This window comes from Anabas testudineus, chromosome 19, assembly GCF_900324465.2.
Source record: "Anabas testudineus chromosome 19, fAnaTes1.2, whole genome shotgun sequence".
NCBI classification, from domain to species: Eukaryota; Metazoa; Chordata; class Actinopteri; order Anabantiformes; family Anabantidae; genus Anabas; species Anabas testudineus.
The window spans coordinates 11,329,245-11,617,602 of NC_046628.1; the positions used below are offsets into that span (position 1 = coordinate 11,329,245).

Consider the following 288,358-nt stretch of genomic DNA (forward strand, 5'->3'; position numbering starts at 1 on the left):
TAAAACAATAGTGACTGAGTATTGAATATTGTTGGATAAGTAATTGTGCATTAACATGATCCAGACTCAAACTTGTTGTGCATGAACACAGGATTATAACCACCGATTTGGTTTCCTGTATTCAGTGTGTGTGTGTGTGTGTGCGCGCGCGTATGCTATATTGGTATCTATACTATACTAGTATAGAAAGTAAGGTTTGTCTTTTTGACATTGTGCTGAAAGAGGTTATTTGCTAGAGTCGTGACCTACTGTCTGCCACCGTCATCTATTATTCAAATATAAGTCTTCAAATTATCCTTAACAGTCTTTTAAATTATATTTTTTTTGCATTTCAGTATGGACCCATTAGTCCACAGGTGACAGCTATTTAAGAAGTGGGAAGTTAAATGGAGTGTGAATACAGAAATAGTCTTGAGACCAGCTGTTAAAATAGTCATTCATGGGAATAAGTGAATGAATATTATATTAATAGACCTCTGAAGTGATGAATCACTAGTGAGTGGGAGAAAACCGTCTTTTTTTGTGTGTGATACTATTAAACAAAAGTTAACATCTGACCTCTGGGTCTGCTCACAAATTGCAGCAACTTGATGTAGCACTGATCATGACCCCTGTGATGAGATTATGAAGCTGCTGGACGGAAACTAGAAAAGAGCAGATGTACAGTATCTCTTGACGTAGTTATTTTTGCCTGTTATTTTCTGAGTTTGATTAGATTTTTTTTCAATGACTGATCCAACCTTTAAAGAGGCTGCTTCACTGTTTAGAGGTAAACGGCTGCTTTTGAAGGAGGCGGCACAGAGATTTAGTCATTTAAGTAGAAAAACAGAGTTGTTTTTGTCTGGGGGTACTGAAACAACCTCAGGAGTGAAGATAAGAAGCCACGGGGCTATTTTTGATGTCACTAACAAAATGTGGCATTTAGGCACTAGAGCTGTTTCAAGTCAGCTTGCATAAGAAATTTGTATCTTAACATCTGGCTCTTTCCGTCATGTGCTTTGTGAACACGCAGGAACAGGTTATGCCTGGTGTGTATAGTGGATGTATCCATAAATTATCATCAGAGAGCTGTTATTGTACAGCTTCACTCTCTTCTCATTGGGTTTCAGCTCATGTTCCGCTGCTCTCTTCCCTCATATCTCAGCTGCGACTTTGTCATGCAGCCAAGCACGTAATATGCTCTGAGCTCTGTATCATGTCCAATTATAATTAGCTTTGTCAGGCCTGAGACCTACAACCCTCATGCAGATAATATGATAATATGTCTTCATAACCAAGTGACCTTGCGTGTACAATATTTCTCTCTTTCTTAGGATTGTGTGTCAATAACGTAATGGAGTCGGGGAGGTCGTGGAAGGGGAAGATTTAGATGATTGGGCTCTCAGGTGCAGTGATGTATAACCGTTATTATTCTACCTGTCTGAGTTGTATACACAGCTGGGCGCAGCATGGCGGTGGCCAGGGAGAGAGCTGAGCTTTCAAGGGAGGCCATTGTTAATAAGCCTTTAATCCTTCGTTAAAGCCTGGCGTCAAGGGACACTTTCTCATTTACACTCTGTATATAGAGATTTTGAGTTGAAATTATGAGTTTAATTATGGAAGGGCTGCAGTGTCATAGATATGATATTAATAATACTAGTCCCAATGATTATTTAGAATATTCTAAGGAATGCATGTCTGACAGCCGGTGTAGGAAAATTAGTTATAGTCAAATACTGATTGAACATTATTTTAACAGGTGTTGGTTTAACATTGTGTAGATTTGAATGTGTGCTTCTTGTATGTGTTGTATATCATTGTAAGTTGTATTTGGACTATTGGTTAAGAAATAGAAGCATTTGTCAGTTTGGTCTCTGGGACCTTGTGATGGACATAGTTCTTGTTCATTTTATACATAAATATAACCTGAAGAAATGAAAACAATTTATAGAATAATCAATCATGAAATCAATAATTTTTTGTAGCTATAAAGATTTAAAATGTCTTACTGCACTGCCTGCGAGTGTTTTTGTCATGAGTAATTTGTCTGAGGATTTGCCTTCAGCTCATTGTCACAGACATGTGCAGCCATGTAGGTGCTTTGTGTTTTGTGTAGTGGCAGAGGTCAGCTAAAACACCAAACACATTGACATATATGTAATAGCTGTGAGATTCCCATGTGCTTTTACGCCTCACCCTGCTGTTTTCACCCTGTGGTTGATAGAAACAACTGGACAAGAGAGGCTCTTTTAGAGAAAGGCGGCCGTGAATTCCTGACAGGCCGAGGTTTCACTAACACTGACGCAACGTAATGAGGGAGCCAGAGGTGAGGCCTATCTCAGCACGTCTGTGTGGATTTCCCCGAGTGATTGATGTGTTCCAGTCAAATGAAGCAGTGGGTTGAGTGATATGACACTTGTCTCACTGTGACACATGTGTTCGCGGCTAACGGTTATTGGTGTTGATGGGACCCACTCCACTCAGTCAGCCAGGCACAGTTATTTTGATCCCTTGTTCTTTTATTTCTGTCCCCCCTCTTCCCTGTTTTCTGTCTCCTTGCCACATCAAATCACAGTTTGGAGATGGAGGCAGGACCCTCAGGTACTAGCTTATTAAGCATCAAGAGCTGGGATGAGATGAAAGTAATAATGAGGACCAGACAGCCGGGTCTGTGCCTAACATCTCAGGTAGGAAGTGACATTTGGGATTTTTCTGGTGAAAGGAACTCATGGTGGAGCTTATATGACTTAAAAATACATAACTGCCTCTGTTGTCAAATTGTCAGATTGTAGTTATTCCCTTATTTTTTGGTATATTTGCTTAAAGAAGGTTGAGCATACTGCGGTTTTTAATGTTTGTAAAGTTACATGTACAGGATTATGTGTCTGCTAGAGACTAGTTGTGCTACATGGTTGTTATTAGCAAATAGTAACTGTTTCTTTTGTCAATATTTATGTCTTTATGACAAACTAAACAACAAATACCCATCAAGTTTCACAATCTTTATCTGTATTTTAAAGCCTAACCAACAGAAACATATCTCACAGATAGCTAGCACATATTAAGCATGTTTGGCCATCCTAGCAGCATGATGGATAATCTCTTCAATGATTATCTGTTGGTCCACAACTTTGCTGCAGACAGAAACAGCCCAACAGCTGGATGGACTGTCATGAAATTTGGCAGGGCCCTTCATGTTTGCCAGACGATAATGACTTAGGAGATCCCCTAAGATTTTCCTCTAGTGCAACCAGCAGATTGACATTTATGGCAGAGAGTGAAATGTCTTTACAGCTAATGAATGAATTGCCATAAAATTAGCGGCAGACAATCATTTCACTTTTGATCTGTTGTGATGGCAACAGTGGTTAATGATAACGTTACCATTTAGCATGGTACTGACTCTTATGCTTTTGACTTGATAAACTACTTGAAATGATAAATCCATCTCCAATAAATAGATGATTCGGTCAGTTAATTAAGAAACTGCTCATTTCAGCACTTCTGCAAACTGACGCTTGATATCTATTGAATATAATCCACCATTGTCACATTCTGACAACAGTCTTAATGATGGTTTTTGTGTTATTTTAACACGTTAAACATCCCAATAAATGTTACCATCCGATTGAGCCCTATCAGTTAATTGATTTATTATATCATTACATGCAAGAACTGGCGTGGAAAACAGTTTAAAGGCATCTTTCCAGGTTGTTATCTTGCTGTCGGCTCTTAAAACATTTTCAACATCAGATGCCCTTTCTGTAATTTCAGCACAGACGAATCAAACAGTGATACACTCTGACGGTCTAATGACTAGTAATTGGATTAAAGTGATTCTAGATTGATCAGCATCTAATTTTGAAATTGCTGTTTCTTTAGTGAGAGCTGATGTGTGTGGGAGCCCCAAAGTCTTTTATTTTTATCCCTAGTAAATGTGTCCGACACTTCCAGTGGTCACAAGATGGTCACCATCAAACACTATCGGCTGCTGGTCTCTGTGACAGCTCTCATTATTGGAGGCCACCAAATAGTTACAAACTGATAAAAGCATATCACGCTGCGGAGGAAATTGAATTCTGGAGGACATAAATTCTGACTGGGGGAGATCATAGTCAGAAGCTAATTTAAGGAAGATTAAAGGAATTTCAATGACATCCATTCTATCTTGACGAAGTCGGTACATAACGTAATGTACATGTAGCTCTGTTGCCTTGAGATAAGAGGATAGTCATTTGAGACTGGGCACAGCAGTAGCTGAGGATCAAACCCTAATCCCATTGCTGCAACCCTTTTTACAGAACATCATGGAGGATACACAGTGTCTGACAACCATTATTCAGTAAGGGGATTTTAAAAGTCTTTCAGTTTAGTGTGATAATTTAATTGACTGCTGACCCAAAGCCTCAGGACACAACTTGCCTTCATACGCATCCAGCTCAGTTTTCATGTTCACAGCCATATTCCTCATTTCCTATTTTGACTCGCATCAAAACTAGATGGCAATTTATTTATTATTTTTTTAAAAACAACTCATGCAGTACCTCTGCAATTGAGGCCAGTGGTAAAGTATTTGTGAGTTGTTAATGAATTATCAAATTAATGAGTTGCATGTTTGATTTCATCTACATTCATTCATATCTTTGGCCCCTTGAGTCAGAAAAGCCTCCACGGAAAAATGATGGACACACAATTGTTACTTAGGATCACCTAGCTGAATCATGAATTGTTCTCAGGCTAGCCTCCGTTCTGTATCTCAGTGGAAGCTCATTCATAGCGTTTCTAAAAAGCATGTTTCTTAGGTTCACAACCCATATTGCAAGTGAGTTAATCATGTCTTACACATGTCGCTATTAGAAACATTAGAATTTACATTTAGCAGATACTTTTATCTAAAGTGACTAACAAGTGAAGTACAAGGTACAAGGAGGTCTTGCCTAAGGACCCCTACTGATCTTACCACCACACTATCCAGCTGCTTTCCATTATAATTTACAATTTGAAACCCCAGGTGTTTAAGTCTTGCGACTTCTTGTTTCTTCTTTATAATGTTTTCTAATGTCATATTTTAGATATAAATAGTTTCTTCGATACCTGAAGTTCCTGTTTCACTTCGATATTCAGTAATCCCACTAACAAAAGTATGAGGTTCTTAAACTGTTAGTTGTCCCACATTCTTACTCATCGTTAGTAATAGGCTGTTGATCTTGTACCATGGTCAGGTAGCACACAATGGTTTTATCAGTGCCAAAAACATCTGTCTGCTGTTTGCTGCAAATAAATGTTATTAGATCGCCTAGTTAGTAACATCTAGTTTGCTTTCATACTTCCACTTTGTGACAAATGGCCCTTTCTCTCAAGGCAGAGTCCTTGTGGTTGAGCTGTCTAAATGGCTAATGAATTTAAGAGAACATAGGCACAAATTAATCTCCCAGAAGTCCTTGGATAATATGGCAACCATTTACAACTTTAATCAATAACCCTGAAGTTTAAAGCATGCAGGCGCTGCACTTGTTTGTTCACAATAAACAGAATGCAGACTGCAGCCTCCTCTAAATCATGCTGACAAGCACAGTCACGCTAAATCACTGAAAGTGAAAAATAAATGCCTGCATAACTTTATCAGCTGTGCCTCCATGTTTCCTTCTGGAGCAAGAGGATATCGGAAACAACATTGGAAATGAATGATTTATTGCTTAAACCAATATTGCAATCCTCTTATATTGTGTAATGTATGATGAAATATGTACTGTATATAAACATAGAGCAGTAAGTATTATGTGGCCTAGCAATGCCTAAATGTCAGTTAGAATTTAAAGTTCTTCGATTTCAATATATTTTTACATTCAGAATACTGACATTTGTCATATATGGCAAACTCTCTTAACACTCTAAAAACGTTAAATCTTTGTCACCATTTTTGCTAAATACAGAATAAAATAAAACCGTAATTGTATGGTTTGTAGTTTATTGTACAATATTATAATTATATAATTAATTGTTTAACTGGGTGAAAAAGAAAAGCCTATGAACATTGTGGATAGCTAACTTCAATGCTAAGTGTCACCCCAAAACACAATAATCACCCTTAAAGGCTAAAAGTTCCTGACGATTTATGTCTTTCAAGAGCTAAACATGACTTAAATATCCAAGTCAGCTGTGTATGACTTTAATATCTGCTATATTTCATAAACAGGGCCTTTTTAGAATGTAAGATGCACAAACAGGCAAGACAGACATTTATTCGTGCATACGCACAGTGTCCAAATTGCTTCTGTTCGTCTTTTACACTGACACAATAACAGTCTTATTTCTCTCCTTCTAATTATCCTTGTTCTCATGAATGTGGCCCTGATCCTTCTCTGCACCTCAGACAGATGATGTGTGAATGCGAGCTCTGCGTTTCCCTCATCTGTCTCTTCCTCCCACTATCCCTTTCCTGCGCTCCATATTTCAGAACTGTAACCTACGGTCGCCAGCTGTGCAGGGAGCCCCAGAGTGTATTTACTGCGAGCTGCACTTTATCACACACAGCCACACAGCTGCCAACTTTACTCCAAGCATAGTCCAGCCTTCCTGCCTCTGGCCATGTGTTTTTTTTTTTTTTTTTGGTACCGTTAAGATCCTGCATCAGTGCTCCATGCTTCTTTCTCCCCAGCTGCAGCCCTGCTGGTGAAGGTGGGGTGAACTGTTAATGGCCTGTGGAGTACAAACAGTGGAGCCCACTGCTGGCCAGGCCTACAGCCCACCTTCCAGTAAAAACCTAAAATTAAAACAAAGCCCATCATTCAGAATTTCACCAAGTAAATAGTTCTTGTCATTGGGACTTTTACTGAACTCCTTGTTCAGCTTTCTGCAAAAACTGGGGTGTATTGATTTCTGGTGCTTCTCCCTGCTAAACTCTTGTTGATATTTTGATAGGGCATTAAAATATCTCCCCCATCTTTGGCCCAGTAACAGCATAAATATTTCCTGAGACTGCAGGGGGTCCTCGTGATGAGCTGCCTCCTTCCCCACCGACCTCTTGTCCCAAGGCGGACAAAGTGAATACATTTTCCCCTCTCTCTTATAGAGTCCCCATTGTCCTTACAACCTATCAGGATAGAGAGATCTTCGCCCCCACCCTCTTCCTAGCATATCAGGAGCTGTACATCTTCCTCTGGTGCAGAGCTTTATGCAAGGTGACAGCTCCTCACACTTTAGTGTTTGGATCACCTCAAGTAGCTCAGATATCGGAAAAAATGAGCACACTTCCCACCACAGTGACCAGATGTAGATTGACTGAGGGTATCCGCAGGCCGCAGCGCCCCTATCCTCCTGTCCTGACAAAACAGGCCTGCTGGTAACTCTCTACATAAGAGAGCGCAGAGTCTGGAGACACATCAGAGGGGAAGGCTGGCTGCAGACAGAAGGGGAGGTGGTGGTGGTGGTGGTGGAGGGGACTGAACACTTTGAAGCCATTGGAGGTGATGTCAAGTTTGCTTAGACTCAAAGGATGGTGTTTGAATATGCTGGCCACTAATATGGCACCAGTATCTCTGTCCTCATCTCTGTTTTCTGTCACTATGTACAATCTGGACTCGTCTCCTTGGCTCCTGACAATGTCCTTTCAAATCATGTTATTGCACACTCGAAGCTGCAGTCAGCAAGCCGTCACTCAGCTTCTTTGTCTGAAAGTCAGGCCTGTTGTTGCCGTTAATGCACTCGCTGCCTGTATAAAAGTGACGGGGAATACGCTATCTTTTTTTTCCCATCAGGAAATCATTGGCAGTGGAACTGGAATATCCTTCACCACTCTCCCTATTTACACGAGGATGTAGCTACGCTCTCCCTAATCTGACAAGTGGCATTGATTTACGACGTGCATAGATTTACGACAATAACCTAACCTTCTGCTCAGGTAGTCTCTTTGCAGTCTTTCTTCCCAAATATCTATGATGCATACATCAGTGCAGTACACCTGTATACCTGAGCATATAAATACAGTATATTTTTGTTTATCCTGAAACCTTATTGGGGAGAAGACTGAAAATAACAAAGCATTTTAGAATTCTTCTAATTGCAAAGATTATCTTTAAATCATTGCTCAGCAGCACACTCTGTTAAGCCAGTGATCCCTTCAAAGCATGCTCAATCTGTGTGTCTAGACATTGTCCTGAGGCAGACACATGTTTTGAAGGTCAGACTTGGAAAAACTGTTGATATTGTGTTTTTTTTTTTGTTTGTTTGTTAGTTTTGTTTTGTTTTTAACAGTGCAGCTCGGCTAGTGTTTTTTTTATTTTTATGTTTAGCAGTTTACCAGTAAGATGCATTTATTAAAAATGATTAGATTAAAAATAGAACACATCACACACCTCAGAAAGGTCAGGTATTCATTTGTTGAATTTCAGCTTCTGCTTTTTTTTCTGGTTTATTCAGTCAGTTATGCAGAGGATAAAATCAGTCATCACTTTATGGCCACAGAGCAATCAGACACAGCCCTACAGTGTCTTCAGCTGACTCTTCTGGCCCTGTCAAGTCCTTCTTCAATCTGAGAGTCTGAGCAGTCGCGTGGAGGTTGACATGATTGCCTTTAAGCAGCCCCTCTTAGCCAGTGACACGCAGCTGCAGCCAGGCACCTCTTCTGACAGTAAGAGCACCATGATGGATTGCCTTGCCAAAACTGCTGATCAAAGGGGGTCGAAGTTCAGATCTGTGTCTGACTGCACCAGGCATGTGCAATCACCAGAGATAGCTTTTCCTGTCCAAACATCCAAGCATAAGAGTGAATTTTCATTTGCTGATAGCTGCTTTATTGAGCTGCAGAGTAATTATGTCATTAATTATTGGGAATTTTCACATATGAAAAAACCCCACGTGTCAAGAATATTTGAGTTTATTGATCTTGAGGGTTCAACTGAGCCTGAAAATTATAACGTACAAGTTTGCAACTTGACACTATGTCAATATCGTAGCAAATAGCGCTTACTCTTTGCCCAGTCTTCATATACACATTAATACTCATAAAATGCAGTCTTTGGACTGCAGAAGCACTCTGCTGAAAAGAGCAGACATTTAAAAGTTTCTGACATGTGTCGCACTACCATTGAGACACTGCCACTGATGTAGGTGGAGCTGACAGCATCCCAGGCATTGAAGATGGCTCTGGGACATACCAAGTTTGGTATGTGTCAGCTCTCATTCCTATCAGGATACATCCTAAGTGAAGCTGGAATATGCAAACAAGCTCATTAAAATGAGAATCCATATAAAAACATTTTGGGTGAACTGATTAGAAAATGTTTTTGATGTTTGCCCTCATTCTCCTCAGAAATACAACATTTAGGTGGGTGAAATCCTCCAGATACTGTAAATCATTGTAAAAAAAAAAAGAAAGAAAAAAAAAAAAGATATATCATTAATTATCTATTAGCCTTGTACTCTTCAAATATTATATACACAAAGTTAGGACTGGGTAACGCATTGTCTAGTAATATCAGGAATTTATTTCATACAAATTGTTGAACTTCAGTCATCCTTTAGTTGACTTTGTCCCACAGGGTTAAGACATGTGAATTGCCATGGCAACAGCACTTGCTACTGGCAAAAGGGATGATCCAATGGATGCCCATTACATAGCATAATGCCTGTCATAGCAAAAAAAAACACAACAAAATATGAAGTAGTGAAAGTTGGGTAACAGTAACAGGACGAAAGAAGCACACCAGCTCTAGACTCCACTATTCTCTCGATACAATACTACTGTATAGTCACCACAGCAGCATTAAACACTGCATTAAAAAACAGCTTTTGATAGAATGGTCAGCTAGAGTAACATTATATACTATACTACTATAGTAATACTTTATATCCATAAGGTGTCAGTGGCAGAGGACGCCGATGCCCTTTCATCATATCCTTTGTGATGCAGATTCAAGTGCTTACTAAATATTAGACTACACACAAGTTAAAAGGCGCAGTTGCACGATTTGGCAATTGGACTCTTTAACTTGACTCAAGAGGAAATAAAGCAATTTGAAGCGTTCCTATACTGTATAACACTGACTGGAATTGGAGACGTGTGAATGAGGTGACTAAGGTGTCTTATTTCTGGACCAGGTTCACATTCACGGCATGTATCATTGAGAGAGAAGATGTTATAATTAGCTTGTCAGTCTACTTTAGGCTGAGCTGGCACTCTTTGTGAAGACGAATGGACTTCAAGTCCAAGGAGCTGACAGCCAGTCGATAATGTAGCAATTAATGTCATAAATAATTCTAAAGCCAATTATATTAAAATGGCCCTCACACTTTAAAACAGCACTTTATTTCCTATCATTTTATGATGTGTTCTGTATCAAGCAGCAGAAGCACATTTTCCTCTTTATATCTACATATGGCCGACATATGGTGAAGCCATAATGTGAGGCATAAAAATCAGAAGGGCCATACAAGAGATTTATTTGTTGATTTAGTTTGCTTTTGACTCATCCTTATTGCCGAAACATCACCTGCGGTAAAAAGCAAATACAAAGTGTAAAACTACTTTTAATCAAAATGATATTGCCTCCATGTTGCTAGCAGTATAAAATAGCTTTGGCTCATAAAGAATGTGAGTAATTTAATGGCAGTAGTGGTTAAATATATCAAATGCTTCTTCTGGCCTTGGGAGGGTCAAGCCCAGTGTGATATATAGAGAAGACTGTGATGGCTGAAGGTCGTGTCAGCTTCTTCTGCATAATGCATGAATCCTGTTACTCTTCTCTGACTCCAATCCTCTGAACCTGAACCTTGGGATGAAAATTTTACTAAGTAAATCAGTGAGCATGCTGGCATTTCTATTAACCTCCACTGTGGTACTGACAGAAACATGAATCACAGTAAATAATATCTTGCAAATTGTAAATCATGTTTACAACTTGGGCTGAGAAGTGATGTTGTGGGATAGTGCCATCTGTTTGCAGTTGCTTACTGCTAATTTCATTGCAAAAGAAGCAAAAGCAAAAGTGATTTGAATGTGCAAAACTGTAATTTAGCACAAACAATATGGGGAAACACTTATTGCTAATGCTTAACCAAATTCCAATACTTTAAACATTTATTACCTAAATCAATGTGTGAAAACCTTAAACATCTGCACTCAATAACACCCACAGATGGTATTTTATTTTGTTAAAGTGGCAGTATTCTTATAATAGAGGTTGCATTTTGTTTCTGATGAGTGGTATTTCCCACTTAAAATAGGAAAATAGCCAAGAGCTTTGATTTCTACATGCATGGAGTGAAACAAAAGAAAAGCAAATGTTGACCTTTACAGGGAACATAAAGGGTCAGTGCGGCAACTGTGCCTTACAGGCAAATTGCCTCCCAATGCCAACGGTCTATCCTAACAACAAGGATGAAATTCTTATCTTTTGCCATTTGTTTTCTGTTTCCCGGTAGAGATGCAAAGAGGCACAGTGTTTCTCTTTGTGTGCAGGTCACTTCAAAGCAACAACAGACAGGAAGAACAAATGAAGTGATATATATAGTGATGCAAATGTTAAGAGCCAAATTTAAAAATCAGATTCAGAGAAATATTCATGTAGCAGTAGTGAGAGTCTACTACTGTATGTGCAATTGTACTAACGCTCCTGCCCTCCTTCATTTCTGTATCAAAGGGTAAACTAATGCAAAATGTATATGGCCCTTGGCACAAAAGATGGTGGTGCAGCTCGGTAAAGGAAGATCTGTGTGCTAAAAGCTTGAAACATCTGTGTAAACACATGGCCTTTTTCCAACAATGTAGGCAATGTTCTCATAGCCTTAAGATAGATGTCCAAGGCAATATACCTTGCCCCTGGGCTATGCTGGAATAGCTTTGAACATCTGAAAAACCTTGAGCTTCAAGCAATATCCACTTTAAGTATTCCAGCTTGATGGCAAAGGATATAAGAATTCAACCTATGGCTTTTATTTGACTCATTATTGCTTTGGATCGATTGTACCAGTGCAGAGGGGAAATGATAGAAGTGCAGATGTTTTAATGATGCAGTTATATCCTTTTTTGGTTAGCTTATTTTCAAATTGAAGGGATCTTTTTTTATATAATAGGGTTTAGTAAGTAGGGGCAAACAGAACAAAAAAGAGGACCTTCTGCCTTTGTTGTTGTTCTTTAATTCTGTTAATAGCCCAAGGTAAAGATTTATCTGCTCCTGTCAATTTACCTCAGCCTCAATATAAAGCACCAAGGTCACTTTTTCCTTGCCTGGCCCACAGGATTAAATTGTCATGTCCCTCTAATAGGCAGCACAGGGAATCATTAGTCCAGCTCAGCTGCCTGACTGATAGGCATTTCAGTCCAATCATGGGAGTGTGCCGCCACAGGCCAGCCAGTATTGACACTGTGTCAGGACTGAGAGGGGACGCCTTAATCAGCCAGGACACTCTCAACATTGATTTGACAAGCTGCCGTAATGACCCCCTTGTTTTGGTAAAGAATCACTGTTTATCCAGGCTGGCATTGATGCACTTGGAGTGTTGCATTGTCATGGAAACTATTATCACCAGCCAGGCCTGAGCATCTGGGCAAGAGCTGTTTTCACAGGGTGACCATGGATTGGTGTACGTGTGTGTGTGTGTGTGTGTGTGTGTGTACTTACCTATCTAGATATTTCTGGAAGCAGACTGAAATTAACTATTATTCATGGTGACTAAGATGTAGCTAAAAACCTTTATCTGTAGGTACTGCACAGGAGTTTCTGGCGGTCAGTTTACTGTTAAACATTAATGGAGTCATACTAGCTGTCTGATGCTCTAATAGGTTACAATATTCTACCAAGAAAATTCTACAAGATCCCTATTAATCATTATTATCTAATAACCAGTGAGATCACTTCTGTTTATACAGCTGACACTCCAATCTTTGATTCTGTTGCTAATGCTCCTTTCATGAGCTTTTAACCATTATTGGTTGATAATTATACTTAATTACTGGGACAATAGTTATAATAATTTGACAGAGCACATTTAAAATTATGCTCACTACTTTATTGTATGGAACCTTATAAATCTATTAAATAAACATAGGTTTCTTATACATGATGTATAATGTAATCAGTGTTATGTGATGGTTACATGAGTTTGCTTACTAAGAAGTGATGGCACTGCTGCTGGCAGGATGATCTGGGAGATCAGCAGCCTTTCTGTGAGGTGTTAGACTGTAAATATTATTGGCATGCTGACAGTCTCCCACAGTGCCATCGTGTGTAAAATCGTTAACAAGCAACATGAAGGGCACTCTCATCCCAAGGTGAGAATGTGGATCAGCCGTTATCCTGAGGGTGAGGTTCCCTGTGTCACGTGATCAGTCTAGCAAGTAGTTTATGTCATCATCACAGGAAAAAAGGCTTTGTAATATACAAAGAAGTCCAAGAAATGTGGAAAGATTATAAATACTTTTTAGTGCAGAGCCTCAAACACTCGACAGACATGACTGTAGAACACAATACATCAGCTTTTAATCTGTGAAAATACAAAATGAAATCATATACATTTTATGTACAAGCCTATTTGTACAAGACAATAAACTGTAATTGTTATTGGGTATTATGACATAGTCAGAAATATCAACTTAGCACTGTCATTGTATCCACAAGTGAATGTGCTAAAAAACAAACAAATAAAAAGGCAAATAATACAAACTAGACTGCAATGCTGAATTATTCTGAACCCCCTTGGGTACTGTCAAACAAGAACACACTAGAAAGAAAGATTTTACAATAAGCTTTACACATTTCTTTGAAGAGTACACAAAACAAATTTCTATCAAGCTTCGCTATTCATGATGGATCATTTAAAAGAGTTCCAAGACAAATTATTTACTATAGTCCTATTAAACCCCAGGGAATTACAGCCCCAAATTAAGTATTTAAAGAATGGTCTCTGAGCTGGAAAGATAGAAAGCATAGAAGAAAGCACATTTCTCAGTCTTTCACAGCGAAAGCAGATTTCGCTTAAAAAATCCAGCTAAACTAGAAGCCTCTTTTCGCAGCAGTGGGTCTTCTGGAGTCCTCCGATGGCTTCAGCACTGCCTGGCACATTACTGGCATAGAGGGATGGACAGCTTGGATGTTCTCTGTGCCAGTAAAAATGTCACAACCTCTCTTTTCACATCCAACATGAATCCTAGGCTAGACTGTGACACATCATCAGTGGATTAAGGATTTGTGTTGTTGTGTTTTTTTCTTTTTTTTATTTCCCCTTCCTTCATTGATCCTGAAGTAAAGTGACAACAGTGCCAATATAGCTATGTGCTATTATTTATAAGATATGATCAATAACCACTCTCAGCTCTGTATTCCAACATCATGTGCTTACAAAAAAATGATTTCTTCATCAGATACATATATAAATTGCTTGTTTTATAGCTCTACAAGTTGCGCTATGTAATCAATCACCACGATGGTTTAGCAACAAAATGGAATCTGAACATATAAATAGCCAAAGTCATTTTTTATGATAGAGCTGTTTCTCATGATTTTTTTTTTCTCTAAGGAGCATGAGCATGTCTGATTATGGCATTAAGATTGGTCATGGAGTACATACAAGTGTTTAATGGCCTCCAAGACAATCCTGTGTCAGGCAGTGCTAACAGCCAAAGGAGGACTTAAAGATGCCCACTTCATGCGATATGTGGCTTTAAAATTCATCTCACCTACAGACTTATGTGGTGTCTTGCTATATCTTAGTATTTGCCTTTGTTTTCTACGGCGTCTTGTCCAAATATACGGTTGTGCCATTGTATTTGAAGCATTGTAAGATTTTCGATGTTATCTTTATATTGCCATCAAAACAGCTCTATCATATTTGGCTACGGATTTAAAAAAATTAGAAAAGAGAATAACATTTAACCCCTGGTAAAGCTTTGCCGATACTTAAAACCTATACATAATAAGATGCCTGGGGTTTTGGACAGTGACCAAACAGCAACGTGAAAACATTAATAACAAAGAATGCAAAAAGGCAAAGATAAGACAAATATAAATGGACAAAGATAAGGCTGGAGCCAAATGCCATTTACACATGGACACTGGCTATCATAACTGTCACAAATGTTGTGAATTAGCTCCGAATGGCAAAGGAATCACTGAGAGTCAGTCACTAACAATGCCATTGTGGTGGGATTGCAGCTCAATGTAAAATACACATTTTAACATACTGTACAAAATAACTTTCCAACACTGGGTAAAGTAAATGCAGTAACAGTTGTTCATCAACAGCTAAAAAGGCAAATTTTACAATTGCAAGACTTGATCCAATAATCATAATAATCTCCTCTTATAGTAGTAGTAGTAGTAGTGATTTTACATTGCTCTTCTCCAAGTGACCCTCATTCCCCAAAATGGAACCAAAAGTCATGGAGTCTGGTCACCACTAAAGGTTAGATGTGCAAACTAATAGCTGAGTGACTGTGACATTTGACTATGATTGTCTTCATGTATATTTCCTTGGTGGTTTTAAATCTGCTTGTACAATAAGCTTGTTGCAGAGGTGAATGAGATAAACAGGTGGTATTTGTTTCATCTAATGTGAATTGATGATTAATGCTTGCAGATGAGAAGATATATTAAATCTGACACCTACACAATAAGTCTTCAGGGAGTCAGAGCGTCCAGGTGTCAGTGCAGTCGCAGAGCTCAGCACTCATCTTCTGCTTCTCTGATGGGTGGAATCAAGCTGCTCGTGGATTTATACTGACTGATTTGGTTGACGGCGAGAGTATTCACAGGCTTGATCTGTATGGTCCTCAGGTGGGTATTCTCTGGCTCATCTGTAAACCATGTCTTTTCTGAGAAAGAGCCAAAATCATACAGAGACAAAGAGGAGGGACATCAGACAGTTAATGCTACATAGATGGCAATTACAGTTGTCAAAGTATCATCAGATTGGTTTTTGTGTTTCAGTTGTTTGCAGAACATTCAGAGTACATCGTTTTTTTGAACTGATGGTGTTGAAAGACATTTTGGCATGATAAAAGGATGTTCCAAGAAAGGCATAAAATGGCATGTAAGTATCACTTGATGTCAAACGGAGTACACATATCTGAAAAACATCTACAGGTACTGGAACGCATAACAAATTGAAGAAAAAGGTCAAAGACAAAAGCTCGACACGCTACACTCAGTAGTTCAAAAACAAATTCAATTTAACAGAGCAATGTTTTCATCTAACAGATCTTTACTGTCAGATCACAAAGAGGAACAATCAGTAGTTACTGTAGACTCAACCAAATTGATCAGTCAGGTAGCTGGACTGGACATCTTATGTAAGATGAATGATATGATAAAAAGATGCTCCAAAATGTTTTTAATGGCAGATCACTTGTCAAGTGTGGGGCACTACAACATGACACGCTGTGGAGAGAGATGCATTAACAGTCCTCAGACAAAAAAAAAAGAGCATTTTTACAATAATTTACCTTTGTATCAAAGAGAAGACATTTAAAAAGTCTAAAAAGACAAAAAGGTTGTTAAGACGTTTGATAGGGGCGGCTCCATGGTATTGGTGGAGTTATGATTATGATCAAGAAGTCAGCTCAGTGTAGCTCCGTAATGAATTGTTCTGTGAGAAACTCAGCTCAGATCCAATTGAAGATAAAAAAAAAAGACAATTCACACTTTATCTTGACAACACATTACTCAAAAAGAGTGAAAGTTTAGATTTTATAAAAGCAGATCATTCAATCACAGCAGCTTTACACACAGTATGCATTCATTATCCATAAAACACAAACCACTTATCATAGCTGAAAACACTGATATTTTTGAAAGTTTTTTTTTTTCAATAAGAGGCATGCCCATATAAGAAAATATCTGGTACTGTTGTCCAGCACTATTCTGATTTGTCCATTCTGAGAGTAGACTGACTCCCATCTACGCCGATCCCAACCACCTGAATGATTATTTGTCTGTGCGTATTTAATGCTTGTTCCTCTTTGTGATTTGACAATGTCTGACAAAGATCTCTGTTAGACTGAAACACTGCTCTGTTGAATAAAACCTGCCAGAAGGTATGGGTGCACAGTGTCCCAGTTTTCACCTCTGTAATGTAATTCATATTATGGCGGAAAATGTTTTTCTTATATTCTGTCATTGAAGCATGCTGTTGGGTTGGGTCAGCAAACATGCAGGTCACCACTGAAACAAAATTTGTTTTTCATACTTCACTGTATCAAATTAGAAGTTAATTCATTTAACTTCACAATTCATACATATTTTTAATCTTTTTTAAGGGCTTCAGGCTTTTGGCTTGATGCAACTTTCTTTTCTTATAGAAGGAAATAGTGTGGAATTGTATATAGTTAACGATTGATCCACTTGGCAACGTCCATGGTCATGCATTTTTCATCAACATGACTTAAGGCTGTGGGGCTATAAAATATGAACATATATGCCAGTAGATACATGTTGCCAATAATCAGACATCAAACATCACAGGATACAGAAAAAACTGAAGTAGCATCAAACCGTTCAGTTGCAACCAAACATTTTACAAACCCAGTATGAGATGTACTGCATAGGTCATAACCATGCGCTCGTGATGCAGTCATTTGGATACACCAAACTACTTGGCTTTCATTCAGAGGGCAAAATGTCATCAAGGACATGACCATGTTCAGTGCATTATTTAACATCATGCATAACCATTCACTTTCGTACCTTGGCCCACTCTATTCATCCTTGTTGCACTTTGAAAAAAAGAAAGCGGTACACTAAATGTAAGCTAAATGGGAAGTACTAATGTGACCATTAATAACAGAGATTACACAGCATGGTGTTCAGAGGCATAAAAACAGTAGATGCTCTCATTACATATGGATGTAGAGTAGGTTAAACAGTAGGGTGAAACCAAATAACTCAACTAAAAAAAAAACAAAAAAAAAAAAAACAGAACATGGTTCATGTCAGAAAGTCTTTAAGAGCCATTACTATGCATGTAGCGATGTAGCATGTGTCAAGCAGCCATATTGTATCCATGCCTCTTGCCAAAACATTTGCAAGGATGATGTAATCCATGTTTGAGATGTAATTCAGAACCCAGATGAGCAGCATGCAGCTAACATACCAAATGTATTATAATGTACTTATTCAGCATGGGACAAGAGGGCTCAGCAACTTCATGTACAGTAGATCATGTAGACCAGTGAAAGTTTGTAGTGTTGATTCTGCAGCTGAGAAAATGTAACATATTTTCTCATTCATTTTTTTAAATAAAAAATCAAAAGATGTTTTAATTGGCAAATATGTACCATAGAAAACATTATAGAAAGTATTTAAAGAATGCATACCTGCACCATCTGTAAAGCAAAAAAATCTCTAAATGTGTTAAAAGTAGAAAATGTTTGTAATCAAAATACACATCATCAGTGTTCATTAACTCATACTGTACCAGCTTAGAGTTTGGGGAAAACTACAATATTTCTGATAATACTATGGCTCCTAGTAAAATGTACTATACTGAGTTATGGCAATTTAAATTGAGCTGTTGCTGTATTGATCAAAAAGACTTGCCAAGGTAGTTTTAATTCTGTTCTTTTCTACAGTTGCCCATGCTACAGGGCACCAGGTGGGTTGGGAGATGCATGCAAAGCTCTGGCTGAGCATTGCTGTGTTGGAGACATCTTCCTGAAAGTAAGAGGGTTACCTCTATATAGCTGCATTTTGCAAAGACTCAGACTGTTCTGTGTGGCTCTGTGCCCTGTACTGTGTAACTAACACCAGCTTGGAATTTCTAGTCTTCTTGGAGTTTCAGGTTTGGATGCCTGTCTGACATAAACGTGGATACTGCTTTGTTGCTGGACAGTCAAAACATGTTTAATCATTCAGGAGTAATTTTATGTTGTACCAAAACACCTCAGAGCAAAAACTGGTTTGACTTTGACGTTCTATTAACTAATCAAGCAAAGTGAGGACAGGAGCTCATTATTATCTAGGTGGCTACCAAACAGACCTAGTTAACCTAGATGTAAAGGTGATCTGGAAGATCCCACTGTTGTGCACCATTAGTGAAGGAAGTTGACAAGCCGAAGGAGGCTTTTCAGGCTGTGAAGGCTCAGGAAGATTCCTGAAGTGGCAGATCGGCATTGGTAGGCTAGAAAGACTGCAGGTTGGTTGCAGGTGCACAAACACAGGTGAAAACCCGGAGAGCATTTCAGAGAGTCTCTGGAAAACCTTTGCAAATGTAAAGGACTGTTCTCAGCAGGGGAAAAGAGTGGCCTACCTTAATTAGACCAACTGTGGAAGAAGCATTTTGGAAGATTTGCCCATCTTTTTGGCAAAGACACATCTTGCATGCTCTGAATATCATTTAGATGTTGCCTCTTTAGCAGCTGAGAAGTGTAGAGTATGGATCTCTGCCTTTTTGCAGATGATGCAGTTCTGTTTGTTCAATTCACCCATTACCACTTTTGCACAGTCTACAGCTGAATGTAAAAGCATTTGCCGTTGCTCATTATGTAGTTACTAGTAATACACCAAGTAAGAATAGGTATGTTTTAGGTAGCCATGAGTTTAAAAAAAAAAATGAAGAAAAAACATTTCTATCACTCACATGGGAAGACAGTATAACTATAATGGGTATGTAACTTTATTTTCTGAAACAGTTTCTACTTGAAAATATCTTTCATAATTAATACTTTATGGTGGAAAGTAACATTTAGATAAAATTAAAGCATTTGAATGTAACTGGAATTCAGAAGGCATTGTGAGGACAGGCTGTTTAGTAATTCATTGACATGACAAAGTATCATTTTAAGACATGTCATTTAAAGTGCAGTTCAAGTACAGCATACATTTGAACAAAACAAACAAGTTCCAACATAACAAATACTTTACAGTGGAAAGACCCACTGACCATTATAACAGAGATAGCTATTAAGAAAAGAAAAAAACAATTTAAGTCAAACTAGGGGAATTGATTCTGTTGTACTCTATGTTATTTCGGCCAATATCACCCTTACAAAAAAATACTTTCTTTTGCTTTCACAGCACTTCCTTCACATTTTACCAAAGATCACATAAATTTCAAAAATGAATGAGTTTTAACTACATGTTGGAAGTCATCCTGCCTGTAAAGGTAAGGCCACAGCACCAAAATTGATCATTAAAAATCTAATTAACAGCAAAGTGGAGAAACCTGAAAAAAATGTTAAGTATGATGTAAATATAATTTATTAGAACTCAGATCAAAACTTGGTCAATAGTTTAATGGGAAGCTATGTTATTTATGTCCTGACCTTGTCTGCATGCTCACTGATCTCAAACCTGGTGAACTAAATCAAGTCAGAGTCTTTCAATTCCACTCTTTCATTGTTGTTTTTCCCCCTCAAAGTAGTTCTTTGCAAGTTGTAGCATAAACCTAGGCATGAGTAGTAATGATATTCCACAAGTTACAAACAGAGTTAACTTGTAAGCAGATTTTTATTTTACAATTTTACTCTTGGTTTGTTGCTACCAAATATGACTTTGAATATGGTTCATGTTTGTATTTAGCTGTGTTTTGAACAAGTGATGGGTAAATTGAGATTTATTCCTGAAAGATCTTTGCCTTAGCGTTGTAGTTTGTGGATACCAAAAAATTAAGACCTTGGTTATGCATTTATATTTGTGTATTCTGGTTCATACAGGTATACTTTGCCAAAACTGTGAAACCCTGACATGTTAAATCCCCCAACACTAATACCAAAAACTAAACCAGAAATAGTTTGTACTGAATTTCTGATCGACTTTGTAAAGTGAGTAAAAACCAGCTAGAAGTTCAGTAATAAAAAAAGAAGAGTGAAATTTACCTAAACACACTGGAACAGTGGCTCGATTTGGTTTTTTGTAAACCTGTAAGTGTCTCAGCTGAACTTTCGTCTGCATTTTTACATTACATTGAGGACTGTGTATCTTGGCCCTGATTCATTACAGTTTAATTGATGTCGTATTACAGTATATTTCAGGCAAAATTTGAAAGCGTATTTAAAAAAAATAATAAAAAAAGGCAGCTGTAGTGACCAAGTGCTAGTGTGACAGATATATAAAGACCTCATTATAGGATTAAGGGACAGATAGAAGCACTTTTGAGGTTGCCTTCTTGTCCCTATGCCATGGGATGGTCCTGTTCAGGGGGCAACAGGTCTATACTGTATGATGCTATTGAAAGTAAGACATAAAAGTAACACATACAAACACATTCAGACGAACACACATCAGACATGTTACAATCTGTCTGAACTCTGCAAACAGACACATAGGACAACATCGATGGCAGGCACTGTTCACGAACATAGACACTCAGACAGCTTTAGAGGGGCACATACTTTTGTTTGTCTCGTGAGTCTCTGCTTTTGGTGCGGTTGGCGCGGTTGGTGGCTGGAATAGAGTGAACGGAGGAGCTCTTTTTACTGGAGGAATGGGACGAATGGGAAGAGTGGGAGAGGCTGGTTCGAGACTGGCCAGCGTTGTGGTCAAACTGCATCAGGCAGAATATCAGGTCTGAGGGCACCAGCTCAAATGCATATGGCGGATTGGTTATGACATACCTAGAGGAGAAAAGAAACAGATTGGAGGCTACTTCTAAATATAGCGTTGGTACAAGTATAAGGACATTTAAAGTCTCTACTCACCGTTTGGTACATTGGCTTTGAGTGTTTAGATGCGCATCTCGTAACCGATAGATGCCAAAACACAGCATGTTGTATGTTTTCAGAGCTTTACAAAACAGGTCACCATAACAACCGCCATCCTGCAAGACAGTGTTAACAACAATGTATAGTACACAGTGTGTAATTTTGCACTGCAGTTAATTTGACCAGTAGGTTCAATGTGTCAGTAGTAGGGTGGTTAGGATGGGGGCAGTTATTAATTGTGATGCACCCTATAGTCTTACGTAATCTATTCTTTCTGAGTATATACTTCTCCACAAGAATTTTTTTTTTTTAGACAGGAGTCACTGGTATTTAATGAAGTCAATTTTCTGATGTGCTTTACTTTGCTAGTCTGGCTTAAACCCTGTCTTGAGCATGAGCAGCACATTACAGCAGTAGCTGACCAAGTAAATCTTGGTGTCCATGATATTTGATACATATATAAGTAAAATATTATTAACACCTTTAATAAGTTAAGTTTTTAAATGGCTGGCCACATACAGTATTATATACGGTATGGCTGTGGAGTACTTTAATCTGTTTGACGCTGCTACGCTATACGGCCCATAAACTACCTGACTGTAGATTTAAACTGACAAATGACATCATACAGTATGAATATGAACTGTAATATTGCCCGTAGACTTAGGGCAACTGAGTTAACTCATTTCATGATCGTAGAACTCACCTATTTTTAGAGATACAAACCCTGTAACTCACAACCATCCCTTTTAGTCTAAATCCTTTCACTAAAGTCAGCTCCTAAAACACAACCAGACAAAGATGTCTAGTCCTTGGGTGACAAGACCAGTCACTTACCCCGAGGTCGGCAAAGGGCCCGTCGTACAAAGCCAGCTGTGCCACGCGACACCTGTCTCTGTTTGCCAGAGTCTGTGGTGTGCTGTAGCCGCCTCGTAAGGCATTCTCCTCCGCTAGTAGCCCCTCCAGCTCCGGCGTCGCCCCGCCTGTTACCAGCGTCCGGATCAAGGTGAGGATATTATCATTGAAGTATGTCTGAAAGAATATAGTTAGAGGGGGGTGAATCCTTAAGCAAACACCACCAAAGTCACAAGTGTATCTTCTCAGAGTGCCAGACATGTCGAATGGTGCTATCTAACCCTGCTCTGTCGCATCGCATTGCTCTGCACACTGAGTGAAAAGACAGGAGAATCCAATTACTGCAGGTTACATTTACTCCCATCAGACAGAGACACAGAGAAGCCATGTCTGTAGGTCCAGGCAATTTCTTACAGCTTAATTACATCTAAGCATGTGACCAAAAAAAAATCTGCTTTAAAAACCACGTTGAGCATGAAGGTAGACTCTAGTAGGGTGTAGTTTTAAATCATTTAATTCCAAGCTGTTATTGTTGGATTTATTAATAACAAGGGCAAAAGTCTGCCCTTTTTGTTCCACTGCAGTCTCTTGTCTCCCCCTGCTTGTATAGCACAGTGACATCTCCCTCGGCTGCCGACAGCGCTATTGACTAAGATGATGGATGAGAGCTGTCCATTAGGTAGCATTACCTTTGTCTACACTGGAGCGCACTTGAAGGCAGCTTTGTTCTAACCTCACTCAAACTGAAAGCCAGACAAATGAAGCCATCATACCTTGTACAAGTTCCAGTCTTGTCATCTATTGCTTTAACAGGAGTAGAGAGTGCGTATGTTTTTTTTGGGGGGGGTTACTCGGCTATCTCTTCTCCTATTAAAACACTTTTTTTTTTTTTTTTTGCATATTTCAAATTGCTGACAAATATTAAAAATCATTACTGGAAAAAAACATCAAAAGCTTTTTACATCTACTTATTTATCTGTAAGCTAAATCATTTTCGACTTACAGCACTCATTAAGGAATCCAGCACACTAACTGCGAAGGCCGTCCCACAGGCAAAAGGCTGAGTCAGGTATAACTCTGTGTCTGGGTCGTCGTCATCATCTTGATCCAGGAATTGAACGTTTGAATCATTCACTGTGAGGTTAAAACATGTACATTTCATTAGAATTTGTAATTCTACTTGTTTGTTAAATGCAGTCTAAAAGCAGATCTCATTGAGTTGTTCGTGCTTTTAAAAAGCAAGACTCAAGTACTTCAGCATTACATTAGACAAATACTTGGTTCATGTGGAAAAAGAGGACAAAAGTACAGTGGATGTGCACAACAGTCAGTAGCTGCAGATATGGACTGTATCAGAAATCTGTAAAATCTGAACCTAAGATAGTTCAACAAATTCTACTCGACTTGTTACTCAATTCTACTAAAATTATTTTTAGATCTGAATTTGGACAAAGAAGTTCTTTATTTTCAAGCAGCTGTAAGTATTTGTGGTCGGCCTTGTGGCCAACTTGCCTCTGCCACATTCCATATCCATGCCATTCATCCACACTCATGACACCATGCATATTGTCAACGCCCCAGGCCTTAATTCAAAGTCCTCCTGAGGTCAATATCAGTAACACCAATATGCCATTGTTTGTCTTGTAAATCCAAGACAGAACTTCCAATTACTTGTACTTGCATGTCAAAACAAATGAAAGCATCTCATTGCCCCAGAACCTTCTTTGAAGATGTCTTTGAGCACAAAAACACATGCAGTAGCTGGAAGAAAGTAATGATGTAAAATTTAGTTGGAGAACTGCTACTTCTGTGAGGACAGAAATGAATGTCAGTCATATCGACAGTGCTGAGATGAAAGAGGGGCACGGGCCAGAGAATGTGATCTGACAGAAGATGCTATGAAAACAGCCACAAGGACTTCTGAAGGATCAAAGGCCTTGTAATTCTTAGAAAAATAAAAGGGAAAATTTTGCTTTGAGATAAGGGGCCAAAACAAGACAGGCAATTTCAACCAGAACCAAGGGTAAAATGTGCTCAAAGTGATGCCATGGGAATGGACTGAGCCTCTTGTGCAGCGAGAGAAATCAAAAGAAAGCTGATATGGAGGCAGCAGCAGTTACAACACTGCAGTACAGGACAGAGGCACTTCTTACCCAGCTCAGTAATCATTTGTATGCTGGTCCCACTGCTTTTATCCTGACTGAATGAAATCACAGGCAGTTTTTTGCCTGGCTTTGCTAATGGTGCTAGACAAGTGTTAAGGAGAAACGGTTACTGGAGCATGTCAGCAAGGGACAACAAACACAAAAACTCCACTTTTCATACAGTTAATCAAGTGTTGAAAGTCTCTAGTTGCAGAAATTGTTTGCAGATTGTTTACAGTAGCAGTATTAATCATCTGATCCAGATATACAGGAGCAATCATACCTAGCTCTGTTATGATGGGAATATTTGCTCCAGTCGTGACAGAAGTCTGTCGTACTAATCCATGGACCGGGCTGTTTTCAGGAGAAGATCGATCCATCCCAGGGGGTGTGAAACCTAAATGGACACGTAACATTTGCTATGTTAATGACATATTATGTACTTCATCAAAGAGATATCAGCAGATATTAATTTTCATAGTGGGGCTATCTGATCTACTCTTCGCTACTGGTAAAGCATAAAGATGCTGAGTGTGGTGTTACTGTGGTCTTGACAAAGACAAATATTAGTCCATATATAATAGATGTGGCATACTGCTCATTTTGTTTCCTTTAGATTATGTGTGCATGGAGATGGAAACCTTTTACACACCCACACACACAAAAGCATGTACAGTATGGAGCCATGAAAGAGAAAATAAGTGACGCAAGATTGAATTCAAATTGACTTGACGTTCCTTGCTTTCCTCAGACTGACAAGTAAGCACATTAAATCAGTGATGCTGTATGTATTATACATAGGCTATGTTTTGACATCCATCACTTACTGCTGACTAAAGAAAATACAAGGTCATACATGTATTAGTGGAATAATGAAATTGGCAGGGTTTTTTCTCTCTCTCCTGAGGTCAAAATGTTTCTAAAAGCATTTATCACAATTCAAAAGTATAACTATTACCGAAGACCCTCTCAAGTATTCTGAGATACAGAGAAATAATAACGTGTAAGGCCTTTGTGCCAATGTTGTCCTTGTTGCCACCAATTAGGTTTGTGAAGAAACCAGTTGTTACAGTAACCTGAGGAATAGTCAGTAGGGTTTACTGTCAAACGCTGTGACACCAGGTCAGCCAGGCAGCACAGAGTGAGGGATATTCTCTGTGCCATGGCCCTGTCCCTTCCAGGCAGTGCAGTGAACTATGATAGGGCGCTCCTTACCTTGAGAGTTAGCCTGCAAGACCCCAATGCTGTCGTCAAACTGCATGGATTTGATGTTAAGTGACGCCAAGATGCATTCTTTGTCCTGCAGTGATGCATCATCAATATTGTTCTGATTGGCTGACAGAATGACACACATGTCGCAGAGGTTGATGTTGACAGCCCTCAGATCTGCCCGACTCAGCGGTGTGCCCTTTGAGAGGAAGCAAAGGAGAGAATTTGTTATTGCACCTACATGTCACAAGAGGTAATTACAAATGTGGCCAACTTGTTACATGTTACAGTAAATTATTATTCCAAATGAGTTACTTTGGCATACTCACTGGCAGGATGGAGATTTTTGGAAAGTTGTGAAGAGTGTCCCACTCCCGCTTCAAATACTCAAGTGAACCAACAAACACAATGTGCTTCAGCTCGTGGTAGTGAAAGTTGCTCGCTCTCAGAGGCATGACAAAGTTGCGGAGACCAATCAATGCTGATTTCACATCTCCAAATATGCACACGACAACGTGACCACTCAGAACAGTCATGGCTGCTTCACTCCGGGTCTAAGAGGAAAAGATAAAAAAGAAATGATGTTTATGACACAAGGTGACATAAATTAGCTCCTCTAGCCACTGTAGTGCTTTCTCCCCTTTCAGTTACCTGCTCCCCTAGTAAAATATATCCAGTTCATGACTTCAACGGACTATGAGAGTAATTTGAAAAATGGCATATGTATTACTACGAGAAATGTAATATGTACAGGGCCCACATATAGCAAATGACCTGTCAAACACCTCATTTCAGAGTGTTTAAGTGCCATGTCAACCTCTGATGGTGTTTTGTGACATGTCACATCTGTCACCAGAGAGAAGAGTGTCAGGGACAAATGATGTGTGCAGAGTAAAGGAGGAGAACCCACCAAGATGACCTTCTCGATGTCTTTGGACGGGCACCAGTGAAACATCCCAGTGGAGTCATATTTCTTTACGTTCTCGTCCATGCTCTCAATCTGGTCATTTCCTGGGATGAGCAGCGGGTCATGTCTAATCAAACAAAAAGACAAGATAGAGGGAATAAAAGAACAGCACCAGACCCTGCAAGTATGGATCAAATAGAGTAGTCCGTGACATTTGACTTGACTTGACCAAATTATAACAAGATAAACCCAGGAATGTAATTCACAGGAAGACGTTAGTAATCCTATGGAGCTTTGTACAGTAGCTCTTAATGATTTTATGGCTAAATCAACATTTAGACATTTCAACATTACAATAACTAAAAGAGATGACTTTAAAATAATAAAGTAATGAAACATACAAAATGATTTAATTGGCCGTCAACAGACCATCAAAATATTTAGATATGTAGCAACTCAAAAAAAAAAGAAAGAAAGTTGCTTTCTTCCATTTTCTCCTCTCTTTGCTCATACCTGTCAAAGGTTATCTGCAGATGTGCCAACAAAACTGCCATGTCATCAAGCAGAGTGACATCATCAGGGGCAGCCAGGCAGAAGGAGATGGCAGCAACACACTGTGTTGACTGGCATGAGCACGGAGATGCAATTACGCCCCCTTACTGCATACAGATTTTGACATAGTGTGCTGCGTGGTAAAAGCTTTAACAGACCAGACTTTAAATATTTCAGCAATTTGCCCAATCATATTTGCTTTCCAAAGTGAAGGGTATTAATGTTTAAACAGAGCAACAGAACTACATGAACTAATTTCCCTCAGCACAGTGGTGAGTTTAATGTTTCCCAACACTGACCACTACAGTGATCTCCAGACATCAGTACACATCTCCAAACCACACTTTGTGGTCAGACTAACACCATTTGTTTATACAAAGTTCCTTAGTTATCTATACTTTTGTTACCATATTCACCACTGCTCCCCCCAAAAAATAAAAACTATTTACTTAAAATAAGTAGATAAAAAAAACATAAAAGCTAAATATATTTAAACAAAATAGATGTACATATGTAATCCCACTGTATCTAATATTTTTCCCCAGCACAAAATGCACTCCTGTGCTTGCCAAAAAGGCAATTTTTAGTAATTTCTTATGGGTATGTTGAAAAATACCTCTTTTTTATTTTGCATTTTAATCTAGTCAGCTTTTAGCCTGAAACTGTAGTTCCATGCTGCTTTAAAGTATTACAGCTCCTGCAGTTCTGTTCTAATCAATTTAAAACATTTCCCATCTTCTGTACCATTTTCTTATCTGTCTATCATTGTTCAGGCACTGTAGTATGTCCCAGCATGCATTATGAAGAGAACATGCTGAACAGGTCCTCAATCTATCACAGGGATAACACACATATACGGTGCAAAATGCACACACATTTAGAGCTGCAGGCCTGATTTGAAGTACCAGCACTGTTTATCTCCATAATAACAAAAGGAAAACCTAAAAATTAAATTCACAATAACCCAATGCAAGCAAACATGATTCCCGTGGTAACTACAGCATCTGTGTCCTGACCAACACAATTCCCTTTGCACTAAACCGATTGTCAGATCACAGTTGAAGATGTTATCTTCTGAACACTAAGACAGCTGCCTTATGTCCCTGTCCAAAACCTTTTAAATACTTCAAGTTTTCTCCTCCGCAAGAGGAGCATCTTCTTTAATCCATGTGAGTACTTTAAAAGAATGCCACCTTAAGTAACATATTAAGTATGCATGAAAGTGTCAGCTGAAACTACCATCCCTTCGGCTCTAAGAGACTGAAGCCAAATAACCCCGCCTCTGGGCTTATATACCCTTAGGCAAGACCTGGATGTCCTTTCAAGAATGAAAGCAGTTAGAAAAGGAAATGTCTTTTCTGCTGTTTTTTACCACTCAGACACTAATCTATCAAAGCTATTTGAATATGAAATGACAGTGTGTGTTCAAATTCAATTCTGTGGTTTAAGGTATAGAAATATGTTAAGTACAAAACCTAACTTAGGAAATATCAAGTCTGTACTGATGTTGCAAATCATTTTCGATTAGTGGATCATTTTTCAATCAGCTGATAAAAAAGATAGATTAGGTTTTTAAGCTGCCAGAAAGTAGCAACAACTGCCCAAAACAAAGACCTTCAAAATACACTTAAGATTGATACATGATCATCTAAGCTATTAATTAAGTCTGTTTGTCCATGACACTGATCTTCTATAACTCTTGCTATACTCTACATCATTGGCTTGAGACTAAAATACCAGTTCAAATAAGAGTGAAAGCATTTAGTGGTTTTACACCTTGGCTAAATATTTCATCAGAAGTCGAATGTTTCACCACTCACTCAGTGGAGCCGCTGTCACTTCAGTTTGTCCTTGTGGAGATGACTGGTGAGGCAGAGCTCTGCCAGGATAGCTATCGCTCACTGTCAGCCATGACGGCCTGTCAGCATCCTGCACTGCCAATTGCCTCAGCAGTGCGGTAGCAGACATGACATATATGTCACGGCGTGGTCCATGTGACCAAATGCATTGTGACACCCCACAATTAGATGTGTCTTATGACCCATCAAGGAGCCCCTGGAAATGGTGTTAATTTCAGTGAGGTCGCTATTGCTAAGTTCTAGGCAGGACCTGTTAGTTTGTTGATATGTTCTGGAAAGAGGAGACAGATTTGCTTCCACAGCGGAACGCTTTCTTATTTTGTGTTTTCTTTCGAAAGCCAGGATGTCTGTGAGCACCATAATTCACTACTTAAGTCTTCAGGTGACACATTTGACAAGACTTCACACATCATAATCGCAAAACATAAGGCCAGGTGTCATCTAGAGGAACGTAATGACATTTGAGAAAGACATAAAGTAGACGCTAGACATGCCTATTAGGTAGATTTTCAAATTCAGCATCACTACACTGGCTTACTGGAACACCAGCAGTGAGGGCAGGCAAAGTCTTTGAAAGTCCTGCCCATCATGCAAACTGACAAAGGTTTGCACTTCAAAACCCACAGCCAATCTGTTGATCATTACTTATTTACAATGGCCTTGAGGCCGCACGTCCTGTAAAAACACATTTGATATAGTATACACCCAGATGTTTTTTTTTTTTTTCTCCGCTTGTTGCATCGAAGTACCCCTTAGGCTACCGTAGCGAATCCCTCTCCAGTGTGTAGCAGCAGACACTCTGGATGAAATAATATATCCACCTGTACAGTGTACTACCATGACAAGGAGATTGATTGGTGTGGTGGGCTGATGGCTAAAGCATTCGAAAAGCCCGGTATTGTTACCCAAGAGTTCGGAAATCACCTGGAGCGATTTAACTTTGGCAACACTCTGAACCCATTCAAACAAGGGTAAACACCCACCTGAATAATCAGAGGCCAAGGGGAAAATACTGAATTATTTGTATGAACATTCCTTTTAGATATAGTGCTATTTATATTTAACTACTCTATATTGCTGATTAATCTTGCATTTTGTAGTATTATTTTTATATATAGACATTTCTGTTTTTAATTTCTTACTAAATTAATAAGAGTCATATTATTAATTGGAACATAAAGTCATCTGTCACTTTTAATTAAATGTTATTTGAACAATTCTACTTTGTATACACCAAGTTGCAGAACTTCCCTTTTGCCTGCCTTCCTTATAACATGCACTTAATGACAATGATGATTACTATTATCATCCCTGTAATGGTCTCTTGTTGAATAATAGTTTTATCTCCAGTCAAAATCAATAAGAACAGGTTTAATTTTACAGGACAAGATAAAAGCAAGGTAGCATTTGAATTCCCCTTTCATTGTGATGATACATATCATCTGTGGCCTTATGTGCTGAAAAGAGCTCAGAGGGATCCGACAATAGATGAATAGCCTTGGGCTATCTATCCTTTAGAGCCTCTCTGACTGCCTGGTGCTGTCATTAGTGCTAGGCCTGTTTAAGAGCTGTAGTATGTGGGTGTTACATGAAACCTTGTGGCATACAGCCCTTCTGTATTTGACATGTTTTCATATTATATATTATTCTGTTCCGAGTACAGAAAACATTCTTTAGGATGTTTTCTATAGTATATTCTTTATTTTAGACTGACACATGATTTTAAGAGTTTTATAAATCAGAAAACTATGAGTCGCACAAACATTTTTTTGGAAAAGATGTTAATTTGTTTTATAAGGGTCAAATTATTGACAGGAATCAAGCAAAGAAAACATCTAAGGAGATTGTTAAACTACTAAAATTGGGTTAAGAACTGTACAATGAAAGGTCATTAGGTCTGATGAGTCCAGATTTAACATGTTCCAGAGTGATGGGAGCATCAGGGTAAGAAGAGAAGCAGGTGAAGTAATGCACCCAAAAATTAATGCAACTCTGGACCGGATTAAATGTTATGACATTGCAAAAGCATATCAAAACGATGCCACAGCAAATGTGTGATCGTAATCGTAATCAAAGCTAAAGGCGGTCCAATGAATAATTAGAGTGTGCGACTTTTTTTTGGACGAGCAAATGACTATGTCTGTAATTTGTGTCTCACTGTTTCACTATTTATCCAAGTAGCTACTTCAGTTTAAGGTAGGAGACCTCAGATTTATCCAGGGTGGTTTCACATCTCAGCTGACCTGAATAGTGTCCTTCGGTAGACAATGGAAGGCGAATTATGTCTCGATATATTAGCCACAAGTCTTACAACCTTTGCTACTCCAATTAAAGTAGGTCGTTAATTGTGTTCTAGGTTCTTAAGTGGTCTTCACTGACTGAATGCAGTCCCACTTAGTTCTATGTATCATTTTGGCATCTTAGAGTATATTGGTTTGGGTTTATGACTCGCAACACTCCTGTTTTGGTTTCAAGGTTTCATTTTGAAGACTTGGAAAAGAAATCACAAAGCAGCTGTGTTTTAGTTAGTCCTACCTCATTATCTTGGGTGAGGAGTTGGGAGAGTTCCTCGTGCCTCCATTACGTTGCTTCTTTTTGGGCGATAATGCAGACTGCTGGTCCTCTTCAACTGCGACAAAAGGCATCAGTATGAGGTGCGAAATAATTGGAAGATATTCAAAAATTCACACAGCAAAAGAACAACACAGCACAATCTGAGGTCAGTGAATTCAAAGAGATAACATGGTTACAGAGACACAGTGGAAAGTGAAGTTGGGTGAACAAGATGGAGTAGACAACAGAAAAACAGTCTAGTGTTTGCAGGGTGATGACAGGATAGGTTACTTATATTAGGATATAGCACATTATTTGCATGATTGTGTATGAAAATGCAAACATGCATTAAGTGCCATCATCAATCATCAAATCAACGGCTACAGTCTATAGGGAGGTTTTAGTCATCACACTCTAATCCAGAGATTTGCTGTAATTCACCTGTCAACTGCATAATTCAGATAATGTAGAAACACAAATACCTCAAACAGTGTCTTCTCTTTTGGCTCACACTGATCTCTTTTGATCAAGGAAATAACTTACAAATATCAAGCACCGGGCATAATTAAATAAGCCTCCAGTGAAACTAATGATTGCCTCATATCATTAGGATGGTGATTTACGGACATCTGAGATGCCCCTTGGACATTGCCTTTATCACTATATAAAACCACAGTAAGCTCCTCAAAGCAAACAAATTACAAGCTTTACCCTCAAGCAATCAGGAAAATACTTTTACTAATAGCTTATTTAATAGCTGAGAAAAACAACTGTAGTGCGTTGCAAAATAAAAAGGTGCAAGTATTTTGCATGGTCACCATTGTTAATAGTGGGAATAGCTTGTTACAGGTCATAGAAAATACACTTGAGTAGCTTTAAATGAAGGTTCAAGCTGTCAACAGGGTTTTCTAACAAAGAAACTCAAAGAGCTTTCATTAAAATTAATAAAGTCTCAAAAACCATGCTCCTTTGCAGATGAACACAGGATTTCAAGTAATGCTACCATGTCTAAGAGTGACACCATAATGGAAAATGTTGAAGTACAGGGGGCTTTCAGTCGAGAGGGACGCTCCAACACACTGGTCCTTCACATCTTGCTTGGCCTGTTCAATATTTAATGTTTCACAGCTGACAGCTGCACACATTGGGTCATTAGTAAGGAATGCTACACATGCAACCACTCCAGCCTGGCAAGCACATGCTCTGGTTGTGCTGTTGTTGAATACAAGCCTGCCAAACACGCCAGGGGGGAGGGGGAGGTGACCCTTACAGTGCCTTTGACTGAGTATGGCGTTATTGGCGTGACTGGGATGGTATCTGTATTTCACCGGCAGGCTACGTGCCCGCTGGAGCCGGCTAGCCTCTTCTACCACCCCTGGTAGCCGGCCCACCTGGCCCAGGTCCCTGGAGCCCATGAAGCTCAGCCTCAGAGAGGAGGGCTCGGCGGAGGGTAGCAGGCTTCCCTTGCGGTTGTTCACCAATGGGACCGACACAGCAGTGACTCCACTATAGGCCCCCCTACAGATTTCGCTGGCTGAGTTGTGGTTCAGTTTAGCTGACTTGTATTGATAAGATGAAGAGTGGATTAAGGGGCCATCGTTTACTGCTAAATAAAGAGGAGTCAAAGTCAGCATCCCAAGTTAAGCAACTGTTGGCACCATAATCCTTCATGTTTCAAGTGGGGGCAGAAATGTGGGAGCATAAAACTGAAACAATCTGCATGTCTACATACCACAGACGATAAGCAAGAAAGTGCTTGCTTTGTGATTTGAGCTGACTTTTTAATTCTTCCAAGTTAATCGCAAGATCGGATTTGATTTAAACTGACTTTAGTAAGACCTGCAGTGTGTGTGTTAATAAAACATCTTGTGACTCTTATAATAATTAAAGCACCGTCATTCGATTTTGGGGGTAATTCTTCTTGGCACAAGAATGCTAATAGTTGAATAATTAAAAAACTCATTTTTATTAAACACCACTTAACCACTTGGTATAGCCACCAATGAAATGTTGGATTTGACATATACTTCGCTATTTATGATAAACATGAATTAATAAATATGCTTTCAGGTGTTCCACTGATTGTTATGCCATAAGAACAAGGAGGTGACAGTGCAAATTAACAGCAACTAGATGCTGTATGCAGTTAATGTGTGGGGAGGGAGGAGTGTATTCTGTATCTGCTTGATTATTTGAAATGTGAAAGCTTAAAGTTCCTCTGGTGTTTGAATGGAGGGAAAACTGGTAAAATAAATAAAATAGACAAAAGAGGCAGAGGCACATTTTCCTTTTACAAAAAAAAATTTATGTCTGGGAGCAAAAACTGGAGAATAGAGATGATTATTTCAACAGTCAGCTGTCTAGCAGATTATCCTCCCTGCTCCAGACTTCCACTATTCATCTGCCCCATGTCAAACATGCACAGCACTTCTCCAGGACAACACATTGTGGCAGATTTTGCTGCCTATCACACATCCTGTTAAAGTGGATGGCCTACAAGGTTCACACTCCTCTAATGGCTCAGATAATACTATTAAATGTTACAATTTTCCTGCCTTTTGTCTATTCTCTAACTAAGTGTATATAATAAATCATATGTGCTGTCATTTTGCTTGTATATTATTTATATTAAATGCTTTAATGTGATTGATTGTGATTTAATTCCACATCCACAGTGAAGCGGTAGCACCATCTACCGCTGAGCTGCAACAGATACCAAACACACCACACAAAACAATTTCCTAATGCTTTACACATAAAATATAATGATGGATGATGACAGACTGGACAGAGCAATGAGCAGCAATCAGTGAAATAGATCAGGTTACACAGATCAACTAGTGAAAGGGGTAGAAACAAAAGACAAAAGGGAAAGATTGTAAATCAAAACTTACTTGATTTGATATATCCATTATAGCTATTTTTAGCTGAGAAAAATGCAGAGACAGATGAGAGGTTACAGAAAGAACAGGCTGTAATGAAAGCAAATAATAAAAGACACAAACTCAAGACTGAGAGGTTTCTCTTTAAGGCACTTTAAAAATATATGGATGTGCATTAAAGACAATATGGACAAAGCAATGAGAAATAAAACACAAGTCAGTTAGAAATATGATTTTCAGTAATGTGGTCAGTTAGCTTTAACAGTGCTTAATTGTCAGTGTAGGTTTGTCACCTGCCAAAACATTGATTTATTGTGCTAGATTGAAATAACGTTTAGGGCTGTAATAAATTACTATTTCTAATTATTTAGCTCATTATGAGGGATTAACTCTTTGGTCTTTGTGCATGAAAAATGTTCGTTACAATTTCCTAAATGTTAAACTCATGTCTTTATATTGCTCAAAGCTACTACCTGTGATAAATATTTAGATTATCCAGACTGGGATACTAGAACAAGGAGGCATTGGGTATTTTTGATGAAAAAATTAGTTTAAAACAAACTGATTATTAACAGAATTTCAGATTCTGTAGTGTGCCTCAGTGATTAAAGATTGTTTGAGCAGTATAAATGACTACATTTCAATGTAAATCTGGTACTTTCTACTATATACACTGAAATATAGCCATTAAAATGCTGTTGAAGCTGAAAATTTAAATCACATTTAACCTGGAAGTCAAAGTGTCTTTAAACGTGGAAATCAGCAGTGCTCCCTGGTTAGACCTGCAGCATTTAGTCCATAGGTAGAGCATGCGTGACTTAATATGTAACAATACTGGATTTGTGTAGTTGTGTGTCTATTTCTCCTCATCTTTCTCCAAAGTTGTTTCCTCATTCTTCTGCACTGCCTAATACAACCTGCACAGATGCATGGAACTTTCTGTGAGTCACTTTTTGGAGCCATGAGTCCCACACATGCTCATTAGTACCTTATTTCAAGCCCTTGCTTACAATAAAGGTCATGCATTGAGCTTAAGGCAGGACAGTGACAGCAATGTTCAAACAGAGACCTTGCTGGTCCTGGCATCTGTCGCCTGCAATCGGAGGGCGCGAGCAGAGTCACAGGACTAACAGGCTAGCATCTGTCCCACAACGAGAGAGGAGGAGAAGGGCGGGGGCACTCGGCTGCCTGGTGGTTAGGAACTGTCAGGCTGAGTTTCATGACAACCGGTAGCACTCCAAAAATGAAAATGCAAACATAATTTTCATGTCAGGCCGTATAAGGCTTCGCTCCGTGCGTCTCCCGCACCGTGTCGACAGCAACTCTGGAGCTTTGCTCAAGCTTAGCTAGCCAGGCGATGCTCGCAGCAAACAACCCTGGAAGACATGTTGAGGGGTGGAAACACCCAGACATGTTCAACTATACACAGAATAAATGGTCTTTGATCAAGAGACATTCACTAAAACTGTGTGACAGTTTACAATGTTTTCCAGCAAATTGTATCATTGCTCTGCAAACTCAGACACATTCTTTATGCCCTCTGTGATACATCAGTGCAATTTAACTTGCCCTCTGGCTTTAAAGGGAAATCACATTTAAATTAAGAAGTCATACGCAGTTCAACACAGTTCAGGTCAATTCACTAAAAGCCAACACAATACAGCCTTGTTCTGTTGTATTTTATTGGTCTATCACTATCCCATCATCTAATGTTCATTGTATTGTACAATTCCATCAACATTTGACTAAAAACTCCCTCAAAGTGAGAAACTCCAACCCACAGCTTCTCTGCTGGCACTGGTTTGTATTCTGAATATATTTTGGAGATTTTACCCTCAACGCTTGTTTGATCTTAATTTGATAACACCAGTACATTAACCTCAATATGCACTATCCCCAGAAAAATCCCCTCAGGTGTTCTCAAGACTGCCTTAATTATTGCTGGCTTTGCACACATACAAATATCTCAAATCCTATCCTGTTCACCCATTCCTGGAGGGTACACTAGTGAAATATTTGGATTAAATGGACCTCATTTGGATTCTTCCTGAAAGAATTAAATTACACTCTCCAGTGACATCATTACAGCATTTCTACACTGCCATCGAAACCGATAATTTGAGGAGATGGTTGTAAATTCTCTAATAGGATTCCCACGTTTGAGTGTGCATCAAGAGATTTGTGGAGGGGATGCACAGCTATATGTGTTTCATGGCTTCAGCTTTACTTTCTTGTAAAAATGTTTGTCAAGTCACTGGAGTGCACACTGTTTCAGGGTAAAGTTAGTCTTCACACTCATTAGTGACCATTGCTCATATTTAACTATAGGTCAATTTGAATTCACATTCTCTGACAACACAACAGCAAAAAAAGTAAAGGAGCATGCTGTACAGCAGCTTAGTCACCGCCAAAACACACAGAGGGAAGAGCACCAGCTGACTGAAGATTATAAAGCTAAAACAGAAAAGCAGCATCTACATCCATGACAGTGACGACACAGCTGAGAGAGCCGGACAGCACACAAGCTAAAGACACACGGCACGGTTAACACGGTGCATGTTACAAACACTGAAGAGCACATGTCATGGCGACAACTTACAGGCACGCAAAGTGGCTGAGCAATCATTAACAGAGACAGCAGAGAGTGGGATGTCACGTTGAGGGGAGTCCATGTCAGAACGCACATTAACCGGCATGCAAGAACAGTCCCGCTGTGAGCGGCCGCAATCAAAACAACATGCCAGTCTCATTTTCTTGTAGGCGGCCGTCTTGGCTACAGTCATGGGTTCAGACGAGAGGAGAGGAAGAGCAGGTTAATGTTGAGGGTCGTTCTGGAGGAAGAGTGGACAAAGGCAAGACAGGGCACAGAGGAAGTCTGCTGCTGGGGTGCACAAGATAAACTTTGTCTTGACAGCCTACAAATGTCACAATTTCTGGGGGTTCACCACAGTTAGTGGTGTATTCAGTTTGAGTCATTTCTAGGACTCGGGAAAATATCACGAGGTCCTAAAGTGCTAAGGTCAAAGGGTATTGGGGTAAAAACATGACATGAGTTAGGTTGGAGGGAAGGTCGGGTAATGGATTTCTTTTTAACAGCAGGAGAAACAATCATTTTCATGAGTTTCCACTTAACACTTAAATACCATATTTTCAATGGATCCATTTTGTCTCAAAACATCCAGTTATATCAGATAAGCTGCAAGAAACTGTGCTGTCATCACAGTGAATTATATTGTTTTGTAGTACGTGTCGTATGATTTATTCCTTTTATCAAAACCGTTAAAATGAGAAATGTTCCTCAATTGGCATTCTGGTCATTTCTTAGCAGGGATTCCTGCATTGATGTTGCTTGTTAAAGGACTGTGGGGACATCTGGTGGTGATCTGGAGTATTACTGCCTCAAACTAGCATGAAACTTGTATTTTCCAAGTAACAAAATAATGCATTTGTATTATACTGTAGCTATTGCATGCTCAGCTTTATATTATTTTGTCAAATTCATACTTTTTTTCATTGGTTTTTCTGGATTTTAAAGCAATGTGCACATGACAACAGGAAGGGATCCAGGCAGCATCAACCATTCTACATGCAACATTTACAGTGCATTCAAACAGACTGATTCAATCAGGGGTAGCAGGCTGTGTTTTCAGAAGGGAAATTCCAAATTACTCACAATATATCACTATAAAGTGAAAATTTAGAAAAGTGTGTCAAGTTCCCAAGCAGCAGGAAAAGAACGCATCAAATGTTAAGATTAGGTCTAATGGTTAAGACAAGACAGACTATAATACATCTACGTGAAAGAACAAGAACAATCAAGTGGCACATGATGTTTTTTAACATCTAGAAACACGCGATCCATCCAGGTACCTGTGGTGTTAACAGTCTAAACACCTGTTAACATCACAAAGTTGTCAATCAACTGTAACAGATATTAAAAGAAGACACAACAAACATCCACACAAGCCAACAAAACACATTTAGATTGAAGTCACAGGAGGTTTGAGAGCAGTTAACCAGCTCGATGTTCATCAGAGGGGTGGAGTAAAAATTAAACTAGTTCACCCAAATTCCCAAACCAGAAAACTCAAAGACGGGACATTTAAATAAATCCCATATGAGGGGGAAATCGTAGTTTGTAATTTGGGCAGGTATTAATGTCATACAGAGGCCTGAACTTGTAGCTTCACAAGTTGTTTGCACCTGTTTTTGTGTGATGACCTTTCTTCATGCACAAGTTAAGCGCTTTTATGAAATGAATAATTAACGCTGAGGATAAGTAGTTTGGACACATGTAAGTCATGTAAATACATTATCACAACACTACACTAGTACGTTTTTTTACTTTAGTCTGTAAAAGATTGTTAGTGAAGTCAAACTAATTAAACAATACTTCAATATAATGTCACTTACATTTCTTGCATCCACATTTCTTTATCCGTTTAGGGTCAGTAATGTCATCATGGCAGGCTTTACAGTAAAACAGTGCCCTACAAAGGAAACACAGCAATCTCATGTTTAGTATAAAAGTCCAATGAGACACAAATGTAGTAGCATTAAAAAACTTCCTGTCCCAAGAAAACATTTTATCATATTCATAATACTATATTTTTAATGCAGATGATTTATTGTTATTGGGTATTGTTGTAGTGCTTAGCTTAGCTGTAGTCCTTTATACTTTCATTCAAATTTACAATGTGTAAAATGGTAAAGATTTCAGTGGCATCTAGTGGTGAGATTGCACAATGCAACCTTCTGCACCCCTCACATCCTACACCTGCCACGAGGTAACCTAGGGTGTTACTCAGGTTTGTGTAGACTTCTACAACTGCATCAAGTCGAGTGAGGACATTACTTTAGAGCTATATATAGCTATATATTTAGAGAATGGATTAAGTTCTTCTATTCAGTATGGAAGACTGCAGGTCGTAGCTTCATTTAAGATAGTGAATGTTATTGTAACTATAGTTTAACCAAGTACAATCAAAACATGACGACATGTTTTATTTTATTTATTATTTTATTGTCCCGTCTGAAAATAGACACCATTAATTCTCAGGTTTCATTTTTTTTACCTCTTCACTTCTTTGGCATCGCTGGCAATGAAGAAGCCCAAGGTCCCTTCCTGCACTTTCACGTGGTTTCCAGGGTTTATCAGGGTGCTGTGAGGATTTACAGACCAAAGATGCAGTTACATCACAGAATTTGCAAGGATTTGCACTAATTACTGGCAGTGTCGCATGCTGGCAGGATTAGTTTTCGCAACTCATTTGGCAGGATAGCCTTTGTTTATTAAATTAAGTTGATGAAAGCAGATAGCAGTGACACTTCAAATGGCATAAAATGAGCATCAGAGCATTAGAGAACCACTAAAACAAAGCTTCAGCCACTCCTAAAGAAACCAAGTGCCACTTTCCCCTTTAATTTGTCAGGATACTATCATACAGCCCTTGATGTCTGTGAACAAACCAATTTAGATACTAATTTAGCACATTTTGAAAGCGTGTGTTTGCAAACTGGCAAGTTGGTTCATCAGTGAAAGCAAATGCTGACAGCAAACACAACTTCATATTAAAGTTTTTGCAGTGATTAATTTTCTATTGTGAACACATCTACTTACCTGCTTTCCCTTTGATCAGACTTGTACTCGATAGCGATCAGCAGTAGCTTTAGCTTCACATAGCACAGCCTGCAAAAGAGAATAACAATACAATTTGAATAGTTTTTTCTGAAAATCATCTTATGTGGTGAACAACTAATCATACTTGATTCTTTGAGTCTTCATATAACAAATCCAGTAGTTGAGATTTTGTTTATTTTGGGTTGTTGTGTCCTTGTTGTTTTTGTTCAATAATTTGTAGGGACTGAGAAACAGCCTTAGAATTTAGGATTACGTAGTAACCCTCACATTAAAAGATGTTAAACACCAACACAGATAGAAAGTAATGAAAAATTTATAGTGTAAGTGCAACCACCACAAAGAAAAAGAGAATCTTGTACAGGACAACTTTTTAATTTCTAAAAGCAAGTGCTTCACTTTACTTACTCGCAAATTACAGGGAACGACAAACCCACAAAGGCACTCGACAAGTACTCGGTGTACATCTCATTGGCTACTCCTTCCAGGTAATACTTCTGCCATGTGTCCTCTTCAATCTAAAACAAATATTGGAGGAAAACAGACAAAATAAGTTCATCCAACTTAATCCCTGAGTTCTCGCTAATTATTATCATATATTCAGACCAACTTTATTGCTGAACTTAATCCAGTGAGCAGATGGATGAATTTTAGTGTGGGTACCTTGATGAAGGACCTCATGGAGAAAAGGTTGGCCAGCATGGTGGAGAGACCCTGAGCCAGACAGCTCTGGGCAATGAAGCCAAGCTTCAGCTCCGCAAGGCAAATGGCATCATCTCCCTCCTTCCAGTTCCAACTTGGGATATTCAAAAGGTGAGCCTAAGGGAAGATATTTTATTTTTAAATCACATGGTTAACAGAAAAAAAAAAATTAATCTAAATTTGTGGTACGTCAACCAAACATCTAAATTAATGCATAAAATACAAACCTTATTGTGGTACTGCAACATCTGAGTGATTATTCTGATCTTTGGGTGGTAGTTCTTGATAGATATTACCCTGATATACAAAAGGAAAAATCTAATCAGAAAACAAAGCTAAATTTAACCTGTGTCTACGTTTTTCCTGGTGAGACGTTCATATAATCTCTTACATTTCTGAAGAAGCATTTTTGTGCTGTGCAACCTAATTTACATTAAAGAAGCTGCTATGATTTGTTCACCTCATGATGTTGGACGCATCCTCAGCATCAGGGTCAGCACAGTATTTGTTGGCTAAGATCAAACAGGCATCAGCTGATTCAATCTGGAAACAAAGTTATGCCATTAATAACCAACAGTATGATGTATGTAATGAGTGTAACAGCACAGTTTCCCACTGAGCCACAGCGTTACCTTGACTCTGGCCAGGTCGTGTGGGTTCAGGACAGACCCTTGGTAAAACTCCACCTGGGTGAAGTGACGCTTGAACAAGGCTTCCAGCTCAAGATTAGGGGAAATACTGAGAGGGGAAAAAAGATAAAACTACTTAATATGAGAAAGAACACTATTAATATACTTCTTTTTTTTTCAGGGACACATATTTTTACTTACTTATGGAGAAAAACAATTTCTACATTGACATCATCCCTGTCCTTGTGTAGGAAGTCTTTTAGAAAGTTGGACACACTCTCAAGTGTTATATGACCACAGACTACGATGTGCCTAAAAAAACAAGGTGCAGAACAATAATGAAACTAATAAATAGAACAAAATCAAAGAAGGAACAAACAAACAAACTGTTGCTTCATTTTCATCTTCGTCTTGGAATCAAGAGGTAAATCAGAGATGATCAAGGCTTAATAAACATGATCATTACGGAAATATTCAGGTGAGTGATTCAACATCCGTGTGGAAATAATAAAAACTGTTACGGGGGGGGGTGTTTGATGTTCTTGCGTGATGAATGAGCAGGTCAGAGAGCATGATGGATTTCAGTATCAGATTATGAAGGATAAGAGTTCACTTAGATGGAGATTATGAAATCAGTACACAGCGTATCTCGAATCCCACATATCACACATCCTTTATATAAGGATCCACTTTAGATTTAGTCCTTCGTACCTTTGTATCTTTATTTTATAAGTACTTAGTAAAATTATTTCAGATGAATCTCGGTTTTTTATGGCTTTCATAAATGCTCCAGAATCACTGGTATTTTGCATCCTTTGTTCTTATAATTTGCAAAGTAACACAGTTAAGATGATGTTGCATCTATGGCAGTTATGATAATAACAAATAAAGACAAAGAAGACAGGGGAAATAGAAATATGATTCTAATAATACCGTACAAATTACAATTAAATATGCATTAATATATAAATGTAGGGAGTCATGGTTAAAATGCAGCTAATTGAACATATGTTATGTATTATGTGGCCAGTTAAATATTACTAATAACCTAAAACATACACACAAGAGTTACTTTAAAATTTTTTACTACAGTTATAATTGTCTACTAAAGCAATCAACAAAAGTACTGTTGCAAGGATTCGGTTCATGAAACATTTCTAAACCAAGTGAATGATCACAAATAACAAAAGCATGCTGGTAAAAGCCATATTTTGTTTAGAGGCATTGGGCAGATTTACTAGAAACAGCTTCAGAGTTGATGATATGTTTAAAGGAATCTTTTGATATTTGGGGAAATGTGCTTTTTCAGAGTTAGACATGAAAGTTAATGCCACTCTCAAACTGTATCTGTGTGATTGAAGCTGGAGCTGGGAGCTTAGCTTAGCATAAACACTGCAGCGTGCTATTTGATCTGTACACACAAAGATTGTGGAATTGGGAGTTGGAAGTTAAATTAATCTGCCCCCAGCTCTACCTTCATATTTAGCTTACAGACAAGAAAGGCGTCGATCTTCACATCTAACTATCTGCAAGATTGTGAAGTGAACACTCCTGAAATGCCAAACTATTCCTTTAAAATCAAGATTTTATTTAGTCCTGAGGGTGTAGGTCCGACTGAAGATAAAGGCCAAGAATGTTCAAAAGCAAAGCAAAGCATAGCATAGCAGAGCAAATAACCTAATTTAGCACAAAAAAAAAAAAAACAAAAAGAAAAAATATATCAGCATACAGCAAGCAATGGCTCACAGGATGAGATGCAGGAGTTCGATTTCAGTCAAGATAATTATTTTGTTGGTTAGTGTTGTCAAATAGAGAGGTCTACCTTATAAATTATTTATTTACCTAAATCTTTATATTTTAAAACTTACATCACCCTGTTGTGACAAATAATTATTAATTAACATTGGAACTGATGTTAACTGACGTCAGCAGTGTGTCTCTACTTCAATCAGTGATAAATCAGTGGTATAGTTACACACAGTGAGAGGTACTAGTGTTGCTGTCTATTCACTTTAGTTCCCTTAATTGTACTTTACGTGGTTCAGGCAAGGGCATGAGGGGAGATGGGTGTACAAAATAAAATTGGTTGAATGTGTGGAAACAAATGATTTACAAACACAAATTTGGCACATTGACAATAAGCAGCTAAATCACAATTACACACTAAACATGTAGGATTTTCAACAACAACACACTTTTACAAATGTGTTTTCAAAATCTAAAGGGTTTACAAACTTTAAGGGTTTTTGTACCTAAACATGAGTGCATTGGTTGGACTATAACTAGCAGTTACAGTTACAGTACAAACGAACCAGGATAGTAAAATGAGTTTAAGGAGTTTCACTTTTAATTTATGAACTATCCAACATCTTGCTCGACATATTGTTGCATTTTTCTGTTTGTGGTGTTATTGTGATCAGTATTAATCATGAAATGCTGGGCAGATTTCGTATAATGACTTTGAGGGATTCTTTCTTTTATATTTTAATAATATTTTTAAATAAAATGTATTCCTCTCTATCTGTATTACTGTACATCTGTTGCACAATCATGCATGAATACTTACATTTCTGTTATTAAATTTGTATAGCGACTAGCATGGGTATATCAGGCGTATATCAGTGAGAAAATCCTACATGTGCAGTTTTTAAGCGTGACAGTAATACATGGATAATTACACTGCAAAAACATCTCTTATCAAGCGATTTTTGTCTTTCTTGTATTCACAAAGTCCCCTTTTTCTTAAATAGAAAGTTAAAAAAATCTGTTACAGCTTACTACAAAATGCTTTCAATACAACTCAAGATTACACTTAATGGACAAAAATCATTTGTTAAGATGAAGATTTTTTGAAGTGTAAATGCAGAAGTTCATCTTAAATGACGAGCAATGATGACAGCTTGCATGGATAGAAAATACAAATTAAAAATACAGTACAAGAGACTCTACATACTAATCATGGCCAAGTTCTTCAGTCACAGTGTGACTTCAGTGATAATTGAGATCTTTACATCTCAAATGAGTTTTATGAAGTGTAAAAATTGCTAAATTCAGTGTATGTCACCTCTTTAGGAGAGGGCCATCTGAGTCACACAAAACCACACCATTCAAAAGTTTGCTGTTTTTTCATTCATTTGACTTACTTTCTGCCTCTGGTCGAGTTATAACTCCCTCCATATTTCTTCCGATTAAGGATGAGAGCAGCAATTTCTGGCACGTAGCGAGCAAACATGGCCTACATGCATGAAAAAGAAAAAGAAAAAGTGCATGCAGAGAAGGTTCTACTGCGGCGGAGGCAGTAGAGCCTCCTTGAATACTTACTTTCTCCCATTAACCGCACTATAGGAACCACCATATTTCTTGCGGTTTCCTATTAACTCTATGATTTCAGGGACGTAGCTCGCAAACATGGCCTAAGGAGAAGATAGGAGACAGAAGAAGAGACTAAAAAAAAGACAGGCAAAGAAGAGCAGGCCCACTAGTTTTACTTTAAAGTAATGTGTAAAGTCTGAAAGAGGAACACTGTATGTGTAGGAGTAATATTATCACTCAACAGAAATTAGGAGAAAGAAAATAAGAATTGTTAAATGTATTTGTCATTACTGACTGAATTTGCCTGGTATTAAGAAATAATTATTGATATGGAAAAAGGAAATTATAAAACCAATATTTACGGATATTGGAAGAAAAGAAGAATAAAGGAGAAAAATGACGGCTGATGAATGGTATGTCGATCTGTAGTGGAAAAATAAAAATTATAAAAGAAATCAAGAAAAAGCCTTATGTGCCATGTTTCGGCCAACAAACACAAATGCTGGGTTGATTTGGATAGCACAGCCACATGAATGGCAGACATTACCCTAAAGGCTACACTGCTGCACAAAGCACCATCTAGCAAGAGCTAGATAGATGTAGTAGATGTTGTTAACTGCTAATAAACGTGTGATTGTTGCTCATGTATAAACAAAAGGTGCAGCTGTTGTGTTTTAGTTCAATTATACGTTCTTAATCAAAATTAAATCATTGTAATTTTACAAGGAGTTATAATTAAAATGTACATACTGTAAGTACAGTATAGTCTCAACTTCTTCTCCGTATTACAGTTTGTCAGCATGCAATTTAATTTGCTCCTGGATGTTCCTGGATTATCCAGATAACTTTGTCCTCTAAATGATCTTCGGCTACTTTCTCTATCAGATTTTTATGTTATATTACTTTATGTCATTGTCACTTTATCCTTCTATGAAATCTTTATCTGGTTTATTCACAAAAACTGAATTATTTCAATATTTGTGCAGAGATAATGTTACTACATCCATAAAGCTGGGCTATAATAAATCATCCTGGTATCATTGTGTTTGTTGGAAAGAGGGAGGGAAGGCGAGAGGGTGGAGCCACCTGAAACCAGCGTACTTTTACAGTTAATAACAAGTACAATAACGATAAAACATTTGACATCATTTAGAAATGAATAATTACAACAAATCATCAATAAATACTGTAATACTACAGACACATGACATGCAACAAACTGTGGTGAACAACGGTTAAAGAGCGTCCTGAGGTGAGTGAGTCCCAGCGTTTGTTAACACCTGATGATTTTAAGTAGGAATAAGTAATGAAAGGGATTTTTACCAAACCACCAAGGATGAAGAACACCATAAATAGGCGGCCCAGGGTGGTTTTTGCATAAACGTCTCCATAGCCCACAGTGGACATAGTAACCATTAGCAAGTAGACACATTCCCAATAGGAAAGTGCTTGAGAATTTTGGAAGTTTTCCCAAGGATCCCCTGAGTTTTCCACCTGGAAGAGATGTCAAGATTTATACAAGCACAAAAACAAATGGAAAACCTTTTTTTTTTTAAGATGGTACAAGTATAAAATATACATCAACAAGGTTTCTCCTCAACTTACCAAATGAATAAAGCCTGCAGCGGTTAGCCATGTGCTGATGAAGATGGAACACAGGTTCACCAGCTTTATCGAGTTGCTGTTTAGAAAAAGAAAGAAAGAAAAGGTCTTAAGCTATGACACAGATTTCTAAAAAAGTCATTGGAAGACACATGTTTTTAAATGCATCATATGGAGTATATATTGAAAGAAACAATATGACGTACATAAAAAAAGTGTTTTAAACATCATCGAGTTATAATCCTGAGCTACTCAATGTGAGTGACTCAGCAGAAAGGTGTGTAATAACATGCAACACAAACAATGACACTGTTAAAAGTGAAGTGACAAAGTTTTCCCATTAATGTAATTTAAGTCATAATAAAATTAGTAAACTAAACTAAGTAAACTAGGAGTTATACATAGATGCAAGGTTCTTTATAAAATAAAATGTCTTATCGTGCAACATGTCCTTGCATGACCTCATGCCTTTACCTTCATCAAAATGAATGACTGAGGAGATTATTCTACAACATTTGGTCACACTATAAGCGCTTTGTGACATGACATCTGTGCAAAAAGCTTTAATTCTAAGTAGTGATGAGACAGAAAGCGGTTTCATTCAAGACTCTCATTACACAAGTACAGTGAGTCCAGTGTACACAACGCATCACATTACTGATCTACACCACATCAAATTAAAGTGCCCATGCAGCGATTAACTAAAATACTACAAAGTCCTTCTTTCCCCAAACTGAATCACTGCACATGCACCATTTCAATTCACCACAAACAGTGACAAAAGGTGAAATTAAATATCAATACGCTTACCTTGTCTTTAGTATATTCAAAAACTGTAAAATTTCTGAGAACTGTATCAGCCTTAAGGCTCTTAAAAACCTCAAGCCTGTGAGAAAAAAAGACCACATAGGATTATTAACAATTCACACATCCATTACATTTGACTTTGGTTTAACATAAAACATCATACCTTTCATACTTTCATCCATGTTTATCAGTTTCATTGGATTCATGTTGTTGAAAGAAATAAAAACCTGCTCCGACTGCTGAAAACTAAACTATACTTACTGAATTATAAAAGAAACAAATTCAAATATATGGGGAAAAAGAAAACAGCCCTGCCATCCCAGATATCTCTTCATCAGCTTCATTACATCAGTTTGATTTTGCAGAGCACTGGCATCTACCTGATACCTGATGTTTCATCCCCGCTGGATAAATCTCTGAACATGCAAGAGGTGAAAATCTTGATTAGAGATAGGTGGATGCTGTCACGCAGAATTCAATGAGTAAACAGATGTGACGTCAAATCCTAAATTTGGAAAGGGGAAAAAATGAGCCTGTGCCTGTTGCCAAGAGTTCAAGGACGCTGACAAAATCAGCAGTGACTAAGAACATGGTATAAGACAGTGCTGATGATTTCTAACTGTATGTTCCATACCAGCATTTCAGATATAGAGGGACATATGTTAAATCACAAGCTCAATATAAAAAGCTGTACCAACTGCAGTGTTGCTGCTGCATAAACAAGAGTGAGCAAACAAGTAAACTCCATCTCCAAATGCATTTATCAGCAAGAAAGATTTTCCTGCTGGAATCAATATGTGTGAAAGCCAAACGACACAAATCAAAGATGCTGCAGTCATCATTCAGCAAGAAGTATACAAATAAATAATCATTTATAAAATGACGTGGACTGCGGTGTGCCACGCCAAAGCTCGTTTTTCATTTCATTTCAAACAAGCATCTGCCAGATGGGGAGCGTAATGCAGAGCAAATCCTGAACCTGAACCGGCTCCAGCTGACACACAGAGCCCAAAGAGTTCTGGATGTGCCAACCTTGAGCTTTAGTGGAGATTCCCCTTGTTCCCACATCCTGCAGGTCTTACCCCAGTAGCATATTACATGGAAGCAAGCGCCAATGCTGTAGCAGATGCTGTCCTGGTCCTCTTTGTCGTTGACCTGCCCATGGCCCATCCTGACCCTGTAGCCTTTCTGGAAGAGCTCCCCGGTTGATTTCTTGCGTCTTCTTGTGTTAGGAATGATCTCAGTCTGTGCACCTCCATCAGGTGCCCTGTACACTAGCATCTTAGTGGGAATCATGTCGGAAAATTACTCGCAAACGTTTCCAATGTAAAGTCCAAAATCTGCTTCACATCCACGTCTTCACTATTCTACACCCACCTTGAAGTGGAAAAAATAGAAGATCATCCTCCAAAAAAAAAATAAATAAATAAAAAGTCACAAAAAGAATCAGGTGATTTCATGAAATTTGCACCCAGCAAGTTAACATGAAAAAGGAAACATCAGACATTCATGGCATCCTTGTGGCGATGAGGCACGGTCAGCAAGCTTAAAGCAAACCCTTTTCCCATCAGGATATTAGAGTGTAAGCTCCTTTAGGATTCATCCAGGGAAAGGAAGAGGCCAGACAGCGAGTCTGTCCATCAGCTGGCTCCACAATGTAACCTACATCTCATCTCTGTAACCCCGCGACTGCGCTTGACAAATTTCATTCTCTAATCTTAGACAAGTACAGTGTGTATCTTTGTCTCACATTTACAGCAGACAGCAAGTCATGTGAACAAAAAGAAAATCAGTGTGTTGGGAAAAAAGGGAAGCTTTGGCAATCATTGTGCGTTTCCATGGATTTGGTGATTTTACAATAATCCCTAAATTAATCACAGCTGATGTGCTAAGTGCTGTTGTAGTCGATGTTTAAACTAAATGTGCAAACTCCAAAATCTACTGGCTGACATCTGCAAAGTCCATTCTGAAATGTGACTCAAATTTTTAAATGTGTTTCACTTCTGTTGTCAACAAAATAACACACTGTATACTCAAAATCAATTTAGTTCTAACAATAAGGAGCACAGATATACCTGTCAAAAACCCTAACTCTGAACCTCATGTACAAACAAAAGGATGCATTTTTCCCTCTCCGTTTTTTATTTTAATATTTTAGACACATCTTCATGATTTCTGAAGTTTAAAGAGTATGAAATAATAATAATTTAATATAATAATTTGCTTGTAGCCCTTCACATTTAACATTTAGAATCAATGGGTAGTTTATTACTATAATGTAGTCATCACCAAGTTATAAATATCTTTCATGGGAAAAATAATGTTCGGTTTGCCTCATAATGTTTAAAAGAACTGCACTAGATTATTCTTTATTCAGGGGTGAACATCATGCTGGTGTTTCACTTCTGCAGCAGGTCAGAATGCCGTTTTCCGCATGATGATATTTTCTACAAAACAGCCGAAACGTGTGTCATGCTCACGCCCACAAGCTTTTCATGCATCAATGAGCGTGTTAGTATGGGAGAATATTAGCGCGTACTGAGCGTGTATCTGTGTCAAAATGCTCGGACAGGAGGATTGGCAGCTTGGGCAGTTTGGCCGAATGCCCTGTGAAATATGAAGTGTTGATCAGAATTGGTGCGCCGACAGCCTGCCGATGCGGGTTATGAAACTCCTCAACCTGTTTAACTACACACTAAATCAGTCACTAATCCTCCACCACCAATAGCTCACTACCCCATATTTACTGGGATTATCTCTGACCTGAGTTTTGGGATTAGCTCCAAAAAAACACAGAAATGTGAGTATATGAGTTGCCCTCAACATTCAGTTTCCAACAGAAAATTTGGATACAAATACTAACTGATGTTACACTAATACTGCGTGAAACTACTACACGTGCTGTTCTCTCACAACCCCAGGCATGTGACAGTAATGTGTGTATTTGGTTGTTTTTTTTTTGGTACAAGTAAAGCGAGCAGCACCTACACACAACAGATCAGTACAGTGCAACATAGCTGTTTAACGTCCACTAACTCACAGGCCAGTTGTACTCTTATGTCCACTAGACGGCACCAGGAGCCAGCACTACGTTCAACTTTGACTGTTTTCCCATCACAAGTCACAGCACGTCCATCAAGGGAAAAAACACAGCACATTATGCAACTGTACCTATCAAGCTGACACACTGACTCAAAAGGAGAGAGGGTGTTCATTGCTCAAAGAGGTGCTGGTGTTGGTGACACAGTGGGTTTTTTGTCCAGCTGACAGGAAAAGAAAAAGCAGCTATAAAAACCTGTAATGCATCAAAAAAAAAAAAAAATCATCCCCCTTTAATCCTCTAATTCCTTGCAGACCTCTCAGAGTGATGAGCTTCGCACATTTAGCAGATTGACTTCTATTCTAGCGTTCGAGCCCCCGACAAAGCCTATTAGCGTTTTTTTATCCATTCGTGTACTTTTCAATCTGAGCATGAATTCATTTGAGTGTTAGTACAGGTGTGCCGGAGAGCTGAAGGGCACGTGAATGGCATCTGCAAAACAATCCCCACTGCACAAAACACAAAGACCCCTGAATTCACAGAAAATTACATTTCCATTCAACTAAATGTCAAAAATGCCTGTTAGAACGGCACAGCCTCGACAGCCAGTGTAGAGCTGTCATGCAAACAAGCACTTCATGCTTCACGCGTTATTTCTGCAGGAATTGTGAGAGTGATCATTCAAACTTTACATGCATGTCATGCTACACACTAATAAAAAAATAATTTAATACAAACTGATCAAAACTTCATGGCTGATATTATTGGTGTGCTCATGTATGTAACCACAAAATACCAAGAAGTTCTGTTTTCACAGGGTTAGTGATGTGCTGAGATTATCTGGTGCATTCACTGACAGGAGCTACACACAGCAAATCCACTGGGTGGCAGCACAGGCTGCTGAAAAATACAAGCTCAAACAATCCACAGAACATTGCTTGGTCAGTTTGTCGGCCTGTGTCAGTGAGGTGAGCGTGCTTACCGAGCCAGCTCCTGTTAAGATACACTGACACAAACACTGGAGGAACTGTGAAGAAGTCCACCACAGAGTTCACCTCCAGCCAGAACCACAGCTTGTCATTGGCAGCAATAAACTGTGGAAGTGAAGGGTTAAAGGATGAGATGAGATTCACCGCTTTCAGGTGCACAGATAAGAGTGCAAGATCAACACGTTTAGTTCTGCTTACACGGAGGCCAAAGTACAGCAGGAAGAACACGTTGAATGCCATGTCGATTTGCAACGTGAAGTCTTGGTAGAAGTTCTGACAGGACTCGATAGGGCTATTAGAGACAGAAACAAAGACTGTTAATATCCAAGAGCGCGAACTGACAGTAACATTTGGAGAGCTTTATAAACTCATTTAAAACAACAGTGTTTTATAGAAAATAAAGCATAAAAGATGCATTCTTCTTTTCCTGAAAATGCATTTTTGGGATTTCCAAAAGAAGTGCAACATAACTGTTCAAAAAAGTGCAATAGTTGATATGTCCAGTGGTTTTTCTGTTGAGAAAGGACATGCATTGATTGTCACACAAGCACTAAGTTGTTGATATTCCTGATTAACCCTTAAATAACTGCAAAACAATCTGTCTGGGGAATTTTCCAAGTGCATTATTACATAATGGAAATTGTGCCGTCTTCCTTTCAGGCTTGCTTTTCCCATCTCACAGACAATATTTCCGGGAAATATTGAGTCAAGTACAATGGAAAGGCAGAGCCGAGGCAGTAGTTTAAGGGTTAAGTGCATGCAGGGTTCATGTCTTCTCTAATAAAATCAGGCAGCCATAACAAATGCTAGCAATATCATAAAATCTCACCCTCAAAAAGCTTGTATCTGGCACTAAGAATTCAAATAAAGAGAAATAATTCACCAAGTAAATGTGAATGTAATAGGTTAGTATGAGGCAGTGGTAATATTCATAATCTGACATTAACAAATACTTTCAAACATATTCAAATAAAAACTCACATGGTATAGAACAGTGCATAGCTGGGATGTAGAGCATGTGCTATTAATGCATAATTTGAATATATAAGTAAAATGAAAAAAAAGAAAATACAACAGAAGATTTTCAAGATGGAAACAGCTGGTTAGTGTTAATCATGTTAGTGCTGGAACTCTTAGTAGACTGGAAGAAAATTAATGTATAAGAAAATAATCATTTAAGTTGTTTAGTTAAATTAAAACATTTGCTGGTTCCAAAATTTCAGGATTTGTTTTTCTAGCTTTATATTAAACCAAATGTTGCTGCAGTTGTAACTGTTGGTCTGATAAGAAACATCAATTAAACCATCACCTTGGGCTCTGAGAACTTATACAACAGATTAAATGGAAATGAATTGTAAACATTAACTGATAATGAAAATGATCCTCATTTGCAGCCCTAAAAAGCATCAATGCTTTATGTAGAATACATTCGTGGCTACGTATGCATGGTTGATGATGTTAACTATTGCACTACAGCACATTCACTTACTTCATTGCAGCATGTTAGTGCCACACAGGTCAATACAGACACATTTGATAAGTTTGTTTTTCATGCTTTTGTGTTAAATTCATAAGCTTCAGTAAAACACACCACATCACTCAACAGCTACAATATCTCTTCTGCAATTTAATACCACTTAGATAAAAAAAAAATCCCCCATAAACTCTTTGATAAAATACTGTCACAGTTTATGAGGTCAGGGATTATTCTGAACTGATCTGATGCACAGCAGCTAACACCTGCATGATCTCCTGGTGCTGAGGCAGACAGCTACACACAGCCGTCACATCTCACCTCAACTCTAATCAAGACAGTAGAAATCCTCACCAGCAGATTGGAGGCTACGTTACTCCAGTTTGCATAATTCAGTCACTGTGTGTGTGTGTGTGTGTGTATATTCAGCTTGTTGTTTGCATCCTCAAAGTAAAACAATACGGTACATACCCACTGAAAGAATATAACATGTCTGAAAAGGAAGTGTTTAGAATAGTTAAACTAATTAAAAATAACATGTTTCATCTCATAAAACAGAGGGAGTTAGTTCATGTTTTGCTTGTACTTTAATGTATGTTGCTGCTTTTTTTCCACTGCATGTTTCTTATTATTTAATCAGCTACTCACACTTTCATATGCATAATTATGTTTTTCAGAAAAATGACAACAATTATAAAAAACAAGTCTAACCAGTCTTTCTTTTGGCCCCTCTAAGAATAGTCCTTGGACAGTGCCCTCATTCACTGTAATGATACATCAGCCCAGCAAATCCCTGTCATAGCAGGGTGACAGACCATATAGAGGGGAGGCAGACCTGCAGTGCTAAATAATTGAGTTCCAGTAGGCCTGGTTTCGAAGACGACTAAGCCCGTTATGGATCACAAACCCTCCTCAACCACAGTAGCTCTGTTGTACTTTTCCTCATTAAGTTTGGGTTCAGATCAAACCGGACAGACCAGCTCAAAAGTACAAGCAGACCTTAATGTATTGATTCACGAGAGTTTACAAACTTGAACAAAAGCCAAATCCACTAAGGGTGAAAAGTGACTCTTGTTCAGAAAAGTAGACAGTAGAGAGGAAACATGGGGGGAGAGAGGGTGTGATGTGCAACAAAGGACCCCACTCATACTCTACCTGGGACACTGTGGTTACGTGGTATGTGCATAAACCATTAGCGTACCAGTACACTCCTACAGCCTGTACACTTCGACCATCAAGGATGTGCTCTTTAAAATTACTTTCAGATGAAGCAGGCATCTGTTTTCAACAAGAAAAGGCCTCTGATAAACTCAGTGTGAGTTAACCCATTCACCAGGAGGACAGAAATAAAACGCAGCTCAGTGATAATGTTGCTCTATTTCTGCAGGGTGTGCAAGTAGACAACTGTTTGCTAACATACCAGTTATAGAAGCTGGATAACGTGACAGTATGTAAATGCTGTGTTACATTGAATTAAGGTAGGTAGGTTTAGATCAGTTTTAATTTGAGTTAACTTTAGAGTTATCGTCGATGGCTCTAATTCAACAGACACTAACAGAAGTCATATGTTCAGGTTCAAATGTTCCACACATTCCCCTAGGCGTGCACAACGTGTGCAGTCAAGATACCTCTGTGACTCTGTAAATGGTGAAAAACAAAATGTGGGTCGGCATGAGTAATTACACCGAACCAGCGCAAGGAGCCTTCTTACTCGTGCAAAGCAGAGAGCGAGAGGGGGAGAGCGGTGGGGAGGTCACGTCAGTGCAACTTTCTAAGTAGTGAAGTCTCAGACACTGAAGGACTTTGTTTGGCACAAATATTTATAAAATGTGTGCTGCTGTTCCAATGTTAGATACGGCAGCTGGAGACTGTTGTGAGGGAGCAGTGGAGTCTGGAGATGAGTTGGTTCATTTAGTCACAACTAACTTTCTATTTTGTTGTTGTGTTTGATGCTTATGTGGTTACATTTCACTTGATTTGAAAACTGCGTTCTCCTCCCACGAACTCTAGGTACAGAGTTCATAGAGGGATTCATTCAGTCAGCATGTACAGTAGAAATCATTTCAGGATCATTACTACACCTTTAAGATCTTCTTAATCTGCAGCATGTTTGTTATTTAGCTTTATACAGTTTTGGCTCAATCTGGCTGCACTCAGTGCTTTTATTTATTTATAGCTGTAGCAGGTAGCTGTTTTACGCTCTTGTTTTCCTGCTAAACACCAAATACGTAAACAGACACAGTTAATGACCAGCTGGGGAACTTAGTGAAGCATTTACTGCATCAGCTAGAGACACAGAGTAAAAACAGAGTTAAATGTAAGTGAAGTTTCAACTGCTGAATGTGTAAATAAGCAACTGAGTTAAATGTAATAATAGAAATTTAAAAGATGATCTTAATAAGTAAATAAATAGTTTCAGCTACCCTCTAGTGGAAAAAAACGTTAACTTAAATTACTAAATAACTGAATAAGAAATAAATAAGACTAAAGGTGTGAATAAATATTTAATATTATCTCAATACTCTGCTCTAAGGTTGGATTTTTTACAGTACACATGCTAAAAATGATTTGAAACGTAGGGTTCAAAGTGAGACCCAGCTAAAGTTTTATGAAGTACAACTCCCTCAGGACCTAACCAGCTTCTTTTTCGCTGTCCAGCTCCAACAGGTAGCTCGTGCTCTTTTCTACGAATATCTAAGCACGCCCGCTGTGTTGACGTCTCTCTCTGCCGTTTCCAGCCAGGTCAACCTCAGCAGCCCCGCAGGACTAATTACTGGAAGGGCTGTATCTGTTACAGTCTGCTGCCACTTAGAAACATGCAAGAGACCAGCTAACTGGCTGTTCTTTAGCTTTAAGTACTGGACTTGTTGTGTTGACAGAGAGTGAAAAATACTGAATAATAGAAGATACCTGGATAACACTCGGTGACAACGGGGACATAGAATCTTGGAGGATAAATATGACAATACAGACACTGAACAGGTGCCGCAGCATCATATCTCATTGTGTATGTAACAATGCCCTTTCTTATCTGTTAAAAGGTTAAAGACAGAGGTCGAAGGTCAGCCTTCATCAGGTGAAACGGTATCAGGCGTGGCTACTAGCAAGTTCTGAGAACAGGAGGACACAGATGGCACTGGTGAGGATGTAACTCTACCTGAGCTTGTCCAGATAATGAAATGAGATCATGCTCGCAAACCACATCAGAGCAGGCCAAGCCCTCAGCTGTATGCAGACTTATGAAATAACAAATTACCTGAATGCCTGCCTCCAGGACCATGAGCCAGATTACAAGAGTTTATAGCCCATTTTCTCTTCTCTGCCTTAACATTAGTCCCAGCAGGGACTCCCTTTGGGCTTAATAAAAGCTTTTAGCCTGGTCTATTTTGCTCTATGTCTTAATGGCACATCCTGTCCAAACACCACAAGCTGCAGTAACAGTATACTGTCGCACATGAAGCTAAAAGGGTCTTCCGCTCCCTTTGGTTTGATGAGTGATGGTGATTGTTTGGAACAGGAACTTTGGTTTTTCCTGCCTTCTCCTTTCATTACAGAGATTAAGCATATTTCAGCTGTGAGTACTGGCTACAGAGCAGTTAACCTGGGAGAGGGATTGGAGAAAAATAGCCATAGTATGTATGGTAATGTACAGAGCACAAAGCACTCAATCTCATTAAGCTACACTACAGTAAATGCACTATATGGGATTTATGAGAATTAATGGCTGAGGTTTCTAAATCTCAATCATTCATGTCTGAAACATGTATACAATTTTCCAATAAACCTTACAATATATTTTTATATTGGTTTTGATTGATTTAAACTGGGTACAAAGAGCTTGGTAAATATATATATACAGATACTGAGATGTGAAGATATAACTTAAATGAAGTGATGTAGTTATGGTACTCACATATTCTGACAGCTTCAGTCAGTTACTATGAGGCTAGACTCACATGAGGATTGAAGTTTGACAGTCACAGGACTACTGTGTATCTGATATGGTCTGTATTTCATCTGCACAGCAACATTTTACAATCTATTACAGTACATCACTTCATACATCTGCAGTGGCCCAGGCTTAAACAAGGTAGAGTTAGAGTAACATCAGTAGAATACTTTTAAAATACTTACTCAGAGGAATCTATGAAGTATATTACAAGGGCTCCAATGCTGAGAGCAAATACGAGCACCACCTGGGAAAAAGAAGAACATGACAATTTTACTTTAGGTGTTATTGACGCATTTAATCTTTCTATATTCTGCAAATGAGATGCAACAAGAGGAGAACTTTGTGCATCTGATCTATTTGACAGACATCACTAATTTATTCTTACAGTAAATTAAATTGGTTGGTGCTTCCACCATGCAGACAGAACTTTGACTTTTCATAATGACGCTTTTATTTTGTGACAAAGTACTTTCGACAATATAAAACCAGAAAAATGAAAAGGGAAACAACATGTTATTATAAAATATTGCCAAATTACGTTAAAATGAAAACATTTTGTAGACTAATCAATTAATTAAGTGACACAATAACCTGCAAAAAAAAAGCTAGCAGAAAATATTAGTCAACCTCAAGTTTAATGTGAATAAAGGAGCAAACAGAATAAAATAAAAATAATACAAATGTGGTTCAAGGTGTGTAACAATGAGTCTGATGCCTATTAATGTGCATCGAAAGACCTTGATAGATCTGATCAGCCTGTTATAATTGTGTTATATAAACCAAAAAGAAACCGCAACAGCAGTGTCATAATCAGACTCATCAGTTACTGTATATCTGACAGTGTAAATAAATACACAAGCTTGGCTCATCATGCAAATTGGCCGTGGAAGAGTGGGCGAGGTGACAGAACGTGGTTTCAGCTTTCACAGACACAACCAAAGGAAGGATAAAGCTGAGCCCGAAGCTTCGGTAGCCACAGCGGAGCAGCACGATAATGAAAACCAGGGCATCACTTTTATTCTGTCACTCTGTCTTTTTAGCAGAGGGGGAGATGCTGCTGAATAAAGCGAAGCCCGGAGTGAGCTGACAGACTTCCGGAGCAGACTGGGTGGCAGGTTGCAGGGTAATAAACATGAGATCCTGGGGTGTTAGTGAACAAAGCAAGACTTGTCAGGTGACAGCTCTGACACTGAGAGATCTTAGACGAAACTTAATCACAGTTGCGAACGCCATAGGAAATCAAACTGATCTGTAAATAAAAATAGTTAAATGGGAAATAAACAGCAGCAGTGTCTAGATATTTGGAGGATGATCTGAACACAAGGTGACCACTCTTTCCTTCCAACAGGCTGTGTTCTCACCTGACACAACGCTACTGTCAGTGCGAATCACACAGTAAAATGTAAAAGCGGCTGCTGTCATGTTGCGTTTGTCTGACCGTAGTACAAGGTGAAAGATTATCAGAAATGGAGGACAGAATATCTGTTACCTAACTAGAGCATCCTCCTTACAAAGTAAGCTAAAAAGCAACTAAACCATAACACAGTTCATAAGTTTATACCTTTAATATTTTGAAGTGCAGCTCTTACAAAGCAGTTTTCTCCCATCTGGGTTACAATAGACCTAGATTTTAAATTCTTTAAACACAACGTTACTGTACAGTATCATCAGCTGACATTTAAAAGTCAAAAAGCACAGCAGCTCATTAATGCTCTTGCAAAAAGAGTGCCCTAATTTTCTCTTTTAAAAGCCGGCGCTAATGCAGACGAGGGCTCGACCTAGAGAGACACAGATAAGAACAGAAAGGTTTCTGTCAGACAGCAGAACAAATGTTTTACATCCTGAAATTCACTAGTGGGTTATCTGCAACCCTGCCTGGCTTTCGTCTATTTAGAAATGACACAATAGCCATCCTGAACAAGAAACCAATGAGCATCCATAATGAATGAGCTCAGACTAATTCATTTCCATGATGTGAAATTGTATTGTCAACCTGCAACCACTGATGGGTCTTTAAGGACAAAAAGCACCTGCATGCATTTTTAATCAACCTTTCCTCTTTGAAAGCCAGGAAATCTCTTTATGCCTCTGACTATTCCAGTTTAGAAACTGGAAACAATGATGGCGCAACCCTAGAAATGCTAATGCCACAGGCGCATGAACATTTAGTGACAGCAGTAAGTAAAACACGCTGGCCGTAACAAAGAGGTGGACAGTGCCAGTGTTCGTCACTCATCTCAGCCACCAGATAATGAAGCAGCACATCTGTATCACAACCACCCTCAAGTGGGTACAGTGAGCACAGACAGGTCTGACCACTGCATGAGTCCCTCTGCATAATAACCAAAAACTCAATGAATGGTGCTACTGAAGTTGTCTGAGATTTGAAAAAGTCTTGGGTGTGTGTTAGAGCATTTTGTATTTCAAGTCAGCTGAGCTATGAGTGGAGTCTCAGGTTATTTGAAAAGATGTGAGTCAAAGTCATGTTTGTCAGAGGTCTCTATAGTCATTTAAGACGATACTGGGCTACGTTACATGTCTCTCAAGATAAGTTCTTAGAGAGGGAAGTCAAGCCTGCGCCTTTTTAAATCAAAAAAAGTCCTAAATCTACAACAGCAAAGAGTAAATAAAATCTAAATCTGGAATCACAAACAGATTCTAATATATTATAATATCATAATATAATATAAAGTACAGTATTTCGCTGCTCGGCAGAGAGCATCAGCAGGTCTCAAGCATTCACAAGTCAACCTGCAAACATCAGAAAGCCCACTCATGCTCCTCCACTCCTCCTGGAGTGTGACTCACCATCAACCAGCGTGAATAACCTGCCAGAGAAACAGGAACTTCACCTGAGTGGAAAAATTGCTTTTGCTGTTGTGAGGAAGCTCAAAGCCCAAGGTGGTGTCACTCTCACTGATATTTCATATAAAATCTGGTAGTTCCACAAAGAGACAAGTTGACAAATGGCATTTAAAAAGCACAACTAGCACAAAGGAGGTTTTCAGGATGAAAAGCCTGCTTGTCTTTTCTGCCCGTGAGCTTGTCAATCAGTTTCAGTTCTGTTGAGTGATAATGAAATAAGTTATTAGTGTGTTAAGTACATTAAACTCATATAACTATACTGCAGTGGTCCAGTTCAAAAGTGGTTTGATGGAGGCTTATTAAGGTCCCTGTAAGCTACACAGTTCACAGATTCCTCAATGGGACATTGTGTTACTCAGTGAACTGTAACAGTATCTAAAAACAGGATTGAGAAGAACCAGGTGTCAGTTTGTTCCATATTTTCTCAAAGCCTGAGGTCAGTGTGGGATCAAAGCTGCCACTGGTAGGATGCCAGAGATGTGTGTGTGTGCAGTCAACTGGCTGTCTTTGTCCAGCCTGAGCTCAATTTTCCTGTGTGTCACGTCTGCTACCTTCAACCGTGTGCAACTTAAATGTTCATGGGAGCATACGTCCCTGACCTGGCGTTCCTTGTGAGTTGAGCCTCCCCAGGAACACAAGGCTGCTTTCCAAAATAAAATGTCCTAAGCACTGAGGATCTGGTGAATTCCAGCCAGCATATCTGTCTCTATTCAAAATATCAATTGATTGATAACATATCTTAGACATAATGACACATCCAGACACAAAGAGCAGAGAAACAGCACAATAGAAAAGAAAAAAATCTATGTGCCAGCTTCAAGCTAAATTGTGCAATTACAGGCTCAGATATGAATTACGTGTATTTCCATTTCTCTGCTTCAGAACTTCTTTTCAATCTTTTTTTGAGTTTTTCAGCACACACTTTCTGACAGTTTGGATCAATAGAGAGACATACTCTCGTATCAAAATTGATTAGCTCAGGTCAGGAATTGAATGCAGCAAATCATTTAGTCAGAAAGTTTTTCCCTCCATGAACAACTATGTTACATCTTTGTAAAGTTTGTAAATCACATAAGTCAATATTATAACAGTTGACAGTTTATAATCCTGTAAAGATAGAAATACATTTGTGTGATGGATCTTAAATTGTTAACTTGGTTACCGTCACCGTCTCTAACCAGACTTTATTTACAGCGTCCCTGCACAGTTTATCCTTGACCCAGGGTGATAACAGCTAATTAGCATGTTTACATCAATAGCTGTAAAGGTGATGGACTGCAGCCCTGACAAACACAGACACTGAATGAACATCTGAGACGTTTACAGAGTCATAACTCTTGCCCCTTTACAGCTGAGAGGACAAGTGACCGGACATCTGTGACATGTTATGCAACTTAAGCACTTCAGAGCAAACCAATTATTATTGTCTCCACATTCTAGATACATGATATTGTATGACAGACAAAGGTGACCACTAATATACTGCGGCTCTCACAGCTCTATTTGGAGCTTGCCGCTACTGTTATTGTGCCCACAGTACAATAAAAAAAGCCCTGAAACATCCACTGTTCAATCCCTTCTATAGTACAGTACTAGCAGTTACATACTAAACATAGTGGAGCATTTAGCAGCTACAAATCCAGACATGCTCCATGTGGATATGTTAACAGGTTTGTATTTCCTCTACAGCTTGTTTGTTTAAAAAAGAAAATGCTCCTAAAACCAGTGTGGAACTAACACGGCTAAAGGAACAGTTTGACATTTAGGAAAATACAGTTACTTGCTGTGTTGCTTAATATTAAAATAAGGGACTAATTTACAGTAAATATGCAGCTAGAGCCAAGCTGCAATTATCTTAACTTGGCATGAAAAATTTCTGCTGTGCTTTGTCCAAATAAAGCAGCATCTACCTACTATCAGCTACTACTCCCAGACAGCAAGGAACTATGGCGTTTTAGAACAATTAACAGGCTCATATGTCATATTGTAACCACTTCTATTTCCTGCATTAACCTATTATGACCTGCAAACAAATTCAGAAATTTAATATGTGATAAATTTAGAGTTATGACAGTGTTAAAGTCAATCTTAGTCTTAAAGACAACATCAAAACAGGCCACAATTGATTAAAACCTGCTAATAAAAAGATCAAATGCTTATACAGGTGTTGCCAAAAACTATTTTTAGTTTAATAATTTAGTTATAAAAAAAACAGACTGGGTCTTTAAGAGACAGCTGCATCCCTGTTCACTGCAGACCTGTGTTCAATGGATGTGTCTGCATGTGCCCGACGCTTGTGGCAACAGGCAAATACACAACACGCATACTAATGGGGTCTTGGATGGTGCTCCCGAAGCCTGGCACACTCCTCAAGCACAATCTTAATATAACCTACTCAGCATGTGTTTTCTAAACAGGCTACAGTCTCATCTGTCTGAACATCGAATTATGATTAAAACATCCAAATAAGAGCAGTGTTTGATAGGTGCGGTTGGGTTTTGTGTGTCATTCAGATGTATTTGACTAAGTCACGGGCTGGAAAGACAAACTGACATTCTCAGTAAAGGTCAAAACAGAACAATAGCTAACCATAAATTAACAGGATTACAGTTTTTCATTATGCGTACTGTGTTCTGCAATATTCATCATACATATGGCTCATTTGTGCCTTTTTTTTACTGATGTTCATTTAAAATAAGAACATGTTGAGGCACCTGGAGTTTAAAGCTACAGATAATATATTGCACGATTAGGGTAGTTGATTAGTATAAATAGTTATTAAAGGCCCTTTGTGTATATATATTATGTGGTTAATTTAAACTACTGAGACAGAATCCTAAAGCTGAACTCATCAATATTTTTATGTTAAATGTCTCTTTGCACTTTAAAAGGTGTCCCTTGTAGTGGCACACATTTATTACCCCACTCCGCAGTAAACCTTAGCTTCACAGAGCTTTAAGCACTTTTCAGTTTCTTGTTTTGTTTTTATCGCCGGCATCTTTCCTCTTCTGGTTTGCTCTCACTGCTCTTATCCAACTTGCTTTAGCAACAACAGGCAGCTGTTTTCCACAAACAAGTTCTGATTAACCAGCTGCCGCTACCTGGCCAGCCGCAAACAGCCGACGGAAAAGGTCAGCAAATAGCTGGTGAACACAGAGGAGCAACAAAATAAAAAAATCCTGTAAAATCTTACTGTAATTTTAGCATAACATTTTAAATTTGACTGTTACAGTTAAGATTTTGACTTGACTGTATGGCCCTATTGTGTTTCCTGGTGACAGCAAGGAAATCCCCAGACTGATTGGGATCAGAATCCCAATGCTCCTTACTTTTTTTGTGTCCAATAAGAACACATTTTTCAGTGATTTGTGTGAAAATCCATAGCTAATACATAGATCAAACACTTCACTGAGGAAAATGATGCCTGAATGAGTTGTCTTCACTGTATTAATTAGATAAGAAAACTTTGTTTATAGTATTTTCTAGATTTATATCAGATGTAAATTTAAAAATCCCAGCTTGGCTACAATAACAATCATACTGCAGAATAGGTTACAGACACTGACAACAGAAGCAAAAAGATAATAAATCACCAGACATGTGGTAAGAAATTAGCTCTTCGTGTCATTCTCATCATGCCCGAGCTGCTTTGACAATCTAATGATTTGTGACTGAGGTGAAGCTGACGACAGAGCTGGCCGGGTTCAACGTGTCAGTGTGTAAGCTGCAGGATCAGTGACCCTGGCACAGCTGTTTCTTTACACTCACATTATACTGATCAGTAGCAGAAGAGTGACCACAGAATTATCGGCTCATAAGTGAATCAAATGTGCTGAGGAGGGAAATACAGCACATAAAGCTGTCAGGTACGGCACTGAGCATAAAAAATAAGCCATTAAGGTAATTTTTTAATTTCCTCAATCTTAGCACCAAGTAACATTTTAGTGCCAAAACTGTTTAGGGTCTTCTTTTTTTTTTAGGGCTCATTCCATTAATGGCTAATGGGCTGTTAGTAATTTCCATTTTGCAGTGTTCAGAAAACACAAATCAAAGAAGATAATGTAAAAGAACATGCACAGTGCATAATGTCTATTAAAACCACATGCTGCCTAATAAAAATAAATAATATGACTCACTAATTACACCGTAAATTGTAGTGTAAGACGCTACATCGAGAAACAAACCACAGAGAAACCACAAAGCTCAACTAGTTAAACATCAGTATACAGAGGTGAATAATAGTTCCACTTAAGAAGTCAGCAAAACACTGCTTTTTTAGCATGTTATTTATTCTTTAAAACAAAAAGAGAAAGGAGAAAAGGGCCATTAGCAAGAGAAAATATCACTTCATTTGATTGTAGTTTACTTTTGTAGCTAGAAAGCTGTATTTCTACCGTCTACCTTGACATCTGTCAAGATGAAATATACAATCATTAATAATAAGATACGTTTACAGAGTTGTAAAATCCTCCCTTGTGGTTATTAAAATCAACCTCTGTGCAGTTTAGGTGTCTGACAAATCAAACTGTTGGATCTGTTAACTCAGGGGTTTTCAAGGTCAAACACTGTGGGACCCCTTTCAGACAGAAACACCTTAATTTGACAGCTGTAAGGAGGAAGTGTAATGTTACCATGGACTCAATTACTGTAGCTGTGGGCTATATCTCAGGTTTTAAGTCTTGATTCATTCGCATTTTAGCGAGCTGGTGCCAGTAAATCCATGCTGAATTTGCATTTTGGGAAGCTATTTATATCAAACAATGACTATTACACTTAACTAAAACTTGATTTATTTTGCTGAACTATTCATCCCTCTTCAATGTAAATCTTCTGTAACTATATTAAAGACTTGCTAGGTGTGTGTAATATTCAGCTGAATGTAATGTTCAGGCATTTAGATGTGTGCAGATAGTGTGGTACAGGATGTTAAGCAGGGATTCGTCGTGGCTTTTCTTTTGTGCCTGTGACTGTCACACTTGAGAGTAAAACCAGTGGGTCTAAGGGATTTCTCTCTCATCTTGTCAATAAAAGCAGATTATTCCTTTGTCTTGCAGGGTTCCCATTGAGCTGCGCGCAGCTGCTTTCACATCATTAGGGATCACTACCAGCATTACAGCAGCTCCACAGGGACAAACCTGCTATTCAGCAGTGACGTCATAACTCCCAAATGTGGATGCATATGCCTCTACAGGAAACCAACAACAGAATTTACAAGGAATTAACACAGAAGCAATAAAAATGTATCAAAGGGGTTCAGGAGACACGGTTTATTGCATGACTTTCCAGTGTCATCGTTGTCTAAAATTGGAAACTAATGTCTTGCCTGACATTTAAGAGACCTTTACTAATAAAACCTTCTGGCCTACCCCCATCCTGTAATGATCTTTTGATTTGATTTATTTATGGATCTACAAAATACACTGAATCCAAAAGGTTACCACGTTAAACTGAGAGTGTTTAATTACAATATGATGAAAATAAAGAAATAAAAAAAACTACAGGCACTGTCACACTAGGATTTTGGACTAAAATCAATTAATTTCAATAAAGTGGACTACAGATCTACGTTGTACCATTTAAATGTTGTACATGCTTTTCATCTATTTTCCTAGGGACAAAACTAACCACTGGAACCACTGCACGGTCCACCGGTTGTCACCAAGCTTCCAGCTACACCTACAGTACACGTAATTCTCAAAGGACCTGTCACCTTGCACACAAGACACCCATCAAGTCCCTCCCTGTTTCGCAGCATCAGTATAGATAAAAAGAGATCCTCAACATGTGGATACATTATTTCCACACATTGTTCCTGGTATCATAGCAGTCCTCACAAAACCTTATGTTAATAAAACAATAATCAAAACTAATCAAAACCCTACATAACGGCTGATTGACTCTCTGTCTATGCTATATTTGTTTATATTTTAGCAAGTTGGCATCCTTAAAAGCATGCCAAATTAGCATTCCCTTTTTGCTGCATCACTGCATTACTTAATATTGAAGAAAACATTATCTATCTACTATTCTAAGGAAGCTCTGCTTTGAATGTATGAGCAGATTTGCAGTTTATCTGTGATAGATATGAGAGGCAATTATATCCAAGTCACACCAAATCTAAAAATATGCACATAATTTCTGTGTGTGTTCAGATTAGTTGTGACTCAGAGCAGTTATTTAAGAAGGACTGCAAGTTCTAACACACAATGCTAATGGTTGTAAAGTACCATAATTGCCTCCAAGAGTCCAAGTGTTACAGCCACTGCTGCGGTGGCAAAAGCTGACCATGGTGCTGAGCGTGCCAAATCAGAAAGGTTGCGTACACGTTTTCACGCGAATACTATTGTATTTTGTCTATATGAACTGTGTCACAGCCACTTAAAAACTTGATGACTAAGATAAATTTGCAGGCCAGGCAATAACTAAGCTCCTGATGTTTTTCGAACACCCACATACACCTGTGGCTTAATCTGACACTATTTGCCTCTTATCTTCTCCACAGTGCCTCTATTTAAACTCTTGGCCTCCTCACATTTTTACCATGTGAAATACTGAACATAAACATGAACACTCAAGATGCACCTGCTCTTTACTTTGAGTGTTTTTCTATTTGTACTGGATGCAGGGAGTCACTGTGATACAAGAGAACAGATGTTTTCAAGCACACATAATTACGCAAACATTTGATTTTTAATGTGTCTTTATTTATTGCCCACAATGCTGTGCAAATATTTGTACACAATGTTTTTAAAAAAGATCTGGCACCCTAGAAGACAGTTCCTGGTAAAACAGTTTCTGGTATCTCATTATAAGTTTTCACTCCTTTTAGGAGACAGAGTCTGACGGGAGATGCTGCCAAGTATCACAATATCTCTGCATCGAGCTACAATTTGGACTAAGACCAAAAAATGTACAGGCGCTGTCCATGATGTCGGCAGGAGAGACTCGAAGGAGTGCCTCGGACAACGGCAGTATGCAAGACAAAACTGTCTACAATAATCTGAGACTGTGAATGTACACACACACACACACCTTTATTTAACTCTGATGCAGTGAGTAGCTTCTCTTTTCTTAAACACAACTTAAAACTTAAAAACAACTTTTTTCTTTTCCTGTGGTCGTGAAGAAGATGTGGATCTGGGTCAAATTATTGACATGAATCAAGTCACGAAAACACCTAAGGAAACTGATGAAACGACTAAAACTGGGTTAAGAACTGTTCAATGGAAGGAGGTCATGTGGTCTGATGAGTCCAGATTTACCCTGTTCCAGAGTGATGGGAGCATCAGGGTAAGAAGAAAGGTGGATGAAGTGTTGCACCCATCATGTCTAATGCCTACTGTACAAGCCTGTGGGGGCAGTGCTATGATCTGGGGTTGCTACAGTTGGTCAGGTCTAGGTTCAGCAACGTTATGTGTCTAAAGAATGAGGTCAGCTGACTACCTGAATATACTGAATGACCAGGTTATTAATCAATTGATTTATTCTTCCAAGATGACAATGCCAGAATTCATTGGGCTCAAACTGTGAAAGAGCGGTTCAGGGAGCATGACACGTCATTTTTAGCCATGGATTGGCCACCACAGAGTCCAGACCTTAACCCCATAGAGAATCTTTGGGATGTGTTATAGAGGACTTTTACTGTGCAGCGAGATCTTGGCAAGAAATGTATGAAACTCTGGAAGGGAATGTTGTGACATTGCAGAAGCTTATTGAAACGATGCCACAGTGGATGTGTGCTATAATCAAAGCTAAAACTGGTCCAAGCAAATATTAGAGTGTGTGACTTTATATACATACACAAAAGTATATATAAACATACTGCATGTAATAGTATTAGTATTAGTAGTAGACTTACTAGTCAATATACTGTACCACTCAATGTTCCCAACAGCTGATTTTTAAATTACATTATTAGGCAGCTTGATGCACACAGATTTAAGATTTAGCTTGAATAATACCTTCTCTGGATGTGTTATGTGTCTAACACGACTGCCGCTGTGGGAAATCTGGAGATTTACATGAGTCACGTTTTTTTGTTGTCTTTTTTTAACACGAGAAAAATAAAGACTTAAGAATTGGCCGTATTCTTTTGCTTGTGCAGTGATCACCAAAGTGGAAAATGGCTGTTGTTGCCAGCAATAACCAGTGTACTCCTGAGAATTGAGGTTTGCCTGGGGGAGAACCTGCAGGGCCTCTACAGCGACTCACACATCCTGATTCACTCCGTAGCCCTGCATCAACACACCAAGGTCTAATCTGTGCTGCCTCTGGATACACAGCGTGGAGGAACAGGCGTCTGCAGGTTTCTACTGGGACCAGAAAAATGAAGTAAAGGATTTCAAGTTGTTTTTAAGGTATAAAAACGCTTAAAAGTTGTGCTCATCTGTCAGGTGTAATGAGTAAAAACAAGTCTATTGTGCTTGTAAAATATCTATTGGTTAATTCCTAAAAACATTTAGGCATTTCTATGCACATCACAAAGACACCTGGGGAAAGGGAGGATATTAGAGAAAGCTTATGAAAGCAGTGAATCACAGAGTCCTGCTGAGGACGCCTGACGCCAGTGTTGTATGTATAATGGAGGATAAATGGATCCATGTCAGCATGACACTTAAGCAACCTCTAAACTGTTTATACAACATGTGAAATTAGTGGTGAGCAATCTTTTTCTGTTTGGATGAAACATTCATGACTCCGACCCAATTATTGCTCAAATAAGGGCATGTTCGCAAAGTACTGATGTTTGAAGGTTTAACTTATCCTTGTACATTTCTCCCTCTAGCCGCTGATAGTGTATTCAAACCAAACGACACAAGTGGTTAAAAAAAGGTAAAGTCATTCCATATTTTATATTCAAAAGCATCCTTTGAACATTTAGAGGCTTAGTCTAGTGAAAGACTAATGAATGATGTCAATGAGCTCGGCTGTATTTCATCTGTTTTTGTGTAAAGTACAGCTAAATAAGATTTGTTTCAACTGGTTTGAATTTTCTGTATATATAAAAAACTATTGAGCATATCAAAATGCTCGCTGTTGCTTAAATTGGAATAAAAGAAGACGAGAAGACAAATTTGTAACTACAAACATGTTTTCATTCCCTTAAGGTAGGTTCGAAAGATCAGTCATTGTATAAGCCAAAACTGCATTTTTGGCAAAACTTAAACTCCTTTGAAAAAACTACTGCTGTAAAATTATATTTAACAAACCAATTTATTTTGTTGCTGCTCTTCTGTCTGGAGTAATTGTGCTAAATGGAAACATATTGTATTTACTGTGGGTGAAGCAACATAGTCTGAACTAAGAAGAAATCTCACCGTTTCTACTTCCTTATGGTTTATCTGTGATAAAACAGTGCTGTAGGGTTTAAAACAGCTTTTCTCCAACAACATTTCAGACACAATTTTCTCAGTTCTGCTGCTTTTCATCTATTTTTACTATGCAAAAGCCTTAATGACGGTCCCCTGGTGAAGCAAATCCTTATATAGCCCAGTGTGTTCAAAAATAGCAAATGCTGAAATTTCAAGACAAAGTAATTTGTAATTTTAAATCTAAATGTATTGCTTTTATTTGTTTTATCCACTTTAACTGTTTTAACTGTCTATTTCTGTCTTTACCCAGTCAATGTTTTATTCTAATTGTTTGTTTTTACACTAACACCTTTACCACTTATTTGAACTCTGTTCTTTCAGTCGCTATTGTGATCAACCGAACTACATTAGGATTAATGTTAATTTAACAGTAGTGGAACTGTTGGTATTATTTGTTTTGCAACTAGACGTTAAAGCACTGACATGTTAAAAAACATAATAGCATCCCAGCATGTGCTTCAAGTAGTAAGACAGTGGCCTGATATTTGGCTTACATTAGCCGTACTGCAGGGAATTAAAAATAAGAATAATAATGGAGGTTAAGCTCAGAAACTGGATCTTCCTTTAAACCCTTGGCATCTCCACACAAGTGCTCAGTTTGTGTTTCATGTTGTATAGATTGCACTGTAACTACCGACAGCCTGAAACCTGACCTTCTGTTTGTTTGACCCCAGTCACTGCTCATAGTGACCGATTCGGTCTATGAGCACTGGCAACGCTCCCTCTGAGATGTGGAATGAAGGTGCTTTTAGGTCAAGCCTGTTGAAACTTCTCCTTCTGTGGTGTTGGTCTCCTGACTTAAAAGTTTCTTTGGGATTCTCTTTGTTATTAATAACTACCCACGTGACAGGTTTGATCCAAAAGTCTGCTCTCATTAGAACGAAACAACATGTTCCCATCCGTAATAAATAAGAGATATTCTACTGCTGTTTGTGCCATTATTCAGCTATTAAAATACCCACAATCACAAAATACAGTGTACACGTCCAAATCCCGCAGTGGCTTAGCCATGATTTAAGCTGTCCTGGAAGCAGCCCAACCACTCTCACAGTGACGCATAAAGAGCTTAGCACGGGAGGGGATGGATGTGTTTCCCCCCAGCCTTTCATTCTCCGTCTCAGCTGGAATGCTAGGTTGCAATGTAGTTGCCTCTGAATGTTGGAAACAAGAGAAAAGAACTTACCAATACAAAATATATATATTTATTTCTGTCAAGACCAAAAAAAAAAACCCTTATGTCTATCAAAAAAAAAAATCTTAAAGGCATTTGATTGGAGTACAAGTGATGACTCACCTCTTTGGCAGCTCCTCAGGGAGGAGAGGATCTCACTGAAAGACAGAAACTCTGCCCTGCACCAGCAATGGAAATAGAAATTTCTCATGTGTTAAAATGTAAATTAAGTTGTGTATCTGGGAAGGTGGATATAGTGCAACTGCAGCAGCTGCATGCACACGTAAGGGTCGAGGGGATGAAGGATACATGAGATATGTCCTAAGCACATAATACAAGGAATGAACTTAAAGCAAATTTGCAAAGTTATAACCTATTGTGTGACCAGTTTTTAGCAAGATAGCCCCCATCTCTAAGTGGCTATTAATTAATTTAACTTGCAAAAGAAACGCTTATTTGAAATAAAGTACCAGCTGCAAAAATTAGGATTTAGCTCTTTTTTACCTCCTTTGTGACTGTCTTTCCTGAGAGGAAAGGGAAGGCTGTCATGAGTTTTGAGGACAATGTGAGCTTTAATACAGCAGCGTTCGCCAGGTCATCATGTAGCCATTGATTTTTAATGAAAACCGGAGAGCCAAATTCGTGACGGTTGAGGATTTCTTATAATACTGGCTCATCAATTGGATTTTGGGAGATGGGAAAGAATATAATCACAAACCTCTCCTCCACTTTTTTTTTTTTTTTTTTTGCTCTCTGAATTGGATGCTCTTTCACCAAACTAATTATACTCCACCAACTGTTTGTGCCAAATGAGACCCTGCTGAAAATGTGGCCGCCAAACACAGAAATTAGAAATGCCAGCTCCCTCCGGCCTCTGTGGGGGAAGGTAATTATCACACCTGATATTTGTTGCTGTCCAAAACTAATGGTGCGATTACAGCAAGAATTTGGCCCAATGAGCGCAGAGAGTTAAGGATCAAGCACCCCTCGGTTGTTGACTCTGCAGGCACAGATGGCCACAGGTCAAGACAACCTCAAATAAATGTGTCAAAGCAACACTATGACTTGTCAGTGTGCTGCACTGAGGCCAAATGTTGATGAGTTTATGCGTCTAGACGGTGGTAGCCAACACTGGTCCTAGAGAGACACTGCTCTAACCATCTCGGGCCTCACTGTTGATCACCTGGAACAGGCGTGTTCAGCCAATCAGAATCTTTAAGTGCATAGGCTGTTAGAAAACAAGAAGGGTCGTGGCTCTCTAGGACCAGGACTGCCTACCCCTGGTCCAGACAGACTCCAGCTACTCAAGACACCATACATATTAAAGCAGCAAAAAGAACATCCTCCTCCTTAAATTCACAAGTCAGAGTAAAATCCAAAGAACCTGTTGCACTACAAATTACCTGTGTTGGTGACTCTGAGGCTGCAGAACATTAGCAGGCTAATATTTGCTAATCAGCACTATTTTCCAATTACACTTTTCTTGTGTTTCTAAGATAAAAACTGACACTGTGGGTAATAAAATGTGCTTTGGTTTGAGTGGAGACAATAAAAGCAACAAAATAACTTTGGTCTCGCACGGCATTGTTTCCTTCTGGAAGGCCCTGACTAAAACAGGCCTGGCAGCTGCTGTCACCCGAAAATAGAGGCAGACTTGGAGGCAGGCGGAGAGCTGAGTGACACCGCTACGGTGTTCACTCAGTTGCAGTGAAAGTCACACACAATCCCGCTGGTACCAGAGTCCACAGGTGGTAAACAGCCTCTGCTACAAGGCCACAGGCACGTTAGTATATCTGTTACAGTAATATATAGCTGATGCCTAATGCGAAGTCAAAAGTCAACTGGGAATGTCAAGAAAAGGACATGTAGGGCAAAGGCTGAGCCTTTTCACGCCGAGTCGATTGATATAGAAAACGTCAGAACAAAGCAACACTAAATTCAACTAAATTCACAATGACTTACATCACTTCTGAATGGCACTTCTGCTGCTGCAATGCCGTAATCACCTCCAAAACAAGACAGCAAGGCCCCCAAAAAAGTATCTAGCGTTTTTCTCACTTTGCCTTTTTCCCACTCTTCTCAGACATAAAGCTGTTTCATGCAGTGATACAATTGCTGCTGCTCACTAAGATGCTCAAAGGAGGAGGCGGAAATGAATTTGTCCAACTGATGAAAATGCCCTTCTGGCCCACCTATAAACTAATTCAGAGCCCAGTTTCCCCTTGCAGCTGCTCTTGGGCAACATCAAATCTAGACAACAGCAGTCACGCCAGAAGATGCCTCAGTCATCTGATCATCCAATGGAACTTCCTCTAGACATAGACACTGGTAATCCTAGATGGGCTGGTCTTAATGAACTCAAGATGAATTCATTTGGACACTATGTAACCTATAAAGGCTCGGGATATGGCAAAATTATACCCTCCTACTTGCGTTACCCCTGATCTGATCAAGAACTCCATCTGTTGCATGTGCACTCACTTCAAAGCAATTCACAATGTTGTCTTTCCTGTAGTCGTCTGCACACCTGTCAAGATGCTGCAAGCTGCCAAAATTATTGGATGCAACAGACACAGTTTGATGATCCAACAATAATATACTGTATTTACTACAACTCAGTCAAGCAGAGCACAGACTTATTTTCATTTCATTTTTGCTGTTTCTTTTTCCTTTTTCTAATTTTCACAAAATGTCCATTAAAACTAAAATCATAATTTGAAAGTCTTCTGTCCGGCTCTTGCCGCAGCTCCTATTAACTCACGCATGGCTTTCCTTTATGCAAACCGTCAACTGTTGTGAACATTGGGCCTCATTCACAAAGCTTTTCTTTTTAAAAAGAAATTAATTCTTACATCTCAAAAAGATTCAGAATTTTACCAATGTCTTAAGTAAGAACAAAATCTACGCACACCCTGGACCACCCTTAAGCACATTTCCTTCACTAACACTTATAATTAACATTGCAGGACATCACCAAGTAATGTGAAGTTCCATTCTTCCTCAGTCACCACCATGGCGTCCTGACAGCAGACTCGATCAGATAACTCAGTTTCATCAGTTTTGTGTGTGTGTTATTTTATATCCACTACTTTACCTGCTAAATATGAGGATTAATTACTGTTCACTTTGTGCAACCCCTGTGTGTATGTGGTCCTGCACATTCATGCCCTTTAATGGGCACTGGTGGGGTGTTTACCTATTATATCAGCAGTTCAATCAGCAGTTTAAGAACATATCATACTGTAAATCCAAATATAAAATCCAAAAGTACAAATTTATAAAAAACATTACACATGAATCTAAAAGAACAACAAAATTCTTATTATCAATACATCTTAGTTTCAGAAGGTCATATCAACAGCTAAAGTCAGCTGAGGCCCTCAAATGAAGTTAACATAGAGGAAAACTAGCCTGAAGTTAACCTACAATGCTAAACAATCAGAGACAGTTTATCCAAGTCTGTCTTTAATACTGCTGACTCTGTTTGACCCGAGACTGTGATTGGGGTTAGGGGGCAAAGACTGCAAACTGAGTAATGCCTGAGGGCAGCACTGGGCTTCCATTAATAGAAAACCTCTCTCTGGCCAGAATAATAGCTTTGTGACATCCCAGCCCCACTGTGGACATCAAGCACCAAGCACACATGGACTAAATGTCACTCAGCAAGGGCCCATCATTTAGGAGAAATCACAATTTCTCACAGAATACACTAACCGGAGACTCATTCGATCACACACTCCCTATTTTTTAATTTCTTGACAATTACACTCTCGAGGGAAGTCAACAGGAAATATATGCATGACATTACAGGAAACCTGCTGGGTTTTTTGCCACAGGTAGATGCTGTAACCACCTGTTCATCCCCCCAAAGAAAGCTTTGTTTGTTTTGATGTAAGCAAACAGTAACATGATGACATTTGTGATGAATAGGGAAGGTGGTCTTGTATCATACAAAAGTGACTCGGGGGGAGGGAAAATGCAATAATGCATAAACTGACAGATGGCATCCTTCTGTGTCCCCAATCTGGGGGAGACTGTCCTTACATACAGCATGCTGCTGGCTTGAAATGAGAAAAGTAAACACAAGGCCTTGCCTCTACTGTTTTAAGTGCATGGGGAGTAGATCTACAGCTGATCAACTTTAACAGAATGAAAGGTCATCAGGAAGTGTCTTCCTCACTAATCAAATAGCCCTAAGAGTGAGATTTGATCTCTAACAATCTGCTGAGATGCAAGTCCAGCCAGGCAAATGAACATTGGGCCTCTGGGCCTTCCACAGGGCAGCCTGCACCTGTTTATCACTCAACATCCAGCATCAGAGGTAAACATTCAGCTCAGTGTGCAGCAAGGATCACTGTGCATCACATTTGGTTGAAGGTTTGTTGAGGTTGAAATGCCAGATGATGGCATGGGAGACGTATTAAAGTCCTGTAAAATGTATAAACAGGACTCTGACTGAGAAAAGATCACGTTAGTCAGAGAACTGAGAGTCTGAGCTGAACATTAACCAGATTCTTTGACTTTTTTTCAAGGTTCAAGTGTCTTACAACAGTTTTTTTTGTGTTGTCACTTGTTTTTATAGGTTTGATTACATGCCTTATTTATTGCCTTCTTCTTCTCTTGTTTTTTCTCCTGAACATACAACAGTTATATGAGTAATTGACTCTGCAGAGACAACAATGTCTCTGAGATCCTTAAGCCCACATCAAAATTGCAAAATACTGCAGCCATCATGCAGCTGAGCCTCCTTTTGCATAATCACTTGTTTACAAAATGTATTCTGTTCTTGTCTTTATCCACATATCTGCTGAATATGTTTAACTGGTATAACCGATTAGAGGACCCATATATACTACTGGTATCATGGAGTAGAACTATAGTTTCCATTGGTTTGGAAAGACAAACAAAAACAAAAAAAAAAAAACAGACCCATCTATTACTGAAATGTAATTAATTAAGTATCCTTAAAAAATCCTGCGTCAGAATATTTAAACAGTGAAGGGGCTGCTTGCAAAAACTACATTTTAAAGAGAAAACAATGTGGGTGAAGAATTGCAGCTCACCCCTACTCACACAGACACACATGCATCAAATAAAACAAACAAAAAAAAACACAAACACAACACTGTCATTAAGCCACACTCTTTCTCTTCAGTAACATTTCCTCTCAGATGGCCTGGAAATAGGCTTTAATATGTCCCCCAAACAGGCTTGACATAAAAAAAAACACACATCTGCTGTGTTTAGGTAAGCTGCAGTTGCCATGGTTACAGACGAGCACTCACTAAACAGTTGTGTGTCAATCCATCACTAAGACAGAGCACTTGAGCTGTGCACACACACACACACACACACACACACACACACACACACACACACACACACACACACACACACACACACACACACACACACACACACACACACACAAATGGGTTGAGGGGAGCATAGATGGTTCAAAGTGAAAAACAAGGAAACAGGATGGCAGTCGAGCTGATGTCACGCTTCTGTTGGCAATATGTTGCTGTCACCATTAAACGTCAGTAGAGTCTGTGCTCAAGAAAAATGAATAGAAGATGCCGTAGGGACAACCTGAGTTAAGCCTGAGTCATTAGAGTTTCATATGACATTTGGAGGAAGATGAGGAAAATGTGCTGTTTTTAGCTCAAACTTACAGCGAAAGAAAATAAATAAATAAAAATCCAGAAGCTTCCAGATACACATCACCTCAGAACAACAACTAATGCTTTGCTTCGTGAGCACTTTAAATGACAGCAAACACTAAAAGCAAGGATATTGTTGGGATTTTCAGGCACATTTTATGACTATATTACTGGGCATAAAGCATTTGTCACAGTGGGATACCAGATATCTTTTTAAATACATTTTTGTTTATAGCAAATAGAGATATCTTTCACAGTTTTTAAATGTAGCCATCACAATAAAGATGTATATTTATCTTATCATTCAATGTGCCAACAGGGTCAGTAGCTATTGCTTCCCTTTTTTTTTTTTTAGCACAAATATGACCTAAGTGGCTCATAATATTCCACATCAAACCATGATGTTTGCATGTGGCTGCCCATCCAGCATTTTTTGATTAACAACCTCCACACGCTGAGCCAACAGTAAATGCTGCACTACATTTAGGCGGGTGGGTGGGTGCAAGTGGGATCGAGCCCCGAGCACTGCGGCAAGCCTTGGCATGGTGCTCCCACTAATACAATTTCATTTCATCACTCCTCAGACCTACTGCTTGCATTGCCAAACACCTATAGCCAAATCAAACACGCCAAATTACAATAAAACTGCCTTTAGACTAAACGCTTTCTCACATAGATCCTGTCGCTTCTTTCTTTTTCCCTATTATATAAAGATATATAATAAAAAGAAGCAGGTGTTCTCCACATGACACTGTCAACAGACCAATGCAGTTGGTTAACTGCACACAATATGTCCCTTTCTCCCTTCGTGCTCCCATCTGAATCTGTTTCTCTATGTGTTTTATCCTTGTGAGGTTTATGATCTTATTACACCCAATAAATCTCCTTTTTGTTGAACTGGTTTTGTTTTATGGGTCTACCTTCCTATATGAGAGATAAGCTTACAAGATACACGCCTCAAAAAAGTACATTTATACATCAAAAAAGCAGAAATCAATTCAAAGAACATTCATGGGCTTGTCCTATGATAACATACTGTATATATTTTTTACAAAACCCCCAGAGAGATAAATACACTCTGAGGGAGTTCAACCTGAGTGTCTAGTTGTCAAGACAAAGTCTGGGGGTGATCGTGACTGAGTGTCATGCTTCATCTCACCAACGGCCTGCTACGTGTATGCTAAAGTAGCTTGAGATGTCAGTCAGGGATAAAAACGAAGGATGATGACTGAGTGTGAACTCACCAGGACTCTTCCTGTCAGTGTCTGAGCAGATATCATGACTCCGGCCCAGTCTTTGACTGAGGTCATCCAGCCCACCTCGCTTGCTGCCCCATCGTCCTTGTCGGCACGTTTGATGCCATCGCCTGTGGTGATCCGGTGGACCTCCTGAAGGAAAGCAATACATAAATCAGGCACTTATTCAGAGTTAAAAATAAGTAAATTATGTATTCAAAAACTTTGAGCACAAGAAAAATAACAGTTCTTACATGACCACTGATTGTTACCATACAGTAGATTGACCCACTGTGGCTTTATGATAAAGGAATTTCCCTAGGAACAGTACATGAGGAGACTATCAAATCAAGCACTAGAAAAGAAAACTGTGTATTGCAGTTTGAGCGTTAGCAATACTGCAATACACACACAACACTGAGACCAATAGAGCCTCATTTTCACGTTAGTGTTCTGGTTAAGGTTTTGTCAAATTCTCCTACTGTCCAGAGAGACAGAATATTTATTTATTTTAATATCAATGTGTGACGAGTTTGAAATTTCCACAGCTACCTAGTGTTAGGTGGGAGTGAAAGCAGGGTGGGGCCCATGTCAGAGACATATGCATCATGTCAGCCAGCTTTGAGACTTAAAGACTCTTGTCCTATGATCATGGTTCATCTTTAGCCTTGTTGATTTTACTGCTGACTGCTGCAAGCTGCAAAAGAAGGTCCTAAACACTACAGGAAGCAGAAAATACTGCTACTGTAAGTTACATTTCAAATTATTGATGTGTATTTTATCCAGTCTTAATGAAAAGCACTGATGAGATCAGCTTTAAGTTGGCATACAGGAGTGCCATGTACAGAAATCCAAACTTTGTTAGTGGAAAGTCCCACCTATGATTGATGTTCGGTGCAAAAACAAACTCAATACCAAAAATCACCACCTAAAAACACAAAGATAAATCCTTCTTAATATAGTGACCAGGCTCAAGCCTTCCCAAATAAACCCACACACATGCACGCACACATGCAGTGAGCATACAGAGCGAGAGCAGCGAAGAGACTCCAGGAGTGTATCCATGGCAGCCACCGAGCTCCTGGTGTTTCTGCTCCACTGAGTGGGCTGCCTGCCTGCCTGCCTGCCTGCCTGTCTCTCTGCCTGTCTTTCTGCCTGTCTGTCTGCCTGCCAGGACTGGCATGATTCACAGAGCAGGAAATCGAGACAGGATACAGAGGTTAGCCATGCTCCCTGATGTAACACCCCAAAGCCTTGAGGCTAACATGACTTGGACTCTTACCCTGTGACATCCTATTCCTCCTCTACCTTAATGGTGTCACACATCACTCTCTCCTCTAGCTCTGCTCATAAGATGGACTTTACTATACAAACTGTATTAACAAACTGTTTTCAACTGTATCCATTAATATGTGGGGCACGTGCGCTCTCACACAGCAGCCTTTTTCGCTGCGTTTACAGCCACATGTCACATTCTCCAAATGCAGAGTGGACTATTGCTCATTCGCCGCCAGCTTCAAAGAACTCCTGGCGTGCAACTGTGCAACATGTGTTGAGCTTTCACGCCACTGTAAATCATCATTAGATGCAAGGGAGTGCAGAACTACTGTTAAATAGGAATGGATAATGGATAGGAATTAATAAATGAATCAATCAATCATTTATGTCAGCAGCATACAACTAAAGGCTACAGAGTCCATCCTCAGCAACCGTTGCCACCCTGTTGCAGACATCGCACCTCTCCCAGTAGTTCAAGGATTCCCCTGCATATTAATAGGGGCTCCCCAATACCCCGATCAATATACAATTTATGTATAATATCCCACTGTTCTTGTCATAAGAGGACTCCCTTGTCATTGTACATGTCTTTACATTGAGAAAGTAACACTATACGTCTACAGAAGGAACAGCGCGAGCGGTTTGTCAGCAGCAGCAGCAGCAGCAGCTTTCATGCACTGTGCATGTGTGATGTTGAGGGACGGTATAGAGTGTAGCTCATCGGTGTCAACACCCCCACCTTACCCCACTGACTGAAGCAACACCTCACTGAAATGATTTTCTACAGGGTGGGATGTCTGCTGCTGAGCTCTTATCACATTACTAATCTAACAAAACATTTTTTTCATTTTCATAATTAACACAAAAACAAGTAAATCACAACCTTATGAGTCTATGTGAAGCAGTACATTTTGTGAATATTACACATTATACCTATATTACTGTCAAATCAAGTATCAAAGACAAATATTTTGGTCCAATCATGAAAAAGAGGTGACATGACTAAAAGTTAAGCTAGCAACATGGAAAATAACCTCGATATGGGGAACATTGTGGTTATCCAGTCCAGTATTATCAAGTATTGGGATGGTAATGTCATAAACAAAACACAAACAAATCCAAACTGTTTTCAGATAGACATTAGCAGTACATTACACATTACACATCACATAAGTATTACACTTGTGATAATCTTCACAAACTCAAAATGTTTGTCATTTAGAATAATATGTTATGCACTGAATATCTAATAATTGTTAATGAATGGTGGTAGATTAAATTGTACGATATCTCCCCAAGGGAAATTGTGAAGAAAAAGTGATCTCTGAGTTTCAGAAAATAAATAATAAACTTGTATAAAATGAGTTACTCTACACATAAAAAACAGCTTTTGCCCACCCACGGATTTCAACTACTCAAACTCCATCATTAGCACTAAATAGCAGGCTGCAGGAAGAAACTCAGTCAAGCAGCCCTAATGAATAATAACATCTGCTTCTTGAAATATTAGGAATGACCAGTAACTGTTGAACGAGTGAGTTAATGAAAAGAGTTTCTAAAATGATTTGAGATATTTTGTTATTCTAAGAAAATTCAGTGTCTCTACTCAGATTTCTGTTGCGGTTCAATCTTTCTCCTGATCTTAGTGGTGAGATCATCGGAGATGGCAGAAAACACTGTAAAAACATTTTGAGGTGGAAAAGCTTGTCTTAAATTTGTTTTTCCATACCTTTTTTAAAAGTAAAAACAGCTTTTGCCCACCCACACACACCACAGATTTCAACTATTGAACCTCCGTCATTATTACTAAATAGCTGGCTGCATGAATAAATTCAATCATGTTCACAGCCATTAGTCAGAGCCAGGCACAGCACCAGCAGCCCATGCTACGCTTCCTACAGCCTGTCCAGAGCCCTGCAGCACTAACCTGATAACACCGCAATAACACGTCCAGGTCACTTAGAGGCTTATGCAGCCAATAAGATACTGAAGAGAAAATGTTACGGTACCGCAGCAACAGGTATGAGCTGTTTGCAGTGATTTCTATAATGTATAAGTAGCATGTAGTTATATTGTAGCATGTATTATATAATAAATACTGCACTGAGACCCATTCTACAAAGGGCTTCCAAGGTCATATGATGTATATATATATAAATATTGAGAAAAATTCTACTTTTGAATCCCCATTTAGGAGAGTAGGCTCTCAGCGTGAGTTAGGCACTGAAGGAAAGATGAACACACTTGCCTTGTCACTCAGCAGCTTGTTGAATGAAGGTTAAACTGTTCAGCTACATAGAGCTATAGGCCTCTAGTTTTATGGCAGCAAACTGGAAATAACAGTGAAGAATACTGTGTCTCCTCCATGGTCGGAAGCGCCTCCGGTTCAAAAGCTGTTCGACCATCTGACAAGCACTGTAAACTAACACCATACGAAAACATTACACAGAAGCTACAGTATAACAACAGAAGATGTTTAAGCTACCTACATAAATCATTCTATATATCTATATATCTATATCTATATCTATATATATAAATATATATATATCTATATCTATATCTATATCTATATATATATATATATATATCTATATATATATATATATCTATATATATATCTATATCTATATATATATATATATTTACATATATATTTTTAAAGTCAATGAAGGAATATTTAAATGGTCTTTTGTGTTGTCTGGCTTTCGTGAGGTTCAACAATCATGTCAGCATCAGCTGTGCTGTTTGTATAATTGGAAATGTTAACATGGTAACACGCTAAACTAATCTGACAAACATGAACTTGCTAAACACCAGCAATTTAGCATATTAGCGTGTTTATGTTACATAATTTAGTCTTACAAGTTACATAATTTAGCTGGAAGCACTGCTGTCTTTAATAACTTCACAGAGCCACAAGCGCGGCTGCAGAATGTGAGTCTCGTTTAAATCCTTCAGCTAATAAATAATAACACCTGCAGCCTTTATGAAATTTTATGAATGATTAGTAACAAGTGAATTATGGGTTGAATGATTCAGTTAAGGAAATTATATTCTAAAATGCTTTAGTTAAGATTTTTTAGTTGTTCTAAGAAAAGCGTTTCTACACAGATTTCTGTTATAAATATTTTTATGTCTGCAGGCTGCTGATCTTAGAAGTGAATACAGAAAAACATTGTTGATATCTGTGATGTTCTAATTCTCATTAAACATATATTAAAAATAATATTTGTCTATTTTAGTAGTAGCAACCACAATAACTTTACATACACTCATCTTCCTATGAATTCAGATTTTAAGTTTTGACTTACACTTGAGACTTAAAATAATAACCAAAGTCCTGACAGAACACCAGCATTGTAAAATGGGGGAAAAGATTTTTAAAGATCAGGGTATTTAACATGCGGGGGAGTCAGATGAAAGACAACATCTAATTGCATGTGTTTTTGGAGCTTTATCAGTACTGTTAACAAGGGTAAAACCCTCTACTCCTTCAATTAAGGCCTGTTTTTAATCTCTCCCGAAACTGTCCCAACTCAAAGAGAGTACAAAACCAAAGGTAAAAATTCGAAAAAGGGGTTTAATTTAATAATAGCTGGTTCAGTTACATTTAATTTGGGACTAAGGTCTAAAACTGCCTTATGTGATGTGATGTTACTTTCTGTAGCACTGGTACATTTACTACACTACACCTGTTTACAATTGCAAGAGCTCACTGACCTTAATTTGTTGTGAAGTGCTCCTAGCAATCTCCAATTTGTGATTTTATCCAGCAACATACTGTATATACCAAGTATGACACCATTTGTCGTTTATATGAAGTTTGTCTAATGAAGGTCTGAGGATTGAAACAAAATTCTGTATTAAATTGAAATTGAGTGATAAACAATGAATATTAAATCCTTATTTTAATGAATGAAGTGACGAAGGTTATGTTCAGGAAAGTGATAGGCGTTAAGCAGGCTTAATTGGCATCACGCCGTTATCCTCCAGCACAGTCTAAAAATGTATGCTGTGAACACATTGGCTGTGAGAGTTTAATGCCAGTAAGGACAGAGGTCAAAGATTAATTGTGCTTGATTCATGAGATGCCTCTGTACTATAATTTTTCAAAAGGGTCAGACAGCTGATTTCATCATAAGGTCACATGCAGGAAGATACTGTCAGGGTCACGATGAAGAGCAGCATTTTTTGGCATTTATATCTTTAAATCCTTCAAGCATGTTAAAAACAATTCAGTTATAATTAGTTGATGTGTGTCTACATTTGTAAAGGTTCTTTTAGTTAGCTCCCTGCATGTCATAAAGGCTAAACAATCTTCATTAATTCAACTTTATTTTAATTAAATGGAAAGAAGACAAAAGTAATGCATTTTTAATCACAACAGACACCAGATCAGTACATGTAGCCATTACAGCACATCTCCTCTTTGCTCTTTGTCACTTTGATCAATAGTCTGAGTCTCCAAATTTAGCTTTCACTATCTCACCTAAATGTGGTCCTCCCGACAGCACGGATCATTGATCAACACTGTTACCCTATTCTCATGATCCTCCACGATCATTTCTCAAAGGCTCAGTGCATTAAAATAGAACAGAACATGAGGCTTGTGACACAATTTCTTCAAAAGGGAATCAATTATTGAAACGTATATTAATATAGTTTATATTAATAATAAATCAAGACATTCTCAGAGGAGGAAAAACTTCCTGAAAATTAGCCTGAGTCTCATAGTGATATATGGCCTCTCAGCAGTGTAAAGAAAGACTGTATCTGTATCACATGCTGTATGGCACTATGCCCTGTGTTCTTGCACTCATGAAGAACAGTAGTTATTTGGTTAGTTGCATACATCAAAGGGTGGTAATCTCCAGTCAATGGCTAAATTCAGCTCAGGTGTGAATGACAATGAATGACTCAGCTGTTGATTAACATTATAGCAAACAGTGAAGTGTGTGCAACATGAAAACTACAATAGCACTTAAAAAATTAGCACCAATATTGATTTAGAGCTGTTACAGGTTAAAAAATACATACTATAAAAAACTGTGCATATAATTACACATTAAACATTGTCTACCACACAGCGTCTCTTTGACAGTCAAAAAGCAGCTAGATTCAAGATGACTAACATTTGTGTTAATCTGAGACCTGTTGTGTCCCAGATGGCTCAATGACAGTCAAACTGCAGCATGCTGCTTATATTATGCAACTTGAGCAGCTAATACTTGTTTAACTAATTACACAGCCAATTAGACAAACGTAACAATGTACAGTAATGTCTTCTTTACAAAAGACTGACAGGCTAAATAACAGAGGCAGTCGTGACAAGCTTTATAAAATAAATAAATAATGTCGTCTTCACATGCTTCTTCTAAGTTCACGAGAGTATTAAGTGCGATATCTTCAAGGTCTCCTGGCTTACAGATAAAATTAAATGGACTCAAACCAAATCAGACTGTATTTTTGGTTTTAATTCGAATCATGCAACAAAGAGTGAAGCTGTGTTAAAAACAGTGAACAAAAATAGCAAACTTTCAAAATTAATTATGATAGCTGATGTAGTTGATGCTGTGTTGGATTAACATTCACTCTGCTTGCCTTAATGGCAGTTTGTGTATGTGTGTGTGTGTGTGTGTGTGTGTGTGTGCGCGCAAGAGAGAGACAACGGCAAAGTGCCACTCAGCTATTCCAACTTGCTCACTCGTAATTACCACCGTTCAATCACAAGCACTCGTCTCATAATTACAATTTTTCAGACGGCACTTAAAAAGCACCACGAGAGTGACTCTCCATCTGAATCCTCCAATCGCCACCCAGTCCCCACCCACCTCGAGCACCTGACATATCCAAGAGCTCTGAGTCACTGCCAGAAGATGCACAAGGCACTCTGGCAGCATATAACCTGAAAAGAGCCTAAAACAAGAGCATGCAAACATTAGAACACCTATAAAACCCAGGTTTCTCTAATTAGCACAAAATAAAAACATTCAATAAATATTAATGCTTTAATGTAATTGTAAGCAGATATAAAAATAGAAAATAGTTGACAATGGCCCTTTATGAAAAGGGGATCAACAGAAATTATCCTCTATGAAAAAAAAAAAAAAAAAAGATTCAAAGACATTTAGCTCTAAACCAAAACTATCAGCTTCATCATGGTGTAAACATGAAAAACAGGAGATTAGGTGAAGTTATTATAATATATGCTGTGTATATATTGGCCAAATTTAATGCCAACCCACAGTTGTTCAGTCTGCATTGGCCAAGTTTGCCATCTATTGTCATCAGGTGACGATTCAGGGCCTCTCTGGCCTCCAACAGCTCTCCTGAACGTTTGCTGAATAAAAAAAATGATATCACACTCCTTCAGTGAGACTTGCACACCGAGACTGAAACATAACCGAGGAGCTGCCACAACTCCCGTCATCCTCCCATTGTGAGTGCAGCGCCATTAATGATGAACAGCATTTCTTTCTTCCTCCCAGACAGATAATAGAGATCATTCATCAGAATCCCACAAACAACGAGTTTCATTGATTACATCAGACTAGGATGGCAGAGCCACAGAGATGGAGTCTCAGTCTCAGAGACATGAGAAGTGTCAGAACAGACTGGGGCAGCGAACGCCCCGCAGAGAGGACAAACAAACTGAAAATCAGAAATGGAGGAAACGGATTATCAACCGCCATCTATGAACAATATTCGGAAAGCTCCATGTTTGGGCTGCTAATGACATGCACAGACTGGGAGAGGGTGGGGAGGTGTTCCTCCAACACAACCTGCCACATCTCACAGCCGAGACAACTGCATAACAGAGAGAGATTTACTCTTATGGTGAAATCCTTTGCTTGCTAGTTGCTTAGCAACACAAATACTGATTTATATGGCACATACCGTATGTGCCTGATTCTGCATTTCTGACACTTTGGAGGAAGGTTGATTCCTGCATGGGGGGAAAAAAAAGCGGAATGAGGAGAGGACAGGGCAGGAGTTATGAAATGAATGCCAAGAAAGCAAAACGCAGAGAGGGGAGGATGGGAAGTGAAAAAGATGACCCATCTCTGGCTGACTCCTACAGACTAGCACAACAGGTTGGTGGAGCTCGCTAGCTTCGCTTGACGAGTCTGAGCAAAACACAAAATCTGACTGCTCTCTTGTACTCGCTCTCCTCAACACTGTTCGACTATGGTTTGTGATAGGAACAACCACATCCTGATCTTATTTCACTGATGCTCTATTTTTGTGCATCAATAAATAAAACTGGACTGAAAGCTAATGGATTCCTTTAAATAAGGCAAAAAATATCTCACATTTCTTGGGTCGTGTTTCTCGAATAGACAAATCCTCTCAAAGGTTTACATCACTGTAACTTCAGTATATTTATGCTTTGATTGTTGGTGTTTGGTAGATAAACAAGCAATCTTACTGCCTTTGGTCCTGGAAAATCATGGAAGGTATAAAGATACAAGTGATGAATTATACCGTCTAATTGATCTGCAGTTTGAATACTGATGAAAGCAATCATTAGCTGCAGCCCTAACTGTAAGCAGGTATAGCCAAAGCTTGGAAACGATACAGACATCTTCCTTTAAAAGGTCAGCACCACCCTGCATGCACCCATTGCTATTTCTCTCCCTGCTTATCAGAGATGGATGCTCGTGATTAGGTAAAAAGATTAAATGCTCCACTTCTGGTCCCTTTATCATTTAGTACATCTTTGTACGATGAGTAGTGATAAAACTTTATCATTTACAAAAATGAAAATACAGTTTATCTGACGGTACAGAAATGAACCGTTTCCTGAGGCAGGATTGCGGCTGGCCTCGGGTAGATGGTGTCGTAGCAACTGTGAGGCACAAAATCGAAGGGCAGTCTGCTTTAAATGCAATGAAAATTATTTCTGAGGATCACAATGTGCTATAAGTGTTAACCTCCATCCGGACAATAGATACACACCAAAATGTGAGCGAACTGAACAACTGAGAATGTTTGAACTGTGTAGCAGCAGCAGCAGCTGATGGGCTCTAGAAATGTGCAGCTCACACCTCAGTGTGCAGCTGAGAGCCTAAATAACTGGAACCTACGTTATTTTAAATTCACATTAAGCAGAAACACAGCAGGAATCTCACTTTTAGAAATTGTGATAATTATATTCTGGTACATCTACAGTAGGTCTTAATATCTTAAATCGAGGTTTCTTCCAAATTAGAAAACACATTATCTGAACTCTGGTTAATAAGACACTTAACTAAAAATAAAATTAAATAAAAAATATTTGTTTTCAGCAACACTAATGAAATTCCATCCACCTCTATAACATTTAAGCTAAATAAATCCAAACTATAAAAAATAATCTCTTATTAACGCAATACAAGAAATGGGGAGCAATCAAAACCTTTTTTTTGTATGTGTATCCACTATGATGTCTTTGATTTCAGTTGAGTCTTATGTGAAATGGTGATAAATATGTTAAAATATATAGACTGTTATGTGCATCAAGCTAATAGAACAGAGGGTGGTCGATCAACAAGTGTCAGCTGCTCCTACAACTATAAACCATCCCCAGCACATCATGTCTAGTTAGTGTGGTAGTGAGGGTTTGGTTCATTCTTAGGCTACTGTAAGACAGGAGTTGCAAAGCTCGTTATACAGAGTCACGCACTTGCAGCTGACAGTCATGCTCAGGCCTTAAAACAGATTTCATTAGGAGCCCATTCCACAAATTAAACTGTCTGCAAACACTTCTCACGCCTAGAAGTTCTTTCACTGAGGAGTGGTGCTGTGGCAGAATGAGCAGGTGTACCTTCTTTTTGGCGTTACAGTGGCAGCACACGGTCCACAGGTATTTGAGAGTTCTCCACAGGAGGATTATGAAGAGACCCCCAAAGAAAGTGACCATGGAGGAGGCGAGGAAAGCCCACCACATCCGCTGGCCGTTGCTGTCACAGGGCACGTCTGCTGAGAACGGGATGATCACGTTCATCTTGGATATGTGGATGGACGGATCCGGGTTGAATCTCTCCCGGTTTTTCGGCATTATCGACTTCTGGTAACCTGCCAGCCCCCCCCCCAAAACAATCAACACAACTGGGATTCAGGCGCTTCGGGGAGCTCCGACCAGCGCCCCCTGATGCCCCAGCGGCTCAGCCATGTTAAGTCAGCCACCTTCCGCTCCTCTGCCTTTTCATCTGGCTTCACTTTGCAGGGACGTAAAAGTTGAGACGACGACAGATGAGCCAATGTCAATAAAACTTCCTTTGAAACAAGAGATATCAAGTCGTGCGCCTCACGACGCGCGTCTGTGGCTGGAACGGAGCTTCATGTCTTTGATCTGTGCGTAAAAATGGAAAATTCAAATCACACTTTCTTGCAAACTCCTCAAAAACTAACAATTTCCCCGACAGTCGGACTGATAAAACTGTACAAGTGTTATTTTAAGGCGTGTTGTCCTCGCCAGTCGACGGATTCACTCACTCCTCCACCTTGTTTCACAGCGCAGCTTTCGGCAGATCCGCTACTTGAGCGCCGCACCGCACCGCACCGCACCGCACCGCACGCTGTTGCATGCGCGGAATCCCCCACGGTGAAGGTGTCACTTCATCGAGACCCTCACCGACGTCTCGTTAGGGAAATGGCGGTTCCTTGGGATGAAGAGCGGTCCCAGGGAGTCCTGCTGTCCGGTGCTCGGGCGGCCGCGTCACGTTCATTTGTTGGAAGATGGCATCGCAGATTTACAGGTAGCGGGGGAGGAGCCTTCAATAGCGGGCGTCGATGCTTATCTGTCTGTCTGGTTATTTATAGTGACGGCTTCATCAATTTTTGATTGTAACTTTGTGGTTCCAGCCACCTAAGCCTGAAACTCTTACTTCTGGGGAAACTGTTTTAAACGAGCAACACGCATCTTCTGAATGTTAAACCAATTTCCAACCAGGGGCGTTCAGTGCTGTGTTCACTGGTTTAAGCTCAATTTGTCTTTAATTTGATGTTTGTATATGTTTTTTTAACAAACCCTCCTGAAAATATAAACTTCACACTTAATGATAGCAGCATCTCCAACGTATTTCAAATGTTACTGAAGTTTGGAATAGAAACAATATAATATCTGCAGGAAACTCATTAATCGAGTCAACAAACAGGAGAAAAGCAGCTAGAATAATATGATGTGAAACGTGGAAAAGGGATCTCTTCCCCTGTCTTTGTCACTGTGGGTGTTTAGTCCCTCTAGTGGACAAACAGTGCACTGATGATGGGTCAAACAGCCAGCTGTTAATCATTTCACCAAAAACAAAAGTACAGAAAACACAGACAACTTGCATCTCATTGAGTGTATTCTGTTTTTAATATTTTCTTATAGAAATATTAAGCTTCATTAGGAGAAAACCTGGCCAAAAGTGTTTCATCCAACTTGAAGATGAAATGTTGACGTGATCTACTGATTATTCCAGAGGTGGATGTAAATGCATCAAGTCGACAGCCTACCATGAACCTCAAATAAAATATCCCTTCTTAAAAATGTACCTCACAAAGCAGAGCAGTATTGGCAATACCAGTAGAACACAAACCCGGAGACATGAACATTACTGCATTATGATTTATCAAAGACCTTGTAGTGTTAATAAATTCGAGAATGTTTAATGATGACAAATGTTTAGCTTACGTTAAGCAATATTATTTTAAGGACTGAAATGATGTCAGAGAAAAGAGGGTGCTATGAGACAATAAAATAGAACTGTGGAAGCAAATATGACCCAATTTCTCTTCTATAAATAAGAACCGGAAAATATCAACCTTTGTGATCACTAGACAACTACGTTTGTTTAACAAAGGTTCATAACCAACATTTTTGATTTGATTAGATAAATTAAATGTCAGGAAGATGTATAAATAGAGAAGGGAACATAGAGGTCAATGCTATTTTCACTTCTAGAAAAAGAGTCTTCAGTTCATCGGTGCAGACCTCCTGTGGTCCGACATATTCAAGGTGGGTTTAAAGGAGTGCTAGTAGATATAAAGGGAAAATAAAGCATTCAAGTATTAAATACTAGTGTAAACAAATCTATCTGTGGTACAGTACATCTCTATTGTGGTGGGAATATTACATGATCATCATTTGTGGTGCTAAATTTGTGAAAAAGCATCAACGTTAACCAAGATGTCTGTTAAATGTACCGATTCACTGTATATCCCATAATAAAAAATAAACATCCTCTCTAAGGTTTCCGAGTGACACGAAGTGAGGGCTGACATTTCTACGGTGCTCCATCTGGAATCCACAGTACTTTATTCTGTTCCTGCTCCACAATGGTCATGATCTGAGTGCAAATGTAGGAGACGCTGCCTCCTTGGACAACGCCTGCAACACAGCGAGGGTGGGGGGGGGAAATATTTACATGGGGAGGGTGATGCATATAAACATTCATGGCTATATTAGCGTTTATTTTTATTAAAGATGCATGGTTTCATTTGTATAATATACAGCAGCTCTTAATGCATGCAACTTGTGATCTAATATTTTAATGCTCATAACTAAACCGAACAACCAGTCTAGTATCAACATGTTATAATAATTTCATAGCTTTACACAACAACAGTGTTCTCATGGAAAAACACGACTGTGCAGCCAAATTATTTCAGTTCTAGATATTGGAGATAAACGGATGTATCCGCTCCACTTCATGCCATTTAGCACCCAGCACTCAGATTTATTACAGCTGATAATTATAGTTCTCATCGTCGTGGCTTGGCCAGACACCTCTGTCTATGTTAGAGGGGGATCAGCAGTGGTATGTGCTCATTTCCATAGCCCTTTCCTATAAATCGCCTCCTTTTATAGAGTCATTAATCAGCTGGACAGTTGGGTGTCTCAGACTGGCTGCTGCTCCAGATACCAAAACTTTAACTCTGGTTTGTGAAAGACCACCTAGATACTGTGCTCCAAAAACCTCAGAACCTCCAGTGACTAGACTATATTAAAAGGAACAGAATCTGTTACTATGATTTATTGCACCTATGTTTGCTAAACAGTTTTTTCATTTAATGTTCTCATTATATTATGTATTCTGGCTGTTTTCTGGGTTGAAAGGACCTTTGCTAATCCACATAACCTTTGTAAGATGGAAGGTTCTGCAGAGATAGATGTAAACAGACCCTTCAGAGTAAATAACATGTTGTATTTGACTGAAATTCTGTCTGCTGAGATTTCTGCCACAACCCAAATACAATTCCCAGTTAATCAGCACAGAGCGCGCTCTCTTGTGCACAGTAAAGAGAAAGAGATGACAGAAAGTACTTTGACATCTTCAGTGGTTTCGTTGTACAAAAGAAAGGGGAAATTGCTCCAAGTTGGCTCAACAGGTTGCAACAGTGAATTTGTTTTCTACAGACATTCAACTAACTTGCTAATGTAAAGCAACAGCAGCTGAAGACTGAAGTGAGAGTCCAACATTAGCAGAGTCTGCAGCTGGTGTGTGCCTCTCTAAGCTCCCTCAAGTTTAGAGCTTTCAATCTTACTTAGTCACAACTAACCTAAATTTGTAATGCATGTCTGCTAATGTTTTCAGGTTCGATAAAAGTATTTTATTTGCTAATTTAAATGGATCAGCTCTTTCCCCCGACTAATTGAAGACACTGCTGCTTTTTTTTTTTTTTAAATATTGACAATCACAAAAAACCTGCATTCAGCACCATTGTTTTCAGTGCAGGAAGAAGCATCTGAAATCTACTCAAGATACATTTCGTGTGAATTGTGTCAACTGCACTTTTACTAGATTTGAGGTGATTTAAGGGATTCAACCCTGCAATGTCAAATTATTGGACATTTATTACCTTACTGACTACATTTAAAGTCATGTAGCGGTTTCTATGAATTCACAATAATGTGTGTGTATCCTTGTATCTTTACTACTTTAGTCTGTCACAGTGAAAATAAGTCATTTCCACCCACCTGTGAAGAAGGAGCTGTACTCCTGCTCTATTTTCTGTGCCGCCTCAAACTGCTCCTTGGAATGTTTCTGTGAGAGTTTATCCCGCAGGTACAAAGGGTCCTTCTGCTCTCTGGAGAGACAACATCAGCACTTGTCAGCATCCTAGCATCCTTCTTCATAAGTTCACATGCAGATTCAAAACATGGCACAACAACTCAGTTTGGAAATAGAGCTTGACAGCCTTGCATTTCTTTTAGCATCTGCATCTTTAGATTATACCAATTGTACTCAAGATAATTTAATTGCCCAACAAAAGACCAGGTCCATTAACACATATCGGTGAATTCTGACTTAATTGGATGGAAAGATTTGCACTGCAACAACTGTAAAATTATTTCTGGAAATTTTAACTGAGGCATGATAACCAGCAACTAGATGGAAATATCTTTTTGATAAACCAGTAAAATAAATAAACATACACTCACAGAAATCATATTAAAGCAAAATGAATCAAGACTGCAGAGATCATAAAGGATACCACTATTGGACTGAATGTACCTTCACTACTTAATAGTTGTAAAATCTCCCATTTATTTTATCTAACTGCACAATCCTATTTACGCATTTAATAGATAAACTACAGTGCTTTATGGTGATATCTTGGCTCTTTAACCTGTCCAGCCCACTGGTTCAGTCCAGGTCAGGACACAGTCTTAAATGTGGTTCAGCTTTCATCCACAGGGACCCTGTGACCCTAACCTAGAATCACACTCCCATCTCTCCCTGGCACTCAGTATTCAGTCAACATACTGGTCTGCTGATGCTTCCCAGAGGATAAAAACCCATAAAAAAAGCTTGAGCGTCTGACAGTAGCAGCAGCAGCAGCAGCAGCAGGCACTGGGAAACTGTATTTGTGTTTATGTGGTTGCTGCAGCTTATGGGGGCAGTGTTTTAGCCACCCACGCCACAAAGCGGAGCCACAGGCCCTTTGAGCTCTCCCTGGACAGCTGGCACTCAGCTGATGACAGCAAAGTCTTAGCAGGAATCAATCTCCACAAATGTTTGCCTGCTGCACTGCCTCATAGATTTGTATGCGTGGGTGTATGCGTGTGGCCGAGAAAGATCTGAGTAGGTCTTTATTTGTGTGCATGTTCAAAAAATATACTGAGGATTCAACAGATTTACTTTTCCCATGCGATTATAAATGAAAAAGCAGAGATATTTCTGATATATCACCATCATCCCATCAAAACCCAGGTGGTGGAAGAGAGTAAACTGTGGTTTCTAAACTAATGATGATCAAATCAAGTTGAGCAATTAGTTTTTGTTGTGTCTGCAGGACGAATATGATTATGAATGCAGCAAGGCTTCTGCAATTTCCTGAGTGTCTGTCTTGACAAAGGAGCAATCAAGAATTATAATTCCTTAAAAGAGAACTAGCATCTTTATAAATGATAATTTATTTTTAATCTTAGAAATCAAAATCATAGAAATGTGCAGAGTCATTCTAACCTCATGCTCTTGACAAAAGCATGATCCTGACTGGAAAAAGACAGCATTTATAGCAAATAACCCTCCCAACCTTTTCTTTTGATTGATTTATGTATGAATAAAATACAGTTAAATTAAAAACAGGTCATTACAATAAATAGTTCACTACAGTAAACAGCCTCAAGAATCAGGCAAGGAATCAAAATATAACTGAAACAAACATGTTTAAAGGAATGGGATTACTCACTTTATCTGCTTGGCATTTTTGTAGCGAATGAATATAACGATTGGATAGATGTGAACGCTGTGGAGACGTTCGATGGCATGAGGGGCAATGTCAAGTAAACAGTGACAGTCCTATGAGAGAAAATTACAGCAAAAGACTGTTTGAGAAGTTGGGATGTTTCAAATAGCGTATTATAAAAAAAAGTTACACAACTTGAATTAGTTTGTTATATTTTGCAGTGTTTTTGTGTTAAATATACTTTGATCTAGCTGAACTTGAACGCATTTCTAAAGTCTAATGTTGTAAAAACAGTGGTGGACATACTTGGCAGCTAAAATTACCTTCTCATTTCCGTTTCTTATCCACATATATCACAATGATGGCACCAGTATAATACACAGCGAGATAAAATTACCTTCTCTGTAATCTCTTTTATTGATGCAACAGTTGTCACATCAAAATGGCCACTCCTCCGTTTGTAGTCAATAAAGACACAGTCCTTTACTCCTCGCTCTATTGCTTGCTGAGATGCCTTCATAATCTCTGAAGGTAAAAAAACAAATCAAAACCAAACATTACATTGAGCAGTTCTTAGTAAAACTCCTTTAAATTATGAGATTAGTGAAACAAACCTGATGGACACATCTAAAATCTGTCATCAATAAATAAACTCTAATCACACACTCTCACCAGGCAGACAGCGACAGAACTTAGCAGGAGCCTCCTTCACCAACATGTCCTTACTGGCCTCCACTAATGGACCCAAGATCAGCACTGGTCTGGGGGATGAGCACTCCACTTTCTGAACCCGCTGGTACATCAGGCTGATTCCATCTGAGCAGAAAAGACAGAAACTCAATTCACTCTAAGAAACCATGGAAGTACAGCTGCCCTTTACTAAACATGGTTCTGAACTTCTGTATCCTGGAAAGGGCAGAGTTGAGACGGTATGTTTTTTTCCTTTTATAGCATCACCCGGCTTTATAACCACACTTTGATAACCGAAAGCTCCCTGACACATAGTACATTTGCATTCTACTGTATATCCAGATTTTATATCCTTGTGGCCCTTTGTTTAGGACACCGAGTACACCTTCCTGTAAATAGCTGTACTCAGCAAAGAATTTGCTGTGGTTCAATCTCCATTTTCTTTATCTCATTATGTAGCTTTTCTTTTGCATTTCTGCTAAAGCTGCCCCACTGGTTGTTTTCTCACCTTCTGTGATGGGCAAAGAATCGGTGCTAATGGCATCCAGAGCCATCAGGTCCTTCCCATCCTTGGATCCGCTGCGTTTGTGCTTCAGTCTCCTGCGAAAGAAGGACCTCCGTGCAGCAGCAGACAGAGTCTTATTGGCACTATTCTCGTCTTTCATATCGGCCATGCAGTGTCTTCTGTAGAATTCCTGGTCCATCCTTTCGGAGGTTTATCAACATGTTCACATATATTCAACACTCAAGTTCCATAACATCTAAGCACGATGAATATGAAATGACTTTACCTGTAATATGTAAACAAATAGTATGTACAGCCATGACTTACATGTATTTACTGGGAATCTGCCCCGTCATCAGCCTCTGTGCATTCTCATCAAGTTGCCAGGCCACCCAGTAGCCAAAACAGCCATTTGGTAGTGTGTCTTCAACATAGAGGATGTCATCTTTCTTAAAGCTCAGCTCCTGCTCCACCTCTGCCACCCTGTCATAAAGTGCTCTAAGAAGACATGAATAATCAAGTAGAGAGGATGAAACATAACAGAATGAAAGACAACAACAGTCAACACTGACCACTCTATTAGGTACACCTGTACAATCTAATGTAATCCAGTCCAACATGAATGTCATGAATTGCACAGTTATAAGTAGATAATTTCTCAGTTTTTGTTGAAATGTCAGAACAGTGATACAGTGAACAGTTTATTATTAAAATCATAGTGAGCATTGGAACTATTATATAATAGTGTCTTCTAATGTTTTGGCCCCCTCATTTAGGTAAACAAAGGCCTTCATGCATCCAATCTCAACCAGAAATGTGGTATGAGAATTTCTTTAAACCTGTTAAACCTTGCCAAACATCACATGGCTGAGGTAACGACAATGTCGTCCAATACTGTAAGTGGTGTCTTGTTTTTGTACTTCTCAGTACTGAAGTAGTTAAGGTACCGTATGAAAAATCCATCTCCGTGGGACTCTTTGATTGCAGCAAGGTCATCAACACAGTTCTGGACTTTGAATGTGATTGTTTCAGCCGGTTTCAACATTTCCAGGTAGGCCTCCTCTTTAGTTTTGTTCTTCATGTTGATGCCATTGTACTGTTTGAAAACAATTACACAGTTGGTGAAAGGATACAAAGGAAAACTTCAATGTCAAACAAGAATCAAACAACATTGTTCACAGTAAAAGTACAAATAACAGACGCCCTAAGTGATACCTAAACGTTTAAATTCTTTTCCATTTCTATTTTAAGCCATTTTTTCAAGTCCAAGTCAAGTCTCAAGTGTCCTATGGTTGTAATAAGAGTTGATTCTCTGCATAGTATTCAGACTGCTTACAACAGTGCATTGTATTTGTCAGTTATTCAAAGTACTAACTGCTCTATTATCACTCCTTTAGACACAGTATCTTACAGTATCTTTGGTATATGATCATTTTAAACAGGCTAGTGCTGTTTAATTATACTCTATAACATGCAAAGGGAATTTCAATGTCAGGGAAGAAGGAGTAATTTAAGAAGTCTAGGTTTGTCTCTCCTCTTTAACACTTTACTTTGTCATATGCATTTACATTTTACAGAGTGCTTTACCAAAATCCTGCATTGACCACATTAATCTGCATTTTTTTAATGCCTCCAAGTATCATGCTGTTTATATGAATCTATTATTATTATTGTTTATCTATTTATTTAGTTTGCTTATGTTGATAAAGTCCCAGCACATTGATACTGCTTCACAAGTTCCAAGTCTCTGTGTGAGCAACTTGAGCCCCTCACTGGGAAAGGCCACTATTTCCAAATCTAAATTAGGTCCTATAGTATGTTCACAACAGCTGCAACTGTGGATACCTCCAATATCAAGTCTCCAAGCAGCAGGCCATCAGGACCCTTAACAGGGCTCTCATCATCCAGACTCTCCACCAAAATGCCATAAAGGTTTCCTCCACAAATCTGAACTCCCAGCTCCACCTGGACCCTCTTCAGTCTCACCAGCCGAGGCTCTGCAGTCCTGCGTGAGCTCGAACTTGGAAGCCTGAAGAAAAACCTCTGTTATATGTATAAATCAATTGACCTTAACCCCACCACAGGCTTCAAGGTTCATATGTTTAGCTCCTAAATGGCCACTTATAACACATCAAATAGGAAACAAAAGTCACTAGTGAAATAAAAACTGCAATATGAAAACACACTGACCATAGAAATTGTTGTATTGTATTAACAGATACATTATAGTTCTACCTGAAGGAGTTCTGAGGGCTGGCGACAGGAGTTGTTTGTTTGGATGGCGGCGTGATGGTGCCCTCATCCTGCTCACTCAGTGTGTCGACGGTGGAGTGATTGTCCGGGGTCGTGGCTCCACTGTCTTGGGGTGTTGGTTGGTTGCTAATGGACTCCATTCGAGAACTGAGTAGAAAAAGTCATTTTTTTCCCCAAACACATTAAAAAGCTTAAAATAAAAGCTGTCAGAAAGGTTTATTTAATGGACTAAAGTTCATTAAACTAATCAGTGCAAGTTATTTTGTCGGGTATCATCGCCTCCATCTTCTTACCCTGAACGAGAGTGGTTGCCCAGCTGAAACATGTGAGGATTATACTGTGCCAAAATGGTGACAGTGTCACATTGCTGTCCGATCACCAGCCGTGCCTGCTGCTCGTTGGCATTGCGAAGGTTGATCCCATTAAACTGAAAACAGCAGCAATTCATTAGAAAAAAAAAAGTTATAAACCACAGGTAGCCATTTAGTTTAAAGGTGCTACTGTACCTCAAGGAGTTGGTCTCCGTACTCTAAACGAGCCTTTTGTGCAATGCTGCCTGCCGTCACTTTGGACACAAATACTCCGCCATTTTCTCCACTCACAATGGAGATCCCCAGTGGTTCTGCTCCTTTCTGTACCGTCACATTGCGTGGCTCCTCCAAATACGGCCTTCAGAGTATAAGAACATTTGGTAAAACTGTCATGTTCTGACCTGTTAAACAATTAACTCTGCTGGCAAGATGCAACAGGCAGAATTACACATGCAACTTTATTTCAAATAACATAATAAATAATTAAAATAATAGAATCCATTGCCTGCAATCCGATATTTCAATACAATACAGATCTCTGCGCTTTGCTTCTAGTGATTTTAAGGTGCATTACTAGTTTTTGAATAGTTTCTCAGCATTAAGATATGGGAACTGTGGAGGGTGTTGCCGAGTGCATTTAGGATCCAACTCAAAGTCATGCAATCATACAAAATTCAACGGCATTCTGAATAAATAACAAGCAGACAGGCAGACTTAAGAGACACACATCCATTTACTTTCATTATTAAGGCCAATCTAGGATCTCTGCCACCAAGCAGGCCTAGAATAGATTTATATGTGCAGTGTGTACACAGAAGGTCTTCTGATCCTGTGCTCTAACAATCTTGCAGGTAGTGCATATACTGGACGTGCTACAAGAAGCACAGGACAAACCTCAAGCTTCTTAAAGAGAAGCACCTGGGTTTTACTGTCAGTGGAAGTCTGACAGAGGAAGGTTTATAAGAGACATATCTGAGAAGGAGATGAACATAGGAGAGAAGTAGAGTGATCACTCAAGTAAAGAGAGAAAGGTTTCAGGTTATAATGAACAGCAGCAGAGAGGACAGACATGATAAAATCAAAGATGGTTAGTCAGTGTTCTCACAATATAAGATGAAGGCTCACAGCTTTGTTTACTGCTTTATGAACACTTAATCACAATGAAGCAGACAGAAGTACAGAAAAATGGTGCAAAACACATCATTCTTTGCTGAATGATGGAAGTATAATGACCACGACTAGGGGCTGGCTTACCCATCCTTCCGTCTGTCACCGACAGAAGCAGGGCTGACTGATATCCTGGGCTGGGTAGAAAATGAGCTCTGCGATTGGCTGCTGGTGAAAGATGATGTGTCCAGGTTGACAGGGGACATTGGAGGTGTTGGGCTGCTACATTCTGAGTGTGAGAGGGAGCCTGATGTGGCAAAAGAGAAGAAAATCTGAATTCAGACTTACTGGATAACACTGTAAAGTTCGCTATCAGGTGAAACTGCTGTGCTTATATCTGTACCTCTGTCAGATCCAATAGAGCGAGAATAACGAGTCGGGGGGATTTTTATCCGCTCTGCCCTAAACTGTAAAGTACTGGAGGAGCCTAAGAGAACCAGAGAGTAAATTCATAAAAGGGTTAGTTAAACAAAATTACAATGGAAAAAATACATTTATCATTTTCCAGTTTTCACCTGATGCAGAGTTTCTCTTAGGGAAACTGCTGACTGAAAGTGTCTTAACTGACACTGTGATAGACTGATCTGATGAATTACCACAAAGCAAATGTTGGATGTGCTCAATCAGTCACTGTCATTTCCTGGGCTCCGTCAGACAGATTGTGACGCATCTCATCTCAGGGCCAATTTAGTGGTTATTGGACAGTCTAAATACTCATTAAATTGTTGTGTGACACATGCAATAACAATTCTTAGTCATGGTTGATGTTATATTCTATTAGGTATATTCTATTATACCTCCTGAGCCATTGCCACCCTTTTTTGATATCAGTCTGAGTCACCAGCAGAAGTACTAGATGTTGTTCAGTACACTTACACACGCACATCATCGACATTACTTTCTAAACAATACAAAATAATCCCTAATAAAATGAGAAGCAGGACATATACAAGTTATGAGGTCTCTACAAACCAGGTCTGTTGTTGGATGGCAGGGAGTTGGTGCTGTGTGGTGGTTGACTGCAGCTTGTCTCAGTCAAATCTCCAGTGTGCTTGTGGCTAAGGTCCAGGCTGAGGCGACCTTGATGCTGAGGGCTAAAAGTGGAGAAAAAGGTCTCAGTAAGTCCCCTGGCAGTCAATTATTGAACTCTGAGTAAAATATAATTTACTCCTTGCCATCTGTTCCTGAGATCTGGGGCAGGGTAAACACTGTTGTTTTATATAAGCAATGCAGAATGAAAAGATTTAATAAATCACATTATGTTGAATACAGAGTAACGGCTTTAAATAATGTCTACATTAGTCAAGTCAAAGAAGAAAATCACAGTTTAATCTATAAAATGTCAAAGAAAATGACCCAGAGTCCACAATATCACTTTCAACATTCCTATAGATGGAAGCATATAAAATATATAGAATATTATACGTTGTGAAGCAAACATGACTTATGAAAACTGTATTGATAACTCCCTTAGCTTTCAGTATCAGCATTAAACAATATAATATAAACTCATCAATGCACACAAAAAACATTTTCAGTGAAGACCGTGACATGTCGAGTGTAAGCACATATCTCAAATCACGTTCCAAGCTGCTTTTACTCCTGACTTGCAAATGTCAGGAGTTGCAGCTTATGTGTAAATGTGAATTGACTCCTGACCTGGGAGCTGGAGGACAGTTATTGTTCTGGATCTCATGGCTCCAGGCAGTGTAGACTGGGTTCCTCATCACAGCAGTCACAGCAGGACACGGCGATAAACCTGGATCTGGAGGAACACAAAGGACAACTAGAATTACTCCTCTGCTAACCAATGATATTATAGTTTACATGCATGTCTGTACAGAATCATATTATAATACAGCAAGTTTATGCATGAGTCCAAGACAATGTTTGTGCCAGATGTAATGAAATTAATTCCAGGAGTTTCTGCTCTATAGCATAGACGAGGATGGAACATACATAAGGTCACAGTGACCTTTGACCGTGACATATTTACAACAAGAACTGAATAAACATGAGGTGACTGTGGCCTTGACCTTTAGCCACCAAACTACACAGTTCATCATAAAATCCTTTGACTTGTGACTTACGTCCAGAGACGCTTCTGTAGCTGGGAGGTGCAAAGGACATGCTGTACCGATTCGTTCGCATAGGAGAGAAACGTAACAAATCCACCGGCTCTGGAGAGTGCTCGTCAGAGAAACTCTGTACCTGCAAAAGTCAAACAAACAGCTAATAAGACCAGAACCGTTTCTCCAATTATTGTTTTTATATGAATCACCTCATCTATAAAGTAGGAGACCAACACAATATTGAATATATTAGTTTTAACAATATATAAGACATACAAGGAATTTACAGAGGGAAGACAAATACACAGTTTACTAGAAACAGGTATGTGTCAAAAAGGATGCAAGACCGGATAAGAGGAGCCTTTTAGTTACCTGCATAGGAACAGGGATGTGTAGTGGAGTCACATTTCGCCGTAGTGCTGGTGCTGATTTTGGACGGTACCTCTTCCTTTCCTGCTCTCCTACCCTCTGTCGACTCCCCTCTTCCTCAGCAGCTTTCTTAGAGTCACTCTTGGTCTGTCCTGGAAGAGCATCTGTGTAACAGAGCTTGTTACCTTGTTCTGTGTCATTATGAGGAGTTGTGGGTTGGTCCGGGGAGGCCGGCGGAGTACCGGTGGTAATGGTGGAGTCTGACGCTGAGCTGTTCTGCTGCCGATGTTTGAACCTGAACGAGTCACTCCTGGCTGGTGGGGTGGGAGGAGTCTGTGAGGACTCAGACATTGAACTTTGTGGTGAATGCTTGGGCAAATGGGAGAGAGACATGTAGTCCAGTTTTGGGGGTACCTCAGGCCTCTTGAAAGCATTGACATCAAAGATGGACTTCCTCTGTTTGGGCTTTTTGAAGATGGACAACTGGGTGCACTCAAAAGAAGCTCCTGCTATGACTTTAGGCCATGTGCCTCCACTGGGCTTTGCTGGTGAGCTCTGCACCCGGTCAACACCGGCCTCAGGAGAAGCACTGTCTGACAGCACAGGGGTAAAGGTGAAGGGGTGTTGGTGGAGCTCATGCCTTCTGTAGCACAAATCTGGGTGAGGCTCCGAGGGAGTGTGGGAGCTGGAAAGGGAACGGGAGTGTAGATAGCTGGTGGAAAATGGCTTGTGGTGGGAGTGAGTGCTGCTGCTGCTTTCCAGAGAGTCACCTATGTCTGTACACCCTTCCTCCCTTGTGCCACCCAAGTCACAGTTGCAAATATCTGTTTGTGTGGAGCAGTTGTGCTTGGGGCAGTTGTGCTTGGAGTTCCTGCAGTTCCTGGTGTGGACATCACAGGACTGGAGCCGAGAGATCTTTTCTGAATCTCTGAAACTTTCAAATAAACTCTGGCCAGAACAGCTCTGTGGGAGAAACTGTCAAGGAGAAAAAGAAAAACCTACTTTTCTATACTTATTACACAAACTTCAAGAAACTTAAAATAGCATCCCGCTGCCACTGAGATTTTGTTTGTCCCTGTGAACAAAACCTCAGCAACAGCGGGATGTTCAGATGTCTCAGCTTGTGAGATATCTACAATACAATGATACTAAAAATACTAGATTTTACATATAATTTTTACCTCTATAGATGGTTTCTAGTTCTTACTATTTTATGCATATGTAAGTACTTACATATGCATAACTTACTTTGCCATTTATAATGACATTTGACTTTTGACATTGCGATTGTGGAATCAACCTTTCACAGAGTCAGTGTAAATCATCTTCTACATGCATTTCTGGATGGGCCTATGTCTTGGAACCTGGAGCTAAATCAGTGGCAGTGTGCGAGATTCACCTTCATGAGGGAGATGCTGAGAGAATCGCGACAGTTCTGCAACAAAGACTCACATTCAGAGAGCGACTTGTTATCAAGTGCAATCCCATTGATCTGTAGCGGAAAAGGGAAGGAGAAAAAAAAAAGGTCACAAATGACAAAATAATTCTCAGGACAAACTACAACCCACAAAAGGACACCAACATATGCTTATACATACAGCTAATAGTCTGTCCCCAACAGTAAGGGTACAGTCTCTGGCAGCTGGACTGCCTGGGGCCAAAGTGGCAACAAACACTCCACTTTCTAGGCCTATGCCACTTTCTGAGAAGGAAACAGAGAAAATGAGAAATCATTAATGTAATTTATCCTAAATGTCTATCCAACATGCAGTCAAAATTGTGCAACAGGAATAGACATCACCATTTTCTGTACTGGAATGTGATGCCAACAGTCATCTAGTCATCACTGATTTTAATAGTAAAGCTTATTCCTTAATTAGAGCTTGAACCTGACCTTTGTGTCCAGCCAGATTTATCTGGATTGGAGTAACGACACGTCCTCCTAGTGATTTCCTTCTGCGAACCACCATATTGATCACTCCCTCTCCACTCAGCACAGCTTTAATCACCTGCTTCCGATCCTTGTTGGTCAGGTCCACATCATTAATTTTCAATAACCAATCATTCACCCTGCACACATGGAACAGACGGATAATCTGAATTACAGTAGCATATTTTTTAAGAACATATTTATCAAAAGTGTTTTGTTTTAGTATTGGAACCAGGACTCGGTGGAAACTCAGGATTAATATTAAAAATTCAATATTGAACAATAAAATGTATGCCATATTAGTGATTAAGCTTGTGACATTTACCTTAATCTTCCTTCAGCAATACTTCCTTTATCCACCTTGCTGACAAATATCCCACAATCCCCTGGTAAATAAGGATCATTTACCCCTTCTGCAATATCAAAGCCAAGTGCTTTCAAATCCATATCCTGAAATGAAACAAAACAAATCTTTATTGTCTGAATGCAAATCAAAACATTTTAGTAAATTTATAGTAAAAGTAATTGAATGAATTTACATCTGACATAATGACAAAGTAGTTCTTACTCTGTGCTTCTCAAATTCAACAACTTCTGTCTCCCACTCCATTGAATCAGTGTCGATGGCTGAATCGTGTGAACTGTGAGCCATCAGCTGACGAAACCTTGCTTCCTTTTCCAACTGGTCCTCCATCTTTTCTCTGCAGTAAACATGAAACGTGTAGCTGTTCAATATGTACTGTACAGTCACCTTCATGAGTAATCTGAACTTTTTCCAGTCACTGACATAATTCCTCCACTAGGTGGCACCAAATATCAGGTATGAGATCTATATCCTGCATCAACATCACAGATTCTCACACAAGCACAACTTTAAAAACTAACATTCAAGTTTTAGTCCTAATAATAGTAAAAACTGTGTGAAGAAATGGCTCACTTTAATTCTTTGAGTTCTCGTGCAACATCATTCTTCTGCTTCCTCATGTCATCCAGATTTCTCAGAGCGTCTGCCAGATCACTCACGGCTCGGTCTCTCTCTCGTCTCAGGTTGTCACATAGAGTTCTGACAGATGCACACAAAATGTAAACAAACCCATTTCTGTTTATGTCCTCTTGTACTGACACACAATATAAAAATAACATATTCCCACATAAAACATCTTTTGAACCCACTCTTACCGTATGCTCTCCCGCTCTGCAACTATCTTGTCTCTCTCCTGAAAGGCCCAGTCCCGGCGACATTTTGCTACCTCAGCTTCCTGCAAAGCCTCCTTCAGCTCCTGGGAGATTGCCTCATACTGCTTCCTCAACATATCGATCTCCTTGTTGGCCCGTTCCATGTCCAAAGTGGCAGAGTCTTGTTTCTGACGATGTTAAAGAAAATATAACAAAGGGTGCTGAAGTGTGGAAATAAACAATTTGGTCATTTTAGAATTGAAGGGACATTTGAGAATACTACTGAATTAAAATGTTCAGTGTCCTCATTCAGTTTAGTGATACTACAGCTGAGTCAGGGTCCTGATGAATAAGCTTTAGAAACGACAGGGTTGTCTTGAAAAAAGCTGAATATAGCACAACCTTTGCTGCAACACAATCCAACATCATTCAGCGACTCACTGCATTTGACAGTCAAATACATGAAGCCACCCAGTCTTTGTAGATGAATGCTCTAATCCCATCTAAGGATGGGATTTTCTTCTATAGTAGCTTTGCAGACAATAATCATGGCATTATTATTATTATTATTATTATTATTATTATTATTATTATTATTATTATTATTATTATTATTATTATTATTATCATTATTATTATAATAAACTGTCCAGCCTTTTTGTGTGTGTCAAGCATTCAGACCTAATCATGGGTTTCTTAAACTGGACCCTTAGGATTGCTTATACATGTGGTAACATCCACAGCAGTTCATTTATTCTTTTCGGCAGGCTTTACTCGAGTTCTTCAATGACTTGACTGAAAAGTATAAATCATTTCAAGTTTAACCACCTACTATAGATGCTTCCACTCATTGTGTTGTGTAAATGTAGTCTGAGGCACAACAGTCATACACTGGATTCGTTAAGATGGTTTGAAGTGGGTCAGCTGCAGCATTATAAATCTACATCTCAAAGTTTGTTGGCTTTCTCTACATATGCTCTTTTGCTCTCTTTAAGTAACTGTGCAGGCAGAACTCGTCAAGTGCAGTGAAAGCACTAATTAGGTCCATAGCTAAATTTATTCCATTAGGCTTAACTAGATTTACCCTTTATTTATGATGCAGTGCAATATAATTGTGCAAGTCATAGGGAGCCTTTTCAGTGTAATTACTGGTAATTTCCTAATGCACAAAACCCAGAACTTTCATAGTAATTAATCTGACAATCACACTGAAATGTACTGTGATGGGTTATACACACATCTCTCAACGAGAAAAAAAAAAAAAAATCAATGTGTGGAAACCCGCCAGCTGTTGAAAAAAAACATTTACTACTACTGCTTTACGAGATGAGATGAAGGGATTATTGTCCGAGGAATAAATCAATCCCTCCATTTGTAATGATAAATCTCCTGTCTGTCTGGCTACCTGTCTGGCCTGGTAATACTCTCGCAGCAGCTGGTCCCTCTGTATGATGGCCTCTGTCCTCTCCTTGCGGGCCACGTCCCTCTCCTCGCGCACCGTCTCAATGTCCTTGCAGGCCTGGCTTAGCTCTTTCCGCGCCTCAGCTTTGTCCTTCACCTCGTGGCAGTACTTCTCCAACAGTTCATTCTTCTCACAGATGGCACGATCCCTGTCCACCAGTGCTGAGGCCAGTTCCTTCATATCATAAAAACATTAGTGAGCGTTGGAGACTAAAAGTAAATTAACACTCCCGACTGAATTTAAATATAGCTACTGAAATTGTAGTAAATAACATTTTTCCACACACAAACTTTGAAGCAAATGTGGTTTTCTGATCCTTAATGCAAAATGTTGAACTAAAGGAGTCCTTGTTTCAGCTGTTACCTGTCGGAGGGCCTCCAGCTCCTCATTGGCCACCCTTCTCTCTGAAGAAGTGTTCTTCAGCTTGGCCTCTGCCATCTCCAGTCCTGTCTGAAGCCTGTCCACCTCTTTTATCACCTGGTCCCTCTCACTCATGATCAGACGATATTCGCTGATGACAGAGTCCCGCTCCTCCTTGAATTTCTCACAGTCCTTCACTGCTTTGAGCTGCTGAGTCTTGAGCCGCGTCACCTCTGACTGCAGCCGCTCCATCTCTCTTTGCAGCTCCATGTTCTGTGCTGCTGCCTTGGACAGTTCTTGCTGTGTGTTGTCAAACCTGTAAAACATTGATAGATAGGGTTAGGTTTTACTGCTCTTTACACATTTTCATCCTCCCCAAAGCCACAGGCAAAGTGAGCATAAAGAGGAAACATCTGCACATTTGCAAACCTTATCTGCAAAGGTGATTTTAGGTATTCTGTAGGTTCAACTTTGACATTAAACTACTGAGTTTGTGTCAACCTTTATTAATAGGAGGTATGTAACACCTGCTGAATGTGTGTGTACAGCTTCTAATGCTGCTGCCTTTGAGTGTTTGACGTTTCCACATTTACCTTCTTACAGATGAGGAATACTGCTGCTGATAGTGGATTGCAGCATCTCTCTGCTTCAGAAGCATGTCCATTTGTTTCTGTAGCCGGTGATTTTCCTCCTCAGCCTGGTCAAGACGACTCAGGTCCACATTGTGACTAGCCGTCTTCTCATTATAGCATTTCCTCAGAGCCTCATAATCACTCTTCATGGACTCCAGTTTGTCCACAGCTGTGTCATAGAGCTTATTGAGGACATCCGATGACCCGTCTCTCATCACCTGGAAAAGACACAACTCAGGTTTTTCACTAAATTTTAAAAAAGGACATCATTGTACAGCCTATTTGATCAATTTCTTTAATAAGCACAACAGGAATACTGCTCAACATTAGAGTAGGTGTTAAAGCTTAGTCACTAAAGCTCAAGTCCACCACTGTTTGTTGACAATTATGATTTAATGAATAGAGTTCACCTTTAGACCGACATAACTGACCTAATTTGATTTCTAATTTGACTGATGCTGAGCAGTATTTTACCTGATGATGACACAAGCTCATGTAGACAGTCAGGCATGTATTCTTGTTATCAATAAGTCATAAAAGACAAAATTATGTAACATACTGCAAACACTGATCTGAACCTTTGACTGATGCCATCTGATGGACAAAGACTAAAAGATGCACGGTAAGTAATTTTTCTAATTTGAAAGAATGTTTTGATCGATGGAGACATGACAGGACTGAACTTGGTTGTCCTGATTCCTCTAAACAACTCCCTTCTCTTGGAAGTAATGGTCACTGAGAAAAGAAATAAATTGATTTCAGTAAATGACAAAATCCAAATGGCTGCATCTCAAGTGCAACCAAAGATAGACATGACTGAGTCCCACAGCCTATGTACACAGATTATGTGCATGTATCGGTATTCTTTAGGTGTATAAGCATGAACATAGATGGAATCACCAGTTGCACAGCTACCTGCTGGTGCAGCATCCTCATGTCAGCCACCTCTCTTTGGTCGTCGTCATGCAGTCTCCTTAGTTCCTCACAGGCCTGCTTCAGGTGGTTGTGCTCCCTGACCAGCTGGATGTTGTCCTGTCTAACCGCCTCAAGCTTCTCTTTCAGCTGGGTATGTTCGCTTGCCAGGTGGCTGTGAAGAGTACTGAGGAGACATCACAAGTATGAGACCATGGGCACTGTCAACTATACTTACAATCACCATTATAGGACTTGCAGTCAAGCAAGCTATGTTCTATGCTTGTGTTTCAACACAGAAGAAATACTCAAGTGATAATCATTTACATTATCAAATATTATTGATCTTAAACTAGTTTTTTCATCTCCCGTGATTATTAAGTGCTAAGACATGTCTATGTGTTAAATAACCTATTGATCTGAGTATAATTTATTGGTCAGGCATTAAAGTGACTTCCCATTCACAGAGGATGGTGTGAATGGAGAAGTGGAGAGGCAGGCTGCATAGTAATAAATTAAGACTTTCTCTGATGTGCAAACAGGGCCCAGAAGAAGAGGCTTAAACATGGCATTAATCCTTCATCTGTCTGTTTGCATTGGGGCCAGATGTTGGTTCTCTACACTTTGGAGACAGTATGGCATCATTAAAATCACACAAATGGACCAACCTCCCCTTCGAGTCAGCTTGGCACAGCTTATTTCACAGGACAACAAATGCTGTGTGTAGCATTATCCTCATGGCACAGATGCCGTGCCATGCACACAGGGTTCAGATGATGATTAAAGAGCATGCTTTGGCATGAACTCTTCAAGAAGGGCATTGCTTATAGAGACGTAATTCAGTTTCAGCTCTTACCCTCTTGACTGAAAGACAACTCTGGATTTATGCTGCTAAGACAATAAAGAAACAACTTTTTTAAAAACAATCACAGAGATGAAATTAAATTGATGAAGGCCTGCAAGGATTTTTTCGTGGCTTAACTCATCTGCTTTTGGAATGGTATAAAGGCTTCATCCCTATTACTCTCACAAAAATAAAATCTGTTCTATGCAATCTGCTGTGAATATGTCAGAGGAGAACAGAATACCAGCTAAAACCCTGCAGGCTGACATGAATGCATACAGCACAAATGCGCCACTGTTAAAAAATTTACAAAGGCCCTGTAGAAGACTCTCCACTCACTGGTAGAAGTCTGCTTTCTTCACAGCCTCCTCGCACCTCTTCAGGGTGGAGCTGTGCTGGTTCTGCAGGGATTGCAGGTCTGTCATCGCCTTCATGCACTGCAGTTTCAGACGCTCATAGTCATGACCTGCTTTTAAGTTTGGTCTATGACAAAGAGAGGGAAGAAGGGAAATTATGATGCACCGAGAAAAAATAAAAACAATAAATGCATTTTAAAATGCTAGAAGTACGACAAGTAAACAACATACAAACTGTGTGCTTACGGAAACAGGAGAGAAGGGAGGTATCATAAAAAATGGATGCTTCCCCATTGCTTTACAGAGTTTAACATATCTTGACACAAGTTAGCATCACATAAGACTTAAGCTCACTTGTATTTTTGTTGCTTTTAAAAGCTGAGCCAAACAAAATGCCTCTATTCACTGAGTGCAGGTGTATGAATGATCACTGAACCTTTCAGTAAATGTTTGTTTAGGAAAACAGGCAGTTAGGTGCATAAAATCTGAACAGTACCGGCAGTCATCGAAGGTAGTTCCAGGTGAAGAGAGGGCGAGATGTTTGCGTAGTTCATCCCTCTCACGGGTCACATGTCTGAGCTGGAACAGAACCGTCTCCATCTTCTCATTCACCTGGTGGTTGTCCATGTGGGCGGGTGGAGGGGAGGAGGCTTGAGCAGGCGTACCTGTGTGAGTCAGCATGTCACTGGTGGCATGTGCTGTTCACAAAGCTCAGATAATGGGTAATGGGTAAATGTAGTTGATTTAAATAGAAGTCGATCATAGGCAAAAGCTTTTTAATGTTGACCACACATCTAGACATTCGACAGAGCAAGTTACAAGAGCAAGTAAGACACCTAAGCCAATATCTTACAGTATCATTTGTAACTATTACTTGCATTTTTGAAGTTATGATCTGTTTAATATTCTACCTCAATGCTTTACTTATTAACGGAGCATGTGCTCAGAGTCTAAATAGGCAACAACCAATGACTGATTATTTTTTCTAAAGCTGTGGTTGGTTGCTTAGATCATGTCAGCCAGACTTTGGGAAGATAATGTTTCTGATATTTCTATAGCTGAACGCCACCATAACACCACACTCACCTAAGCTGCTGAGGGAACTGCTGCTTTCTGAGTCTGACGGCATGGTGGACAGGACGCTGTAAGTGGACCCTGTGAGGTGAACAAAAACATTAAAGTCAGCTTGAAGTGTACTCAACCATGTCTGCATTATAGTGAGATGATTATCTCCAGCATTGAATAGTACATCAAGGCTTTGCAGCTTGAGTTACATTCAGGAGCCTTTACTGAAAAAAGGCCAGCTGGAGGCATAATAAAGTGGGGCTTTCCCCAAACTTAGGATGACGGGCCTGTGCTGAAGAGTTTGGCTAATTATCAGTGGGCTAGCCAGCTCGAATACTGACTAGCCAAGGCCCCAAAGAGACGGCAGCTTCTCCTTTTATCTTCTCTGACAACATCACACAACCCCTCTATGAAAACCCATCTTCTATAGCCTACAGTGATGAGCATAATGAACTGTACAGAAGGGAAGCCTCAGTATAACATTAGGTATCCTGAAAAAGATCATGTTACATGAAAAATCACCCGTTTCCATTGTTGTTGTTCTAATTAAAAGCCACAGTATTAGATTTAGTTTTCATATTACTGTAATGAAAATCAGACAGAGTAGGGTCAGCGGTTAGTTTCAGATATTTATACACATTGTTGGGGAGAGGATTTCTGAATTTCTTTGGCTATCCAAATAAGCAGCTCTCATGGAGCCCTTTGGCATTGTAAGAAGTGTGACATGCATCTCTGCCTTCCACAGATATGAATAGACTGTGTGTCAACAATTGCAGTTAAATAGTAGATAGTAAAACCCCAAAGACCCGTAACTTAGAATCATTTAAAAAGAAAAAAAAAAAAAAAAACAGCTAATACTCGTGTTTGTGACTGTGAACCCACCAAATGTTTGGCATCTGTGCTTGACTTAAACGATTAAGAGATTATCAGAATTGTCACCAATTAGTGTTTTGTTGATTTAATACTATTCAACCAAAACAAAACAGTTTACTCTTTTCATAAAATGTGACTGCAATAAGGTGCCTCCACATGTGTCAACTATTTAGTTTAATAGTTTTTAGTTTAATTTTATTCATGCTTCAGATGTTTAACACGCTACACAAGCCTTGATGAAACAGCTATCAGAGCACTTTTACTGAGATCTAACTTGGCCTTGGGATGAGCAGCTTATAGCTCCGTTAAATCAGAAACTTCCACCCCCGGTATACAGTCCAGCGCTCAACTCTGAGTAGGAGCATGACAAACGATTCTATTTACCCACGTCCCAACACTCTAAATCAACCCCTGGCTGGCTGGGCTCCCACTACTTAAAGAAGACTACGAGTTTGATTAAGACTGGAAGGAGCCCAGCTAACATGGCTCACCCTTCTTTTTCCCAGCAGAGGACTGAAAGGAAAAAGAAAGACTGATGTGCCTCAAGAACCGTGGCATCCCATGGATCAAGCTCTCTTTGTTCTCTCCCTAGCTTAAGTTTCCCATGACTCTGTTTGAGCAGAATGTCTAAATGGGCAAGGTTCACTGTAGCATAGCTCACTCACTTTTCTGCTCTGTGCAAGTCATGTGACCTGGACCTCGTCGTCTGACCCCCACCACTAAAGTATAGCACTTAGGTTGATTTCTTTGCTACATTCAAAGACTACAGCATAATGTGTTCAAATAAATCACAAGAGATATTTTGACTTGCACTGGTGTTACTAATACCATTAATGAAAATGTTGCTAAAGACAGTGCAACAATGAGCCAGTGTGCACAATATACAGAGCACAAATTACAGCCATTATATTATTTACCACTATGCTTTGCTTACTGTAACAAAAATGCTGCTTGGGAAAAATAAGTCCAGTCTTTTTTACATCCACATTTACTTGCTACTTCTTCTTCTTGCCTTTATTTGTGCGTTACTGCCACCTGTAGATTGATGTAATAATGTGAAACTCCAATGGTAACCCTCTAACTATCTCAACAACTACTGGATGGATTAGCATGAGATGTGGTACAGAGACATTCATGGTGCCCAGAGGACAAATCTACCTACATCTACATGTTTAGTTTGATATTTGTGGTTGAGGGTGAACTGTCTCAGCAGCTCCTGATTCGATACCAAGCAGTTTTTGTGAATGTTGGTGATCCTGACTTTTTTTACTAGTCCAGCCAGCCTTTCAAAATGGAACCAGTAATTTGGTTTACTTACAGTTTTCTTTACGAATCTTTATTAGAGCTCATATGGCTTAAGCTTGTTACCCTGATAGAAATACTCTGAACTCTTTCATTGTATAAAGCCTAACATAGCTCCATAATAAGTATGAGTCAACTGAAAAACTGTTATGGTGGACATACTAAACTTCTTTCAACCAATTCAAGCAAGGCATTTCACTCCCTCAATACTAAACACCAATTCTTATTTTGTAGCAGCACTGTACAGTCAGGTGAACGTCTCACCTACAATACACACCCTTGTGATGTGCTGCAGTTGGGCTTTTGTTCTTCAAGAAAAAGGTGAGAACAATCTTTCAACAAAAAGATCTCTATTGTCAAGCCCAGGAGCTATTGTTGTATAAAACTATCACATGTCTTTGTTTATTGAAAAAACACAAATAAGAGGTTTGGGATACACACTTAAATCTTGTATTTGATTGCTTCTTATTCACACAAAGTGAAATTCATTTAGCACTGCTGTTGTTGACACAGGGGTAAATGCTAAAGCTCTCACTCATTAACGTTGTTTTGTTTGATGATGATGATGATAATGATCCAGCTCTCTCATCCTTTGGGATTCTGGGTGACTGGGGAGTAACAAGATAAGGGTGCTGACGCTGCATATTGCATAAAAACCTAGTCTGTAACAGTCTACTGTTTTCCTAGGGAAAGGTTATTGTTTTGGCTGTGCAGTGGAGGAACCTGTCTGCCCAGTAGCATAAGCAGCTCAGCCCATTTGTGTCCTGTGTGATTACTTGACGTTAAGCTGCAGACTATAGCAAGATCTGTCCAGAACACATTCATGTACAAACCTCTTCAGCAGCAAAAAGCCTATCAGTAGTCAGTTTTAAACTGGGTGCACAATTGTGAAATGCAGTGTAAAAATGAATACGCTTAAAAATAAGTAGACTCATTCGGCAGCTTTACTTCTCCTATAAATAATGAGGACAGACTAAATGCATAATTAAGATCCCACCGTTCAGCTCACCGAGTATGATCCTGCAACTGCAAAGAATGATTAAAGTATCTAGCAATGCAAAAACTGTTTCTGATATGCAAAGGTGCAGAAGAGGTGCTGATCAAGGCCGTGTATAAGTGTAAGTGCATTATTGTTGTATGACACATACAGACACACACACACACACACACACACACACACACACGGATTTAATGCTCAAAGGGATACTGAGAAGTTTTTAGATGTAAATTATGACCAGTTCAGTTTATGTTAAAACTGTATTTTTAACAATTATTTAGCTTCATAACAACAGTAAAAAGAGTGTTGGAACAGACAGATGATTCATAACCAATTTGTCAAACCTGATGATGCATAAAAACAACAATAATTTAACCATCATACTTAACAAAATGTGCTGATTCTAGTTTCTCAGATGTGGATATTTGGTGCTTGGTGCTGCAGACATATTGCATATGGTTCCAGCTAATAAAGATTTGCTAGTGTTTCCCGTTTGAAGTGATAATAAAACAACTATATTTTGATTTTGGAGAAGAGAAATAATCGGCAAGTTAGAGCCTGAGCTGTGGGGTATTTGATAGATGTTTTTCACTATTCATAGACCTGATAATAAAGAAATAACAATCAGTCTTATCAATATGGAAAAATATTCATTGCAGTTCAATGGACAAACTGCAGATATCACCTTGGGACTCTGGGGTTTTGATTGGACTGACATTTGTTTCTGACAATTATTCTGCCCTTTCTATTTATATCAACAAGGCTAAGCTAAATCGCACACACTTCTGTACAGTATAACAGAGTACAGTTAAACAGCAGCACCAACAATATCTTCCATAACAGCCACAGAGTGGTATCAGCTCCTCTATACCTATATCACATGTGACGTACTGTGGTATGAATGCATTGAACTGCACTTACTGAGCCAACTGTGTAGAAGTCACTGCAGTGTACACATACACACTTTTAATTCTTCACCCATTCAGCTGACTTTCACAGTGGGTTATTGACCTCCCACACACACGCACACACACACTTTAGGCAGCCCTGCCTATCACTGCATTGATTGTATGTCTCTCTTTAGGTCCATTAAATACTTCCACAAAAAGAGCAGCAGGCTGTGCTTTTAGTGACTATGAAGAAGAAAACGAGCAGAGCAGCGTCAGTGTAAATAAGCATCAGGTCACATGACCTTGCAGCCCTCTCTTGTTATAGTTGCCCAAAGGAAAAGTCATAGCGCTCATCACGTTGTCATCTGGTCAATACCTCTAATGTTGGTTAGATCATGCTCAGAGCACGATCGAAAACACTCTGGATCATAACCAAAATAAAGGACACTGGAGCTACAAGTCCACTGCACATCACTGTAATAACCATTGCACCCATGCCTGCTTTTAATCGCCCTCTAACCAAGGGATAGTTAAAGTAACCAACACCGTTTCTTCTCACCGGTCGTATGATCCACTGGTCCGATGCCGTCCATCAGCGCGGAGTGCAGATGAGGGTGCGTCTTCTCCAGAGCCGCGCAAAACTCTGCGAAACAGTCCCTGTCCTTGCTTGTGAGTGTCTTCAGGAGAAGAGCCACTTTTTCCGAGTTGGAGGAGCAGCTGTGTCCCAGTTCGTAGCGTTCAGACTGGCTCAGGGTCCCGCAGTGAGCCAAAACCTCCACAACTCGGTCCGCGTCTGTTATGGACTCCACCAAGTGCTGGTAACATTTCTCCAACAACTCTTTATGCTTTGGCTCCATCTCGACTCCCTCTCCCTCCCCCCCCCTCCCACCCCAACCACCGTCGCTTTAACCAAACCAGCTCCGGGACAAACCCAGCTTCTTAATCTTTCTGGTGGTCAACGTGACTCGGGACTACTGCCGTGCCTCCTGGAAGTTACCCCACTCGGACTTTATTGGGACGGGTTCTCGACCCGAACTGAAGGATACACAAGAAGTAGCCATATTTGTTGCCCAAGGCTGTTGAATGCGCGAAGATGACAACACATTTTCCCGAGCGCGGCTCCGTCCTTCCTTTACAAAAAAAAAAAAACCGTCTGTAGCTCTTTACGCTGCGCGCTCCGTGCGCTACGGAAACATTGTAGCCCTAAAATCAAGTTCTGTCGACACGTTGGAAAGTGAAACAACTCTTCAGGGCCCCTCTCCGTGAGACTACAAACTCCGCCATGTCTCACCGTCCAAGCAGCTGTGGCCTGTGCCAATCATATTTCCGAGCAATGGACATTTAAGGTAAACGTGGGCGGGGCTTCGTTTTTAGACACACCTGGCTCCCCGCCGCTTTAATTCCCACCATGAAAAGGTGAGAACACCTATTATTTATCTAAAAGTATTATTTATAATTAAGAGTTTATAATTTAATGAAAAACCTGTATGTGCAAAGAAACCTAATTTGACCTGTGTATGTATTGTACTGTGCATTATTTCATACTATTTTTTGAAATGCCATATTTACTGTGTAGCCCACACATGATGGCGTCCAGGTGTTTTTCTGTGTAAAATCTGTTTTTTAAGTTCATGATGTGCCAATCATGGTATGCACATTATACACACATTACATATATTGATATCAAGTTACACCAAAACATTTTGTGCCAAAGATTTCTTTGTTATGTATGCCAATATAAGACAAGCTCACCATAGCTATTTATGTTCCAAACAAATAACTAACTCTTCCAATGAATATCCAGCATCTGTATCTGAGTTGGGGATGCAGCGTCCTCTGTCTGCCTTTGTCAAAGCGTACAAATACTAACATGCCAACAAGGAAAATGAGATCAACTTACCTTTTAATCTGAAGTTGTTCAGAACTAGGAAACAGAAACTAGCAGGCTGGACCTTTAAATATGGTGGAATAGACAACACAAACAGATCAACTTTGAGTTCTATGTGGGTGGGTCTCTTCTTTACAATCTTATCCTATCCATTTTAAACATATGATGTAACAACATTGTATATGTATGTTTTACTGCAACAATTCCCATAATATTACTATTTTTCTGAAATTTTTCAATTTCTTCCTTTCTTTTACTACATTGCATTGCAATACTGATACTTTTACCCTTTATTTCTTTAAAATGGCCCAATCTTTTCTTAAACATATTACTACTCAAATCTGAGCAAGACATGTGTGCAATAAGGCCATAAACCTTTATTCCTTCATTTGAAGTAGTCAAGCGCCAAAAAGGTTGTTTAGTATGGTCCTGTGATCTGCTTGGTGCTTCTCTGATGTCTTTTATGTCGCGATTTAACCTCCTTTTAGAGGTTATTGCATCACTCGCCAACACACCCCCAAATCTGATCTCCTTCTCATCTGGATTGTCCCCTGACACATCTGCTCTTCTGTGAGCCTTCTTCTTCTCCATCAGATAAACAAGATAAGACTCATATCCTTAAGAAATAAATTATTCAAAGGCAAAAATGATATCAAGATTATGTATGTAGCTTCAGAACTGGCAACATGCTAAATGTGGATTCTACATTGAGCTTGTTTACCATAATTACACTACTCTATATCATTAAGATGCGTCAAACTTCCGCCTCAATGAGGGCTGTGATTGGAGAGTTTAAACAGCTTTAACAATGTAAGGAGTTATATAACAACTAAACTAGTTTCTTTTTCCTGCAGGGACAAAACTAGTTGCAGTGTTTTAGGGATTATATAAAGTCTTGAAACCATTGCATTAGATTATTACTGGAGACTGCTACATGCTCAATACGTGAAACGCATACTGTTGTGCACTGAAAAGAATAAGTAGACATGTTATTTTCTGTGTTTATGTTGCATGTCTTTAAAGTGTCTTGAGCGGAACATAAATAAATGGAACCGGTTGGACAAGTTTCAGTCTCTCATTTTGTCAAATATCAGAGGATGAATCTCGGGCTGGAGCTTTGCAGGAAGGATAGTGATATCTGCTGCTACAGATAGATCTCATTATGTGTTGTTCATCTAATCCTTGGGTTTGTAATTTGCTTATATGCACTCATGAAGTTTAAAGCGGGATTATGTCCCTGGCAACCAAATGTCACTTAACTGCAGATTCCCCATTGGATGACTAGAGAAAATCCACCACAAAATCAACAATTTAGTCAACACTTACTTTTACTGATTGTCTGTAAGACAGTATTAAAATTGGAACATGAATAATGGTTAAACATGTACTAACCACTATAGCTTTTACTCTTCATTTTTGTAGACTTCTTTGAAATACTGTAAATATATATATATATACCTAAAACATAATTTAATGACAATACTAATAAAGATGAAATCCAAAACACTATTAAATTCATTTAAGAGATTTTAGTCATAGTGTCTTTCCGTTGAGCGAATCACTCGAAATTCAAATCATAATCTTTTAATTTGTAAGTCACGAAAAGAAGCGAAAGGCTGTGATGGGCCAGGAGATAATGAAAGGCTGACCTTCACAGCTCCCATCTCCCACTAGGACTGATGACGTGGACAGATGGTATTGATTGACACCACTCCCCTATGCACGTGCCTGACATCTCCAACAAGACAGTGTATTTCTGTGTGTGTATGAGAGTATGTGTAGTTGTTATCAAGTTCCAGAGAGCATGCAGCATCTTGCCATCACATCCACATGTTAATAATTAAAGCACTTTGTCTAAAAATCAGGATCAGGAAAGCGTGTTGTGTCTATAAAAGTAAAAGTGAGCCACGTGCGAGGCCTCTCTGATTTCCTTTTGACCTATATCTTTCAGGAGCCATCACAGCAAACAGTCCCCACTAGAGAGAACATATACAAATACCAACATCAAATATTCATCCCTCTTTGTCCTCAGGCTGGTGGGAGCTTTAAATTCAGAGCGAAAACAAAAAATTGTGAAGTAAGAAAGGTGTGAGAAGTGAGGCACAGTGAAGTCATTTGTCTCCCAATCATAATCCCTCTGAGGCTGCACTTTGAGGCCAGTGAGCACAACAGAAAGGAGACTTTAGGACATACGTGTTTCCAATATGGACACTATTTATAGCCTGGAGCAAAGCTCTCTGTGTGCAATATCACTTGAGCTGCAAAGCAACCCCCCCTCAAACTATACAGCGAAATACACGCACACATGTAAGCCACATTACTCACACTTTTTAACAAAACGTGCAGCTCACCATGCTCTAGAGAGGGAGGGGTGTTGTAATACAGATCAAGGTGGTGAAAAGCAGGCTGGCTTTGAAATGCAAATTACTCACTGTGCCTCAGAGCACAAAATCCACAGTCTGTGTTTCATGCAAAACACATGATGTCATTTTAGAAAGACAATCCAGATATGCCAAAATGTTTTTATTGAAATAAGAAGTGGCCATTAGTTTGTCTCAGGAGACAGTGGAGCTATCAAATTAAAAAGACATTCATTGAACTTCAATCATTACCATGTCACAAGGATGGCTGCAAAGTAGAAATTGCACCAGATATTCAGAATAAAGCCAAACTCTTTATTTAACAAAAGGAAAAAAATCCCCTATAAATGAGAGATGGCATTTTACATGAACCAAGAGCCCTCTGCTGGTGAAACAACAGACAAACCCGTGAAAGGATACTACAAAAGAAATGTAAACAAAATAATGAGCCCCAAACAATATAAAGGATTGAATCCCTCTTACCATAAACGTATGACAAAAAAATGTTTGCATCACTAATCATGCACACTAACTCTGACCAAAACAGATGCCTTGACAAAAGGCACAAAATGACGTATTTACGCTTTGGCTTTTTAACATTCTGTAAAAGGCAACATTATTGGCATATGTTGAACTATGATTGCAAAGTTCACAACTGAAACAGTGGAGTTTTGCAAAGCTGATATAATGATTATAAAGTGAAAGACTAATTTGCATAGACTTTAAAGCAGAAGTAAAAGTTCGATTATCTAAAACGCACTTCAAAGATGGTGATGTCTTGCAGACTAATTTCTTCCATTCAGAAGTTAGCTGCAAATTAATTTTATTGACCAGTTAAACCAGTATCATGAAAGTCAATAGTCAAGAGTATAATAGTCATATCATAACTTTAAGTTATATCTAATTATATCTAATTTTGCCCTAGTAACACTGAATAATATATTTATAAAGTACTACACTAAATGGTTGTAATAATCTAAAATATTGTTCCTCCAAATATGATCTTCTTTAATGATTAGAACTAACTTAGACTTGTAATTTCTGCATTTTAGGTACTTGTATAATATAGTTCAGTCAAGTTCTATAGTACAGTTAGTTTTGAATTGAGTGTGTATATATATATATATATGGAAACCATACAGTAGCAAAAGAAATCATAATTAAAGAAGAAAAAATTACAATTTAATATTGATTTACTGTTGTCATAGGAAAACTAACATCACTGGCATGCATCAGAGGTGATAGAAAGTATGATAACATTGTTTCAGTGTGGTCATATCTTCTATATGAGAGATTGTCTTCTTTTTCTTTTAGTCGCTACCTCCACAGAGCTTCACCAGCAGCTTCTTGTAATCTCCGGACGTATCACCCTGAGAAATGTGCAAAATTTTAATCACACTAAAAAGGAAACACAGCTGAAACTGTGATTGTGACGATAGCATGATTAGTTGGACTTACAGAGATGTCAGTATACAGTGACTTTCCATAGGCCTTCAGATACTCCTGTCTGATGTCCAACATATCTACCTCAGAGCGGGACACCATGATTCGGATCAGGGTCCTGTCTTTGGTGCCTGCACCCTGTCAACACACCAAACATGATTTATTTCTTCTCCTCAGGACCTCCACAACAGCATCACTGATAATTAGAATAAAATGTGATCATTAACAGCAGCTCTACCTTCATGGCCTTGTGGAGCCTTTCTGCAAAGTAAGCAGGAGTGTTCTTGATGCATTTCACTAGGAAATAAGAACAGATATTATTGTTAGTCAATGCAGACAAGTTTTAATCAATCAATATATATATTAAAATGACTCTTCTGGTTTAGGTTCATAGAAAAAGCACAAAGAACATACCCACAGCCACCATGCCATCCTCCAAATGGCCTGACATTTCCCTGCAGATACTCTTCTCAATTTCCTTCCCACACATCTGCTGATACTCATGGAAGACTAACAAAAAAAACAAACAAAAAAAACAAAATCAAAACTGACATGCAAATACATACGTGCCAAAAGTTCAACAATTGATGGTGGTGGAAAAAACATTTGGGGAACTTCATTAGATGAAGAAGGTAAAATAATGCCACAATGTCGAAATAACAAACCTGCTCGAAGGTGAGGCTTGCTGCGAGCACAGAGGATGGCATTAAACTGAGACTCATCTGTTCCAACTTTATTTTCTCCAGCAGCATACAATTTCTGTTATCGGCAATCATAAACACAAGAACATTGTCAGAAGTGCTAATTACTCTCTGACTGAGAACAATAAAACCAACTCTACACCAGTACCTGAGCATCCTGTTTGGCCAGTGAGATGTCAACAGTCTCTCTTTCATCACGATTTCCCTAGATTGAGTTAAACATGTTTAGGTTACCGACTGCATGGGTGGAGTATACTGGCACAGTCATGGCCTGAGTGTGAGAGCTCATTATAAATCAAACTTATAACGTGGAGTCAGTACCTGACTGAGGGAGACCAGGAGTCTACGGAAGTGGCCTGAGGTGTCACTGATGATCGCGTCCTCCAGCTTCTTCCCATACTCTGGAAGGAAGGTGCAGCTTTTTTCAGGGAAATACATTCATTTTCATAATGTTTGCATTTTGGTCAGACACCACTTTACACAGTCCCTTTAGGAACAGCAAACAAAAGGCTTGTCACAGTGCATAAGAAGGTTTTCAGATACTTTCACCTGATAAGTTATTACAACACTTACATTTTAAAGGTAAATATAATGTGATATATTATTTTTATTTATCTCAGATCTAATCAATATGATACTTAAGTAATATGGTCATGATTTAAAAATATAGAAGGTGGGTTTAAGACACTGAACATTTATTAAATTTGGATGGTTATGCTCAAAACCTGTAACAATAACCACAATATTAGATCTAAACAGCACAAGAACACAAGTTACTTATTAGTTTCATTATTCTCTGACTCCCTGTTACAGGGCTCGGTGCAAAAGTAGGAATAAATGTGAACTCACCAGCTTTGTAGATTCTGTTGATTTCCTGAATTTCTGCATTGGAGCGTGATGACAGAATCTCAATCAGACAAGCCTCATCTGTTCCTGCACCCTGAGGAAATAAAGAGAAGACAAACTCAACTCAAAGACAAACATGTTTTTAACTTCACTGGTCATCAGCCATGATCCAGGTCTAATTTCCTTTGGCCTGCATTTGCATTTAGAGTTGTTTTTCCCTACACTTATTTTCCTATTAAATGATTGCACAATGCAGTTCGGACTTCATAACCACAATGGAGGCATCTGGTGAAGCAATAGCTCAAGCTTCCAACCTTTATAGCCTCCCGGAGTTCAGATGCATCAAAGTGTGAAGGGCTCATCATCATTGCAAGAACCAGGTTCTCAAAGTTTCCGGTGAGCTCAGACTTCAGATCACGGATCAAATCCTAAGAGCAAAATAAATCAAAACAAAAACACTTGAGGTTATTTATAACTCAAACATAATAACAACGTTAAACAAACTATGAACTATATTAGAAACACACCTTTCCATAAGTAGTTTTGTAGGCAGCTACCATTGGAACCCTCTGCCTGTTTGAACGATTCCCCAGCAGTTCAATAATAGCGTTTTCATCAGTGCCTGTTCAATGTTCATTTTGAGATTAGATCTTCATGTATAAAAAGGAAATTTTAAAAATTAAAGAACTTTTTCATCAAATTACTGACCGAAACCCTTCATAGCCTTTCGAAGAACTTCAACATCCTTCAGAGGATCAGCCCCTGGGAAGTCTTTAATAGAACCCCTGTATCCTCGCTGTACATGTAAAGAAGAAATAAAAAACATTAGAAGATAAAGTACAACACACAGTTACACCTGGTGTTTCATCTGTGCACCCTGGAAACTGTTTCAGAGAAGACCTATTATGAAGACTAATTCTTACAGACATGGCAGGTGCCTGAGGGTTGGATGGAACTCCACCTCCATATGCAGGCATTGAGGGGTTAGTCGCAGGGGCTCCAGGGTAATTTGGCATGGGTTGGCCTGGGGTGGGGCCTCCTGGGTATCCCTGCTGAGCTCCAGGCTGCAAACAAAGGATAGTTTTGAGTGCTGAGTACATAGTGACAAACTTCATTCAGAGCAAGTAAAGTCCCAGTAAAGGGGCCAGTGAACATAAGGTGAGCAAAAAGGAGCTAAATGTTATGTACCGTGCCATAGCCACCTGGTGCTGCACCCCAGCCTCCACCTGCAAAGAAAATACTGTCATTCAAAATCAAATTCATTCAAAAAAAAAAAAAAGGACAAATATGTGAAATGTGTTTTCCATTTTTGTAAATCCTCATCACCTCATTACACATCATGCCTCACCTCCTTGAGGATACCCTCCCGCTCCAGGCTGTTGATATCCTCCCGCTCCAGGCTGTTGATATCCTCCTGCTCCCGGTTGTGGATATCCTCCTGCTCCCGGTTGTGGATATCCTCCTGCTCCAGGCTGTGGATATCCTCCTGCCTGAGGAGGGAAGCCTCCACCTTGGGCAGGATAGCCACCAGCCTGGGGAGGGTAGCCCCCTGCTGCTGGAGGGTAGCCACCAGCCGGGGGTGGGTATCCACCAGGCTGTTGGGGGTAGCCTCCTGGTCCGGGAGGGTAGCCACCTGCTTGGGGTGGATAGCCACCAGCTTGGGGTGGATATGCCCCTGGTTGAGGTGGGTAGCCACCACCCTGAGGTGGGTATCCACCGGATTGTGGAGGGTATCCTGGGTAGCTCATCTTCAGAACCTGGAAGTGACATGAAGTTGTTGACTGTTACTGTGATGTACATTTGAGAGCCCTCCATGTCCAGGAACTATAAAGGTGTAACTTGGTAACTTGGTTAAATCATGACTGTGTGCAACACTCAGTCGGACTAGTAGAACAGGTAGTCACCAACCCAAAGGTGCAAAATAATAGAATATAAAAACTAAACTAAACAAACCTTAATTGTATCTTATATTATTTATAGCCTATGGAATAAAGATAAGATAATAAAGACAAGTTCCAACCTGCTTCATAACCTGCTCCACCTTTCGACTCAGTAATCTATAGTGCCACCCCTGAACGTATGGAGTAACCTACTTCAAGTATTTCAGGTTTTTCTGGTACTGGGCGTTACACGCCCTTCAGCGAACACACTCCAGGGGCTACAGAGTGACAGCCAGGAACGAGTGAGAAGTGTGTGGGAGTGAAAAAAGCACTAAAGTGAACATTTCAGGACTGTAGATGTGCTTTGTTTACATGGACACAAGAAACTAAGTAACAGGTAAAATCATACAAGCTGCTCTGCAAGTCAAGTTCTGGACTTATGTGGTTATTCACAGTAAAACAATTCACGTATAAAAAAAGAGAGATCTATCCAGGGTAAAGTTTAGATTGAATGATTCTGAACTCAAACATGCATGACTGGGTTAATAACACGCTCTTGTTGAAGGGCGTTGGATCATTTGTATTCCCTTGAAGCCAGCGGTGAGGCTTTTAAGTGTTACCGGAAATATTGCAACTTCGGCCAAACACAATTGCAAAACACATACTGGGATATCTGTGAGAGTGCTGACAAAAAGAACCATTACAGAAACGATGTGAATCGGTTTGATGAACGGGTTAGTCCTTTCTTAGCATTTGCATTTTTTTTATAAGAATAATTTAACAGTACAGCACTGATTGCTCCTGTTGTTCTGTGCGCTATTCTAACTTCTTGGCACGGTAAATGACGAGGACGTGCATAGTCACACCCCCATGCACGGACTTACTGGAAAGCACCAAAGCTCCTAATCCGCTAGAGTAGCCTATATCACAGGCCTGCTGTTTCTCACCAACCACCCAAGTAGCATCCGAGCTAAGACTTACAGCAGGCTGCGCTTTCTGTGATCTGGGTACAGTAACGAGGCGTCATCCGTTGATTACGCACCGCCTTTGATTTCCAGGAGTTTGGAGCGACGCTGCGCTCCCTCAACGTTACATAACTCTCTTATTTTAGCTTGTAGCGTCCAACACAAACACACAGCACAGCACAGCACAGCGGAGCACTAAGGCCTTCATGAACAGAGAAAGTTAAAGCTACATGTGTGTGTGTGCCATTTGGAGACTTTTAAAATGGAGAAAGTTCCGTGTTTGTTTCGGTTGAGTCACCGCTCAGCGGCTGTTTCATTAAGCTCAGGCCAATTTCCTGCACGCCACGCAACGCGGGGGCCAAAAAGGCAACGACGTCGACTCACGCAACGCGGATTGTTTTAACGATTTTCGTGCGTATTCATAATCCAAAGCGAGAATATTAAAGCAACTTACTTGACAGACTGGGACTTCAGATCCAGGAAGAGGCGAGAGGCGCAGCGGGCGGCGCAGGGACAGGGAGCAGCCTGGTTGTGGGTGGTGTCCTCCTCGTATTGTTTCCGTCCTGCAGTAATAACCTTTGCTCTCTCTCTTATTAACACACACATTCAGAGAAGAGAGAGCAGCCTGATCGTGACTCATCCGCCTGCCGTGGCTCATTCTTGCCAGAGGGGACACTCAAATGTTGTCTGCGTGTAATTACATTTGTTGTGTAAGATCTCGAGTCTGTGGATTTGATTAGTAAAAATGTTTTGTGCAGCTTTTGTGAAAACAAAAAGGTGCATGAGTTTCTGCATGAGGATTTGCAACAAGTAGAAGTAAACCCTCCTTAAAGCACAGTCTATGAAGTCTGAACCTGAAAACAGCGTCATGGGTCCAGTTGGTTGGAGAAAACAACAGATCAGTTGTATAAACTCCAGAACTGTATACAGAAAACATGCTGTGTTTCTGCTCTAACCTTTGTTGAGCACCTTTGTTTTGTGTGAGTCTATGGAGTAAGAGTATAGAAGTAAAGACTGCTTCCTAAAGCCCTTTCAGTGGCAGTGATGGGGGCCAGCATCCAAAAAGTGTATTCAGATGTGCATCTAAACCTACTGTCTGAGTTTATTACATCAGGAGGACATCAAAAGTCTTTTTAGGATAAGCATAGTATCTTTGTGTTGCAGTGGAAACAGAAACCAAAAAGATAAATCTGTGCTAAAAAGGCAGCATCTCTACAAGACATCACTTCAATGTGTTTAATACGGTTTGCACTCAGGGAGGAGTGTGGCCCTCATCACATAATAAGAAATCTAAACTAAGAGAAAAATAAACAAAACAAAACAAAACAGAAATATGTATGAATAACATTAGATGTTGGTGACTTAACAAAAACACAGTTATTATTTATTTGTTGAAAACAACCAAAACTATAAATTAAAGTTTTCTATTGCAAAAATATAGTTTACACCAGTTTTATTAGAGTCCAGTGCAAACAACAACACTAGATGGCAGCAGAATACTTGAGCAGCGCAGGACAGAGACTACCCACAGCCATCACTTCAGTTAACATATAATAATACTGAGTGTAGATGATCATATTCATAAAAAGTCAGCAGACAGAACAAACACACTCATGTTGGACCTCCTGTGTGCTGTGACACAGCGGTCCTGATTGGAGCGCCACTTACACATCGCCCCTGCATTCAGGCATTTGCTCTTCATGCTCCAAGTGTGCCCACCCCCACTGACTGCTGTCCCGTTACTGGGGTCCTTCAGGACTCCCCGTGTGCGCACAAGGGTCGCACCCATCCAGCCGGAGTCGTAGGGGAATGCCTGAAAGAAGCTGGATTATCCAGAGTATCCAGTGCTTTTCCAAGAGGCGCAGTGCTCCAAAGCCAATATGATGTCTGCTATAGAGGCTGCTACTCCCGTGTACCAGCCTGCACAGCTGCTCAGCTGGGTCTACATGTCTTTGCAAGACAGACAGAGCAGCGCCTTTGACGAGTTCAGAGCCGAGTCGGACGCTTCTCCTCAGGTCATGAACAGCTCCAAGCGCAGCGCAGCAGATCTGAGCTCCAACTATCTCAACAAGTTCTTCCATCTGAGGAGTGAGGTAGAGTTCATGTTCCGCTGTCATGATGATTAACACTCTGCATGGTTGCTTGCAGGTTTACGACATTCAGTCTCATGCACAGATTCATCTTTTTTAACGCTGCATGTCTTAAATATCTCCCTCAAGGAGCTCATGAATATTATTCTATTGCACATGTTTGACTTCTTTTGGTTGCCCATGCTGTTAACCTCACCTGCATGCCTTCACTAGGTCGCACCGTGGTGAGTGGGTTGGATATGAATATGTGTTTTGTGCCCACGTATAGTGCCTGAGTGTGTTCAGACTGTTCTGGTGTCAGTGTGCAGGTGGTGGGGGAATGGCACGTTGAGAAAGGCCTCTCACAAGGTTTTATAAATGTTAGAGCTCACTGTGGCCGGGGCTGTATACAGTGTTTACTCAGCAGGGTTTGTTGTAACTCAATTTAATACTAACCCATATAGGAATTTGGGAAAATATAACATGTAGTCAGTACATAAGTTGTCATTTCTTAACTGAGAAAACCCCTTTTGTTACTTTAAAAATGAAAAAGTTCAAATCATACGCTGCACACATGCAGCACATTACTCACTCCAATGTGCATCTGATCACAATTCTCTTTCTGTGATGTCTTCAGAGTAAGCAGGCAGTGTCTGCAGGCTGCTCTTCATGCTTGCCCTGCGGTGCCATAGTACCCATCTCCTCCAGAGACACAATGATGCTGATTGTACCGTGCCATTAGCACCAGTTGGAAGAATGCATGACAAAGGCATTATTTTGTTCTGGACAAGGAAGTGGACACTATTGGCTCACAGAGTAAATGCAGTAAAGGCAGCACATCTGCAGAAATGAAATAATGTGTCCTACTGTCGGAGGGCCAAACAGGAGAATCAATCAGCGTGATGGACTGGCATACCGGCTGAAATGCCCTTTCATCACGCAGTCATAACAACGTTCTACTGTGTTTAGAACTAAAATGATAAATTGATGAGTCGAAACTACAACAGAAAATTACGCAACAAGGACTCGGATAGTCCATGAAGTAATCAGGAAATCAGTGTTTTTTGCCTCTTTATATAATTGTGATTTCATAAATAATATGAAAATGTTTGGATTTTGACCTTTTTTGACAAACAAGCTGTGTGTGAACATCAACCTCAGCTTTGGGAAACATATTTAAAGTGTCTGACATTTTACATTTTACTCTCTCTTGATTCTCTGAATGCATATCAACCTTTAAAGATACACGGTTCTCTCTCTGTCTTTGTCTGTTTTTCTCTAAGGCCTTGAACAACAATTTCTACAAGAGCTCCTCACCCTACGGGTCCCTCAACAATATCGTTGACGGCTTGAGCTGTCTGGCAGACCATTTCTCAGACCTCTCCCTGTCCCCAGAGACACACAAGCCCAGCAAAAGGCCACCACCCAACTACCTGTGCCACCTTTGCTTCAACAAGGGACACTACATCAAAGACTGCCCTCAGGTGAGCCAGTGATTGATGCTATATGTGAGTCAGGTGCAGATCTGCACAGAATACAGCCTAAACTGGAACAGCTGTTCCATGTGTGGGTCATTTCAGCTGTCTATCAAATGCATCCATCCATTTGTTTTGAAGTGCTGTGTGAAAAATATAAATTCACGCTGTGAATACAGTGAAACGTTCGATCAAATCCTGCTTCATCACAGTTGTAGACATATATTCACCCTCTTTTTTATATTGTGGTATTAAAAACTAGAAAGTCCCAGTTTGAATATTATGTTTAAAGTATTTTTTCAGTGTGAAATAGACTTCTCAGCACATATTTGAGTTAGATGTACCACTGCAAGTTGGTAATGAGCAGCAGATGCCAGATTGGATCTCAGAGCTGGCCTTAATGAAAGATGATAGGTTTCTCCTTGGAACCAGGCATGAGCTCCACTCCAAACACAAAAGAAATATTACCACTGCTTTATGTGCAGCTGCAGATCTCCATTGTTCATGTTCAGAGGGAAATGCCTGACATTTGTTAGGTGTAATGGAAATAATGAAATGACTGATGGGCAGCGTGCGCCCGAGAAAGCAAGGTTTACAAAAAAAAACAAAAAAAAAACAAACAAATTTGAATAGCTGGTAAAGTTTTAGTGGCCAATTATATAATAAAGTGTAACTACTTCTTTTTGTGGAGCCAGCTGAGGATTTACTAGTGTAAAACATGAAACATTCCCTAATAATTTCACTGATAATACATCTATATTTCTTTTTGTCAGTTTTAGTAGGCCCTTTAGTAAGTTTATAAATACTATCATATCCGAAAAGGGAAGTTGTACACAGCTTTTAGACTGTCAAACATCATCATCGGGGGGAGGTGTTACATTTCTTTGTGGCTTGAATACCAGCTGTGTGCACTTAAAGCCATAGTTGGACATTTTGAGAGAAACTTGGTCTCTCGCTGAAAGTAAGATGAGAAGATTGATAGCCTTCACATCTGTATGGTAATTATGCAGCTGGAACCAGCAGCCTGTTCACTCTGTTTAGACTGGAAACAGGCAGAAACAACGAGTTTGGCTCTGTCCTCTGACGCAGCTCGGCTAGTCTGTCCTGTCCTGGCCGTAGAGAGCTTGACCCATATTTTGATCGCTCCGGTGTTGTATTGGAAAAGCACATCACCTCTATCACTTCCAACAAGGAGGAGGCTCAACAGTGAACAAAAGCAGTGGAGGAATGTGAGGAATGAAGAGAAAATAATTAGCAGTGAGCATATAGCTCTTTTTCACATCTGTGCACACCTGCCAAACATTACAAGGTTCATCGGCTCTAGAAATATATCCCCGGGTCTGAAGGGAAGAAGCTTTTAACCACTCACTGTCCACACACACACACTAAACCTCGTCCCTGAGTACATATCAGGTTGAGCCTCTTTGTTTTGCTCATTTATGGCACAGACCAGAGCGTTGCAAATTTACTTGTATAAAAGCTTGTTTTTTTCTATGGAGTGATTTGAAACATGCAACATCTAATCAACTATGAACTTCTTCCTGGACTGTTTGTGGTGGTTTCCCGTAGCTGTTTGTACTTGAGCTGCAGGAATCAAAGTATGTCATAGCCCACACAGAAAGTGTGCGCGGGGCCTTCAGCAGTCCTGCTCTGGGTAGAATGAGGCCCATGTCAACCTTAAAAGTCTTCCTCTTTGATAAAGAAACACTTATGATTTTAAAAAGTAACGTGCCAGTCTATGCATTTTGGTTGTGTTGCCACACAGATGATACTATCCATACTGTGGTCTGCACGTCAATGGTAAACACCCTGTCGACAGCACAGTGGAGAGTTGGGTTACGTGCTTCACCAGGGGGTTAAGACGTCAAAGGATTGCTCAGAGATATTTACGATTCTTCTTTGCAGCCACACCTCTTAAAATGTGAAAAATCTGGAAACCATTTCTGCTGGCTGGCTGTTGCTCGTACTCAGAATTGGAAAGATGATGTCAGATTTTATCACGTCTTGCTTATAGTTCAGGCCCAAAGCGATGATTGCTGAGCTGTGATCGTGACAAAAGGCCTCTTCAATCGAAGCTGAGCCGAATGTTCATCTGAAGCTGGAACTAATGAACAAACTGCTTTTTGTTCTTGTTGGCTGGAATCTGAAGCAGTTGTAGCTCTAGACAACTGAAAGAAATAGCTCTGTTACAGAACGTTTTGCTATCTTATTGTATTGGATTGCAGAAAACTTACTTATTTACTTCAATTTGTTACTTGCTGTAGAATTAGTGGGTTAAGCTGCAAATGATAATTGCGATCATTAAACTACTTGGAATTTCATCCAAACAACTAAACTATGCCAGTTTAACTCAGGGTTACCACATTTGATTAACCCCATGCCAGATAAACAGCTAAACCTGGTTACTGTAAAGAGAATACACAAGTGACAGTGTGCGGACAGTAAATGGGTGTATAGTGGGAATAAATAAATAAGGAGAGCATTGTTTCTCCAAAGGGCCTGTGGAACCAAAGGTCAGGAAGTCAGGCTGTATTGTTCGCACCAGCTTTGCTTGGCTGCAGTCATCGCCGTCTCTCTCGCTGTCTATCTGGATGTGCATGGGACGTTATCAGACACTCATTTAAAGGGCCAGATAGCAGCTGCTCAGAGATGTCTGCACAACAGAACAGAACAGGAAGTGGGTGTATGCCTTTACTGCTGCTGTTTGATTGTATTTAAATGGTAAAGAAAAAGTCGGCTTTGATAATTACTTTTGACAGAGGAACGGACAGCTTATAGAAAGAATAATTTATATTTAGTCATTAAAGGCAAGTTGTCTAAGTTTGACCCATTAAGCTGTTTTAAACATTTTCTTTAACCTGGAGTGACACTGCACAGCTTTCAGTATTTGCCACAAATCTATTTGTTCTTCATTACATTGGAAAAACATCTGAGATTAACTTCAGATCCCCATTTAATAACAACGTGTCTGTGTGCTCAGCTTTCATGTTCCTGCCAAGACATTGACTGATGTGAGATGGATACCACTCTCGTACCCATCTGTTAAATCTGAAGATATAATCAGGACAGGGTCAGCTTAGCTTTGAGCTTAATTACCTCATAGCTGTAGTTTTATATCTTTATGTTTATCAGAAATGTGAGTCATATCTTTGGAATATATCATCACAAAAAAAATATTATTCAGCAGTTTGAGTAGTTAAAGTGCCCGAATGTCGCCATTCACTGTTTTCCAGGTAAAGTGATACCATTAATTCCAACAGCTGAATGTGTAACTGGTGAATGTCAAACAACACTGTCTGATTACTGGAGCTTTGGTCCTTTTGTTTTCTCTGCTGATAAACCTTCCTGTCTGTCCTCACTGTGCTGTCTGTTGCTTTTGGCCGGATCATCTGCAGAGGAGGATGAGTCAGATAGAGGAAACCCTGGAATGTGGGGTAGATTCATTGTTTATCAGCCTCCCTCTGATTAATAGTAGCTGTCATCTGCTCAAAGCTAACGTAGAAGTTGGAAAAGAATGATGGAGGAACGCGGCTCGTGTGGAGGGGTCGTTTGAAGAGCACTTCCATGAACTTTCTTCCTTTGAAGGAAAGAAAAGGGGAAGTTCATCTGTCTGTAGCTTTAAAACATAAACACACACACTTTATTACGTATATATAAAATTAATTGGGAAAGAAAAGCCTCAGTTATGTTAATTTTGCTCCTTGTCTTTCTTGCTCATCATGCACCCTTAAACTTTTCTATGATTCCCATCAACCACCAGTTCCCACTCCACCTATTTACTTAAACTAACCACATACCTTCTGCCAGATGTTTTCTTTCCTTTTCCAGCCTCCATTACCTGTGTTTTAATCCATTACCTGCTCTTTAACCAGCAAACTGATTTGCCAGATCTACAGTATTGTAAGCTTTCACTCTCTCCGTTCATTAGACGTCACGTGACTGCCTGCTTGTTTTTATTTGTGTCCTCCATCTCTTCCTGAAGTGCTCATTTACAGATGCTTGGAAATGCTGTTATCCCTACTGACTGGAAATTAAACATGTGACTGCACAATTGTAGCATCTCATGATTGATGATTGCACATTATGTATGATGCTGACTGTAGCAGTATCAGATACTGATCAAACTCAGTGTTGGCCATGACCGAACAACAGACAGAACAACCTGCCATCCCTAGGTTTACTCACTACTGGCTGGATTTTGCTCAGCTGTATTTAAGCTCAGAGTTGGGAGTATTTTATTGTAGCATATCTTGTTTGTCTGCCAGCCCACCTGCTCTTCTCATTCACTCATTGTTGAAGCATAACGCCAGTTTACAGCTGTACTGTATATGTCATCAACTTAGCCACAGCCAGTACTGGAGCTCGGTGTGACTCTGGATGGGGCAGCGAGTCTATGACTAGATAATCCTCTTTCAACGAAAGCAGCACTGTATGTGAAATAGATGCTGAGAAGTAAAAGGCCTGTGAATCTGTGTGTGGGAGTCACCCTGCCAGTTTAAAGACTCGAGACTCAACTGAACAATGAGACTGAAGGAAGACTGAAAATCTGGAAAATCATGCAGGAAAACAAAACTAATCACTGCCCCTTAAGCCTCCAGTTGCTTGTATGTAATACATATTTATTTTGGACAAGGGGACAATAAATCTGCTCTAAGATGTGCAAGATTTACAGAAAGTTTACCTGGAAGTTTTACAGCTAAATGCTGTTAAATTAATCATTCGTTATCTGGAGGTTTCTATAAGTAATTTGGACCTGATATATTCTGGGAAAGAGGAAGCTCCATTGTGTAAAACAGGACATAAGTTTGCTTTCACTGGCCAGGGAGCACCTCACATCTTGTTTCCTTGAATTGGAGATCTGCGGTTTGCACTTATCATTGTGGCGAAGCTGGTGGAAAAGCTGCATTTAAACCTCTGTTAAAGGCAGGAATGCTGAGTTCAGCACAATTGACACAGTGAGAAACGAGCATGTCGGTAGAGTTCCCAGCTTCAGATAAGTTAACTGTCATAATCTGTACAGCAGAGAGTCTGTCGAAGTCATGCTCCAGAAACGGATACAGAATTTAATAGAGAAAGAATTTTGTTTAAGTTTTTTACACTTGCACTTGCTCGTTCCACCTTCGTTAGACATCATCATTATGTTCAGTTACGCCTGTTGTTTGTGTCACCACAGTTTATCAAATGAATGGTTGTATTCTGACAGCTTTTTGAATCCAAATGTATCATCATGTGTTTGAAAACATAACGTTTGAGGTCAGCACTTCTTTTCAGGGAAGTAGAGAAGTTATCCATGTATTGTTTTAAACCCTCCTTGAGACAATTGATTTCATAGTATAATAAAAAAGAATCACCCCTGGACACTCTGGACAATGTGATGTTTTGCTTTGGTAACAGCTGGACGTCTTCCCAATGCTGTTTGATAGAAATAAAGTGCTGTGGGTTTGTTAGTGTGGAGTAATTGACCACATGGTGTCAGGATGGATGTCTCGTGGGGGTACGGAGGTGGGGGAGAGAGGGAATGAGCAAAGGAGAAAGGAGAAGGAGTGGGGGGGGGTGAGGATTTTGGTAGTTCATTGTTTATCCTGATGATTTCCAGATGATGGCAGAGGGAGGCAGCCAACCTCCTAGGCCTCCCCCACAAGGCTTCAAGGATCTGGACCAAGCTTATCTGCTATAGCGTGAAAATCTGGCTTTACATCACTTCGTGCACTCTGGGGCTGATTTAGAATAGACAAGTTAACTTATGGATTTTGTGCACAATGTGCTGTAATGCTAGGTGTGTTAAAACAAAACAAACAAAAAATATTTCTGCATATACTGTATATAGACTTTCAATTAAATATGAACAATGGGTTTTATGAGAAATGTGCAGTTTGGACCTATTTACCACTGTGTGATAAGGAACAAGAATATATTTCTATGAAATTTGGGAATGGTATTTATGATCCCTGGATGATGAATCCTAATAACTTTGATGATCTCCCTGACTTTCCCTCTCTCTCATGCTGTTATTCTGTGTGGTCTCTGCCTCCAGCTGTTGAATGTAGAATGGCATAAAATTAAATACAGATATTCACCTCAGGATGAATTCACATAACTTTGGTAATTCCTTAACCTTTAAGTAACATCATCAACAATTTGATTTCTAGTGCTCTGCAATGACCTGAGTGTAGTAACTATATACTGTAATTTGACACAAATATGAATCTCTGTGATATTGCCCAGTCCTGCATTATCGTATATGTATGAGTTGGAAAATTTCTAATAATATTTTCAACAGTGTTTTATTAATATATATTTAAAAATACATTTTAAATGTGTGTTAAATAAACTGGTCATATCATGCAGGAGTGTGATTTTGATTTTGTGATTTGATGGGACCAGTGGAAAGTCCAGAGTGTGCTGTGCCCTTTGCTGCCCTGTGGGCGCCAGACTTTAGGTAGAATTTGTTTTGCTTGTTCTGCAGAGTGAAAGCTGTTTCCTCCCTCAGGAAGATGCTGCTCTGTCTGCTCTCCCTGTTGGCGCTTGAAAAAGAAGGCTGTCATCAAAAGTGACCTCCCACGGTGCCCTGTGGTGGCTCGAAATGCCTCACAGTGGCCTTAACGGTTACAGGCTTGTTTGTTGGAATCTTAAACATGTTTTTTTTTTCTTTAAAGATGTAGTCCTAGAAAAGAATAAATGATCTGTTAGAAGTTTTCAACCTGACATGTGTTCCTGCAGTGAAATCAAAACAATATTCTTATGTGAACTCCTCTGGTGGTGCAGATTCAGACTTGCCCTACTTTTCAGCAGAGGTGCGTTTAATTGAAACCAGTCAAGATGATTTCTTCGTGATGGCTTTAAGATTTTGTCATGTTATACAAGTGCAGAGTTCATCTGGGTTTTATTTCCTCCCTGCTAAAATCTCTGTGTCCTGATTGGTGCGTTGGGGCCAGTTTGGAGAGATGACTGAGAGCCTGAGGTATTTGTCCTATAGCAGGGAGGCCTCTCCCATTGGTCCCCCCACAGGCCAGGGCCTCCTTTATGGTCCCCTGGGAACACAGCTGGAGAGAGAGAGTTCATTTCTTTTTTTTTTTCCTCCACATGTTTATTGAAAGTTTCAACTTCAATAATGCACACAGTGAAACACAAGAATACATTTAGACACACACAGTACACACATGAAAGAAGAAGAAAATAAGATGCTTGGTGATAAGAAAATCACTTCTATAAGATGGATCCAGCGCCTCTATCCAGACAGCGTGGATAATGGGGCAATGAAGTAAAGGGCCTATCGATGTTCCACATTTAATAGACAGTTCTAGACTACAAGGATGAAATTGATTTACCAAGAATGGAGTTGTGCACATTCTCATTATCCATTTAAACCGGAGCAGTCTGAAATGAGTATTTATGGATTGTGTTGAAGTGTTTAAACATTTGAACAGAGCTCTTGCCTGGGCCTCTTTGGCGATCACGTCTTTAATATCCTCACTCCATGCAGGCTTTTATTAACAGATTAGTCAGCAGGATTTTCCACAGTCAATTTATAGAACTGTGAAATTGAATATCATTCTATGAGGACTCGATCGCAAAATCATTTATCAATGTCAGCCAGGGTTTAATCTCTCTCTGATCTTAATTTTCAAATTTTCAAAAAATACTGAAGCCTCTTCATTGTTGTTCGCTGCAGCTAATGTTGGCCCTGCTGCTGGAAACATCTGCACAGCTGTGACTGATGTCCTGGGGAAGCACAGATACTATTCCACTTCCATTTAATTCTACTAGCACCAGGGAATTGCATCCATACTCGGAACAGTTGTACTATTCATCACCTTTTGCTGATTATGTTTTCAACATGTTTAATTCGAGTTGCTTTCTGCTTCCGCACAGGCTCGACCTAAAGGTGAAGGCCTGACCCCGTACCAGGGAAAGAAGAGGTGTTTCGGTGAATATAAATGCCCAAAATGCAAGAGGAAGTGGATGAGCGGGAACTCCTGGGCCAACATGGGACAAGAATGTATCAAGTGCCACATCAATGTCTACCCTCATAAGCAGGTACAGCACAGAATGACAGAATAAATGTTCTTATCTGTGAATTTTAATAGTGTCTCCTAACATTTAATGTTTTTAATACTTTATGTAGCTGCTGGTTGATGTTTTGCTGCATAATTAAATGACTACCATATGTTTGATTTTACTGTAGTTGTGCTTGTTGCTCAGTCTGAGACCAGTGTCATAGCTGGAATTGTAAAGTCCACAGTCCCCACTGGCATAAAAAGAAATCTGTTGAGTCTGATTGGCTCAGATTGTGTGTTTTAATTAATTCTCCACACTTCCAGAAACTACATTTTAACAACAGAAGTATCAGTGGCGCCAACAGCTACGTCTGTTCCAACTAATTCCAATTATTTTTCCCAGCGTCCTCTGGAGAAACCAGATGGGTTAGATGTGTCCGACCAGAGCAAAGAGCACCCCCAACACTTGTGTGAAAAATGCAAAGTCCTGGGCTACTACTGTCGCCGTGTGCAATAACACCCTCGTTATAAAAGAGGAAGGGTTATATTTTAATTTCTAAAAAAAAAAAAAAACCTGATAATAAACTTTTTTCACCTGTAATGCATCTAATGGTTGATTGTTATGACATATTCTCTCTGACGCTGTGACCCTCAGTGTAAGAAGCTGATTGTGGTGGAAATTTTCTGCAGTATTTCTCCGCAGAGACGAGTGCTATGGCTGTGCTGCGTTCTAGCGAGTCACTCAAAATTATCACCATGTGAATATTCATGTGAAGTCCTAACTATGAACAAAGAATCTTACCAACTGTGAATTAAGAAACTTTAGCTCTGTGTTTCCAGATGAAGATTCTCTTTTACATGTTTGTATATTCCACAAATAACTTAAATGTTTTCTGTATAAAATATGCAACAAGTCTTTACTAAGAAGAATGTGCAGTATTAATGCGTCTTTGCATTGTGGTCTGTATTATCAGTACTGGAGGGTACATAATGTTTTGAATATATTTTTAAGACATTTCTGTTGTTAATTATTATACCTTGTGAAGGAATATATTATGTTAGCCAACTAACATATATTCATTATATGCTACGTGCCTACATTTTGTTGTGAAAACACTTTTCAGGTAGTTCACTATTCCAAAGTTTTACAAAACTGTAAACCAATGCAATATAGTAGAAAGTTGTAGAAATTACAGCACAGTTCTATTTTGACACTCAGTGCTAAGAGACTCACCAAAGTGCTTTTTTTTATGGTTCATAGGTTGTGAGGTCTCATATGTAACATGAGACAAAAAAGGAAAAGAAATCTGCATGAAAGTCAACGATCGTGAGGGATTAAGTGAGAAGTTACATGTGCATGTTGCTTTAAACACTGAGGATGAATGAATATGGAACCCTATGCCTTTACGGCTTACAATGTGTAAAACACCATTTAATGTGCCTTAATTTGAATAACCCATGAGATGGATCTGTTACAATGTTTTTGTATTAAAATGTATTTAAACACGTTATTAAGTATGTTCTTTTCCCTTTTCCTCCGTTTTCGTTACCTTGGAACAACATGAGCGTGCTTTGTAATGTGGCCGTATGGATTTTGGGGCTGACAAAGTCCACGCAGAGCTGACGTGAACTAATCCAGATGTTGCACATTTTTATCTGCCCACAATAAACAATCGAATCTGGATCCAACTTAATGTTTTTTTTGAACATCTGGTAAAATTTACTTAACAGATTTGGCTTCATCACCTTCCTACAATGTACATCAACAATGGCAGAAATCTCAATACACCGCGATACATAACAACCCAACCCCCAGGAAGAAACATTGCCTGTGCTGAAGCAACTACCTCTGACTTCGTAGGCCTTAATTCTTCAGAATAGGCTTCAGCAGAATAAGATCATTAGTCAGCTGCTGATGAGGAAAACATAAGGAGGTGGGAAGAACGACAAAACGCTGATCTCATTACTCAGTAAATCGGCACACCTTCCATACAAACTGCTTTTCTTAAGGCAGCTGTTTAAGTACAAAACTTCCCCTTTGGGGTTTCTCGCTTCAAAGTTAATTTAACAGGACAGATGGTGAAAACAAGCTCAGACTTTTAGAAAAGAAAAAAAAAAAAAAAGGCTTTATTTTTTGCAAATACATTTCTTGTTTAATGTTTAATTAATTAATAGATCGCTTTCAAATAAAGAAGCCCCCTTTTATAATACAAGTTCACATTTTATAGCATGACACAGTCAAGTGCATTAGTTGTTACATGAAAAACAAAGTTTTTGCACCTACACATTATTAAACCCGACTCTGGGATCAGCTATTGTCAAGCTGAGAGAGGTAGCACTCTGCGCCATAATTGAGGAAAGAGCATCTTTTCTTTCACTCAGATTCTCACATTGAAAGTACAGCAGGAGATGAGACGAGGTCCACTGCTCGCATGGAGACTACTTGAGCTCTCCACAGTCTGCGATAGTGATCTTCTTGGAGGTTCGCCCAGTCCGTGAACCAAAAGCCTCAACTTTCTTGACCACGTCCATTCCCTCTTTCACGCTGCCAAACACAACATGCTTCCCATCCAGCCTAAATGAAGAAGGGAGAACATTTACTGACACTGCTCTGGACAGCGAGGCACACTATGATGCACCCAACTGGGTTTTATAGGATAATACTACAAATTCTGCTACTGATGAATTTGATTTCACACTAAAACATTACAAGAATTTGGTGCTTCCACCAAGAATGTTGCTCTGAGAGTGAAAACATTTTTAGCCAAACCCATACTAAAAAGTTAAGAAAAAAAATATTTTCCAAGGTAGCAGAATTTTAAGGCTATACAGATAGGTTCACAGTTAACAGCATTTCACATTATAATTAAAATATGCCACTATGCACCAACAATTCCAGAGTATTAACTATCTACATTATGTGAGAGTCACCAAACATCTAAAATTGCAGTGTCCAAACCAAAAAATAAATAAATAAACAACCCGACCTAATTTACAAATCTCTAAACATCTTTAGACACAGAACAGACATTAATTATACAGGTAAAGTACAGTAGCATCAAAATGTAAACCAATACGTACCATTCAGTTTTAGCAGTGCAGATGAAGAACTGCGATCCATTGGTGTTTGGTCCAGCATTGGCCATAGATAAGATACCTTACGTGCAAAAAATTCAAATGCTAAAAGATTTGTTTCCTCCTCTGACACAAAGACCAAACTGTTACAGTATAAAATTAACACATAAAAATATTATGGCCAATTTATGGCTCCACACAGAGTTCTTTGCTGATGTTGTTTAACACAATTTGCACAATACTTCCACCTGGTGGTTAAATGATAACATTTATCCATCTCATACTGAAGAACACAACCACATTTAAGTATGGATCTGTTGCTAAACGAGCAGCTAAAACTTCTTAATTTAAAAAACAAACAAACAATGCTTTCTAATTTATTCCTATCAACAGTGGACACAGACATAATGGGGACAATTACCAGGTCCAGTGTGCTTCAGCTTGAAGTTCTCATCAGGAAACTTCCACCCATAGATGGACTTCCCTCCAGTTCCATTGTGATTAGTAAAGTCACCTCCCTGAAAACACACATGACTGTGATTGAACTGCAACACCACATTGGTAAACAAAAGACTCAAAAGAGAACGAGAGGCACCTACCTGGCACATGAACTGAGGAATCACCCTGTGGAAGGTCGACCCCTTGTAACCAAAGCCATGTTCCCCTGTGCACAGTGCCCTGAAGTTTTCTGCAGGAAAGATTCTGGTCAGATTCTCTCTGACAACCCAAACAAGACACTGAACACTTCATCGTCTTTCTAAAACGCCTCTTGCAATAAATATGGTCTGTGGTCATTTTTTTTTAAACTAAGTGTCAAACTTAAAACCAGTTACTGAATGTTGGCATCAAATGTCTGGACAGGTTCATAGTTTAGTGTAGAGTCAATTTACTTTTTGCTGTTTTTTCTGCTAGTGTTTATAAAACACACACTGTTTGAGGCATGAGTCATGCCAGCACCAATATGAAAACAATAATTAAAAGATTACATGTGATTTTTAAACAACACAAAATAGATTTCTGTCATTTTTACGGCAGCAGTGTCAAACATTTCTGGTTTCAGCTGCACAAACATGACACTGTGTTTCTATTTCCTGTCTTAACATTTAAAAAATACATTTATATATTGAAGATAACAAGAGATTGGGACATCTTCATGAACTTAAACAACAACACCAACAACAAAAAAAAACACTCTACCCACAGATTACTAATGATTTTTAAGTCTGGATACCGTAAAGGCAGCTTTCAGCTCGAGTTTCTTGATGTTGTTCATGGCGGATTTTGAGGTCTGTTTTGAACTACCGTGTCTTTGTAGTTTCACTTCCTGGACTAACTACACAGCAATAGCAATCAGAACCTGATCATATTAAATAGAACTCATTCTTTCTCCTGTAGTATTTTCTTTGCCACATAACTCGACTCTTAAACATTTTTTCCATCCCTAAGTTGACAAAGTACCAACTTACTAGATAAATCCATTTTTGACACCAATGCCCTCTATTTCTTTTCCTGTTTTTACATTTATAAAAAACAACAGTATTGCATTGTTTTAATATCAGTTGCTGGGGTTGTATTAGTTTATTTTCAGTAAAAAATAAACCAAAAATCAATTTCCCCATAAATTACCACATTTTCAGATGTAGACTCCAGTCCTCATTTGGTTTAACCACACTCCTGTTCAGCTATTTAATCTCAGATTAAGGTTCCTCAGGTTTGACACGATTACCTCCTGGTTCTAGTTTGTATCAGTTTGATGGTGTTTGGTGCAAAAAGAAATAAACATTCATCAATTACCTGCGGTTTTTGGCACAACTTCAGCGTTGAGCTGTAAAACACAAATCAGATAACCCGAGGCTTAAACGTGACGCTCAGCAAACATTATAAAGTAGACACAGGGTTGCTAAGTAGGTGTCAGCTGCTTTTTTTAATAAACAACAAGAACATTATTATCAAGGTGAGAAGGAAGGTCGTGTTTCTTTTTGAGTCTTCTCACCTCAAAGGTTACTCTGCCGAGCGGCTCGTTGTCTGCGGCAATGTCAAAGTAAACCGTCGGGTTGTTGTTAGCCGCTGCCGGGCCGCTGCTGCAAAAACGTGCGGCGGTAAACGCCAGAGAACATAACTTTATCCTGTTTGATAAAATTAACATTTTAAAGCAGACGAGGCTCAGTTAAATCACTTGCGTCAGCAGCGAGCAGGTGTCATTGATACACACGCGAACTGAGGAAGTGTTTTTTTTTTTGTGTCACAACCGGATGTGCATTACCGCAGCGAGACTTCGGCTATGATGATGATCTCGCGAGGTTATGTGAGACTACAAGCTATTTGAATTGCTTTGGCAACTTTATTTAAAAACTGGAGCAGATGACAGGAAATGACAGGACTGGAAATATAAAATGAATAAATGAATAAACAAACAGCATCAAATGTGAGGGGGTAGATCAAATGTAACATAAAAGTTAGAAATGGTAAAAAACTCCCATAAATAAATAATTAGTATAATTTCAGATTAATATGAAAACCAGTACAAATGTAGTTGTTACTAACAAAATGGGTTAAAATGTAAATAGCCTTGGATTAAAAAAGAAAAACACCTTTTCTAAATATAGACAATATCTAAATTTGAATTTCTTTAATAAAGTGTTGTGGTACCCCATAATGTCAGCATTGATCATTTAGCACAAAATTATTCGTGTCATGACGTACACATCATTGTAAACTTTGACAAATTATTATTTAATTCCAACACTGAAGGGTTTCACATGACTGATGATCATTTGATTGATCATTTTTGCATTATGCATCGTGTTGCTTAGCAAAATGTAAGCTCCTTTAAAAAGCCACTGACATTACTGGTTTTTATTCTGTTATGGATATGTTTTAGGTCACCATGGTGCATTCATTTCACACTGCAAACACTATGAGGCAACCAGAGAGTGATTTTGAACATGGCCATTGTCTCTCTATCTCTGTAATTGTGAAACATTCAAAACATGTCACTCATAAAACTAATGGTTAGATTTACATGGTTGGTGATGAAAGAGTCAGATAAAGATTCTGACATAGTTCAAGCAGAGTTACTGCAGTTGTACACTACATAAGTCTCCCTTTATATTAATGTTGTAGTTTTTCTTGACTGTTTGATGCTGGTCTCATCAACTAAAGTAGTGTGGCTTTACTGAGTATTATAGTCTGAAACAAACACACCTCTTATCATTGTCTCCTTCATCCATTTTTGTTGTTTTCTACACATGCCAGACTGATCTATTAACTTTCTTATCTTTTTTTAATTTCTTCTGTTATTTTCTCATTTCCTTCTTGACGGGCTGCATAAAAAGAGTACCTTAACTCCTCCACGTTTCCTTCCGTTTATCTTGTTATCTTAATTAAAGTGGGCTCATCTCATTTCAATACAAGGCCAAGCTGACCTTAAGCTATCTTAATCAAAATGTGAATAAAAGCGTGATACCCATAATTTACACCTTCTGCTCGGATAAACAGCTTGTGGCAGTTGGGAGGGCTGGATTATCAGACTATGAATGCACAGAAGACAAGACCACAGTGACATACAGGTATCATCTGAATACATATTTATTAGATAAATATTAGGTTGTCACATCATCTAACTACATACAGTTCTGCAAGACTAAAAATCACAATTAGTTTCTGAATTTTCTGACCAGTTTAGAATATGAAATGATTGTACATACAATGTACAAACATAGAGACAATGGTCACATTGCATGAATCACCTTAGACTGTATCATTTTTCCAACTGATCATGATATCAAAAATGTACAAACCATGGATGTGGTTACAATCTTCTGGACCCGTCCCTTCCACTGTCTTTCTTCCACCCCTCTGATTTTCTTTGTAACCTTGTTTTTTTTTTCTTTTTTAGCTTTAGCACCTCAGAGTATGCAAGTGATAGACTAGAACATTTAGGCTAAATATTACATGTAAAACATAGCTGTCCCAGTTCCCCTAACAAAAAGAGGTGAAAGTATATTACAGAGGGGGAACAAAATGCTGAGAGATACCCACAGACACTAACTAACAAGTTTCATTTTCCATATTCAGCCACTTCCAGTAGAGGGGTTGCAAGCTTTTTATTATTCTGCAGAAACAATGCACATTCCCAGGGAAAATGAATACATTTCTATTCACATGTCTCTATATTCATTTACATATATACAGACATCCTTGGGACGCTTGACCTAGCCTTGCCCTCAACATCTTGTCCAGGCCAGAATGATGAATGAACGTGCCCTTCCTCTTTGTATTATTTAACATTTTTCTTTTTTTTTTTTAAAACAACTTTTCCCAGAAAAATGGCCCTTTATTGTGATTGTGCAACTACAGATTTGGGGTGCTTCCTAATACATCAAATTGGCTCATTTGAAAGTAAGAACAAAATTTGAAATGAAAATTACTTCCACAGGATTGATCAAAAGTTTCAATTCAATTCAGACAGTGAAAACTGAAATGTGGCAACGTCTCATTAAAAGATGGACTTTTCGATTGGATGTTTGCCTGTGATTTAATTTGAAACATGTAAGTGTGCTGAACTGGAACAAATAATATTTTTTTTAAAATGATGTTTACGTAAAACCAGGTAGCTCAAATCAACACAATGCTACAGTTGAAAGAAATTGGATTTCTAGCCTTACAGATTAATAAGAAAAACAGTACAAAATAATTTACCAAAAACAAAAAGGGGATAAAAATGTATATGGTCACATGCTTTTAAAAAAGCCACATTTTCTATAATAAAAATATAAACAATATCATGAATTTCTTTAAAATATGGTTGTGATATATCTTTAAAATACCACCGTGTATTGACATTTAGCAACAATTATGATATTCACACAGCTCACTAATTACACTGAACGCCAGCTGATACCACATCTTTTTAAAACCATTACTGTTCAGTTTTACCGATAGAATGTTAACAGAAATTCATGGATAGAAAACATCGATAACCTTCAGTCAAATACCTCTGAGTGCGAAAGAAAATATTGCTTGAAACCGAGCTTGACGTCTGAAAATTGAAATGATGCTACACAATCACTTTCAGTTAATGCAGGGAAGAATGGGACACCAATCTATAAACGACAGGTGTGAGACAGAATGCACTGGGAAGAAAGTGACTAGAAAGCACAATGACGTGCAGGAAATAGCTTATGAGACATTTGGACTGGCTTCCCCGTAACGAGGAGGCGAGACAGCTGTTGTATGCTGGTTACAAACAAAGTCAGTGGTCAGATGGGAGTTTGGGAGCATATGTGGTTAGGTTGGATGACTAATGATCAAAGGACAAACATTGTCAAGATGATACAAAAATATTCACAATTATATTTACAGTACAATAGCATTTCTTAAAAAATAATACATTTGCATACTGAACAGCACTCTTCTGAGAAAAAAAAAAAGAAAGTGAAAACAAATGCGGCAAAAGGTCTGCACCAATACTGCTTTAAAAACCACTTCTTGAACAGTAGTGATGGATAAACTGTACTTGTCCTCCTCTATATCTTTGAAATCAATATTACCTCCTATAACACCATTAGACAAACAAGCGCACACACACACTCTCACACGCGGCGCGGCTTCGCACATTTGCACACATGCACACGCGCAATCGCACAGGACCAGGCAAACACAAACATCTCTTTTTTCTCGTCCCTCGAGCTTTGGTGATGAGTTGAGCAGTTTCCCGAAAGATTTATGGATAGTTTCATTATGCAGCAAAAACAAACAAGTGAACAAACAACAAAACAAAACAAAAGAATAAAACAACAACAAAACAAATATAATACAGTATATCCAGCAAATACACCATAAATGTACTGCTGATATAAGCATTATCCCTTCAATGTTAGTGTTAAATAAATCATACTAAATCTGACAGAAATCAAATACAAACGTACAACACAAGAGAGCTGTGGAAACAGCAACTGATAAAATCCACACTATCTTTTTTTTTAAATCACTTGGAACAGTACTAGACAAAGGGCTTGGCACACATGCACTTTGTAGACTACTTAAACAGCACATCGTTTAACAGGGAGAGAAATGCGACTGTAAAAATGATGACACAAGCGACAACAGGGGCTCATGCAGTATAGGTGGCATGGAAGGAGTTGTAGCAGGAAGCAATAAATGCAGCACGTCGTCACAGGAACCCCAAACTCTCCTATTGTACCATTCGTTTCCATTCAAATCACTCCTCTGTAGAGGAGGATGATAACTACACAGTATGTGGAAGTACAGGTATGCAATATAAACTTTTTTTTTTGTTTCGATGGGGGCAAAAATCTTCTCTGTTCCATCTGTCGACCCTCAGAGGAGTGAAAAGTGGGGATATCTCTCTTTGACAAAAATATGTATGTATCACAATTGTAGACAAAGAGGAAGCCAATCATTCCCAAAAATCCTTTTAAAATGTTGGCAGAGGAGCAAAAAATTATTTAAAAAACATTTTCTCATCATGGATCCAATTGTTTTTTTTCTTTTGTAAAGACAGATGATTCTTTTTTTTTTTGCATTGCTAGAATCTCTTGTGCTTTTAAATGATGTGTGGTGGACAAAACAGTGCAACTAACCAGACCAGTTAGGGAATGGAGCTGTGACACAAGGAAGCTGTGGCCTCTTAGGGTGGAATAACATTGTGGACATAATGCACACTGGCCAGATAGCGCAGGTTTTTTTCAGTTATTTTTCTGTTTTATACAGTGATTTCCTTTTTCTTCGCAAAAGGAAACAAAACATGAATAAAAAATGCTACAACATGTTCCTAATGTGCACACAAACACCTGTGTGTGGCATAAAAAAATCAACTGAGTATAGCTGCACAGTTCAAAGGTATCGCCACGGTGTGAGCAACCTGCAGTGAGAATTTAGTTTGAACCTCTTTCAGTCAATCTGCGCTGGCGAATGAAAACTGTACAAGACGAAGAAGAGAAAGGGAGTGCATCTTTGTGTTTATCAAGTACTGAGCGACCGCCCTGGGTTCTCAGGGAAACTGCAGGCAGTCAGAAAAGTTTATTTGTGTCTGAATCGCCTCAGTTGTTTTCAAAGAGCGACAGAAGGTCGTCGTTGCTATTGCTCGGGAGGTCTGGGGGATCCAGGTACGACAACAGCTCATCTGGATTAGCGAGCTCTGGAAGTAGCTGTAAGGGGGAAAAGATGACAACGCAACTTTGTTAGGCATTCAACTAGTCTTAATTTCCTCATATTATAGGTTGGCTTTGAAATGTTCGGCTGTATCTTAAGTCAGGACTCACATCTAGGGATGGCTCAGGCATGTCCGACCCTGCTTGGCTGTCCAAACTGCTGGAAGGGTTGAAGGGCAGGTCGCCGTGGGGATGGTTGTTAGGGCCGGGCTGCTGCTGTTGTTGCTGCTGCTGTTGCTGAGGAGGTGGAGCTTGCCGTGACGGCTGAGGAGGGCCGCTGTGGTGTAGCTGTTGCCCTGACTGGCTCCCGGGGTGTGGAGACGCACGTAAGCTCGGCGGCAATGGGCCATGCGACTGATCATTGGCAGCAGGATGAGGTATCTGCCAAGACATGGAGGAATATTCAGACGATTAGGATTAATATGCTCACACATTTCACATTTACCCCTTGTCACACCCCTTGCAATTTCAGTGACATCTTCAAATTGATTATTATTCAAAACAAATTCCAGACTCTTTAAATTTAGCTAAACATGTTCAAAGTATCTCATCTATTAGTATGAAGCCAACTAAAGGAGTAAACAAACTCGACTCATAAAAGACAAAGTAAAAGCAAAGAGAAGCAAAACGTGTAACAAATGCCCGCTGACAAACTAAATGGTGGGATAACTCACTGAGTCAGGCATGTTGTGGGAGAGCGGCTTATCTTGGGTCATCAGGCTGTTGGACATGTCAGGTGGGTGAGACAGCTGGGGACCGTGCATGAAATCATTCATCGACGTACCACCAGGGGTGCTGTGAGGGAAGTCAAAGTTCCCGTGTCCCTGGTAACTGTTGCCTGAAACACAAGATAAAAAAGAAAACAATATATTTATTTTGTAGCTTTCTCTAAAATCTTTTTAGACGTTTTTCTAGAATGACTCTGTGTTCTAGTCTATTTAGGGATTTTACATTTAAACTTTGTACTACCTTGGCTGCCATATTCACTGTTGTTGCCTCCTTGCTGAGACGGTAGCGACGGGTATGGTGACGGTCCGGGGCCGAGCTGAGCTATCATCTCCATTACATTAGGCATGATCATCTGGCTGGGACTCATTGTCTTAAACCTCTTGGCCAGTGGTCCATCTGGATCCTCTTTGATGTGGATATCAGATTTGATGGCCACCGGCCGCCAACTACATGTGGGGTCAATGGTCACCTCCTCAAACTCCGAGCTGTTGAAATACAGTTGAAATGAAATGCTTATGATCCAAGTGAGTACAGAGAAATACATTAAATGCTTTATACATGTGTTTATTGTATCAGCATACTTTTGGATGGCGTTCAAGATTCCCCACATGTACTGGTCCACTTCGAGTCCTTCTAACAACGCAGTTTTACTGAGCGGAGGAGAGAGACAGTGCTTAGAATACTGATACAAGTCTACTGCAGTCAAAATATAAACAGAGCATTACTGTATTGCAGGAATATGGAAAAAACTTACTTGCAAACAGGACATCGCCATGTCCCCCGCTCACAGTTCAGTTGTAAATATGATTCCAAATCAAAACACTGGAACAACAAGAACAAAAGTCTCGTTTATAGTGTGCAATATTTACTATTTAAAAATTTCGCCATGAAGGCATCACATCACTGTTTGTGAATCCCTGCAGTGCTTACCTGTACATGTTTGCAGTCGTGCCCTCTTGCTGGAAGCTGTATTCGCCTGAAGGTGATCGGACATTTGAGAGAAACCTTTATGGCCGTCTGCTCCACGCCATCCTCTCCATTGAGTGTGGCGTTGCCTGTTGATGCTGCTACGCTACTGAAGTTCCTCTTAACTGTAAAGCAAAAAACAAGGAACTCTCAAGGTGAAGCAAAGACTCAGGACTTCAGGGAGCAAAATGTGACCGTGGTCTTGTGTGAATACCTTTGGTGATGCAGTGTTCTGCAGGCAAAAGCCTCTTCTTTAGTAAGCCCTGGAGGACAGAGCGGACTGAAGGCCTGTGGACCAGCTGCAGCACAAACAAGTGCGACTGCGGGAAGAAACATCACCATCACTACAAGCATCCTACTAAATCACTGTATTAGTTTTGTGGTTTCTTTACTGATGGATTGTTTTAATTTCGGAATATTGTATGCGTATATATATATTTATTTTGTGGAGACTGTACTTACACAGCAGCAGGCAGTGACTGTGATTTGAATTGTGTTCCTTCCTGGCTGGCATACGTGTTTTAAGTGCAGCGGTTTGTGGGAGGTCTTGTTGTCGCCCCGTTCGATGGTGAGTGGCGTGGCGTTGACGCTTACTTGGACCGATGCTGGCCAGTTGGTATTCATCTGACGGTCCTCATGGTGGTAGCACTTGAACTGCAGCTCGAGGTCTGATCTGCAGCAACAAACAGTTTCTAATGTAAAATTCTTTTTGATGCTATCAGAAAGAACTGTTACATCAGGACTCGACACATGCTGCTGACTTTTGCCTCAGAAGGTCGTAAAGGGAACAATTACATAAATCAGAGAAAATGAATGCATGAACGTCTCCAAGTTGTTTGAGAATAGCAGTGGTTTGAGTTTTTTAAATAATTGCAGACAGTATGCCAGCTCAACCGTTTCAATCTGCTTGGAAAAGGTTAAGACGAATTGAAAAATACCTTTTGGTATTGGAAAGATTTTTATATGGAGTTAAATTTCCCAGTTGACTGAGCGTCAAATGATCACAGATACCAAAAAGAACAATTTAAGAAACTAAGGAAATTCCTGGAGCTTTGGTTATTTTTGTTTACATTATTTATATCATCTCTCACCAGTCATCTCTGCTATTTCACAGGGTTTTAATTTTTATTGATTTAGAAGCAGGTTAAAATCATTGGGTAGCATTCCATAGGATATTATCTAAAACAAAACATTTACTGTGATCCCTGGAGACCAATAGCCATGCACATGTATTTTGACCTCTGCTCAACAACTGTAATCTCTTTTAATACATTTAAGTGTTGTTGCTCCCACTCTGTCTCATTAAACCTTTCTTTCTCTTTCTCTTTAGACTAATTACTTTACTAACATTACCATTCAAAAAGCTACTGACATATGGAAACCTGCTGTGTTGTGAAGCTCTCAAGCAGGTGAACACATCAGGGAAGATGATTAGGTGCTTTGTGACTTACCTCCACATGAGAGTCTGGTGTACAGAGGGCCGTAAGTGGAAGACGTGGTTGCTGACAGCCAGGTTATGCTCGAGCCTGAAGGGCTCTAGGACTACCCCGTCCCGCACTGGGAACGTCAGACGCAGCTCCTCATTGTGATTAGCTACGCAGGTGGGGAAAGATGTCAGTCACACAGTCAGGCACTTTTAAAATGTTTAAAAAGTTTTTATCCACTGAACATTTACCAGTAACTCACCTGGAGGTGGAGGGAGAGCGGTGATATTTGGTTTGATGTCAGGAGGGAAGGGCGGCTTCACATCCTGGTTTGGCGACAGGTATGTAGGGATGTTACTTCCTGGGGTCATTGGAGGGGTGGGGTTGCCTGGCACCGGGGAATGAGGGTAATTACCCACCGGTCTAGGTGGCTAAAGTGAAGACAAGCAATTAGTAAATCAAATGTTTGCCCAAAAACAACAGAATCAAAACATTAGAACGTGATGAAACTACATTTTTACAAAGTTGACTTACCCCATTCATATTACCCTGGTTGTACTGATATCCACTCCCAGAGAAGTTGTTTGTTTGGCCGTTAAAAGGCGGCTCTTGCTGTAATTAGATGAAATATGCTCAAAGTTACTTCCCCTACGAATTAACAACTGTCACTTGTATATCCCAAATAATCCTAAAAATGAGGAGGAAATAAACTCATATTTCACCTTGTAGTACTGGCCCATGGCACCACTGGGTGGTGGGTACTGGCCCTGTAACTGCTGCCCTGGCATTCTCTGTCCGGGATAGTTGGGGGATGGCAGCGGCCTGGAGGCGCTGGGAGTGGGGTACTGCCCTTGCTGGTTAGGGAACTGGTTGTTTGGTCCATACTGCTGTCCACCATAGTTTGGCTGCAGATGCAGTGATGACAAAGACATTTAACATAGAGCAAAAGAGCTAAACTTTGAAGGTGAAAGCGTTTAATTTGCATCGCCTCACCTCCCCTGGGTACGGTCTCTTCATGCCCTGCATACCCATGCCCTGAGGCCGGGGTCCTGCATAGCCTTGCTGGGGCATTCTTTGGCCGTGGGCTCCAAAAGGCCCCATAGCTTGCCCTCTGGGCTGGTTCATTCCCATTGGAGGCCCACTCATATTGGATGCATTCATTCCCGTGCCCATGTTCCCAGGGAGGGATGGAGGGCCACGGGGTCCTGGCTGGTTCATGAACTGGCTGTTGTACGCCTGGTTTGGTCCCATCTGGAAAGACGAACTCATCTGGAAGACAAAATGGTTCATTCAGCCACCTGTGAGTTGACTGTCTATGTTGCAAATTTGCCATCATGAATCACTAAAAACAAAAATGTTCTAACTTAAAAAAGACAAAAACATAATTATCAACAAAGTCTTTTTGTTCATCCTCAGTACTGGTCTAGTTCAAGTGCTTAGTTGTCAGCTGTGTCCTACCGGTCCATATTGGTTCATGTCCTTGTTCTGGGTTTCCTGCAGGGCAGCTACGGTCGCTGTGGCAGTGGCAGTTGCGGTGGCGGCCGCTGCAGCAACTGCAGCGGCGGCGGCAGCAGCAGCAGGCTGAGTGAAGTCTGAAGGAGGACGGGAGTGTGAAGGGATGCCCATTCCACCTGGTCCAGGATTAGGCCCTCCAGGGTAACTATGACAAAGATCAACATCATTTAAGAAATAATCACAGGACACCATGCTTAAGGTCAGAATTGCTATTCTGAAAGCAATTTTAATCAGTGCAGAGATCAGTGCTAATGCACTGTTCGCTTACTTTCCACCAAAGCCTCCTCCTCCAGGGTAGTTGGGTCGCCCATACATGCCCTGCTGCATGTAGCCCTGGTTGGAGTTGCCTTTATTTGGGAACTGCTGCTGAGGACCAGGAAACTGAGGGGAGTTCATACCTGGATTGTTACCAGACATAGCTGAGCCCATAGGGTTCCCCCCAGGGTTCATGGGATTGTTATTGTTCGCCATGGGATTCCCCAGTACCTGTTGGACACACACATAAACACTGGTAAATGCTAAATTATTTATGATGATATTTAAAGCAACTCAGAAAAGGAATAAGCTCTATGTCTGTGTGACTGCTGATTTGTTGACAGTTACATCATAGCAAATGACACTTACTCACTACGTCTATATATACCTTTTAAAAAAATTGCAAGAATATATTTTAGCTCAGTCACAATGTTGTAATTTTAAATTCTTGATTATTCTGACAGCACATATGAAGGACGCAGTTATGAATGTGATTTTAGTCATTTCACTCAAGGCAAAATAAGCAAATAGATCGTCTCTTTTCAATCCCCAGAAAATAATATTTTTTTCATCATTATTCTGTGATGATAAACAGTGTCAAACTGTTTCTGGTTGCAGAACTCCACACTGGAAACTGGATATTGACAAATTATTATAAGGCTGAGGGTCATGGTACCCTCTGAAGTCGATTGTCTCCTGATGAGAAACCTACTTAAGCGGCACTTAAAAACTAAATTAATATGAAGTTATGATACGCAGGCCTCTCTTAAAGTAACAGGTAGGACATCTCACCTGGCTCTGTGAGGTGTTGGTCACGCCCCAGACGGTGGTCACTACAGACAATGAACCTGGAGGCTGATTGGTGTTCTGTTGCCATGGAACAGAGTCATAGGGAAAAGACCCATCTCTGCAAGAGACAAAAACAGATGAAACAGGTAAACCTAAAAGTGCTCAGTGTTGCTGCATAAATATTTGCCCAGTACAACAATTACAGTAAGTATATTTGAACTACAGGGAAACAAGTTTTATTGTTAGGATTATAAAATAAAAAATGCACGCAGGCAACACTGTGTTGTAATTATTAACTACATGTACTAGGTACTGTTCGTCCTTATTGACTGTGCTCCAGGCAGTTTGTCTGGTCACTGATCCAAAAGGAACACTGGGCTCCATGTGGCGAGGAAGGGCTTTCCCCAAGGCCCTGGTTTATCTACTGACACACCCAACAAACATACACAGAAATACGAGAAGTGCGAACACTGACCCGTGTGAGAGACCGGGCTTCATGGAGCTCATAGGGGGCTGCATGGGCACTTTTCCCGGAGGCTCGTTTTGTCTGTTCTTCTGGTGACGGAGAAGAAGTAGACGTCCCAGCTCCTCGCACCACGATGACAGAAGAGCTGGAGAGAGAGCAGAGAAAGAGTGTAACCATGCGACTGGACTCCTGTGACAAATAACTGCAGAGGTAACAGCCCTCCACTGCAAGCGCTGCAAAAACCTGCAAAGACTGATTACCTAGAGCAGAAGGGAACTGCAACAGAAAAATAGAGGAAAATAGTCCACAACTGAAAAACAACGGCCTGATTGACAAACTGTGCAAATATCCTATAACAAAATAAACACAATATGTCATTCCACTACTGTTCCAAAGTTTGGTAACTTGAAACTTCCATGAAAACATTATTAAAATTATATTAAACTAAACATAAAACATGACATGTTTACAGCTGTACTAATATAACTGCACAAGGTTTTCCTGATGCTCAGTTTTTTCAAATTGACAAACACATGTATTAACAAACACAGTGTGCTATTGGAACACAGGACTCATTCTTGCTGATGTATGGGTCTCTGTATACCAGCTATGATAGCAATTTACAACATCAACAACTATCTACTATGTATTTTTCAATAACTCCTGTAATAAAATCAGCTTTACTTCCAAAAACAAAGACATTTCTAAATGACCCCAAACTTTTGAACTGTAGTGTAACTGTGCAACAAGACTCAACATTTAGAAAAAAGTTTAATTTTTGATGTCTTCAATGATTCATAGAGACCTCTTGAGCATTTTCACACTTCAGAAAACAACATACATTAACAAACAAAAGGAGGCACCTTTGTGCTTCAATCTAAAACACTTGCTTCAATCTAAACGCCACTTCTGCTTTTGGCCACTAGGGTTCACTATGGGCCTGCAGATGAACTCCAGCCCTTCCCTTCTCTCCACCTACCTACCACTCAGGTAGCTACTACAGAGTGCATTTGATCGAATCATATGCTTTTTATCTGCAGTGCATGTTTTTGTACTATGCCAACTACAAAAGACTCACTTTCCCTTTTTCTCTCCCTCTTTCTTCCCCTGCCTCCTTCCAGCCTCTCTATGCGGTGTCGGAGGAGAAAGGGAATGTGGATTCAATCAGAGAGCAGGGCAGCCACCTCCTCTTATGAATCACAGGACTTCTAGGTTGAGTGAGGAGTGAGGGAGGGGCGCGCGGTGAAACAGAGCGCTCGGTGATTTCAGCTGCAGTTTGCGCAAAAAGCCACGTCAATATGACAGCAGACAGTGCAGGCTGTCCTTGTAGGCAGATCCACCCTGCTGCCACATGCAAGGACGGGCCGCCACTGCACATTATGCAAAGAGAAGGAGAGAGAGAGAGGGAGATAAGAAGAGAAAGAGAGGGAGAGAGTGATAAAAAATGTTGAGTGAGTCAGTGAGAGAGAAGACATCAGGCTAATGGGGCTGATGGGAGGGAGGAACAAACAAAAGCTTCTGACTGCCATCACAAACATAGCAACCCGGAGATTTGACCACACATGAGTGCTTGCAAACAGAGCACAAGCCTACTGACACACACACACACCCTCACTCAGCACAGATCAGAAAAGACTTAGATGACACACACACGCGCACACACAGAGGTAACGTAAATAGGACGTGAGTTGTCCTCTGGTTGCGCCAAATATGCGGGGACAAAACAGCATTCGAGCATCGGCACACCGACGCGCACACCTTCTCCGCTCAGAGCATCGCACACCAAAAGGCACCTCCTCGCCTTTCATTTGAACACTGAGCACACCAGCCTCACTCTGTGTAAAGACGAGGGCTGGAATACAAAAGACATGTACAGATGGTGCCAGCAGTCTCCCTGCCTCTCCCTCTCCTCTCCTCTCCTCTCCCTACCCTCCCTCCCGCTCTTTTAAAAGCAGCACGGGGCTCAGGAGCAGAGGCAGCTGGGTTTTTCCTCCTTCCCTCCCTTTCATGCTCCCTCTCTTTTTCTGTCCCCCCACCCCTCCTCTCGCCTCCTACTCCTCCTTCTCCCTCCTGTTCTTGGCAAGGCAGGTGCCAGGAGACAGACCGTGCTGTTCCTCCAGAGGATTGATCTGACTTTAACACGGTTATGCTTTGGTTGACAGAAAAGGCCTCTCAGGTACACTTCTCCTAAAAACATCACGCTTGCAGGAAGATGCACAGATTTTTAGGTTAGCTCTAATTAAATACAACTGGGTCCAAGTGCACCTAATAGGTTTATGAGTTTCACATCTATGTTAGAACATCCTGAAGTGATTTAACAGCCTCCTCCCGCTCCCCAGACCCCCTTCTGATGGAGAGAGTTGTCAATTCATGGGCCTGGCGACCAGCCAGCATGTTACAGCTCAATTAGGTGCCATTATTCTCTTCCAACAAGGGGTAACTTGCACTTCTTTTATGTTCATAAACATGTCTCCACAATTTATCCCCTTACCATGCCACCATGAGGCCGTCTGGCTAAGGTGACATATCCTCGTTTCATGCCGAGGCCGACATCAACAGCCGCAAGACAAATACAACAACAGTGTTGAACCGAGCAGATAAATGACAAATACTAGAGAACAGGAGAAAGCACCACAGTTGCCACTTAAACAGAAATTAGTCTACTCCAACATTAGACATAAAGCTTATCACCACACAAAAGCACCAATCAGTTTACAGAGAGGTGCTCTGTCATTGAATCAGAGGATAAACTTCAGGTTTAGTCCTCCCTCTGCCTCCTCCTTCACCCAAATGTCTCTCAGAACAGTGTGGATGGTAAACACAAAGGGATTAAGTTTAATTTCTCTGTCCTCCCACAGACGGCCTTCTATAGACTCATCTGCTTCCCTCCCTGATAAGAGCCAAAACTGCTGATAACCATCTCAGGTGTACTTGTTCCAAATCACAACAACCACTCTGGAGTGAATCAATCTGGCATTTGGTTCTACAGAGCATCTTTTTGCTCTGTTTACACTGCTCTTCCTGGCGGCGATGGGTCTGTCTTCCATAAGGAGAGGAGCTGATTCTGTTTGCCTTGTAGATAGTCCCAGGGGTCCCTGCTGAGTCTGAGCCGTATTGATATTCTGGTGCTCAGCTGTGCAGCCTGATGGTCAGCTATGGCGAAAGAGCAGTAAATGCATCTGCTGGGACTAGATGGGTGGTTCAGTAGCTGGCCCTGCAGCTTCCAGCTTCACTCTCTGTCATAAAGCCCCGGGGAGACATGACAAATGACATGGACTGCAGTTGTTCAATGTTCTTTCCAATGATAATGCTCCCCCACCTAACCTTTCCCTGCACATCCATACAGAAGGCAGAGAGGTAAATGGTGCTGATTAAATACCGTGATACTGTCTCTTTTTTTTCTCCCAAAAGAACTGAGCTTCTAAATTAAGGGCCAGTTCACCCAATATACAAACTTTTCAGGAAATAAACTTCTTTAATCAATGTAAACAGTTTGTCTGAACATTTTTCAATCCTGCTTTCAAGGCACTTTTAGAGTTATTTAGGGCCCTGTAGCTACACTGTAGCTGACACGCACCTCCTCAGAAATATGTCGCAGCTTGGGGACATCATCACTATCACATCGGACGATTTATGATTTTGAAGTTTCTGAAGCTAGAGATTATTGAGAGTGAATACAATGTAAAGCGAGTTGAAAAAAGGCTCAGCTGTTATGTGCTTTTCAGTAGCACACACACACATCTAACAAAATCATCTCTCCCGCCTTCTGCCCATGATGAAAGGGTTTCTATCATAAAGAAACGGAAAGAATGTAAACACAGTTACTGTGGCGAATGTAGGACAGTTAACGATGCATCTGTCTACTGTTGTGGTGGCGCTATCAATGTTAGAAATCTGACACTAAGCCATAAATCAAATCGTACACTGTGGGTATCTATACAGAATCCCATTATCCCCTTGCATCAACTATAAATCCATCTCACCAGAAGAAATAGTGCTTATAAAAAGTGACGGCATGTTCTGCGGATTATCCAGAGTGCACAGAACATGAGGAAGAAAGGTGCCTTAATTGATTTGAGTGAGATTTCAAATGAAAACCAACAGTCAGTGCTCTTACTTAATAAAAATATTTCCCTAAAACAAAAAAATAAAATTAATTCACTCTCTGCTCCTCTAAAACATTTCCTTCTATCCTTTCCTTTCTTTCCTTCTTTTTACTTTTCCCCCCTTCTTTCCCTCCATTCACTGGCAGAGGACGGTAAGGGAAGCAGCAGGTAAGGCAGATGCCAAGAGCTCTTATGACAGCCCCCTAGCCCTCTCCCTCACCCCCTCCCTCTCTGGTCTGTATCTAATAGACACCTGCTCCCTTGTCAACCCTGGACTCCCACTTGGCTTCGTCCCACATGGTTTGATCACTAACGTCCACACAAACATGCACCACACATTCCTGCCATCGCATCACGCTCACATCATGAGCAGCGATTCCTCACTTTTTCCATACTAAGTGTAACAATGAAGTCCAATTTTTTGCTTTAAACATGTCTGAAAGAATCATGACCCCCCAAACAGTTTGTTTAAAGACATTTAGCCAGAAGGGCTGAAAGGAGAACAAAGACCATGAGCAAACTAACAAGAACGGCTCTAGCGGGCTGCACCCTTTAGTTTCTGAGGGAGCTCTATTCACATTCTGTTCCTCCCTCCCTCCTTTCCCTTTCTCTCTGCCAGAAAGGTTTGAATGGACACAAGCCTCCTGCAGGCCAAAGTCAATTAAAATAGGAGAGAGTCTTGGGAGCCAGAGTATCCCTGGTTACTAAAAGCACCTATGAGGCCATGCAAAAGAGCCACATTTAGTTTTAGCCAAAGAATTCCTCACTTATGTGCCTCATGTTGGCTTCCCGGAGCTGTAAAACTCGAGGATTTACCTCATGATATATGGAAAACTATATGAATAACTGGTTGCTATGACATTGTTTACGAAGACCCAGCTTGTGCCAAGCTATCCTGCTTGAAACACTGGCTAGATTGTAAATTATCTCCCACTACCTCATGGCTCTTTGACACAGTCACCATAGATGCCCACCTGGCAGCCATCAAACCTCTTTGTCATTACACAGATGCCACAAATTATTCATTGATGCCAATTTGATAATGAAATGGAAGTGACTCGTCCATCATGCAGTCATTTTCACAGAAAAGCAGCTGATATAACAGGTTAGGGACCTGTCAACCAGTGACAGACCAGAACTATGTTACTTGTTCATGGAACGAGTGAACAAATAGTTTGAAGCTCACAGGTGTACCACTTTAAACACATGCTTCAGATTTTTACCTCTCTGGTTGCCCGCAGCTCTGCAACAACCTGGCACAGAAGGAAGTGCCAACTGTGTGTTGTAAAACTAAGTCTGTAAACCGACTTAATTATCTCAGTTACTAACATTTAAAAGTTCGGTTGACTCACTTCGTGGCATATTTCAGAGCGAGTGTTGTTTCCAGAAAGCTGATGAAGTGTGAAGGATGTGTGAAGTGGGAACATGTGAATGTCACAGCCGCCATGTGGCATCATGATCTGACATATTTGCCCTATAATTTCTTTAACATGCAGTATGCAGTTAAGCAGATATTTTATTGAGTGAAGTGCTTCTCTACTTGAGGGCAAATAAACATTTCTCAATGCAAAAAGTATTGTTTAGCAGTGGAAAAGCATGAGAAAGTAGCTACATATTGTGCTTGGAAGGCATTAGTGCTAACAGTTGTAAAATAGTCTGTCTATCTAGGCCAGACAACTGCCTCCTGTCTGCACCTCATCTTTGTCTGCTGCTTTCTTCTCCTGCGTTATTTCCTCTGCTGCTCTGTCTCTGGGAAGTCAGTGATGTTGGAGTCTTGTCAATGAGTACTTAGGGCCGTTGCCTCATGGGGAGCCAGACTTGCTGGCTAGGTTTTATGGCCCATTTCAGAGCTTCCCCGGCTTAAATACAGCCTCCTGCTGGCCACATGGCCACAATGTCGTGCCATGTCCATCCGGCGAGGAGGGGAGGGGGGGGGGCGGGGGGGGGCGCTTGGATTCGGGCCAAAAAGGTTTTACTGAGGCCACAAGCATATGTGGCCATGTGGAGGCAAGCGACATGAGGAAGAAGACGAAATGCTGCAGATCTGGTGTTTCTGGGTTGCTGTTTTGACATCCTCCGTTCTTTGTTGCAAAATGAAAAAACCTCTAAACACTGTACTACTGACAGATAGAAAGCTATCCTTTGTTCCTCTTATTAAAATATCCCACTAACCACATTGTGATGCAAATGTATTTGTCTATGCACATACAAAGGCATGATTTCTAAATAAAAACAAATAGTAAATGATAAGACATTTACCCTCATATAAAGTCTGTACTTCTAGGCATGAACTAAAGCTACATTATACATATATATAATGAAATCTAGTTGGCACCTACTGAATACTAATTGAATAACTGCCTTTCTAAATCAAGAAAAGGCTTTAGAAATCAACTTAATGTGATTAATGGGATCCACTGTTTAAACAGTTTAAAGAGAGCTAACTAATTTTCCCGCTGTGTGAATGTGTGCAAACCATTACAAATATGCGTTTAAACCTTGGAGTGGAAGTTGTCTAAATAATCACCGTATCATCTGAACTGCACCAGCGCAGAGTGTGTTTTTAACCACACACTTCTGCCACTAGATTATCAGATGAGCAGACCTGCGAAGAAGCAGCTTACAGGAGCCAGACTGCTTCCCCAAGCAACAGGCTGCTATTAACGAAGGCCCAGCCTTAAGCCCTTGTCTACAATGATACTAATTAGGCACGGAGCAGATGTGCCCAGACTAGTGCCCACCTCAGGGTGCTGGGCAGGGCTGGTAGTGTCACGGTGCCATACGCTGGTGGCTGAGTCACCTGTGACCTTTTCACAGTGGGCCTGGGGTCAAAGCCTCCCTTTAGGGGCACAGTAGAAAGAGACACTGGAGGAGTCTGGGTTGGGTCCTGGCACCCCTCTAGACTCATTAGAGTCATCCATATGTGCAGTAGCTCAGGATTTAAATAAAAAAAACTTCTTAATGATAAACACTCTGATCTCATGGAAACAATGAAACTCAAAAGTACGTATTCACTTTTCTGTATATATAAAATTTAAATTAAAACATTTTCTTCTTAAAGTGTTTTATTTTATATTATGCATCACAGCTAAGCTGCAATTATTTTGTGCACAAATAAGCAATAATCTATTTCATATATACACACACACACACACACACACACACATACATACATATATATTCTCATTTATGCTTATTACTCCTACTAACTGCTGTTTCGCAGAAATGAAGAGGCAGGTGCATAATTAATGTACAAATCACCACAGGAGTATAAACTTAAAATTTATAACGGTTTTTATCAACAGCTGATAAAAGGAGAACGAACTGTGACGCAGGCTGAATTATAAAACATGTGACATGTTGCACTGTAAAACCAACACAACGGCACAACAGCAGCCATGGAGCTTTTTCTAAATGACCAAACGAAAAGCAGATCACATGTCATCATGTGTACACTGACCTGTACGGTCTATGATGAGAATAGTTGGTTGCGTTTCCTCATAAATGAGCTGCACGTCAACACACAGTAAGTAACTGAGTCAGCACAGCTTCAGATGTGAGAAGGAGGAATAAAGTTCTATCGATGCTGTCAAAGAAGGTAATAGATTACTTAATGTCTCTTTAATGTGTCGCTTCAGCAGTGTCCTATACAGTCATTTGTATTCCCTAATAACTGCATCTGCCTCTTTTTCCAGGTTGTGTCTTATATATCTCTCCTTATCTGACCTCTGAATGCATCTTTCCACCGCTTTCAGCATGTCAGACGTACAAGACTGCTGTAAATGCCTTTACGATACCTCACTCTGCTGTAGATACACTGCTTTCCGCTGCTCCACACTCTGATGCCTTTTTCACAGCTGAACGAAAAAAGACACACTGTACGATTACTTTTCATCTGTGGGATCGATCATAAATTAAGATCAACAGCGCTCCTACTCAAATCTGCTTCTAGTTGCTGTTGTTTGTTCTCTGAAGGAACATCATGTCTTACATTAAGAAAAACAAGTAGGTGGAGGTGCTTGTGCCCCGCTTTGATGTGCAGAGGAAAATCCACCTACAGCTACTTGTACAAGTCGACAGTACGTCTATAAAACATAATAATTTGTTCACTTTCACCATAATAACTTTCATTGAGGAGCTGGAGTTCATTCACTCAGATGCTAGTAGTATTGCTGCCCTCGACCCCCTGTTAACATACTGTCAACATCAGCATTAAATACTGGATATGATCTTTCCAGACAAAACACTGAAAAAAACATAACTGGTGCAATTTAATCACGTCTGTCAAAACGTTGGTGAACGAGTGAGGAGTCCCGGCTTTAACACCTCATACTGTAATTAACACCAACAACCCAGAAATGATGCAATCTTTGAGAAGAAGTATTTCTCTAGCGGCCACATGTCTGTATTACTTCTTTCATTAACGCCACATGGAAAGAGCCTGCATGTTGTGCTAATACACAAACAACACCAGCTTCTCCTGTATGGAATTTACTACTATTTTTATCCTGGACTTTAATGGGAGACTTCAAAGAGACAGATCTGTGCAACTTCACAGCTTGTCGAACAGATATACAGAAAACAAGAGATTCACTGAAGCTGACAGTAATGACTAGTACTGTGGAGTAGTGTATGACTAGCCAGACATCTCTTTACCAACACCGCCTGTTGCAAAACCTCTCTTGTCTTAACATGTTGGGAACTGTCTCTCACACACACACACACAAATTAAGAAAACATTGAATAATTGCCCAAATTAGGATTTTACTGTACAGCTAAACAAAAGCCGCCTTAGCGGAGAGAAGCAAAATAACCGATTAAGAAAGTGAGGTCAGCAGAAGACATAATTACACCATCTGACTCATTAAAGGACTGCTCCACCCAAAATCTATCTTTTGCATGGAAGGTGGGTCTTATGCATTTGCTTCTCCTTTTCTGTAAGTTAGTAGAACTAAAATGAATTAATCAAAAATGGACTAAAAGACATCTCTGTTGTTGGTCTGTGTATCTACTAGAGTCTAAACAATATATGGTTCACTAGTTAATAGTTACAAATAATAATACTAGGCAGTTCAAACATCCACAGTTCTTCATACTCAAAAGAGAGCATGAAGAAAACAGGTGCATGTTAACATCTAAACGCAGTCAAATAACTAAAATTTAAACCTGTTGCTCCTCAGTGGGCATATTAGAAACACTGAATCACTGATTTGAAATAAGCAAATTCCTACAGGGGGGTTGAGGGGGTGAGCTGCAGCACGTCTCCGCAGTGAGCCTGGCTGGTTGCGCTGTGTGGCACTGAGTGGAGTGGTTGTGATAAACTGCCAAGAATCTCGCGGAAAATGCCGCCTCAAGTAGGTCAGCACGACTCAGAGAGATAATCAAGGCCATTCTGACCCCTTCTGTGTGAGCTGTAAGTGGGTCAAATGCAGTAGTCAGCTGTTGCAACTCTATCACGCGGGGCGCTGCGAGGCACTCATCATACCGTCAAACCCCATTCCGTTAGTTTAAGACAAGGCAGGGTGCCCGCCTGCACCCACCGATGCAGGAATCAACCCTCTATCTGTCCCTCCAGGGGTGAAATAATGTGAAGTTCCTCTCAGCAGCAGCAGCAGCAGCAGATCCACCTTCCACTTGTCACTGAATACACCCCCTGCAAACACAACCCTCTTTAACTGTTGTCTCCTCCTTTTGACAGTTCACAGCTTCGCAGCTCTGTCCTATTCACAGTGCCGAAGACTCCCCCCCCCTCCACGTCTAAAATGCCACCCTCATTTCAACCAGCAATGTCCCTGCTTATTTCTCACTCTTCGCTGCACAGAAAAAAGGGGGACTCATGTGTCTAGAAACACTTCTGAGCATGAATCTGCAACAGCAGAACAAAGGCGATACAGGGCAGCCTTAATCTCTGCACTACTGAAGCCAGCAGCTATTTTAAAGCTTTTTCTCTGTCTCTCTATCCCTCCCACCCTCCTCTCTTCTCTCTAACATTCTTCCTCTCCCCCTCCCCTCCCTCTTCCCCCTTGTTTCCCTCTGTGTCTCAGGGTAGCAGCTTCTCTCTGTTTTCCTCTCCTCTCTCCCTGCGTGTCCAGTGACTGACTGCACAATACACATCAATTATTCATGGCTGCTCTATCCGTTTCACAGGCAAGACCAATCACAGATGGAGTCATTGCTAATGGGCTCCTGCTGTACTTGCCACCGGCTTCTTTGCACTCAAGCAACAAATACCCCAGAGACAATGAAAGGGAAACAGGGATAAGCTGTAAAAAAAAAAAAAGGAAACTTCACCAACACTAGCACTAGCAGCCACGAGGAGGAGGACAAGAGGAGGACACACATTTGTGAACAGAGAAGAAGAAAGGTACCCATCGTCACGAAATTAGGAGCCGGCTTCTGCAGTAGTAAAGGGTTAAAAAAGAAGGGGGAGGGGGGAGACAGACACAGGGGGGGGGGGGGGGGGGTGACAGGACAAGCAGAGAGGGAGAGAGAGAGAACCAAATGCTTATCTCCTCACCTCGGATGTATGCAGCTGTTATTGATGTATCTTCTTTTTCTGTCTAGTGATCCATTGCTTGCTCTCCCAATACACACATCACACAGAAGCAGCCACAGCCACTTCGCCAGAAGGGAGAGAGGGAGGGGAGGGAGGGGAGGGAGTAGAGGAGAGGAAAAAAAAAAAAAGCAGGCAGCTCACATTTCAAACTTGCAAAGAGGGGTGGTGCCTAATGTGCTAGACAGCCTGTATGTTGGCCCAAGTCCAGAGCAATGAGTAAAAGAAGCCTCAATCAATTCATTTAAGGCAACATTTGTTACAACGGAGATGCGCGTCCTGTCGAAAAGTGGTGATACAAATGGATTTAGGTGGTGCATTAAGCAGTGATTCCAGCTTCTAAACCTTGTCTTTGCATACGGTCGACTTAATCCATCAAGCTAGTCAGTGTAATTAAGGGGCATGGTGGAGGAGGAGGAGGAGGAGGAGGAGGAGGAGGGAGGAAGAGCCTGGGTATTGTGGCTTCCTGATGCGCAGAGGGTTGGAATCTGAAAGGGAGGGGCCACATTTGTCTTTCAGCACACATGAGCCCAAGTAAGCTTTTGGATAAATAATTACACACCTATAAAACATGTAAACCGTGCGCAGACGCACCACCTGAGGCCGTCTGGAGCATCTATAGTCATCTGCAAATAAAAGTACTCGCAATCACTGAGCTAATTCTGATGTGACGTTAGTGCGGATATGTAGCACAAAATGCAATAATAACTTCATTAGACTTCATTAAGTACAATATAAATTAATTTTAATAAGAGAAGAGCCAGTTTAGTTGTGTGGCAAATTACTGAGCCATATGGACTAGCTTACGACTCGACCAATCACGTACTGCTACAGACACTAACTGCTGCAACTACATAGAAGGAAGAAAAGACAGTCGAGCAGAACAAGTCTTATCTCCGGTCTCTGCTGTATTTGCTCTCCTGGTATTTACTATCAGCTAAGTGCACACTGGGTGACTTATAGCCCTACAGCCTAAGCTGAAGTTAACACATCAATTATGGCTGGAAGACTTCACATACAGTGATCATATAGTGTAGATCATAAAAACTGTCCAACACGGACAAAATGTAGATTTATACTCAGTAAGCATAAAAAAGTTTTTAACCTTGTAAACTCTGACAGCCAACCGTAAAACTCTAAGAATTGTATTTTATTTGTGGACCCAAAGATTTCCAAAGATCCCAGATTAACAGTAATTCATTCTGAAATATGTAAATAAAATTATTATTCTAGAATATTTTCATATTATCTTTTTTCTAATTTAAAAGTTCATGAGTTGTGATAAAAAAACATCTTTAGATAATCTGATTTTGTGTTGGTAAACAGTAGCGCAGATCTCCAGTGATTATACTGTATGGGTTGTGTGTGGAGCTCCTTCGGAGAAGACTTGACAAAACTAAAATACAGTTGGTGGAGTGAGTCAACACTTGGGTGGAATAAAACAATAGCAGATGCTTCATTAAAGTCTGAAATAACGCTTCTAATTCTGTCTTAAATCAGCATTAAATCTGATTAATTAATGCATGTTCATATCTTAAATATATTCTCCAATTTAATCCAACTACTGCTGACAACCAAGCAAGGTCTCGGCCACCAACAATGTTTTCAGATTCCCTGTTATTCTCCATTTAGGAAAAGCCGCAACTAAACTATATGTTTAAACACACCAAGAGGAGAGATAAAACATTTTGGTGTGGAAAACTCTGGGAAAAGAAATTACAGCCCTTGAGGCGTGTGTGTGTGTGTGCGTGTGTGTATCTAACCTCTGTATTGTGCGTAGAATCAGAAACCTTAACGCAGCTCAACAACAAAATGCCTGATCTCTGTGTCTTAAGCACCACTTCAGCGCTTCAGCACGCTAAAAGCTGCTGTATCATCAACACTTAAACTACAGTTTAGAGGCTCTTTGTTATATATTTATCATACAATATCGTACAAAATTCAACCACTTCAATACATACACTTTTCTCAACCTTAACTATTCGAATTTCTTTGAAATAGTGCGAATTACTACAATGTCCAGCTTTTTAAAGACACAAGTTGAATTACTAACACTGAGCTAATAACTCTCTTCGTTAAACTGAAGAAAATAATTCAGATGCACATTTAGTTTTTAATTATCTTCTATCTGATTCAAGGCTCTTTTCTAATACGTATTTTTCTATCCTATAGTAACAGTCGTTGTTGGTCACACTGCCTAATCTTACAACTGCAAAACAAGCACAACACCTCTGGATCGTGGATTCTGCTTCTTCATGCTCAAACTTGTTGGAAAACTGAGGAACCAGCATGCACAGTCATTCTGTAAACCCCCCACCCCTGTCAAAACAACTAAACACACGAAACAAAGTACAAAAACACTGTTGCTTAGATGCTTTTTAATCCCAAATACTGTCGACTACAACCATCCAACCCACTACGTTCACCAATCAAACCTGAAAACCCTATGGAAGAACAAGTGTAAAGACAACACAGCTTGACAGAGCAAGAAGCCCAACTAATTATCAGCTGAATTGCTGGTTTACCAGGCGTTTGTTACATGAGGGAATGCACGCCTTGAGGAACTGAAAACTTTGACTAACCCCCCCACCCCCTTTTAAATCGATGCCTCCTTTCACTCCTTAGAGCTGAGGAATTCCACAAGACTGCTGAGGTGCAAATGATTGGGAATGTGCCGCTGTGGCCCTCTTGAAGGAAAAATCGTGATTAAGCATTTTGTAGACACTTTCGAACCAGACGGAACCATTACGCTCCTGCAGGAGGGGTGTGACACTGATGAAACGGGCCTAACAGGGCTTGTAATGTACCCTGTGATGGCGTGAGAGAGAAAGAGGAGGCCCTGATGAGTTTATCCACGCCGAGCAAATGATCTTGCTGCTTTGATGTTGCTACAGCTCCACGTGCATGGCTTCGCCCTGTGGTAAGACAGTCCAAGTAATCACCGATTAATAGAGCAGGCTAATCTCATTCACAAAGAGGTCACTACTAGCAGACAGACGCCCCTCCCCCAGATCTACCCGAGCATTGTGTCCCACTTGCAAAAAGGCAAAAGGACTACAACTGGCTGATCCCCCTGAGTACATCTATTAAAAAGCTCAGTGGTACAATTCACTAAATCTGGAGTAGAAACGTGAGTAGAATTCTGTTATACAAACTCACATTGCACATATTCATATGCATTTGATAACTAACACAATTATTAAGAGGTGATAATGAGGTTTTCCTCAGGTGAGAAGATACGTACACATTGCTGGTGCCATTAGGATCAGGGTTTGTTTAATCGAATGTTGCCCTTCCAAGCTTTTTCCAACAAAAATTAAACAAACTAATGCCTTTAACTGTTGGAGGCATTTCATGATGAATCAATTTGTCAAAGCTACAACCTGTTTCAGCTGTAAGTTGACTGTGAACATTGATTTCCTATTGCTGAAATCAGCTCTAACCTTCCTTCAGCACAATTTCCCCCTCAATTTCCCCACATGTTCAGCAGAGGAATATAGATGACATAACAGAAATGTAATGGCTCAGCCACGCCGTGTGTCAGAGCCAAGACAAGTTAAGCTTGGTTAAATGGGACACCAAATGCGATTTACTTATTAGTGCTCAACCACTGACCTGATGTCTGCGGCCGACAGCTCCACTAGTAACCAACCGAGATCTCACTTCTAACATATATTTTCAGAGCAGATTACAAGATGCATGATGTGAGTGAACGGGTGAGTGATTATGAGACTTATGCTACTCCTAGAGTTCGGCCTACACAAGCCCTGTTGATAGCAGAGATAAGGAACAAACATGACGTAGGAGGGTTTTGTCTCTTTAGAACAATAAAAGCTTATTACACAACAGTTGGTAAACTGAAAATATGAAATAGACTTTCCACTCTGAGCAGCAGTTTAATGTCAGCTTAAATCACATTCAGGTAAAATGTCAGATTTGGCTAAACATATTTTAGACACTGTGCTCAATTAAACACGACATTCTCCTCATTCTTGGCAAATCTAGCTCCTCGGGTTTGTTCTTGGCTCTGTAGGACTTTGAAAACTCTCCTGACCTGTCTGTCTCCGGTGTTGGATGGCTGACCTGCTGCCGCCACATTGGCCCCATCATGTGACTCACTACCTTCCCCTGTCACTTGGCAACGGCCCCACTGGATGCCGGGGAGTGGGTGCTCCCCTTGGGGCCCTGTGGGAGAGTCGTTTAAGAGCCATCTCCCTTGGCTGCCACAGAGTGTTTTTTCTCCGCCTTAACAACCTCCTTAACTGGGGCCTCCACTCTGAAGAGCTTTTGCAGGGGAATGTCTTTGCAGTGGTTTCCAGTGACTCTCCCTCTTTATAGGCTTCTCCTTTCTAAATATTCCCGCATATACAGGTACATAATTGTCCATGAAATGCACTTTGGGATGATGCCTAGACATGAGTAGTTGCCGTTTTCCAAATGACTACCGTTGCAGGAAATTATTCCCAGAATCAGTTGGCAATCTTCTCTAAGTCCATAAAGTATGGCCTGAGATTTGATTTAGCATTAAGTAGAAATAGAACGTTTGGTGGTGTAAGTTAATTACAGACAGAGAGTGATCCCCCTCCTGTGGTTGACACACGAGTGACATCGCATGATTTGAAACCTCATATAACCACGTATAAAACCATGAACGCCATAAATTAGAAAAGGCAACACAAGTGAAAATTCAAACAATATGTGACTCTGGCTTTTATATCCTAGTTAACTTACGAAGGCTCTGTGGCCGAACACACAGAAGCAATAGCAGAATACCACGTTCTTCAAAATCCAACACAGGTGGAAGCAACAAATCAAAAACTGTACAACAGTACAGAATATTCCTGTTATCTTCAAACCTGCTGACAGCATATACATCTTCATTCCATCATGCTTCAGCATACTTTTCCAGCCAGCTTGATAACAACATTTAGCAGTCTACATCTGACCCAACAATCCATCACTGTACCAAGATGATGGAGCTATATGAAAACAGGGACTCATCGTCACTGATACAGTAGTTTTTTTTGTTGTGTATGACAAATGGAATATTCTGCTGTATGCACTTTATCTAAAACTCCAGAGAAATAAAAAATATATAGATACAGCTGTCCGTGTTGTGAACAAGTTTGGAAGTGAGATATAAAATGTAGATGAGAAAAGTTCATGCAGATATTGAAAAGTAATATGTAATATTCAGTGCGGCTGAGGAGGAAAAAGCATTACAATTCTAGTTTAAAAAATCGTATCACGTATAGAGCCGTAAAATACTCATTGATCATTGTTTATCCTTATAAATCTTTGGAGCAAACTGATAAATAAGTTAAAAAGTCAGACTAGTCAATACAGTATCCATATAGTGTACTTTAAACGCTGTTCTAGTACTTTTCTGGAGTGTTACGATCCTCTACAGTCTAGTAGCAATGGGTGTATATCACAAAAAAGCTGCCAAGAATGCAGACAGGAACTTTGAGCCTGAACAGACCAGCATGGCCAGATGGCTTGCGACGGCGGTTGAGAAAACTCTGGTCTTACCTGCTGATTTTGGAGTGAACTTATCCCTGTTGGCAGCGCACACGGCCAGGAGCCGGTAACCCAGGTCCAAGTCGAAGCCCTGCTGCGCTGCTACGCGGCTGACCACCTGAAAACAACCACAGCAAGCGGCACACAGTCAGCACACCGTCAGATAGTCTCTAATGGTCTAAAGATCTGAAGCCTTCTGAGAAATTAACTAATGACACAGAGACAATGGTGAGATAAAGTATTTTTCAAATGTATTTCGTGCAAAACTGAAAAAAACTCTACAACGTCCTACTTACTATTTAGTCTTGACATTTTTCCAGTATTACATAAGACAACGAGCTGAGGAGAAAACACGTCTAGTGCAGTGATGTCCACGGAAAGTAAACATTAAGAGAAATATCCACATGGCTTAGGAGGCGATGTAAATCTCCCCTTCTGTGGCGCATGTTGCTTTGATTTACTATCACCATTATCAGCTCAAAGAGAGCCACTCAAGTCATTTTGACCTTTATGAAATCCTAAGGCCTGTGTGGCCTGATGGGCCTCACTAGGGGAAGATTCTTCTCCCTGCCTGGGCTTTCATAGTTGAGATCTCGCCGTCACACTGTGAACTTCAAGACAAGCCCTGAGGTAGTACAGCTGAACACTGCTGCCTGCACCGTATCATTATCTTCTGTAAGTATAGCCTTTACGTGACACCAAAACAGAGTATGTATATCTGGCCTTTATTTATAGGAATCCCCCATTAAGAAGAAGATATGAGTATAGGCTACCTAATTAAAATCTAAACTTGTGGGGGACATTTTGCTAAACGGTAATTCCAGTGTTAGAAGTTACAACAAGTAGTTCTAATTTCAGACCTTAAATTGTTTACAGCCACTGTGGTTGTGGTGGATTGTCTACCATAAGGCAAACACGTGCCTTTACATTTAAAGTCTTATTTATTTAACAAATCCAATCAGAGCTGCAGCGCCGTGCACAGAGGAAAAGAAATGAATTGAAAGGATTTCTTGAAATCAGCCTGAAAAACTATGAAACACAACGTATTAGCATGTTAACATGCTCCTAATGACAATGCCCATTTTTCCAGCACAATATAGGAGTTAATTATTCAAAATAAGAATGGGATTATTCCGGTTGATCTTCTCTTTCATCTTTTCTCATCTTGCCTAAGAGTTAAGTTTGCTTTTTAAAATAATAATTATATACATATTTTGTTGCCTTTGAACACACAGCTATAGTGATAATAATGCAACACCCACTCCTACACTGAGATTAATGCGAAGATAAACAACCTAGTTTACCCTCTTTCTTAAATGTTGAATGTTTTATTGCTCATATTATCATCATTATCATATCATGTAATTTTCCCCTAAATGTTAAGGTCAGATATGTGGCCTCAATTTAATTGAATTTCAAACTTTCAACAAGCTATTATTGAACACCATTACACAATTTTCCCATTAGCAGATTGCTTATTTTAGTACCATAGACATTTTCTCGTGATTACACATTAATTAGCTGATTGTTTTTATATATTTTTGCAGTGCAGCCGCCTTGTTTGACATCATCAAATGCCATCATCATAAGAACATGCACACTGAAGTGTTTACCATTACAGTCTGAGACTGGGTAATTTCACAATCACATTTGATTCTCTGTGCTCCCTGCCAGTGTGGTTCACGCTAAGGTCTATACAACCCATAAACCAAAAGGAAAAGCCTTGAGATTTTCACGGCAGGAAACAAATTGAATTGGAGAAATGGAGGAAAAGGCACCTGCTGCTGCACATTAAAGCACTAACACAAACAATCACTTGAATGGCAGTTACACAAGTACAATTCTCTCAGGTTTCTTTGCCAGCTGTAGCACCACTCACATGGCAGAGTTACAAATTGCACACTACAGGAGTTGTATGTACAGCGGCAAGAAAAAGTATGTGAACCTTTTGAATATTTCACGGTTTTCTGCATTAATTTATCTCATCTTCATCTAAGTCAAGAGTATTAACAAATAAAACGTACCCGACTCCAATTCGCTTTTTAGAGGTCATTATTCCATTTTTATTGTTGTTCTCAATAAAGACATAAAAGATCAGAATATTTTTGTGTTATTTTAGGCACATTATATTTGTTCATACTCTTGACTTAGATGAAGATCAGATCACATTTTATGACACATTACTGCAGAAAACCATGAGATTCTTTTTCTTGCTGCTGTATCTATTATCTGCTGCTTGAGGCAGTATGGAAATGACACAGCACAGTATGGCCCAAGGTGACAGGTGAGTGATATATCTGCAGTCCAGCCATTGTTCTACCTGTTTGTCTGTTCTGTCTCAAAATGTGTAGACAATAGGGAGCAAGTCCTCAATTTAGTAATCACCTTCGCTTACACTGACTTCGAATAAACCAGAAGAAGTCATTTGGGTTGTTCATAATGAAATACTCCAACAAAAATCTATTAAAAATCTCTCACCACCTGCAAGTTTGAGATGTGGCTCATCTGAACAGTTTGTAGCTTGCTCCTTTGTGGCAGACAGCAGCTGCAGGCAGCTTGGATTCACAATGGTTACAATGGATTCCAAGGTGGCTGACAGCCACGGCAAAAACAAACAAACAAAAACACCATCATCCATAGAAATTTCTCCGAGCACTATCTGCCTATCTGTATGCCCTGCATGCTCCAAAACGAAATTCACCAAAATACAGATAAATGAACATCGCCCCTTTGTTGATATCATAGTTGCTTACACCTTCTTAATTTTGCTAATGGGTCAAACATAAACAGCTTAGAGTTTTGTTCAGTGCTGGAAATAATATATGGACTATGAAGTAATGAATTAGGAATGGTTTGCGAAATGAATGTCCAAGTTGACAACTGTCATCCCTCTGCGAAGGAGTTACAAGCTTTTCAGAGCCTGTTTCAACCCTGTGCAGAGTTAGATTGAAATTACCGGTGGGTTGTTCCTTTCCACATGCACTGAACTTGAACTTTACCTCTTTTCTCAGTCTGGGACAACATTTCAGACATTTAGCTTTTCCATCTATGTCTGATTAAATCTAGTCAAAATAAGCGAATTAGTCTGATACAAGCTACCACTCTGGCCAAAATCTTCTCTTTGTTTACAGTACATCTCAAAGCAGTCAAGTATTTTTAAATAAATGTCATGGGCACTAATTATTCAATTAATCAAAAGCCCCTAGACATTTAAGTAGGGGAATTAAGGTCTTTGAAACCATATTTCCTCATAAGCACTGATTGCTTTGTGGTTTGAGGAAACTATCGCACTCGTCATTTTTGTGTTCCAGTGTGCCAATTTCATGAGCCACAGCACAAACTGTAAGTGAAGTCACTGGAAGGTGGCTGAATCTCAATAGTTTCTCCAGGCTGAAATACTTTTTATTTTCTAGTGACCTCGGTGATGATCCAGCAGCTAAACATTAGTTCTCCTGCATCCTTGAGGGTGTTATGAAAAGAGCCAATACAGCAGTTGTTTCATTGGCCCTTTCCCTGTCTTTGACCCTGAAAGTACGAGACTGCAGAGAGGGTCACGACTGGCGACTTACCGTTAGGCATCCCATCAGGCTTTGCTCAAAGGGGCGTTGGAAGGCTCGGGGGTCGCCGCACCAGTCCAGCAGTTCAGTCGCTGCTGTTTGGAAATTTGCTGGATTTTGTAAGTGCTGGGGAAAAAAAAGAGAGATTTGAGACATGTTACAATCCAGCAACATTCAAAGGTCACAAGGACACAGAATGGAAATGATATCTATATCAAGTTATGTATTCATTTGTTTATTTGTGGACTAAGACTAAGCACAGCAAGGGAGGATGAGACAGTTCTGGATATCGTCCAATACTCCATAGTAGCAAAATATATGCACTACGTATATGACCACACAAATACACCCGATATCAAATATATCAATAAGTTACATGCAGAAAATAATTTATTATGATGTATTCCTCAACTTTAAAAACTGTTTTGCCTTTATGCTTATAGGATTTGGATCCTTTTCAAACATGTGATACACTTTAGATTACTTCTGCTGCAGGTTTAATGTGCTAATGCTGAAGGGGTACATGACCATTAGACTATGGCTTCTACTTCACTCTCCCCAGGTTTCTGTAGCACTGACTTTCCACTGAGTGCAATAAATCTCCCTGTATGGCTGCATGAATAGTTGAGGAAGCCCTTATTTCACCAGCCGACCCTGAGCTGTGCTGTGACTTTATCTGACAACAGGCTCCTTGACCTGCAGGCACCCCTTTATGGCATTCATTCCCCTTCTGGAACCACAAGCCCACTCTGTTGTCTGTTTTGCTGTAGTGCAGCAAAGGAAACTGCAAAGTGGACCTCTCTGGGTCGCCACATTGGACACACTGTTGGTCATTTCTTCTCTAAAAGCTTTCAGACCTCAATATGAATCACTTTATACGTAGAAGAGCAGACACACCACCTCCACTCTGCAGTAATCTGTTGCCTTTGCAGAGATTATGCTCACAAGCCTTTGTAGTGCACTTGTACAAACCAGGAACAAATGGACTCCCACTTCATGGCATCAAAGGTAAATAGAGAGGTTTGTCAGCTTAAAGTGAATGGCTGCCTTCTTAACATGTCTGTGTGCTTTGATTTCACTGTCAGGGAGAAAAGGAGAAAAGCAAGTGACAGCAGTACAGTCACTGCCTCACAGTGTTTGTTTCTTGTTTGCTCTTTAGGGGGCAGCAGAGGTCAGGATTTGATAAGGCAGCTTTCATATCAATTTACAAAGCCAGCATTTGACAAGGGCTGGATGAAACCAGTCTTGTTTATTTTCTGCTCTGTCCAAGACTGTTCCCCACTTGCCCAACATGTCTTTGTTGGGAGACTAAGACGAGGCGTGGTGGGGTTGCTGAGCGTGTAAATTCTACTGGTGGATAAAGTCTCCTGGAGAAACACACACGTACACAGATGCTAAATTTAGACGAGTCTGGAAGCTAGACAACACACGCAATCAGTGCACCAAGGATGGAAAGGGGGGAGGAAGGAGAATATGTAGAGAGGAGAAAAAAAACACACCACCACCACTTGGGCTTGAAGTGATTACTGTTCTTTGCACTCAGAACAATTGGTCCCACCAGTGTGGCTGTCACATGTAGAGCTTGGCACTGCTACGCCACAGATGTTCCCCTTTCTCCGGCCAAAACCCACCAATCAAACCTAAACTAGTGGCCAAGAGACCCCTCACTCCCGCCTATTCCCGTCCCCTGGGTGAGACTGATCCTCCAACATTTACACTCTAGTTAAAGCTCGGACCAGTTTGAGAGAAACAAAGACAGACTGGACTTGCTGTATCCTGAGAATACAGCTTTCAGCAGATACAATCATTCTCTGTAGTCATGTCTGGAAACAACTTGATCTGCACATCTGCAGTTAAACTGAATGTGACAGCGCACGCGATCTAGCAAAGGCTCCCTTTCCTTTCAGAATGGCAGCTTTTGGTTTTGCTGCTGTTGTTGTTCTACATTTACTGACGCCCCAGAGGAATGACAACATATTAATGGCGACAATTAACCCGGGAAAGAACACAGTGGCAGACAAAAACAGCTGCATCGCCTGTAAAGCAATATAGAGAGGCTTCTTCCAGCTTTTCTTGAAATATTGATGCGTACAGTCTGAGGAAGTGTTCCTGCAGCGAGAGGAGAGTTCATAGTTTCCGCCTGTACCCCCTGTACGTATCAGTGAGTGGAGAGTCTGACAGCAAACTGGCTTCCCCACAGTGAGAGGAAAAATATTGTCTCTGAAATAGATACCAGCAGTATCACAAAGCCCATCATCCCCAAAGTATTCACAATGGTGCAATTCTAAGACTCAAGAGGGAAACAAACTACCAAGAAGAAAATGTGCGCTACAGTGTCTAGCCAGGTTACTTTTCAAACATGCTCATTTGTTTCGAGCTAAACAAGTTAAAATATTTATTTTGTTGTTTCAGCTTTTACGGACACAGTACAGTCCCTTGAGGTACTTTGCATGACTTGCACGCAACCAAGGAAACAAACGCTACTGGTATTTTCATTGTATTCATGTGAAAGTATGAGTTAATCAATTCACCTTTGCGTATAAATCATTAAATCTTTCAAAATAAACCAAATTAAAATGAATAACGCTGGAATCAAAACAGATTCAACAGAGAATTAAGAGTCCGCCTTGTCGTACGCCTTTGTTATGATCCTATTTTCCAACTATTTCAACACTGGTGTCAAACGCTGCTGAAGTAAATGAGACGATCTGTATTAGATTTTGTGTACTGGGGCAAAAAAATGAGCAGGTTTTGTTAAATTATTGTCATAAAATCATATTATTGCAATTTCACAACACGACCGTAATTTAGGAATTACCACGATAATGATTTCTGATTTAACTTTCAACCTGTGATTCAATCAGGCCGACAGATTCCAATTTCCTCCACATTATCATTGCACTCAGCAGTAATTTATCATTTGAGCAACAAAATCAATTTGTTCCCCTGTCCGCTGCACTGGCTGGGAGTATTCAGACAGACATGTCACATCTCCCTGAAAACAACAAGACAATGAAGGAGGCTTCATTTATATCCCTGCTCCAAGATGCCAAATTTCAACATGCCCACACTTTCAATTAAAGCAAACAGCTGGATTGGTTTACAATATTTCCTTAAATATTTTAATGGCTTGGATATTGGACAATGGGGAGCAGGGGGAGAAGATAGTGAGTTAATTGTTCTGATCTCCCCTGATGATCATCTTTGTGTGCGGGGAGGAGAATAGTCGGCCGGCTGAATGGGCTCACTGCTAGTCTAATTGGCAGGACATAAATGGTATTTATTATGTGGGCTTTCCAAACCCTGATTGTCTGCGGCACAAAGCTGCCTCTATTAGCAGGGTGCTGGCTCTTACTGGTTGGTTTGAAATGACCTGACGCTTAACCATTTATTAGATGGACTGGAGGCCCCCTTGTATGCCATGGATCTCTCTAATTGGCATGTTTACCCATGTGCTGCTTCCTCAACTGCTTATACAGGGACGAGTTTGTTTAAATTTTTGTCTAGCCGGGTTAATGCATTTAACCCCGCGACACTTGAACTGTTGTAAACTTTTGTATTCCTTTTCCTGTTCTGTGGATTTCCTTGATTATAATCCTTCGGTTATTAGCAACAGTGAAACCTACTTTCACCTCCTGTATAGCTAAAGAAGGAGAGGATATTGAATATTTCCTGTAGCATCTTGCTGTGAAGAAAGTGTTTACTTCTTTCACTTATTACTTAAGAACATCAAAGCCTTTCTCCTTACTCAACTCACTCTTTCTCTTTCTCAGTAATAGCTGGGAATTCCCTGTTGAGTGTAAAACAATTTGCCGTGTCCACACTTGCGTTTAAGTGCAAGCCCCATGCATTGCCCCAAAGGCCTGTTGATGTAGTTTTCAGGAGGTGGACCTGCACAGAGCCCAGAAACAAAATGGGCTGTCAGTTAAGAGAAGAGATCAAAGGGAGAGCCATGTAGCCCGGGGTTATGCAAGTATGTCTGTTTAATTCTGCCAGATATTCGTCCCGGAGTAAATGGTGGTGAGAGGAGAACAAAAGGACTTGCTGGGAGTCAGCAGTGGTGGAGAAAGAAAGAAAGGCGATGATGGGGGAGGGAGGGGAGCCTCCGCTCTTTGACCTCAGTCAGTAACCTGAGTCACACCACAGTCCAGATAATAGGCCTGAACAGATTAGTCACTAACAGCAGCTAAACAGGAAGAGTCAGACACATTCTGGCCACGATTGTGAGTGTGTGTATTTATGTGTAGTGTACAAGCACAAACTTGGAAAAGGAAAGTGTTAGTTTCCTTTTCTCAGGCAACAGCAAACCAATGGAACAAATTACATCGGTGAAAACGTCATTCTGAGGTCAGAATTGAATTGCCAAATATCTGTACATAGTTTGTTGACATAATGCATCTAGTTTCCGTCTGTTTACATGGTACACCACCGTGTTTAAAAGTGAAGTAAGAGTAAAAGTCCTTATATTTATAGACTGGTTTCTTGCAGAGATTGGTGTGGTATCCTCTAAGCAGTATTTTATTACTGCACTGTAGCAGTTCCAAGTGAGTCTGACTAATGCATTTTACTTTCTGGCACTTTAAACTACATCAGCGGATCATATTGTTGCTTTTGAAGAAAGCCTTGTACAATATGGACAATTCTGATTTTCTTGCTATCACTGCACCATCTTTAAGCTATTACACTTCTGTTTATCTGAACTTCTAAGGACCTCACTTTTTTTTGGCATCTGATTAATGTAACAGAAATATGTAGAAGTGAATGTAAAAAGTTTTCCAAATTGAAAATCCTGGAACCTCAAGATCTTAAAAACAATATTTATGTAAATATACTTATGTTGTCACTTTTCACCATCTGTTACAAGCAGCAGCGTAAATCTGTCTTATGTGTCAACCCCTCACTTAATGTAACATTAATATAAAGCAACCTGGTAAACTGATCACTGTCTCACCTGTTTGATACACTGCAGACGGTCATTGGTCTGCTGTATGTGTCTGTCCATCGACGGAATCGAGTTCATATTGATTGTCCCTTGTTGGCCTCTACCTGCCAGCCATTAAACTGGAGCGTTCTGCAACAGAAACACAGACACATGTTAAAGCTCGCCTCTTTCCAGGGAAGCTGCCAATCCCATCACCGCTAGGATATTGCAGTTTAGTGTGTCTATAGATGTGTGTGTGGTGCTGTGAGCAGGGGGATATTGATTTTGCAGGTGACAAGCACCTCAGAGAGCCGAAAGGATGACATTCCTCTCAGCTCCTGTGACACCCTTAACAAGCTCTGGCGGTTGCCCCGAACGCTGCTACACACCTTCAGAGCGGATGCACTGGATGACTTAGAAAGGATGTCTGACCATGTTTAAAGCACCTCGGGGCGAAAATGAACAGAGGTGGAGAGACACATACACGCGTTCTGTTGAGCCCAGTCTGTCAGCATTTCCTCAGAAAACTGCATGAAACCCTTCCATCCTGGCCTGTGAGAACATTAACTTGGCATGTGGTTCCCTGTTTACATTACTTAGCCATTATGCAATCTTTGGTTAACAATTATCTGTACCCTAGGCCCAGACATGCGCTACATTTCATTTCTCCCCCCTCCTCCCACCACTCTACAGCTACATAAGATTTCCCCTAGCAAAACCCCTTACAAAGCACTATTGATTTTGAAGCAGCAGCTTATGGAAAATTTCTCTCTCGATTTTTTCCACAGGAATAATTTTTCACAAATTGCAAACAATGAGGTTGTGATCTGACACACTACATACAGTGGCAGGAAAAGTATGTAAACCTTTTGGAATTTAATGGTTTTCTAAAGTAAATCTTTCATGTCTCATAGTGGAAAAAGTATGTGAACCCTTGGAATTAATTACTAGTTGACCCCCTTTAGCAGCAATAAGTGGCACACATAAGCACCATCTTCTTGTGGGGAGCAAAAAGATGGCATAGTCATTATTCAAGGGGTTCACATAGTATTTCCACTCACAAGGTTTTATGATTGTTCTCAATAAAGACACAAACATAATTTTTTGTGTGATATTATTTTAGGCACATTATATTTGTTAATACTCTTGACTTAGATGAAGAGCAAATCGCATTTTATGACAAATTAACGCTGAAAACCATGAAATTCCAAAAGGTTCACATGCCTTTTCTCACCTGTATAGTTGTCACAAGTGAAAATGTTTACAAGCTACATTAAAATTTATCAATTTGGCCTATTGAGTTCTGATTTAATGTTGCATTCAGTGTCAAATAAAAATCACATCCTCTGTGTGTTGGCTATAAACTCATAGTGACCTGCAACTTTAAGAAGAGGATTAAGTGAATTAATGAACACATATACAAGTGGTGGTGGCAAGTACGCTACTCCATCTTCTCCCCACCACACTCCCTCTTTATCTCAGGCTGTCTCAATCTTCAGTCTCTTGCTACTGCAGGGGCACCTCCTCTTGCAGCACATCATCTCTCACCCCCATCACTCAGCCTCCCCCTCCCAACACGCCATGTTTCTCCATTACCATCACACAGTGAGAAATTTCACTGCACGGAGTACCAACGAGATGAGGGGGAGAGAGAGAGAAGAGGCAGCATGCTGCATCACACTGATAATACTCACTTAGGGGTCTCTAGCTGGATTTAACGGCAGGGCCAGTAATCTACTCCACTAGACAGCGAAAAGAGCTTTTATGCTACCTATTGGAGCCGCTCATACCTGTACTTGAGAGGAGAGAAGGGCACACTAGTGCATTCCTCTCCATAAATTAGAAATCTCATAAAAAGAGACACTGGAGTTGTTTTCACTCCCTTTGCAGATAAAAAGTATCTGTTTGTTGACGTTTTTTTCAAGTCTCATATAGGCTGACTTTAAGGCGTCGGGGGGTCTGATCTTATGCCTTGGTGACTCACATAAAGTCTGATAAATATTTATTGGTATAAATTCTACAAGGTCATTTAAAAGCATATATAGTTATATATAGGAGTCAAAACTATTATTGTTAGTAAAAAGCAATTTGAAAATTTTAATAAAAGAATGAATTAATATATTAAATAGACAATTATAAAATGTATCAACATCATTTAGAATAGAATAAAAGTAATAACTATTTCAAATAAGGAAGACACACACCCAAGAAGAAGTATCACCCATCCACTACGGGTGCTGGCTGTTGTTACACTACCCTCAGTCCTTTTTCTGTGCCAGCTGATATTGGGCTGATCATTGGCCAGGTCGGCCTTGCACCATTGTGCCCCTCAGCCACCAGCAGGTGTCTCCCTGGCCCTTCAAAGCCCTGGCTAGTGGCACAAAGAAAGCGGAGCGGTGTTGCTTTAAGCCTTTACAAGCTCTGCAAATCCTCAGCTGCTGCTTCCTGACAGGGCCCACTCAGCCCAGCACTGCCTGTCTGACCTTGTGGTTATTGATGAGCAAGTCGACCTGCTCTCTCTGTCTCTCTTCCCTTCGCTCTCTTTCTCTCTCTCTCTCTCGATGTCATCTCTCTTAGCTCCAACAGTGAGTAAAAATCAGAGTCAAGAAAAAGGCTGGGCTGCCATCCACTGTTTCTTTTTCTGTTAAACACATATCAAACAATACCTCTGACCTCACTGCACTTTAAAACCTGTGTCCACATATTTTAAGATAATTAAAAAAAAAAAGTATGACATGGCATGTTGGAGAGTAATTGAATTGCCGGATATTCACTTATTAATTAAGCACTAGAGCTTTGTTATATCTTTAATAACTAGCAAAAGCCAAATTAAAGATGGGAGATACAACAACAGATGGGATTCTGAGCTTGCCCCTATTTATTTGCTCTTTTCTATCATACAGATGTTATCATTTATAGTTTTCTCTGCGCCATTACCTTGTATGAACTTATTTGCCTTGATTCAGCTAGTTACCCCAGAAATCCTGCTGTACACTTTTGGTGTGTGAGAGGAAATTGGTACTGATGCATACATACATACATACATACATACATGCGTTACTTGAGCCTAATTTACTGCAAATTGCACGGCAGGCGTTACACAACAAGTTGAGGGCTGTGGATTCCTGCACAACAAAAGACACATGGGGGGGAAGTGGAGGTGGGAGGGGAGGAGAGAGAGCTGCTTTACTTCCCTTTTCAAGAGGGAGCTAAAATATATGTATTGAGTGGGAGCTGTAATAAAACAAAACGGGTGAGGAGATGCAGGCTGGGAACAAATATGAAAGGCAGTGGAGTATGGCGGCAAAGCGATGGAGCACCACCAGAGGATTGGATGAAATTATCTCTTTATAATCAGGGGGCTTCTGCATGGCTGCCCCTTCCATTGCCCAATGACAGATGAGGCCTACCTCTTCAAATGGGCTTTTCACAGTGCTATCAGCCCACCTCTAGGGTAAAACAATGTTTTTCTTTCTTCCTGTACCACCACTTTAAAAGCTTTGTTTCCTCGCGGCACCCCACAGAGGACAGGATTGTCTCCTGTCAGGCAGGGTCCATGTTTGTCTCATTACGTGATCATGTTACATAAGTGTACCTTGAAAAGGGCTTTGGATTTAATTTGATGACATAGCGTGGGACTAAAAGATGGTGACGCTAAATATTATTGAGTGAAGACAAACACAGCATAAAATGATCTCCAGTAAGTGAGAGAGGCCGTTTTTTTGAACTGTCACAATAACAGTTTGGGATCTAATCATTATTTCACACACTCCAAACTCAACCCACCTTCAAAGTGAGGTTCTAGCCTGTTAATGTGACATAGATATGTTGGGCACCTGTGCTCTGCATGATAAAAACAGTGTGAAGGTGAGAGGAGCAGACAATGATTAGCCTTGTCCCACCATCACAGCAGAACAAATGGATCATGAACCCTCGCCGCGTTACACAGTCTCTCAGCTGAGCTGTTGAAGTGCTGGAAAGTGGTAAACAGATTTAATTTATTCATATAAATAGATCGTGGGCCAAAATATTTAAGATACTCTGGGGACAGACACACGTTCGTTTAAGGGTATTTCATGCTTATTACAAGTTGGGCATTATTGTAGTAGTTTTGGTAAGTGGTTATAATAACTATGCTCTCACTGAAATAATCTGGAAACAGTCGCGTTTCAACAATAACACCCAATTGTAAAGAATTTAAATTTAACACGGATCTCTTACATCCACGTGAGACACTCTACTTAAAGCTGAGCACAAAGAAACTTTCCCTTATTGACAGATAAATGTGGAAAAAGTCTTCTAGTGTCAAACTTGTTGAAGGTCAAGTAAGAAAAAGAGGAGAGGGGCTATAATTAAAGCAGCTTTAAGGGATGAGCCTTGTTTGAATATGCTCAGCTGAAGTATCAATGAATTTCTACAGGTGGGGAGGTGAGCATGGCTGCAGAAAGCCACTGTCCCGACCAGACACACAAACACAGACACGTAGACACAAAGATCTTCTCACCTTCCCGTGACTGCTGGACCAGCATCATGATACCATAACAACACCCTCAGTCACTCCTAATGTGCTTTACAACAACACTACAGGCAGGGTGTTACACCTCCGTAGAGCTGTGTGAAACACCCCCCCTCAACCAACACATCCACAGAAACACACACACGCCTCAGTAATCTGAAGCTCAAAGTACTGCTGACACTATTAAAATGGAACAAGGTGGCCTGGGCGGAGAAATCAGCATCATTCTTGCACCTCGTGGGGACACACTGAAACTCGCTGCTCAAGGTGATTGTGTCCCCGCATGCCGTCTATTGTAGGTGAATTAGGCAATAAAGGACTAATCTGCGCCATCATTGACTAGGGTTTGGCTGTTCGCAGCACTCGCTTAAAGGTTATAAAGATGACGGGGGTGGGGGAGGTAGAGAGGGAGGGAGGAGGACGGGGAAGAAGCATCTTTTCACCCCCGTGATTATAATGAGCTTTGATTCAGAGATATGTCTTGTTTTCTTCCGACTGTCAGCCGAGGCCGGCGTGAAAGCTCCTCTTTAATTATCTCAACATTGTAGAGATGTTTTCTTGCACTGAGGGAGGGGTGTTTAGTTTGGAGAGGGCAGCTCTAGGATTCCAGGTGTCTGCCTGGTTCTCTCCCTGGTAAGTGGCCAGACAGGCAGCGAGGACAAAGCTGTGTTTGTTCGACGGAGGAAAAAGCAGAGAGGATGGAAATGTGTACGAATCAGCACCGCTTCCATTGTTGCTTTACAGAATGTGCCATAATCCCCGGCAGGCTCCATCTAGAGCTGGCACGGAGGATAATATGAGCTGCCTCCTGCCTGTCCCACCTCCCTGCTTTACCTCCCCTCCCCTCAGCCCTTCTCCATCACCTCCTCCTCCCTTCCCCCATTTCTCTGCTGCACACACATATGGACACGCAGCTATTCAAGTGCACACACACTCACACCTCCCCACATGGCTCCTTAACAGGCTTGGGAATGGATTTCTTTTATTTAATGTGGTTTGGTCTGCAGCTCCAGAGGCAACCGTGAGCGAGGGCGGGCTCACAGTTGTGCCACTCACTCACACACACACACACACACATATACACACTCCATCCAAGGAGCCCTACTGCGCTGGTTGCTGTTCACTGATCTCTCTCTCTTCTCCTCTGTCTTTCTCCATCTCCTGTTCTCCCGCTAACTCACTCACTCTCTCTCTCACACAGACCCACATTCACTCCCTCCCTTCCCTATCTGCCCTCTCACTTTTTTTTTTTCACGACAGCTCACATAAGCAAGCCTCCTGGATTCCTGTGGGAGCCCCACGTTCAGTACACAGAGATTGTTCAGCCATCAGGCACATCTGCAGCGTGATTAGAAAAGCAAAGGGAGCCCGGTGGTGGGGACAGGCAGAAGGGTGAGGTGGTTGAAGCTACACTACTGCCTACTGCCACCCCCCCCCAACTGCAGCAGAAGAAGAAAACAGAGGGTCAGGGATCATAGAGGGGCTAAGCAATATCTCCTCTCTAACCAAGTGTAACGTTTCACCAAGTCTCAGAGGGCGATCGCTGCCTGCGATAAAAAAAAAAGAATAAAAGCAGATGGGGGCCAACTGCTTTTCACCACCAAGCCCCCACCCGCCCTCCAACTTGTCTGCTTCTTGGAGCAAGCACAGGGAGAGATGATGGTCCTAGCCACATACAGACATGAGGAGCATCATGCTGGTTTCTCCTTCTATTTGCCCTCCGCCGCCTCCTCTGAACAGCTACTCTTTTAATTTCCTTTCACCCTTACGCTAATAGCAGGGGAGGAGGGGTGGCAGGGTCAATTCCCCTGGGGCCCTGGAGGCAGCACAGATGAGCCACATGACTGCATGTCACCCCACCAAATGCAGAGCGGCGTGGAGCAAACAGCTAGCCAGCTAGCCTCATGTCTCCGAAGTGCTCTATGAGCCTTGCTGCTCTCTCGCTCTCTCTCTCTCTCTCCTCTGCAATCATCCAGGAATTTTGGTGGCATGTGATGATGATGATGAAACCAGCCAGCCACAGTGTAAAACTGCAGCTATTGTTGCGATAAGAGGTGAAGTCACACTCAATATCGCACAAAGAAAGCCATCACTACTGCCACAGTCCCCTGCAACACTTTGTCTTAAAAATTGCCTTTGATTGTGAGCACAGAGGAAAAGTCAAAGAGGCATTTTATTTCCATTTTGGTGAGTGATACTGTTGCTGCTTCAGACAACTTGTGAGTGGGTGTTTTTCTTTTTGCCCCCCCCCCCCGTTCTTTTTTTCATGTCAGTCTCCTGGTTTATTATGCATTCAGCTCATGTATCCCTCCTGTGAGTGGCTGTTCATTTTCCACATACCACGCTTAATCCGTCCAGCTAAAACTTTGAAATAGCGGGAGCCGCAGACACAGCCGCTACCCAGAAGGAGCCATTATGAGCTCTGGGAGAGAGAGAGAGACTGATAGTGCTACGGGGAGTGACAGGCGAGCTGCAAGATACATGGGAAGGAATTCAAAGAAGGCTGAGAGCAGAACATGAGGGTGTGCATGTTTGTGTGTTCTTTGCCTTGCAAGTGCGTACAGGGTGCGGGCAGCGGTGATAAGTTAAGGGCAGCTGTGTGTGTGTAGGCTGTGTGTATGTTTCATGGTGTTACTGGTCTGGGCGGGGGGGGGGTGGAAGTCCGGGTTCTCTCCATTGTGTCAGTGACCTTTGGCCTTTTGTGACTTTGAGTGAACGGGAGGAGAGAGACACAGAGAGTGAGAGCGAGAGATCTTAAATAGTGCATGAGCTCAACCTGTCCAGACACTGATGGACAGCAGCAACATGAGCTTTCTCTGTTTCAAAGAAAACGCCTGCGAAGAAACACCATCAACCTGCCAGACCTCATAACAACCTCACTAATGTCTCCATTTTAACATTTCATAAGCAGAATATATGTGCAGTACTGTTCAAAAGGCTTATGGTTTTTAAAGCTATAATGGCCTAAAGAAACCTTTCTAATGGACGTCTACATTTCCTATATTTTCCAGTTATATTGTAATTAATAGACTAATAGATAAATATACAGTATATACGTGGTCATAATAGCATTTCCAAAACAACAAACCTAATTGTGGCCCAAGGCTTTTGCACATTACTATATCTTGGCTGCAATGTCCTGATTGTTATCATTGTCTATTAATCCATCCATTGTCATTTTTATAAACCCATTATGTTTTTCTGCATGTCAAAAACAGTGCACAGAACTGCAAAATGAGGCTTTTAATCTTTTTGACCTTTCCTGATTTATTAAATATCTAAAAACGAAATGTAAGATTCCAAAAAAGGAAATGAAACAGAAAGTTGAAATTTCAATACACTGAGCGGTTTTGTTTTTACTGGCACACTTCTAGTATGACTAATCACTTATGGCGAGTAATGAACTAATAAACTTGATTTGATTTAGCTGTGTAAAGGACATTACTCTTAATGTTACTCTAGCACAAACTGTATTTTAGCATTTTTTAATTGTGGCTATTGTTCAATGAAATTTGCATAGTCTCTCTTAATAAAGACTGATTATCCAAACAGTTTATTTATTGGTTCTTTTTTGTTTCACCTTATCTGTTATCTATCCAACAGATAACCCACATTGCACTAATTTAACCATCAGAGCAGGAATCCATAGTCCACTCGTGTCATTAACTTTCTTGTGTTTTAAGGTCCAAACATTCAAAGACTGGCATGCGTCATAAAGATAGTTTTTTATAAATATGAGCAGCTTGTTTGATAACCTTACTGAGCTGACTGATCCTGCGTTAACAGCTTGCTAGTATCTGCAGTCATCAGTCCCTCCAGGGAGAAGCCTCTCATTCCACAAATGTGCTCAATTAAAAAGAGCAGAGTGCTTGGAGAGGGGCAGTGAGGGGCCATTCCCTGCGCCTGTTTGATCTGGATTTCCTAATTGGTCAATGACAACACATTACCAGACAGCCGGACGCTTGATCCACAGAGAGGAGGCTTTTGACTGTGGCAGTTCGGCCTCTCCTTCCACTCCTTCCCCCTTCCATCCACGACCCCCATCCTACATGCCCCCTCAGTGACCAGACAGAGTGTGTCTGTATGTAAAGGAGGGTTGGGTGTCTGCTTTGTGGGAGGGGGGTTGATTTAGAGGTTAGGCAGCATAGGCTGCAGTAAATCAGAATCACAAATCTCCCTTATGGAGCTGTGGGGGGTACACACACAGGCTTGTGATGAATCCCATGCAACAGACATACCCCCACCTTCCCACCTCAGCCTCTGCTCAGGTCCACACCGCAACTCTTGCACTGCTCTAATTTGCCTGAGATTACACATCTTTTGAATAGCTTTGTACACATGAATCAGGAAAGCTCTCATCTCGTGCGTGGTTATGAAGAATGCTAATGTATCTGGAGAGGAAAAGGAGATTGTCCTGAGGAGCACACTTAGCAGAGTCCTCAACCACTAGCTGAAGACATATATTCAATATTTTCTATTTTAATGGAAGTATTCTGGAGTATTTCTTTATATAGATAAATGCATTCCTACTCTGCAGCCTTATCTGTGAAGTCACTATAGTGTTAAAGACAAAGGCAAGCTAAAGAGCATCCAAGTAGTGTGTTTGTAGAACAGTATGTGGAACAGTATGTCTCATTTTATATAATCTTACAGTCAGCCAAAAATAGCATCAAATGAATAATGAATGGTAAGACAGAAGAGGCTTTTTTGTAGGCATTATGCAATTCAACTTATGCTGTCAAATGAAGAGACAAGAGCCACCATCCTTTCGCATGTATGTACTCTTTTTATTATTATTAAATACTGTGAACTACTGAAAGAAATAACAAGCATTGTCTCAGTGTTATAGCAAATAATTAGCCAAATATTAGATATGTAGTAAACAATTATTATCACCATTTTTTGCTTTATTTAATAAGAAAGTATAATGTGCCTATTTTCTGTTAGCTACAACCTATCTCTAGCTGTTGGCAAACAACAGAGCTTCACATCATCCATCAGAGAAGTTGAAGTGGCTTGACAGGTGAATATAAACAATGCTGCCTGCAGTAGTAGCATTTCTGGAAGTGTAGGGTGCGCAAACACGCACACACACGAGGCAAACACATACGCAGACAGACAGAGGAGGAAGGTGTGAGAAGCAGCGAGACACTGAGAGAGAGAAGGACAGATGCACTGGATCAGAAAGGAGGAGGAAATGAATGCTGCAAAAAGCGAAAAAAAGCAGAGAAAGTCTGCATCCTCCCTTTTCAGCCCCTGAAAACTGCTGAACCATCAGCAATTACAGGCTGGCTGGGTCATGAATCTCTCTCTCTGCAGTGGTCTAATCTCTCTCTGCTGGGTGATACTGCAGAGGTGTGCGGCCTCAGTCACCTGGTCGGCCGGCAATAAACAAACACACACACACACACACACACACACACACACACACAAACAAAACTATGTGTAGCTAGAGCTGCTGTGTGACCGGCAAATACTATTAAGGCTCTGTGCAAATGAAACTGACACTTTGCATCTCCTTTTTCATGACTGCAAAGTTTACACTGTCAGGAGCGAGGTGATATGCAAAACAGTTGTTTTTGCAGATGCACAGGTGAGCATGATCCATGAACAGCAGGCCAAACAGGGTGTCATAGTGATGCTGTACAAGCAGCCGTTGGACAAAGGCGAGGGGCACACACACATACACCAGGACAGAAGTAGAAAGTGCTGAACATATAATTAGCTAATCCAGTAGAAAGCACAGATAGGCAGTCACTTAATTAAAATGATTAATTGAGGGCAATAAAAACCTTCTTCTTTCAAAACCGCTGTCTATAATTACAAGTGAGTCCCTCTTCTCCGTGGCAGAGGGCTTCAATATGTGTGCACGCAAGTATGTTTGCATGTGAATGTGCTTGTGTGTGCACACGTGATTGGTGTATCTCAATGGGGTGGGTGGGGGGAAGTCAGTTTGTGCGGCTCATTCAGTGTTAGGATCCTCCACTAATGAGATTAGTCAATAATGGATTGAAAGCAAGCAGGCTCCCCTCCCCGGCACAATGGCCAAAGAGGCTGCCCTGTCAGCGACACATCCTCCACAGGTCACACACACACACACATGCACACTCACACTTAAAAGCACATCCAAACAACAGGTGCCACCTTTTTAACATACAAATTGTGTTAGAGTATCGAGCGGTGCCTGTTTGAGACAGTGCTGTGGGCCTTGCAGGGCACACACAATTCCCTGGGATTTAAATTCAAATTGGAAGTATATCTAGTCTTGATCTACAGAAAAATGGATATTGTAGACGTCACGCTGGGTCCTCAAAAGCCCTAGATCTCTTTCATCACATGAATGAATGCTTTGTAGGGAACACTGAGTGAAAAGAGTCCTGCTCGATCCACCACTGAGTGTCTGAGCCCGGGAAGGACAAACAAGTCTTGAGAGTTGAGAACTCTTCTTTTCTCAGATAAACAAAGACATGAAATTGGCTTTGAGGCCAACTACAGCAGAAACAGAGCACTTTTCAAACATGCGAACGGCATGTCCACAAGTGTAAATAAACCTTACACAGACAAGTTGCAGAAAGGAGCTTTGAAGTAGCAGCAAATGTTCCAACTTTGTCCTCTTTATTCAGGTCGGCTCATTTATTGGACTGTAGATTCTAATAAAGTGCACAGTGAGTGTATAGTGTTGATCAGGAATCTGTTGCTGCACTTCTCTCCTCTCCTCTCCTCTCCTCTCCTCTCCTCTCCTCTCCTCTCCTCTCCTCTCCTCTCCTCTCCAGTGCTTCTTCTCTCTTTACCGTTCTGCAGGTGTAACATTTCTTGCTTTCTTAATGCACCATATGCCATCAACTGTGCGCAGTGTCAATAGCTATACTGTACAAATCCCTATTATGGCAAGAAACACTCAGTTAAGAGAAGAGAACAGACGACCCATTATTACTTATTATTATTATGAAGATCAATCAAAATGAAAATTGTCCTTTGGTTTGATGAGTCCAAAGAGTTTTTGGTTCTAATCACTGCGTCTTTGTTAGATGGAAGGAGGGTGAACGGATGGTTCCTGAAAATGTGGTCCCCACTGTGAAACATGGAGGAGGAGCTGTGATGGTGTGGGAGTGCTTTGCTGGAGATACTGTATTCAATCACCTGATCTGAATCTAACTGAGATAGTCTGGGATGGGTTGGACTGGAGAGTGAAGGAAAAGCAGCCAACAAGTTACTCCTTTAGGAGCTCCATTAAAATTGTTAGAAAACCATTCCAGGTGACTACTTCATAAAGCTGTCATGAATGTTGTTATTGAAAAATTATTAATAAATCCACCGTAGGGGAAGGTGTCCAAACATTTGACTGCTAGATATGTACTAGAGAAACAGCTGAGTTTCTATTTATGAGTATAATTTATGGAAAGCATAGCAATCAATTTCAACATTATATGTAATTATCTTGATTGATCTACATCCATATTAATGCACAACAATACTATTAACTTATGTATTTATCAAATCTAAACCCTTGTCTCTAAGCGCTTATACTAAGGGTTGATCCTATTCCACCCGCTAACATCCAGATTGGCCTGTATGACACTGAGGTGTGCTGATGTTCCAGTCAGGCAGACTGGGGTCAGCCTCACGCTTACCAAAGGTCAACCCCTTGGTAATTTGTTTTACCGCTGCCTCATCACAGTCCAAACACAGGGCATCGTATCAGGTAAACCAATTATTATCTGACATGAATCGGGGAGCAGAGAGATCCCACATGCCCACTTCCTCTATTATTAGCGATGTGTCGCTTTCTCTCTGCAAAAAGGCACCTTGTCCCTGATTCCCAGCATGTCTTTGCTGCTGCTTATCAGCTGCCAAGTGACTCATTTACCTGCAATGAGCAATCCTGTGTGGGATTTAAAGGTAATTTAACCTACATCCAGACAAGGAAATGAATTAAACGCTGCTGTTTCTCTCTCTCATTTTGCCTCTCGTTTCAAAAGCAGTCTCAAAAGCATAAACAGCAGTCAGAACTGAGCGCTTTCTTCTGCTTAGTATTCAGCTGTAATTCTCCTGGGTGGACACCATGCTGTGTAGACAATCTGCATTTTGATTGGTATACACTGGAAGTTTCCACATGCCTCTTTAAAAGCTGATACACTGGAAAACAACACAGAGTAGCCATTTACAACTGTATTCCAACAATATTTGTAGACTGTGCTGCGGAATAGTAAATAGCTTGGTGAGATTTATCTTGTTTCATTAACCAGAGCCGGCGCTGACACAAGGGTATGATGTGAAACTGATCATTTGTTGCACTGTGACTATGTTGGCCAACATGGAAATGCCAGCGATATATAACCCTCTCAGACAGCCATTTGTACAATCTCACTATTAGGAGCCACTTTGTTCCTGTAGCCGCTCTGGCCTCAAACCAGGCTTCAGCCTCCGATGGCTGTAACCATGGCAACTGCCTTCATTCAACACTTGCAAATAATGAAGACAATGTGTTTTCCATTTAGATGAGCTTTTTTTAGTGCAAGAAGATATGGAGAGTTCATTAAGGGGGCTTAATAACACGATTCCTTGTGTTGTATGCACTGTATGAGCTGAATCCCAGATTAAATTGGTCTGGTGGGACACGAGTCAATACCAATGTTCATGATTCAATATTATGTTCAACAACTAAACTTGGAAAAGTTGTTTTTCTTCCTGGCCTCGGCGGACTAGAGCGTTGTAGGGAGAGGCATCAAAAAACTGAGAAGTGCCTCGGGCCAAGAATTCAGTATCTTGATCACACAGAGCAAAACAAAAAGTACAAGGAAGGCAAGCAAATGAAGTGTTGCCTCTTTAAGATATTTAAAACAGCCGCTTTAAACAGCGCTAAAACAACAATGTGCTCCTGAAATCTAAAGGACATCGATTTACGTAATGTTTTACAATCACTTTCATTCGTTCAATTTGACCAGAGCTTTTTTTAATGTCAAAATTAATTGTCAAGGTTGTAGTTTTCCCACATCTCAGCAATAACAAGAGAGTATACTGTTATCAAAATTAAAAGAAATTATAAAAATAAAACCTAAGTTGAAAAAAAAGGGAATTATTTTTCAACAAGCATTAATACCATACGTGCAAACAGTGATAAAAACTAAAAAAGGTCAAACAATATAAGGAAATAAAGAGCTTGTTTGTGCAAACACAGATACACATGCCCACACACACACACACACACACACACACACACACACACACACACACACACACACACACACACACTAACAGTGGAAAGAATGGAAAGAACTCGAGGGGCAGGAGTCTCCTTTCCACTGTTTATAGGGAAAACTCCCTGTAAGCAGAGCCAGCTTTCCAGGCCAAAATTAATTCAAGAGTTTTACAAATCACTAGTCAGGAAACATGGCGTTGTTCTCCACTTCCACTTCTCCTTATTCGCAGCCCAGTAAACATTCCTTTGATTTGCTGTGTTGTTCGCTCATAAGGAAAACGCACAAAGCCAATAGTTACTCTAATTCCTTGATGACAGGAGTTTATCTTGCAGAGTGGAGTGCATTTCATAGGCTGCAGCTTGTTGCCTCGCGTGGCGTCTGTGTTAACACAAAACCCTGTAAAGACTATTGACTGGAGGAGCCGCTGTCAATAGAATTCCTATGATTTCAATGCTTGCTGTTGCCACGCTTTGTGAACCTACAGTTTAGGGACTCCTGCTTCCTTAACAACATCACAGTAGCCTTTATAAAAATATATATATAAAAAAACATAAGGGCACCACAATACCACTTCAAAGTAGGTTTGTTGCTACAACAAACAATGTGGTGAGCTCCAGCGCTTGTGTGCGCAGGGGCCACAGTGCACTGTGATTGATATACAAGAGATAAAACACTGTTTGACTCCTGAATCCGGCTCCAATCACATGCTCTCGGTGACGCACCCCGCGACACGCTATCTCTGCCACACACGGCCCGCGCTGCTGATAAGCAGGGCTGAACCAGCCATATCTACCACTTCTGGAAGAGTTTCTTCTTGAATAAATAAACTACATCTAAAACAACCTGTTTACAGTGCCGAGGCGCTTTGTAGATTTCAGCTGTGGCACAAGTGACTGCATAGTATGACAGTGATCCAAAATCACTGTTATTAACATGTTATTCTTTATTTTATTCTATATTTTAGTAGATAAATCAAAATATATTCATTGACAATTAAAACATCCTTTCCTGAAATGCAGCAAAATGTAGACAATCTCCTTCAGCCTGTAGCTGCTCATTACCTGCTGATTGTAAAGCAGCACATGGAGTTTTTATGGGAAGCTGGTATGATTGGTACACTTCAACTCAATATGCTGCATGTATTTTTAATGAGACAAGCCTTCTTGTTAGAGGACGATAGTCGGCGTGACTGATGATGCATTCCATTTCAACCGGGTATTTGAGAAATCTTTTATGCTGGTCCTTTCATCTTTTGAAGTGATCACAAATAATGATATTAAATTAGCTTTTAGCCATTTGTGATCTCAAAGCATTAAATAAATCTCTTAAGAAATCATCCGTCCTCATGATGGACACCGGATTGTGGGACACTTTTTAAAAGCAGTCCCTCTTTAGAGACAGTAATTTGTCACCTTGTGGTGGCACCGAATGCATCTTAACGTGGTCGTATCAAATACAGAGGCTCAGCTAATGCTTATTATGGGCTCTCACTGTTACACACTACACACACAGATCTACACACTAAAAGCACCAACACTGCTAAAGCACTTTAGAGAATGTGACACATGAGGACACTATATAGCTAAAGGTGAAAGAAAACACAACAAAAATGAAGACTGCAGGAGAATTTTGATTAATGTTAGACCTCAGCCACACACTCGGAGGTACACACACATTTTCCCAAACCACCACTGGAGAGGGACGGAGGCTGCAGTGAGCCTCTAAGAGACCACCAGGTGTGACCTATTCATTATTTACCAACAGAGGCAGGCTATCAGCATCTGCACGCTGTGCACAGCTCTTGCTTTGTAGGAGAGATGTGTCGGGATCAGATGAGAGAGGGCACCTTTGTGGATAGACATCTTTGTTCACAAGCAGCCTGTCTGTCTGTCTGTCACCCTTTACTGCTCCTCATGTGGAAAACACACAAATGCATATACATTTTTCAGTCGGCAAAGGATGCCTCCACTTGTCTAACTGGAAAATATGACGGGAATAATTAAATAACAAGCATAACTAAGTATAAGGTATTGGAAATTCTACTTAATGTCCACGGTGAGGATGATCATCTATATGTCTTTCCAAATGGCGACTGTGTCACATCAGGAGATTTGTCCTGCTACGTGATCAAAAGACATGTAGTCATTTACAACCTGCAGGAAAAGCCAAAGGAATTCTGGGGCCATCAATGTCAATAACACTGTCAAGATGAAACATAGTACAAGTTGTTAAACTAGGTGAAAGAAAGCCAAAGAAAAAAGAACAAAAAACAGGCTGGTCTCCTTGTCAGGCTGTGTGAAGTGTAGATGTAGTTGTCTTTCACGATTACTCACTGTGAGATAAAAAAAATAAATAAAAGCACTGACATGCACAGGTTTATTTTTGTTTCTGATCCCTGACATCTCTCAGGTTAGACCAGCGTTGGGCGGATATTGTTTTGTTCATATTGTCAGGAACCAAGTTAAAGTTAATAGTCCACCATCACTCCAACGTTTTGGAAGGTAAGCTTGTTTGGCGTCTTGCTGGTGGTTCAGTGGAAGAATCAATATGTGGTTGCTTCCACTAAGAGAAGCATTATGACTTCTGTCAACTATAAAATTAATTATTAATTTCATTCAGAGCTGCTTCTTAAAGCCAAAAAAAAGCTTCTACTTCTCCTTTGGCTTTAACACATGTAGAGTGTCATGGTGGGGCTATACCAGTTAATGGTAGTATGCTGGTTGATAGTCTCAACTAAATCAAAAACGTATAAAGTGTATTGGCCGCTGAATGTTATTTTTATGTCTGCTGTTTGCTGCTGGGCAGAGAACAATCTCTTTAAAGTTGTTGATCATAAAACCAAAATCATGAGCTGCACGAAGCTAATCCTCTGTAATCTTCAGTACAGTACATTCACTACTGCAGGTCTAAAGAGAAAGTAGAAGTTACGTCCGGTGGGTTTGGACAGAGTGACACCATATCCCATAACTGAGTTTACCAACATCCGCAGACGTATGGATGACATCTCGCACAGCTTCAGAGCAGAGTGGGAGAACGGAAAGGTCGTTGCCTGTGAGGATGGAGTGAACTACAACAGACGACGGAGCATATGAAATGTTGACAGATGGGAAATAAGCCTGATGTCAATAAGAGAACACACAGGGGGATCACTTCATATGAGTGATTACTTAAGTAAACTCTCTACCAGCACATAAGATAAAAGCCTTTAAGTGGGACTATTTTATTGGTTTAGGTGAAACAAACAGACCACCTTCCTATGAATGATTCTTGTGTAAACTTGGTTGTTTTCTATTTTCTTTTATCTTTCATAAAAACCACAACACTAGTGGAGATGAATTGTGCCAACTTGGCACAGGTACACACACATTAAGGGTCATTAAGGCAGCTGACAAAAGCTTTTTTTTAATGAATTTGTGTATACGAGTTCAGCCTCTTCTGGTTGAGATAGGGTGTGTGTGTGTGATGAGCCGCAGTGTGTGAAGGAGCCAGGTTTCATTTCTTCTTGTAACACCCTAATGACTTTATTGTTTCATTCTTATCCAGTCTCCAGAAGCTATTACCATATAAACACCTGTGTTATCAAAGCACCGCAAACAATTTCCTGGATAATTTAACAAAGATGCGATTGTTGATTTGGTATGAGTGTGTGTGTGTGTGTATATTTTGGTGATATCTATTTTCTCAGTGTATGTTTGTCTGTGTGTGCATATTTTGAGAAATCTATTATCTGTGTGGGTGCATTTTTGATATTCACTTTGTTGTGTGTGTGTGTGTGGGGGGGGGGAGCTTAAACCTGCTGGGTCCTGGCTGCAGCCACTTTTCAGCTCCAATTGTTGACAAAAACATGTCTAAGTTACCTTAAATGAAGGCTGTTTTGCTGAAGAGGGGACACAACGAATGTTTTGCTTTATCATAATGCTTCAAGCAATCTGTATCAAAACCCTGGGTGAGACAAACAAAAAGGGAACACTTGCATAACGTACAAGCCTGATGTTACCCTGCAGAATTGGACGCCCCCCCCTCCTCCTCCTCTCTAGTCCTCCCTCTTTCTGTCTTTGACTCTCTCTGTTTCCCTCCCTCCCTTGCCCTCAGTCACAGGGGCTGGATTGTTCTGCTGAGGCTTGGCAGAGGCCACGGATGGGAAAAGTGCAGGGGAGGCAGCTAACACTTCCTGCCTCCCTGAATCAGAGAGTTAACCTTCACCGAGGGCACAATGGATTCTCGTTAGTGAAACCACCCCACATGCAGGCAGTCTGTCACCAGCCATGTTCCTGTTCGCTGACCCCTTTTTGTGTTTCTCTGTCCTCTTTGGACTTCACGGCCAACTAAGGTTACACCTCAGATGTAAACAATGAAGCTTAAAACTCTTGTACAGTATGCTGACGCACATAACTGTTGGTGTTTTAAAACAATTTTCATCCATATTTGAAGACAAATTAAAAATGCAAAACTAGGGATACATACAGTATGTATAGCAAAACATGGTCTTTTAATATATAATACTGCATGTCACACCACGGTTATCCAGAAGCCCAAACTGTTGTGTTACATATTAAATAATAAGTATTGTTCACCTAGCTTGACAGGTTAAAAATATTCAGGAAAGTACGATCTAATAAATATGAGCGTATGATGAAGTGGAATATGAGCCCACATGTAATGTAGAAATGTGAGTGAGATGTAGTATATGATCAAATAAAATAGTCTTTTGGATTTGTTAGAATAAAAAAATATGATTATAAAGTTATGTGGTGTCCTTAGTATAATGAGACATTATATTTTATTATGTGTATTTCAGTTTCTAATATTAAATAAAGATAAAAAAGCAAAGGGGTCTGAATGCTTTCTGAAGCTGTAAGTCTATGCAGGCAGAGATAATCTGTATGTAGAACTGCAATGATTAGCTGATCGACAAAAAAGTCTGCATCTTAACCAGCTAACTGAATGCATTTCTCACTTTATTGTGACAGTTTACATTACAAACAATGTTTTCTATTAAATAATAATCTAGAATTAAGTAAGTGGCAAAATCATGCTTGTGAATGTGATGGAGATAAGGAGTTTAAAAGAGGCAACAAAGCTGATTTTGCTAGAATGAGTCACTAAAGTCAATGGAAAAGACTGCCTACAGTGGATGTAAATGGATTCTCCCTTGTTTTCCACTCATTTTCACTGGCAAAAAAACAAGCATAAAGAAGGCTTGGAGAAAATAAAGCATTGATTTTGCACACTGCCCCCTCCATGGCAGAGGACTCCGATCAATAGGCTCAAGTAATCCTCTGAACAAGTTTAATGCTTGTGCTGTACAGAGGGAGACAAGTGCTTTGTCTGGAAATTATTCAGTTTTTATTGCACCCGCGCCACTGTTTGAAAGCACAACAAAAGAAACTAGATCTGTTTAAAGACATGGTGCAAAGATGAGGATGACCAAAACACAGCACAGTCAGATCACACTGTGGTCAAGGGTTCAGTGAAATCAATTGAGGAAGTTACACGTGTGAGACACTTTTTTGGATCATAAAGAAAGGAGCGCGTGAGATGGGGGGAAGGAGGTCAGGCCATCGGTAGAGAGGGTCATATTGCCAAGCAGCAGGCAGCCAGAAAGATGACCTCCAGCTAAGGTCATGAACTTTGACACAGTGCACTAGCAAGACTGGAAAAACAGATACAGTCACTTTTCAGAAACGGAGTCTGTCAAGATAGGCATAGAGCTTAAGCAGGTGATCCAATGCTTTCTGACACTGTGAGAGCAGACAAAGGCAATCTGTGAATGACACTGCTAATTGGGCGACCAAGCATGTGGGTGATCTGAGTAACTGGAAAAAAACAGTTCCTTCTCTTTACCCTACAAAAAATTTCATTTCCTGACTGCTGATTTTTTCCCCTTTTAAGGTGCCTCAAAAATCAGTGAAACACTCTTGCCCCACCTGTAAAATGTTAAAAAGCGTTGACCCAAAGATCTGAACACTCATTAAGCTTTTTAAAGTGAAGAATTTGCTGAGATCCCTTCTCTCAGATGTTTCCCTCTGTGTCGACCAAATGGTATATCAAGTTCAGGAAATTAGCCAGTTCCTGTTAAGGGAAGAGGCCAGCATCAATGGAGCAGTTTTTACTACAGCTTCTCTACTACTTCTCGGGCTTCTATTACATCCTGAAGTCACACAAACGTACATGTACCTTAGCTTGATAAACCACTTTCCTATATTTTGATAAAGGTTCAGTTGGATATTAAATACAAGACTGTGACTAAACATCTCAACATTTAAGAAACACATAGGAATTCCTTCAGGTGAGCTATGTGCAAATAATATGCCCATTAGGTCATTTAATATCCTCTGGATAAATTGCTGTGGACCCTTGAGACATGGCTGCTGTCCACACATGAGGAATCAATCAAGGGTCCGTACTGGTTATGGCAAAGACTTGGTTAAGTTTGAAGCAGCAACATGTTTCTAATTAAATAGAGAAAGGTTAAATAATGAAATACACTGTTGCTATATGTTGTCAATTATAAGCTAGAATATGTTAGAAAGGCCAGCTCTGGACTGTGATGAGGTTAAGACAGCTTTCTTCACTTTAACTGAATTAAACACAAGCAAGATTACGCTGTGGAGCACAGTAGAAGTTGAGCCCCTGAGTGGCTGGATGAGTGACACCACCACTACTGTCGCCACCAGCAGACTGGATTCAGCATGTCACACAACTGTGACCCCTGTCATAGTTCCAACCTAGACACACAAAGTGTGGAAGCATAAGTTGAAACCCGGCTGTTTCCACTGCACCCTTTAAATAGACAACTGGCCCTGCAGCCTGTGATGCAAAAAGCTCATGCATGAATAAGCAAGTGCACACACAGACACACAAAAAACATGTTAATGAGAGGAAAAATGTAAGTTGTTTACAAAATCGTCCACGCAAAACTGCTCTCAAAGTCAGAAGTCAGGATGCTGTGGGTAGAAAACTAGCTAAATGGGCTCCATAAGCGCTTGAGTCTGCACAAACTCTGTTGACCGGCAGACGTCGAAGCAGACCCTCACATGCTGCAACTGAAATTAGGTTAGGAGAAGTCATTTGTCTTTTGTGTAGGGAGAGTGAGGGGAAAAAAAAAAACGGAGGCTCAAGAGGCCAGATTGTGCAGGAAGGCTGCAAAGGGGAAGGAGTTCATGCAGACTAACATCTGTGATATTTCTTCACTTCATACTTGTTCTCCCATCCCCCTTGCCAAATGCTAAGGTGGGGCTTACAAAAACAGCAAAGAGCGAGGGTATTTTTTGGTTAGCACAAGTGTTGTGCATGCTACTTCCACTGATGGCCATGTGCCCCCTCAAGGTTTTGGAGTTCAAGCTTTTCTTGGAATAGAAATTGAAAAGCAATAGTTCTGTGCAATTGCTGTTTTCAAAGTCTAATGAAAATTGGACACTAAACCAAGAGGTCTTCAAATGTCACTGGCTGATAAGTAGTGAACCACAGTTTAGTTAAACATGTTTATATGCTGATTTGGTACCAATTAATGAATATGGAAATTAGGAAACATAAGTATACTGCTGTCAGCTACTTCATTTTTTTGAAAAGTCGGTAGTAGATCATATTGACTCTAGCTCACACGTTTTCCACTGATTTTTATTCTAATCTTTGAGGCTAACTAGTATAACTAACAGCTCACACCTCTCTATCAGGGGAAAACCTTACTGCATTGGTTCAGCCTCCTCCCAGGTACGACACAACCTCAAGCTGCCTCAGCTTGCTTGGAACGGTTAGTTCCAACTTGTTGGGCTTGCCCCTGCACAAAGCAACTCAGTGCTCTTATCGAATCTGCTAAATAGGTGTATCCTTGCAGTGGGTTAACAAGAGGTGCATGCTTTGCTATTAGGTCGCCTGCAGAGTGCCTGCAATTTTTCATCAGGGTGCACTCAAAAGTTTTTGTGAACTTTAAACGCTAATATGAAACATGATGCCACTTTCTCAGTTCAAATATAAAATATGAGAGTGAAAACAGTTGTAGACCTCTTTAATGCAGCATCTGGCCTTTCAGATCAACATGGGTCATTTTCACAAATCACAACTAAATTTAACCCAATCAAAATTTCCTAAAGCCTGAAATAAAGTGTTCATTTGTTTAAAGTTAATTTCAAAAACAAATTTAACAAAGTAAAATGAGTTTCATTAATTACTTACTGACTCAATTACTAATTGATTTTGTTTCTGTTTGTATCCCCCACAAGCACCCTCCTCTACAACCAGACAGGGGCACTGGTCTGCTGAAAAACACTTTTGCCATTGCTGCCACCTTGTTCTTGTGTCTGGAAATGTTGTTTGTCTGCTGGCTCAGATGGTGCCTCCTGTCTCCAAGATGAGACCACCCCTCCTTTTCCTCTCTTTTAGCCCTTGTGCCCCTCCTCCGCATGGTAGGGCCCACCCCACAGGGGGGTTGAATTTAATAAAGGCTCCCTCAGCCACATGCTAAAAAGGTATGCAAATGTGCAGGTCCTTCTGTTTTGTGATGTTTTTCCCCCCATCCAACTGACTGCTCTTCTCTCCAAGCCAACGCCAAATGCAGTATGAGGGAGAAAGAGTGTGTGTGAGATGGAGTTTGGCTGTTTGTTTTTCAGAGGAATGGATTATTTTGTTAGAACCGCTCCTGGGTATTTGAAAAGCTATTATGATGATTGCGATTAGAATTAATTACATTAGGAGCTACAGGAACTGTGAAAGAGGTACTTGACGTGCTTCCTTGTGGAGAGGAATCATAAACACACACACATTCAATAATTCCTCGAGAGCAGTGAGATGAAATTAATAGTGCCACAAAACTGGTAACCTCAAGGCCATCGCTAATAAATAAAATAATAAAAATTAAACACCCTTACATATATGTGCTCCTAAAACAAAAACAATATTGACTTTTCCAGCCTTCTACAGCAGCTCCTCCTCCCACATATCAGTGATCCCTATCTAATACAAAGGGCCCAGCCCTTGCATGGCTACAATGATGACCCGTGTTCATGAGGAGGTGAGAGCTGATCATTTTGTTCCGATGTAGTGAGCCGTGACAGGCAGCAGTGCGGGAAGGAGGATGGGAGGAGGAAGGAGGGGGTAAGGGAGGAGAGGAAGGCCACAGAGGGACCCACCAGAAGCATCAGAGAGCCAGGCCAGACTGAGGGGACCAGCCTTTCCTGCTGCTTCCTTCCCGTGCTCTTGGCCAGCTGAGCAATCAGGTCACCTCTCTTTCCCGTGTCGCTTCTGGTCAATTGTTCTCCTCCCTCTCTCCCTTCTCTCTTTCTCTCCCTCCTCTCCTCTCAGTGCCACAGCCTGCAGCTGTTGCGGCTGATGTCATTTTTGATAGGATTTTGTCTGTGCCTGCTTGTTGGTTGCTGCCTCCCTGCCTAAACAAATGCAAACATGGTGAGGGCTCATTTAAACAGGTGCACGCTGCGAACATGAGGATCTTTCATGTGGGACAAACAGAAGGGAGGAGGAGCAATTGCAATGCTGCTCTCATGCAAACCGGACATGATATGCAAACTCAGATTCGTTCTTTCAACTTCTTCCAGGTATCATTATGAAAAGACATTCCCTTAACTATGCAACAGCAGAGGAACACACCAGGGAATACAGCCACTTTAAAAATATGAGAGCTCCATTCATGCTAGCACGCTCCAATGTTTATTCTTAAACCGCTCTGGCCAAGACTAAGGAAGGGAACAGGAAGTACACAAACATGCCCTTTTGACCTCCTACAACCACCATAAAATGGTGCAACTAGTTCTTCAAGCTAAATATCAGCTCATGCACTAAGGAAAGCCAAATCTCTACTGAGTTATATTCTCAAAATAATATTAAAGCTTTACCCTGAGGGTGTTTTAGGAAAATACACTGCAAAAATCCATACAATGCTCACTTTAAACTATCAAGAGGGTCTGAGAGTTGTGACAATGCTAACTAACAGTTAATTTGCAGCTTTGAGCACAAGGTTAACTTTAACATGGTCATGAAGAAAACTCCCTTTTTTCACTTTTTTTGCAGGAGACTTTATGTCAAAGGCAGATTAGATCACGTCTTGGCTTGTTCAAAGACCTTGAATATTTACATTATTGGCTCAAATGGCATCTGAATGAGCTTATCAAACCCCCATCGAGGACAGAACAGGGCATGCCTGCAGATTGGGCACATTCTAGTCCCTATAAAGAGAGATGAACATGATATTTTGACTTTTTTCAGTGCCTCAAAAAAGAGCAACACATTCTGGAAACAGAAATCTGTTAAAACTGAGCAAGAGAAAAAGTAGTGATGAGACCCAACTGTTGTCCTGACCTTGAAATAACTGCCACTTATGAAAAGCTGTTTTGGTATAAGAGACACAGATTATAGCCCATTTCTAGGCCAGCACGTAATCAGTGTCCAAGTTCTAAATCAATGACCTACTTCCAAGCACACACATATCCACTGCAAAAATGCTGCAAGGCAAACTCTCTAATAGCTTAATGTGGAGAAAGACGGAAATCAAATTGAGCCGACACTTTGTTTTGATCTGAAAATGTATCCAAGTGTAGATATTTAGAAACCCAAATGAGGGCAGCACGATTTCATAACAGCAGGCAGAGCAGCTAAGGCCCTCTGCAGAGCTGTTTGTGTTATTTTGACACTGGCTGGCAGTAAGGGGGCACCAGGGTCACGAGCATCAGTGCTTTACTAGTGAGAGTAGATCAGATCTGACCTGGATAAAGTGAAGAAACAGTTGGTGCTGACTTCCACAGGCTCCCGCGCTCTGAAAAAATGTGAGTGCCAGCTTGGGTGGTGAGGTCAGGACTGTACAGAGTACAGCCCCGGCACGCTGGTTCTTAATGCAGGGTGGGCTATTTACAGAAACATGCACCCCCCAACCCCTCCATTGCCTCTCTTGCCCCCCCCCTCCAACTAGCCTCCGCAACCCCCTCGAGCAGATCCACCACCACACAGCCTCCATGTGCCATGCAGTCATGCAGACAGATGGAGGGAGACTTTCCAGACTTTGAAGCGATGTGTTCTACAACCATGGAAATACTTACAGCACTTCAACCAACACAACCTTCTAACTTAATTTTTTCAATGAGATGTTATTTGACCCGTGGGTATAAACTTTCTCGATGAGACAGAGAATACAAGAAGGCTAAATGTGCTGTCCATACATACAAATGCTGCTGTCATCTGGAACTGCCCTAAACAGGCTGCACACTGATGACAAAGACAGACCGAAAGACACGAGTTAATGAAGGGACACTGGTGTACATGCTTCTTCTTGATATGAGGCTTCTCTATTGTAAATGTCAGTTCACCCAAATTATAAAATGACCCTGTATTTTCTCACTTTCATTATAGACTCAGTCCAGTTCCACGCCCAGACATTAGTCGCTTGTTCATACAGTATGTACATTGAAACTATTTTAATTTCGTTCCTTACGTACCTCCCAGTCACGGGGAATAAAATCCATAGGCCTTTTTTATGCAAAAATATGTTCCTCAGTTCAGCTGAAGGCTTCAGCAGCCAGAGCTGGACAAATCAAGTGAGTAACTTCCAAGTCTTTTAAGTTGAGCATTCAACTGTTGTGTTTTCCAAGATGGTTTCCTTTCTGGGCTTTTGCAGCAGGACAGTCAAAGAAATTTTGTAATTTTGTACTAAAGCAGCTTTGACAGCCTGAGCTTCAGCACTCAAAGTCCTAAATTGACTTTAGCTGAACATAACAAATTTTGCATTACATTCCTATAAAACTGTCCAACAACATGATGGATATTTTGAAAGAAACAGGATCCAAATTGATGCAGCACAACCAGTGATGAGATAGTAGTGACTTATCCAACTGGGGCTAGTGCCTAAACTAGGGCTAGACCCAAATATTTGGAAATTTGTTTATTGGGTAGGGATTCAGTTTTCAATTTTGATGTTTGGATGTCATATTTATTCTTCTTTCCTTTTTTTTATAAATTAAATGCTGAGGACATCAGCTGTATAGTAACACTTTTAAGTAAACAATGACAAGACAAAAGATGAGTCACTAATATGCCCTTTGAAACTGGCCTCTTTCCTACACGAATGTATTTGATATTGCCATTTTGTTGTACAGAAATATGACATTTAGGAGACATAATTGCTTCAAGCAGACTCGAGTACACATAGAATAACAGCTTTCAAAAAATGTGAACTTGTTTTTCAATAGCCATGCAGATAATATTGGTCTTATATGCTTATTAGGTTTTTATGTGTCCACCTTTAAAATTATGAGCTGCAGTCAGTATGGTTGTACATAGTGAGGAACATTATTTGTAAAATGATATCTTGCTGTTGAATTTCCTCAGTGTTATCAACACTAACAATTATATTCTATTCACCTCCACTGCATGGGGTTAGAGGCGGTTATCTTAAAACAATGACAAATAAAACCAATCCACATGGCAACTAGAGGTAAGTGTGAAAATATGTGGATGAACCCGACCTTTACAAACTATTTCACTTTTCTGAAAGGTATGACACGCATTAGATTAATTATATCAGCTGAATAAAAACATACACATAATTGCAGGTATGTACGAGGTAGCTTGGCCTGCTGAACCACAGAGAAGAAGCAGCCTCAGGCTATGTTACATATTTTCACACAATTCTTTATCTGTGTGTGTGGCGTTTGAGCCTGCCTTTTCTCTGGGAAGCACTTATCCGACATAATGACTTTATTGAAAAAAGAAAGAAAAAATCTTTGCAGTATGGACAGTGTTGTTTTAAACAATACTATCAGATTTAGACATAGGGAGCAGAATATGAACATTCCAGAAAGTGGAGTAATCCTTCCCCCTTTTGTCCTGCAAGATACACTGATGGTTTCTCACTCAATAAGGGCAAAAACCATTATACTCAAGTGATACATAAACAAATCAATTTTCCATGTTCGTGCATTGCTTCACAAAATTATTCGCCCAGCCCAGAGAAACAAGCACAAAATTAGTTTGGCTGAACACTGTTGTTAATACACCAAGTGAGCAAAACCATTTGGGAAAGTGATGGTGAAATCAACTTTTTTATCAACGAAAAGGCAGACAAAGTTAACTATTCACCCAGGCTTTATCACTGGAAACCAAATGAATTACTTCCTTTCTCTGTGCCGTGCAAGTCTCCAGCAAGGTTAACTGGATATATCCTGCTGACCCTATTCCCCAGTTCAACCATAAACATGACCTGCTTTGAGCCTGCTTGCGCTGCAGTGGAGCAGAATGGTCAACTCAAGGATTAAAAGTTCAAGCTGAGAGTCAGGAAAACATGAGACAAGGCTGTGTTTTCCAGCATTTGATCAACAGTAAAGTAAAAGTAAAGTAAAGCAGAGAAAACAACTGCATTTAGCCACCGTCCTGCCCAGGGCCGCGTGGACTGACAGAGACCTCAAAGCTGTGTTTCTCTTGAAAAAGCAGAACAAATGGGGATTACAATATATGAGGAAACAGAGTCTTTCAGTTGACCTACATCCCTCACAGAGACTCAAATTATAATCCCAGCAAACATGTTCAGCTATTGAATTTTTAGATTCTGTATCGACACCATGAAATTGTGTTAGATAGCAACTAAATGGGTAAAAAAGAAGATTAGCGATAAGAGACATTGACAGCACTTAACGCATCTGGAGGTTGAAATGTGGGCTGACGGTTCACGATCTCATTTCATTTAATTTTATTCTAGCTTTAAATCCGAACATCTGCATTTACACCTATTAACACTCTATAAGCACTACAACGCAAAGCAACCACACACACAGAGGAACCCGCTTTGAGCTGTGAGCTTAAAAATAAGCCCAAGACACATTCAATCAGTCTTTACCATTTAAAAGCAGGCTGTAAGGTTTTGATTATATTCACTGTGCTCAACTGTAACATTTTTAAATCAATTAAATGAAGCAGGAAGTAAAAACATACATGTAAATCAAATAATGATTTAATGCATGCCCGTTCCCTTACAAAGTTCAGTGCAATAATCATAATCACATACAAAGAACATTCACTAATAGCGTCAGTGATTATACCATAATTATTAAAAATATGCAGAGTAGACATAGAAATGCATAAGATGAATACAGATGGAAGTAGTGGAAGCTTTCTCTACTGTGTGTAAAGATTGAAATCAAAATCAAGTCACACTTCCTTCTGTTTTTCTTTTCTATTCTGAGTCAGGAGTAACCACAAGCTGGAAAATCTTGGTTTCACATAGTTATTCCACTTAAAACAGCAACAAATTCAATGAATGATTCTGACAAAAATAAAGACAAATACAACAAACAGGCAAGATAAAATATATATAAATAGTCTATGACTGCTTGTTTGTCTCATTATGCTTCATGTTTTTCTTGTTCTGTTTTCTAATAACATTTAATTTGCTCCTATAGTGTAAAGCACTCGCTTTGCCATACAGTACAAATAAAAACAATCATTACATTGCTATTGTGGACTGTGTAAATAAAAACCCCTGCGTGTGTGTGTGACAGAGAAAGAAAGACAGGGAGAGAGTGTGTACATATGTTTATGAAGCCGCAGGAAATACCAAGACAGACATGCTGACTCTCCAGCACTTCAGGCCCATGTGACTGGAAACACACAGGCCAGATTGTTTGCATGTTTGCTCAGGGGCTGTGATGAGAACATTTGGTTAGAGAAAAATATCTAAGCTCAACTAAACATCTGAATCTGGACTGCCACTGAAGGTGTGGTCTGGCCTGGCTGCTTATCTCTCGCTAAACTTTTGTTTTTGAGCGATCAGCCATCCTGCTAATTTGCATGATGACTCCTGCATTTGTGTCCCTGTAGCGATCCAGTGCAACTAGTCTCCATTGGCTTTCTGCTCTCATTACATTAGCATAATGCAGATGCAACTAGAGTCAGTAACCTTGCTGTAGCTCAGCACTATTTACAGCAAATACACACGAAATGTGAGAGCTGCAACACTTGACAGTTTTCCTTTACTAACCTACTTTCCTTTGCTAAATGCCTCTTATTTATCAATGCTTCAGTGTGTTTTTTAAAATACTGCACATTTTTACATAAGCTAAAGTAAAAGGGAAACATATTTACTCCAAGTTTACCATTCAATGTGACACAAATCTACTAACACTGGTAACTCACTTGTTCAATGATTTTCATTGAACAAGTGAGTAAAACCCAACTACTGCTAAATCTTGGCTATTTTACTTGTTCAGTTCTTCATGTAATAAATGTTCAAACAAATCCCATTACCATAGATTGATGCATCTCAATTTGAAACCAGATTGCACAAAATAACAGACAATGTAGGCATAAAGAGTATGTAAAGATCATAGGTGATGAATTTGAGTAAAAAAATGAAGATTTGGCTGCAGCCATAAAGTACTCACACCTACAGCACCATTCTCTTTGTGATTGTACTGTACTTGGCATGCAGTGAGTTGTCTGGCTGGACTTTTGTGCATTCTCTGCTTTGATAGTCTCACATTACCATTAATCTCTCGCAAAGATGCCATTAAAGATGTCATTATATCTGGTGTCCAGCAAAACGTACTAGCAGCCGGTCTGAATAATTAATTCCTCCTGTTCGTGCTGCGGGGACTCTACTGATCAGAGCTCAACCCGGTAACACACTCTGTTATGATTGGCTAAAGCAAGGTCAGTGTCTTAAGAGACCTCGCTCTAATATCCAGCAGCAATTAGTGGCTACTAAGCGAGTGTTGCACATGTTATTATGTGTAAGAGGAGTGAGAATGACCACAGAGTACAAAGACAACTGGTTATCTTGTCTGTATTAAAAAACTTGAATTGACTTGAAAGTAAAAACTTTTTTTCCTTCTAAAAAACACAAACAAATATGAAAACACAGCCTTCTTACTGATTTCAAAGAGACCACCATGTTGGCATGGACGTATGGTAAAAAACAAAACACAACAGTAACTAGCTTGTCCACAATGCAGTGCAACGTTATCTGATAAACCGTGCACACATGCACAAGTAAACATTCACAACAGATTGTGATCTATACCAATTTTACACTTTGAAATCAGTCATCATGAGCTTTCCATAGCTTTAAAGACGTCGCTATACTAAACACTATACAATAAAACCATGACTCAGATCATACACACTTCATCCTGCAGCTAAATGATGGTGACAACTGGCAACTGTCTTGCCTTTAACTGTGGCACAACTGGAAATAATGTCTCATGGATTTTTAAATTGATTATTTTGGCTTTTAATTTTATGCTTTTCCTCCGTGGAAATGCATTTGAAAATATGACACAAAATCATCACCACAGTTGATTCTTTTTTTCCACTGTGGTGAATTGTCATCATAAAAACACATTCAAATATGAAAATAAATAAATCTTGAAGCACTCTTGGCCAATCATTAAAGCATCCCCACTCACAACAGCACTGTGTGCAGATTTGGTATCTAAGAAGCCTTTTTTTTTTTGCTCTAAATGCAGTTTGACAAATTTGGCAGTGTTTGCTTGGGGTCACAGTGTTGATTGGATTGGAGTACTGTGTAGTGTGGTGTAATGAAGTTGCATGTTACATGAAAAGACAGTGCTAGCGACCGACCCCCGGATAACATGACAAAAAGCAGTGTTCCCACTGGAGAAGGGGGAACAATGCAGAAAAATACACAGTCACAAGAAAAGACCACTGTCTCCATCAAAACACAGGCAACAAAGGAGTCAAACAGAAAGTTCCAGCAAAATGGCAGACATGGACAGTGAACAAACTTGGCATCGACTCTCTATGAGTCTGTCCATTGTGAGGCATACAACACACAAGTCGAGTTCCCAGTGAATCAGAGCAGTCAGCTGCCATCCACCACCTCAAGGCACACAGCCAGTCTAGCACAGGACCGCAGACGTGTGACTAGCTGTCTCACACAACCACTGTAGCTGTACCGAGTCTCACCAGGACACAGATATGGAGTGAGCTCTCAGATGCAGTAGGTTCCTCTGGATTAACTTCAAAACATGTTTGAACAAGCTTTCTCAGTTTAGCCGCCTCGCACAAATAATATGCTGCTATGATATGGAAACAGAGATAGCAGGTGTTTGCAAATCCATAGATCACTGTGACCTGTGATTTACAGTCCTCTGTCAGGCGGCTGCACTGACACCAATATTGCAGCACGAGTTTGTCTGAAGCACGTCTGAAAACACCAAAATATCCCTCGTCTAACCCCCTCTGTCCACTGGCAGCGATACACGGCTGTCTAAATATTACTACTCCCTGCTTCTCCTGTTCATCTTCCCATTCCTCTGCTTCTCTCTTGCCTTTTCTGTCTTTATGCGAGCACGGAGCTGCTGGGCAGGATGAGTTTAGGAGGGACAACTGTTCAACTGGCGCAACTGGGGATGTCCACATTTGGTGCACCGTTGTCATGTCAACGATCTGAGCTGCCTAGAGCTGGGAATAACTCACCTTCTGTTGTCCAGCTATGAGCTATAACCAGACGCACACCTGTGGTACCAATTATCCTGTAGCTAAATACAATTAGATTATTCCACATGTACCAAACATTTCCTACAAGGCACTGCAGCAGGCTTTTTGTTTTTGCAGGAACGAGTCATCACTAAATCACTGTAAGCAATTAGAATTTTAATGCAATACATATAAGAAGCCAGACTAAAGCTAATCTCATAAAAGGACAAACAGAAGCCATTAGAAGTCCTCAGCCCTTTACTTCATTACTGGCTCAGCTTGTTCTCCTTATGCAAAGACTCCCCAGGTGCATGAATGTTTCATGGCCACCCTGCTGCCTGCTTCCCTCTGCTCAAATTCAGTCGCTCTCCCTCCTCCCTGAGGAAGCTCAAACTCCGCTGTCAATTGCACTCACTTACACTCACACTCTGCTACCATCATCATCAGCCATTAGTGGGGGTGGGGGGGGGAGGCAGCACATAAGACAGCTGTTTTGCCTTGAAGACTCATTCATCCCCTTCAGTGGGATTAGCAGCAGTATCATCATCCTCATCATCGCCTTTGATCCCAAAAATTATCAAACAAGTCTGAAATTGATGACTATCAGCCTGTCTGCCACAAATTCCTGAGCTTTCACAAAATCTGACTTCACTGTAAAACACTGAATCACGTTACAGTGCTCGAGAACAGACATTTATAATATCCACCATGTTTCAAATGAAAAGCTTTGAAAGAACCGATGAAAGAAATTCTTAATTTCACACTTTTAAGGTGACTAAAAGTCCCCAAAACTCTCTCTACTAAAACACAAAACACACAGAGTCACATTCTTCCCAAGACTTAGACGACAAATCAAAGCAACATATTGGTCCATTCAACGTGCTGACGCTTGGTGAACTGCATGTACGGCGAGCAGGATCTGTGCTTATATTTGTCCTGCTGTAAATACATCGTCAAACTGGGCCATTTGAATGGCAGTCATATCAGCTGATGCACTAATTCAAGGCCCTGCGGCGGCTGTCCCCGTCATTTCATTGGCTTTACGCAGACATATTACAAATAGAACATTTAGCAGAAGCCGTGTGCAGTCGTGTAAAAGCACGTTGGGTCTTGGTTATATTGCACATTAAGAATATACCAACCACAGCAACTGCTTTCACTGCAGAGAGAGGGAACATTCAGAGGTAGCATTAGACAGAAGAAAGGCTTGTTAATATTTCAAGACACAGGATTGAGGTAGACCAGTCACAAGCCAACAGCAACTACAATGCCAAGTGATCTTAAGACACATCAAGCCATGCCATTAATTAATATGTTCAGGCGATTCATCATGAGCAGGAAATTGACAAGTTATCCATGAATGGCATGTCAAAGAGATATCAGGTTTAATTTAGCATCAACGGAAGCAAGCGCTACGTCACTTGTTCAAGGCTCTTTGTTTTCTTTGCCGTACCTTTGTTCGATCAGAGCCAGGCAGATAGTTTATACAAAGACACATGAGATGTAAAGGAGGCTCAGAGATTCAACAGGGTCACAGAACCATGGGGAAGTTCATCACGAAGACAAGTGTTGGTTAATGGCTTCCTCCTGCTGTACGTCAACTCAGACCATCAGCGCAAGCTGCGGAGAACATCTGCCCTGAATCCACAGACATTTTGTACAACCGCAGTCGCTCTGTCAATCATGCATGTTCTGGCATGTCATTGACTATCACCAGTGGCTTTTGACGTTCGCCTGCACTGACTTAGGTTGCACTACAAGCACGACCACATGCGTCTACAATTGTATGTGTCTATGTGATAGTGGGGATGACGCCACATCTATTTTTAGTCCAGTACACCGAGTTCTGCCTCTGTGTTATGCTGCTCTGTTCCTAGGAGAGGCAGGCGGGTCATCATCGGCAGCAGAGAGCTCCGGGATAGCTCCAGCTCTGCTCCCTGACCCTGACCCTCCGGCTCCTACATCAGTGGGAGAGACTTACAAGATTCCTGGGCGTCAGTTAGGGGAGGCTATCTGCAAAAAAGAAGGCGCTTTCTTGATGGATGCCATGTTCATCCACCTCTTTCACTCTCCGGTGACTAATGGGCTAATAAGTCAGCTGTCACACTGGCACGTTATCTTATGCTTTCTCATGGGAAGGATACAACACCGGAACATCTCTGCCACAGTCTATGCCCTGAATAAGACATGCATGAGATTCCCCAAGTTGCCTTACAACCAGACGTGTTGTGAAAATCAAATGGAAATTCAACATAAGCATTGATACTGTCGATGGTGCAGGGATAAAGCAACCTGGTCATGGCCAGTTACTCACAGAGTAGTGTACAGAATGTCAGTGATGAACTTTGGAGTCAATAATCATGTTGAATCTTTGGATGAATCATCCCGGTCACTGTCAATACATGTTGTTTGAGTCATTGAACAATGAGTAGAAATCATAGTGTCTTGTTTACAGCACATTTGAGCAGTGCAAGTCGTATGCTTCGAAACAATGAGTTATATTATATATAACCCTGCTTTCCTAAAGAAGAAAAATGCAGAACACCACCAGAAAGCACGGTAAATATTTCCCATATTTTCTGGTGTTGTGCTGAGTATATCGAATGAAAGGGAACACACAGTTACCTGCTGTATTCAAACATGGGCTCACTTGGACATTACTCAGATTTTGTACTCGGGAGCAGGTAAGGTAATGTTTAAAGTTCAGGCTGACTGACTCAGAGATTTGTGTTCTCACATACAGGTCCTCTGGGTGATGTCAAGAGACGTTCAGGGTTCCAGTGCTCGTCTGAAAAACAGCAGATTCTAGGAGAATGAAAACTATGTTGGACTTGAACTTGATGCTGAGGAGAGCTCACAGTCTGTACTGATGACTTAAATTACAACAACAACAACAACAACAACAACAACAACAACAACAAAAAACAGCCTATATTGTAGCACTGAAATTTTCAGACTTTAACTCAAGGCCAAGTTAACATACAGTATATAGCACAATAAAATAAAGACAAATTAAAGAAAAAAAGCTGAAGAGAAACATGATTAAATGAATGCAAGAAGTGTTAAAAGAACCTAGTTTATATATAGCTTTTACCTATCTGATTATTATAAAATAAACACACATGATGCATGATTTAGCATGAAGCACTTTTCCTCATTTTTTATTCTACTTTTATTCTTTATTTCTAAAAGAATAGTGTGCTTATCCACTAGACAACTATGATTACAGAGATTACAGATCTTCTCTTTCCCTTCCAGACACTTGTATCTTCCACTAACTTTTTGAAAATCTGTTGTTTATGACTCTGAAGTTGAAGACAGCATGCATGTAATTTCAAGTTTTATGTAGTTTTCCTGTTGTAAATGTGTGTAAAGACCAAGTTCTGAATATTTCTCTTGCTGTTTTTGTCAGAAGAACAAGATCAGCGAGTAGGTTTTTGTTATAATGGCAAAAAGCTGCCAACAGATGTTCACTCATAAAACTGATCTTTCAACATCTCTTCAACAGCCCAGTCAAACTAATGTCAAAAATGTTTTAGTGTCTTTTAGTGTCCATGCACAGACACTACAACTACCTCATCATGCTTATCAGTTTAACAGCTTGTCATTCAGACCTCTGGGTGTTTGGGTTCAACGATAAACTCCAACTGCTCTCCTACGTCCTTGTTTAATAAAGTACTTCCACTTGACTCAACGCTGGTCAGAGGAACAAGGGAGCTGTGATTGTGTACGAGTGTAAAGCCGCTACAAAGCATTAATTTGGCTATGTTCTGTTAATATATTCAACAGAAATCTGAATCAGAATAGGAGTTCACTCCAACAAGTGATAATAATCCTTCTGATGGGCTTGAATGTTTTGAAACTTGAATTTAAGCAAGAGGCTCTGCTCTCTTTGTTTTCCTGTACAGGGAAGGTGGACATGTGTGCAGAGGCAGGGGCTCTGAGGCCAGGCCCTCTATCCTTCCTGTTCAGTTACCAGAGGCCTCACACTTATCGGTTCCAGATCTCACAAGAACAGAGAGAAAGAGAGACCACTAACAGGAAGGGGATTTTTTTTTAACTCCCCCCTTTTTCCTTTAGCGAAGTTAACAGAATGTCTGCACCTCTCACACTTCACAGAGGAAAGCAATTATTCATCAGTGCTTACTTACAAAGTCTGAAACCTCACAGTCTTAAAAAAATGGCCTCAAAAAATTAAACTGGTTGCAGAAATGTCTTAGTGCTGAAAAAACTAGTTAATTAGGCGATTAGTCAATTAGTGTCAACAAAATCATTAAAGTTGTATCTCAAATTTTCAGGCTTTTGCTTGTACTGATGGTATAAAATACACTGTATTAGGATATCAACCTAGACCTCTCTATAATAAATGGTTGCTATTTCCTTTAGCTGTAGCCTTTCCATCAAACCCAGATATATTTTCCCTCCACAAAGCAACCTTACGTCAACAGTCAGAGGGAAAAATCTGTCACAGAGAGTGAGAGAGAGAACTGACTGTGACTCATGTCGTGTCCCCGTTCATGTCATATCCCCCCTCGTTTCACTTGCTCTCACAGTCTACCTCGCCTGACATTTCCACAATAATCACTTTGGTTTATCCCACTCAGCTGTGTGGCGTGCAGATGTTTGTCAGTGAACCGTATTTCTCAGCATTCACACTGCTATAATCAAGATTAACCACTCTTATCCATTCAGTGTGTGTGTGTGTGTGTGTATGCTGGATGCCCCAATTCCTAATCCATGAAGCCATAGCTGTATTGTATAATACAGTGGACAAACCAATTACATTCCCTTTCCACGACATAATTCTCCCTCATAGTGGAACATACACTGAGTTGCATATTGCATAAGGATGAACTGATGGCTGGATAGTCGTGACCTTGTGTATATGTGTGTAGGTGTACAACAGTCAGAGTGAATAATGTACTTGTAATGTCAGCAAAAACATAAACAGGCGCAACATCTCAGCACTTTGCTACTCGGAGCCCCCGTGAGCTCCTGATAAAATCAACATGCTCTGTGAGGCTGGCTACACACATACCGCTGGCATCACATGTTTGCCAAAGATACTCAAGCACAGTGGAGGACAGAGTTGGTCCGAGCAAACAAATTTGGGGTATTTAAATCACTGTAGTGACAGGGGAGTAACAGTATTTGGCCATTTACAGACATTGGAGCCCTGAACTTCTCTAAACCTAATCCGAAGGAGCTGTAGTGTATGTAGAAATGCAAATGCCAAAATCTGGCTCGGACATTAAACGTACATTATCCTATCAGCTCTCTGATACAAAGTCTGTGTAATGTCCAGTTGAGCCTATGTTCAAATACAGCAGGTAACTGCCCAGAGAGGTTGAATGGACATTCCCTTTCATGTTATACACCAACAAAGTGTTTTAAATAAAACACACGATGGTAACAGGCTAGTTTCCTCAGATCCTTGCTCCTCCAAAGATCAGTACTTTCAAGATGCTACCTGTCAACAACAAGTTGACAGGTGTGCAAAGTGTAAAACTAATTTTGCTACTGACATCTAATGGACTCCATAGGTCTAATCATAGAGCATGTACAAAACAAAACAATAAAAACAAAAGATGACTCACCTGTGTTGACTTCAATCCTTGATTCTTCACCACAAAGGACCCCCCCACCCATTCAAACACTATATAGAGAAACACTCCAGCACCTCACGTCTTCTGCCCCTGCGAGAAATCAGAGGAGGGAAAGAAAATAATATTATGCACCAATCTACAAACAATAAATTACTACAATCACATTTTTTCCCTGAAAATCAAGTCCCCTCAATGATTTCACTTCTCACACACTCCTTTGGGCTCTGAGTGGCTTCCATCTGTGCCTTGCTGAACTAGAGACACTTCTTTCCTGCATGGATAAGCTCCTTCACGCTCTCCTGCCCATGAAGGACACATCAAAAGAGCTGGCAATACTTCACATGATCAGTATGGCATCATAAACATTCAGCACATAGTAAGTTCACTGCCACTGCACATCCACAAGTCACTCGCAATTGACAGATAAGCCTATTAAGAGAGGCCTTCACCACAGTTTAGCACTTAGCACAGCCGTCAAGACTTGTATGTATGCCCAGCAACATCAAGACCCTTGAAACCACTTAAGCCATTGAGGTGCAAAATGAAATAACCAACGTGTGAGAAAACATACAGTTTAAGACTTATTACAATGATACAGAACAAATGTAATCAAAATCAGTATATGATTTAGATTAAAGAGAAAACCTCATTTATCTTATAGGGGCCACATATTTAGAAATCATATAATCTACAGTCACCCAAGGAAGTAACCGACTTAATTCATTTTAATGATTTCTTCGTCATTGTGAGAAGTTATAATTACAAGCAGGACAGGCTGGATTCTAGCATGTGTTATCTTTCCATAAATCATGCGTGGCTCTGCTGGTATCTGAGAGAGGCTAACAAAATAAAAAACACTTTGAATATTGACATTTGCAAAAATTTCCACACTTGAATGAGTGGGTGACCTCAGTGTGTACAAACTGAGACTATCTGATAGATAGATATAACTTTATTTTGTAGTTCCACAAGACCTCAAATGTGACAAAAAAGCCACATTTGGGTGTTAAAAGATGTTATATATTATATATATTATGTATTTGTGAGCACAGTGTCAGCTAAAAGGAAGCTCTGCATCCCTCTTTTAAAGAGGTTCAGGTTAAGGTAGTACTTTAAGACAGTCATCTTTTAAGGTAGCAGTGTTCTCAGCACATGAGAGATTATGAACAAACTTATGGCCTTTTCATTTGTTCCCATCCTGAACTCAGCTCTTTCTTTAACTCTCTCCTTTGCTCAGAAGGAACGAAACTCATTTTCATGAAAAAGCTAGAAAATGTCACAAAGCTTTTTATTTTGTATTCCTTAAATGTTTAACCAAAAATTTTCAATGAGCTCAAAGAAGGAAGGAAAGGAAGAATAAAAATGTCCTCAGGGCATTTGCTCTAGCTTGGTGAATATATGTGTGGAGTGTGCAAGTATGCAACAAATGCTCTTTTCCCCACCCTTTCCCCATACTTTATCTCCACCACCTTAACGTCTACAGCTGTATTCTGCCGGAGTATCACTTTCATCAGGACTCTCCAGACCTTAACCCCACTGAGAATCTTTGGGATGTGCTGGAGAAGACTTTGTGCAGCGGTCCGACTCTCCCATCATCAATACAAGATCTTGGCAAAAATTTATGCAACTCTGGACGAGAATAAATGTTGTGACATTGCTGAAGCTTATTGAAATGATGCCACAGCAAATATGTGCCATAATCAAAGCTACAACTGGGCCAACGAAATATTAGTGTGACTTTGTTTTTGGACGGGCGGTGTATAAAAACTGTCCAACCACAAGGTGTATTTTCACATCCAGGAGGAGAAGGCGATCCCTTGTGCCTTGCACTTTTTTAATCCTCTTTTTTATCATTGGAAGATTTTTCAGGCAGCATTTCTCCCCTGTTGGAAGTGCGGCTCTCTGAAAAGAGAAAGTGGAAGAGCGCTAGGGGCTCAGTGGGTCGGGAGAGAGGAGGAGGAGGAGGGGTTGACGCTGGGTGTCTCCTTTTTAAAGCCAGATTCTCTCCAGATACCTCTGTGCTATTCATCAACAGCTTTTCCAGGGCTGTGAAAAATCAATGTGCTCTGCACTGCAAACAGTTCATAATGACGGGGGATGGAGGGAAAAAAAGCTCAACTGCAACAGAATTGATTTGTTTAAGTACAATAACATAGCTCTGCAGTGCAGCGAGGAGGAGGCTCAAGCACCCAGACAAAGACTGACTGGCAGTATGAAACCACAAGCAGTAATTGATAAACTGCTGGCAAAGTGCAAATGCGAAATACAGAAGCCTGTTATCTAATTAAAGGAGTTTTCCTCTGAATTACCACCTAACAGAGGAAAAAACACTTGTGTGTGTTCCCTAAAAGAGAGTAAACACCAAATAAAGACCTTAAAATATTTCTCTATTTTAGGATATTTAAAAAAAAAAGAATCAAAAAGTTAAAAAGGAAAAATTCAAACTTCAATCCAGCCCAGACAATCCTCTCACACATTTACATAGACACACACAACCTTTGTAGTTTTGGGTACTACTTCCCGAGCCAATTCAAAGCCCATGCAGTACATTTTTGATGTTGCATGAAGCCAAGTCATTTTTATTTTTCATTCAAAAATGACACAGAGCCTTTCATTAAAAACAACTTTTACAAGGTGATATTTTAAACCTACTGATACTGCAAAAAACAGGAAGCTGAATAAATTGTGTCAAGACAGCTCAGCACAATAAAACATTTCTCCCTGGCTCTTTTAAGCCGACCGCAGAGGTGCATTTATCATTGTTATTATTCCATCACAGAGGCCCTCCCAGGTTTAATTGGGTCCTCATGGAGTCAAAATCCCTACTGTTGCTGCAGCCACTGGAGCTGGACAGGCTCACTCGCCTGCCACCCAAGTAAGCCCTGGGATTTTACAGACTGCATGAGGCGCTGTCATTCTGTGCAAAGTGGCCATGAAACCCACTGGTTAGGCAGACGGGTGGTGGGAGCTTGAACCCCACCCGCTAAGCCTTGACAATGGCAGGAGTGGGGACACCTGGTGAGAAACATTCACCTGGCTCTGCTCTCAACTCTGTGGAAAAAAGCTCTTGAGAGCCATAGGCAGTTTGTCCCCCCAGAGAGCTCTTGGGAGCTATTATTCTCAGCGGACTACATTAGCATTTTAACAGGTAAATAAATACAGAAGGTCTGGAATGCATGTGGACGTGAAGCATGTGAACAAATGTAACAGGAAAAGGATTAAAAAGCTTTTCCTTTATGTTTGAAAAAACAAAAACAATAAACTAAGAAGATAACAGGGCTTAAAAACACATACTACTATTAATAAATGCAGGTTAATGCTTCCGCAAAAACGTCAGATGATCTCCAAAATAAGTTGCCTCATTTCCTAAAAGTAAAAAAATAGAAAAAGGTGAAATGGAAGTTTTAATCACAGCATTTTGTTCTCAGTAAACACCAGCTCTGACACTTTTAACCTCCCATTCACCTCTCTACACTTCCACTTTAGTGTTACCTTGGCACAGAAATCACAATGCCTCCTCCGGGCTGCTTCCTGTTGTTGATATGCTCAAGACATGCGAGATCAACCGACATATGCATCTCTGCTTTTTTCAAAAGACTCCAGAAAAAGACACTTGGAAACCAAAGTAGGAAACGCTGGAGAAGCAAATGTGGGAATGACAATTTAGTCATTCGCGATGATTTTCAGCAGGGAAGGAGGTTCTCGTTTTAAAGAGATAAAAACATGATTGTGAACATCACGCTGGCAATCGACTCACCTCACAGTCAGTGTGTTTACAGTGTGTTTACAGACTGACTGTGGATAATATACTAATAACATGATTACACACTATTAATTAAAGGGATATTATAATTTATCCTATACTTAACCTGGGTTATTTTAGTTGAATTAAGGTTAAACGTCAATAACCCATCAATCCTTCTAACTACATGTTTCATAAAGATCTGAACAGGTTAACAACCGATTATTATTTTCACTACAGATTAGTCTGTTAATTACTCTCCTATTTGATTTGACATCTGTGTAAAGTTGGTCATAAACTCACATGTAAATACTGCAAATGAAATCCTGCTGAAATGACAGCATTATATAACCTAGATGCAGGGGAAAAAAACAGTAATCAAATGAATGTTGTTGTTTTAATCAAGGTTCAACCTTTTGACCACGAAATTGATTGTGAAATTGCTCATTTAGTAACATATAGTGACCAGTGGTAGTGGAAATCTCTAATAAACACCTGACAATCATTTCCCATATATAGCAGTGCGGTTCTAACGCTGCATGTAATGCGCGGCCTGATATTTTCCCAACACATGCTGCCAGTGTCAGAGGACATCCATGTGGTGTCATTACATCAGACGAATTCACACGTTGTTGTGATGCTAAGTCATAAACATGAAGTGTATCCCTGCAGTAAATTTCTGCTATAGTGATGATTACAGGTTTGGAGATAATGGTTTTTAGTGTGATACATTTAGAAAGCATGAGACACCAGCTCAGTTAGCTCTCTAATCTTCACTCTGGTGATTAACACAAATGCCGGCGCCTAGTTAACAACCACTGCTGTAATTATGTGGATCCTCACAGATACATACACTATCCTATACAACATGCACACACTGTAGGCAAACACACTCTACTGCAGAACACTACAGTCATATGCATGTGTGCCACCATATTAGCATTACAGCAACTACCAATTAAGCGTCTTATTTATGCAAATGCAGGTAATTTACTTCCTGCTGCGCATTGCTTCCCAATGCGTTAGCCCTCTAGCATCCGCTTTTTTTTCCTTTTTGTTTTGTGGAGCACCAAAACAACTGGAACAATTGAATGAAGTGATCCCAAAAAGATCACTCTCACAGTTGAAAATAATTAAGGTTTATTTAAAATGTCAAACACACTCCAGCCTTTTTTACTGTACTCTTCACTCCAGTTGTCAATTCATTTATTATTAGCCTTCTTTTATTATTACTCATAGGAACAATGGCCAACATCATGAAAATAAGATCCAAGCTGTATGAAAGCAGGATTTGACTTTAAACATCTATGTTTTTTTCTAGTTCAAAAGCGTGCGCCAATGAGTCTCACATGAATTGATGGCTTCAATATTATTTCTCCTTCCCCTCTCGCTACAGCACATATCTTATTTCAAAAGCAAGAGCAGCCCAAGAGGGTGACTGTATTTTTCTTCCTTTGTTTCTAGTCTTTCCCTATCAGAGTGAAAAGGTGGTAGCAACTCCCACAAGGCAGATAGAGATAGAGGGGAAGGCGGCTGGCAGAGTGCTACAGCAAAAAAAAAAGAAAAAGAAAAAGAAATGCTGTACCGCCTGACCACAGACATAAAAATCATGCCCCCTGCTTCCCTGCTCTTTCCTGCTTCATCTGCGAAGCAAATTGCATGCCCTGTAACCAGAGATTCCTCTTTGGTCACCTGGTTGTTCTCACCATTTCAGCAGGCCAGGAGCGAGAGGGTTTGCTAGAAGTGAGAGCCGTCATAAGGTAATGGAGACAAGTAAGACAGAGAAACAGAGAGGTGATCGCATCCAGCCCATTCTGAAGGAGAGGTGGGTGTAATGAGGCCTGATCTGTCACACGGAAGAACCACACACATGTATTTGCATTTTCATCCCCTTTTCTTCATCTTGCTCCCTTATCTTTTCTTCGTCTTTTTAATAATAAGGAAAAAGAAAAAGCAATGAGAGGGAAGGTGAGGGGAGGAGGGGAACGGACATACACACAGAGGAATCCAGGGAGGGATAAGGGAGCACATTTCTAATGGGAGGGAAAAAATGATTAAAGGCTGAGATGAACAAAATCTGCTGGTTCCAGAGGAAAGAAAAAGGAATTTCCAGAGCTAATAAGCAAAGCATCATGGGGAGACCTGCCTCTCCCTGCCATTCAACCATGACCACGCTTGCTGGAGCACATTTTCTACATCCACCCTCTCACACTAGCCTATATTATGTGTTTCATGCAGATGGAGTCATTAGTGGGTCTAGGATACCGATATTTAAAAAACACTGCTACAGTAACCCTACTGGAAATAAATACTCTATATTTGTCCATGTGGGATTCCCCTGGACTGTGACTGCTGCAGCTTACCAGTTATACCAGCGTTAACCTGACTCAGTGGTGGAGGACTCTCGAGGCAAAAGGGAGCAAAGAAAGAAAAACAGCAACATCAATAATGAAGTGAAGGAGACGGGGGAAGAAAACAAAGCCGTTCATAACAAATGAGAAAACAGGCAGAGCGTCTCATTGCGAGATCGCTAACGACAATCAATTAGCAATTGCTCATGATCTTGGGTGCGCCAGAGTATAAGGTGTCTTAATGAGTCCCATTTCCATTAGCTGCTCGACTCGAGAGGCATAAGGAGGAGGCTGCTCCCACCAGCTCCTCCATCTCAATGCCTAATGACTGCAAGAGTGGATTACTCCATCAATTCCTCGCTTCTCTTTGTTTATCCCCTGCGTAAATAATGGTCAACCATTACAATGCATTAAGCGGGCCACTCTACGCCAAGTGAATGAGCGGGAGAAAGAGGAGCACAAGTGCTCAGACGGTTTCCTCCAGTGATCTCCAGGAAATCGGCTAATACCGACCATGTGGTGGCAGAGGGGTTAGGGAAAGGGGGGGGAACAAGTTCATCTACATTGCTCTGTCCAAGCATTATCCATATACACGTTTATTTGCTCCAATGTGCCGTACACACACATAAAATACTCTGGTAGCCTTTTTCAGCTGGCAAGTTATTTTTCCATCTAATTCATTTCGTTTAAAAATGTTTCTCAAAATCGCCTTTTTTTATCTGGACTAATTTCCTCATCCTCTTCAGTCTTGACACGCTATCAGGAATCAGCAAAAGGGTGTAATTCCTGCAGCTCCATGAAATATTTTGGTGAAAGTCTCTAATGCTTCAGTAGAATGTGGTTGAAACTGTTGAAAACTATTCACGGGAATAGTTGAATAGACATTGTAGGTGATGTTGTACAACTCAATTAGATTCTTTCTTTTAAAATGACCCAGGGAAATGTAACCTGTAATTTTCATGTCATTTGCCTTGACGAGCAGCATAAGAGCAACACAGGCCTTGGATGTTATGCAATCAACACTACAGAGATTACTTAATTCGTGTCATATGAGACAATATAATATTGCAGTGCTTTCTCCCTGGATTGTGCCAAATCAATATTTCACCCAGGGCTCCATCACTCTCTTTTCTATTTTCCTATCTCTTTCTGGCACTCTGTGGTTTCCCTCTTGTGTCACAGCACCAGACAGGATAAAAATTAAACGCATCAGCAGAAAAACACACAAGTGGAAATGATCTTGCTGCTCCGGCCGCTCGGGTCATGAATTCAGCTAACTGTGCTTATCACAAGCTGCTGCTATTAGTCTTAATAGCCATGGTGACAACCCACCTTGAGAGGAGATGGGCTCTGCATCCTGGGGCTCACTGCAGACAGGTGATTTTCATCTGTGGTCTCTTCTTATGTCACAGCAAAGACAGTGCTGTTTAAAACACGTCAGGATCCGGCAGGCCACTACAGACACCAGAGCTGTGTGTTTGATGTTCACATTCAAACTTTTCTTTAAATTGCAAAGACCTTACATACATAAGCTTTGTGCACAACCCTTCTATATACTACATATTAATATGCGTCCTGTGTGTAATAACAATTCATTACTGTTTCATAGTTACTATTGGAATAAGTTTAGAGTTTTGCACAGTGAAGAACTGATAGATAGAAATGTGCATCAATGGATGTTGATAAAATCAAAACTTCAGTTGGATACAGTGAATTTAAAGCTGTACTTCTAGATAAGTTTATCTGAACAATGGATCAAATAACTCTGAAAGCTGAAAGGTGGCAATGGCACTGACAAACCCACAGAGACTTATCAAGCAGCTCTGCAGCTTCTTTCAGCCTCACTCTTTTGGTTAGATTTACCTTTGGTTACATTATTTTCAACAACAGTATTTCCACTCACAGCAGCTTTCATTCAACAACACCACTTTTTCCCACAGTGGGGAAAACAATGACTAGTGAATTCACACTGAAACAGTTGAAGCAAATTTTCAACTATGAGTCCATAATGTTTTGTCACAGCTGTTCCTATTTTTATTTACACAGACTTGCACCTTTGACTTTTTATTACAGAAGAATGTCTTCTAAATAATTCCTCACCTCTTGTAATGATGATCTGACCAGTAAAGTTTTATACCCATGCCAGCCTTGGAAGTGCTCCAGCTGCCAGTATAAATAACTCCTCCCTCATCACTACAGTAAGTCCAGTGGACAATAATAGTGTAATACTGTCTGTATTACACTGCACTTTTCTTCTTGTGGAGTTAATAGCATCAGGCACAGCTCTGCAAGATTTAATGCAAACATAATCATTTGTTTTGCTCAACGTGAGAGTGCTTCTTGTCTACAGAGTAAGAGTGAATATTACAAGGGCCAAGAGGTGTGTGTGGCATAAGAGTGAATGTCTTACTAAGAAAAACTATTTTTCCCTCTGAACTAAAGGTTACTTGCTGCAGCCTGTCGAGGAGTCGTGCTGCGTTGCCATTGAATGGAGCACACAGTCTGACTTGGCTGAAGAGACGGAGCGGCAAAGTGAAAGTGTTTGGTTAGGTACCTCACAAAGTAAAACCACATGAAAGAAACACATATAATCAGCTCACATAAGAGAAGTCAGCCTGCATCAACACCGCTGAACAACAGAAAACCCACTGAACAGACCGAGGCCCTTGCTGACCCCTAACATGAAGCCAGACAAACACTGTTTAGAAAACAAATGTCAGGACGTCTTTTCAGCCAGAATGCTTTCCCACGAGCCCGAGGAGTCCTTAACCACTCCACTCCTCCACAAATGACTGAGCTTGTGACTGGGACCCTATCAACATGTTGTTCCTTTTAGACGGGGGGGAGGAGGACTTACTTTGATCCACTTTGAGGCATGTCTTCCTTTCCTGTCGAGAGCCAGTTAAGGTTTACGGCGGGAGAGGAGATGCCTGTACATCCGCTCTGTGGCAAAGTTGAGTCAAATCTGAGCCACAGTGACACATCAAGCCTAAATAGGATGTCAACCAATTAGAACAAGGGTTTTCTGTTGTTGTAACTTCCAAACTCCAAGGAGAAAGCAGAGGTAACATGGCCTCTGCGAAAGCTTATTCTTGCTGAGAATGGACACTCTATTTTACGAACATGACAAAGTGCAGAGACACTGGGCAGAACAGACTGTAGCTGCAGATCCGAGTGTAGAACAATGGGAATCTGTGCTGATTTCTGGCCTGAACAATGGCAGGATGACATGGAGCCTGACAGATACACACAGAGCAGCAGGATCTACACTGCAGACAGGAGAGGCAGCTTCACAGAGCAGCAACACTGCCAAAAAACATCTCCTCATCTTCCTTTTTCCTCTTCCAACATCTTTTATGTGTTTTGGCACCTCTGGCATTCATAACTCAAACAGTCAAACTTTGAGCAACACCATGAGCACAACGGTGGAGTGAAATGAACCAAATAAGGTACCTATAATGTAGTTTAGGGACTGATCTGACTTAAAATAACATGTAAACCTGATAAATATATGTACAGAAACATAAGTGTAACATATTTTTGACAAAATATCTCATCTAACTCATATAGAAAATATGCATAGTAGACAAAAAAATCTAACTTTTAACAATACATTCTACATATATTGGGGAATTGATGGCATTGGTCAAAAGACCCTGAGCCAGCACTTTAGGAAAAGTGCATGCATTTCCAAAACAAAATAAAATAATTATCACAATACAAAATAATACAAAGGAAATCATAACACAAAACTTGCTAAACCCAGGAGGTGATGAAATCTCTTCCATATGCCACAGAGGCCCTGAAAGTGTCCTTTATTATTGATGTCCTGAGAGCAGGACTTGAAGCAGCTTTGCTTCTCTTATCAATCATTCATCTGCTTTCCATTGAACACGCTGCGATCCTCCACTCTCAAATCAGACTTAAAATAGCCGAGGACCCACCAATCTAACGTCTTTCCTTAATTAAATAAGGCTAACATGAGCCTCGAACACCTGCTCTTAAAGCGATCAACAATGCTGCTCTAATGTGGAGACCCCAAGCAAGGAGTAGCCTGTCAATCATTTAGCACACGACACTCAGAGGTCATAAATTAAGAATGGGATGCCAGAACCTATTTGTGTTGACTCCTGTGCAGGTCCTTGCTTTGAAAACTCCTCAACAGTGAAAACTTGAGATTGCGTCAGACCAGAGTGATAATGTTGATGCTACTTTTATAGTGAAACCGATTTCAAATGTGTGCATTCAGCCCGAGCTGCCGCCTTCTGTCATTCCCACCTTTGCTTGACTACAGCAGGCGTTTGGTTAACAGCAAACATAATCAAACTTTGTGGTCTGTCTCTCTGTGGAGTGGAACTGAAAGCATATCGTGAGGAGTTCTTCGGTGGCAGTCTCCAATTACCTTCTGCGTGCAAGTGTTCACTGCGCTGGAACTTTTCCATTTCATTATTCCACTCAAGCTGCCCCCATCGAAAACCAACCGGCAGCAGCGGCTGCAGCCGCAGCAGCAGCACAGCAGACCGTGTCATCCGTGCATCGCGGGTGGGGGGAAGGGGTCCTTCCAAGCTGCAGTGAATTCCTCATTTTGTCTGGGAAAAAGATTCATGCCTATACAAACCACAGGTGCAGTGAGTTTTTTTAGCCACCTCAGTGAAAAGGGGCCAGGCCGACATTCTGCTCCCCTCAGCTACGTTTGTCACAATTACTCAGTAGGTCAACTTTCCCCCAGTCTCATTAAGAGGTAAAACACTGAGGCTAAAAAACTTGTCTTTTCTAACCCCCGCAGAAAATGTTCAGCTTGCAATAAGCCGTGTAGCCGTTCTCCAGTCTTTACGATGGATTTGGGAAACTACAATGAGGGATTAATTGATACTACATCCATTCAAGAGGCCAATTCAGCCCAACCAATCAATACTAATCAACGAGGAGATGACAGGAGATGAAACTCCCTCCGCTGCAGCCAAAGTCTCATGTATCAGGACTTAAAGGCTGTACTTGGGCTCCCCCTGCTCATCTTCTCACAAATCCAGCAGGAGAAAGTAGTTTATTTTATCAAGTAATGTTCTTGAGTACATGTTATGGGTTCTTGTAGCTAAAGTGTTTCATGCTGTTTTATCATTTCACTTCACCCCACTACATTTGAAATGGATATAATACAGTCACTCTAGTCGGTTTTAAGATAAGTATTTACATACATACTTGCATATTTAAAAATACGTTGTATTGTTATTTGGTTAAAATATGTGTTTAACATGCTAAATGTTGTCATCTTCCATGTGTGTTTGCAGCTTACTGTGCTTCAAGTGGCCAACAAGTGGCTACTCAGAAGTATAATAGGGGACTGTTTTTAAATAACAACACATCAACAATATTCAAATAACAATATCATACTTATGTTATCTATAATATATTCTGCTGGATAGTTTAATGTCTACAAAGCATTAAAAGTAATATGTTGTGTACATAGTGGAGTTAGAAATAATAATTCAGTCTCAAATGTACTGTAAGTATGCATTCAATTATAATAGTCTATTTAAATTAAACACAAGTACATACGTGTGTGCAATGCCTGAGTAAATGAACTGATGTGGACTATGAATACAGCCTTCTAATATAATATTTCAACACTGTGGTATTATATCTTTTTCTTGAGTAAATACCTGAATTCATCACTGCACAAATCTCATTGCAACACCCTGCAAATTATTAATCCACAGCATTAACCACGTTGACAGCCAACACAATCTATATATGGTGCCTACCGTCTAATGCAAGGAGCAACAACGAGCATGAGCTTTCCATGTTAACACAGGAAACATATTTAATGAGACAACCACTGCAAACTCCATTGCCATGCTAACTGAATCTAACCTCACACCGCATCTCGGCAGCGCTGCCAAACAACAGTCACGGCAGTCTAGATGAGACCAAGCAGTGACGGGGGCCTCCTGAAAGCTCTTGTAATGCACAAGGAATTTGGTGCGGTTTCCTCGGTGCACAGAGAAAACGCATGAGTGAGCGCAAAGAGGCAGCGAGATCCCTGCAGAGGTCAGAGCGTGTCCCCGGAGGTGTCAAGGGGAGTAAATGGGCATGACTGCAGAACATGGGGTTATACCCGCTCTCCTCCCTCCTTCCTCCTTCTCTTCTTCATGGGGTGCCTTCAGTGACTCGTCCCTGAGCGCCTTGGAGTGAGAAGCAGCACAGCTCCTCTCGCATGCCACACAAATTGGAACAGGAAATGACTGTCGGCTTCAGGCGAAACCACCACCTTATTAGAAAATAAACATAAATGTGAGGCGAAAGACAAGATGGATGGAAGGAGCTGCACGTCGAAGGAACGCGCGTGGTTGATGAGTGTAGAGGATGCAGGTTCTCAGCGTGGCTGGCTTAAGGCTGACACCGGTCTCAAGACCCATGAATATTCAGTGACGAACTAAATGAGGCAGACAGCACTTGACATGGTTAACATCCACCTTTGGCACATTCTCTCTACAAAGCCAACAAGGTGAAGCAGCAGAACAAATATGTTGGTTGTTAGTGGGCGGCAACAATCCCTGCTGATGAATTGGATGGTTTTTGAACAAAGAGAATGAGTTTCCGTGGGCGAGCTACATCAAAATAAGCCGGACTTGGAAAAACAATCTGATTTCCTCTGTGGGATTTGAGTTGCTAAACTGCTGTTTTTTGGAGACTGGTATTAAAATAAAAATTGTAGTATTACGCCTTGCAATATGCTGACATTTCCATTCTTAGAAAAACATGTTTCCCTCAACTATAATCCCCACTGATATCAAAATGTTTGCTCTCTAAATATTTACCAACTCTAGAGTCACATCTAAAGCCTAACACAGGCACCTTGAGACTTCCTTTTTTTTGCAAGTGTTGTGTCCCTAAGGAAATGCAGTGAAAGCACTACAGACTATGTTGCAAGTGAGTAAACTCTCTGAGCACACGACGCACATTCCTCCAACACCTCAAACAGCTCCACGAGAGAAATAAAAAAAAATCTGCCACCAACAAACGGCGCTGCTTAAAATCAGGGTTGCTGCTGCGTGAAAGACGAGCGAACATTCATTTGGTTTTGCAGTTGCAGTTTTTACACAAAAAGAGAGACAGTGGTAAATGTATTACTGAGGTAGGCAAAGTAATGTCAATATTGACACTCAGATAGTCCCTGCCATGCTTATCCACTGGTCCGATCCAGTTAGAAGCACTAAACATCTGCTCAGTATTATTCCAGCTAAGGAATAAAAGGAATATGAAATACAGAAATGTAGTTCTGCATAGCAAACAGCAAAGCTAGAGCGCCATTTAGGCTCACAGATCATACAATGCTTTGCTTGCATTAGCTGACTGACAGCTGCTTCACAGTCAGTGGTTCGTTCACAGCTGCTTGGCTGCCACCTGACTAGCAGAATCTGATCACATTCACACAGGTGTTACACCTGACATTTCTCACTAGAGTTTCAACTAACAGTCTGCTTCATTATCATCTGTATTGATAATGAAACTCCGTTTATTTACTCGATTAACGTACGTAACAGCTCCAGTGATGGCCTAAGCTCAGCTGCTCAGAGGCCAGCAGGTCAGACTGTGGTTTTACTGGGCAGCTTCCAGGTGTGAACGCTGTTTTCAGTTTCAGCCAGTTCAAGAACAGACATTTAAATCAATCCAGCTGCCTGTGCACGTCTGTATATACAGTTTGACTTCACTCACACTGTACGCAGGTGACCTACACTTCACTACAGAGCCTGAATGCCTCCTGTGTAGACACAGACTAGCCTCCTCTCACCCTCACCACCACCCCACCCACTGCTCAGTGCACCCTGCCTCCTGATAAGCTGGTTTGCCAGGCTTGCCAGTGCCGCTGATGGCTCCGTTTGCACAACCACTCCATTGTTGCTGTGCAGAATGGACAACTGCACTTTGGACCTTTCAGTGGGGAAAGCCTTTTATTATTGTGTCCCTTAAGGGCATCCACTGTGGTTTATCTGCAACCTGCCAAGCAGACACACTTTAAACACTGCATTAAGCATATCTAGAGTTAGAAAGCATAAACAGTAGCTGCTGTATATCCTGTGCTGCTGCCATTAAGTACTGTACAGTCAGTTTGCTGTTTTTTCAAGAGCTTAAAAAGACTCATAAAAGGCAGCTGAATTATCTGTGTTGCTGAAACCTGATCCACTGCTGACTGACCTTTTCCACAAAGCAATATTAAATGTAATAGTTGGGCTGAGTAAAGTGATTGCAATTTATGAGCCCATTTAACTTGATTCAATATTGGATGACAAATGATTACCTCGGCGAAGTAAAGCTTACATACACAAAAATAACCCCGCTCCAAACAAATACAGAGCTTTATCAAACTTAACAATCAGCTCAGTGTCTGTCTGCTGCGAGTCTGGCTCAGCGGAGGGGCTGAACAGAATTTTAAAAATGCATGACAAGACTAGAAGAAGGAAAAGAAGAGGTTGCATATTAAATATCTGCATATCTTCTTTTTCTGGCTCAAACTCCATTAAGCGAAAATTGATGAGCATTGAATAGATGTTGCTTCTGAATCTGGTCAACTGGCCAAATGGATTAAGTGTATCAAATCCATTTTCTTGAGTGTATTGAGGAAGTGTCAAAATGAAACATTTTCAATTTGGCCCCTTCAGGTCCAAGATTTCTTCATGCTGCTGTAGAACAAGCTGCTTACCCTGCAAAAAACAGGCTGCAACACGTCGCTAAACGTGGCCCGGGCATTAAATTAGCCCGGCACAATCCACATATTTCATTCAGTGTGCAGGCTGAAAAGAGTTACACGACTTTCAGGCATCCAGCTCAGACTATAAAGAAACAATGTAGCCTACTTTGCACACTCCTCACTGCTCCCTTTTGAGCCACATCCTCTTGGATTTTATGACTCTGGTTAAAATGCAACCATTAAATATTCATGTGTGAGGGCTTTCACCCGTGAAGCAGTTTCCCCCCCCCTCCTTTCTCTCTGTCTGAGCTTTAGAGAAAGTGAGAAACTTTTTGATTTTAACTGACAGGAGCTAAATATTAAAAAAGAAGCTTTGGGAGTTTTGCAAAGTGTACACCGCTCTTCTCCAATATCTTACTCCGCTGATATGAGTCTTCTTGGCTTTCATCCCCGTTGTTCTTAACATTTCCGACAGTAGTGAGAGTAAATTAACATGACAACACAAACTGTGGCGATCAATGAAAATAAATACTCCGAAGCTGAACAATGACATAATGGAAGCTGATGGTTGACAATCATCCTGAAGTGAATAGTGTGTGTTTTTTAGTCATCAGCAAACATTACACCACATGCATCATAAACTATATCTTTGAAAACTATTGCTTATTAATTTTTCACTTGTTGTCTTGACTGTTTATTATGAATTTCCTATCAGCAGCAAAAGTAATGACACAAATAATTCATGCTTTCCCTCTCAGAACTCCTAGCATGCTAAAATCTGTAATATATAGCAAGTCAGAGCATCTATAAAAGATTAAGGATGAAAATGATGTCTTCAGGTATAGACAGTAGCATAAATAATACTGAAATGTGATTTTGCTACAGTGAACATTAGGGAAATTTCTTAGACTTTATTTGGGTAGATGTGAGTCGCATACAAATTGAGGGATGCAACATTCAGGGCTTCTCCAAACAAATGATTTTGTAGACAAATAAAGCAACTGCTCCGACATGTGGAGCTTTGCACCTAGTCTTTGTGCTCAAGGTGGCAGAACGCGTGCATGACAACTCGCTGCCATAAGTTGTTTTAACAGCAGAAAAAAATTCACAAGGGGACAAAATGAAGCCCAACAATACTATTGTTGTCTGAGAGCAGTGGATGTGCGAATGCCACTGGAAGTTCATTCATTTTGAACTAATCTTTTTAGTGAGTTGGGAGTAATGATTTGTGCCGCTTACTAATGAATGAACTGAACAAAACATTACAATATTTCCGAATAATATTGTGTGAGAACTGCTACACGCAGACATACAGTCAATCACTAGCTGAGTTTGGACAGCATGTGTATAGAAAGCATGCAGAACCGATTACGTTTTCATCAGTCACCACAAGTCTACTCTACTTCAGCCCTGAGCAGCTGATTGAGATGAATCTTTTTTTTTTCCTTCTTTATTCTTTCTCCAGCACTAGTATGAAAGACGCCACTTGCCAAGAATGAAGTCAAACTTTCCATCGCTGCTCATCTCAGACAAATAAGAAAACAAAAACTGGAGGCTGGGTTGTGAAACATGAGGGCTTTCAGAGCCATTCTTCTGCTCTTGGAAGGCTGCCCACTCTTTTGAAAGGGGTTTTCTTCAAAGCAAACGCTGGTGACATTACCCATTCTCCTCCCAATTAAAATTTATTGAAAACATCCTGGATACACTGCACAGCTAATATCATCACAACTAGCTTGTCAAAAACAAGCAAATATAGCGATCACAAGGATAAAAAGGATTCTTCCTCTGCCTTTTCGAGTTCATAACCAGCATTTAATCCGCTGTAATGATTTACAATATGACAAGTCAGGCAAAATTTACTGTGACAGACTGAATGGGACCCAACATAAATATAATTACAGCTCACACGATCTTCTCCACCTCCCTTCTCCAAAGAAAGTGCCAGTGCCACACAAAGAGGATACAGGATGCACGCACTGGGTTTATTTGTTTTTTTGAAATTGTTCCTCAACATCAATAGAATGAATAAAAAACTAAACAAAGCCACAGCGTATCATAGAATTATCAGTGCCGGGAGTGGAAAGGTCTCGTCTTAAGTCAATGATTTATATGTGGAGATGTGGAGAGCAATGTTTTATGAATTGATGTAGTCCTCACACCTTGACGGTCAAAGAAAATCAAACAGCAACAACTGCAGCTAAACGCTGGAGAAGACATTTTCAGGGCGGCTGCTTTAACCCACTGACATAAAACAAAGACACCAACATGTCACCTCGGATTCTGGAAAGCTGGGACGGACTCAATGATTCATTGTTTTATTTGGAAATAAAGGATGATTAATCAATAAAGAAAACAGTGACACTGACTGAGTCATATCAGAAACAGACTTTGATTGGATATTATCTGAAGTAGACACATAAGCGTCATCGGAATTACAGGAACTCGAGGACAAGTAGAAATATGAAAGTTGTTGACAAAGACTTCTCTGTCCCAACAAAAGTCATAAACTCTGAGAGAAGTGGCAACACATAGGGGTAATTCTCCAAAAGAAACCCACTGTGCCCAGCCCACAACAACCCCCCCCCCCCCCCCCAACCCTGCAGACAGCCCAGATTAAGTTTCACATTCCTACCTCACAAATAACACACACACAAATACGGGAGACAGAGAGGTGGAATGAGACAGACACCGTTGTTAAGACATTTCTGACCTCAGACTATTTCATCTCGCTGACGATGTTTACACCATGAGTCAAGCACAAGGATATCTTCTCTCTTGTTCTTCATCCAAAATGCGGAGGATCAGCCCCTCCCTCCCTCCCTCCCTTCGACACCCCCCTCCATCACCCTTCATGCTAATGTAACACACATTAGTCAAACCAGCCGAACACTGTGTGCATCCATGCTGACACGAAGGATGCTGGGCCCTCGGGTGAACCATCTCTCTCTCTAACCCCCCCGCCCCCCTCGCCCGCTCTCTCCACATGCCAGGCACATCACGGGCGCAGCCTCACACCACAGCCTCTGTGACTCAAACATACCCTCCTTTTAGAGCAGATGGTCAAAAATAGCGTCCGTAGTCAACAATTTTTGTAAGCCATGGGACCCGTCGGGCCAGACACAGTTTGCCAAGAAGGAGTAGGGGTGCAATATAGAGTGTGTAAGAGTGTGTGTGTGTGTGTAAAAATAATCTGGTCAGTTGCAGCTTTTCTCTGTTTGATACCGACAGTGCGAACACCCTGTTGTTAAAAAAGAGCTTATGCAATCTGCACCTATAAATAGGAGTGTGAAGCGTGTCTGCATATGTGTCTCTCCCTGGGTGTTTACATCCACACAACGCCGTCCAATTAATTAACAGCAGTAGTTGTTATGATATCTGTGATTACTACGAGTGTATGAAACAATCTCCTCTTTCTGTGGCGGCAACTGTTCATTTCTTTAAGCTGCCACCGAGGGCAGGATGGCTCAGCACCCTTAAGGAAACAGACATGACGTGTTTACAGACGAGTTATTTAAAAGGCACCGCTGGGACAACAGTGCACGTGGCTACAAGACATATTACTGGACATCTACATGAGATGCTCATAACACCACACATAAGAAAGTCCGGAAATACCAGAACACCAGTATGTCACTACCTGTCTTTTCTGGGTATGACACGTAATATTATGTTCATAATACATTTGGCTCGTATCTGAAATGCTAGATTTAAAATCATCTTTTTGAAGGCTCGTTTCATTTAAACTGTATTTTGTTACTGTGAAAATGCTGCGTTAACTATGGGTTACCTATAATTAACCTGAGGCCAGATTTATAGAGTCTATTTGTTTACTTTGTGGGAAATCTGCACCATAAAATGTCATGTTGCTGCAGCTACTAGCAGCTTCTGTTTGCACTGCGTCTATGAATGTAAACACATCAGTCACCTGTATTATTTCAACAATGAACAACAGGTCTACGTTTGCACATTATTAGACAAGATCAAGGTTGAAGTTTCCATTTTTTATCCATATTAATCAACCACTAATATGGGAAATACATACAAATAAGACATGAAAGTATAACCCTAAGCATGTTTATCTAGGATGGACAACAGAAATATTGCTATCACGAGAAAAAAGACCCAAAATCAGATACTAAGGGTTAATGTATTCCACCCTATGTCGTGCTGAGACTCCTCTCGTAGTCTTCTTTCACTGCTCACAGCTGTCATGTCAGTGTATCAGCTCTGGTCTGTGATGCATGCGTTGCACCTGGGTAACCGACCGCACACAGACACCATGTTAGACTGAGGGTACAGTGTAAGCTGACACACAGACTGTGGGTGTGGTGTCACTGCTGTCTGCACTTCATCATCAGTAAAGACAGTCTTGAGAAGATAGTAAAAAAAAAAAAAAGCACTTGCATGATGGCATCACAAAAGAGACGAAAACAGAGCTTCATTTAAAAAAAACACGTTGGAGAGGCTGGAACCAGCTAAAATCAGAAGCAGGTGTTGGGTTGGTCCCTGATGCCATGTGAATCAAATGTGATCAAACCACAAGCAAAGTGCCCTTTTCACTTTGGGTCATCTCAGTGACTATGCAAAAGAAAACAGGTGAAATGCAAAGCTCTATTTAAATGGAAGCCTCCCGTGTGCCGACATACGGCAATAGTCGAATGAGAAGCGGTTCAACATGTCGGGGATTTGATCAACATGCGTTTCAGATCTTGATAGCGAGTGTTTTGTGTTCGGGGAGGAGTGTGTGAATTAGAAGAGGGTAATAAGGGGGGATGTTGCTGGGGAAAGGGATCACCCCCCCAGACCTTTTCTTTGAGAGCGACAGAGAATGGGGGAAGGACGTTCCCTGTGTATTAGTAAATCCCAGTTAATTTTCTCTGTCAGAGAACAATGAGATATGGACCCCCCCGGGCTCTGTTGAATGTAATTCCACTACTTGCTCAGAATCACCTTCATTACTCATCAGAGGTGTGGATCTCTTTCTCTGTTGGAAAGAAACTCTGGAGCACACACTAGAAGCTGTGACGCCGTAGTAGAGCCCCTCGGGAGACTTTCCAGCACCCAATTTTTGATAGTGAGATTACACCTCTTGAGACATTTTCAAATTTCGAGAGCAGCTACTAAATTCTCAGTCTATACTGAAAAGTAACTGGGAAATATGGCTGCCTTGCAACGCTATCACATGTTTCAAGATTTGACAACCCTTCAGGGTTCCTGGGCTGGCCCTTGTTTAATTTATAGAAGCTGAGACTTTGGAGAAGCCGGATGTTATTCATGATTCAGAGCCTTTCATTTACACTTAACACTGCAGAGCTGCACTCTGACATCATCTGTGTATGTTTTTCACAGCATGTCACATTCAACATGCATGAGCCTGCGACTGCTGGGGGCCTCAAAAGCTCCAATTATATCCATCCTGGGTTCAGACTCACAAACTGGTTGTAGTCTTCTTCTTATTTCCACAAGCACTATTTGCACTCTATCTCGCCTGTTTAAAAGTACAAATGTCACTAAAGAGTGAAGATAACAGGTCTAAATACATTTTATTTCATCCTTAGATATCAAATACTAGAAAATGGGGAGAACAGTCCATCACAAGTTGTATTTAAATTGTTAATAACCATTAATTGCTGCCCTAAATGCTCATAATTAAGATTTAAGTAAACTGGAAATTTTCTGGTGCACCAGGCAGGCATGGGAACTGAGACAAAAAAAAAAATACAGTATCTGAACCTATTAATCATGAGATGTGTGTTTTCTGTTCCGGCTAACTTCCCCTCCAGCATGGCTGCAGCTGTAAGAGGAGGCAGTCCTATTGTTCACACTAACAAGGGGCGCAGAGGTCACTTGCATTTTCACAAGAGCTTTGCAAGAAGCAAGCAGCAAACCAGTCTGTTTGGTGTAGATCTACACTAAAGCTTTTTCTATAAAGTCACATCATTCCCAGTCCATTATAAAGGGGATATGTTAGATTAAGTAAGATTATGCAGAGAGGGGCTCCCTAAAAAGAGCAATAATAACACACTCAGTACTTAGCAGGCAAGTCAACAGTGGGATTAAGCCAAAAGGACACGTTCAAATCCAATGCTAATATGCACAATGGTCACCGCTTCACAACTTTTAAGCTGTCTCAGATGCTGTTGCTTCAAATAAACACATTTTGGAAGTGCAGCCCATAAAAAAAAGACCTTCACTTTCACATTTTAGACATTAGAAGTTTAAATTTGACAAATCTCGAAACCCAAAGGATGTTTTTTCTTCTCTCCTTCAAACTGTCACCCCCTGTCTTCCCTCCTGTCAAGCCCTCTCTGCGCTCACAGTTTGTATAATAACAACTCCTATCACCAATGCGACCGAAAATATGCACAAAGTGGTTGCACACTCTAAAATGATTAAATGATGTGTGGTCTGGCGTCACTCCCAGCACCTCTCCCATCCCTCGCTGCGCTCTGTATCTCCCTCCTCCGCAAACACACACAGATTCCCTTTCCCTGAGCTGTGTTTTGAAAATAGAAGCTTCATATTAACAGTCAACAGTCAAGCTGACAGGTACAGTCTGACCGTTCCCTCCATCACGCAAAAAAAACCCTCGGCGGAGAGAGAGGCACCGTGACTGCAGCTCCGTGTCACAGAGGTGGAGTGTCACAAATCATCACAAGCACACACATGAGGAATGCAGAATAACACACGTGAGCAGAATATGGTGGCGAGCTGCGGAGCAAATGCTTATTTTGTTATTTTGAGTGGTGAAGCGTTCGGATTCCTTACTAAAATTAAACCAGCAGTGCGCGGTGTAAAAATACTACATTACAGGTGAAATTAGAGACGGATCGCAGCAAAATTAAATTAAGCATGAGAAGTCTTATTGGCACAAGAATATCAATGTTGAAGGCGGTCTAAGTGGAGCTACTTGAAACTTTTTTATACTCTTTATTCTAGTGGTTCCCACCCTAAGAGATCAACAGATGAATGTAAGGAGAGGAATTAAAATATGTATTTCTGTGCGGTTATATTAATTTGGACTGCCTCATAATCTTTTCTTTCAAAATCTGTTAAATACTGAAATTAATCTAGTAGTAGTTAGTAGTTCCTGGATTCCCGAGAGTCACGGGGACAGATCCTGTAAGTCAAGTCGGACCCTAAACAAACTTGTTTTGAATGTTTTTGGTAAAATATTAGCTTCACGGCCAAAAGTCATCACATGTTACGTCTGTCTGGATTTTTTAAAAATCTGATTAGAGTCGACCAAATGGTCGATATAGCAATAAAATGATTGATGGTGTTATTGATTTTGTGGTTCTCTTCCAGGGCATACAGGCAAAACCTCTTGGGAAACACTGGTTTAATCTGTAACAATGCGACATATTTCACCACCATAGTATCACCGGTTCTAACTCTTTATCTTAAAAGTAACAGTGTACCTGAGTTAACAAACATGTTTTATTATTTCCATTTCAAAGTTTCAGGATCGAGTATCCTAATAAATGCACTTAGTTTCATTCCTAACATAGATACCTTATACAGTCACTGCTGAGATATTGCAGCATCAAAATAACCCTTAAAGTGCTGGAACTGCTCACAAGTAACGTAATAATAGGATTATTAAACTCTAAGTGCTGTTTGACACAGAAGTAAACCTCATGATTAAGCTGCTACAGTGGCCAAGTGACACACTTTATGTAGAGAGAGCCGAGTGCTTGCCCTGCACTCTCCTTACGCACTGAAAACAGCCATACCAGTGGGGTGATTCATCCCAGGAGTTTATTCTGTCGAGCAAAGACAACACAAAAAAGACCTTGAGCAAAAACCTACACAAACCTCCCACAGGCTCTGACCATGGTGGAAGAGCAGTCACTCGCTCGCCTTTTTCCTGTTATAGAGCTTAAGAGAGTTCTCAGTACACAGGAGCGGCTCTCTGCAAGTGGAATTCCCAAGCTGATTCAATAACATTATGACATTACACACCATGTAACAGCTATGTTTACCAGCTACTTAAGCACACACTGTGGGTAAGAGGAGGTTTAAGCTGCAAATATCTGGAAAATGGTTCATTTTGCTGCTTTAATGCAGATTAAACAGGACTGTCATATTTCACAAAGCCATGTTTACATCTATACTGTGTGGGCGCAAAAAGACACTGCACATTAGTCTTGTGTCTGGAATATCTTCAGACATCAGATGCAGCACATAACAACATTTCAGCAGGTGAGTGAGGCTGCCCGAGACTCTTCTTCGTCTTCTTCTTGTCTCCCCTCACGCTGGCCGGCCGTGCTGCTGGAGGTAATGAGGCCTCTTGTGTGTCCTCTCTGATCTGAGAGTTGAATAATTTCCCATGTGGCACAGCCATTTTCTGTTTCCGCCTTTACTCTCACCTCGTCGGAAAAGCGAGAGGGAAAACTCCCCATAACCGAAAACGTGTTGCCACTGTCAATCCACACTGCCGCACACAGGTCTGGGGTTAGTTCAGCTTCAGTTTTCTGAAGTCTAACAGATCCTTTAATTAGATATAATAAATAACTCTTAGGTTTTGTTTACTAACCTATGTCAAAGCCAGCTGAATGTCCTTTTGCAGTCTTGTTTTGCCTCGCTATGTGCTGACTCTTTTCATTGGTCAGTAGGAAACTGAGAGTTAATAAATGGTCTACTTCAGCTCCCAGACACACGTGCTGAGTCGCAGAGCTCTGTTTCAATGTGTCTTTTGTTTGACGGCTGGTGTTTCAACATCCTAAGCTTGAATAGGAGAAGGTCAGCCTGGTGGGGTCTGCCCCATGGTTATCGAGGAGCCCCAACCTGGGGGTTACTGAGAAGGAGGAGATAGGACAGAAAACCTCCTCCTCTGTTTGACACCACCCTAATGTGAGGAGGCACTGGAAGTTTGAAGTTCCCCTGCACGAGCAGCGTTAAATCACTCAGTCAGTGTTAAATCACACGTGCCATCAAGAGTTTGTGATGCACGTGGATTGAAAGGTGGCCCAGGGTTTATAAAACCAGGTGCACAAAGATGGAAAAGTCCTTGTATGTCATGAGTGGAGAAGCCTGTCAGTGCAGACGGCTGCAGACGGCAGCTATTAAAACCAGTCGGACTCTTGGATTACATGAAATATAAATAAGCAATCGAGGCGGCTCAGTAAGTGGTAGCACCACAGAAGTTTGACGTGAGCCTGGGGAGTCCAAACTATCCGTTGTGCAGCACACATTACAAAACCACACAGGAGGAAAATGAACTACAACATAACAAAAACAGGAAAAGCTCTGGTGGACATGCCACCGAAAAAAACAACTGCATGTGTGTTTGTTTGCTTGTTTGCTTGGTTGATGGAGCTTTTAGACACAGAAATAACATGCACAGAAAAATAAAAGCAGACAGCGATTAGGAAGCAGATCAGGGAGCAAAGTCTAGCTTCCAGTTTCCCCTTGGCCCAGGCTTTGTGCTTCCTGGAGAGATGTACAACAAGTGAAAAGGAGAGCAGCTCCCTCCATCCCAGCTGGTTCCATATCCGAACAGCAGCAATTTGGGGGAAGTCAACTTGTGAAACTCTTATGAATCAATAATAACAGCAGCAGGGCAACTCCAGGCTGAGACACAAACCCTTTGATATCCAAAGCTAAAGCCTACACACGTGCTGCCGTTCATAAAGTTCAGATGTGACCATTTGATTGGACACAACCCGCGCACTGCAGTGGCCCCTGTGTTGTCCACAGTTGTTCTTCAGCTCACACCTATCAGCAGCGTTACACCTACATTACACCAAAGCCATGTGCACATCAGGAGTCAAAGGTAAAGGCACGATCTACCTCCAGACCTCACTCACACAAACACACGCACACAGACACACGCACCGCGGCATGATTCATTCTGCACGCACACGGGCGGCTTCACTGTAGCCTCCAAAAACCCCAAACGCTCACAGATCAACGCGGCATCTGTTACTAACCAAATGCACAACCTGCTCCACAGCCCCCGCCGGGTTCAATCCCGACGGCGCACGGCGGCGCGGTAGTAAATAAAGAGCTGCGCTTTATCGGTCCAGGCTCCGACGCGCGCTGCTCCGTCCCGGTTCGAGTGGTCAATCTATTGTTGAGGAGAAAATCTGAGCCAAAGTGGAAACAAAAACCTTCCCCGAGACAAGAGGCTCGCAGCTCCGACACCGGGAGCGAGCAACGTTAAGTTTGCAGCTACTCACCGGGTTATTACGCGAAGAAAGTCCTCGGTAATTGTCGGCTCTTGTGTTTGTTAAATCTCTTCCCCCCTCACGGCCGCTGAGAACGGGCTCAACGTCAGTGCGTGAGTAACTGAATAGACTCGAAGAGAGCGCAGTAAGTTAAAGTGTCAAATTACATTGGCTATTCTATTACCAAAGGGACCTATGCTCGGTGGCTGCTGACAAAATGTGTCGCGGATTTTGGTTTTACGCGGAGGAGAAGCGGCGAGCGGAGGAGTGAGGAGAAGCGGAGCCGGACTGTCGCGCTCAGCCCAGCAGCCATCTGGTCCACTGGATCTGCTGGATCTGCTGGATCTGCTGGAGCCAGACGCTCCGACTGTGGCACCAACCGGAGCTGGAGCACCGGGGGCATCATTTTAAGAGGAAAATGCACTTCAAGACATTAAAACTTGAATCAGAGCACCCTGGGGAGTTGATGTTGTACGTTTTTATGAATTAAATTAGCAGTATTTAGTTAATGATATATAGTTGATGGGTATTTATTGTCATTAAAAAACAAACTGAACTGAAAACACAATAGCAACAATAAATAATACATAATCATAATAAATATACTGACTAAATCATCTAAAAAATATAAATCAAAAATAAAATATACCACACATACCTTAGAAACATCAAAGATGGACTATAATATGCAATTAAAATAGAAATATATTAAAATTATTTTTGCAGTGGTGGTACATAGTAAAACTTGTACTATTATATATATTCATACATTATATTAATACACTTAATATTCTAGTAGCAGTAATTAACAACAATAAATAAGATTAGAATGTGTTAGAGATTTTCTAATAACAAAACAGGTTAAAAAGTTCAAATGATAAAGTTACTAAATATTTAAGAATATTTCAACATTCATGTTTTAATGTAATATAATAATGATGATAATAATTATGATCCTCATTATAATTAACACTTGTTTAAATCAGTCATTACAGTGTGGTCGGCTGAATGTGTTCATGTTAAATATCAATTTTAATATATATATATATATACAAAAACAAACACACACACACACACACAGCAGCGTGCTCCTCGGAGCTGACGCCACCCTCCGTGTTTTGCAGGTCGCCGCTCTCTGATGGAAAGCTCTGAATAACAAAGACATGTTTGAGAGCAGCAGCAGCGGCATCAGCAGCAGCAGCAGCAGCAGCAGCAGGCTGGGCTGAGCGCTGACGTCAAGGAGCCATGACTGTGCCAAGCAGCATCCAGACTCCAGTCCACCAGACGCACACACACACTGACACACACACACTGACACACACACACTGACCTGCTCCTGCCACTGTGGCCTGTTTGGAAACAACCCATGATAAAAGTTAAAAGTGTAAAACACACCACCCTGCAAGCTGTGATTGACTCTTAATGTGGGATGTGATTAGAGTCTTGTAGTAGAAGTCACCGTGCAGCAGAAACACTCTGCCGGTGTGTTTAGACTCCTCCAAGCCCCTTTTCTTTCTGGCCTGTGTATCTACCCCAGCTGTCTAAGTTAGGGGGAGGGATGAACTGGAACAATAGGCGCCATTTGTCCTACTAAAAGGTGACAGGAAGCATTGATTTCAGCCTGTTCCTGCTTGTAAGCCATCCCTGAATTGGCTAATGTGAACATTTCCCTCTAACGGAGATTGGAAAATTTTAAGGAACTGTAGTTTCACGGCAGCTGCATCAGGACGCGGGAGCGAACCTTCAGGATTTCAGGATACCAGCCCCTCATCCGTTTTATTGAGCTTTTAATTGCAATAAAGCCCTCGTGTGTTCAATAGGTGATTGTTGCAAGGTGCAATATAAACAGTTTAAAAGCTATATTACAAGATAGAATAAGAAACAAAGAACAAACAGGCTGACTGCCAACAACTGAAGTTATATCTAAATCGCTAATGATTTGGTTTAATTAAAGCCTGCTGAAAGCTAAAGATATTTAACAGTCTGCCGCCGCTGATGTGCACTTTAGGTAGAACTAAGCTGGGAAGCTCTCCTCAAATCTATCATACGTTGTCATCCATTAATTGCCTTCTAATGATCACAACTGCACATTTTAAAGTCAAAGACAGATTTAATAGTTTAGATCTATATTTCATCAGCTTAATTTGAAATGCAGATAGGATACTGTTTGGTGCTCTTACTGGTGGGAGTTCCCAAATCGTCTCTTATTAACGGGCTTAAAATAGCTCTCATTCACCAATTTGTCACTGGCCACTTAAGCTGCACTCTCAGCTGGAACAGGCTTTCTTCTGAAGTTTTTTAAATGACCATCATGATGTGAAATAAAGGACTGTAGCCTTCTGCTGGGATGTTTTGAAATGGATCCACGTGCCAAACCTGAGATCACAGTGTTGTGACACCTTGCCTCATCAGATGATGTCTGTGATGCACACAGACACGAGACAGACACACTGATCCAAATATAGAGGAGAGTTTTCCTTTATCAGAACTGGGTCAAGGTGACTGCTGAGTCAAACTCAGTCTGTCAGCGAAATGCTTTAAAAAATTATATGTAAAGCGATGTTCCACAATGCAGCATCAGCACGGCCGAGTGTGAACTCAGTGGGGCGTCCGATTTACCTGACATACTTTACTGGCAGGGGCATGGTGGTCTGACAGCACTGTCATCCCACACTGAGTGGAGTTTCTGTATTTTACTCCTCTTGACTTTAGTTTAGTCAGGTTTTTAAGTAGGTAACATAACTGCAAACAAATCACTGTTTTGCTTTAAAGCTGCATAATTAATATGTCCACAGTGTGGGGTTGCTTGTAGTGATGAACCTTCAGAAAGTTATCATCCAACTCTTGGACAAGTACTGATGCAAATGGCTTCTGATTCAGGTTCACTCATCTCTACTGAGCATTTTATTGTTTTTAGCTGCACCTAGAAAGAACCTGTTTTCAACAATACTGGTTTGATGGACACGGTGGAGCATTGAGCAGCAATGAGCGGAGGGGAGACCAAAAACAGAGCTAAAACGAGACAGAATATAGGGGGTTAGATTCGCCTGGTGGACAAACAGCACAGCACAGTTGTTTTGCATTTGTAAGATACATAATTAGTCAACTATTGACTAACAAGCTTCAGTAAAATTGTAAGGCGATAAGAGGTTCATGTGTTTAGAGAGAGAGCCAATTAATCAAACAAGTGAATATATCACTGTTCACAACAATGTATCTGCACAAGTTTGGACTTTCTTTAGTTAGTTATTGAATTTAATCTATTACTGCTTCCAAATCAAGCATTGTTTCTAATAATTAACTCACTGAGACATAGGTATTTGTTTTAGAAAGCTTTTAATCAAGATGTTAAATACTATATGTTAAATTTCAGCTAACGGTTGAACAAGCACTGATACAAGCAGCTGCTGATTCAGCAGTTAGGAGCTAAATATGTATTTGTTGTTTTACTGAACGCACCCAACAGACAAATCACATTTACATTATATATTAAATAATAACTACTATTTTGTCTCTGCAATCTTACACTGACATACTCCATTTTTTGTAATGCAACTTGCATTTTTACCAAGACAGAATGAAATCTTTTGAATGCACAAACCTGCAAAACCATCACTGTCAACATGTGGTATTTATTTATCTTTCACCCCAAAACCTGCTTGTGTCAACTGATCTAGTCAAAGCGCTTGTTAAAGTGAGACAATACAAGCTTGTTGTGTAAAAAGATGAAAATGTCTTAATCACTATCTTTCCCCCAAACTTATCCACCGTTTTTTTGCATAGTCTAAACCTGATCACACACAGGATGCTGAATATAAATAACATTTTTAATGCACTATACGGCTGTTGCCAGACTGATAACTTTGATTGTCTCCATGTCTTTTTCTGAAAAGTAAAGGATGATAGCATTACAGTGAATACATTAACCGTCCATTCTGCTCATTGATTGTTACATTTAATAGGAGGGATTTACCTAGCACCCCATAAAAACACATATTGTCTAGGTCTTTGGCCAGGTGGCTGTCATAAAGATGGATGCCCTGTAAGAGGAAGACTTGTAGATAAACTCTTTTAGAAAATTCCAAAACACATCGCCGTCGCGTTGGACTCCCACACGCCCTGCTGCTCCTTACGTAAAAACAGCACAATGTGATCTTTGAAAGTGTAGGCAGTGAGATGTCTGTGATTTCATTTACAGTTCCCACCTGGTTTATGAATGAACAACCGCCAGGCTCCAGAGACCAGCCCACATCCTCTGCAACAACCAACCACTGGCTCTCATCCAGTCCAAATGTGTTCACAGTGCACACTGTACTCCACTGTGAATAGAACGCTCTCGCTGCTCACTGGGATGGCCAGATATATTGGGAGAGATAATGTTAGAGTGATACATTCCTGAGAGTGTACTTTTTACAATGTTTAAGAGAGGGGTTTGCAAATTTTCTTTCATTTCTTCCAGTGCAACATTGAAACCTACGCAGTTGTGTTGCAGGGGTTCTCTTGTGCTTTTGCATTGTGACAGCGCATTGCAGGTGAAGTCTGGTTAACAAATAGATAGAATCAGCAGGGCTACAAGGAGAAGGACAGCACTCTGCAAACGGCGGAGATGACTATTACACTCCATTTGACAAAAAGACATACGGGAAGTGTGTTAAACCCCATTGATTCTCATTACAACAGGAGAGGCTGACAGAAATAGAAGAGACATACCTAGACAGGTTGTGGTGAAACCTCCTGACATTTTCCTCACCTCATTTTTTCCCGGAGACTTTTTTTTTTTTTTTTTTTTTTGAGCAGAACCAGCAGAAAACTGGCTGCTGGTACACCATGCTGCTCTGCTTTTGGGGGAGCTGAGAGCCAATCAATGTGTGCTCACAAAGGGGGAAGAGCATTCAGAAAGCCAACTGTTCCCTCAGGCCATGAGCAATGAAGAAGTGGGAGAGACAGACAGACAATGCAGAGAGAGCAAGAGGCAAGGGGGTTGACAACATGTTTCCTCTGCTACTATAGTGAGAGGAATAACATGATCACTGCAACACTGACACGCAGCAAATACAACAGTGTGGTTCACTGCAGTGACACTTGGATTGAATTATGTTTGTTTAAGGAATGTGACAACACAGCTGGAGCTCATGACAGTAAATCTCCATCCCTAGGTATTCAACAAAAAATTATCAAACTTATTAAATGTATCACGATATTAAACTGAGAAATAAGAAACAACACTGCATCATCATTACATTTAAGAGTTTGAAACTGATTAACTGTTTGACATGTTGAAACTAAAATGGCACACATTTGCTGGATAAAGCTTCTCACATGTGAGTATTTAATGTTTTTTTTTATTTTATTTTATAATAATAATAATAATAATAGTAAATTGAACTGTTTTGGGGTTTTGGATGGTTGGACAGATGATAAAAGACAAACAATTACCTGATTAATTCATATTTACAGTAACTGGTTGCAGATTAAGACACAAAAGTCATATTTTTTATGAACAATATTTTCTTTACCAGTGCTGTTATTTGGTTGTTTGTGTTTGTGGCACAGTGCTGCACTGTTGTACAAAACTGCATGTGTGGGTTATAGATATTTTGTCATGCACTGGAATTATGTATAATTTGCGTCAAACAATCCCTGCGTGGTTGATTGAGCTCACAGTAGGCGTTCCACTTAATAAAATCACTTAGTGTAACAATTCCCACCTTGACACCCCTGTGTTCCCTCTCAGAGGAACAGGTTCAGGTATATTGCGATGCTGTGAGACTTTTTTGTTTTCATTTTATGTATTACCTGACAGGAGGTTAACTAGCTATTTCCAGTCCCATTATTCTCCTGTAACTCCAGGGCAGAGTGAAAAGTCAATTATAGTCAAAGCATACTGTGTTTGTCAGAATCCCAGGCTTGTGATGTACTCTGCCGAATCATTTTCTGCTAAACGTGAGTGTTTAATTACTGGCGAGACATTATAGGGCCTGAAAAGATACCACAGTAAATTACACCGCGGTTTCATAAGCACTAATAAAAAAAAAAGCATCTCACCACGATGGCTGTTCTCTAACAATATCAGAGTGTCCTGCGCTGTGACATTTAAGTAAGATGCTCTCCTTATCATAGAGGGTGGGTTTCACTTCCTCAACTGGGAAATGTCACATGTTTTTTAAGGTCAGGTTGAATCTCTTCAGTTATTTTTCATCAAAGGAGCTTAGCTGAGTGATTCCCTCTTATGATAATTTGCTTCTACGACGGGTATTATCATATCGACGTACAGTACAAGATGTAAGCTGTTTTTCACTCACTGGCCACGTTATTAGGAACACCTGTACCATCTAATAAACACATCACCGATAGATAGATGTCACCAATCCACTGCACAAGATCGTAAAGGTTTGCCTAATAACGTGGTCAGTAAGTCTGGACAGTGTGATTCAAAAAGTAAAAATGAGGCACTGTACTGTTAGAAATCCTCAGGTTTTATGTACTCCACCATCAGTCGTAGACTTTTTCCTTTTCACAGAGTAACTCTCACCAAATCCCCAGAGAGCAGGCATGAACTTGTGAACCTGCTGCAGGTCTTGTTTGTGGGTGACGGAGCAATATTGATAGCAGAGCGAGAGCTTGTCCATTAGAAAGAGAGAGAGAGAGAGAGAGAGAGACAGAGAGAGAGAGAGAAGTGCTGTGCCCCTTTAGTGAAAATTCAACCTGTGCTGAAAAACCATCTCTGCCTACGTTGGATATCTCCAAGTGTTATGTTTGCTGCAAATTAGTGAGTGCAGAAAGAAATTCTAGCTCCTTTTCAAGTAACTGAAACCAAAAGCGGCTGTTTTCCTCTGATGTCTCAGAGCGCTGCAGCATTTTCTGTAATCAAACTTTACTGTATCTGCCAAGCATTCACCTCCGAGTTTTGCCAGCTATCCACAGGAACAAGAAACACATGCCAGCAAACAACAAAATATGACTTTATCTGTGTTTCAGATAAAGAGGAAACATAACTGGGATGGATTTTTCCTGCTTTCCTGCAGAGCTCTCACCTGCTTGAATCATTGCACCACAAGGATGTCTGTTCTCCCCGTTTCTGTTTTCTCTGTGCACTAATGATCTCATGTTTACCAACACACCAGTAATAAATTTCACAGATATCTGTCTGACACTTTTCTAACAGTGACGTGACAGAAGTTGATCACCTTGTGATGAAGTGTTCTGCTCCGACTGAGGTTGTCTGAATACATGTAGCTTCTAATCTTAATGGAGACCACCTGTTTTTTTGTTCAGGGTTGAATGCGAGGTGAAGACTTCTTTAGTGCAGCTGCGCTTACTGTAGCTATTTCGGCTGTGGTAGCTGTTGGTGGTCAGTAAACGCATCTAAACCCTGTGTTTAGGAGTTTCCAGTTGTGTGGAAAGAAAAACGTCCAGTCCTGCTGTCTCAATTTAGGTCTATTTAACTGTTCATCATGAATGTGACGATATCAATGGAGGGCGATGCTGAACTGATGGAGAATTTACCTTTATTTGTAGGCTGCACAGAACGTGTGGTGTGTAAGCGTAGAAGTGTTGGAGTCATTTAAAGGCGTTGTTGATGGAGCTCGGATGAGAAAGTAATGGCTGCAGCAGGAGCAGCTGTAGAGTGGCTGGTAATGTTACATTTACTTTTTCAATTAGAAATGCTGTGTAATGGATAATTAATTCTTTCAAGTAATTTGCCAAACACTGTAGATCAACTAGAAATTAACAACATATCATTAGACCGCCGAATGCACCACACAATGGTGTAGGTGAATTACTAACAGTGCCTCATTTTGCCAAGTGTCCTTTCCAGTGTAGTTATGAGTGATAGTACACATATTAGTCATTGCTTCATAATAAATGTTTGTTCTCTCCTGTGAACTGTATTCATCCCAAGAATCTGGCCTTGTAGCACTTTATTTATTTCGACAATAATTTACTTGAACATGATTTAATAACAGACAGTTTAGATATAACAAAATCTTTTACCCTCTCTCTTTTATTATGCTTCTCATCAAACTGGTCACACAGCAGTCTTTGCCATACTAAACAGTGGGAGGTAAATAACTGGATACCGTAGGTGTATACTCGTTAAAGCCCACAGAGGCTAGTACCTGTTTGCAGACGCACGGACCCACACACACACACACACACACACACACACACACACACTCGTACAGACACCCTCATGACAACATCTATACTTCTGCTGCTTAACAGTTTCTCCTCATCCACCAGTCTGTTTGGAAGAGGTTGCCGGGCAACAGGCTACATAAACATGGCACCTGACATGTCGAAAGAGAGAGCAACCAGGCGCTCAGGCACTCGTCTGTATAGCTCTGTCGGCTCCACTCACAAACATGCACTTATCATGCAGAACATAAAAGCCCATATGTGTAGTTTAATCCTCTTAGTAACAAGCATATTTTGCAGCTACCGTACTCAATTTAGGGCTTTTTTTTTTTTTTTAGGGTCTCATTTGGAAAGTCACCTGTTAGAAAGCATTTAAGTCAGGATAGAGCGAACAAAAGAACAGCACCTCGCAATAAATGGCTGTTTGAGTACAGAGATTAATCAGGCGAGCATCTGAAGCATCATAATTTGAGGCAAGTCGAAAATAAACACGGAACATTTTCACTGCTGCTAAGAAATCATTGTTATGACTAGAATATGGTAGGTCATATTACAACAAATGGCTGTCAAGATTATCAGCAATTTCCTTTTAATCTACAGATAAAACCCAGAATAATGTGCCGTTTAGCTCCGATGTGTTTTTATGAGTTTACCTGTACTTTTAGTGAGTGCAGAGAGCAATCTATGGCTGTTTTTCCTACAGTTTTTATCAGGCCTTTCAACGTCAAGGTCGAGGACAGTTTTATTATCACGTAAACAGAACAGAATGGAGCAGCAAAATGCAGTTGTAGCTTCCACACATGCTGCATGCTGTATTTAGGAGAGAGAGAAAAATGAAAATAAAGGAAATAACTGATTCAGAACGGCTTTAAATAATTCAGAAGTGTCTTTAAAACATTCAAATGAAGAATATATTGAGCTACACTGCAAATACAGCTAAATATTTGGAAACAATGCAAACAATTGCGATGTTAACTTACGGAGCAGTGTCATATTACATTGTCAATATAGAAATGTTGTGGTATTCTGCATTACTAAACATGAGCAGATGACAAAAAAATTGTTCTTTAACATCTGGCATATGCTAGTAGAAGATATTGCACTGTGCACAACAGAGCTCAGTGTTTATTTGTACTTTCAAAGGACCAACAAAGGAACGAAAATACAGGGTTGTTCAGTATTTGCAATGCAACATGTATATAGCAGAGGTACAATAGTTGAGAGAAGTGATTGTGTGAGTTCCACTGCTTATTTGTGGAGTTGGGAAGGAGTTCAAATGGAATTGAGTAATCTCGCAGCCTGAGGGAAGAAGCTCAATTACAACAGATACTTTTGTATCACTTTACACATGGCAGCAGGGTGAACAAGCTGTTGCTGGTTGCTGGTCCTCGTCTTGCTAATGTCTCTGCAGTTGGGTATTTAGATGCTGCTGATGTTCTCAGCTTCAAGGTGCAGAATCGCAGTGTTGTTTTCCGCCAACTATTTTGCTGTGTTTCCAGGTGGTGCGTCTGAATGCCACGATGTTATTTTATGCCCAGTAGCATTTGTGAGCCTTCCTTCCCATTGTTGTTGATGCCAAAGTTGATGCAAATGTCCACTCGGACTCAGGGATGAACTGATTAGATTTTGGATGACAAAGATCAAAGTTCAAGGCCACTGTGACCTCTCATCTGTCCCATTTGTGTGTTCCATTCTTGTGACCTTGATTTGCCTTCAGGGATTTTTTTCCACATTTGCCACAAATGTGCACTTGGACTTTTTATATATGTTGGCAGGCTCGTTCATTTGAACATATGTGTAAGGTTTTTGTAATGGTTTCGACCAAAGCTAAGCTAAGTTAAAGCTAAGTTATTGTAACAAGAGGTGAGTAATGAATGTGGACTGGCTGGCCGTGTAGGATCCTGGAGATACAGACTGAGACGTAACTACCTGTACAACCCCCCAAGATGTTAATAGGTGACTAACTGGAAGCTTAAAGGGGGGTAGAACAGGAGCAGAGATGAAAATGAGCCAAATTTGCAATCTGCCAGGAGGTCAGAAGTAAAACTGACAATGTCACAGGAATGTGTAGAAGAAATGTCTTCAGATTTGGCCAAAAAATGTGCTGTGATGAACTGATAAGGTTTTGGTGCTCACAGGTCAAAGGTCAAGTTCACTGTATCCTCAAGAATGTCTATTCTTGGGAGTTTGATATCAGAGGAACTCCTCGAGATTATCTTAATAGCTTTTCCTGTTAGGGTCACAGATGTGCAGGAGCATTCCCAGCAGGCATTAGCTGCAAGGTGGGGTCGAGGTGACTCGGAGACAGAGCCAGACAAATGGTATACATTACCCCAAGGTCCGACCTGTGGCATAGGGTCAACTAATTCCTTCTTGCTATTTTATCACTGGTCAAGTTGACTGTTCATGGCAGACCAAAAGACCCTCAGGTCACCAGGAAACTGTCCCCTGTTCCCACTGAGCTGTGCATGTATTAGTTACTATTTCATAATGAGCATCTTGGCCATCGACAGAATGGTCTGGTACAGAGAGAAGAATAGCCTCTACCAAGAGGGGAAGTGGTACTTTCTATTATTTCAACATGGTGCCATTTACAGTAACTGCTGTGTGCTCTAGCTGGCGTTCTAACAATAGTCACACCTACATTCAGTCACCTAACTTTGGCGGGGTTTAATGGTTCGGTCCACCACAGCTCCCCCGATGTTGCCGGGGTGTGAACAGCACATTCACTGTGTGCTTTCTAAAGTCACTTGTTTTAAACTGATTTACGTGTCACTGCTCGCAATTCATGGAGAGGCTTTCTCATTGATCTGTTTCCTACAAAGAACAGAGGTCAGAAACAAGATGGATTTTATATATCTATTATCTGATATGACTCCTCCTCTTTAAGAGGATATAGATTTTCTGCCACTGATTCAAGGAGTTAGGTAGGGCTGATGATCCCCTGCTTCTAAAGGTTGCACCCAGTGGATTTTCTTTGCTCAGTCGGATCACAGACTAAAAGGTTCTACCATGCTATACTGTATAAACTTTAAACTGACATTTATCTTAGTGGTTACCCTGAAATACTGTTTTCAGTAAACAGTAAAACACAGTGCTCTTTGCTCTATCTTATATGAGTGAATATAGCAACAGGAGAATCATTCAAATATCCTGCAGGATTCTTCTCCCATGTTTTTACTTTTTGGCCTGATCAAATTGGAAGTGAAACCCCCCCCCATCTCATTTCCACAATGTATTCTCCAGCCACAATGTGGACAGCATGCAGCGTTAGCACCATTAGTGTGCTAGACTGTCCACAAATCATCTCCTTAGCCCTTCCATCAGACTCCCTGCATTTGGCCGGCGCTGATAAGGCCCCGTCAAAATGACCAGGGGGTCACAATTTCAGCACTGAAGTCAACGGCAGAGATAGACCACTGTGTCCATCAAAGTGTAACTTCGGGCTGTCTCCGCAGTGTTGTCATTTCCCAGGCAGCGGGATGCTTTGAATTAATCTGAAAAACATGGAGTGAGAGATAGCTCAGGCAGTTGTGAGCACTGACACTCCTCTTGGCCTCTATTTCTAACACATTGTCGACATTCACAAGAGCTGAATGCAGTTACAGAATTTAGTTTTGTTTAGGAGCTGTTTAAGGATGAACTCTTTACTGATGAACAGGTTGTTGTTCCATAAGCATGACGGAGCAGGTTTTTGACCAAACCTACCAATTAATCAATGAATGGCAAAATTTATTTCAGCATTGGCAGACATGTTTGAAACAATAGAATTTATCCTTTTTACATTTCTGTGTGTGCCCAGAATAAACAAGGAAGATACAATGAGTTAATTAGCGGTGTTGAGAGTTGCTACTAGGAAAACTACTGTGAAAGTTTGTGGTATTGATCTTCTCATCCAATTCTCAGCAAGAAAGTCAATACACCTGCCAAGATTCATAATGAAAAAAAGCACACAACATTAACAACACACTCACTGACTGACCAATGAAATGACATAAATGATCTGTGAATGACTGTCTTCTGCATTTTGTTAAGTCAATGAACAGTTTCCAACAATGCGTCGCAGTGATTTGAATTTTCTGTTACAGCACTCTGTCATTCAGGATTGTCCATGTCAGGATTATACAATACCAGCTCAAAGGTCATTCTGCAAATCCAATGATTACTTTATGTCCTGAGTTATTTTGGCTTTATAAACCTCTTGCAGTACGTTGGGTTGCATAAACCAAATTATTGATAAAACAAACACAGTTTCAAAGAACATATAGTTACATCATTCATCAGCATCTGGCATGAAACGATTGCAGCGATTTTACTAAAGTTGCACCAGTCATAAAGGATTAAGGTGTGTTGAGTGCCGTGTGTGAGTGCGTGCTATCATGGATTAGATCTTCTGTGTCGCTGTGGATGGTACACCGTTTCGTTTGTCCATGACTGAACAAACTGTTGAAACAACTGAATTACTGAACAGTGGAACATTAAATCTGCCTCTGTGCGGTGTTGTCTGTGAAGAAAAATGCTGCTTTTCCTAAATGTAATGTGAAGTCTGGATTCAGCTGCAGTGATTCTGACAGGGTAATTCACAAACGAGCTTGTTGTGATTGAGATGAGGGAGCTAGCTCAACATGGGGGATAAGGGCATACATTAAAGCATTTGTAGTGTTGCACTCTGTATTGTATTTTTTAAGTGTTCATTTGTTGTTTTTAGTAAAAAAACACAAAAGCTGTATTGTACTGGACTCCTAATGTACTCTTAGTCTATCGTATCTTTTCTTTTCTCTGATACGTTTTCATTTTGTCTGTGTTAATCGTCTTTGACTTTTTTCCTAATCAGAGTTGTGATGTGTGTTTTTGGCATCTTGTCTTGTTTATGTTTCACGTCCAGTGTTTCATGAGACAATAAAACCAAACAAGCACACGTAAAATAAAACTTACTGAGCATAAAATAACTGAGACAACAGCAGTTAATTAAAGTGGTATTAGCAGAAATATTATGATGAAGCGTCTAAATAACAACAGTTAACAGCAGAAAGCCAGTCATGCTTGAGGTCCGGCAGGACACTTGACATTATACAAGGACACTTTAAGGGCACTTCAACAACCAATACACACACACACACATGCACAGTGATGTTCCAAACCTCAAGGCCCTGGAGAAGCTAAACATCCTCATTTCAGCATTATGTTGGTGCCAACTGTCAGAGGTGCCTCTTGTTGTTCCATAATGATGATCAAGCACTTCAATCCACCAGTCTTTTCTCTTTTTTTTTTTTTGCTCTCTGCCGGCAGCCCTGTTTGCCAAATGATGAAAGGCTTTTTATGATCCTACTTTTCTCTTCCTGTATGTATTGTTTGACATATGTTGTCCCCTATATTTCTCTGACCCCTCCTTGAACTCAACACATCCATTTAATGCAGTGAATAAATGGTGGGGACCGACTCTCTGCTGTGGGACCTCTTGGCGCTCAGCTCTGCGCTGAAAGAGCACTTATCCCCACTCACCCACATCAAATTCATTTTCTGGCGTTGATGCGGAGCAGCACTGTGGTCAGATCATTTCAAGTCAAGGTAAACTGCCAATAGTACACGCCATGAAACAAGATGAAACATGAAATATGTTGGCACACAATGAGCGGTGTGAGCCTCCTTCTCATTCCTTCCCTAACTTCCTCTCATTTTCTCTCGCTCTCAGTTACTTGAGCTTTAGTGGCGCCATAACCCCTGAAAGGCAATTACCATGACAACAGCAGTCAGAATTTGCACCACAGTAATTAGTGCTGCTAAAAAAACAGAGGGAATCGTGTGTTTTTGTCTGACAATTGACATGACACACATCAGAGTGTAAGGTGCAGCCCTCGGGATGAACCTGTGGGTGGAAACAAGGAGGTAAAAAATATCTGAGCTGCAGTGGCACACCAAAAGAAAAGCAGAAGGCTAGTGTATTAGGATCTCCATTAATCCCTGTGATACAGTGGAACCAATGAATTGAGCAGCTTGTCTGTTGAAGTGATGTCATTCACATGTCTGTAGTAAAAAAATATAGTGGAAAAGGGAGTGTGCCTCCGCAGGGCTGCAAAAAAATCATAAAACACCATCTGATGAAGAGACTCTTTCTTCAAGTATGTAAACAGTGGCTATGGCTCTTGATTCCTCAGCGGGGAGAGAAAGTGGGAGAGACATTTGTTTTCTTTTTTTCTCATTCTCGTTGAAATTCCCTGTGTAGTTCATCCTGAATCTCATTGCCCTGGATTGCAGCTTGTTGGAGGTGTGTGCAGGCTCACCTCCAGCCTTGCTCAGCTGCTGTAATAGATGTGTTTGTTGCTAAGTGGCGGTTGTAATGGGATGCTTGTTTGCCTTGCTTGGTGCACTTTCATCCTTCACTGTAGTGCTAATGCCACGCAGCAATTTGTCTCACGGCTGCACTGCTTTCTGGTAGGTGGAAAAAAACAAAGACGAGGGGAGTCGTGCAACATCTTACACTCCGTATGCACATCTGAATGTATGTTGCACATGTGGTGTTTGTAGTCATTTGCCACCAATGAAGGGGTGAAAAGGTCATGATGCTTTTTGCCTAAGCCCATCTTTTCATGCTGCAGACCATGAAGGGTCCCCCGTGGGCTGCAGCCCAGTACAGAACCACCATATGTATAAATATACTGCGGTGCTCCATAAATAGAGGAGAGTGAGAGAGGTGGAGAGAAGGGTAAAGATAGCGGCAGGTCTCAGATCCCACACTCTCAGACTGTCATTGGCCTCAATGAATCATCCAATCATGGGTGATCTTCATCACCTGCCTCCAAAGAAAGAAAAGTGCTGCTGCTTCCTCAGAAGCACTAATTCAGTAAGCAGTGACTCCCCTGAGTGTTGTGTACAGTTATTGCTGTTGTCAATGCATCATTTATGTGTCTGAGTATCTTGGCTTCTACACACAATGACCTGAGGTCAGTGGTGTCAAGAAATATCCAGTGTCTGTCAAACCTGAAGCAGACTTCTTTGATTTTTTGGCTTAGCTACAGCATCATTAAAGACTCTTTCCTCCAGTTTCTGTTGTCAGATGCTACTAGCGTGCTGGTGTAGTCACTGCAACAGTGAGCGTGTGTGTTGAAAACACTTCGCCCGCAAGTGACATTTAATTTAATTAGATGTAATCACTGGATGGTGCATTCTTGTGAGTCGCAGCCACGACCTGGATATGTGTGGAGAGATATGGAGCATTATAGAAGCTGTATGTGTCCCGACCTCAGCGGAGATGTGCTTAGTGTATTTGTAAATGATTTTATAAGAATGCTGTCATGATGAAATGAATACAATTGGAGGTCATGCAATGTCAAGGATCGGCATGAAATGAAATTTATTTGCTCAGAATATAAATTACGTTTATTTTAACTCTGCATTCAGGTTGAAAAGCTGTCTGACCTTTCATCGTTCGCTGTCGTTCTAACGTACAAAACAAAAGGTTTTATGAGGGTTTGAAAAGTAGCCAGAGATGAGGTTTAAGTGGATTCCGTGCCGTGTTTTGGTAACTTGGCAGTGAAAGAGTCTTCGCAGACGACCCAGAGAAGGATCTGATTTCACATCAAAATGGGTCCCGGCTGTCAGAAACAGAAACCAGACTCTCTGTCAACAAATCAGTTCCACAGTACAGTGGGTCACACCAATGAGCACTAAAGGAACAATTTGTCTAATGGTAATATATTTGATAATGGAACTTAAAAAGTTTCATTTTATCATGTGTCACTAAGGTTACAAAAGAAAAAAGTTATGGTGATGAGTTTAGTTTAGGGGCAACGCTCGAAACTGCTCTTTTTACTGCCATTTGGTCTGACAACCTTTACTACCTGGTATTGGCACAAATGTACAGAAAGTACACAATTTTAATCACATTTTGTCTGTAAAGAAGAAGAAGGAATTGGTCAGATGTGCAGACTGGAGTAGTGAATTCAACCACTTCATGATTTTACCATAGTTGCAGAATTTAACTAGAATCTTTTATTATTTATTGTTAAATAAAAATATATGTCGTTTATGTTGCATGTGTGTCATTTGTAGTCAGAGAACTCCACAACAAGCTGACATCTGGGTAACATTTTGGGTGTCTTTGTCCTTGTTTTCTTAATATTAATACCATCCTACTTTTTTGCACCAACTCACAAAGACAAATACTTGTGGAAACATACTTGGCAATAAACCATACACTATTTCTGACTCAGATTTTTGCTCTTCTTTTAGCTCTGTAATCTGTCTCCACCAACTCCTAAGAAATTGCTTCATGCTCCTACATATGCTAGTGCTGCATATGTAGTGTACAGTGGGTTTATCAGCACTTGTTTGCTGAAAACAGCTGCTTATTGCCTTTGAAAACAGGGTTTATAAGAGCAATAAGACTAAAAGCTACAGAAAATGTGCTGTAAACTACTAAAAGACTGTGGAGATGTAGAATTGTATCATAATAATTGAATCGTAATTGTTTATGTATTTGTCAGGGCTTCACGTCGCACATTGTTATATACAGTAAGTCACTGTCCATATAACTACTGGAGCTTTGAAGGCAAACACTGAGACGCACACTCCTTGATGTATTTTTATTTACAGGGATTTATTGCATGGCCGTGAATCCACACAGCAGGTGTCTGCACGCCATGGGGTGCTGCCAGTCCATTTACACAAAGCAGACTCAATATCTGGGGTTCACTTGGTGCCACATGCAAACGGCAACTTATCTCCAAATGGTGCATAGTGCCAGAGCAGACAAGGCAAGGTCACAGCCCACTGTGGTAATTAATTCTGGCAGTGTTGTGTTGTATGCTTCCCAAGGTCTGGATATGCCATCCGTCAGGGTTCATGTGTGGTCAGATACTCCAAGACAACTCCACAGTCTGCAGCCCACGGCTATACAGCAGCAACATGATGGTGCAGCTGACCAACACAAAAGATGCAAAGACCTGAGACAGGCTCACTGTGCAGTAAGTGCTTTGGCCGTAATTCTGCAGAGAACTGAATAGAAAAGCAGACGTGGAATGAAATTTCTCAGGTGACCTCAGTAACAGTAGAAAATGTCGAAGTACATTCAAGGGACAGACTGATTTGGTGGTTTGTATGAAAATATTCCAAAGAATTTCTGAAGAGCTGGAGTTAATTTTCTCTCTAAAATTGTGAATTCATCATCATGAACTAAGTATGGGATGAATTCCTGGATGTGTGCTCAAGGGCATGAGCCAGGATCCAGCAAGAGGGAACTGTAATCTGCCAGCACTGACACTGAGCGCTGACCCACGACCAAGGGCTGATGGGATACAATTTCAATCGACAGACTCAGTCATTGGTAGGTACGGACTTGAAGCGGTTCAGGTCATATTTCTCTGGCCTTCATTAATTGGTATTTTGACTACAGTCCTCTCTCTTGTGGTAGACCACCCGTCCACCCACATGAAGTCCTTGAAGTGTGACATTGCAATTACACTCACCGTGACACATGGGAGAAAATCCCAGTCTGCTAATAGAGATCTGGCCAGCCTCTTCCCCCTCTGCACTGAAAGGAAAAAGAAATTTTCAATAACATGGCCATTTATAGCTGCTACCACATGGCAGTTTGAAGCAGAGACCAGAAGGAGAACTACTTTTCACTGCTGATGGTTGTATAAATGCTAATGGTTTGACAATCAATACAGCATTACAGTACCCTTGGTAAATAGAATTATGATCTGGAAATACTGTATAAATGATCACATGATTAATGCATTAACATACCGAAGCAGCACATTAAGGGATGACCGTGTATCCAGCAAAAAGAAAAGGTCAGTGATGGAAATGGAAAAATGAAATCAAACTATGCCAATAATCACGGTGCAACAATTTATTTGTCAATTGCGATGTTGCACCTTTTTTTTAACCTATAGCATCCATGATTTTGTTTGCCAAAGTGTTTCATTTGCATCAGATAGGACCCTCTGTGATCGCCTGTAATGAAATGATCTTTTGTAATGAACAAAATGAATGTAGAGCAGCTTAATACAAATACTGTTCCCATTTTTCCAACAAGATAACTACACATGTACAGAATAGATACAAGCTACAGTATTAGTACAGTGCAGGCATAGTAGTGTGTGAAGATTAAAAAATAAAATATAAATAAATTAGCAATTGTTCAGTGAGTATTTGTACATATAGTGCTATTTGCTTTGAAATATCTATATCTATATCTATATTTGCAATCACTCCCTAAAATGTCCATGACACATATAAGATTCGAAACGTGTGTGTGTGAGGGAGAGAGAAAGGAGATAAATCTCCTTTACAATCTGACTTTAGCTCGGAGGCACAAGTTGAATTGCATGACTAATAATATTTAATGACTGAAAAGATTCTCTCTTATGCAAACTCAGAATAATTAATTATTGTGTAATTAAGAGCAGAACTCCCGTTCACATACATGTGGGACGTTTCTCATATGTCGTCAGTGCTGCTGTCCACACAGTAAATGACTTGCTCCACTCATCATGATAGGTCTCTGACAGCAAAATGTGCTGTGCAGCGAGATGGCCGGCCTGCACTTTGACATTCAGCAGCTGCAGCAGATGAACTTAAAAGTCTGCTAATGCTTCCACTGGGTTGAACTGAATTGATTTAAAGTTGCAGTATTTAAGTGTCCAAGTGGGTGCAACTAAATGGTTATGACATGAATGGCGTGTCTTTTCGAAGTTGTTAGGTATATCAACATTAATGAGCATTGAAACTGTAATGATTTATGAGTGTGTGTAGACTCTCCCACCATTTCCTAGGATTACAATATAATAAATATTCTAAGTGACCTCTTTCTACAAGGGGCAGTGAATTAATACTCTGGGGCAAAGCAGCCAACACATCACTGCCCCAGTTTAACCAGCACTGCATTTACAATATGTTACACTTTTAATAAAAGTGCTTATACAACTCACCTCTCATTCACCTGCACACACACATATAGCGGCAAGTTACCGTGCAAGTGGCCAAACCCACTAGGAGCAATTAAGAGTTCCACATGTTGCTTGAACTTAAACATGTGGACAAGAGAAGCCAGGGAACCACAAGTATTGCGTTTAGTGGAAGTTCTTAAATGGTTAAATGAAGTAAGATTTACAAAAATGCACATACTACATCGCACATACATTTTCAACTTCAGTTAGTATGAGCCATTACCTTTGTTTTCAGGTCTGACAACATATTTACAGACTGTAAACGATGCAACCAGTGTGTTCGAGCAATTGTTCTTTTGAATCTAAACAAAGGCATCGATTAGCTTTGCTTTGGAGATATTAAAACACTTTATTTAGACAGATGATCACATATCTACAAATGCTGTAAGTATCTCAGTCTTTCCATTAACCTGTCACTTTAAAACAGTCCTGCTGCTTCAATGCACTTTCAAGATGGTGGGTAATGTTATTAGTTTAGAAGATATGTGGATTGTGGAAACTGTGGAAAACCTAATTGATAAAAGTAAGAAAGAAATCAAACTGTCTGGGGAAAGCCTTTAGTAGACTATGGTTTAGTTTATATTCATCTAAATCATTTATATATTTGTCAATACAATGAAGTTTTATGCACAAACTGAAAACCTGCATGAAAAACCTGTGGATAGAAACAACTTGCTGAAATAATAGTAAGCATCTGTGCTTTTATCTCTATATAAACCCACCTCCACACGGGTTCCCTACGCTATTTTGTATATTTTCTTTACTTGTCAAAATTGGACCTGTGGGACCCTGTTCTATCACACATTGCCAATCCCTCACTACATCCTCACCGCACACAATTTTCCCCTCCTTTTTCCTCAGAAGAGTCATTCCCTTCTGCATCTTGTAAGCTTCTTTTTTCCTAAGGTGGGATATAAGGGGGACCCCATTTCTCTCCACCTCTTTATCCCTAAATCCAAGCTGGTTTCCATGAGAGACCAGGAGGAATGTGTTTCATTAACATTCTTTGTGCAATGCATATGCACTTCTTGTTCATCAAATCTAAAGCAGGCCACAGCCTTCTTAATCGAAAGCAGCCCATGACGCCTTTTAAGTGGGGCTCAAGTGTCTTCTAAGAAGCAGCATGTCCATATGAATGCCACAAATGGCCACATGTTTGAGGGTGTTGATCCACAACCAGTTTCGTGTGATCCCCTCACTAGAAAGAAAGGATACAAATCATTTTGGCAAGATTATGGGACAGAAACAAGGTAGACGTGTGCTGCGATGTCAGCCTTTTAGAGGTGATTAACTGGTCTTGTCTCTAAATTAACTTTCAGCTCTATTTTTTTTTTTATGTTTTTCAGGTGTTCCTTCCCCCTCACTGTCATATCTACATCCTGCTTCAATGTTTTAACTCTACTCATTGCCAGACAGGAGCCAGGGGGGCTTTTGTAGCTTAGAACAGTAAAGGAGCCCAGAGGTCAGGAGGACCCCTACACTGAAGTGACCTCTGGGGTAATGTGGCTTTGGTCGTGAAACACACACACACACAAACACACATTCACATACAGACAAATAGTAATAGAGGGACTCAGCTACAACTGTCTGTCATCCAAACACTTCACATTCTCTGAGAAGTGACATGCAGCTCAACAAACATGGATGCTTCACTGACAGGAGAAGGATGAAGCCATTATGGTGGTAGGTTTTTCTAGTTTTATTTATTTATTTTTTTACCCCAAATCCAATTGGCTCATGGGAAATCTCCGTAGTGATAGATGTAGACATGTCTTGTTGCCAAGATGTTGTTTTTATCTGTGATGTGATATGTTTTTGAAGAATTTCTTTGACTTTTTTTTTTTTAAGTAAGAGGGGCTACATGTGAAGGTTTTCAGATATTTGCAGCTAAACAACACAAATAAAATCCAATTCACCTCCACTGGCTTGTGCAGAAACAAGACACACGGATATCTCCAAACCAGGATACACAAAGCTGTCTGCATGACTACATACTACTAGGAGTAAATTAAAAAACTGTAATTTAGGTAAAGTGACCCTTTAAACCCCATCAGTCTTATTCTCTACCTCATACCCTCTGTGACGAGGCCTGTGACTCACAGTCAGCTTTCGTGGAGATCGTCTGACTCAACTGTCCAATGCTGCAGTAAATGGATGGAACTTGGTTGCAGGAAACACAAAGCAGATCAAAACAAGCTCTGGTTGATCTGTGTGGTCTCTTTGTGGAGTGGTGGTTGTGGAGAGGCAGCAGAAAATCAGACGGAAAGTCATTGATTTTCCCATGACAAAGCCCCCACCCACCCCCCAACGCTCAAAAACATACCCCTCCAGAGTCAGACGGCTGGCGTGGTGAACATGCACACCATCTCACATACAAACGCGCTCCTCAAACCCGCAGCCCAACCCCCCACCTTGGCCCAGCGACCACCCCCTCTTCCCCTATCTCTCCTTGGCTGTCTCTCTCTCTCTCCCCCTTTCTCATTTATGCCTTTGCGGAGCAGCTGCTGCCCAGAGAACTGAGGGAGCAGCATTCACATCTGAGCACATTAGTCACCAGATGTCACCTTTTGCTGCCAGCCCATCGAACATCCAGGCAGACAATGCCCCATGCATTCTGAACATCTGACTTACGACGTCTCCCACAAAAGGGGCTGCGTGGCGCTCTGGACTTCAACAGCCTCGGCTGATGGAGCTCAAAGCCACGTCGACAGTGACACCTACAGCTTGTCTACACACACTTGAACTGTAAAGCCACTCTTGAGGCATTAATACTAAAGACAGTTTTAAGATACTCAAGTTTCTAATAGAGGAGATCTCTGTGCAAACTGGATAAAGGCAAGCAGAGTTTACACCAAAAATGTCCAGCTTTTTTTCTTTGCCAAATCGTATATTCAAAAATGTGGCAAGAATTTTGAGTGTTTACCTGTTTCTTGGTATCCTAAATATGTCTGAGCTACTCAAAGATCTGAGCCATGTGGCGCGATGCTTTTTGACAACCCTGATGTTGTCTCAGACACCTGCAACAGATCTACTGCTGTCACCTTGAGGGTATCAAATCTGTGTTCAGACTGAGAGATGGTAGCTCGGTGTGCTCTGTACCACAGACATGAGGAGACAGTTTGCATGTATTTGCCAAGTAGAAGGTCTCACTCAGAGAGAAATAAACAGTGTGAGGAGTACACAGGAAAAGCAAAAAAATAAAAAAAATAAAAAACAAAAAACCCAGAGGCACAAAATGTAGGAATTGCTGAATTCCATTAACTGGCACATGTACTTTTTAAGCCTCAAGTTGATGTAAAAGTTTCTATTTCAAAATATACATCCCTTTCAATAGGGTTCACTCCTTTATAAATAATGCAGCGGGGTCAGGACCCTCCCAGGGCTCGCAAGATAAATCTGAGGGGTCATGAGATGATTAAAAGAGTACTCCACCAATTTAGCATTGCACTCTTACAACACTATTGGATTCACAATGGACAGTTTGATACAGCCATATTGTCTTCTCTGTCCTCTCTTTCTGTTCCTATAATATTCTTTTCTCTATTTTCAGATTTCCACAACCCCAAAAAATACTGACTCAAGGCCTGTATAATGACAATGATGGATAAAATTGACACACTGCCCCTTTAACCTTATTAGTATTTGCCATATGTGCTTTTTTCCTACCCTAAACCATACTTTAGTTGCCAGGGACAAATATTGTAATGAAATCTTTTGCTTTTGAATAAAATAAAAACTAAACTAGACAATACTTGGAACTGAAAGTTTTGCAGAATTGTCACTGATGTCGTTTTCTAGCATTTGGGTTATTGTGACGTGACCAGATATTAGACGCCTGAACTGCCCATTTCTTCCCCCAGTGGACTCTTTTTTTAATGATGTCATTGTGTTCCCAGATCTTAGCAATTACTTTGGCAAGCACGCTGTTATCATAACTGATAAGAGTGATTGCCAAAGCCAAAAAAAAAAAAGACCCAAATTGTATTAAGCTGTATTTATCATATGATTGCAGCCGGATTTTACTCAGGAGATATTAGTTCAGTGTAAAGTTCACAAGTCTAAAAGATTAGAATCACTAATGTTAGTTTGATGCAACAACCCCATGTAATAATTGTTTGACAATATTATGACAATATGATGTCATGCAGCAAACTTGCATTTAATGTGTCCGCAGTCTATGAAGCACATGGTTGAAGAAGTTCAACCTCTATGTCCCAACTGTCCAGGCAGTTTAAAACACACATGACTACTGTATATTACTTAAGACTGTCATATTTCCACAGATCAATGCCCAGAATCACACTAGACAACACTGTAAGTGCTCTTTTCCTCCCATTGTTTATCCTTGTAACATCTTATCTGCAGCGTGACGCTTCCTGCTCGCTCTTCTTCCATCCTCCTTGCCTCCCCCAACTTCTTTCTCTCCATATATTAAACGATGGGTGGCACTTTCCCCTCACAGCGCTATCTGCTCCGTCGAGTCACCTCCAGACACATTAACATATTTATCATCAGCTTTGCAGACTTCAAAGTCAGTGCTTGCTTCTCAGAGAGATGAGAAAGCGCCACCAGGAAGCAGGCGCAGATTGCAAAGCACTAGGTGTTCCCCAGGGATCAAATATCCATTTAGGTAAGAGGAGGAGGTGGGGGGGGGGGGGACTATAAACAGAATTCAATTCATTTATTTGCAGTGGTGATGATGTCTTTAGCAGTGACTTTAAATATTTGCTTAGTGCTAACCGCAGCTTTCACCACAGTTTTGTGATGTTAACTTGCAGCTAATACTACAGGGAGCTCTGAGGAGTTTTTTTTTAGCCATTTACAGAATTTGTAAAGAAGGATGCTGTAGAGTATATTATTTACATGCCACATAACATAACATATGTCAAAGCAAACAGAATGTAATTTGATTGACTGGAAATTAATGTACATTCTGCACATCATCATGCAAATTAGTATCCAAAAACATGTGCTTCTTTGCTTGTTTCTGTTTCTAGATAAATCCTCTGATTTGTACGTCGAAGCTGCCAGTAAACTGGATAAACAGTACACTAAATCTTCTGTAAACGACATCACTCTTACCTGCACTTTGTCCGTGGAAAGAGCATGGGTCAAGCTGCATTTATCCTGTTTGAGAGCACACTTGATAGACAGCTGGTCCCAGTTTGAGGCCGGTGAAAGAGCCACTCAGATTAAAGAGAGGTCAGTGAGCAATGGGTTTCCTGCTGCATCACTGCAATGTAAACTGCACAGTACTGTAAGTTAAAGAACATACAGTGTATTTATCTCGACTACTGAAATCAATACTGTCAGATTACACTGTTCAGAATTCACAGTATAAAAGCTGCTTTTGCACGTCTAGTCTTCATGCTGACACCAACTTCTAAACTCACAGGCCGAGAATATTTCCCAATTTATTTAAACATGTTGCTTCTGACATTCAGTTTCTGAAAATAAATGAGAATGATGAACTAGTCAACAATGACAGGATGCTATTTTTGTCTATTTATCACACGACACAGCTCAAGGCTTGCTTTTGTTTTGATCCCTTTTAATGTGTACTGACACTTCCTGTGAAGCACCGCTGTGTGAAATGTATCCTCATTCTCTCTTGATTTTCAGACATACATGCTCTGTTACTAGTGTGATTTGAATCATTAATACACTACATTGTAGGAACCCTTTATAATTGGAAAATTAGTTACAGCACAATGTCTAACTGCTTCCTACAACACTAATGCCAGCCCTCTCTCTGTGCCATCTAAACCCTATGCTAATGAAGCCTGGGCCCACAACATGCAGGAGGTTGAATATCAATTTAATCAGGCCCTCCCTGCAGGGGCTTTCAGAGAGAAATGACAGCCAAAGTGCATTAGTAATTCTACTGCTGTCACTTCTCATAGCTACTTACCTTGCAAACAAACTGCTCTAATGGCACCTGCCTGCTGGGCAATTTAGACACTGTAGAGGCAACAGAACATGAAATGGACTGGGGACCACTGACCTAAATAGGAAAGGGCCACCTCTAAACAATGTCTTAACCTCAAACGTGGGAAGTGCATGAGCAACGAGTGGACATTTAACATACTTTACTGTGAGTGTATCTTCACCTCCAACACAGCATCTTTAATGGGAATGTGAGAAAGAAGTAGCAACAGTTACACCCAGCAAAAACCTTTCAGAGGAAAAAGAAATCTTTTGATCTGAAACTCCTGCCAATTTGTTTGTCGTCAAAAGTGTCTTATCCTCACATCCTCGCATTTCTGATTAATATCTACAGATAAGAGGCACAAATAAATACTTTAATACACAAATGAATAGATAAAAGGAAGAGTTCATTACCTCCACTCATACAATTGAATTGCTTTGACATAATCCCTTCTTATTCCTCAAGGGGATGGGGGAGGGAGACAGCATGATGGGATTGGTGGTAGTGTGTGTGTGTGTGTGTGTGTGTGTGTGTGTTTTTCTGCGTGCATATGTGTATGTGTGGGGTTGTTATGGTTCATTTCAGTGTCAGCCTCGGCACGTCAGCAAAGGGGGGGGGGGGGGGGGGGGTATTACATGTACGCCATTTCTCACAGCTCCCAGCGTCGCCACCCATGTTTTCATTCACTCTGTGTCTTGATAACACACCAATGCTGATCACATTGGTGGCTTCAAGACCTGGTTCAAACCTTGTGACTGGTGAACTAGCGCCACCTGTTGTTAATACTCACAATACCTGTGATAACTCACTGATCTATTGCTGGTGTGATTTCTTGTACTGTTTGATTTTGATATGAATCTATCATGCTCGTTTTTTCTTGTCCACTTTCTCTCCTGGACTGCAGTGCTGGTCTGCTCCTCCTGCTGAATGCTTGCTCAATAAGCTGCGGCCAGATGCCTCTTAACAGCCAGGTACCTACACATCAATATGTCAGGTCAATAGTGTTGGGTGTTATTGAATGTGTCGGAGAAAAGAACCTCAGTTGGGGAGGTGGGGTGGTGAAAAGGAGGATGGGATCCGGGTCTTCTCCATTTGAACGAATGCATTCCAAGACTGCAGAGAAAAAGAAAAAATCAAGACTGGGATCAGCTTGGCGGGACAGAGGGAGAATTTATCAAGTGTACAGCGAGTCAAGTGGTGGCATTTGATTTAAACAGTGATTTTACTGTAAAAGGGGGCAGACACAGAAAAATGCTACTTGCAGGGCAACTTATAAACGATCTTTTAATCCTCCAGTGACAAACCCTTCTTAAAAAGAATCCATTGCAATACACTCACAGCACCAGACAAAGCTTGTACCTTGGAGCAGACCATTGCATGTTGAATGCATGTTCATGTCAGCATGTTGTTCTCTGGTCTTTAACATGGCAGAGACACAGCCGGGCGTTATGTAAACCCGTAATGAGGAGCAGCCTGGCATGATTAGCAGCCTATTGTCTTGAACGTGTATTAAATGCTGACTGGACAACAGAAAGACACACTGGACACTTCCCATTTGGTCATGGTGACTGCTTGTTTAACTGTGGTAGACACTGTGGCAGTGGGGTGTTTATGTTTGCACCACAGCTGGTTTCATTTCTCCCATTAGGAAGCATGAATATGTAAGGTGCTGCATGAGACTATCGGATGGTTTGTTTAACCAAGGATGGCTGCTTTTTCAGTAGACTCCCTCTCGTCTTTAACTACTACAGCGCCCCAGTGAGAGTCCCCTTGAACACAATTGATTCATAGTCATCTAGCTCATAGCCGAGGGCTGGGTAATCACAGCCAGAGAATCGACTCTACCACACTCCTGTTCCACCAGGGAGAGAAGCCTGTAATGAAATAACCCTCCTCTCTGTCTTTAATTGTCTTTTTGGCCAGTGGCATAAAAATTGGGAAGTTGAGTTGTTGTTTTATGTCGCAAGTGGAATTAATGAAAATGATTTAATTTGGCTGCAACCTTATCAAAACAAATATTAGCAGAATTGATAATATGTATAGTGGGGGTGCCAATACTGCGATTATCACAAGAAGGTCATTCATATTTAAAGGGTCTAAATTACATGTCTTCTCTTATGTGTTGTATCCAAGCGTGCACATTTCTTCAAGATATAAGCATCTATTTGAGGATCTCTCATATGGATTCCTTTTTTAATAATTATTTTCGGTAGTTCCATTGGAAACCATAAACAGTTATATGTGGCAAAAGCTGAAAAAAGAATGTAATTTAGTAATTTAGCTGAACTGACCCTTTACACTAAAAACAGAACAATACTAGAGGTGTGCATTGCTACACAAAGACACACTCAGTGGATGCACACGCTCACACAGCTCTGATCTCTCAGATTGTGCAGTATGCAAATGTTTTGCCATCAACTTGGCCTAGCGGAGAATGACAGGAACATTTGATGCAGTGTGGCTTTTTAGTGGAGTCCCCGCAGAAAGCTATTTTCACAGGATGTTATGTATGCATTTTTCAGACAGATTGCTGCAGGAGACAGGAGCTCGGGGAGGGGGGGGGGGGGGGGGGGAGCAAACACGACTGGAAGGAAACACAAGCCATAGTGTGCTGAGTGAAACCAACCACAGTACAGAATTTAAAAAAAGGTACAATCCCATGCACACATCTTCCCTAAAGATACATGAAAAAGAGCTGTTTCAAGCTGTGCAGATCACACATTTATCTTAAGTGAGCATTAAAGACACAATAAATGAAATTATAATAATATAATAATGCATGATAAACAAGTAAAACACATAGTTTATGGAGACGGTACAATGTTTATCTCATTAACTCCCACATGACTACAGAAAATAGGTGTCTACATATTTAAAGTTGATGCAGTGTATTGGGTAGGGAAGAACTAACTTTAACTTCACAACAAGGATGAGTGGTGGTGCTAGTATAAATTACACACGTCCATTATCCATGTCTAACGGCCTAAAACTCATCCATACAACTGCATGGTTCAATCAATAAAGCAGAGTAGTGTAATAATAAAGTGACTCTGTTTTATTTTCGTGCTTTCTACATGAAACGAAAATCACTCTTCACAGTGACAGCTGTCATGTCAGCCAGCAACAACCATCACAAAATCACCGGAACAGTTACAGTCGACCATGTCACATTGGAATACTTGTACATTCCTCCTCTGACATTGTGCTGGCATTTTTCTGCGGTGGATTAAAGGAACGCAGCTAGTGCTTCAAGAAGTGAAGCATTTCTCCTTGGCTTTCTGCTGTATTCTGCTTGGACAAGCCCAAACCCAACCCTGCCATCTGCTGGCTCCATCCAGGTGAACAAAAACTCATACTGGCAGGTGACCCAAAGCACCCTGTGTTCCCATGAAGAAGAAAAAGTGTCAGACATTCTCACCCTTCAGCAGATTTACTCCTTTTTTAAAATTTTGCTTGATTATCATTCGAAACAATTGACACTTGCATGAGCAATAACAAGTGCTCTTAAATAATCAAAAAAGGTCCATTTATGGAGGAAAGAGAGAACAGGAGGGAAAACCAGAGCAAGCATGCAGGAGAGAGAGAGAGAGAGAAGTGTGGGGATGGTCGTTGGAGGGGGTTTCAATGCTTCTGAGAGGTGCCTCATTTTCCAGCACCATCTGTTCCTGGTTCTGTGAGCTGGAAGCCTCGTTTGTGTCAAACACCTCCCACACGCTCCAAGCAGCCAGACACCAACAGCAAGGACTACATCACCTGTTTCAAACAACTGCACAATGTGACCCGCTGCATCCGTTAACTACTAATCACACTGTGTTTGATGATGTTGTTAACCCGCTTCTTGAGAGGTTTTTTCCCCGAGGCTCCTTACAAAAGTTCCAACCAGCCCTGAGCCACTGATAATTTGAGCTTTGGAGGAGGATGACAATGAAAAGGTTGAGAGAGGGAGAGGGGTGGAGGACCAGACCAGACCTGGAGGCTCGAGTCAGCTCTCCTTCCCCCCCAGGAGGACAGAGAGATAGAAGGAAGACAGAGGCACATGAACAAGGCCATGCTCCTCCATTTCAATCAGCTGCTGCCGTCTCACATGGCAGCAGAGCATCCGGAGGGGAGGTGCCATGATGAATCCTAATTGCTCCCTTTTCACCACATTGCAGGGTGTTTCTATGCAAATCTGTCCAGAGAGGTATCTAGTTTATGCAAGGGCAAGTGTATGAACTGAAATGTGAGCAGGAATTTCAGTCAGACAAAAGCCTTAGTGGGGAGTTGCTGGTATTATAATTCATTTGAATAAATTATTCATTTTGCACATGGCTCTCCTGAGTGCAGGACAGAGCTGGTATCACATGTAGCTAATGTTTTGACATGCATGTTTCCCACTACATCTGCACCGGCCTCAAGTTAAGATATATGGGTTTAATAACAGTGACGAAGATACAAAATAATGAGATGTCTGGGACTGGAGCGCAGGGGTGCTCGTGGAGAGGCAGAGAGAATCGAAAATATCATTCTTGGGCATACGGACGTCTGGCTGTTACAGAGGCTGCTGCTACATTTTTATACCTTTATGAATACCCAGTGATGCACATTTGCAATTCCTAAACATATGCTGTAGACGCTCATGACATGAATTGTGAATGTGTAAAATTATCATTTTTAAATGTATTCATAGTCACCACTGACGATGAATAAGGACTGTGCTGACATGATGCTATGTCAGGACAAAGTAATGCATGTTTAACATGAATCACTTTGCTTATTTATATCTCATTCTTTGCTGCTTCAACACACCAATGTGCACGCTGAGATCAACAAAAGTAATAATAATGTTGAAACATTGTTTCATGTACATTTCTAAGTGTGAGTATTTCACACCTGATTAGGATATTTCGGATTGGTAACAGTGCGTTTTTTGTTTGGAGCTTTAATTGATGTTCCATAATAGTTTTATGTCACCCTAAACCAGGGTTTACCACATTACTACTTTTGTTTTAGAGTTAATTAATGAGCCTGTTAACGAGTTAATTAATCTGTACATGAACCCAAGTAATTGAAAACTTTTTTGCTAATTGATTCATTGTTTAAGCTGGATCTATGTCCATATTAGCAGTTGTAAGGCTGCACTCATGCAGAGCCCTGAATGCAGGTAGTTCATTAGTGCTAAACACTTATTAGCATTAAGCAATCATGCCAAACATATTTCATTACAAAAAATAAAAAAATGCCAAACTCATTGTATAATCAGAGGGGGACTTAGGAAACCATCAGAGTTGTACACTGTACACAGTTCATCTAAACACACTGTATCCTGTCCTAGAGTGTTTCTTCATTAGCCACATCCTCAGTTTGGACTGTAGGTTATACAGATCTAATTCAGTAATTTTGTAATTCTGTGGATCATGATCTGTGTTCTTGTGTTCATGCTTTACAACATTCTCCTAAAGCCACAGACGACATTAAACCACTGATTTCACTGGCTGAGACCTAATCCTCATTACATGTAAACCAGTCTTTATGTTTAAAATCTGTGCCAACATTAATGGCTCAGTAGAGTCGCTCCTGGCTCTGAATGGATCACTTGCCCAATAGCTGAATAAAAAACAAGTGTCTTCCCTTAATGCTTATGTGCACAAGAACATTTTCACCCGTCAGTGAATAACACCATAAAACAGGAGCAAACTGAGCTACTGTCTTGTGACTCCATTTGTGTACAACTTCATGTACATTGAACTGATCAATAGGAGTTGTGAGAACAATACAATGCAGCTCATCTCCCCACCCCCCCACACCCCACCCCCAGAACATACATACACAAACACACAAAGGCATTCTGACACAGAGCTTTTATTACAAACCCATCCGTCACAAATCACCATAATCTATACTGTGCTCCCAATGGCTCTCCTGGGGAGCCCCCCTCATTTCATTTTTCATCTCATCCTCTTTCACTTTATTTCCAGTAATTCAAACCCACTAAATCCAAATATGAGTAGACATGGAGCCCTGCTGTTTTGACAAGTTAAATGACTACAGGCAATGATGTGCTTCCCAGCCAGTCTGTAAGCAGCACACGTCGCCAGCCACCGCCTCATTGTGTATTTAACAGAAGTGTGCGTATGTGTGTTGCCGTGCGCGCTTTCTCCACATGCACGGTGCTCCTTATTCTTGCAGCCAGCCCGACCCTCTGCAGCATCTTTTTGAGGTGAAATTGAAATGGATTGTGTAGCTCAATATTTTATTGACATCAACTTCACAGAGTGTTGCTACAGTGACACCAGGGATAATTATTTCACCACAGATTTCTTCCTCTCTGCGTTTCTCTCTCCCTCTCTCTCTTTCTGCCTTCCTCCAAGCCCTTCCATTCCTGTAGAGAATTAGTTCTGCATAAATTACCCGGTGGAATATTGAATCAGTCTCCAGCCACCAAAGGCGAGTCTGTGTGTCTGTGTGGCTGATTACTGAGCAGTGCACACAACACACATGCAGACACACACACACACACAGAGAGAGGGAAAGGGGCCTCTAAGCGAGGAGATGACACCATTGCAGAAAACATGGTAAGAGGAAGAGGAGGAGGATGCAGAGGAAGAGGTGGTATGGAGAGGATCAACCAATCTAGATAGGGAGAGAGAAAGCTGTATTAGCCACCCTAGCTGCAGACTATTTGCTTATTACTAAATCATTAGCAGGGGCATGCTTTTAAAGGGGGAGGGATCAATCAATTGTCATGGGTCAATGTTTTGCAGCCCCATTATGAACCTTGGGTGACTCTCTAAATTAAGCCCAGTAATTACTCATGTTAATTACACAAAGATGGTGGTCACATTGATCCACAAATACGTTTTGCATAATAGACATACATGGTATGATGAGTGGATTAAACTCAAGCATTCAGACGGATGCGCGCACTGGTTTCTAGTAATGTATGCGTGGAAACATTTTATTAATAGAATAGTTAACTGATTATTCTAATTATTTATCATTGTTGCATTGTTCAAGAGTTTCAAATGTGATTACTTGTAATGGGTATTTTTTGCTATTTCCTGACTTGACAAAATTGCTGATTAGGGAGTTTATCAAAAAAAAAACATCTGCAGATTGCTGCTAGTGATCATCATTCCTGATCTGGTCTCGTCATCTCATGCCTGAGGGCTTCGGTACTTGATAGTAATGATGTGGATTTCTTTCCTACATTTTGCATAATTTATCAATGAGCTCTTGTCTGAAACTAGGGACAGTGACCGAATCTCTAGATCCCCAGTCTTTAGAGACACCCAGCTTTCCTTGATCGGAGCGGTTTGAGATATTCAATTCCTCCACAGGGAGTGTGAGTGTGTGTCAGCTCCTGATTGCATGATTAGCCCATTTTGTATTTGATACAGTTTTGTATACAGAGATGCTCAAGAGGCACTTTAAGGGAAGATGACTGAGCTGCCTCTCATGCTGAAAATGTTGTTAGCATTAGCCCCTTAAGCATTTTGAGAATAATTCTGATGTTTTTTTTCCCACATATTTACACAGACTGATACATTTGTATGTCCTTAAGCCATGTGTACCTAGATGTAAAGATGCTCAGGGTCCTTGGGGACATGTTGCCCCCTGAGATGCGGGTTTAGAGAGCCCGAGCCATGTTGAACACTACATCAGTGGTTTAATTAGAGGGATCTGTAGATCTAATTGGCAGCAGAATTAGAAAATGAAAAATCAGACTCAGCCAAGCAATTTTCACTGTCGGTGATTATAAGTTGACAGAACAATTAATCAGCACAAGCGCGTTGTGGAAGGAAATCCTCATCAGGAAGTCATCAGCCGACATCAGCGCTTCCATGCCAATGCATCACACAACACAGGTAGAACAGAGAGTTTGTTCAGTTTCAACGCCTCCTCTGTCTGTCTGTGTACAGCTGTTGACAATTCCTCTGATGCCATCTAGAGGTTGTACTTTAGACTGCAACCAACAAGACAGGCACACAGGGAACAAACGCATGTCAAAATAGTTGTAACACCAAATATTATGTCACATAATTGTGTGATTGCTGAATGCAATTATCAAATTATGTGTTGTTTTACCAATTTATTATTATTAGGCACTAAATTTTGTCTGCCAAAATGCCCTTAATGCTAACAGATAAAACATGGTTCCAATGCTTAATTGTAAAGCTTTCTGAGGACGAAGCCTTTATTTGTCATATGTCATGATGAAATTTGTCCTCTGGCATGAAGGGTTTTGCTCAAGGACACACCTGGTGATGGAAACAGGGTTGGACCCAGGAATGTTCTGCATCCCAGGCTGATGCTCAGCTGATTAAGCCATGAGGCCGCCCACCAGGCTGCCCACCACCAGGCTGCCCACCACTAGGCCACCCACCAGGCCAAGAAAGGAGGTACCATTACTTTTAAAGCTAATATGCATTGTTAAGTTTTTATTCATCTTTTTATTTATACATGTTGCTTCCAAGCTCTTATTTTAAAGCATAAACAATAATACACAGTAATAAATAAACTGTCTTACTTCTACTGACCTTTTGCCAAGAGTTAATTTAGAAACCTTAGCTTGTGATCACTTACAAAAACATTTAAGAGTGCTCTGTCATGGAGCAGATGGCAGCAGTCTTGAAGCACAAGGATGCACGTTTAAGCAAAAGGTTACTCCAAACATTGAGTCAGCAAGTCAGGATGTCACTTGTAATGAGGTTGAAAAGGACATTTCTGCTCTTTCTTGTTAGAACTGTGCCTAGATATAGGTTAAATGAAAGAACAGAACTGGAGTTTCCTGAGTTGCAACAAAAAAAAAATCAACCTATTAAATATGTCTTTACGTGACAATAGAAAGAAAAAGCAAACATGGCTACACTAAGCTGATATACTCCAATGTAATATTACTTAACAGCAGCATTGTTACTCAATGTATGTTCCAACTTGGAAAACACACAAGCTGTATTAATCTGTTCTTAAAGCAATTAAGAAAATATTCCAAAGTGGCACACTGTTCTTTTTTTGAGAGATAATGCTGACTATTTTGAGTATTAAAATATATTATTAGTACATGGTTCAAGCTCAGTGAACCAAATCCCTTTGACGTTATTACAGATTTCCGTCGATAGGGGTCAGCACTGACTTGACACTGATCAGATTCACTTCCGCTGCCTCGCATATTTGCTGTTGTTGAGCATGGCCGTGTGCTGCTTTCAGGTCTACGTTGGTGACTCGGATTTTCTAAAACATAACATCGTCTGCTTGGTATAGATACGTTCTTGGGTCTCACCAGCAGATAACACTTAAAATCAGGTGATACACCACATCGGGTGTATACACTGCACGACTTTTCTCCAGTGCTTCCCAAACGCCCAACGTTCCCTTCAACTATAGCACCACCGAGGGGTTCTTGATTACCGAGTAACCGTGAAGGCAGCGCCGCCGTGGCTCCCATGCTATCAACACACTGCGTGCTGCGGGCTGCTAGCATCTCCACAACATGGGAAAGTGAAGTGACAGCGTGCTCCAGCTACACAGTTTGTTGGGATGAGAAGAAAATAACAGTCAACGTTGTTGTGTTGTTGTAGGAGAAGCTGCCAAAATGGTGAAGGAGCAGTTCAGAGAGACAGATGTGGCTAAAAAAATGTGAGTATATGGACGTTATTAGCATGTTAGCTCGCCGGTTAGCCATCGTCAGTCACTTTACATTAAGTTTAATATAAACAACTTGTTTATTAACTTAGTATTTATTAAGATAATTCAGTCATGGTAACGTTGGCTACCTTTTAGTTTTCACATACGCACACACACGCTAACATTAGGCGCTATTATACAGAAAGTTATGGGAAAAATAGAGCAAAACGTGACAGTTGCGCTTTATGTTGTATGGTTTGTAAATTTGCATATTAGTTAGGATCAAATAAGACTTGATAAAATCAGACTTTTAATAATAGGTCCTCATTCCTTATCATTGCTAAAGGTATCATATCAATAGGAATATGCAGTTGATGCTAGACTACAATGCAGTTGTATTATTTTTTTTGACATGTTGAACTTGTAATATATATATTTTTCTTTACTGTTTGATCACAGAAGCCACATCTGCTTTGGGATGAAATCTGCTGAGCAGATGCGCCAGCAGGCCCACATCCAGGTGGTCAGTAAAAACCTGTACAGCCAAGACACCAAACACAATCCACTACCCTATGGAGTGTTGGACCACCGTATGGTATGACACAGAAATATAAAAACAAAACCTTTTGAGTGGTATTAGCGGTGGCAGAAGAGACGTTCCTGTCACCTTTAATTCAAATCTCGTAGAGTAGTTTTATTTTCAATTTCTTGGATGTTATAATGTGTGATACCCCCTATTCCAGATATGAAATACTTTACTGTGATCAGTCCTCATGCTACATACATGTTCTTCTTATCTCATTTTCCCGTAGGGTACCAGTGAGAAAGACAGACCATGTTTAACATGTGGGAAGAATCTGGCAGATTGTTTGGGACATTATGGCTATCTCGATCTCGAACTGCCATGTTTTCATGTTGGCTATTTCAAGGCCACCATAGGAATCTTACAGGCAAGTCTTAAGTGATTATTAGACTATATGGTGTGCATATGATAACAGATCTTACATTTTACATACTATTGTAAAGATATAATGTAAATGCAAAGCATGAGAATGAACTCAAACCTTGCACCAGGGATTGGCAGATGCAATGTATAACCAGTATGTATGGATATCAAACTTGAGTTACAAGACTCCTGCTCTTCACTGTACAAGTTCAAGCATGCATTAATAATGATTGTAATTTAATTTGAGCAAGATACTTTCATTGGTAATTCAGCCAGCACAATTTACATTTGTCCCTTAGGTGTCACCAGAGTATCACATTTAAAAACTGATGTCTTTCTTGTAAAACAAACATTGTCTCCTTTATGTTTATATTTTAGCACAGTGTGTTCCTGACTTGACCTTCATTTGTTAAAAATAAGTGTATTTGATTTAGTTTCTTTATTTTAATATGACATTTCATCATATATTCAGATGATTTGCAAGACGTGTTCAAGCATAATGCTGACGAAAGAGGAGAAACTGCAGTTCAGAGACTACTTGAAAAGGCCTAACCTGGCCTATCTCCAGAAACGAGGCTTGAAGAAGAAGATCTCTGACAAATGCCGCAAAAGGACACTTTGTCTGAATTGTTCAGCTTTCAATGGTGAGACCCAAGACTTTTGCTATTGTGATATCTGTTTCTTAGCAGAGACTTTCTGTGCCAAAAATCACGATGCAAAATGAAATAATGTGATTTCTATATCTTTTACTTCAAAGGACCTGTGAAAAAGTGTGGCCTGCTTAAGATCATCCATGAGAAGTATAAAACAACCAAAAAGGTGGTGGATCCTTTTGTATCAGATTTCCTGCAGTCCTTTGATATCGCCATCGAGCACAACAAAGTGATAGAGCCTCTGCTGACCAGAGCACAGGTGAACATTTTACACTTATTCTCACTGCGCAAGTGGTAACATTTAATGTCACCATAGGATGGCAAGTGATGATCCACCCCTAGGCCTAAACCTTAGTATTTAAGCTTGAGTGTGTTTAAAGTTGGCTTCAACAGGTTGTATCAAGACCCAAAAGTGATTGATTGATCTCAGTGAGGGTTTTGTACAAAAACAGGGTTACTATTAGAAAATTCCAAATACGATTTTGCTGTAGGTAGAAACCCCGTACATATCTTTTGTTTTTGTTTTTTTTTACCACTTTGCCATTATGATAATTTGTTTTCCAGGAGAACCTGAACCCACTGGTGGTGCTGAACTTGTTCAGGAGGATTCCTCAAGAAGACATCCCGCTGCTGCTGATGAATCCTGAGGCGGGGAAGCCTGCAGACCTCATTCTCACCCGACTCCTGGTCCCTCCTCTCTGCATACGACCCTCTGTAGTGAGCGACCTGAAGTCAGGCACCAATGAGGATGACCTCACGATGAAGCTGACAGAAATAATCTTCCTCAATGATGTCATCAAAAAGGTTGGTATCTCTTGTTGATCGTTAGTTACATTAAAAATTAAGTTGGGCATGAATTTTGAAGACGATAAACCTTACACTGACACACAGACTTAATTTAAATACTTGTGTTGCAGTGGTCTGACTGGTTTAAGGTTGTTAATATCATTACCCATTAGCAAAGGAAAACATAATTTCAAATTCTTTTGAAAAGGAATTTAAATATAGACTTGTAACATACACTGCCCGTCCCAGATCATAGCACTGCCCCCACAGGCTTGTACAGTAGGCACTAGGCATGAAGAGTGCATCGCTTCACCTCCCTCTCTTCTTATGCTCCCATCACTCGTCAGACTCATCAGACCACATGACCTTCTTCCATTGGACAGTTTTAGTAGTTTCTCTTTAGATATTTTCTTTATTTTCTTTGCTTGAATCATGCCAATAATTTGACCCTTCTGAAACAGATTAACATCTTTTCCACAACCATAGGATGCAAAATGAGAAGCTACTCACCGCCTCAGTGAAGAGTAAATAACTTGTTGGCAGCTGAAATATAATCACCCATACAGTAATTATCCAATAGGAGGCTCTTACCTATTTGCTTGGTAAAATCTAGGTGGTGACTTTTTTTTGAGCAGGCAGTGTATGTGAAATGCAGGTACCAGCTGCCTTATTTTGTTTTAACAAAATATACAACATATTAACAAGCTTTTTTCTTTTTCTTTTGATCATCCAGCATCGTATGACAGGGGCGAAAACCCAGATGATCATGGAGGACTGGGACTTCCTCCAACTGCAGTGTGCTCTTTACATCAACAGTGAGCTGTCTGGCATCCCGCTCAACATGGCACCTAAGAAATGGACCAGAGGCTTTGTGCAGAGACTCAAGGGGAAGCAAGGTATAGTGTGGACATAATTCACTACATGACATGGCCATGCCCTTATGTCTTCTGCGTAGAGCACTTTGAATTGCCTTGTTGTTGAGAGGTGCTTCAAAAATAAACTTGCCTTAACTTGAAGTTAATTTATAAAAAAAACCTCTACAAATACTGAGTATTAGATGAACAACTACTTGTGAACAAGACAGTGAGAGTATTGTTTCTATTTTGGCCTTTAAAAATCATCATCTCAAGTATGGTTGCTCTCTCTGAGCTGTGACATCACTTGATTTATCTGTCTAAAAACAAAGCATTTGTAGCCAACTGAATGATTTATTTACTGTGATAACTCAGGTCGATTCAGAGGAAACCTCTCAGGGAAGAGAGTCGACTTCTCTGGTAGAACTGTGATTTCTCCTGATCCTAACTTGAGGATTGATGAGGTGGCTGTCCCTGTGCATGTGGCCAAAATCCTGACATATCCAGAAAGGGTAAGGCTCGCTATACCGTAAAATATTTCCGTGCAAGAACTGAAGTCATCTAAATGCGCTACTGTGTTATAGGTGAACAAAGCAAACCTGGAGCTAATGAGAAAACTCGTTCGTAATGGTCCAGATGTTCACCCCGGAGCTAACTTTATCCAGAATCGCCTAACACAAATAAAAAGGTGGGAACAGCAACCTATAGCACGAATTAAAACTTCATGTGTTTGACAACTAAAGATGACTTGTCTCTCTCTCTCTCTCACAGGTTTTTGAAGTATGGAAACCGTGAGAAGATTGCTCAGGAGCTACGGTTTGGTGATATAGTGGAAAGGCACCTTATAGACGGAGACATTGTCCTTTTTAATCGACAACCCTCTCTGCACAAACTCAGCATCATGGCCCACATTGTGAGTTTTTGCTTAAAATGTAACTTCTTGCTTTAGTAAAACTAGAGTAGAGACAAGACTGAATGTGCTGAACATTTGTAATTAGTTTCAAACCGACAGGTGTGTCAGCAAAGGCCACGTAGTTGTGGGAGTTGTGTTGACTTGTTTTTTTTTTTTTTTTTCTATTCTTACACTTACAGCAGCTTGTCATTATTACTTGCAAAAACTGTTCAAAGATCACTACTTTAATCTGATGAGCTTGTCTAAAACCTGTTGTTATTAATGCTGTTAATTATTGTACCAAACAGAAAGAACTGTATCATACGCAAATAAGGCACAAATTATTGTCAGGTGTATGTTGGATTAGAACAAAGTACATAGTTAATATTTGTTGAATGTAACACTGCTTACATCTGTGTAAGGAAACCAAAGTAAACAAGTTTAATATTGCAGAGTGTAAAGGAACATGGCTGTAACACCTGATATTTAAACCTGTTTGTATCCTGATTGTATACAAAGTGTTGGATTAGTTGCTCGTTATGCAGAACATCAATTTCTACTACTCTCTAATGAACAGGCCAGAGTCAAGCCTCACAGGACGTTTCGGTTCAACGAGTGTGTGTGCACCCCGTACAATGCCGACTTTGACGGTGATGAAATGAACCTCCACCTACCTCAAACTGAAGAAGCCAAAGCTGAAGCTCTGATCCTGATGGGGGTATGTATCATTACAACACACGTCTCACTGCGGACATCCTGAATCGGAAAGCTGTCTCTGGGAATTGCATTGCTTCAGAGGTTGATTGCAGCTTGACACAAATTATTATCTTCTTTCAGACAAAAGCTAATCTTGTCACTCCAAGGAATGGCGAACCTCTGATTGCTGCTATTCAGGACTTTCTGACAGGTCAGTGCTGTGATGTGTAGCAGCCAGTTCCCAGTGTTCTCAGTTACAGGGAGACTATTGCTTATGATTGATCAAAGAGAAAACTTATATTTACAGTACGTTCACATATTTGGGAAAAGGAAAACTAATGGTATAAGAAAGTGATAACCATGTTTAACCATAGTAACTAGGTAATGGACAATATATTTCTTTCCCATTAACTCTCTAACACTTTTCTACCTCTTAGGGGCGTACCTTTTGACACTAAAGGACACCTTCTTCGACAGATCGAAAGCCTGTCAGATAGTTGCATCAATCCTAGTGGGCAAAGATGACAAAATAAGGATCTGTCTCCCTCATCCAGCTATTGTAAAGGTACTCTACTCTGCTGAGACTGTTACAAAACTCACTACACCATTACGTTTGTGAGCTGCCACTAATATTTTTTCTGTGTTTCCGTCAGCCCATGGCTCTGTGGACGGGCAAACAGATCTTCAGCCTTATTTTGAAACCGAGCAACGAATGTCAAGTCAAGGCCAATCTCCGCACCAAGGGCAAACAGTATTGTGGCAAGGGAGAGGACCTCTGTCACAACGACTCATGTAAGTTTCTTGTGTAAAAATGACAATTATACGTACTAAATGGAAATGTTTTGTTGTCGGATTAATGTTGTCATTGTAATTCAGTAGAAACCTGAGCACATATGTAAAAACATTTAATTTCATAAACAAAACTACATAGTAAGACAATCTCTTAGTACCAGAACCAGGTGCCTCCACATGAGCACTGTGCTGTTTGATTTACCTTGGTCATCTTTCCATTCTGAGACCTAATGGCATCAATTCTTCTCCGGTCACATTCCCAGTTGTAGCGATCCACAACAGTGAGCTGATGTGTGGTAGCATGGATAAGGGCACTTTGGGATCTGGCTCCAAGAACAACATCTTCTACATCCTGCTGAGAGACTGGGGACAACTAGAGGCTGCTAACGCCATGTCTCGCTTGGCAAGACTTGCTCCGGTGTACCTCTGTAGGTTCATAGTGAACAGTTACTATGGAATAGTGACACTAATTTTAATTATTTATATTATAATAGTATAGTATTCATTTTAAATATTTGGTTCAAAAAGGCGGTAACAATTTTGCATACTGGATAGTCTATACTAATATTGAATGTATCTTTTTATATTCTCAAATTTTCAGCCAACCGGGGCTTTTCCATTGGCATTGGTGATGTGACCCCAGGCCAGGGTCTGCTCAAGGCCAAACAGGACCTGCTGGATGACGGCTACAAGAAGTGTGATGATTACATTGAAGCTCTGCAGACAGGAAAATTGCAGCAGCAACCAGGGTGCACGGCAGAGGAAACTCTGGAGGTAGGCGTGACAGCATATAATCTACATTCTTTGTATATCAGCCACATGCCCACTAAATCACATTTAAGCTATTCAGTTAATTAACAGCTATTTACGACTGACACACTCCATCCCCTGATGTGCAGTAAGTGACAGTTTCACTGAAAATTCAAAGGAGACCAGATGCTGTTTTCAAGTAAGAATTGTGCTACAGAAAGAACAGTTAAATGGTTATGAGAATGAATTTAAATTGGTTGGTGAGCTTCCAAGTGCAGTCTCAGCAGCAGCTGACTCAGGCTGGCTGATATTAGAAATGCCACAAAGAAAGTAGATTTTTACTTGATTCTACTGCTGTTTAATAATATAAAAAATTAGAAGAAGCAGTTGTTTCTGGAAAGTCCTGCTGGTGGGGGGGGGCTAATTGCTGCACAGCACATTTGTGGTCTGGCAAAAATGATACTTTAATTTGTACCGTTAACAATTTGAGACAGTTGTTTTGATCATTATCAGTCCACACAGGGTGTGAAACTGTATTATGTTTGATTGCACCACAGCAGCAATGGAGGCATCACTGGAGCGTACACTTAAATCGCTTAGTGGTCAGTCTACAGGTCAAACAAATTAATAGTTAATGTCCTGGTTTTTGTTTTTCAGTTTTTCTTTCTTCATTTCACATCAATCAGTGTGATTATGTAGATACTTCACACAGTGTTGTTTAACGATGGTTGTCTGTAGAATTCATGCTTTACTTTAAGCTTTTATCTTCTTCTCTTATGCACAGGGTATTAAAAAGGGGTCGCAGATAAGGTCATGTATTAATATGCGCCTCAAAGTTGCTCTGGACTGAAACCCTTGCAAAGAAAAGAGTTTTTGCCTGTGTGGTTTGACCTTTGCTTAGTATATGTCAGCCACCAGTACTGTTTCATTTTGTGTTTTTCAACAGGCTCTTATTCTGAGAGAGTTGTCCGTTATCAGAGACCGAGCTGGCAGTGCTTGCCTCAGGGAGCTCGACAAGAGCAACAGCCCTCTGATCATGGCTCTTTGTGGTTCCAAAGGTAAGCTAACCCAGGTAATGATAAAATCCTTTTGGTTCCATTATTTTCTTACATAACAACTATTTTTGTTGAATCAGTATGAAAATTGGATCTCTGGCTGGATTCCATTTGGCCTACAAGCTCAGGTTATAGGAAGGTCCTGTTTACAGGTTAATGGGTTCCTGTTGTGGAAAAGAAGCTTAGGTGTATCTCAGGTTATATTAGTGTATGGAGAGGCATAGCTGTTTTCTCCCGTACACAAGCCCATGGTGTAGCATCACTTACAAGGTATAAGGCGTAGACACTCGAGTTGAAAAAGAAGAAACTTTCTCTCAGAAAGTTTGAGTACAACTGTCTGGAGAGATCAGTTGGGCTGAGCAAGCACAATGTAGCAGACCGACTTTTTCTATTAAGAAAACAAAACTTGAGATTAGTTATCTTGTAGCCTCAGTTCTCATGAGTGTCTCCCAAAGCAAGATGAGAACTTTTAATCTCTGTCCTCTGATAACGAGTGTTCCTCTGTAAAAATGTTTGAAAGAGAACAGCTCATCACTTTTGCTTTAGTGTATTGTAGAAAGTTTGGGATATAATTATTATCAAGGTAAAGTGTACACAAAATGTCATTGTCAGCTGTATAAAAAGAAGAATAAGGAAAAAAGTTGTGACAGAATCAAGCTGGAATAGCTGGTAGTTAAGCACAGAAAACTCAACTACTCACCTATAATATATCTTCCATTGCTGTGGCCGCAAATACCAGTTATTTTTACTGGCGATTAATGTGTTGTTTTTTTTTCTTTCCTGCCCTACACTTGTGATCTGTGAGCTTAAGGTCACAACTTTAAATTTCTTCTTTTGTCGAGCCAACAATCCAAAACCCAGAGAAACTCAAAAGATTTGACTTAACTACAGCATACATTGTTTGATATCAGTGTGTGTCCTTCCTTTTCCCTGTTTCCTGTCTGACTCTACCATCACTGTCAATAAAAGCTAAAAATCTTACTTAACTTAAAATACAGTATTTTTCTTATGATTTTATTTAGTATGTGTCTGTCTCTTTCTGTATACACACAGGATCCTTTATTAATATCTCTCAGATGATTGCCTGTGTGGGCCAGCAGGCTATAAGTGGGTCTCGAGTACCTGATGGTTTTGAGAATCGCTCCCTCCCCCACTTTGAAAAGCATTCAAAAGTAAGATCCAGTTAATGTATTGTAATAAATTTGCTATCTTTACCTCACAGAAATTGTACACACTGTACTTGTTTGTTGGTATAAGCTCTTGGACATGCTATAAGGCCAGTGCCTCCTGTTTTTCTTCAGTTATTGATTTTTGATTATTATTATTATTATTGTAAACATGATGTGCCCCATCCATGTCTCACACACAAACTCGGGTCCAAAATGCATTGCCATTGATTATTTTCATCCGTTCCTCATGTGAGCCCTAGCACCTGATTGGCTAAATCAGAAGTCAATGGAGATCGTTGTTATTTCTTTAAGGATTGAACATAGAAGAATGGGATAATAACACACAACAGCAGCCATGTTTCACACATTTCTAAAATCTCAAAAGCCCTCCCTTACACCTTAATGTTTTTTTTTTCTACAGCTGCCTGCTGCTAAAGGTTTTGTGGCCAACAGCTTCTATTCTGGCCTAACACCCACAGAGTTCTTCTTCCACACCATGGCTGGGAGAGAGGGTCTAGTAGACACCGCTGTGAAAACTGCAGAGACTGGATACATGCAGGTATTGCTTGAGGATTTTTCCCATTATTCCTATTGACATTATGATGTGGCTGAATGAAAGTGTGCATCTCCCATCTGCAGTGTCCTTTCAGTGTTCTGTCTCATCTCTAGTAAATTCGGTGTGCATTTACACAGTTTGATTTAGCTAAAATCTGTTAAATTAGTAGCATAATACTTTGCGTTTAACAGGCTTTGATCCACTATTTCATAATTCACATTCAGGCGAACATTATTATAAACAGTATTATTGTTTGTTGACAGACAACAGTACCAACACATTCATAGTTTTTTTTTTTTTTTACCCTCTTGTAGCAATTATTTCTTTATTATATTGAAAAAAGATATTGAATCTTTTAATCTAGCAGCGAAAAGCATATCACAAATTCCCAGAGGCCAAGGTGATCTTCTTAATTAAAAAAAACAAACAAAACAAAATGTCCAAATGAAAATGAAACACTGAATTTTATCATATCTGAAGAGCTGGAATGAGTTAATGTGTGTCAGTGTTACAGTAATTAAATGAACAGTGGATCATCAACATTTTAATGATGTAATTAAACTAATTACTTTATCATTTTAGTGCTACTTAGAGACATGCAAAATAAATATACATAAGTTTGAACACAGGGACATTTTTTCATTTCAGATGTGTATTTTCAGATCAGTGCAGATTGTTTTTTTTTTGTTTGTTTGTGTCTCACCTGACTGTTACTTGTTTCTGTCTGTGATTGGACAGAGGCGACTGGTGAAGTCTCTGGAGGATTTGTGCTCACAGTATGATCTGACGGTACGCAGCTCCACTGGCGACATCATTCAGTTTATTTACGGTGGTGATGGTTTGGACCCTGCTGCAATGGAGGGAAAGGATGAACCACTGGAGTTTAAAAGAGTCCTGGACAATATCAGGGTGAGTTTTAAATCAGATAATGGTAACAGCTTTTTCAGTTTTCAGATACATTTAAGACACATTCACAATGACACGTACCTGGAAATACACTATCAGACAGATACTTCATCTCTGTCATTCCTATGCCATCCCTCTTGTTATTGCTGTCACATTCCACTTTAGTAATGGTCTAGTAATTGTCTCTAAGTTTCACCGACAAGACATGTACACTCCACACTGTTTAGTATTGGGTATGCTAATGTTTAATCTCTTACCTTTCCATGTTTTAAAAGGGGGGAAAAAAAGAAATGAAAAATTAAGAGGTGGCAAGTGACTTCTCTTAGTCAGAAAATTTCCCTCTTGATTTGATAAATAAACCTTAAAAATTAATCGGCACAGTTTGTGACCAGGCTGAATTAATAGGAAAGAAAAGAGAAAAGTTGATATAAAAAAAATAAATAACAACAATTCTATGCATTTATGTAAACAATGAATATATTAAACTATATCTTTTTTGTTTTCTCAGGTAACATCTTTAGTGTTTCAGCTCTAATTAAATGTGAGATGAGACGAGATGTGTCAGTAGTCCTCCAAAAACAAAGAAAAATAGCAAATAACCTTAGATTCCACTTGTTGAATGTACGTCAGCTGAAGCCTTTAAATGTGTGCCATCCCATTATAATCAGTTGCTCTGGGAGACAAACCATAGTGCAAAAATTTTCCCACTGCGAGAAGCCTGCTGCTAGCCAGAGAGGCATCTAATAAGCAAGAGAAGCTCCTTGTGCTAATGCATAACAAAGCTGAATAGTTGAAATGCATTATTTACTAATGAGTCATGCGTCAAGTAAGACCACATGTAATTTGATGAAATTACAGGAAGGTAAAATGGATTTTTCTCTGCATGAATTTGGATGATTATTTTGACAGTTGACGTAATTCAATTTGTTGATGCCTTAAAGTGCTAATCTGACCCAAATAGAGACCAGTAAACAAACAGCAAGACAACCTCCTTAGTTCTGTTTGTGAGCTGAGAAAATAAAAATAAATGATCACTGCTGTAAACTGAAACTTTTATAATGATAATTTAAAGCAGATTGTAGCTCCATCTGCTGTTTCTTGTTATTCTGTTTGATTAGCAGTTTATAGCAGTGGCATGTTTACATTGATGATTGATCCCAGAGATGATGAGCTGTGTTGGAAAATCTATTTTCCTGCTTGTAGGGTTTTTTTCTAAAATTGCACATTTTGTATCCCATGATAATTCGGTGCTTCACACATTGCCTATAATACAATAACAGAATAATAAATTATATTGATCACAGCTGGAAATAAACACTTGTTACTGTGTGTATGTGTGTGTGTCTGCTTGTTACCTGTCTGTGGATAATTAACTTTAAGGCAGATTCATTTAGTAAGTGAGTGATTATCCTGTGTTTACATCAGTTATCTCCTTTCTGAATGCCGTCATTCTCCTCAGGCGGTTTACACGTGTCCAGACGAGCCTGCACTCAGTCAGAATGAGCTGGTCCTCACTGCAGATGTAATTATGAAGCGAGCTGACTTCTTGTGCTGCAGAGACAACTTCTTAGAGGTAATGTCAGTACAGTGCTCTCGATGAAACCTATGAATTTTTTTTTTGTTTTATTCAGAAAAACACATATCAGGAGTGTTCTGCACTTCATTGGATGTCCATTGTGTGAATGCAGGAAGTTGTACAGACAGTCTGTCGGTCTGCCTGTGAAAATAGCTTTAATTCTCAAGGTGAAGTGGTTAATGCTTGTTATTAAGGTTCTTCAAATATTTGTAAAATGCATAAATCTGCAGAAGATGTGCAGCGCAGAGTAAAATAGTCTAATAAGATTTATCTCACTGTGATATTCATGGTATCACATTCAGATAAATTGCCAACATTATTCTTTTAAGCTGAAAAAATGTTTTGTAGGATATAGCAGAACACTGATAAAGTGCAAAAGTGTATAGCTTAATAAGCTTAAAGAAGATTGTGGAGCCTTAATAATATGAAACGTTGCTACGGTATGTATATTCATGTGTTATTTTAGTTTTTCCCCAGATACTTTGTGATAATTTGTGCACTAATGGTGCAGCAACATTTTTCCTGGTTTTGTAGCGGAAGAACAATTACACCTCCTGTGGTCGTAACACACCCATTACCACAAACCACATCCAAAGCAAAAACATAATTTAAAGGTTATCCTTTGACTCACTATATGGCTTTATTACATTTTGACAGCATGTTACGATGATTTTAGATTAACATGGCAGTTAATCTAAAATAACTGCCCTGGATGTAAATGATTAAATTACAGAGAAATACTGTTGTTACATGAACACAAAGCCAGTTGTTGTGCTGGAAGTAATACAGTATAAACCTTTCTCTCTGTTACAAAGGAGTTAACTGACACAGGCTCAGAGAAGTACATGGAGGTATAGTGAACAGGCATGCTGGATTGTGTTGTAACTGTAATGAGAATTGTGTTGCAGTGAGACTGGGAATAAATTAACTATTTCTTTAGTAATACCATTGTTGCACTCTTTATATAAAACAGCCAGACATAGTGTGTTTAAATTAACACATTGATATCTTGACAGCTCAGTTTAAAACTCTGCTGACTGTTTAAGAGATTGCTCAATAAGTTTTACTGTGAGGCTGGGTTTGCTACACCAAATCTGTTTTAACCCGTTTTTAACTGCATGAGTGTGTCATTCATAAAAGCCTGTAGGGCTTGCTCATGTTTTTGTTCTGATACTTGTTAATGAGCCTTTGGCCTTAGCCTCTGTTTATTCTTCTCTTCCCTTAACTACAGGAGATAAAGAAGTTTATTAAAAGTGTCTCAGAAAGGATCAAGAAGACCAGAGACAAGTATGGCATCAACGACAATGGCACCAGCGAGGTAGACACTGTGCTGAATGCTTGTGAAAGTATTCTGACCCCTTCACTTTTTGCACACTTTGTGTTGTAGATTTAATTTTAAATGCAAAAAAAATTTCATTTTTGACTAAAATGACAAAGTTTCTCTATGTACTTTTTATTTCAGCCAAAGGTTCTCTATCAGCTGGACCGCATTACCCCCACCCAGCTGGAGAAATTTCTTGAAACCTGCAGAGACAAATATATGAGGTACAAAGCTGATGTCCTCAATTGCTTTTATTAACCGTTTCCAGCACAGCAGTAGCTTTTAAAAAAACAAAACTCAGAAGGTAGTTTATTGATCCCTGCAGGTGGACATAAAAAATCATCCACGAAAAAATCAGGAAACAAATGAAATGAGCTGTTGATCATGTTCCAGATGTTATGTTGGCAAATCAATACTGTGAAATGTCAACTGACCACTTTGCATTAGGAAAGGGTAGAGAGGATTTCAAACTCCATATGCCTGGTCCATGAATGTCAGATTGTGAGTTTTGGAAGTTACAGAAGTTTAAATAGTTGGACACAATTTAATAGTAATCTGTCAAATAGTATTTTAGTCAAAGTACTGATCAACATTGATAGCTCTGAAGCCACTAGCTTGGCTCAAAACAGTCTGTTGGTGCTGGAAATGGCTTCCAGATTTTTATAAAATATTCTCTTTAATCAGCTGTTTGTGATTTGAATCCAGTGACTGGCTTGTTTTGTTCCCACATGGACACTCTTTTATACTGAAGCCTGTTGGGATTATGATAATTTTGTGTGATAACTGCCAAGCTCCAGTTATTTGTCTCTGTGATGAAAGCTGAGTTTCTTATTGTGAATGTGTACTTGTGCAGAGCCCAGATGGAGCCAGGCTCAGCAGTAGGTGCCCTGTGTGCCCAGAGCATCGGAGAGCCTGGTACTCAGATGACCCTGAAAACTTTCCACTTTGCCGGTGTAGCATCCATGAATATCACTCTGGGGGTGCCTCGTATCAAAGAGATTATCAATGCCTCCAAGAACATCAGGTATGATCTGTAATTACAGAGATGTTTCTTTTGTGCTGCCTGTCATTTAATAGATGAAGAGGGGAAAAAAAAGTTTGATCCTTTCATCCCCAAAGGTAGCTATATGCTTTGTCTTGATTCCTGTGAAAGGCACAGGATTTTATTGCTACCTGAAGGAACAAGAGCTCATTTAAAACTACTTCCTCATTAGATGAATCTGAGCACTCCCCTCTTTGACATTTGAAGCTGGACAGTACTGCATGTCTGAGTTTTGCAGCAAATAGCCTATGCCACTTCCTCTGGTGCATAATGGTCCATTCCTTAGAAGCTAAATTAATGCATTGAGGAGAATGAGCTCTGCTGGGCAACAGAAATTGTCTGTCTGTGTCATTGCAATGAATACATCTCTAATATGTTTAAATAATTCTCTAACCACTCAGCACCCCTATAATCACTGCTAATTTGGATGTGGAAGATGATGCTGACTTTGCCAGGCTGGTGAAGGGGAGGATTGAGAAAACTCTTCTGGGAGAGGTATTGCAACCTGCACACAGCAACTTTTTATTTATTTATTTATTCTTTTTATTTCATTTTTTTTTTAATCAAATCAGTGCGATAAGAGTATTACTGACGGATAATGCTAACACGTTGGTGTTGGGAGATTTAAGATAGCCAGGGTCTCTTCCTGTCCTCTACAGATTTCTGAGTACATTGAAGAAGTTTTTCTACCAGATGACTGCTTCATCCTGGTGAAACTGTCGTTGGAGAGAATAAGGCTGCTGCGACTGGAGGTAAATACTGCCACACTGTGAAAATGACGCTAATATTGTATATAGTACAGACCACCTGCTAAGAGTTACAAATGTCTGTCTGACAACCCATCAGACTTCTTTTTATCAGCAATTAACTCGGTGACTACGATGTACTCTGGTCTTTTTATGGATGAAACATTTTAGCACTTGACAGGTACCTATAGTGATCTCAGAGTTTGAAGCTTAGGGTAATTCTCTCAACTCTCTCTTGCTCAGAGATGGATGACAGGATGAAAACTGTTCTCATGTCTGTATCACTAATTCTACAACTTAAACATATTGTTGTTATCTGTGAGCTTTGACAAACTTTTTCTTTAAAGCAACGGGCACTCTTGAAAAAGAAGGGCAATCAAACCTATCCTGACATTATCCTGTAATTGCCACCTGTTAGTCAAAAGCTACACGGTTTCGCTTTATTGTAGGATTTCAAAGACGTTTTAAAAGGGGCTGGGTAGTGTTTTGTAATAGTGTTTTGTTTGATTACGTTGCCAAGGTTACAATTGAATTTTCAAAATGTTTGGGCAAAAGAAAAAGCTTTTCATATGCCTTATCCTGGACTACAGTTAAATAACCTGCCATCAATAAAACCTTTAAGTCCACCACATAATGCAACACACGCAAAGGATATGTCCCATTTCTTTAATAACTCTAGATGCAGCACTCTCTTGCAGTGCTCTTTGATCAGCTATGATGTGCTACATAATAGAAATGTGCTTTCCTGTTGCGTGGTACAGTAAGAAGAAGAGTTGGAGCTTTGCCTCTGATTTGTTTGTCCCTCAGGTAAATGCAGAAACGGTACGTTACTCCATCTGCATGTCTAAGCTGCGAGTGAAACCTGGAGACATTGCTGTGCACGGCGAGGCAGTGGTGTGTGTATCTCCACGAGAGAACAGCAAAAGCTCCATGTACTATGTGCTGCAGTCTTTAAAAGAGGAACTTCCTAAGGTGAGAATCTGGTGTTTAACTATAGTTGTCTTTTATAAAATAATAAGTTGTGTATCCACACTTAGTCTCCGTTGTCAGTCTCACTATAAAGTCTTCCAGTTATAGGAGGTCTCTCAACATTACACTTTCTATTAAACATTTACGTAGCAACATGATCTCTAAAATATAATATATTCTACATAGTGAATTTACAAACCCATTAGTAATGGATGACTTGATTTGTTACTTTCCGTGTCTGAGCAGTAGCTTTACAATCTCTGGTTTGATTGATCTGTTCTTGATATACATAAATACAGTGTTTGTAATGAATGTGCAGCACGCTTGTCAAACATTATATACAATGGGAAACATGCAAAAAAAATTTCAAATGTGTTGCCTCAGTACGTCTCCTCTTTTTTCCTTGAATCTCTTATGTGCTTTAAATTTGAATTTTAAAACAAACACCAGTCGCTGTGCCCTAAAGGAAAAGTAAACCTCTAGTTTATTTTTTAACTCTTCTCATTTCTC

The 288,358-nt window shown here is 40.3% G+C and overlaps 7 protein-coding genes across 19 annotated transcripts in view; 2 read left to right on the forward strand and 5 right to left on the reverse strand.

The window, feature by feature from the left end:
- Nucleotides 1-13,380: 13,380 nt before the first annotated feature.
- Nucleotides 13,381-88,001, reverse strand: LOC113156108 (calcium-activated potassium channel subunit alpha-1-like). 9 transcript variants are annotated; one of them, XM_026351012.1, is made up of 32 exons: nucleotides 87,109-88,001; nucleotides 77,031-77,174; nucleotides 56,899-56,960; nucleotides 51,489-51,582; nucleotides 51,284-51,395; nucleotides 47,265-47,340; nucleotides 46,458-46,533; nucleotides 46,176-46,346; nucleotides 44,862-44,953; nucleotides 41,742-41,852; nucleotides 41,544-41,649; nucleotides 41,372-41,454; nucleotides 41,139-41,208; nucleotides 40,873-41,028; nucleotides 40,618-40,727; nucleotides 40,192-40,260; nucleotides 39,647-39,733; nucleotides 38,985-39,061; nucleotides 37,171-37,344; nucleotides 34,584-34,616; nucleotides 31,672-31,765; nucleotides 26,729-26,852; nucleotides 26,148-26,372; nucleotides 25,825-26,017; nucleotides 24,893-25,006; nucleotides 24,619-24,711; nucleotides 23,469-23,599; nucleotides 22,448-22,642; nucleotides 21,608-21,726; nucleotides 21,302-21,523; nucleotides 17,658-17,686; nucleotides 13,381-15,787 (listed from the first exon to the last, which is right to left on the reverse strand). In XM_026351012.1, the coding sequence occupies exons 1-32, from the start codon at nucleotides 87,340-87,342 to the stop codon at nucleotides 15,636-15,638; spliced, it is 3,828 nt and encodes a 1,275-aa protein (XP_026206797.1). In that variant the 5' UTR covers nucleotides 87,343-88,001; the 3' UTR covers nucleotides 13,381-15,635. The 9 variants fall into 9 exon arrangements, with proteins under 9 accessions (XP_026206797.1, XP_026206789.1, XP_026206791.1 ...); XM_026351004.1 differs by lacking the exon at nucleotides 17,658-17,686; XM_026351006.1 differs by lacking the exons at nucleotides 17,658-17,686; nucleotides 37,171-37,344 and adding an exon at nucleotides 38,245-38,253.
- A 619-nt stretch (nucleotides 88,002-88,620) lies between these two features.
- Nucleotides 88,621-114,455, reverse strand: LOC113156230 (disks large homolog 5-like). Of its 2 annotated transcripts, none has more exons than XM_026351223.1 (33): nucleotides 113,689-114,455; nucleotides 109,089-109,157; nucleotides 108,499-108,652; nucleotides 107,986-108,129; nucleotides 106,806-106,989; nucleotides 105,852-106,108; nucleotides 105,262-105,574; nucleotides 104,842-105,072; nucleotides 103,440-103,624; nucleotides 103,198-103,323; nucleotides 102,829-102,961; nucleotides 102,586-102,710; nucleotides 102,225-102,400; nucleotides 101,929-102,032; nucleotides 101,730-101,822; nucleotides 100,334-101,305; nucleotides 99,980-100,100; nucleotides 99,549-99,654; nucleotides 98,862-98,983; nucleotides 98,233-98,316; nucleotides 97,977-98,136; nucleotides 96,918-97,080; nucleotides 96,705-96,838; nucleotides 96,394-96,558; nucleotides 96,004-96,187; nucleotides 95,106-95,254; nucleotides 94,486-94,656; nucleotides 94,162-94,358; nucleotides 93,636-93,779; nucleotides 93,361-93,488; nucleotides 92,967-93,076; nucleotides 91,249-91,358; nucleotides 88,621-89,658 (listed from the first exon to the last, which is right to left on the reverse strand). In XM_026351223.1, exons 1-33 carry the CDS (start codon nucleotides 113,984-113,986, stop codon nucleotides 89,555-89,557), a joined length of 5,916 nt encoding a protein of 1,971 aa, XP_026207008.1. In that variant the 5' UTR covers nucleotides 113,987-114,455; the 3' UTR covers nucleotides 88,621-89,554. The 2 variants fall into 2 exon arrangements, with proteins under 2 accessions (XP_026207008.1, XP_026207007.1); XM_026351222.1 differs by having other exon boundaries at nucleotides 108,499-108,667.
- A 3,070-nt stretch (nucleotides 114,456-117,525) lies between these two features.
- LOC113156379 (annexin A4-like) lies at nucleotides 117,526-123,817 on the reverse strand. Its single transcript, XM_026351484.1, has 15 exons — nucleotides 123,667-123,817; nucleotides 121,716-122,124; nucleotides 121,556-121,593; nucleotides 121,291-121,431; nucleotides 121,076-121,163; nucleotides 120,895-120,989; nucleotides 120,682-120,795; nucleotides 120,371-120,461; nucleotides 119,843-119,922; nucleotides 119,670-119,726; nucleotides 119,486-119,579; nucleotides 119,235-119,330; nucleotides 119,059-119,117; nucleotides 118,836-118,958; nucleotides 117,526-118,747 (listed from the first exon to the last, which is right to left on the reverse strand). The coding sequence occupies exons 2-15, from the start codon at nucleotides 122,113-122,115 to the stop codon at nucleotides 118,688-118,690; spliced, it is 1,536 nt and encodes a 511-aa protein (XP_026207269.1). The 5' UTR covers nucleotides 122,116-122,124; nucleotides 123,667-123,817; the 3' UTR covers nucleotides 117,526-118,687.
- Nucleotides 123,818-124,731: 914 nt separating this feature from the next.
- Nucleotides 124,732-136,759, forward strand: LOC113156056 (zinc finger CCHC domain-containing protein 24-like). The gene is made up of 4 exons (XM_026350890.1): nucleotides 124,732-125,305; nucleotides 126,565-126,765; nucleotides 134,629-134,793; nucleotides 135,157-136,759. The coding sequence occupies exons 1-4, from the start codon at nucleotides 125,093-125,095 to the stop codon at nucleotides 135,268-135,270; spliced, it is 693 nt and encodes a 230-aa protein (XP_026206675.1). The 5' UTR covers nucleotides 124,732-125,092; the 3' UTR covers nucleotides 135,271-136,759.
- Nucleotides 136,760-136,859: 100 nt separating this feature from the next.
- Nucleotides 136,860-140,077, reverse strand: ppifb (peptidylprolyl isomerase Fb). Its single transcript, XM_026350892.1, has 6 exons — nucleotides 139,822-140,077; nucleotides 139,623-139,653; nucleotides 138,428-138,516; nucleotides 138,250-138,346; nucleotides 137,835-137,910; nucleotides 136,860-137,328 (listed from the first exon to the last, which is right to left on the reverse strand). The coding sequence occupies exons 1-6, from the start codon at nucleotides 139,972-139,974 to the stop codon at nucleotides 137,193-137,195; spliced, it is 582 nt and encodes a 193-aa protein (XP_026206677.1). The 5' UTR covers nucleotides 139,975-140,077; the 3' UTR covers nucleotides 136,860-137,192.
- A 3,012-nt stretch (nucleotides 140,078-143,089) lies between these two features.
- On the reverse strand, nucleotides 143,090-237,630 carry LOC113156055 (zinc finger MIZ domain-containing protein 1-like). Of its 4 annotated transcripts, none has more exons than XM_026350887.1 (23): nucleotides 237,526-237,630; nucleotides 212,551-212,643; nucleotides 175,835-175,954; nucleotides 170,896-171,009; nucleotides 167,339-167,444; nucleotides 151,157-151,292; nucleotides 150,685-150,799; nucleotides 149,906-150,123; nucleotides 149,581-149,782; nucleotides 149,116-149,391; nucleotides 148,845-149,027; nucleotides 148,657-148,734; nucleotides 148,385-148,553; nucleotides 148,150-148,291; nucleotides 147,161-147,371; nucleotides 146,913-147,018; nucleotides 146,663-146,823; nucleotides 146,487-146,554; nucleotides 146,314-146,382; nucleotides 145,973-146,217; nucleotides 145,678-145,841; nucleotides 145,115-145,384; nucleotides 143,090-145,000 (listed from the first exon to the last, which is right to left on the reverse strand). In XM_026350887.1, the coding sequence occupies exons 3-23, from the start codon at nucleotides 175,901-175,903 to the stop codon at nucleotides 144,893-144,895; spliced, it is 3,210 nt and encodes a 1,069-aa protein (XP_026206672.1). In that variant the 5' UTR covers nucleotides 175,904-175,954; nucleotides 212,551-212,643; nucleotides 237,526-237,630; the 3' UTR covers nucleotides 143,090-144,892. The 4 variants fall into 4 exon arrangements, with proteins under 4 accessions (XP_026206672.1, XP_026206671.1, XP_026206673.1 ...); XM_026350886.1 differs by having other exon boundaries at nucleotides 212,551-212,649; XM_026350888.1 differs by lacking the exon at nucleotides 212,551-212,643.
- A 34,273-nt stretch (nucleotides 237,631-271,903) lies between these two features.
- The window catches only part of polr3a (polymerase (RNA) III (DNA directed) polypeptide A), an 18,579-nt gene continuing 2,124 nt past the window's right edge, over nucleotides 271,904-288,358 (forward strand). The window contains exons 1-27 of the mRNA XM_026351630.1: nucleotides 271,904-272,151; nucleotides 272,599-272,734; nucleotides 272,952-273,089; nucleotides 273,558-273,729; nucleotides 273,843-273,997; nucleotides 274,303-274,542; nucleotides 275,258-275,420; nucleotides 275,754-275,890; nucleotides 275,963-276,066; nucleotides 276,150-276,291; nucleotides 276,848-276,988; nucleotides 277,108-277,177; nucleotides 277,404-277,531; nucleotides 277,620-277,758; nucleotides 278,022-278,186; nucleotides 278,360-278,532; nucleotides 279,455-279,566; nucleotides 280,617-280,735; nucleotides 281,154-281,291; nucleotides 282,027-282,197; nucleotides 283,654-283,767; nucleotides 285,002-285,088; nucleotides 285,233-285,315; nucleotides 285,945-286,115; nucleotides 286,535-286,628; nucleotides 286,793-286,885; nucleotides 287,687-287,851. Coding sequence (XP_026207415.1) covers nucleotides 272,108-272,151; nucleotides 272,599-272,734; nucleotides 272,952-273,089; nucleotides 273,558-273,729; nucleotides 273,843-273,997; nucleotides 274,303-274,542; nucleotides 275,258-275,420; nucleotides 275,754-275,890; nucleotides 275,963-276,066; nucleotides 276,150-276,291; nucleotides 276,848-276,988; nucleotides 277,108-277,177; nucleotides 277,404-277,531; nucleotides 277,620-277,758; nucleotides 278,022-278,186; nucleotides 278,360-278,532; nucleotides 279,455-279,566; nucleotides 280,617-280,735; nucleotides 281,154-281,291; nucleotides 282,027-282,197; nucleotides 283,654-283,767; nucleotides 285,002-285,088; nucleotides 285,233-285,315; nucleotides 285,945-286,115; nucleotides 286,535-286,628; nucleotides 286,793-286,885; nucleotides 287,687-287,851 — 3,594 coding nt within the window. The 5' untranslated portion in view covers nucleotides 271,904-272,107. The remainder of the gene's footprint in view (nucleotides 272,152-272,598; nucleotides 272,735-272,951; nucleotides 273,090-273,557; nucleotides 273,730-273,842; nucleotides 273,998-274,302; nucleotides 274,543-275,257; nucleotides 275,421-275,753; nucleotides 275,891-275,962; nucleotides 276,067-276,149; nucleotides 276,292-276,847; nucleotides 276,989-277,107; nucleotides 277,178-277,403; nucleotides 277,532-277,619; nucleotides 277,759-278,021; nucleotides 278,187-278,359; nucleotides 278,533-279,454; nucleotides 279,567-280,616; nucleotides 280,736-281,153; nucleotides 281,292-282,026; nucleotides 282,198-283,653; nucleotides 283,768-285,001; nucleotides 285,089-285,232; nucleotides 285,316-285,944; nucleotides 286,116-286,534; nucleotides 286,629-286,792; nucleotides 286,886-287,686; nucleotides 287,852-288,358) is intronic.

What these genes read in the sequence shown, in the direction of transcription:
- LOC113156379 (XM_026351484.1), bottom strand. Translation starts at nt 122,115, where the DNA reads ATGAGCTACCCAGGATACCCTCCACAATCCGGTGGATACCCACCTCAG. An exon ending in CAACAGAATCTACAAAGCTG is followed by an intron (nt 119,923 to 120,370) that starts GTGAGTTCACAT and finishes CCTTCCTTCCAG; the next exon opens with AGTATGGGAAGAAGCTGGAG. An exon ending in TGGCCAAACAGGATGCTCAG is followed by an intron (nt 119,580 to 119,669) that starts GTACTGGTGTAG and finishes TGCCGATAACAG; the next exon opens with AAATTGTATGCTGCTGGAGA.
- LOC113156055 (XM_026350888.1), bottom strand. Translation starts at nt 175,903, where the DNA reads ATGAACTCGATTCCGTCGATGGACAGACACATACAGCAGACCAATGAC. An exon ending in ACATGAACCAATATGGACCG is followed by an intron (nt 149,392 to 149,580) that starts GTAGGACACAGC and finishes TTTGTCTTCCAG; the next exon opens with ATGAGTTCGTCTTTCCAGAT. An exon ending in TGCCTGAGCCATCCCTAGAT is followed by an intron (nt 145,001 to 145,114) that starts GTGAGTCCTGAC and finishes TCCCCCTTACAG; the next exon opens with CTACTTCCAGAGCTCGCTAA.
- LOC113156056 (XM_026350890.1), top strand. Translation starts at nt 125,093, where the DNA reads ATGATGTCTGCTATAGAGGCTGCTACTCCCGTGTACCAGCCTGCACAG. An exon ending in TCTTCCATCTGAGGAGTGAG is followed by an intron (nt 125,306 to 126,564) that starts GTAGAGTTCATG and finishes TTTTTCTCTAAG; the next exon opens with GCCTTGAACAACAATTTCTA. An exon ending in ATGTCTACCCTCATAAGCAG is followed by an intron (nt 134,794 to 135,156) that starts GTACAGCACAGA and finishes TATTTTTCCCAG; the next exon opens with CGTCCTCTGGAGAAACCAGA.
- LOC113156108 (XM_026351012.1), bottom strand. Translation starts at nt 87,342, where the DNA reads ATGCCGAAAAACCGGGAGAGATTCAACCCGGATCCGTCCATCCACATA. An exon ending in TCTTAACAGGAGCTGGCTCG is followed by an intron (nt 47,341 to 51,283) that starts GTAAGCACGCTC and finishes TTTTTCTCACAG; the next exon opens with GCTTGAGGTTTTTAAGAGCC. An exon ending in CCATGAGGTCCTTCATCAAG is followed by an intron (nt 40,728 to 40,872) that starts GTACCCACACTA and finishes TATTTGTTTTAG; the next exon opens with ATTGAAGAGGACACATGGCA.
- ppifb (XM_026350892.1), bottom strand. Translation starts at nt 139,974, where the DNA reads ATGTTAATTTTATCAAACAGGATAAAGTTATGTTCTCTGGCGTTTACC. An exon ending in GCTGAAGCACACTGGACCTG is followed by an intron (nt 137,911 to 138,249) that starts GTAATTGTCCCC and finishes TTTGCACGTAAG; the next exon opens with GTATCTTATCTATGGCCAAT. An exon ending in TGCACTGCTAAAACTGAATG is followed by an intron (nt 137,329 to 137,834) that starts GTACGTATTGGT and finishes TTCTTCATTTAG; the next exon opens with GCTGGATGGGAAGCATGTTG.
- LOC113156230 (XM_026351222.1), bottom strand. Translation starts at nt 113,986, where the DNA reads ATGGAGCCAAAGCATAAAGAGTTGTTGGAGAAATGTTACCAGCACTTG. An exon ending in ACGGAGACCAACTCCTTGAG is followed by an intron (nt 96,839 to 96,917) that starts GTACAGTAGCAC and finishes TGCTGTTTTCAG; the next exon opens with TTTAATGGGATCAACCTTCG. An exon ending in AAAAATGCCAAGCAGATAAA is followed by an intron (nt 91,359 to 92,966) that starts GTGAGTAATCCC and finishes TTGTCTCTCCAG; the next exon opens with AGAGCAGAAGGACCCTTTGT.